This window comes from Pelodiscus sinensis, chromosome 6, assembly GCF_049634645.1.
Source record: "Pelodiscus sinensis isolate JC-2024 chromosome 6, ASM4963464v1, whole genome shotgun sequence".
Classification (NCBI taxonomy): Eukaryota; Metazoa; Chordata; order Testudines; family Trionychidae; genus Pelodiscus; species Pelodiscus sinensis.
Window position 1 is genome coordinate 57122782 of NC_134716.1, and position 288358 is coordinate 57411139.

General features: G+C 42.2%; 1 protein-coding gene and 2 long non-coding RNA genes across 5 annotated transcripts; 2 read left to right on the forward strand and 1 right to left on the reverse strand.

Annotated features, from left to right (window-relative positions):
- Positions 1–13588: 13588 nt before the first annotated feature.
- Positions 13589–237778, forward strand: DTWD2 (DTW motif tRNA-uridine aminocarboxypropyltransferase 2). 3 transcript variants are annotated; one of them, XM_075931968.1, is made up of 12 exons: positions 13589–14021; positions 83957–84047; positions 89226–89320; positions 95385–95574; positions 171055–171183; positions 184653–184720; positions 186391–186435; positions 194434–194544; positions 195067–195203; positions 196327–196445; positions 201055–201258; positions 234365–237778. In XM_075931968.1, exons 1-9 carry the CDS (start codon positions 13870–13872, stop codon positions 195074–195076), a joined length of 891 nt encoding a protein of 296 aa, XP_075788083.1. In that variant the 5' UTR covers positions 13589–13869; the 3' UTR covers positions 195077–195203; positions 196327–196445; positions 201055–201258; positions 234365–237778. The 3 variants fall into 3 exon arrangements, with proteins under 3 accessions (XP_075788083.1, XP_075788085.1, XP_075788084.1); XM_075931970.1 differs by lacking the exons at positions 195067–195203; positions 196327–196445; positions 201055–201258; positions 234365–237778 and having other exon boundaries at positions 13597–14021; positions 190768–194544; XM_075931969.1 differs by lacking the exons at positions 184653–184720; positions 186391–186435; positions 194434–194544; ... (2 more) ...; positions 201055–201258; positions 234365–237778 and adding an exon at positions 178983–183018 and having other exon boundaries at positions 13711–14021.
- LOC142829877 (uncharacterized) lies at positions 118344–145459 on the reverse strand. Its single transcript, XR_012904761.1, has 3 exons — positions 145353–145459; positions 120191–120317; positions 118344–118545 (listed from the first exon to the last, which is right to left on the reverse strand). It is a non-coding gene; the product is annotated as an uncharacterized LOC142829877 (long non-coding RNA).
- Positions 237779–252361: 14583 nt separating the features above from the next.
- Positions 252362–262637, forward strand: LOC112547658 (uncharacterized). Its single transcript, XR_012904762.1, has 2 exons — positions 252362–257893; positions 260551–262637. It is a non-coding gene; the product is annotated as an uncharacterized LOC112547658 (long non-coding RNA).
- The last annotated feature ends 25721 nt before the right edge of the window (positions 262638–288358 follow it).

The window sequence follows — 288358 nt, forward strand, 5'->3', positions numbered from 1 at the left end:
AACAGCAAGTTCCATTCTATGAAAATTGCAGCTCTATCAAGGTGGATTGTCACTGTAATGTTGGGCCAAGATGCATACAAAGATAATAAATGTATTTCTCATGCTGGGAAGGTCTACGGTCTTATGAAAGTGTCACCAAAATCCCTGCTCCAGACAACTGTACTAGGAAATAGATATTACAATATTAAGCATGGCACCATACAAAAAGCAGTGGGGGAGCACTTTAACGTTCTTGGACACATAGTTTCTCACTTGCAAGCTGCCATTCTCAATCAAAAAAATAAAAAACAGACTGCACTGAGAAACTGCTGGAATTCATATGCAAATTTGAAATCCTGAAAAGAGGTTTAAATATAAACATGGAATGGTTCTCACATTACAACAGGTAATTTCCCCTTTGGGTACTCTCACCTTCTCATCACTGTTGGAGATGAGCCACGTTCACTCTGGGGATTTAAGTGACTCGTCAACTAGTTGACTACCTGATAAGCCTAAGCTTATTGGGTAGTTGAGTCACTACTCAACTAGTCCCTTCCAACCCTCCCCCACCCCACCTCAGCCCCGCTTGCTTTGTCTGTATCACAGGCAGCAAGGTGGGAGAAGCAGGAGCCAGTGCTGAGGGGAATCAGCGTAAAAGCTGGTTCCCCCCAACATTATCTCTGCAGGGAGCAGAGGTACAGCGGGGCTTGCCCTGGGTTCCCTGCTGCGCCTCTGCCTCTTAAATGTAGTAAGAGCCACGGGTAGCTCTCTTACTACATTTAAAAGGCAGAGGTGCAGGATACATCGATTAAACAAGTAGTTGATAGAAATTCCATTGACTACTTGATTAGCTGATTAATCAAAATTTAACATCCCTAATTCACTGATTTAATTAGCACTTCCATCTCTCTATTCCTTTCATTTCTCTTCAAGCATCTAAGGAGTTGTATCTCATGAAAGCTTATACCCTAATAAATGTTAGTCTTTAAAATACCACTGGACTCGTTACTGCTGGAACAGATTAAGATGGCCTACCCTGCTAAGATATAGTTAAAAATTTAAATTTATTGAGTTAAAATTTGATACTAAATCACTCGGGAAAGATTATACAGAGCAGTGGTTCTTAATGACCGGTACGCATACCCTTGGGGGCACACAGAGATCTTCCAGGACGTATATGAACTCATCTGGATATTTGCCTAGTTTTAAAATGGGCTACATAAAAATAATAGAAAAGACTGTACAAAATTTCATACAACTTGTTTATACTGCTATATTATACACTGAAATGTAAGTACAATATGTATTTTCAAATCAAATTATTTTATGATTACATGGTAAAAATGAGAAAGTAACCAATATTTCATTAATAATGTGCTTTGACACTTTTGTATTTTTATATCTGATTTTTTAAGTTTGTAGTTATTAAGTAAGCTGAAACTTGAGGTACGCAACACAATTTAGACTCCCAAAAGGATTACACTGGAAAGGTGGAGAGCTAACATGTAGACCATGTTAAAGATAAATACAAATAAAGGATCAACCTGCTTAAGAATGCATCTGGGATTAATTGGGTGGCAGATACTGTACCATTAGAAATGGAAAGACTGGCTGAGTAAACTAGAATTTAAAAATCCACTGCAGATAAAATTAAGACGAATACCAAAATATTTAGCTTAACAAGGAAAAAGGAAGAATATTTTAATTGTGTCCTCTGGGAGAGGATAATGCCATACTTCAAGACTGAGATAGGAAAAATGAAGTGATTTTGTTTAGAGTACTAACTTACCCACTGTGGTTAAACAAAAAATCTTGTTTCAAAAATAAACACAAAGATGAAGTATATGAGCACTGTGAGGTTGAAGAAACATCTGATCGCCTGTTATGGGCATGTAATGGCTTTGATAAAGAAAGGGAAAAACGTTTTGAGGAATTTAAATGGCTTATGGTAACAAAAGTTACATTTCTGTTATTTAGTCAAAATATTGGGAAAATGGGGTAGTATGAAAAAGGCATTGCTGCATTACCTGAAAGATATAGGTCAGAACAAGAGAGTAAAAACTTAGTTATTTAAAAATTATAGTTAGTGATAGCAGACTATTCAGTCAAGTGTTTTTTGTCCCCGTGGGGGAGGGTGAAACTGAAAAGGAGAGAAGTCCTGAGGCACTTTAAAGACAAACAGACTTATTTGGGCATCAGCTTTCCTGGGTAAAAAACATTTTGTCAGATGTATGGGGTCCCATATATCTGACAAAGTGACTTTTCCCATGACAGCCTATACCCAATAAATCTGTTAGTCTGTATCTGCAAAAACAATGAGAAGTGGTGTGGCACCTTAAAGACTAACATGGCTACTTCTCTGAGACCTGAAAAGGGGAGGAGAAACAACTAGAAGTCCATCTTGGCAAGGAGGCAGTAGAAACCTGCTGGGGGAGAGGGGACAAAGTCTCCAGAGAGGGTGTGCATGTTAGGGAGAGCGTCCATCCTATGGATGTAAAAGGTTAACCAGTAAGCATTAGGCTTACTGGAATGCTTACCAGGTAATGAGTTAACCAGATCGTCTCTAAACTCTTGTGTACTGCTAGCCACACCAGGCAGGAGCAGCCTAAGGCCAGATCTACACTAAAGGGGAAGGTCGAATTAAAATACACAACTCTAGCTACGTTAATTACATATCTGGAGTCAATGTACCTTAATTTGAGTTTCCGCACCATCCTGACAACAGGAGGATGATGGAAGCAAATGCTCCCATTGAATTCCCTTACTTCTCGCAGGAGCAAGAGTACCAATAATTAAGAGTACAATAATTAAGCTTAATTCACACTTCACCAGTATGCTACCTATAGAACCAGGCAGGAGGTCATGATTCCTTTGTTTTCCATGCGTCAGAATGCCAGGTGGTATGAAGGAGTCCATTCCTTCTTGTTACATCGAAAACAGAACCTGTGGGTCAATCCTGCTTATTCCCTCTCACTGCCAACGGGGATGCCATCTGAGTTAGATTTAGTGGGTCTTTACTGTAGGGGAGCCTGGATGGCCCTCCCGTGACCAGAACAACAATGTCTGCAATGCTAGACCTTGTCCCGGCCTTGTCCAAAGTATGGATCTCTAACACACCACCCTAGGGCTGATTCAAGTTTGGGCATCACATATGCACACACACAGGCCAGGCCAGAAAAGGGTAGGGGAAAGTCAGGAGTGCTTGCGCAATTATGCATAACTTGTACAGGACAGTGAGACCATGCCAAAAAGACCAGAAACAACTTGGTACTAGTACATCCCATTTTTTGATAAGAGAAGAATTCCAGAGACAGCCAGAAAAACTATGAATGAAGCACTTTTGCAATATTTTGGCATTGCAAAATGTATCCTAGATATTGGCATATAAGGTAATTTATGCAAAATGTAGTTGATTGGTAGATATGAGTAGAACGACCAAGTCTCAATTTGCTATAAATATAGGGGTAAAAAAGATAATCAGTGAGAGGGAATAAGCAGGATTGACCCACAGATTCTGTTTTCGATGTAACAAGAAGGAATGGACTCCTTCATACCGCCTGGCATTCTGACGCATGGGAAACAAAGGAATCATGACCTCCTGCCTGGTTCTATAGGTAGCATACTGGTGAAGTGTGAATTAAGCTTAATTATTGTATTATAATAATCTTCTATTACTTGCTTTTGCATTGCTTTGCACTGTATTAATTGCTTTAGATTTTAAACCTTCAATATTTTAAACTGTATAGTGATTGTTTGCAAGGCTTGTAAAACTTAAATAACTATGTTCACTGTTTAAAGCTTGCAATAAATAAGAAAATGGTTAAGTCTCTCTGGAGTGTTCTGGTTTCCCTTAGAGCTAAAAACTGAACCACATGACATTTACTAGAATCCAATAAATAGAATTCCAGAAGATCAATTGTAGCATTGGTGATCTTCTGAAGACATGGCCTTAGCCAGAGGGGCCCCGGCCAAGTTGGGGGAGTAAGCGGGGCCATGTCCTCATCTGGCAGTTGGGGTTCCAGCCGCTAAGTGGGCAGGCATGACTCCAACCACTGAAACATCAGGCTGGCTGGATGCCAGCCATAGCTGCATCAGGCCACCAGGCTGGACCCGAGCATGTGGTAGGCAGGCAGGACTTTGAATATGTGGCAGGCCAGTCATGCCGGAGTGGTTCCTGCTCCATCTGCAGTGGGCAGGCTGGCCTGGAATAGCCCCCATCTCACTTGGTAATTGGAAACCCTGCACCACAGACCTGGGAGGATCCCAGCCCTGGCTACTCTATGCCAGCCCATGAATGGTTAATTGGTTACACAGTATAATTTTAATTGTTTAACCTGTTAACTGTTTTAACTGATATTTACATCCCTAATCTATCCCAAAGCTTATACTATGGATAGGCAACCACAAATACTGGATGGACTGTATTAGTGGCCCTCTTTCACCTTGGTGGGCCACAGAGCCATGGCCCACTGGGGCTCCACCTACAGGTGGAACCTCCCCCCCAGGTGCCTCTCATGCACGGGGCACCAAAGCCCCTCACTTACCTGCTCCTCCTCCTCCCTCCTAGCAGTTTCGGAGTGCGTGAATTACCTGATTCATGCTCAATCCCACTTCTCCCCAGAGTTGGGATGCTGCAAACGGCTGATTCGTGGGTCCTCAGAAAGTGCTGGGAGAGAGGGGGAAGCATACGAAGTACAGGGCTCCAGTGCCCGAATGCACAAGAGGCACAGAAGGGAGAGGACAGCAAGGGGTACATGGGTCACAGGTGGAGCCCCAATGCCCACCACAGGCCTACACTCTCCAAAACAGACCATAACAATAAGGAACTCCTACAGAAGGATTTCTGTGACATAGGATGAGAAAAAGTCTGATCTACAAAGGATTTTGGACAGGGTTATGTTAAATTTCAATTCAGTCTTCGCTGGGAAGATACAAAGATTATGGCATTAAAATGCAAAGCAACAAGATAAAAATCACATTGTGGTGCTGCTGTGCTAATTTATATAAGGAACACTTCCACCTACACGGTAGTAGTTGAAACACTTTAATTATTTTTCCTTCAAGTCTGATGCGCTCCGTGGATGAAATATATTACATGAATTTGAGCGACAACAAATTACAGACTTTTAGTATAGAGGCTGGATCTGAAGGTTGCTTATAAAATTATTAGGAGCCATAACTAAAAATAAAATTAAATACATGAATGTAAGACTATAAAAATAGCCATATCGGGTCAGACCAAAGGTCTACCTAGCTCATTATCCTATCTTGAGACAATGACCAATGCCAGGTGCCTGAAAGATAATCATCAAGTGATCCATTCCATGTCACCCATTCCCAGCTTCTGGCAAACAGAGACTAGGAACAGCATCAAACAAAGTTTTGGACATAACATATCATGCTGTTGTTATACTGTTGCTTACCAGACAATATGATTTTGTTCAGTGCTGGATGGAAAACTCATTCTTATTCTTTTTGTGCAATATGAATGTAAGCCTTGGTGGCTTGAGGGCATGTTACCATACACTATCATGCTAGGAGGCTGGCATTCAGCTTCAGGAGCCACGTGGTCACAATAGAAATCAGGCCTATGATAAAGGTTTGGAGTTTTATTATTCTGTTCAACTAGTCTGTCTTGCTAAAACACTCTTACTGTACATCTACACAGCAGGGCAAAAGTCAGATTAAGATACACAGCTTCAGCTATGTCAATTGCATAGCTGAAGTCAAAATAGCTTAAATAATCTTTTGGTGCTGTCTGCACAGCAGGAAGTTGAAGAAAGAACGCTCTTCCTTCGACCTCCCTTACTCCTCATAAAATGAGGGTTACAGGAGTTGGAGTAATAAGTCCTCCAGCTCAACATTATTTCAAAATAAAGGCTTTTAGTGTAGATGTGCACTATGTTATTTTGGAATAATGTTAGTTATTCCAAAATAACACTGCTGGGTAGACACAGCCTTAGAAAAAGGTTCCTGCACATTTTGGTTCTTGCACATTTCACTTACCTGAATCAAGCATGGAGCAAACAGGAAAACCAATGCAATGTACAACAATGCACTCTTCAGTCACTTAAAAGCAATGTTCTGGTTTTATTTTTGAAGGATTTCTCAAAAATAATTTTAATTTAAATTATATTTAAACACATGTATAGTGGTGTCAAATTGAGGTTCTCAAACTTTTTCATAGAATGAACCACACATTGCAGTATTGAGATTGTCTCACAGATACCTCACTGTCCATTCATGATCACATAGGCTTCTTCCCACACATTCTCACACAACAGAATAGAGTAATTGCTCACATGCAAAAGTAATATTAAGAAACAAAACAAAGAAGAGCCATTACCATATCAGACATCAGCTCTCTATGAACCATTAGTAGCCCACAGTGTTCAGGAAAACAAACAAACAAACATAAAACAAACATAATATAAACATAAACATTAACATAATATAAACATAACATAACCTAAGAATAGCCATAATGTTGTTCTGCATGGAAAGAACTGGCTCAGCAGCTCCATCTTCATTAATGTTGTAATATAAAAACTTGGAAAGTATAGCCTTCATTTGCCAGTGCTCTTTCTTCTTCTTTCTTTGCCACTTCTGATCTATTAGTCTTTGATAGAACTCTTTTAGCCACATCCAGTCCCCGTCTGAGATGATCTCATGAAGAGCTCAGGAATATCTTACTCATTGGCTGTGTCTACACTGGGCCACTTATTCCGGAAAAGCAGTCGCTTTTCCGGAATAACTTTAAAGCTGTCTGGCCGCTTGCTTTTCTGGAAAAGCAATGACAATCTACTGTAAAATTGTCAGTGCTTTTCCGGAAAAACTATGCTGCTCCCGTTCGGGCAAAAGGCCTTTTCCGGAAAAACTATTCTGGAAAAGGGCCAGTGTAGACAGCACAGTAGTCTTTTCCGCAAAAAAGCCCCGATGGCGAAAATGACGATCAGGGCTTTTTTCCGGAAAAGCGCGTCTACATTGGCCACGGACGCTTTTCCAGAAAAAGTGCTTTTCTGGAAAAGTATCCTGCCATTGTAGTCGTGCTTTTTCTGGAAATACTTATAACGGAAAACTGTTCCGTTTTAAGCATTTCCGGAAAAGGGTGCCAATGTAGACATAACAATCCAGTAAAAGGGTTTGTCTAATACAGTGTACAGGCAGTCCTCGGGTTACGTACAAAATAGGGACTGTAGGTTTGTTCTTAAGTTGAATTTGTACGTAAGTTGGAACTGGCGTCCAGATTCAGCCGCTGCTGAAACTGACCAGCGGCTGACTACAGGAAGCCTGAGGCAGAGTTGCTCTGCCCCGGGCTTCCTGGAATCAGCAGCTGATCAGTTTCAACAGCAGCTGAATCTGGACGCCTGGGACAGAGCAGCACTTCGGCGCTGCAGGGACCAACCCGGCAGCACCCCAGCTGCTCTACCCCAGGTGTCCCCAAGTCAGCTGCTGCTGAAACTGTAGTCAGCCGCTGGTCAGTTTCAGCAGTGGCTGACTTGGGGACACCTGATCAGCTGCTGCTGAAACTGACCAGCAGCGGCTGAATCAGGACGCCTGGGGCAGAGCAGTTGGGGTGCTGCTGGGTTGGTCCAGTAGCGCCGAGGAGCAGCGCTGCGGGACCAACCGGTAGCGCCCCAGCTGCTCTACCACAGGCGTCCACGAGAGAAACCTGGTCTGCTGGGGGGGGCGGGAGGAGGGCACTAGCTGCGCCCGCCCCCCCCCCCCCGCAGTCCAGGGAGACGCGGACGGCGGGACCGAGATGCGCCGCAGTCCCGCCACCCGCATCCTCCGCGTCTTTGCTCCACGTCTCCCTGGTCTGCTGGGGGCCTCCGGGGCGAGAAAAGCTGCTCCGCGTCGGACCTGGGCGGCAGGACCGCGGCGCGTCTGGGCGGTCCTGCTGCCTGCATCCTCCGCGGCTTTGCTCTGCATCTCTCTGGTCTGCTGGGGGCTTCCCCGCCCAACAGACCAGGGAGACGCGGAGCAGCTTTTCTCGCCCCAGAGGACGCGGGCGGCGGGACCGCGGCGCGTCTGGGCGGTCCCGCCGCCCGCGTCCTCTGGGGCGAGAAAAGCCCTGTTCGTAAGTACGGATCCGACATAAGTCGGATCCGCGTGACCTGGGGGCTGCCTCTACTGCCATGCTCACATGTGACTTGCTGCATAGTATCTTCAGAAGTTTTTTTTAAATGTTCTCAGAATCATACACAATATTTAAAACATTTCCAGCTGAGTCAATGAAGTCATAAGCCATGCTAAAGCTTGAAAATGGTTGGCTTATTTTACTGTTGCCAAGAATGGTTATTTCCGTAGGCTCCAGCTTGGCGCTTTCACATAACCAGTTGGCAGGTGGAAGTTTCAAATCAGTCTGGGTATGTCTCCACTACCACCCTAGTTCGAACTAGGGTGGTAATGTAGGCAACCAGAGTTTCAAATGAAGCCCGGGATTTGAATTTCCCGGGCTTCATTTGCATCTTGCCGGGCGCCGCCATTTTTAAATGTCCACTAGTGTGGACTCCGTGCCCCACGGCTACACGCGGCACGGACTAGGTAGTTCGGACTAGGCTTGTGGAACGAGGAGTAACAGTAGTTCGGAATAGGAGCAACAAGAATGATTAAAGGTCTAGAGAACATGGCCCATGACTTCTGCTTTATATGTTGATCACAGCAGCAGAAACCTCTAATACTTTTGCTAAACATTTTTGTATGTTACTGAACTAAAAATCTGAAGCCAGGAGGATAAATGAACAGGAAGTCTGTTTTCTAACATACAGTTATCTGTAAAAATAAAATAATAAAAAGGAAACGATAGCATAAATTGGTGATGAGCCAACAAGCCAATGTTAACCTGCAACTATTACAAAAACTATTATTCGCAGTCTGCTAAAATTTAATTCTGGGTCATTTTCTCACTCTACTCTTACATTCCTAGATGCTGCCTTCAACCTCTCAAAAATGCATATCAAATTCAGAATGTCTCATTTGGGAGTTCCTTTTTCTGTCAGTATCGGTAACAAAAGGGGGATTTTGATATTTGCATACTTAATGGATGTTAAGTACACAAAGAAAGAGGGTTTAGTGATAAATGCAGAAGAGTATGTGTGTGGAGAAAATGGGTAGTTTCCAGCACATTTACTGAACTTTCCATGTGAGAATGATATTCTAACTAATCACCAATCATGTGATAATGCAAGCCCTGAGAAAAGAGAAGTCTCCCATGAAAAACTGCTATCAAGATGAAAATGTAAGCAAACAGTAAGCTAGTAACACTACAGAGCTTTATCGAAAAAGTATGCAAATTGCGCTCCGCAATGTGCTTACCTTTTTCTGATAGCGCAATTTCAGAAAAGCCTCTTCCAAAAAAACTATCTACACGAGGCCAGATTTCGGAAAAACCCCCTCTTTTGGAAGAGCCCTTCTTCCTCGTGGGAGAAGGAAGACAAGCTTCCGAAAGAGCGCATCTGCTCTTCCGCAAAAAAATGTGGACAGCCTAAATCTGCAGTATTGTCAGAGTTCTGTTAGTGAGAATTAAATGCGAAAAGGAATCTCCAATCCTAACATAATTGTTCAGGTTACTCAGTTTCTTACGAGTAAATGCATTCAAATGTATTTGCTGGATCAGGCCTTAATAAATATAATGTTTAAACTGATTGTAAATGTAGGAAATTCAAAGCATCTCTTACCTGACCATCTTGTGCATTTCACAATATGTTGTATAGTATTCATTTGTACTTTAATATTGTAAAATGGGAGTGTATAAAATATACTATTAACATATTTTGTTATATTTGCACATTCTGCTTCTATCAAACACATAATTATCCATATGTTCTAGAAACTTTTGCACTCATATCCTCCACAGGTTTGGTGTGATATTGTGTTAGCAGAAATCCACCTATGTGCAGTGAGACGACAATACAGAGAATGTAGCATTATTACATTTACAGATTATCTGTACAATATAACCATTTTATTATTTATTCTAACAGTGACTGTCCTTATGACACAGGTTATATAAATGATGCCTTATTCTAACATGCCTGGAACACTACTGTCTTTCATCTGTTTCTTAGTTTTGATCACTTCCCAACATTTAAGTCTTAGCAGTTTGGGAAACTGGCATATCAGTCATCACCTCAAAACCCTATGAAAATTTAGCTTGTATTAGTATTTCTGCATTTTCTTATTCCCTTCTTGCTGACAATATTCTGCAAAAACATGTTGTAATTACTTTTCTTTTACTCAAATACACGTTGGACCTTTATAAATTGTTCTGTCCTTGCCTCGCACAATCTGAGTTTCAGCATCCCTGAGAACACTAGAATACTCATGGTGGACAGCCAGGAGTCCCTGCACTCAGCAACTCCTCCCCTTTCCTCCCAGAGTTTCCAAAGTGCAGCAAATAGCTTAGAGTATGTCTACACAGCAAAGTTATTTCAAAATAACAGCCCTTATTTCGAAATAACTTTCCTAATGTCTACACAGCCAAACCGCTATTTCGAAATAAATTCGAAATAGCGGAGCGCTTATTTCGAATTTGGTAAACCTCATTCTACGAGGAATAATGCCAAATTCGAAATAGCTATTTTGAAATAAGTGCTGTGTAGACACTTATTTCGAAATAGGGGGCCTCCATCCTTCCCAGAGTGCCCTGGTGGCCACTCCAGCCTCAACCAAGAACATTCCTCTCCCTCCCCACTCCCTGGAGCTCTTAAAGGGGTAGACTCTGGCCACAGTGCCTGTGCTAGCTCCAAGCCTGCCAGCCCAGAGCCAGCAGTCACCCAGTGGCCCCAAAACATGAGCCAGCAAGCCACTGGCAGCCAGCCTTCCACCGCTCCCCAGGAGCAGTCTGCCAGCTCCCAGGAGCCTTCCAGGGCCCGGAGAAGGTGGGTGCCTTCCTGGTCCAGGGTGGAGATCATGGACCTTATTCAGGTCTGGGGGAGGATGCCTCCAATGTCCATGATCTCCACACTAGAGGGAGGAACGCGACCGTCTATGGCAGGATAGCTGCCAGCCTGGCCACCAAAGGCCACATGAGAACCCAGGAGCAGGTTTCCATGACAATCAAGTTGGTCTGGCGAGACCCCCAACCCTGAGCGTCCCCTCCCCCTTCTTCCTCTTGCTTCCACCTCCCTCCTTCCAGGTTTCCCCCTCCCCTCACCCACCCTCTCTTCTCCCCTCTCCCACCTCCTTTCTCCAGAGTTTCATTCCCTCTGCCCCTGCAGTTTTGTTCAATAAAGAGAGTTTGTGTTCATGAAAATATGTTTATTTTATTTGACGTTAAGGAGGGGTAAAGTGGAAGGACGCGAGGGAGGAATGAGGCACAAGCCCCTAGTGGGGCAGACCAAAAAGACTCTTAGGCTGTGTCCAGACTCAGGGGTTTTTTCGAAAAAAGTAGCCTTTTTTCGAAAAAACTTCACCTGCGTCTAGACTGCAGCCGCGTTCTTTCGAAATTAAATCGAAAGAATGCGGCTTGTCTTTCGACGGTGGTAAACCTAATTCCACGAGGAAGAATGCCTTCTTTCGACAGAAGGCGTTCTTGAAAGCAAACAGGCTTTTTAGAAAGAGAGCATCCAGACTCACTGGGTGCTTTCTTTCGAAAAAGCGGCTTGCTTTTTTGAAAGTTCCACGTGCAGTCTAGACGCTCTCTTTCGAAAGAGACTCTTTCGAAAGAGGCTTGCAGTCTAGACATAGCCTTAGAGCTCCTTAGGGTGAAAGCTCTCCTCGGGGCCTCCTGGATGCTGACAGCCCCCCCGATGGACCTCCCGGATGGCAGCCTGCAGAAAGTGCAGCCAGGCTCGCAGCAACGCATCCAAGAGAAGCACCAGAGTGCCCAGGGGCAGCTCCGGCTTCGTGTTGCAGAGTTTGTGGTGTCCCGAGTGAGGGCAACCAGAGCACGCAGAGACAAAAATGCTTTGCTATCCCTCACTGAGGTAGGCAAGCAAGCAGGGAAACCTGAGAACTGGCTGTCGGGGGGGGGGGAGGAGGGGGAGAGAATCCCTTTAAGCCCACACAGTAAGTCCTGACCTGGTACCCTGCTGGAACTAGTTTCAGTCAGCCTTAAATGTGATTCAGAGTCCACTCAATGTAGATGCGCTATTTCAAAGATATTTTGAAATAACACTGTACAGTAGAGTAGACACACCCTTATTTGTGGCATTCAAGCTCAGGAAGGGAGGGGACGAACGGAGAGGGAGGGGACACTCGGGGCAAGAGGCAGGGTGGTCATGGAGCCCCATGGGTGGGAGGCCTAGCATGCAGCCCCATGGCCAGCAGCAGGGGCTAGGAGCACAGCCTGGCTGTGTTTCTGGCTTCCCGCTTCACATTCTGCAGTCATCCTTCCTTTTCCTGAGTGCTCCCCCCAACTCTGGTTGGCCAGTGTCAGTCCCTCTGCTGCCACTGGAGCATAGCCCTGCAGCCAGAAGCAGTAGAGGCACTAGCATTGACCTCCCCTGCTCTGGCAAATTCCCTAGTTCTTTTGCAAGCTGAAAAGTCCCAGTCTTGTTAATCACTCCTCCTATGGAAGCTGTAACACCCTAATAATTTGTTCCCTTTTCTGTACCTTTTCCAAATCCATTATATCTTTTTTTTTTCAGATGGGATGACCAGATCTCCATACAGTATTTAAGATGTGGGCATACAGTGATTTTATATAAAAGCAATATGGTATTTTGTCTTAGCTATTCCCTTCCTGATGATTTCCAATATTCTATTAGCTTTTTAGTTTGTCACTGCACATTGAAGAGATGTTTTCAGGGAACTATCCAGAAAGATTCAAAGATCTTTTTCTTGAATGGTAACAGCTATTTTAGAGTCCATACCTTTTGTATCTATAATTAGGATTATTATTTTCTATATGCATTACTTTGCACTTAACAATGAACTCCATCTGCCCTTGTGTTGCCCAGTCACCCATTAAAACTCTTTGTAGTCAGTTTCGGATTAGTCACTGTTTACTTCTTTTGCAAGAAAAACTTAAAAAAAAAAATCTAGCAACAAAAAATGTTAGTCTTTAAAGTGCTGCTAGACTATTGGTTGTTTTTTAAGTTTTTCCACTTACAGACTAATTCAGCTACCCCTCTGATCCTTTTCCCAAGAACATTTATGAGGGGTTTAACAGCAGTGGTCCAACGCTGGTATCTGGAGCACAACACTCATTCCTACTCTCCCCCCTTCCCCGCCCCCATCTTTAAAGTAGAGTAGCCAGCAATGTTTACACGATAACCTAAGGATCCTACAATCACCTGAACAATCAGCTTTTTGCTCTTCTTAATCACCTGCCTCCCTCTCTTTATAACACATTCCCTGCTCCAAAGGCAAAGTTGCAAGCAGCAACTCTGTTGCATTTAAGAACTGCCTCTGGAGTCAAGACAGAGCTTTAAGCAGACCTCATGTTTGAAATCCAAGGACCCCAAGTCAGGAGGGGCTACTGCCTCCCCAGCCCCCATAAACGGCGCCCTTGCTGGTTCCGGACCCAGCGCAGCCACACGTGGAGTTAATCTGCAATCACAGCAGCAGCCCACCTGCCCGGGATACAGCGAGACAGTTTCACGCAAACTGCGCCGCCGCGGCTTCGGCGCCATAGGAAATGGGGCAGGCGCTCCGCTGCGCAGCCCCGCCGGGCCGTTCCCCTTCCTACGCTAACTGCGCCCGTGGGCCCGGGCAACCAGATTCCTTCCCCCGCCCACTAGGCGGGACTCGTGACCCTGCCCGGCCTTGTGATTGGTTGAACAGCTGGAGCGGGGGCCCATTGCCCTAGACACGCCCCCCACGCAACATGTGACGGGCTCGCGGCCTTCCCGGGGCCCCCTCCCGCGGCTCCTGAGCGCCACCTGGCGACCGCCTCCCGTATCGCACAGACTGGGGCAGCGGCCCTGCCCAGCCGGCGGCGGAATGGAGACGGCAGCGGCTGGGAGCGAGGAGTCGGGAGCTGCGGACGGGCCTGCGCGGGCAGCAGCGGGGCAGGAAGATGGCGGCGGCTGCGAGGGGCTGTGGGAGCTGCCCGTGGAGCGCTGCGCGAGGCGCGCCGAGTGCGAGCGCTGCAGGTGAGGAGCAGGGCGCGCGGGCTGCCGCAGCCGGGCAGCGGAGCTTGGCAGCTGCGCCCCCTGCTGCGGCGGCGGGGGAAGCGCCGCGCCAGGCCGCTGCCTGCGCCCCGCTCTGTTCACCCCGCGCACAGGAGCTGCCTTGGAGGGAGGCGGGGCCGCCGCTCGGTGCCGGGGCGCGGAGGCAGCGCGGGGTTCCCAGGCGTAGGTGTCTGGGCCTGGGCTCGCCCAGGGACCGGCCTCCAGCTGGTGGGGGCGCGGCTGTGCCCGAGGCTGCCCTTGGAAGTCCTGTCACCGCGCCTCCCTTTCCTTGGCTGCGACATGGGGGCGGAGATGCTGGTTCCCTGTCGAGTGCTCTGAGCGGTGCAGCTGGTCTCGTTGGGCTCCTTTACCGCCCACTTCGCCCCAGCGCCCCTTCCCGCGGTGGGGCTGCACTTGGCCGTGCTGTTGCCTTAGCCTTCCTCTGTAGGTGGGCGGGCAGGTCTAAGGACACGTCAGACAGCATCCGTCAGCATCCCAGGCAGAGGTTGAGCCCCAACTCCTACAAGTGCATCTGTAGTTGAAATGACACCAGTAGCGTTATCAATCCCGCCCAGGTTGCTATAGGCATGTAATAGTATACTCGATTAACCCATGAGCAAAAGCTTATAGGTTAATGCTGTAGGCTACACACATTTCCCTCCACCCACCCTTTGTCAGTAATCTTTTTCACAGGCTGGCCAGCAGCCCAGCTCAGGTCTGGCTCACACAGGGTCCAGAACCTAATTCTGCTGCGGCTCTGCCTTTAAAATGTATTAGGAGCCAGGCAGCCTGGTTCAGTTCCAGCTCATGCTGGGTTCAGGAGCTCAAACCCGCCTTAGGCAGGGGCTACTGCCACCTGGTTTTGCTGCCTCTTTCTCAGAGACAGTAGCACTGGGAAACAGGCAGCTGGTCCACAAAGGGAGCTGGTTTTTAAACTGGCTCCCCTCATCGACCTGCTCCTTCCTGACACCTTGCACTACTGCCTCTGATACAGCAGCTGCCATCCACACCCCTGTGGACTATAGAAGAGTCTACTAACTGATAAGAATTCATGAGGTTATTTGACTATTCAGTTAACCGATATTTAACATCCCTAGGCTGCTAACAAGCCAGGAAGCTCAATAACCAATATAGTACATGTGAATGTCAGTAAGGGGTTCGACAAAAGCTTCATCTAGTCCATGTGTGTCAATGGTGGCACCTTGAGCCCTGGTCCCTTTAAATAGCCAGCAGAGCACTCTCACTGTGAATTCTGGGTGGCTTTGAGGGTTCACATGGGATTGGGGGGCAGTATCTTGCACCATAGTTCTTGAGACACAGAGGCATGGGGTAACATGGCATGCTCATGGACTGGTCCTGCTCCTTCCAGGAGTGCAGAGCGCCTCCCCATACCTTGCCCAGGGTGTGGTAGTAAGGTGTTGGTTTCATTGTAATTAAATGTGGTTTTTGCATGCTTTAGTGAAAATACTCAATTGTTTATAGATGAGGCCATAGCTAAGAATCCCTACAGAAATAAAATACATAATAATTGAAATTTAAGCCATAAGTAGGACTAATCACTGTAGCTATCTGGCTTAAGATTCAGGGAGAGAACTTTGCATCAGTTTTCATTTAGAATACCATCTTCACAAACCAGGCTAGATATGTACTATATTTTTTAAATGAAATATATATATAAATCCAGATTGCATAGAGCCATGGTCACCAACCGGTAGATCACGATGTACTGGTCGATCGCAGAGGCTCTGAGGTCAGTCTTTAGCTCTTTCTGGACTGTGCACCTGTGCACAACTAATTTTGAATTGACACTCTTTGCAGAGCAGCTATTCATGGAGCAGCAACACAGGTGAGTAGCTGTAGTGGGATCTGTTGGGTCAGGAGGGCTGAAGCACCCCAGCCAGCTGGCTGTGACAGAGGAAGCTGCACCGTGCGCCAGCTGATAGGGCCACTTTGCCTCTGCTCCAGCCCTCGTGGAGCATCGTGCACCTTGGCTGAGTGCACTGGCCAGACAGCCGCCCCTCTTTGCTCCAACCCAGCTGCCCTGTGCTCAGTCAGGGGAGGCTGCGTGGCTCTCCTGTTGGCAGGGAAGCCCTTCCTCTTTGCTCCAGCCCAGCTGGAGGGAGGTGCACCTAGGCTGGAGCAAAGAGGAGTGGCTGCCTGGCCAGCTGGCTGTGGTGTTCAGCCCAGGTGCACCGTGCTCCATGTGGGCTGGAGCAGAGGGGAAGCCACCTGGTCAGCTGGTGGTGGTGGTCAGCAGAAGCAGAGGCTGTGCTGTGCACTAGCTGATGGGGTAGCTTCTCCTCTGCTCCAGCCCAGGTAAAGCGTGGTGCATATGGGCTGGAAACAATGGCCAGCTGACCAGGCAGCCGCTTCACTTTGCTCCAGCCCAGCTGTGCTTCACTCCAGCTGGGCTGGAGTAAAGAGGAGGGCTGCCTGGCCAGCTGGTCATGGTGTTCAGCCCAGGTGCACCCTTCTCTGCAGGAGCGGGGAGTCGGCCCAAGAGGAAGTGCCCGTTGGGGCTTCCTTGCTCCGTGGGGGAAGGTGGAAGGAGTCCTGGGAGGAGGTTGGTGCAGGGGACTCCCTGCTGCCACTGGCACCCTGTCCCCTGCTGCACAATCCTGCCCCCACCCCAGAGCCCTGTCCCTTGCCCCCCCCCCCCCCCGCCACCCTGTCCCCATGCCCCAGCACCCATTAACATCCTTTCCCAGTACCGTGTCCCCTGCTCCCACCAGCACAGTTGGGGCCACATTAGTGAGACTTGGGTTTTTTTTTTTTTTTTTTGCATCTCCCTTGTGTGGCCCCAACTGACTTTTCTGTGGGTCAGTGACCCCTGACTCAAAGTTTCCTGCCCTTCTCATAAATAAAGACAATGCTGAAACGTTTTGTGTTTGACATAGTCTTTTATTTAGAAATGAAGCCTGGCCAACAAACCCCCAATTGGGGCCAAGCCCCCATCTAGCCACAGCATCATAACACTCCTGTACCCCCCCCCCCCCCAGACCCTAGTTCAGAGCCTATCATGCACTGGACTCCCCTGCCCCTCACATACCCCAAACCAAATTCCTTTACCCTCACAGCCACAAGCCTGTGGCTTGCTCTTTTGGTAACCTCTATATTCCTCATTCCACGGGGACTAAGGGGGCTGCCAAAAGAAGGGTTTTTTCTGACAATTAGTCCAGTCTATAAGGCTAAATGTTGGAAAAACTTCTTCCTACAGAAGAATTGGGGGGAAAAGAAGTGGCACTGTAGAGTGTATAAGGGATAGCAAGTGATAGTGAGGAGGAGAATAGAGAGGGTGGGGCTTCAAGGAAGGAGTGGAGTTTTGGGGTGAGGGGTGGGGCAGTAGATCTTCGCTTGTTCTGAGATTTTAAAAGTGATCTTGAGTGTAAAAAGGTTGGAGATCACTGGCATGGAATATATTAATAATAGATATGGCCCATGGCAGTGGATATGACAAATCATTATGATCTGATTAAAATATTATTATTATTATAAAAACACTGTTCTAGGCTAGTGCATTATTGGTTGGTTGTACGTTCTTTTGGTGCTCGTTCACAAACTGTTTTTCTAGTACCCACACATTTTGTTGAAGTGTTTGGATTAGGGCGCTATCAAGCCTGTTATTGGCTTCAAATATAACTCAATTGAAAACATGAATGCCTTGTACATTTAAAAAATGCTTATGGTGGTTCTGGTTGAATATATCAAAGGATGATGTAATTTGCATCTACTATTCAATTAGTCAATAAGGACACCTCTGCCTTTGAAATGTAGTAAGAGCTGTGCTGACTTTTGCTACATTTCAAAGGCAGAAGCGCCACCAGGCGCGCAGGGCCTGGGAGGACTCAAACAGTTCCCTGCTGGCCCCTCGCTCTCTGCTTTTGAAATGTACAAGAGCCCCAGGAGAGCTCTTGTACATTTCAAAAGCAAAGCACTGCTGGGAGTGCAGGGCCAGCAGGGGACTGCTTACATCCCTAAGTAAATGATCAATTAAACTAGAATAGTGGAGTAGCAGGGATCATGGATGCCTAGTTAATACAGTGGGAAGTGGCATGTCTTGCCATCCCTCTGCCAGTTTTAGTCCAGTGAGCAGCCAGACAACTGTAATTGACTTGAGTGATGCTCTCTAAAGCCTGTCCTTTTAAAAAAAAATACAGGTTAACTGTTTTGTATTAATACAGAGTGATTGCTGTCAATGAGACTAACAAGTGTCACAATACATTTTTAATGGAACTAACTTTGCTAGTTCTAACAAAATTGAAAGTGACATCTATTGATTCTCAACCCCCTTAGTTTCATCAACTTGGAAATAATTTAACAGTTAGATGTGATTTCTCACATTTTTTGAGTTTTGGTGATTGCTAAGGTAGCAATTGCTTTGTTGTTTTATAAAGATTTCTTCTGCAAATTTAATCAACCTGCTTAGCAACAGAAGTTTGTCATTATTTTTTAAAATGTAATTAGGAAATAGACACCAAATGTAATTTCTTTGTCATTCTTGATAGCTATAATAAAAGCAGCAAATAATATGTCCTTTTGAAATGTATAAATAATACTTTATATCTGATTAATACAAATGAGCTATGCAGATATTCTAGAAATAGAATCTTTGAGCAACATTAGGATTAGGAAATGGTGATCTTATGTAGACCAGGGCATCTCTTGTTCCCTAAATATTGTATGCTGCTTTAATAATAATAATAATAATAAAAAAAACGCTGGAGGGAGGAGCTGTTAATCATATAAAAGAGGCTGCTATAAAGCAAAACATAACAATTTGTTGGCACAGATCCTAGTTAAAGGTCTATATATGCTATGTGCACAGTTCTTTCATAGACTCCAAAGGGAATTGTTCATGTGAAATTTTTGCAGGATCATGTCCTATGATTTTAATCCAAAATAATCTTAAATTATCTGGAATATCATCTGTAATAGATCTGTGTTAAGTGTGTTACTCATGTGTGCTTCTGAATTGAGGTCTAGCAGTCTGTGAATGCATTGCTAGGTGTCTTTGTATGTTTGCTGGACTAGGAATAATAGTTCTTGCTGTTGTGAAAAAAATCATTTTAACACATCCATTACTACTTTTTATAATTATTAGACTGTATGTTATGAGAAAACATTTATACTGAAAGGATGGCTGTTGTAAGAAAAGATTAGTTAAGATTTAGCAATTTGTGGTATGATCACTGCAACTGAATATACAAGTTTTGATATACTGTACTTTATTCATGTGTTTGGTGAAGGCTCTTAATTTATGTGAAAATAATGGACACATTGGTAAAGAAAATAATACACAATACTTCTGTGTGCTACATCGCTTGTGAAGAATGTAGTCTGCGCAGTAATATTGTAATGGAAATGACATAATCTGCAAGTTGTTTCATGTAGAACAAAAGTGTGAAGAGGCAGCCCACTTTTCTTGAGCACAAGAATGGCTGTAGTTTCCTGATGGCACATTATGGAACCATATAAAAGAATTAACGTAAATGTGAATTTTAACCAACTTGCTTTGATCCTTTCATTTCTGTGTTCTTAAAATGTGAGATGTAGGTACGCATCCTAACTGCTGTAAAGTCACAGCAATTCTGCCATTATTGAAAGTATTACTTCTGCATCAGTGCTTCCAATTTTTAGTACTTTTTCTGTTTGTGCAACCGCTGGCATAGAGACTCTTCTGTGGTTCATAATTCTTAAATAAATGACTTACTAGCCTGTAGAGTGTAACATTTTAAAAAATGTCTTGCATGCTTCCTTAGCATTATATTCTCATTGAAAATATTATAAAACAAATAGATACAGAATGACTAGCAGTTGTCTTTGAGCCACTTTAGCTCCGAGGAAGCTTTATTGCAGCAAAAATAAGAAAACAAAATAATTAATTTTATAACTGTTTCAACATGGTCATATTTTTTGTTAAATTGCTTTCATGATTGCAGCTAAATGTTGAAAATGCGTTTTCCAGATGCTTACTAGAGCTGCCAAATGTCAGACATGATATTTGTTTGATTCATATGTCAATTTCAGTAGTTACAAAAATGTTCAGTAGTCTTTAAAAAGGCAAAGTAGATTTTGAGCAGCTCAGAGAAACATTGAGCAATCAGGTTGTCACAGAGGCTGATCAGGTTGTCAGAGGTGTGGGGAGCCATCCGGCCCTACACTTCCATCCACTACCAGATGTGACTCACAGCCATTAGGGGAGAACAGAAGGTTTATGGATTCACAGGGATAGAGCGTAGAACAGACTTGTTAGCATAGGAACCAGAAGCAGCCAGTACAGCCCATCCTGAGGAGAGGGGGCCCCATGGCCCCTTTCTTGCATTCTAAGAGAGCCTAGATTAACTGTTACTCAGCAGCCTATCCCAGCCCTGCAGGCAGCCCTGCCTCCCCTTTGTCCAGCTTCCCTGGGCAAAAGGGTGGCACCTGTCACACACCCCTCCTAGGCTCAGGTTACCATGAGGATGGGCCATTTTGAATGTGCTGGCCTCAGCATCCTTCCTCATTGAGTTGCACCCAGAATTCCAATCTTCTTCTAGATAGTTGTGTAGTGCCCAGGAAAACTGAGGCACACGTGTACACACGGAAGTTACTACAAAACAGTATATGACAGGAGAAATCACATGCAGCACAAGTGAGCTGAGTGAATAAAATCCCTACTTTGTCACATCTCTCCCCCCTTCAAAACTGAACTGAGCAGGGTCACTTAGCCACAGGAAGTTCAGGCCCCTATCTTCACATCAGAGCATCAGCCACGATTTCACACTGTCCTCAACACAGACCACTTCAGTGTTGTAGTCCTTAGAGAGCAGAATTCATCTCAGCAACTTGGTGTTGGGTCCTGTCAGTTGTGGTACAACTGAGGCGCACGAGCACACACAGAGAAATTACTACAAAACAGTACAGGACAGTAGATATCATACGCAACACAAGAAGTGAACAGAGTGACTACGATCCCCCACTTCATCAACAGGGTATAACAGAAATAGAAAGATTTGTTTATTAGAATTTTAACAATCTCTGGAGCAGCCAACAATAAATTTGAATCAGATTGTGGCAGTAGTTTCTTCCCCACATCAGGGAGGTGAAGATTTGCATTGCCCTATTGGGAAATGGGAATCACTGTGCCATGATGTGTACTGGAGTCCCTATGAGGGGCAAATGTATCCCTTTCTCTGTGTAGAGTAAGCTCTGAGGGCTGGAACAGAGGAGAGAGTAGGTATGTATCCTGCCTCCTTCCATGTGGTGGCCAGTACTCCAGGTGGTGATGATAAGGAGGGACACTCTCTCTTAGCATCTAAAGCTTTAGCTATGATCCAAGATTGGAAAGAGACTCTTCTTTTTCTTTTTTAAGATAGAAGAATCTACTTTTTGTTTGTTTGTTTGAAGATGGCTTTGGTAACTTTACATCCATGTTTGGGCATTTTGATAGGTCTCCCTTGGTATCTCAGAATAAGCTAGGGTTCTGCAAAGTCAGTCATTTGTACTCTGAAGGTGATCACATAACCATACCACTGCTGTCATCCCTTGCTAACATAATAAATGACAAATATAATTTTGCTATGACTGATGTTTTTACCTTGTGACTTTTTGTGTGTGTATGCACCACAGGGCCACTCTTCAGCCCTTGCAAAATCTTCAGATTGTACTGAAGCTAGGCTTTACAGCCAGTAGAAGGCTTTAGACAAAAGGGGAAAAATATGCTTGAGTATTTTTATTACAGTGTTACACTCTTCCTCATCATAGTAGGAACCATCTGCACAGTAATGGTCAAGAATCCAATAGACATACCTAGTTGCAGCTGGTGGGATTTGGATGATTCTATATATTTAAAATAAGACCAATATTTTTAATATATTTGAACTTTTAATATTGATATTAAGACACACTTGCATATTGTAGTAAAATAAAGGCAGAGTTGTGTTCTGCAGCAGTTACACTAGAAAGCACATTCAACTAAATTCTAATAAACCTCCTCTTTTGTGGGGTAAATACACATCAAAATCTAATAACTCACGAGAGGACTCTATAATGTGTCATTCCTGGGCCTCAATGCACTAGCAGTGGGAAGGAGAGTTATGCATAATAGAAGAGTTCAACTTGGCAAATTTGTAGACTATTAACAAGATGTTGGCACACCTGAGGTCTGCAGATGGAGCACAAACTAATTGTGTGATATGTTACGCTGGTGACAATAATAAAATGAAGAAGTATTTAATGGTAGCATTACTGAGCCAGCTTTCCAATTCCCTTCAGATGTCATTGGTCAATGTCCATCTTGTGCTTGTTACAGTAGTTCTCCAATGGATGTAGCTCAAAAGGTCAGTTCTGTGGCAACCAGACTAATCCACACATAAGCAGCTGAAAAAGAGGATGCATGTTTGGCTGATTTTTCTTCATACGGTGGATGGGATGGACTTAACAGCATGCATGGAATTAAGATCCTAATGCTTTGTTCCTGTGATTGGCTCAGTGTAGATAGGTAAAAAAGTCTATCTGGCTCTAGTTACAGCAGTGGTCTCCAACCTTTTTACACCCAAGATCACTTTTTAAATGACAGACCAAGCCAAGATCTACCGCCCCGCCCCTTCCTTGAAGCCCTGCCCTCTCTATTCTCCTCCTCTCCATCACTTGCTATCCCCAATCCTTATACTGCTGCTTATTTTTAATTATTATTATTATTATTATTATTCTGTAGGAAGAGGTTTGTCCAACATTTGGCCTGTCTACACTGGACCAAATGTCAGAAAAAAACCCTTCTTTTGGAAGCCACCTTATTCCTTGTGGAAAGAGGAATATAGGGGTGACCAAAAGAGCCTGTTTGCTCTTCCACTAAAAAAGCGGAAGAACAAACGCAACCCCGTGCTCCCTCCGGACTGACCGCAGGGCAGCTGGGCTGGAGCGAAGACAAGCGGCTACCTGGCCAGCTGGCCATGGTGCTCAGCCAGGGTGCCACCAAGCTCCCTGTGATCAGGCGCAGAGGGGAAGCTGCCCAATCAGCTGGAGCGCGGTTCAGCCTCCTCTGGGCTGAACGCCACAGCCAGCAGGCCAGGCAGCTTCTCCTCTGCGCCAGCCCATGTGGAGCGTGATGCACCCTGGCTGAGCGCCATGGCCAGCTGGCCGGGCAGCTGCTTCTCTTCCCTCCAGCCCGGCTGCCCTGCGCTCAGCCCAGGGAGGCTGCGCCTAGCTCCAGCTGTGAAAGCCACAGTCAGCTGGCTGCGGTGTTTCAGCCCTCCTGACCTCCCAGCTCCCACCATTCCTCGCAGCTACTTACCTGTGTTGTTGCTCAGTGAGTAGCTGCTCCTCAAATGAGGAAATCTAATGTAAATGAACTGCGCAGGTGCGCAGTTCAGAGAGGGCTCAAGAGTTACTCTTAGAGCCCCTGAGATCTACTGGTAGCTCACGATCTACTGGTTGGTGACCACGAAGTTACAGGAATCAAACCATGGTGAATTATCTTAGAACAGTGGTCTCCAACCTTTTTACACCCAAAATCACTTTTTAAATCTCAGAACAAGCAAAGATCTACCGCCCCATCCTTCCTCCAAGAACCCACTCCTTCCTTGAAGCCCCGCCCTCTCTATTATCCTTCTCTCCATCACTTGCTATCCCCAGCCCTTATACACTCTACACTGCCACTTTTTTTCCAATTCTTATGTAGGAAGAGGTTTTTCCAACATTTGGCCTGTCTACACTGGACCAAATGTCAGAAAAAAACCCTTCTTTTGGAAGCCACCTTATTCCTTGTGGAAAGAGGACTATAGGGGTGACCAAAAGAGCATGTTTGCTCTTCTACTAGAAAAACAGAAGAACAAACACATTCCTGGATGCGGAAGTGTTTTTCCGGGATATCTCTGGAATCCTGGAAAAACTCCTGCAGCTTAGATGTACCCTCACTGGGTTGAGACAGGATATGTGGGCTCTGGGGTGGGAATGAGGGATTTGGGTGTTGGAAGGGGTGAGACACAAGCTCTGGGAGGAGATTTGGATGCAGGAGGAGGTGGAGAAGGAGATGTTGGCTCGGGGAGGGGGCTCCAGGCTGGGGAGTGTTGGGGTCAGATGGAGGATTACGGTACTAAGCAAGCCACAGGCTCGTGGCTGTGAGGGTAAAGTAATTTGGGTTGGGGTATGTGAGGGGCAGGGGGTTCCAGTGCATGATAGGCTCTGAGCTGAGGTCTGGGGGGGTGCAGGAGTGTTATAATGCTGTGGCCAGATGGGGGCTTGGCTCCAATTGGGGGTTTGTTGTCCAGGCTTCATTTTTAAATAAAAGTCTATGTCAAACACAAAAAGTTTCTGCATTGTCTTTATTTATGAGAAGGGCAGGGAACTTTTTTGAGTCAGGGGTCACAGACACACAGAAAAGTCAGTTGGGGCCACACAAGGGAGATGCAAAAAAAAGAAGAAAACCCCTAAGCCTCACTAATGTGGCCCCAACTGTGCTGGTGGGCTCAGGGGACATGGTACTAGGGGAAGGGTGCTGGGGCAGGGAACAGAATACTGGGGTGGGGGCAGGGTTGTGCAGCAGGGGACAGGGTGCCAGGGGCAGGGAGGGGACAGGGTTGTATAGCAGGGGACAGGGTACCAGTGGTAGCAGGGGACAGGGTGCTGGGGTGGGGGCAGGGTTCTGCAGCAGGGGACAGGGTGCCAGTGGGGCAGGGAGTCCCCTGCACCTGCTTCCTCCCAGGACTCCTGCCCCTGCAGAGGAGAGAAGCCCCCGGCCATGCCTCCTCCGGGGCCAACTCCCCTTCCTGCAGAGGAGGGAAGCCCCAGCGTGCACCCCCTTTGTGGACCCCCCTTCAAGTTCTGGCATGCCACAGATCTGAGGGAGGGGAGTAGCTGGCGCACTTCCGGAACCCCCGGAAGTGGTGTGCAGCTTCAGGACTTCTATCCACCCCGCAGGAAGCCAGTACTACATCCATTTTCCCTGGAGGTAGGTAGTGGGGATTCTTGGAGTGGGAGGAAATGGAGGGGGGCCCCAACGCCTCGCGATTGACTGGTCGAGCCCTCACGATCAACCAGTTGGTGACCATGGTCTTAGAGGCACCACAGTTAAATTTGAGTTTCATTTTCCACATTAAGCAGCCTAAGAATAACATACAACCTTAGCATGATTATTACTCACATTCTACCATGACAGTAAAAGAGCAAACTTTAGTTTGCCTTATAAAATCACTTTCAACATAAGCGTACTTCTAAAAAAAAATATGGATTTGAAAGTCCTTTTAGGAAATTTTCCAACAGACTCATGCTTGTTGTGGATCTGGTTTTCTTTTTATATTTAAGGATCCGAACACCTCAGTTCACACATACTACATGTATATAAAAATAACATAATTAAGTAACTTGCACTTTTTTTTTTTAAAGTAAAGTTTCCCTCAGTAATGCTGAGGGAGGAGGTGGCAGCAAGGCAGGCCCATGGCTCAGTTTGGGATGGCCCGTTACATTGAGCGCTGGCTGGAGTGCTCAGTGCCTCACTGTTGGTGGAACCGAGGCAAGTTTGGAGCACTGCAGAGAGGAGGGGAAAGCCCAGCCCATCCGTAGCCTGCGCTGTCAGCAGATGCAGCATGGAAAAGCCCTTGGGCAGCGGCCGCACCACAAAGGGCTCTTTGTGCGCCGCCCGCTTTCCTCACAGGTGAAGCCAAAGAGAAGGGAACCCTGCAGGCAGCATGGTCCACACTGGGGTGGCATGGGGGTCGTGAGTGCAGTGGCGGGACGCAGTGAGCTCTCCGCTCGCCCTGCTGGCGGCTTCCTCGCTCCTGCACCTCTGTGCAGTAGGTGAGAGGCCCTGGCCCCACTGTTGTGCTTCCCCCCCCCCCCCCCCCCCCCCGATGCAGGTTGGTCACAATCATTATCCACTGTCTGGGAGCTGCCTGGATGGGATGCTGCTATGGGGGGAGATGTTGGGTGCAGGGTAGGTGTGCAAACCCCCCCCCTTGTGGCCAGAGAGGGTCAAGTGAGGGGTGCTGGGGAGTCTAGACATGGGGAGGATTGAGGGGGGCAGAGGGTGTGGGATGGTGCTGGGATCAAGCATGAAAAGGGGCTGGCATGGTGCAGGGGGTGGGGAGTGGAGTAGGGAGTGGGTAGGCATGGGATGGGGCTGACAGGGTTTAGCAAGTGGGGCACGCTGCAGGGCTCAGGCACTGGGAGGGGCAGGGAATTGAGCAGTTGGGGGACGCAGCAGGGGCCAGGTATGGGGAGGGGTCCCCCTGCCTGCTGCGCCCTGATAGCCTGTGCTTGTGCCCAGCCTCTACAACACCTCCCTGTCCACTGCACTCCACTTACCCCTCCACGTGTCCGCCCCAGCCCATGCAATGCCTCCTGCCTGCTGCGCCGTCTTTCCCTTCCTGTACCCACCCCAGTCCCTGCAGAACACCTGGTCTGTCGCACCCAGACAGCCTTGCACTGTGCCTAGCCCATTTAGCTCCCCCTGCCCTCTGCCCCTCTCCAACCCCTCTCCATGCCTAGCCCCTGCAGGACCCTCTGATTGCACTATCCCCTACCTTTCTCTGAGCCTGGGCCCTGCGGAGCCCCCCCAACTTGCTGCACCCTGCCAGCCCTACCCCTTGCCTGCCTGGTCCCTGCTACACTCCCTGCCCCCTGCTTTGTGCCATCCCTCCTCGTGCCCGGCCTCAGCAGTACCCCATGCCCTCTAACTTCTCCCCATGCCCAGCCTCTGCTGCACCCCCCCACTCACCTCTATCTGGCCACGGAAGTAGGAGGGGGGTGGGCTTTGCACTGCTCCCAACATCCTCCCCTCAGTAGCATCCCGCCTGGGCAGCTGCCAGCCAGTGAATAACAATTGTGCCCAACCTGCATCAGGAAAGCACAATGGTGGTGCCAGAGCCTCTTAGCTACTGCACATAGGGGCAGGAGCGAGGAAGCCACCAGTAGGGTAAGTGGGGAGCTCGCTACATCCCACCACTGTGCTTGTGGCCCCTGGGCCACCCTGGTGCAGACCATGCTGCCTGTGGGGCTCCCTCCTCTTTGGCTTTGCCTGTGAGGAAGGCAGGCAGCACACAGAGCCCTTTGTGGCGAGGCCACTGCTCTGCGCCAAGGACTTTTCCATGCTGCACCTGCTGACAGTGCAGGCTGCTGCAGGCCAGGCTTTCCCCTCCTCTCTGTAGTGCTGCAAGCTCCCTCAACTTCCCCAGCAGCAGGGTGCCGTGCATTCCAGTCAGCACTCACTGTAATGGGCCGTCCTGAACTGAGCCAGGCACCCGTCTCGCCTCTCCTCCCCCAGCATTGCAGTGTCATGGGGAAATCTCTCTCTCTCTCACCTACCTGCTCCTGCAGCCTGTTAACGCTCATGACGTGATGATATCATTCTGTTGTCCAGCGAGAGAAACTTTTTTATATATATATATATAGAGAGAGATAGTTAGCTTTGGAAGCAATCTTCTCAAGGGATGCTGTAATGGATGTAGAGTCAGCTCAGCCAGTCCAGATATCTGTCTCTGCTTCCTGTATGACAAAGATTGAAGAACACAATCTTTGAATTTATGGAACCGTCCCTCTTCCCAGAACAATTTGTGAGTGAGAGAAACTTTTTGATTAGCGAGAGCAGTCCCATTAAGACCATGATGTAGCAGACTGATAGCAATGTGTGGGATATTTTGTCTGTGTTTTCAGAAAGTTGAAGTCCTTGCTTTGTGTACGCTTCAGGAAGTTAAGAATTTGATACATTCCTCTTTTTAGAAATTAACCCTCATTTTTGAAGGTGTAACACTAGCAATTGTCCAAGTGGATGCCTCCGAGGATGCTAATTAGCTAGATTGGTGACCTACATATGAGAGGTGTTTGGAACAAGTTCAGGGATTAATTTCTGTCCCACTTAATGAATGTTTAGTAGCCTTATTCGAGACAAATTCAGATCTCAAATCAGTTCTCACATGAAATTCACCACTGTGTTTTCTTGTAGATTGTAAACTCTTCATGACAAGGTTTAGCACAGTGATGTCCTGGTCTTCATTAAGTTTTCTAGTGAGAGCTTCTGCCTCAAGGACTAATTGACTTAGCATATATATATTTGCAAGAGTAGAAAGCATTGTGTTTACTTGCTTTGCATATGCACTGGGAATGAGGAAAGGGAAGAATTGGAAAACAGACCTAAACATAATTGAATCGTCTAAAAAGAACTCATGACTTTTGGGGTCTGACTTATTAATTTTGAGCTTAGAGGATTGACTGTATTATATAGACAAAGTACACAGTTCATCTAGATAGTGAGGAATTTTTGTATGAACCGGAGAATGCCAAAAGCTAGTTTGAACCAGGGTTGTCTTAGCTTAGCTAGTACTGATTCATTATTTTGACTTTAAAAGTGTGAGATGATCCTAAGCTTTGTTTTCATGTAAATCAAGATCATTATAGCACCAAGAGAAAAGTATTACGTTTGTTCTGCAAGATTTCTGTCCTTTTGTAAAAAGCAAAAAAAGTTTATTCTTTGAAGTAATTAATTCATAATTCATGAAGGAAAGCCTATTTGCCTTAGAGAATCAATGCTTTGACTAATCATATGTTAGACAGTGGAAGTAGACTTCTGCCTGGCAGGAGGGATTTTTTTTCTTTTTCCTAATTAAGTCCCAAATGAGAAGAGCCATTTTACAAATTCTTATCAGTGCTTTGCAGTATTTTTATAAGTAACCTTTTGGAGGAAAAGAGGAGTGATTACCCACAGGTCTTATTCTGTAATCTTGGTCTTTCCTAACATAGAAAACATACTTTGTGATATTACTTTACATTCATCTTCCTTTCTTTATTGATGTTTCTATTTAATAATCCACTCCATTTTTTCTGCTATAATATCTAAATCTTAATTTTCTCAAGTATGTGTTATTTTCAAGTCCTTCAGTTGCCAGATGTTAAGATCATTGTAATATTCTTTTTATTTGTGTATTTCTTGGCATATATATTAGTGTTCACTCTGAAAAAGATGACAGGAGTGCTGTACATTAGAGTGAATCCAGGAACAAAACCATTGATTGCTTCAGCTTTGTTCTGCTCACCAATTTTAATTCCTGTTAGATGAGTGCAGTCAGTCTCTCTTCTGTTGACAATGACTGTTTTTTTCCAGATTGTCCTTTTTTTCGTCTGTCAGAAGGTAACACTTCCCTTGTCTGATTCCTTCCAACATCAGTAGTTATTAATGGATGAACAACATACATGTTATGTATGCTGCTTTTGCTCTTATTTTTGGTCAATTGTCCTTCAACTGCCATGGAACCACTGTCATTTTATTTGCTTTGTAGATTGTGTCTATGCTACTTTCCCTTAAAATTCGCTGTTTCTGCAAGTTGAACCTCCCTAGTCTGGCATCCCCAAGTCCTGACCAATGCTGAACAAGAACATTTGTTGAATCACGGGAGGTCAATATTGTTTTGCAGCATTGCCAACACTTCCACCACTTACTGGGTTCTTAAAAGACATTTTAGGGGTATATTAGAACTAAATAACAGCACGGAACACTGAGAGCCAGGACTAGTGGTGGTAAACAAACTTTATGGGACTGCAGGAAACTTGGTCATACCAAGTGATTATAAGTGGATATCTGGCTAACTAAAATCATACTGGACCATGGATGTTGCTGGCTCTGACTAGGGAGGTTCAACTTATGCCACCAGGATAGCTCTGTCCAGCAAATTGTGGGAACTAGATCCTGAGCTCCCATATTTTTTTTCCTCCATTACATAGCTTTTGAGCCGTTTTTCAAAATGCCCAAAGTCTCTCTTGTGGCCTTCTGTTCTCTCCCCTGGACTAACAGATCTAGCACAGCTAAGTTGAGTACTGGTGTTTCTTTTAAAGACAGGGTGCACAACTTTTCTGTATTTTCAGAACTGCAGTGACTATCACTTCAGATTAGTGGTGGTGCTATAATGAAGCAGCTGAGACAACTGAGGGAGAGACGGAATGGATTATGCAGCTTGCAGCTGGGATGATCAGCAGTGGCTTCAGAACTTTGGGATGCCAAATTCCTGGATCTTATTCCCTCTAGTGCAGTGATAACAGAACTAGATCTACTTTGGACAATAAAAAAGCAGGTGGCAATTGTACCCTGGAAGTTTGCAACTGGAGACTGCTGTTGGTCAGTGGGTAGTCAGTTCAGGCTTACGGGTGCTTGTCATTGAGGATTGCAAGGCCATTAAGTGTGTCTGCTGCATAGATTGTGAATCTGGGAAATGTGCAGCAAATGATGGAGAGATCTGAAAAAAATGGATTCCCAAACTGTCATGGAGCAATAGGTTGCATAATAAGATTCTTCTTCCATGCTCACCTGGTGTCGGAGTACCTAAACAGGAAAGGTACTTTTCCATTGCTATGCAAGCACTAGTAGATCACTGGGATGTTTCACTAACTCTGCTGGTCAGGGAAAGTGCTTGATGTGTACAAGTTTATGAATACAGGATTTTCCCAAAATACGTTCTTCCTGGACTGGCATACTCACATTAATGGGGCTAGAAATAGTAGTGATTTGGGGGGAGTGCCTACTCTTTGCTTGCCTGGATCATGAAACTACATGACATCTGGACAGCACCAAGGAAAGATTTAACTACTATCTGAAAAGGTGCAGGATAACCATTGAATATATGTTTTGTAGATTGAAAGAACTCTAGCAATGCTCCATGACCATTCTGGATTTCAGTGAGGCAAATATTCCTATTATTGCTGCTTGTTAAATACAGGAATGAAAGTCACTTAAATTTCTTATGGGTACTGTTCTGTCACAACCTTCCCACCCCTTGAGGGGGCCTTCGGTTGGAGGGAGGTTGTGATATAGCAGAACCTGTAAGAAATGTAAGTGTAAGGGGCTCGGGACAGAGGGCTGGGTTGTGTGGGGGTGCAGGAATCAGTGTTTGGATGTGTGAGGGGCTCAGAGCAGGAGACTGGGGGGTGCCAGAGACAGGGCAGGGGTATTTGAGGAGGAGCTCAGGATTGGGGGCTGAGTGTTTGTGGGGGCTCAGAGCAGGAGGGTATGGGGATTCAGGAGTCAGAACTGGAAGGTATGGAGGTGAAGGGTGCCATGTGGGGAGGCTGCACCCATGCAATCAAGGTCACTGTTGCCTTTCCTGCTTCCTGTGACTAGGGAGCAAGGGAAGTGCAGAGCCTAGTGTGTTCTTCTCACCCTGGCACAGAAGGAATGCAGCAAGCTCTGCACATTCCTCTCACTCCCTGGCTATTTCTAGACCCTAAAGGTTTAGCAATAAAAGTGTTGTTGACATGTAAAAGTTGCCAAAAGTGAAAAACAGTTTTTCTGCCTCTCTTTGTCAACATTTCATGGCCACATTGCTAGCACCCTGAAGATAGAGTAAAACAATGTGGGTAAGCACCCTACAGTGCTGTTTTGTGGGAAGGCTGAGATGACCCTTGTGCTTCTTGGGATTCCCTTGCAGCTCTGTGAGCTCTCCATGCTAAGGAATGTCAAAGCAGCTCTGCAGTCTCTCCAGGCCTCTCCCTGCAGCAGCAGCACAGAACAGGAGCTTTCCAGTAATTTATTGCCCAAATGGAATGGCTCACTCAGATTTCAGCGGTTTCATGCTTACACACGGGGCCTGAGCTCAGGTGGCTTGCTTTTAAGCCATGTCCCCGTGAGCACCAGCTCCCACCTGCCCTCATGCTGCTTCCTCTGATACAGCAGTATGTGTGTTGGGGGGTATGTAATCATGAAAATTAACGGATGAGCTGAAGCTCATCGGTTAAGAGTGTCCATGGGTACACGTTAACAACGCTGCAGTCGACTTACCTTCCATTTTTTGGGAGTGTCCCAACAGTGGGAGGTTGATGGGAGAAACTCTCCTATTGACTTCCTTTCATGAGGAGTACTATAGTCAACGGGGTGGCAAGGGGGGTACTCTCAGCATTCAGTTTAATGGGTCTTTACTAAATCAAACCCTGGAAGATTGATTGCTGGAATGTCAGTCCTTTGATAAGTGGAGATGTGGGCACAACTCTTTTTCTGTGCTGTGTGGCTTTAAGACACTTTTGTCTTTGCTGTATACTGAGGTGGTACAGCGCTCTGCATCAGGGCTGCTCCAATTTGAGGCTTGTCAACATACTATTTTGATTCTAATTTATCAGTTTGAAACCTGTATGGTTGAAGTGATGCAACTCCATGTGACACAGTTTTATGTTGTTCCACAAGTGCATATATGAGTATACGGCACCTTTATATAGAATCATAGAATAGAATCATAAAGCTGGAAGAGACCTCAGGAGGTCATCAGGTCCAGCCCCCTGCCCAAGGCAGGATTAATCCCAACTAAATGAACCCAGCCAGGGCTTTGTCAAGCCAAGACTTAAACATCTGTAGGGATGGAGATTCCACCACCTCCCTAGGTAACCCATTCCAGTGCTTCACCTCCCTCCTAGTGAAATAGTTTTTCCTAATATCCAGCCTAGACCTCCCCCACTGTAACTTGAGACCATTGTTCCTTGTTCTGCCATCCGTCACTGCTGTGAACAGCCTCTCTTCATCCTCTTTGGAACCTCCCTTCAGGAAGCTGAAGGCTGCTATCAAAACCCCCGTCACTCTTCTCTTCTGCAGACTACACAAACCCAAATCCCTCAGTCTCTCCTCATAGGTCATGCGCTCCAGCCCCCTAATCATTTTGGTCGCCCTCCACTAGACCCTCTCCAATGAGTCCACATCTTTTCTATAGTGGGGGCCCCTGTCAGCCGACGGTCAGGGCAGTGTGTGTGTGTATGTTTCCGAGAAAAGGTTTAACGTCCGTGCCTTTACTGCTAGGACCGGGGTCCCATCGCAGAGGGTGGCCAGCAGGCCAACAGACGCCCCGTTATATAGGAAGAGCTTATTACACCTTAGATTTTAGCTGCTAGAACACGGGGTTCCTTCGCAGAGGGCAGCCTTGGGGAAAGGCTGAAAGGTGCCCCAGTGGATTGTGCCACCTGGGTGTGACACAAATCCAAACGCCCAAGCTCTCCCTATATCTGTCCCTTTATGACCGGCTGAAGTTCTTTTAAATTGTGCTTGGTTCTGTTACAGCAACTGAAGGAGTCAGGTTAAAGCTTAAACAGTTACAGGTTTATTGAGGAAGCTTATAAATCATATGGTTGCAATGGCTATTCTATTTCTTAACTATTAGCAAAATATAGGTCTTAAAAATGGTTACAAAGAAGATAAAGATAGAAAAATAGAAATAATGGTACCAAGTAACAGCTTACTCTTTCTATGTGTACACTTAAGACAGAGGACCACATCCAGGTACCATTTTTACCCCCTTCTGTGCCTCTCGACTCCAGCATGTCAGGCCAGGGCCGGTCCCTCAATTCCTAGGAAAGACGAAAATACGAGGTGGGCGTCCCCATAGAACCTCGGGAGGTCAAACACCTAACCTGACCAGCAGGTAGAGGGTAGAATGACACTCAAAGTGAGTGTATGCTGGGCCCATCTTTTATACTCATGGGGTCACGTATTTCTCTTTCTTATCTGTCATGCCAATTGATGCTGGTCTGTCTGCTGTGAGACCAGTTCTTACAAGGGAGTTGTGAACTTAATTTACACTTGTAAGAGAGATTTGAGATGATTAAATTGGAAGTACAGGACATTGTTTTCTCAGTGGGAAATTCCCCTTCCAGGGACTGTGTGTGTTCGAATCAACATAGGTGCCAGCCGCAGCCTCGAGGCCAGCTTATTGACTTAGCTGCTCTCTATCCACATATCTGTGTTTCAGCTTCTCAGGATCAGATGAGCCAGCATAGACTATGCTGATATTATTGCTCCTTCTCTGCCCTGTGCTTCAGAGAGGCAAATAAGATGGATGATATGGGGTTAGTCTGTCTGGCCACAGCCCCAGAATATATCGTTATTTGTAGTTGCACTAGAATTTGTACTGAATTATCTAATTTGGTTTAAAAAAATTATATTTCTAACTAAAAAAGTTATTGGTACGAAAATGGTGTGTATAGCAGGCATACAGTCTGCTTCCTTTAGTCCCCTGTAACTTCTGTGAGAAGCTGAAGTGCAGTGAACTTTAGCCAAGCTGCTTCTGTATCCTTGGCAAACAGACCACACACCTGTTATGCCAAGCGTTCCCAAGCATATGGGAACAAACAAAATCCTGCTAGGGTTACCAGACGATTTCAAAAAGATACTGGACATACTTGAACTCAGATTGGGGGGGAGGGTGGGGGATCTGCTGGAGGGAAGCAGGGCTGGCTGGGAGGGGATTGGAGGGGAGTGGGACTGGCTGGGAGGGCGTCAGGGGGGAGCGGGGCTGGCTGGGATAGATCGTGGGGGGAGGGAACTGGCCAGCAGAAAGCAGGGCTCGCCGGGAGGGGGTTAGGGGAAGCAGGGCTGGCCAGCGGGGAAGCAGGGGCGGGAACCAGCAGGTAGGGAGCGGAGCTGGCCTAGGTGCATACAGATCCCGGGGTGCTGCCCGTCCCGTGCACGGTCCCGGTGGGTTGCATGGGCGAATCTGATCCTAGTGATTCCATCTCACCCCACCCCCGGCCATTCCCACCCACCTCCTCTTTACTGTGTAGTTGCATACTGCCTGGCTGGTAAACACGCTCACATACTGTGCGCATGTCCACCAGCCAGGCAGTACGCAACTACTACTTACTGGTACTCATGATGATAATAATAAAACTTACTTAATTAGAAAATACTGGATATTTATTTGTCCAGTATTTTCTTAATTTGTTTCCTGGACATAAAGCTCAACTACCAGACTGCCCAGTTCAAAACCGGACACCTGGCAACCCTAAACCCTGCCTCTTTCTACACTGACTAGGAACCTCATTACCTAGGGTAGAATATTCAGAGAGCGCTCATAATTTCCTTTAAGGCCTTTTAACACTGCTGGGTGATAGGCATAAATAAGAATCAGGCTTTGTTAATTATTTTGCCTGAGTGACCCTAACCATACTTATTTAGGATACCACATTTGCTTCTACAGTTGTGTAAGTTCTTTCCAACCATTCTTCTGTTTGTTTTCAAATAGCTGAATCATTGGCTAGGTATGATGAATCTGAGTACTATTGTATAGAACAGTGTTTTTTAAACCGGTGTGCCGCAAGGCAGTGGGAGGTGTGCTGCGGAGAACAACAATTAAAAATGGCTGCCCTTAAAGGGGCAGGCGACCTTTTTTCTCCCAATAACTTCCCTCGACCCTTCCCCCCACACACCTTGCATCACAGCAAGCCTGCTGTAGTAATATTTATAAAGAAAATATTCTTAGATATCTGGAAGATCCTCTCTCTTGATCCATTAGCCCCACTTCCTTTGATCTGGATACCACATATCTTTCAGATGCTATGGTACTCTGAAAAGGAAATAGGGTTACATAGCAATATGAGTTGGCAAGCTCTGTGTGGTATCATTTGAAGAGGGATCCAGTTGGGAGAAATGTACCATGAGTTTAAATAATATGGTGCAACTTCATTAAAATTAATTGAACTGTGCCAGTTTACACCATTGGTTATTGTGGAGGTATTATTATTAAACTTGGTATTCTTATTCTCAAAATAATGTTTACCGGATGCAGGTCAGCGGGAAGTTTTCTTTATTGTTCCGTAGAGGGATAGATGTATTATGGCTACTGTCATGCCATAATTTTCAAGTTGTTGACATTTTAAGGGTCATGATTACTTCTGTGGAAAACCATAAAGAATATCAGTGCATATTTATGTACTGAAGTTTGTTAGAAGAAATGATGGGAAGCTTGGAGAGTTCAGCAAATTAGTAGACATTGGAATGAAGTCTCTTTTCTGCTTGGAAGTGAGTATGGTTTTTAAAATGACAGTAAACTTTTCTGACTAGTGTGAAGGGATTTCAATAAGCTTTGAACAGTTGATATGATTTATATTGGTAAAAATTGGATTATAAATATCAGGCTAAATCTAGGATAATCAGTGTCATATTGATTATCTTCTTTAGCCTGTGATGATAATAGTACCTGTACTTGTTAATTATTCAGACGCCTTTGTTCCTTTAGTGTATATTAAAATTAATGAATTCTGTTAGTAACTTGGAATATTAGTTTAGATTCACAGGAAATCGCAGCAACCGGAGTATTGCGTATCTTTGCTGAACTAAGTTTCTAAGGCATTCATTCACTTTTGTTATTTATAGTTTGATTAGAGTTTAGCTTGAATTGTGACCTTTTTAGGCCATTCATTCTGTGCCTACTCAATTTGGCAAATACCTGTTTTGATCTGCTGGCATTAAAAAAAAAAATCAGGCCATTGGATGGCACACTGGCAAGTAACAACACAACAGAAGGCCAGGACTGCAACAGTGACTAATCTTATTAATTAAAGTAATGTCAGTACCCTTTGATCAGCTTCTCCTGTAATTACATCAAATGTAACCTTGCCCTGGGGAGTCTAGTTTATTGAGAGAGAGATCCAGAAAGGATATTTCAATGGAGATTAAATTTGAGAGAGATGTTCATAAGAAATGGCTCTCTCAAAAGAATCACTGTTGAATTTATAAATGTAATGCTAGCAAAACATAAATATGACATCTATTTTTGTTTAATGTTATGATAATATAGTAAAAACAAATCAGAAGTCTATATCTATATACTCAAATGTCAATCTTTGTTTAATTGCAAATTATTTCTAGGTTTTTTTTGTAACACATAGATAAAGAGCAAATGTTCTTTAGAATGTACAAGCTACAGTGTCCATTGTTCAGACCTTAGAGGAGATTTCTTCAATTAAGAGCTAACTGATTGAAGAATAGAGGCATCTTTAAGAAGACACCTGGGACACTTCATCTGTTTGCTTGGGTTCAGGCAACTTCATTATGGAACTGATACTAGAATATTGTAGCCACTTCTCTTGTCAACATTTAAAAAGGATGTTGGAAAACTGGAGATAGTGCGGACAAGAGTCATCAAGATGATGGGAGGGATGAAGAAAGTTCCTGACAGTGAGAGAATTAGAGGTCAGTCTGTGTATTTTATCAAAGAAAATTATTTAATCTATCAGAGAGGCATAAAAAACTCCGGTGCCTGGAAGCCCAAGTCAGACATTTTTTTTACAGTTAGGGTAATTAATCAGTGCAACAAGCTACCAAGGAAAGTAGTGGATTAGCTGTGTCTTGAAGTCTTCAGATCAATAAGGGTTATCTTTCTAAAAGTTATACTTCAGTCAGACACAATTTATTGGGTCCAACATAGGATATGTGGGGGGAAGTTTAATGGTCTGTCAAGTACAGGAGTTGAAACTAGATGAACAAATGTTCCCTTCTGGCAGAAAACTGTATGAGTTTATGCAGAGTTGGTCTTTTTGAGAAGCTGCGTGTGGAACTTGCATGCTAGATTGCCTTTTTTTCTCTAAAATTTCCTAGGGTTGTTACCCTCCATGACTGACTCATCATTGAAATTCCTAAGAAATTCAGAAATTCATTTTGCCTCCAGGAGATACATACGGCTACAATAATGGACAGTTGGGACACAGGATTAATTAGATGAAGGGTTTTGTAATACTGAGAGGGAAAATTCTTTGGTCAGCTATTGAATAATGTAGGCCTAAAACCTCAAAATAAATATATGCCTCCTTACAGTTGGCCTCAAAAGGGTATTGGTGAATATTGTGAATGCGGGCCTTACACTAGTACCAGAAAAGATATTTCTCTATTAGAGTATGATGGAAGAGATTAAAGAGGTGACAGAGCCTATTCTACAAGTCACCCTAAGCCATTACTGTCATGTACTGTTTCTTTTTTTGATAATGTTTTTCCCTCCTCTTTTCCAGTGCCTTTTACTCTCTTCCCTTTGTCCTGAGTAGGGAGCCACTTCCAAAATTACATACAGGATTGATGCAGGGAAGAAAACCTGCTCATGCCCCAAATGCAGAGGTTCCTGGCAGAGTACACAGAAGTGGTATAGTGCCAGTTCTGTTCAGATTTGCGATGCTGAAAGCAGACAAGAATCTCGCATATCATAAAGACAGGTCATACATTTGGGGCTATGTCTAGACTACAGGGACAATTTGAAAGAGGATATGCAAATTCTGTGGGAATTGGCATATTTTCTGATTTCACTTTCAAAAGCAGAGCTTTTTTGGTGAGCCCCCCTTTGTTGAAAAGCCATGTAAACCTCATTTTTTGAGGAAAAGTGGCTTCTCGACAAAGGGGGGAGTTGCCGAAAAGAGCCACGTGTAAACTGCTTTCACTTTTGAAAGCTCTGCTCTGCTTTTGAAATTGAGATCGGAAGAAGATATGGAAATTCCCACGGAATTTGCATATCCTTTTTCGAATCTTCTCTGTAATCTAGATGAGCCTTTATTAGTGTGCTAATTTCCCTGCACAGGCAGTAGCCCCCACTGGAGCCAATGTCTCTATTGTAAAACATAGGCAGTCGTTTTAAAAGACCCACAGAAGGATATGAAATTTAAGGTAAGAGTATTTATTTATCTGACTTCCACCCCAAAGTTTTGAATTCCCATCAAGAATTCATTTTCTCAAATAACTCAATCTCTTATTCCTGGGGCATACATAGGAATTATCTAGGGTTCTTCACCAAGGTATTTCCCTAGGCTGAATTTTCAGGATCACTTAACTTGCATTTGTTGCACAGTAATTGGCCTTAATGACATCCAAAGTCAATCTGAACTCATCTGGTTTGACAGCCTCCATTGTTCCAATTTAAGAATTTAATTATCTCATTACTTTGCTGAATTGATTTTAAGTAATTAACCCTTATACTTTCCACTTTAAATATTATTTATGAATGTTTGCCATTTTGCCAAAGTAGATATAATTATTCTTTATATGTTAATTTAATTTATACCCATTTCTACTGGTAACAAATCTTAACAAAGATGTGCCAAACATTTCTTTAGCATAATTCATATTTTATACCTAGATGAATCAATTAACAGGAATTTTCTAGATTTTTCCATACAAACACATTGAGAATAATAGTGATGGGTAATCTTTATTTTATATGATTGAAAATAATCTGTTTTTCCTCATTATTTATTTTCTTATTTAATTTTCATTGGGAATTGGAAATCTCAATAGCTTTACTTGGAATCGGATAACCAGATTTTTGCATTTTGCATTTTACATATTTCAAATTGTGTTTTTATGCTGAATTGTACTTGTAGGAATAAGGAGTACTCAATGTAAGTAAGATTTACTCATGTGATTGAGGGCTTATAGAACTGGACTCTTAATTGGCATATATAGATTTAGGAATATACTTGGCCATGCCTTGGATGTGCTAGCTCTAAAATAACATTGAAATTAGGAGTGTATTTATTTGCTTGAGTGTTAGTGCCTTCAGAATTATTGAATTGAGGAAAAAATTATGCCTCTTTTTGTGTGTTGATTGGAGCAACATTGTGTTAAACTGTCACTGTCAAAGTCTGTCACTGACCAGGGAATGCACATGGTTTCAGGAACATGGTATTATTGGTGATCCTTCCAGGAGATAAAGATACAAGACTAGACAGCACAAGGAATCAGGAACAGAGGCACTCAAATAGATGACAAATAGATCTTCTCTTCTTTCATTGACATGTAGTCTTAGCTAGGACACTGTAGACCCTGGATTGCCACCAGGGTAGACCTTTTGTGTTCTCCCATTGCTAGGGAGATTCCATCGGTCACATGACACCATTTTACACACCTTAACCAAAAAAGGTGCCAACTGCTCCAACAAGAAAAGATATCAAAATAGTGGAAAACCACAATGTAAACAAACAAAATGGCGATTTGAAAATACTTCCTACACTAGGGCTACATCTACACTGCTGGCTTTTTGTGCAAGAACATCGTTGTTCTTGCGCAAAAACTTGCTGGGTGCCTACACTGCACATGTGTTCTTGCACAAGTAAATTTACAGTACAGCGTTGGAAAACAGGGCTTCTTCCAGAAGAGTTATTTCAAGAGCTTTTCCACAAGAAGGCAGTGTAGCCAGGCAACATGATTTTCTTGCACGAGAAACCCGTATGGCTGAAATGGCCATCAGAGCTTTCTTGCGCAAGAGAGCATCCACACTCTCTTGAGCAAGAAGCCTGCAAGAGCCATGGACACTCTTGCGCAAGAAAGCACTTGGCAGTGTTGACACGCTCTTGTTGAAGACGTTTTGCACAAGAACTTTTGCACAAAACACTTCTTGCACAAGAAGCCTGCAGTTTAGACGTAGCCTAGGAGTGGAATCCTTTAGCAATGGTACCTTGCAGAAATTTAGGAAGAATTTTGGAGTTTGGATTTTTTTGGTATTCCTAGAGGGGAAAAAACCCCCATAGACTTCAAAACACAAACTATTGCCAGAACATCATTTTTAAAATGAAAAGTACATTGAAAAGTACTTTCATTCCAAAAGGATTTGGATTTTATGGATTTGTATTCAGCTGTCTACTTCTGATACCACACTAACACATGCCAAAACAATCATTTCTAGTTACTAAGATGCAGTCAGAAAGCAAACGCAATCTTGGGAAATATGTCAGTGTTTGTAAAATAGTCATGAATGGTTTGAAAACAAAAAACAATAGTTTTGAAAGTGTTATCATGCTAATTTTTAATATTACACTTTTTGGTTGAAACAGTATCTTATGCAATATGAGCATATGCAAGGAAAGTCAACATCAAGGTAGGAAGGATGAAATCTTAGTGACTAATGTAAGGTGAACTAGATCTTTGGGCACATCTATACAGTAGGGCTAAACTCAAAGCAAGCTACGCAATCTGAGCTATGCTGATTGCATACCTTAAGCAGAAATAGCTTATTTCAACTTCTGGCACTGTCTATACGCCACTTATTTCAAGAGAGAGCACTTTTCCCCTGACTTCACTTTCTCCTCGTACAATGAGTGTTACAGTTCTCCAGCTCAACATTATTTCAACATTATGTCAAAATAACTGCTTGTGTGTAGACGCGGACTATGTTATTTTGGAATAATGTCAGTTATTCCAAAAAATGCTTCAGTGTAGACATAGCTTTAAAGAATAGGTATCTGTATAAATCTGTAAATCAGTACTTCTGTTTAAAACTCTGGCACTATTTCATCAACAAGACTTAAGAGCTTTATAATCACATTAAAATTTGTTTAAATATTATATCCATCTGAATATAAAGTTAAGCAATATAATTTACCTGTATTAAAATTTAGTTAATTACAACTATTTAAAAAAAAGAAATTGGATGTACTATAAGGAAATTGAGAGTTCATGTTCACTTCAGTCTATCAGTGGGAGGTTCTTTTGAAATAAGATGTAAATTTAGTGGAAAAAAGGAATTATATTTTGTAGAACATTTGTTTTTGTGAGCTTTATATTACTTACTGAAGTAAGCTTTTCATGACATGGGGATTGCAGAGGAACTATTGACTGCCCTCTACTTTGACTGGGCTTCATTTTGCATCCTTTGAAGTTATTGAAGATATTTGCTTGGATGGCTTCATGTTGCAATCCATTGGGATAGGGTCATTAGTTTCTACTCATAAGATATTATAGAATGGACTGCAAGCACACCATATTTCTGAGGTTGAATTACCAGTCCCATTATGTGACCCTGTTGTCAATTGCTTAGTATGTTACTAATTTTAACCAGATTGGTTGGCTGAAATTCTCCAAGGTGGGTCTTCATCAAGGCGAATCATTTTGTGAAATTTCAACTAAAATGGCTGCTGTTTTGGAAAGCAAGTGAGGAGGAAAATAATTTTTACCCCCCCCCCCCCCCCCCCCCCAAAAATGATGTGGTTGTTTTTGTTGGAAAGTTCTATGTTCCCGTGATTTGGAAGCAGACACTTGAAATCTGGCATGAGGGTGGTCTTTTTGTCTGGACCTGTTGCCTTTTCTGTGTAAATCTGCTTGCGATTACATGGGGTCTTTCCATTTATTTACAATTTCAATGCTGGCACAACTTTAGCTTTCATCCAGTCCTCTAGAATTTCTAAGAAATATTGGAAATCAATATTAACAATCCAGAGAGCTCCTCAGCCAGCCTTTAAAACTCTTGGTGGTTCTTTGAGTTGTTGCTGGTCCCTGAACCAGCCAAGGAAATAACCCAGACAAAGGGTGAGCTGAAGCAGCAGTAAAGCTAGTTTATTAATACAGATTCTTAGGGGTAAGATGATACTCTCACACACCTCACATTCATACTGACAGTTGAAGGTAGACTGCAGACATAGTGTAGATAACTTCCGATTTCATAGGTAGTTTGAGCCATGTATCAGCTTCCCAGAGACTGACCATGAGGCTCATGGATATCCCTGGAGTCCCTTGGATCTGCAGGATGGTTACTGACTCTGATTCAGTCCCAGGTTTCACATGCTGTTGCATCCTTTCCAAAAGGAGATGATTTTCCTGGCTGCTTTTCAGTTAATTTATTTACTTTCAGGGTCTTTGTCTGCCTTAAAAGGTCACGGATCCTAAACTGCCTTTTTGGTTGGGTATTTTTCATTCGCACCTCACACACATTACACAGGTTACATACATATTCATGAAAAACATGGTTTCTAGTAAAATTAAACTTTATGGTCTTTTAAGTAACCTGAAACCTTCCATAAATTGGATTACTTGACGTACTAAAAGGATCTACTGTAAATACTATGGGTTAACATACCAAAGGCATGATACAGAGCTTAATATAAACTATAAGAGAACCGGGGTCAAGGAGAAGGGGAAATCAGAGGGGTATGGTCAGCCACTTAGTTGCCAGTGGACAGGAGAGAGGAGGGGGTCATGTCCAACTAGTTACATGAGTGATGTCCTCTTTGGGTGCTAGTGTGTTTTCGTGCCCGTGACTGGAGATTTCTCTGTCAGAGCTATGCCATGCCATGCATGCGCAGTAGCATCTCGTGCTGTTGGTGTCCATTAGGTGCGCGTGCGGCACCTCTGTTCCTTTTCTACTGTCCTCGGCAGCAGATGAAGCTTCCCTTCATTCACTCTTCCTTCAACCTAAACAGCAAAAAATAGTTAAAATTCCTCAGTTTTTCTCTCATCCAAGTTACTACTCCTTCCCTTTCCTGTTCATAAAAAAAACCACAAAAACTTTTTCCCTAAAATTCCCCCCGCCTCTCCCCCCAAAACACAACATTTTTTCTTCATCATTCTTCCTGTTTTAAAATGCCTGGCTCTGCAGGTTTCAAACTCTGCAGCTCTTGTTGTGAGGCCATGCCAGTGTCTGACAACCACTCCTCCTGCATAAAGTGTTTAGGAGAGGCACAGAAACGTCCCCACTGCTTGACCCTCATGGTCAGAGCAAGGTGGGACTGCGCCAACAGGCTGAAATTTTTTCTTTATGAGAAGTCGCTACAATCTGCATGTGATGACTCTCCACCCAGAAACAAGGACACGTCCAAGACCAGAGGTATGGACAAAAGTTGTAACTTTATGTCCTATGATAGGGAGAAAGTGAAGCCTTGGGTATCCCGAGCTAAATCACTGCCCCCAGCACTGAGCTCCTCCAGGGTGAGCTTAGGTAACAAGCCTGGCACCTCAGGCACAGCACTACCTAAACAATTGCACAAAAGGGCCCACTCTAAGCTCAGACATAAGTCATCAGCACTGCCATCCACTGCACCGACCAAACAGCACAGATCAACATCAAAGAAGGTGCCAGAGGCAACACTGGACACGGCACCAAAGAAACCCCATATCAAGATGCCTTCTTCCATCTGCTGATGCCAACCCCGTCCCCAGCACTGTAGGTACCGACAGTGGTGCAGTCCAGTGCAGCACCGCATAAAGACCGCATAAAGAATGCCGCATAAAGGCATTCTACAGCACTGACAGTCCCTGGGTCTTTGGCACCTTGTTCCCCAGCATCCTTGGTGTGCTCAGTTCACTCACCTCACTCTCCAGCTCCATCTCTTTCTCTCTCAGAAAGGCTGATGCGGGACATGATAGCTGTTTTTCATTGCAGCACTCCTCTCCTACACAGAGGCATCCTCCATGGGAGTCTAGGTTTGCAGGAACCATGGTGGCATGGCCATCATTGGCCAGACCTGCTGCCACCATACCCTGGTCAGTGGCCCCCTTGAGACATAAGGTCCTCTCATAGGAACTATCAACTAGTCCCTCCACACCGGCCAACGGACCGCCACATTCCCCGCAGACTACACCTTGGGACATGACACTGAACTCCCTGGAACATCCTCAGTGCCATGATGAAGACTCACTTTCTGAAGGGGAAGATAGATCTCTTTTGCACAACTTGTCCTCATCCCCAGATGAAGTCATAATCCCCACCACCCCACCTACAACAGACATCAAACAGTTTCAGGAACTGTTTAAGGGGGCAGCTGCAGAACAGGAACTGGATATTCAAGAGGTCCAAGAAAAGCAGTATAGACTCCTCCACACACTCCAGTCTGACACCTCTTCCAGGATTGCTCTTCCTATGGGCAAGGCCATTGTAGACCCGGCCAACAACATCTGGCAGATGCTAGCATCTGGCATGGCTACCAGTAAAGGGGTGACAGGAAATATTTCATCCCAGCCAAAGGGATAAACTCAGTCCAGTACGAGGCGAAAGATCCCAACCTCAGGTCCACTCCCCAGGACAAATATCACAAATGATTAGACATCCTGGATAAAAAGGTTCATTTGTTGACAACTTTACAACTGAGAGTTGCAAATTACTCAGCAGTGCTTGCTGACTATGATTACACCAATTATTCAAAGCTCCAAGAGCTCTCACAGTTCCTACCTGAACAGAAATGACCACAGCTCCATAGCATCCTCCAAGAGGGCTACACTATTGCCTGTACCACTTTGCAGATCCTGCGGCCCACACTTCCGTAATGGCCGTGGTAATGTGCAGAGCTTCATGGCTCCAAGTGTTGGGAATCCAAAGGAACTGCATCAGAAAGTCAAGGACCTTCCCTTCGACAGAACCAACCTGTTCACCAGCAAAATGGTTGAAGTACTCTATGAAGGATTCCCAGACAACCTGGAGAACCCCGAGGATGTATACACTGCCTAACAAGAGACAGAGATGTAACAATTACTCATGACCCAGAGAGCCGTACAGATAGATGATGAGGTATGACTTTAGTCAGAGGCATAGACAGCAGAGGTGCAAATCTCAACGCCAACAGTCTTCATTCCAACCTTCCATGTCCAAGCAGCAAATTTGATGATTTGGTCAAGGGCCAAAGAGAAATCCCCATTACTACAATATCAATACCATCCAACCTCCAATTCACTCAGGGTATGTCTACACTACCCTCCTAGTTCGAACTAGGAGGGTAATGTAGGCATACCGCACTTGCAAATGAAGCCCGGGATTTGAATTTCCCGGGCTTCATTTGCATAAACTGGGCACCGCCATTTTTAAATCCCTGCTCGTTCGAACCCCGTGCCGCGCGGCTACACACGGCACGAACTAGGTAGTTTGGACTAGGCTTCCTAGTCCAAACTACTGTTACTCCCCCTTCCCTGTTCCTCTTCAGGGACCCTCTCATGAGGTTCTGCTCCCATAGGACGTACAACATTTCCTGCAAATATGAGCGATAGAACCAGTTCCACTGGCCTTCGAGGGGAGAGGCTTCTTCTCCAAGTATTTCCTCTCACAGAAGAAAATGGATGGATGGAAGTCCATTTTAGACCTCAGGAAACTCAAACACAAAATATACAAGAAGTTCAAGACGGTAACACTAGCAATAATAATACCTGCATTGGATCACAGGAATTGGCTCTCGGCCCTTGACCTCCAGGATGCATATTTTCACATATGGTTCATGTTTTCTTGTTGGCATGAAAAATTACCAATATCGAGTCCTCCCATTTGGCTTTTCGACAGCACCGAGGGATTTTTTGAAAACTCTGGCAGTTGTAAGTGCACATCTCTGTTGCTTGGATGTAATAATATTTCCTTACCTAGATTTCCTTACCTAGATGACTGCCTCATAAAAGTTATATCACTCCAAGAGACTCAGGACGTGGTCAGCAAAACTATTTCACTCCTACTCACCCTTGGATTCCATATCAACTATCAGAAATCCATACTTCAACCAACTGAAACTCTCGAGTTCATAGGAGCCTTCCTAGATTCAATAACAGCCACAGCTATGTTACCCAGACACAGATTCGATGCTCTCACAGCCCTCATATCTGCAGCTCATATAATGCTGGTCATGATGATGCGCGAATACCTCAGAATCCTGGGCCACCTGGAAGCTACCACATATGTGGCAAGACTAGCCAGATTACACGTGAGATGCTTACAAGCATGGTTCACCATGGTCTATATCCCCTCCAGGGACTCTCTGCACAAGACTGTCGCTATACCACAACACATCCTAACCTCAGTATACTGGTAGACACAAACGCAGAACATGCTGCATGGAGTCCCCTTCCAGAATCCTGCTCCCACAGTTACCATTACAACAGACGTTTCTCTCATGAGGTGTGAGGCTCACCTTGGAGCCCACACAATACAAGGCAAATGGCCTCATCACGAACAAACACTTCCCATCAACCTTCTTGAGCTCAGAGTAGTGTGATATGCATGCTGTCACTTTCTGCTGCTCATTGCCCACAAGACAATCACCATCCTGACAGACAATACTGCATGTATATACTACATCAGTCGGCAGAGTGGAGCCTGATCTACCTCTCTCAGTACAGAGGCCTTGAAACTGTGGAATGGGACATAAAACCCATTGTCACTTACCCCCCTTCCCAGGATGCTCAGTCTGGTGGCAGACAACCTCAGTTGGATCTTTTCAGACGAGCATGAGTGGGAGCTGGACACTCAAGCTCTCCGGGACATCTTTCACAAATGGAGTCAGCCTGAGATAGACCTGTGTGCAACCAAGTCCAACTGCAAATGCCACTTATTCTGTTCCCAAGCAGCTCTGGGCAGAGGTTCTCTAAGGGATGCTTTCTTCCCAAAGTGGGATGCCCCGCTCCTATACTAGTTTCCATCACTGTCTCTGATCGACCAAGTGATTATGAAAATCAGAGAAAATCAAGCATGGGTATTTCTGGTCGCACCATCCTGGCACAGGCAGACCTGGTTCTCTTACTTCTAGACGCTGGCAATTTCCGATACCTGCATATTCCCTCCATGTCTCCTGTCTCAACACCAGGGTAAAACACTCCATTCTGATCCGGGAAAACTCCACCTCAAGGCATGACTCCTACATGGCTCCATGATGCCAAAGTTACCTGTTTGGACAGGGTAAAGCACATACTTGTTAATAGTTGGAAGGAATCTATCAAAAACACATACGTTTACAAATGGATGAGGTTCTCCAAATGGGTAAAGCAAAACCATCACATACCACCCAATACCACTCCCCTACAAATGATATTAGACTACCTCTTGGAACTACAGGAAGCAGGACTTTTTTTTAGCACAAATAAAATTCATGCTGCATCAACTGAAGCCTTCCACAAAACTTTTGATGGTACCTCTATTTTTGCATATCCCATCACCAAGTGTTTCTTTACAGGTCTTCGGAATATTTTCCCTTCAGTACGTCCATCTAAACCAATATGGGATCTGAATCATGTTCTGAAGAGCCTAACAAAACCACCCTTCGAACTACTAGCAATCTGTTCTTGGCTACATCTTTCCATGAAGGTGGCCTTTTTAGTAGCCATCACCTCCAGCAGGAAGGTGGTCAAGATGGCAGTACTGATGTCTGATTCGCCATACACTGTGTTCACTAAAGACCGAGTAACCCTCCAACCTCACCCCAAGTTCCTCCCAAAAGTCCCCACACCTTTCCATATCAATGAACCCATATACTTACCTCCTTTGTGTCCTAAAGCACATACCAATCCAACTCCGGCAGTGCTACACACCTTAGATGTCAGATGAGCACTCACCTTGTACCTCGACCAAATGAAGCCCTGGAGAAAGTCAACAGGACTTTTCTTATCATTCACAGAACGCTTGAAAGGTCCAGCCATCTCCTCTCTGAGAACATCCAAATGGGTCTCTTCTTCTATACACATTTGTTACACCATCCACAACAAGCAAACTTCACTGACCATAATAGCTCATTGTAGCCAGGCAGAAACCCCTACCCCTCCTCCCTCCGATATCCTTGGGAGGGAGAATCCTTGGGAACGAAACTCTGTCTTCAAGGCTCCAGGGCCTCCAGATGTGCTGGAATAACTATGGCCGTGGATGCTAGACAGAAACCAGATAACAGCGGCAGTTGGGCCAGCAGACGATCGGGGCCTCAGGCTGCCCGTGGTTGGTACCAGTAATAGATACGCCTACACACCGTCCCAGAAGAGGAGTTTACCGCCCCATCAGAAAACAATGTCCAGCCCTAATGATTTAGTTACCTCCACCTCACAGGTGCAAATTATGCTTTGGCAACTCCCTGTGGGAACGGGCGTCACAAAGACATTCCAACTTAATTGGCATTTTATGACAAGAGAAAGGTCTACGTGATCACAGGGGTATAAAATAGGGTCCTATGCCCCACTCTAATTGGAGATCCAACCATATATCTGCTGGTCAGGCGGTCCTGGACCCCCGAGACTTTAGGGACACCTTCGACTTGTACTGACTGCTTTCCATTGGGATTGAGAGGAATACTGGCTTCGCCGGAGTAAGGCTCACAGGGGTGAGAATATACCTGCTAGGTGTCTATTTTGTGCGCATTCAATAAGAGCTTAGAGAACCAAAAGGGTTCCATGTTACCTTTAAGTGACTTTTATTGTATTTTCTGTCTTGTCTTTGTAGTGGCTGTGTTATTTGTAACACAGCAGTAACATTTAACAGCTAAGTTTGCCTTTTAACAATAAAATAGTAACTGTTTTTAAGCATGAATCTGACGCCCCCTGTTGCTGTAACAGAACCGAACACAAACAAAAGAACCATAGCTGGTTTGGCTAGTTTGCTATGGTCAGGGGTAAACGCAGTGAGATCTGAGCGTTAGTTGTGCCACCTTCACAGGGCAGACTCTTGGGGCACCCGTCAGCCTCCCTTGCTGCCCACTGCGAAGGGACTTTGTCCTAGCAGTTAAAGGCTCGGGTGTGATAGGGCTCACAGACTACTCATTACCCCGGCCACCGGCTAACACTCATTCCACCAGAGCAGTGGCTTCTACTACAGCCATCCTGAACAACATACCACTAGAAGAGATTTGTAAAGTAGCAACTTGGTCTTCCAACCATACCTTCGCAAAACATTATGCTCTTACCTCCGCTATTGCTCCAGCAACATCAGTTGGATAAGCGGTGCTATCTACAATTTCCTGGACAGGGCTCCAAACCCACCTCCACGATATGAATACTGCTCTGTAGTCACCCAGAGTGGAGTGCCCACAGGGATATCACTCATAGAAGAACAGAGAGCTACTCACTCTCTGCAGTAACGGGGGATCTTAAAGATGTGTGTTCCCGTGGGTGCTCCACTACCCTCCCTACTCCCCTTCTTTGGAGCCAAAACCAAGGTAGAGAAGGAATGGAGGAGCTGTGCTGCATGTGCATCTAACAGATACCAAAACCACGAGGAAATGCTACTGTGCATGCACAGCAGAACATTGCTAGAAAAATCTCCGGTCGCCTGCACTAGGATGTGCCAGTACCCAGGGTGGAGCACTCACAGTGGGACACATCTCAAAGAAACCTTGTTGCTGCACAGGCTGAGTAACTCTCGTATACAAGTTAAAAAGACCGGATTTAAATGCATTTTAGCTTTCGTCATTACTATTCAACATCCTTCCGGGTTACAGCTGGAATGGCAAGTACAGATTGAACCTCTCTAAACTGGGACTCTCTGGTCTGGCAACATCCATGGTGTAATGTGTGAAATGTTTTGGATACTTTTTCTTTGGTTGAAATTAGGGATATGAAGGACTAGTTGACTATCTGATAAGCAAATGCTTATTGAATAGTCGACACTAGTTGCTTCCCCACCCCTTGCTGCCTCTATCAGAAAGAGGCAGCAAGTGGTGGGGAGTGGAAAGAAGGGAGTGCTTCAAAGAGGCAGCACTGCGTGGAGCCCAGGGGCCAGATCTTGGGCTCTGTGTGGCACTGCACTTTGAAATGCTATGTGCAGCCTGGAGCCAGCTGGAGAGTCCTCAGCTGGCCCCAGGCTGCATATAACATTTCAAAGCGACAGTGCCATGTGGAGCCTGGGGTCTGCCACTTAGAAATGCCGTGTGTAGCCCCAGGCCAGCTGGGGACTCCCCTGCTGACTCCTGGCTCCATGCGGCGCTGCCACTTTGAAACGCTGCGTGGAGCCTGATGCCTCTTGATTGCATGAGTCCGCCCTCGGTCCTGTGCTCCCTGTACAGCACTTCCACCTTTGAAGTGTAGAAATAGCTCTATTCGATTAGCCAATTAATCTAAATTTAACATCCCTAGTTGAAATTAAATCTAATACCATGTAATCATATTGTGAAATGTTTAACTTCCTATTTGAAAAATGAATGCCCCTTCTGACCACCGTTTGTTTTGGGTTTTGAAGACATTTGTTAATGTTTGGAATACAGGTTAAATGGCAACTTAAAAAAAAATGATAGGAAGGGGGAAAGGCAGTATGAAAGAATGAGTGTGATGGGAGGACAATCAAAAACCAAAGCAAGGAGGGAAAAGATTGAATAAAAGTCGGAGCTGCAGAGAAAATACAGCCCGTGGGCCGAATCCAGCCCTCCAAGCCACCAGATCCAGCCCGCAGAGGCAGTGGGGAGCCCTAGGTAGGCTCCCCAGCTTGCCCCGCATGCTATGAAGAAAAGCAGCTGCAGGCTCTGTATCTGTTTTGAAACTGGAGAGGACGGTGGAAGTTTTAGGAGCTGCCCTGCCCCCAGCACGTTCCTGTGACGTAGTGGGGGTACTTGCTGGGCTGTGGTGACCTCTGCTGTCTGGAGCAAGACCCAGCAGGGAAAACCTCACTATGCGAAGGTGATGCCAAACTGGTTGAACCAGACACCCCCCATGGAGAGGAACAAAGGAAGGTGGAGGCTGCCCTGGCTGGGTGGCAGGGCTGGAAGAGAGTGAGTTTAGTGGCGGGCTGGGAGCATGGAGGAGACAGCCTAGGGAAAGGGGCTGGAGTTTAGGGGCCCAGTCTCCCCCATCTCAAGGGGGCCTGAGGCATCCTAGCCCAGCTCTGTGACCAGCTTCCATCTGTGCTGTGCTGTATCCTGGAGAGGCAATAAACTTCCTCTCTTCCACCGGCTGGTGCAGTCTGTTTGTGCCATTTCGGGGTGCAGGAGACGGGGGACCCCCAACGCACCATCACAGTTCCCATTGGCTGGTTTCTAGCAGAAACCGGCCAATGGAAGCTGCTTATTATTTTAATAAGCAGCTAAGAAGTATCACACCCCCTCTCCTGGGTTCAGTTATTCATGAAGTACATGGCCAGGTAAGTAGGCTGGCTGGCTAGGAAACATTTTAAGCTCTTCAGGCAGGCAGGCTAGTTTGGCAGCTGACAAATAAGTCTCTTAGCCACAGTCTGCTTCTGGCACCCCAGCCCTTTACTGCCTCTCTGCTCCCCCCATCAACATACCCAAACCCTCTGTCCCCTTCTTATACCCATAGCCCCTCCCAGATCTGGTAGCCCAATGTCCTGCCCCAGATCACAATCCCCTCCTACCCTAGGTCACATTGCAAATCCCTTCACTCCAGTCCCCTGCCCTAGGTCACAACCACCTACTTCATTCCAGCTCCCACCCAGACTCCAGTCTCCCTCCTGCACCCCAGTCCCTTACCCCGAGCTCCCTTCTGCACCCATCCCAGACCCCGCATCTCCTCCATTAATATCAGAGAAGAGTGCGGTCCTTGACCACTTTCCAAAACCTTCAAGTGCCCCCCCCCCCCATCAAAAATTATTGCCTACCCCTGGTTTATGTGGATATAGGTTAGGAGAGGAAAAGAGGTAAGGAGAGCTGGATTGGGATGATAGACCCACAAGAGGGGAGAAAAGTGAAGAGTATAAAAGCTAGTTAATGCTCATGAAGATGTAGTTTTGATAGCCTGAGAGACTGAATTCTTCAGGTTAACTATAGAAAAATTATAGCCTGGGCAGAAACAGTATAAGCTTGTGTCTGTGATTTTGTCTCACATTCACCTGACAGCTCTGTAGTTAAGGTCTAAAAGAGAAGATCACACTGAGTCATTGGAAAGAACTAAAAATTGAGGAAATTGAAGGAAGGATGCCTACAGGGCTACATCGATCCTGAAGGGTACTCTGGGATGGAACCCATCCACAGGCCGTGTCTTTTAAAATGAACTCTATTGTACTGTTCTTCATGCCTGTAGAATTGCTATGAAGTGAAAAATTGTTTTTCTGATTAAAATATTGCTTCAGTTGGTAACTGAACAAAGTAATTCCGGTGCATATAGAAATTCACAATCACTGAATCACATTTGAGTCTCATGTTTCCAGAGCTATATGTAATTGCCACAATTTTTACATCTGGACACATGATTATTATCAGAGTGTATCGCTAGTGGTTATTCGGAAACATTCCTGAGAAATGCCACGAACTTCTGTTGAATCTAAATTTTTGTTTAAAAATGGAAGTTCTAGCCTTTGCAACTGTGCATCGCTCCATTAAAAATTAAACAAAACCATTCAAAATATGAACTTGCTGTAACCAATGCAGTGCTGTCTTGCCTGAGTGTTCTGAGAACTCAAGTGCTTCTGGTGCTGCTCATGGCTTTGTTACAGTTATCAAAAATGACACGTTACTGAAATTGTTGTCTCTGATTGTATGGGCAACCTTGTGCAAGGTTCCATGTTAAGCCTGAGTTAAATCTTGACACTGGTTTGTATAGCTGCCTGGTGCAGCAAAATGGAAATATTGCTGTGACTCCAGGTACATTCAAAGATGTGCTTAGTTTTTTATTTAAATATAAATATCAATAGTACAGTCTTGAGTAGCCTCCTAATGAGATCCTGCCCCACCACAGCTGCCAGTATACCAATTCCTATCTGTATATCTGCACAGATAATTTCTCCCATAGAGAGCCCTCTGCAGGATTCTGGAGTTGGGAATGGGGAAGGCAGAGTTGTAGATATATTTGAACTTTCCTTTCTGTATGAAGCTGAGAAATTTTACTTGTGAGCCCTGGGGCATAACAGGAGTGTTAGAATCTAAGAATATACCTATATTACAGTCAGCTGACATGGACAACCCACAGTGTTTTATTACTTTGTGGACACCTGCCAACTGATCCCATGGTCAATCACATTTTAAAAAATGCTACTTGCTGTACAGGTGCTGAGATGTAAGTGACACTATGGCTAGATAATGAAAATAGATAACAATAGCAACAATATTAAAAAAAATAAATGCAACCAAATGGCTATTAGCAAATACAGGTTGAACATTTCTAGTCCTATGCTTTCTTGTCCAGCAATATCTGTGGTCCGGCATGATTTTACTTATCTGGATGTCCACTTATCATGGGCGTGGTCAAGTTTCCGAGCAATCCCATAAAGTTTGTTTACATCCACTAGTCCTGGCTCTCAGTGTTTTGTGCTTTTATATTCCCAAATGTCTTCTAGGAGTGGAAGAGTTGGTAATAACGCTAGACAATATTGATCTCCTGTGGTTTGGCAAATTGTCTTGTTCAGCATTGGTCAGGTCCCATGGGGGCCAGACTAGAGAGGTTGAGTCTGTAGGTGACATTCTTAAGATACAAAATTTTAAAACTCTGAACATTTTTTGTGTTTTTGTCGTGTTCTGTGGAACAGATGGAATGTCTTTATTAGGCTCTGGATCAGTAATCAGCACACTAGATGTTGCTTCCTTGGAAACTTGAGGCAAGGTTGCATTGTTCCTTTGCTGAACTAGCAGTTTCACAATTTCATGTCCCCAGGAAACAAGAGTCTTCCATTTTTTGTTTCTTTTAGACTGTTGATTGATTATGTTTAATGGACCTTAATTTTATTTATAATTAATTATTTTTGTCCTATTCAAAGTCAGATGGTAAACCTTTCATATTAGCCTAGTGAACTGTAATTTCTATTTTGGTCTTGGTTGAAGACGTGAATATTAGATCTCAAAGTTAAAGCGTGGAATATCAAATAAGCAGCTGCATTTTTCAAAAAAGACAGTAGATGGTAGTATAGCATTTAGTTATAGTACTGTAGTTTCCTGATTCAGCATTGTTGACATTTTAATGCCCTTCAGTATAATGGTCCATATAGCATTATACAATTCTGTAAAACTATATACAGTATTAGCACTTTAAAAACTGCTGCATACTTATGACATAAAGAATAAATGCCCATTCTTCTGCCATTTTACAAAAAGTTGTTTTCTTTTTGTTGATGACAATTTTATGTATGTATGTTAAAATAATTTGCAGAACAAACAAAATTTAGAATGACACAGTGAATGTTAAATCCTATCATTCTTTCATAAATAAAGACAACATTTTAATCTTTTGTTGGGGTAATGTCACAGGAAGAGCTGTGCATATCAGAATTCAGTGAGTTAAGATGCCAATTTAATTTTTCAATGTTTTCCTGTTTGCTGTTCCAACATGTCTAGGAATATGTCAGGTATAATTTTGATTGCCTATGTGCGGAGATAGGCAAGGCTGCTGAGAGTGACAGTCTCCCACGTTTTAAACTGCACCTCACCATTAACTAAATAAATTTTAGTAATTTAGAAAGCATACATTTTTATTCTTCTGATACAATGTGCACTAAAATACACAACATTCCATAATAGAACAATCTTTTCCTCCCAAGTAATCTCTATCAAAATGTTAACTTTCCTCTTCAAATTTAATTTAAAATGAAATGTATAATATAGAATTTAAAAAAAAAGCTTGTGGTTTAAGTGATGCGATGCAGTGTGGCTTAGCTGATGAAGTACAGAACTGGGAGGCAGGAAACTTAATCCTGCCACTGGTCTTTGAAAGCCACTTTTGTCCTGATCCTGCTCTTATTGAAGTCAATGTCATAATTCCCACTGACTTCACTGATGTAAGTGAGCCTTTAGTCTTTGACTTGCTTTCCTCATTGTTTTGTTTAGGAAAAATATTAGGGTAATAATTATAGAACCTTAGAAATGCCCGGCTCATGGGGACCCTGCCTAGCTCCTTTTGTTGGCAAGGAATCAAGTAAATCAAGGGCATCTTTGATAGGTGTTTTCCCACAGAGTTCTTATAAACCTCTGATGATAGGAATTCCACAACGTATCTTGGAAGCTTGTTCCAGGTAGGGATGTAAGAGGAATCGATTAACCAAAAAGCAAAAGTTTATCGGTTAATGCTATAGACTACATGCATTTCCTTCCCTTCTGCCCCCCACCCCTCCTTAAGCCCCCGCCAGTAATTTTTTTTAATCCGGTTGGCCAGCAGCCTGGCTCGCTCCTGGTTTGCAATGGTCTGGGACCTATCCTTTCTGTGGCTCTGCATTTCAAGTGTATTAGGAGCTGGGCAGGTAGGCAGCCTGGCAAATGGCGAACCAGCTCCTGCCTGGCATCCCATGCTGCTGCCTCTCATAGTAGCGGGCTCTGATTCAGCAGAGGGCTTCTCGGGAGTGAGGCTGGAGTGCACTGGCTGCCAGCCGTGTCCCCGGGGACTATAGAATAGTCAACTAGCCAATAAGAATTCATGAAGTTACTCAACTATTCAATTAACGACCCTAGTTCCAGTTCTATTTAGAAAGTTTTTCTAATATCAAACCTCAATTTATTTTGCGGCTGATAAAGCCCATTATTTCTTGTCTTGTCTTCAGTGTACACCAAGAAAAATTGATCAGCCCTTTTTATAACAGCCCTTTTATTTGGGAAAACTGTTATGAGGTCCCCTCTGATGTCTTTTCTCAAGATTAAATATGCCCAGTTTGGGAACTTTTGCTCAAGTGTCAGGTTTTCCAAACTTTATTTTATCATTTTTGTTGCACTATTCTGGTCTCTCCAGTTTATCTGCATCTTTCCTAAAGTGTAGCACCCAGAATTGGGCACTGTATACCAGCTGATGCCTTACCTGAACTGAGTAGAGCAGGACAGTTACCTCACTTGTATTTTTTGTCATGGGGTATACAAACGCCACATCGAAGAGCAACCGTTGAGGAATAGGAGACCACATCATCTGAGAGGGAGGCAATGAAAGGGAGAAGTCAATTGTTCTGAGCTCCTTAGGGGAATATACTGCCCAGGAGCTCACTGCCATAGACCTAAGAACAGAGACCAGTGCAAACCTACAAAGAAGAGATGACAGGAGGTGCAGGTGAAAGACTTGATTGAAGTGATTTACTCTAGGAAACTAAGGCTATGTCTACACTGTAACCTTCTTGCAGAAAAGCTTATGCAAATGAAGCTTGGCGTGGAATATCGCTGTGCTTCATTTGCATAATTAATGAGCAGCCGTTTTTGCTCAAGAGGCTTTTGCACAAAAACCCCCTCCTGAACAAGAGCTGTTATTCCTCGTTTTTGCAAGCAGCTGCCCCGGGACCCGTGCTTCAGTAGGCCCCGTGCCCTGGGCCCCTCAAAACTGTCCTCTTCCTTGGTAGGAAGTAGTCTAGGATGTATGGAGGCGGCTGCTTAACACTACCAGATGCTGTCTGCCCTAGACTGAGCCCTGTGGAGAGAGCAGGCTCGATCTTCCCTACTCATTACAATAAGATGTTACGAAAAAAGGTATGTTAACCGAGAAATACTGACTGTTTAAATCCTCAAGCCTCTGTGGGTGGAGATGGGAGCATAAGAGGCCATTCCATATGCTGGCTACAGAAGGTGCTTATATGTTCAACTCCGAGGCAGAGGGGCAGCCAGGGAGCTCTGTATGTTGCCCACACCTGCAAACACTGCCCCCACAGCTCCCTCTGGCCACAGTTCCCAGCCAATAAGCATTTTGGCCCAGCTGTTGAAGTGTGAGCAGTGTGCAAAGTCTGTGTGGCTCTAGTCCTGCAAATCTGTGGATATTTGTGGCTCATTTTTGCAAATGCAGATACAAATTTTGTATCTGGAACCCTGTAAATTTCATAGAATCATCCTCAAGCCAATGATGGAGATTCTGTAACCTCCCTAGCATTTATTTCAGTGCTTAACTATCTTGACAGGAAAATTTTGCTGATGTCCAACACTGAACCTTCCTTGCTGCAGTTTAAGTCCATTGCTGCTTTTTCTGTCATCAGAAGTTGAAGAGAATACATTTTCTCCCTCCTCCTTGTAACTCCCTTTTATGTATTTAAAGCTGCTATCATGTCCTCTCAAGTCTTCTCTTTTCCAAACTAAACAAACTCAGTGCTTTCAGTCTTCCCTCATAGGTCATGTTTTCTAGACCCTTAATCATTCTTGTTGCATTTCTCTGCACCTTTTCCAATATCTCCACATCTTTCCTGAAATGAGGTGCCCAGGACTAAACACAGTACTCCAACTGCAACCTAATCAGCAGAGAGTGGAGCAGAAGAATTACATCTCGTATCTTGTTCACAGCACTCCTGTTAATCCATTCCACAAAGATGTTTGCTTTTTTTTGGCAACAGAGTCACACTGTTGACTCATATTTAGCTTGTGGTCCATTATGACCCCTAGATACCTTTCTGCAGTACTCCTTCCTAGTCCGTCACTTTTCATTTTGTATGTATCCCCTTTTTCGTGGACATGAATATGGATATCCGCAGCTCATTTTTTGCATGTGAATACAAATTTTGTATCTGTGCTTGCTCTACCTATGGACACCCATGGGTCTAGGGGGTGTTAATTGAATAGCTGAGTAACCTCATGAATTCTTATCAGTTGGTTGACTTTTCTGTAGTCCCTGAGGGCGGGGCTGGCAGCCAGTGTGGTCCGGCTCTATTCCCAAAGAGTCCCATGCCACTGTATCAGAGGCAGAAGTGCAGAGTGCCAGGAAGGAGCTAGTCTGCGAGGGGAGCCAGTTTAAAAACCATCTCTCCTTGTGGACCATCTGCCTGTCACCCTGTGCTGCTGCCTTTGATAAAAAGGCAGCCGTGCAGGGTGGCAGCAGCCCCTGTCCAGATGGCATCTGGGACCTGACATGAGCCGGAACTGACCCAGGCTGCCTGCCCACCTGGCTCTTAATACACTTTAAATGCAGAGCCATAGTGGGGATAGGTCCCAGACTCAGCATGAGCCAGGCTGCTGGCCACCCTGCTAAAAAATTAATTGGCAGGGGGAAGAGGGGAAATGTGTGTAGTTGATAAGCTCTTGCTTATTGGTTAATCGGTTAACCAACTATACTATTACATCCCTAAGACAGACCTGACGATAACCTTGGGGAGCCACAGAAAGCCATGCCAGGCTTGGAGTCTGCCTTAGCCTCACTGTGATGCTGATTGGACTTCTAGTGGCCCAGTCTGCAGTGCTGACTGGATCCACCAGGGTTCCTTTTCATCTAGGCATTCTGGACACCTGGCAACCCTAAACAAGAAGAGAAAATGGCTGAGAATGAAAATGTAATTAATTCCACATGAACCAGACATGGATTATCTGGACTAGGGGTGTAAAATTTTGATTAATCAGCTAATTGAGTAGTTGGAATTTCCATCAACTTCTCGATTAGTCAATAAGAGGCGTTCGCTATTCCGCTGCGTGTCTCCCTTTGAAATGTACAAGAGTAGCTCATGGCTCTTCTACATTTCAAAGGAAGAGGCACAGTGGGGAACCCACACAAGTGGGAACTGAAGCAGTCCCCACTCACACAGGGTCTGACTGCTGCTCTGCTCTCTTTGAAATGTACAAGCGCTGCCCATGGCTCTTGTACATATCAAAGGAAGAGGCTCATGACTGCTGCTCCTCTCTCTTTAAAACATATAAGAGCTGCCCACAGCTGTTGTACATTTCAAAGGAAGAGGTGTAGGGAGGAACCCATGTGAGTGGGTACTGCTTTGGTCCCCATTTGCACCATTTCCCCCACTGCACCTGTGTCTCCCCTTCCCTGCCACAGAGATGGTGCTGGGAGGGGAACCAGTTTTTAAGATGCCTCCCCCCCCAGCACAGGTTCCTGCTCCCCGCCCCCTTGCTGCCTCTGATATAGAGTCAGCAAGTGGAGGGGGGGAGCGATTAGTCGAGTGGTGACTTGTCTACCCAATAAGCCTAGGCTTATAAGGTATCGACTAGTCGTTTACATACCTAATCTAGACAAAAACAATTTTTTTATGTTCTGGTATTTGGGTAAACAATGTAGAAAATAATTTGCTTTGAAAGGATTTGGGATTGCAGTCAGTCTCATAATGTTTTCTGGGAGACACTGTACTTATGGAGACTCCAGTGGCTGCCCAAAATATAACTGTGTCCCCTAGTTCCCTGTTTCTACTGTTCCCTGCACAATAGCTACCCAGTTATCTCTCATCTCTTACTGGCCTCTCTCCTAAGTCAGATAGCTCCACAGTAACAGAGGTCCCTCAGGGAAACCTGCTGTTTGCTTAAAACAGAGATTGAGGGAAATTAAGCTTTTCCTAATTAGGCCATGTTAACTGTCTTCTCATGTTTATAGAAACTTGAATAATTAAATATTTCAATATCTGTGGTTTTTGGCTCCAGAGACTATCAAGACAAAAAATGTTACAAGTGCATTGCACTGAAAGAAATGTGTTTTTAAAATAGGTATTTTTCACAAATAATTGTGTATGTGTGCAGTAAATTGGTTTACTAAAAATCTTATGAAAAGTACTCAAGTGAACGCATAATAGTTGTTTGAGATATTGACATTAAAATATTAACTGCCTGTGAATATCTTTCTACAGACAAACCACACTCAACCTCAGTTCTATATTATAGCGTAATAATTCAATGTTGAAAATATCATCATATGTTAATTGAAGGGATTTGGAGTTATATGAATACAAAGAGAAAGTTATAGCACAGCTGTGACTTACAAATCACAAAACTGATTTAAACTAAACTTGGTGGGAGTACAAATAAAATAATATATATAGTTTCCTGGCTGAGACTCGGTATGCGAATGGACAAGTGGCAAACTTGTTGAAAATAAGTGCTGACAATCCCTTAATTAATTTAGCACTAGGGGGTGCTACAGTAACAAGCCATCTATCAAGTCACAACAAAGCCTGCAATTTGAACACGTAGGCTTTCTATGTAAACATATACAAAGATGGCATATAATGAAAAATGTAAATTAGATGTCTGCTAATGGAAAAGCATACATTAGGAAATAGCTACTGTGTGGATATTCCCCATATTATGCAGCATGGATAAAAGCATTTTTACTTGTCTTTCCTCTTGTATAATTTATCAGCCTCTCTGATTTGTTTCAGTTCATGCCCTTAAAGTCATTTTTTTTGCTTTTTTTTTTTTTGCTTTTCATTGTCATTCTCCCTACATCAGTTTCAGTGACAATAATAAGATAAGGGAATTGTATGTCATACCCCACAGGATGAAAGTAGACCTAATCTTAGAGGAGTAGAGACATGCATTCCTCTAATTCAAGAGAAATACACAACAGAAGCTATTGGAAGTTGGTCATCAAATAGATGTTCACAACATTTATCCCATCCTGTGGAAGCTCATAAGAAATGGTAAATAGTCATGTTAATTAGGCCATAAGGACTTGTGGCCCAGAGGTCAATTGGTGGTTCACCGCTCTGTCACCCTCAGATACTCACTACTCCAAAAACACTGATATTATAATGTATATGCCAAACATGGCATGTAATGCTATTAGGAAAAGTAATAATATTTACTGATGTTCTTGAGTGATGTGTGTGGGTAGATTGTGTACAAAGTTACACATGTGCTAGACTCATGTTCTTAAAATTAAGCAGTCTACCTCAGAGAAAGGAATGGGTATGTATATGTCTACCCAGCCTGATCATCAGGCAGAGGCTATGAAAGTATTTATTCATGCAAAATGAACAACAGGAATGTGAAAGACTAAATGGTTCCGGATAACTGTTGGAGGCTTGGAGAGCAGCTCCCCACCCTGTGGGTTCCACAATGGACAGGGGTGCTCCGAGCATCCAGAGAAGCTCCTGTCTGTGGCAGTCCGAACGCATCATTTAGAGCAGCTCCTGTCCATGTCAGCCGAGGTGCATCACAAGCAGGGGCAGACCTGAATCTAACACCTAATACTTTTGTATTAATGTATTGTGGGAAAATCTGGGTAGCTGGTTCAGAAGGAAAAGTGTGTCTTGGAAAGTGCACAGTGTAGCACCAGATGCATGTGCAGCAGTGGAATTTAGGACATTCTACTGAACAGAAATCTGAGAGGAGGAAGAACCAGTCAACCTAATAGAGAAGGGTTTGATTAACCAACAAAATAACTGTTATGTCTCAGTTACAGGAAGACAGCCATGAAGCAGTGTAGTTCACCACAAAAGGATAATGTGATCAGCTACAATATTAACTGTCAGATGTAACCATAACCTCTTTAGACCCAGATGTGTTGCTTAATTGTTACAAAGTGAAAAATTGTGGAATAGAGTGCTCTTTCCACATTTTTCTTCAGAATATAGCATCCAATTGAGAAACTGAAGTCTTCAGCTCTTGGGTTCAAAGATAACTTTTATTGTATATATCATCGAATTGTTAGAACTGTGTGAATGTTTTAGCAAATTTAGTTTATTTGCCAAAATGCATTTTTGGGATGGAATTTTATAAATAATTTTGGCTAATTTAAAATGGAGACACATTTTGAAAAAAATATTAAGCTTTGGGAATATTTGTTTTGAAACAAAGGTCTGTTTCAAAATTTAGCTATACTAAGCAACAACAAACCCCCCAAAAGGGTAAAAGTGAAGCAATTTTTTCATTTTCCTGAGAAATCAAATAATAAATTTTGATCAGATTTTTCAGTTCAGATAAATTCTTTGCATAGTTTTATCTACTGTTGCCATTTTAAAGTGCTGTTATAGAAAACTATCTCTAATGAAGTCCCTTGTTCTATTCGATAATCTGAACTTCCCTGGTCCGGAAGAAAAACTGGCGGGCCGGGGCCAGAAGTGTTGCTGGACTAAGGAAGAATGGAGCCACCCCGAGTGTGTGGAGCCCCTGTGCCCCAGCTCGCAGTAGCAACAGTGCCTGTATCTGGCTGACCGCAGCTATGGAAGCATGGCACCCTGGTAGGCCAGGCATGACACCAAGAGCATCACAGAGCTCCAGGGAGCTGAAGTCTGGGAGTGGAGGGGCAAGTGTTAATCTCACCTGATCCGTTAAATTCCCTGGTTCAGGATTGGTCAGATCTGATGATGCCAGACCAGGAAAATTCAACCTGTACTTCCAAACAGAAGGCTTGAAATAAGTAAACCTACATTATTTTGTAATGGGCTCGCACAAATGGTTGAAATACCCATGGAATCTTTGCCACTGATTGGGTGTTAATTGTTGAGCTTTTCCCCCTTAGCTTGAATCATAGTGTTTTTTATATTATCCCCAGTGGACTCTTAATTTCTCTCATGAGATCAGTGATAAAAATAATCCAGTGTATTTATGTTGCTTGTGCTATCTTTATAGCATCTGAGGCACAAATGTGGAACTAAAACACTGATAAAACTTCAATTTAATGTCTAAATTTTAATGGCTGAACTTAAGTACCATTACTGCCACCCCAGGAGTGGGGATGGGGGTTTGGATTGGTGTTTGCCACACTCTCCATCAGTATGGAAACTAAGCTGAGGAAGTTAATGTTCTAGCCACTGGACCAAATTTGGTTATGAATCCTGGTCATGTGCCACTTGAAGTGTTTTATGCATACACTAAGAAGAAAACTACCACTTCTTATTCAACAAGTTAAAGGGTCCATTAAGTGTCTGGCATCAGGTTTGTTGGTAATCCAACTGTTTTGCCAAGCTGTAGACCCAAGATGCATGAAAATGTCAACAATATCAGGCTCATTAGTTCTTGGTTTCACGGCCAATTTTATCTTTCTGAGCCCTTTTTGTAACCACTTTAGTGGTGTGTGTATATATATATATATATATATATATATAAATTAAACCTCATTGTTTTATTCTTTCTTATTAGTTAAAATAGGCTACGTTTTTCCAACTTTCATTAAAAATGACCGTAATCCAAAATGTTGGAAGTCTGTTCTGTTGATTTGTATGGGATTTATGTTAATTCCCATTACTTATGGGTACTATCCACATAAAGCCTGTTCTCATTAATGGGTTAATACAATGCAGAATTTCTATTCTTTATGTTCAATATCCTTTTCTCCTTATTGCCTTTTTTCTGTCTAGTGCTAATCTGGGTAGTGGAAGTGAGATGCTTTCAAAACATGCATACAGGCAGTCCCTGAGTTAGGCGGATCCGACATATGTCGGATCTGCAGTTACGACCGGGGCTTTTCTCGCCCCGGAGGACGGGAGCGGTGGGACGCCCAGATGCGCTGCGGTCCGCCGCCCCCGTCCTCCGGGGCGAGAAAAGCTGCTCCCCGTCTCCCTGGTCTGCACGGAGACGGGGAGCAAAGCCTTGGAGCACGCTCGCAGTGGGACAGCCCGGGCGCACTTGCACTGTCCCCCGCGGGCGTGCTCCGCGGCTTTGCTCCCCGTCTCCCGACCAGCAGACCAGGGAGATGGGGAGCAAAGCCTCGGAGCACGCCCGCAGTGGGACAGCCGCGGCGCGCCTGGGCTGTCCCGCTGCGGGCGTGCTCCAAGGCTTTGCTCCCCGTCTCCCTGGTCTGACCAGCAGACCAGGGAGATGGGGAGCAAAGCCTCGGAGCACGCCCGCAGTGGGACAGCCGCGGCGCGCCTGGACTGTCCCGCTGCCCGCGTGCTCTGTGGCTTTGCTCTGCATCTCCCAGGTCAGCAGACCAGGGAGACGGAGCAAAGCCGTGGAGGACTTGGGCGGTCCCGCCACCCTGTCTCCCTGGTCTGCTGGGGGGGGGGGGGGGGTGCAGCTAGTGCCCCCCCCCTCCCCCCCCAGCAGACCAGGCTTTTCTTGCTTACCCCTGGGGTAGAGCAGCTGGGGGCTGCCAGGTTGGTCCCGCAGCGTCGCTCCGGACCAACCCAGCAGCACCCCAGCTGCTCTGCCCCAGGAGTCCTGATTCTGCCACTGCTGGTCAGTTTCAGCAGCGGCTGAATCAGGACGCCTGGGGCAGAGCAGCTGGGGTGCTGCTGGGTTGCTCCAGTAGCACCGAGGAGCCGCGCTACTGGAGCAACACAGCAGCACCCCCAGCTGCTCTGCCCCAGGTGTCCCCAAGTCAGCCGCTGCTGCAACTGACCAGCGGCTGACTACAGGAAGCCCGAGGCAGAGTTGCTCTGCCCCAGGCTTCCTGGAATCAGCCGCTGATCAGTTTCAGCAGCAGCTGACTTGGGGACGCCTGGGTTTCTTAAGTTGAATCTGTATGTAAGTCAGAACTGACGTCCAGATTCAGCCGCTGTTGAAACTGATCAGTTTCAGCAGCGGCTGAATCTGGATGCCAGTTCTGACTTACATACAGATTCAACTTAAGAACAAACCTACAGTCCCTATCTTGTACGTAACCCGGGGACTGCCTGTATTTAGATCAGACTTGTAAAATTGTCATTAACGGGTACAGGCAAATCTACTGCCCTGCCCTTTATTGCAATGTTTATGTATATTTCTTGCCTGTAAGAATAGTTATTACTTGCCCGGAGAATTGGAGTAAAATTTTGGAGGCTGAATTAATAAACATGATAGGACAATGGACACTATACAGAGTCGTAAAATAGGGTCTCCTCGCGTATGTTGGAATGCATTAGCTATGTTTAATATATTTTATCTAGTTGCAACATTACATTATGTGTAATATATGCCCTTGCTTTTGTGAAAATATTAATGATAGAAATTTTTAGGGATAAACTTAATACCCTTCTCCCAAATGGATATCCCAGTGTTAAAATTCAGCCTGTTATCTTCTCATCTCATCTTTACCCCAATTTCTTTAAACATTTTCCCAAGTGACTATCTGTCTCTTTTTGGAGGAATTTATCAATTCCCAAATAAGATCCAACCCATTCCACTACAAAACTTCAATTCTGCGAATAAAATTGTTCTTTTTAATTGGAAATTGTTATAACATAGTTTCACTGGATTTTTTCAGTACTAAATTTAAGACACAGGCATGTGTACATGTACACACAACAGAATGCCTACTTAAAAAGAATGCATAGAATATGAAATGCTGATAAAAGGAAGCACAGTAATAATTTGTAAAATATCATTATTAAACAGGAAACATGGATACACAACATTTTTTAGGCGATGTCCACACTGGCAGCTTCTTGCGCAAGAACAGCTGTTCTTGTGCAAAAACTTGCTTGCTGTCTACACTGCATGCGTGTTCTTGTGCAAGTAAATTTATAGTATAGCATTGTAAAACAGGGCTTCTTCTGGAAGAGTTATTCCTCTCCCCATGAGAAATAAGCCTTCTTGCGCAAGAGCTCTTCCACAAGAGGGCAGAGTAGACAGGCAACATGAATTTCTTGTGCAAGAAGCCCCTATGGTTAAAATGGCCATCAGAGCTTTCTTATGCAAGAGAGCGTCCATACTGCCATGGATGCTCTTGCACAAAAGCACATCTCTTGCGCAAAAGCACATGCCAGTGTAGATGCGCTCTTGTGGAAGACTTTTTGCGCAAGAAATCTTCCGCAAAACAGTTCTTGCGCAAGAAGCTGCCAATGGAGACGTAGCCCCAGGGGGTGTGTGTGTGTTTTTGTTTTGTCTTTTTATAGGAAGAGTTCGTTTTATCTGTCGGACCCTACCAAATTCTACTCCATTTTGGTCAATTTCATGAATTTCATGGTCATAGGATTTTAAAAATGGTAAATTTAATGATTTCAGATATTTAAATATGAAATGTCACAGTGCTGTAATTGTAGGGGTCCTGACCCAAAAAGGAGTTTTGGGAGGATCACCAGGTTATTGCAGAGGGATAATGTTATGATACTGGTACCCTTACTTCTGCATTGCTGGCCCGGAGCCCAGTTCTGAAAGCAGAGTTGCCACCCTATTGGCAGCAATGTAGAAGTAAGGATGACATGGTATATTGCTACCTTTACTTCTATGCTCTTTGCTGGTGGTGTGCTGCTCTAGGAGTTGGTTGCCTGGCCAACGGCCACTGCTCTCTGGCGGCCCAGTTCTGAAGTCAGCCCAGAATTAAGGGTGGCAATACCATAAAACCTTTCCTAAAATAACTGTGACCCCCTGCCTAAGCACTACCTTTTGGGTGAGGACCTCCAATTTGACAAATGCTGGTTTTACCTTTGAAATCAGTATAGCATAGCATAAAAGCACACGTGACCAGATTTCATGGAGGACTGGGGGAACCAGATATCCTGGTCTGTGATGTGTTTGTCAAGGCTGTGAATTTAGTAGGGTTTTATTTTTGTCTTCATTTTCTTTCAAATATTATCCTAGATCGCTTAATCCCCCTCCTCTTATACCCCCCCAAAATAGTGCTATCTTTAGCAGATCTCTGAGTTTGTCAGGAAATAAAATTATGCCTTCCAGGCCCTTATGCACAAATAAGTGTTTTTTCTGGTCCTGTTTGGGCTTAAATCTGAAAATAATGACACATTATAATCTTTGTAAGTAGTGCCTTTCAGATGTTTTGCTACAGTTGTTCAAATTCATACTACTTCAGTTGAGATTGGAAATCATTAACATCTGATGGTTGTTTGGTGCCTTCTGGGAAATGAATTGGCTTTGTCAGTCAACTTTCTAATGGACAGGTGTCAACAGAAAATCCGAGATCAAAATTGGCACTTGTTGGCACCCTTGTTTGCAGTCTGCAAAGAGGCCATAAGCATGAATGTACACAGAATCTGAATTAAAAGCCCTTTCTTTGTGTTTGATATGTGGCCATTTTAGGCTAGATTTTTGGAAGAGCTCAGTACATTGGGTGCAGAGCTTATTTCAAATGTTCTGAGTTGCTTGAAAAATCTAGCTATATGTGTAAAACAGGGAGCCTGCTGAGTGCTTTTTCAAATCTGTACTTTCATATTAGAATAAATAGTAGCATAGGTGAATTGTTGTATAGTAGAAATGTCGCAACATTTCTTCTTCTAGTGCTTGCTTATGTCCATTCCTATAGGTGTGCATGCACGCTGTGTGCATGATTGTTGGAAAGTTTTCCTCTAGTATCTGTCAGGTTGGCTATGGAGCCCCCTGGAATGGTGCCTTCATGGTGGTGTATATAGATCTCTGCTATTCTGCTGCCCCCTCATTTCTTTCTTATTGCCAGGGGTGGTTGTTGGAGCAGCTCAGTCTTGCTTATAGCAAGTGCCTCCTTGGCCTTTTTTCCCCCCTATAGTTGTTGTTGTAGATAGTTATGAGGTTATTAGTTTAGTGTAGTTAGTAGAGTATTGTTAGTTGGGACACTTCCCCCATTTTTCATTTGCTGTACCAGGGCATGCCTTGGTCCCAAGGCTTCCAGCTCTATGAGAAGTGCCTGACCCCTGTGCTACATGGCGACACATACAACTCCTTTCTCAAGTTCTTTAGGGAAGATCCTCAGGCAGATGAATGCAAAACTTGCAGGGGCTCTAAGCCCAGAACAAAAAAGGGGAACACTGTTGTTTGAAGTTACAGCCTCAATGTGCAGAGCTCCAGTATGTGTGTGTGATCCCTTGTCAGAGGAAGGACTCCAGTAAGGGGTACAGCATTCATCTCTGGCATTAAGGAATAGTACCAGCGTGTGGTACTGTTCCCAATCACTGGTGCCACGTAATAAGAAGAAAGCAGGCAGGGCTACCCACCGGTGTGGCACAGTGGTTGGGTGTATCTTGTGTTGGGACATCTCAAGTTTAGCCAGCAAATCCCACAACTGTTGACTCTGGCCACATCCAGAGGACTGTTGAGTCCAATGTGAGTGGACTGTCCACTGCCAGAGGAATTGAAGGGAGAGGACCTGGATCTCCCCTTCATGCTGGGCACATTTGAAGAGGCATAGGATCTGCTAGCCATGACAGCCTTAGTCCCCAGCTCTGCTTACATGTGCCCTAGCCCTACAGGCTACTTTGGTGCCATGATACTCATTTGCATCGATGTCAGTGCTGGCTTCCATAGCAACAAAAGCAGCACCAGTGGCCATGGCACTGCTGCCGACCAATTCCACAGCACTGGTGGCTCCAATGGTGGCACTGCCCCAAATTAGACACTGGGGAAACCCCATGATGATGAGCCACCACTTCTCTTTACTATTACACCAATCTCCAGCATTGTTGGAATCTGTTCCACCCTGATCTGCATAGGATTATGCTTCAGAATTGGAGGTGGAGTTCTGTGCCTCCAGGTGGAGCCAGTATCACTCCAGATTCTAGCACTGCACTTTACCTTGCTCTGCATTCCAGTCAATGTCATGGTCACCCCAGTGGCTAGTGCAGTAGCCCTTCTGGATCCCCTGGGCCTATCATGAGGCATAGGGGCCAGGCTTGGTGGCTGCTTCAGTGGCCTTCAGGATGCCATTGGCTACATCAGTCTCTTGAGACCTAGGAGTATGGGTTACTTATAAAGAAGTAGACTTGGGGCAACCAGGCCCACAGATTGCCACTGTGGTCTCAATGACCTCAGTGTAGGAGGAGACACTGTTGATGACAGCACACCAAACTGCTCCACTCGACACCAGGAAGCCAGAAGTACAGGAGGATCCAATCCCACCATGGCTGTCCTCCTCTTCCTCACTTGACATGGTGGTGGAAGGAACAAACCTCTACCTGCAATGGACACCAGGGCCCATAAGGACCTCCTTCACTGCATAGCACAAGACCTCAAGATACAGACTGAGATCACTGATGAGTCAGACCCAATAGTTGTACACATTGGCTCCAGAGGTTCCCTCCAGGGTGATCTGGCCTCTTATAAAGGCAAATGCCAGTACCATCCAGGTGCTCTGGCAGACCATGGCCTCAGTCCCGCCAGTGATTAAATGAAAAGAGCGCTGGTACTTTGTCTCACAGAAGGGTATGAGCAGCTCTTTCTTCATCTCCAGCCTGGCATAATGGTGGCAGACACCACCAATCACAAGGTGAGACAAGGGGAGCCGGGCTTCATTTCTAAGGCCAAAGAGGTGAAAAAGCTGGATCTTTTTGGTCGCATGGTTTACTCCACTGGGTAATGCTAACGAAAATGTGGTGCTCAGTTGGTACACCTGCAACTCTTGGGCCTGCCTGGACAGTATTCAGGAGCTGTTGCCTGTGAACTCCTGTTTGGAGTTTGCTCCCACCTTTGAGGAAGGTAAAGTGGCTGCCTGTACCTCTCTCCAAGTGGCCTTGGAATCTGCAGATTCCACTGCACAGAACATGGCCTGTCTAATTTTGTACCAACATATGTGTGATACTTTTTTTATATTCATCTTTTGTAACTTGACCTAATTTCCATATTTTGTAGAATTCTTTTTTGAGTTTTAGATAATTCTGGTTAAGCCAGGATGTTCTTTCACTGTACTTACTATCTTTCCTATAGAGTGAGATAGTTTGCTCTTGTGCCCTTAATAATGTCTCTCTGAAAAACTGTCAACTCTCTTGAACTGTTTTTTGCCTTAGGGCTTGTTTATTCTGTGCACTAAAGTGGCACTGCTACAATTGATTTAGTGGCATCGATGTAGCGGGTCTGATGAACTGTACTGACCATACCTCAGAGGTGCTTTCCAGAAGATCTTTTGTTCAACTCCCTGAGTTTACTAATGTCTGCCTTCACAAAATCCATTATCTTTATTGTGCTGTTTTCCCTCCTACCGTTACTATTTCATGATCACTTTGACCCACACTGCTGTCCACTTTCAAATTCTCAGCCAGTTCCTCCCCATTTGTCAAAATCAAGTCTAGAGCAGCCTCTTCCTTCCGAAATAAAAAAAAATGTTTCCAATGTATTCTAAGAGCTTGTTAGATAAGCTGTTGCCCTGCTATGTTATTTTCCCATCCGGTGTCTAGGTAGTCAAAATACCCTATCACTATCAAGTGCTCAAATTTGGATGATATTACTTGTTGTTTAAAAAAAGTCTCATCTACCTGTTCTTTATTAGGTGGTTGGTAATAGATTTCCTACATGACATCACCATTGTTTTTCCCCCTTTTGTCCTTATCCAGAGACATTCAACAGTTCTGTCTTCTATTTCCATCTCAAACTGTCAGGCTACGTCTAGACTGGCCCCTTCTCTGGAAGAGGCATGCAAAGCAGGCAAGTCAGAATAGGGAAATCCGCGGGGGATTGAAATATCCCCCGCGGGATTTAAATAAACATGGCCGCCGCTTTTTTTCCGGCTTGGGGAAAAGCCGGAAAAGAGCGTCTAGACTGGCGCAATCCTCCGGAATAAAGCCCTTTTCCAGAGGATCTCTTATTCCTACTCGCGCCAGTCTAGACGCTCTTTTCCGGCTTTTCCCCAAGCCGGAAAAAAAGTGGCGGCCATGTTTATTTAAATCCCGCGGGGGATATTTCAATCCCCCGCGGATTTCCCTATTCTGACTTGCCTGCTTTGCATGCCTCTTCCGGAGAAGGGGCCAGTCTAGACGTAGCCTCAAAGTATATACATTTTAAAATAAAAGATAATAATTCCTCCCTTTTTCCATACCTGTCTTTCCTGGGCAGCTTTGTACCCTTCTACAGCACTACTTCAGTCATGTGTATTATCCTATTAAGTCATTGTGATGCCTACTATGTCAGAGTTGTGTTTATTAACTAGAATGTAAAGTTTTTCCTGCTCGTTTCCTATATTCCTCACATTAGTTTAGAGATATCTAAAATACACATTCACTATCCTCCATGGTTCAGTTGTCTCTCTTATCCCTGCTATAATGATCTTTAATGCCCTCAGATTTTGACTCTTCATAAGATAAAAAAGTTATTTATTGATCCAGACTAAATATCCTGCCAGAGTTAGGTCTTATGATCGGGTTATGTTTATAAAAAACATCCAGGCTGGACAATAATTTTTGATTTGGGAGGGAGGGGCACTCCAAGAATTTGGTAAGAGGTCAAGGGCTGCACTCCTTCATTCTAGAGGCAGTCCAGGGTCTGGGATGGGGGCTGGATGCAGAATGGAACTTGGGGTAGGGGACTGGGGTGCAGGAGAAGTTCTAGGAGGAAGTTTGGGTGAAGGAGAGGATTGTGACCTGGGGCAGGGGATTAGGGGACAGGGTCTGGATGGGGATATGGGTATGGGTGCAGGAGAGAATTCTGACCTGGAAGAGGATTGTAAGAGGGGGTTCAGGGTCTGTGACCTGAGGCAGGGGTACAGGAGAGGATTCAGGATCTGTGACCTGAGGCAGGGTAGAGGAGGGGGTGCAGGAGTTTTGGTTGTGACCTGGGGCAGGAGATTGGGGTGCAGTGCCTTGGAGGGAGTGTGAGTACATGAGCAGGAATGCAAAGGGGTTGAATTGTGACCTGGGGCAGGGTTCCAGGAGTGGGAGCAGACAGTTGGGTAGTGTGAGGGTTGTCAGGTGTAGGCTCTGGCTGGGAGGCATTTACCTACCTATTTATGGAGGATAGATACATCAATGGCTATTAGCCAGAAAGGGCAGGAATTATGTCCCAGTTTGTCAGAAGCTACGGTGGCCCGAAACTCCCTCCCACACTCCGAATCCCTTGGCCCCATCCAGAACCTATACCCCAACTCTTTGTCCTATCCTACGGATGTTAAATATTAGTCAACTAGTCGACTATCCGTTAAACAAATGCTTTGTGAGATTCGTATCAAACCTTAAATGCAGTAACCTGCATAGATAGCCTAATCCTGAACTTTTGCAGTTAGTGGGAGTTTTGCCATTTATTTCAATGAGTACAAGTTAAGGCCTAAAGATCTTGCAATTCAAGGGTTAAATGGTTCTTTCCATATTTAAACCAAATAAATTTTAATGAGAGTTTTGTACCTGAGCAAAAATGTTGGCTCTAGCACAAAATAAGCATGAGCAGCAACCATGCAGTGCAGCAAAAATGCAGAGAGGCACATGTGGTTATTAGAGCTGTAATGCATTGGAGAACAAATGCATTTTCAGATGCTAATCAACGAAGGAAAGGGAGGGCTTTTGACATAGACTTAATTGTGAGACTAGTCCAACAGTAAAAAAGTATGAATTTGTTTATGTATGGTGTTCAACCATGTTTTATCACTTTTTATGTTATCAGGGAATTCAGCTTCTTTTGATCCATTAGTGTGAATAAACGTGAGGGGAACAATAGATGTCTGGAAAAAATATAAGCCAAAGTAATTACTTCAAACAAGGCATTTGAAAAAAAAACCACAACACTCCTCCGACCCACCTATCTTAATAATTTAGTTAAGCAATAAGATGTGTCAGAATTGTACTGTACTGGGCTATTGCTGCTTCCTGAAAAATGATACCCTAATATTACACACAACCTGCAGTGTTTTAATGTGTGAAATATCTTTATAGAGTACTGCCTACATTTGAAGAAAATGAACAACCGTGGTTTTTTTTTAAATAAGGTCAAATAGGTTGCCTTGTTGTGCGGCAAAACTGGCAGGAAAAAGAACTTCACTAACAAATCTTCTGAAGGGTTGATTGTGATCAGTTCATAAGGAGCATACTGTTGTTCTACTCGACAAAATAAGCAGCAGGGTCTGTCGTCAACCACACAGATACAAAGAATGATGCAGAGGGGTTGTATTCTTGTCAGTCCCTGCTCCTTGTCAGTGTGACTCCAAAGTTCTTGTACATGCTGCCAGGCACTGCTCCAGGATACAGATTCCCTGTGCTGCTTGGGTTGTCTGCCATGGAAAGGGGGCTAGGTGAACAACATCAAACCAAGGTGAAGGCCTTTGGGGGCCAGAGCACATGACTTACAAGGAGAGGCTGAGGTATTTGGCCTTATTTAGTTTACAAAAGAAAAGAGTGAGGATAGCAGCCTTCAGCTATCTGAACGGGAGTTCCAGAAAGCATGGAGAGAGGCTGTTGTAAGTGGTGACATATCAAAATGAGGAGCAGTGGTCTCAAGTTGCAGTGGGGGAGGTCTAGGTTGGATATTAGGAACAACTATTTTACTAGGAGGGTGGTGAAGCACTGTAATGGGTTATCTAGGGAGGTGGTAGACTCTCCATCCCTAGAGGTTTTTAAGTCGTGGTTTGACAAAACCTAGACTCATATGATTTAGTTGGGATTGGTCCTGCTTTTAGCAGGGGCTTGGACTTGATGACTTCCTGAGGTCTCTTCCAATCCTATGATTCTAAGGTGAAACAGTCATTCATGTTTTTCAGCACAGCAATCCAAGAGCTGGGAGCTTGCATTTAAAAGGGCCTAATTCATATGCTAGCTGCCAATTGTGCTGGAACACAGACATGTCAACAGTGGTTTGTTAAATGTGGGTTAGTTCTAGCCATACTGGGGCTCTTGGCAGATAAGGTATCAGTAACAGGTTGTTATATAGGTTCTATGAAAGGTGAGGCAGATTGGGGACAATGGTTTGCCTAATAAGGGAAATTCCTTACTCCATTTCGTTGTCTAGGGTCCTGTTATCCTTTGTTATAACTCCTCTTGCAGTAATTTGCCCTCTTGTACCTCACATTGTATGAAGTTGAAACGGTATACTGGATGGCTGTGTCTACATTGGCACCCCTTTCCGGAAAAGGGATGCTAATGAGACCAGTCGGAATTGCAAATGCCGTGGGGGATTTAAATATCCCCCGCGGCATTTGCATGAACATGGCTGCCGCTTTTTTCCGGCTCGGAGTTTTGCTGGAGTAAAGCGCCAGTCTAGACGGGATCTTGCTGGAAATAAGCCCTTTTCCGCAAGATCCCTTATTCCTACTTGAAAGTTGTTTCCTACTTGAAAGTAGGAATAAGGGATCTTGCGGAAAAGGGCTTATTTTCACCAAGATCCCGTCTAGACTGGCGCTTTTCTCTGGCAAAACCCCGAGCCGGAAAAAAGCGGCAGCCATGTTCATGCAAATGCCGCGGGGGATATTTAAATCCCCCACGGAATTTGCAATTCCGAAGTGTCTCATTAGCATCCCTTTTACGGAAAAGGGTGCCAGTGTAGACATAGCCGATGTGTATCACCCTGAAGATGATTATTATTTTTTAGGAAAAAAGTGGTTAAATATCTGATTTTTTTTTAACCTGATTTCTAAGTCTGTTGCACAAGAGAACAGGGACGCAAAGCTTTAGCAGATTAAGGCTAAATTTTTTGTGCACTCGGGATCAGTCCCCCCAAATTGTAAAAGGCCACTGTACCTTCTGCCCCCAAGGTGATAGTTGTAAGGAACCACTTCTGGAACCCTCCGCATCTCCAGTAACTTGAAGTGTAAGAGAAAAAGCCCCCAACATATCCAGCATCCTAAAGAATTCACAGTTAAAGGTGAAAAAATGTTGGTGGATAGTTACTTCTTGGTGTCAGTTGTTTCCATTGCATTCATTTGTTTTAAATCCTGAAAAATGAGTGCAGTAACTAATGATGGAAAATTGCAGCTGTAGCTTGCAACATTTATTTTAAAACAAAATGTTTTTGATTGATGTTTGTGAAAAATCACTGAAGCTGTAACGCTAGTTTTCCTCTAAACATAAAAGCTGCAATTGTTTGCTCTCAGATTTTTCAAAATATATTTGTTCATAGTTTTATATTTGCTCTGCATGCCCAGCACCAATACAACACAATCCCTGAATACTGTTTTAATGTGTATTTAATGGGTTTGTGTTAGTATTAAGTATGTGAAATGGAAAGAGGTAACTGTATGGACTCTGTCCAGCTTTGCCAGGTGTATTTTGACCTTAAAGTGTAGTATTTTGACTTAAACTGGGGAGAAATCTGTTTAACTTGAGTCTGAATCTACATTTGGCCAGATGCATTTCCTTGAAAATGTTGAATCTGTGGCCTGACCTTGGCAAAATGGGTTAGAACACAGTGGTCTTGCTAGTAACAATAATAGTTCAAAAACATCCCCTTCCTTTTTAACATTGCGGATATTAATTCTAAAAAACAAGTTATGGCAGATTTACCCTCATGTGGGTTTTTGGCCAGGAAAGCTTACAAATTCAGAATATAAAAATGCAGTTATCTTGCTCTGTTTAGGCTGCTCTTTATCATGGAATGGATCATCTGAGATCATTGTAAATATTAAAATTAGTTAAATACATATATTCAGGACAAAGCTACATGGCTACATCCCCACAGAATGTGCGCATATTTGCATCCTCAGAATGATGCTTGATTTCAGCCACCTTGTGGGCATGTTCTGACAGGTTTAAAATTAAGCCTCAGAAGAGCATATCTATGTCCAGAACATGCGCTGATTTTATTTGTGTGAGAACAGAGATTGGAAAGAGACTGTGAGAAAGGGTTTTCATATACCAGGTAATTTTATGGTCTGCTGCATCTTCACTTTTATGGCATTCCTGCCCCATGATCACTATTCATAGCAGGCTTGACAACAGGAAAGGTTGGTTTTAGCTACATTGGGAAATGCTGTAAATGATGAACTTCATGTAACATAAATAAACAAAATGTTTTTCTATTTCAACGTTTAGTTTACATTTTAAAATAAAATACATTAAAACCCTATGGGAGTGGCCTTCTGCCCCTGCATGTAAAGAAAATGGGGAATGACAGTTTCAGAACATTCAGCCTTTTTAGTAGGCTTAAACCAGTAAAGTATTGTACTTACACTAGTGTGGCCTTGGGTTAGTGTTATTGCCTGGCATTACCTTATCATTTCTAGATACTATAGCTCTGAAAGAGAAAACAGAGGAAACAGTGTATTTAGAGAGTTCTGAACCATAGTGAAATTGCAGATAAACAGATACACGAGTAAAAGACCCATGTCCCAGAGTAAACCTTTAGCTTGCCCATGTTGATGTAGACAAGAGTGTTCCCTTTCTACCTATCTAGGGTTGTCAGGTATCCGGTATTGACCCAGACAGTCCGGTATTTTCACCTCCTGTCCAGTAAAAATATTCAGAAAATACCAGACACTTAAAATGTCTGGTATTTTCTAATTTTTTTTTCCCAGCCAGGAGGCAAAAATACTGGACTGTCCGGGTCAATACCGGACAACTGGCAACCCTACGACACACTTGGCAACTGGGCCCAGACCCCAGCCTCCCCCCGCCCCATTGCTTAGCTGGTTCTGCAGGGAAGCTGCATTCTGGCTTGATCAAGAAAACAAAATGGCTGCCACCAAAAAGCCTAAAGACCAAGGGGAAGCAATACCTTCCCGGTGTCCTAGTGTTCAACTGCTCCTCTGTCGCTACCCCTATTCTGACTTTGCACACACGCTGAAAGGGTGGCGAGGAGTCCTGTGGCACCTTATAGACTAACCAAAGTGTTGGAGCATAAGCTTTCGTGGAAAAGACCCACTTCGTCAGATGCATCCCTCTACATCCATGGTGGCTAAGATGGTGTTTTCTGGAAGATCACCAATGCATTGTAGTTTTCTCAGGAAATCAGTAGTGTCACGGAGTTAACTGGGAGTGCTGGTGGCGTAGGGTCTGAGTAGAGAGTCCACATATCCAGACAGTCCTTCAGTGAGAGTGCCAATGCCCGAGATGATGGGGCATCCCGGATTTCCAGGTTTGTAGATCTTGGTCTGCTGGGGGCGTTCAGCAAAGCCGCTGGACCCCCCCCAGCAGACCAGGGACACCCGAGCAAAGCCGCCGCCTGGGCGGCTTTGCTCGTAAAGCCGCCCAGGCGGAGGCTTTGCTCGGGTGTCCCTGGTCTGCTGGGGGGGGGGAGGGGTCCAGTGGCTTTGCTGGACCCCCCCAGCAGACCAGGGCGACAGGAGCAAAGCCGCCCAGGCGGCTTTGCTGGGGTCTCCCTGGTCTGCTGGGGAGGAGGGGGTGCAGCTAGTGGGCCCCCCCCCCAGCAGACCAGGGAGACGTGGAGCAAAGCCCCGGGCCTGTGGTAGAGCAGGTGGGGCGCTGCTGGTTGGTCCCGCAGCACCGCTCCTTGGTGCTACTGGACCAACCCGGCATCACCCCAGCTGCTCTGCCCCAGGAGTCCTGATTCAGCCGCTGCTGATCAGTTTCAGCAGTGGCTGAATCAGGACACCTGGGGCAGAGCAGCTGGGGTGCTGCTGGGTTGGTCCAGTAGCGCTGAGGAGCGGCAGCACTACTGGACCAACCCAGCAGCACCCCAGATGCTCTGCCCCAGGCGTCCCCAAGTCAGCCGCTGCTAAAACTGACCAGTGGCTGACTACAGGAAGCCCCTACCCCGGGGCTTCCTGGAATCATCCGCTGATCAGTTTCAGCAGTGGCTGAATCTGGACGCCAGTTCCGACTTACATACAGATTCAACTTAAGAACAAACCTAACAGTCCCTATCTTGTACGTAACCCGGGGACTGCCTGTAATGTCAGAGTTGTTCCGGAGGCTGTGGATGGCATTGCATTCTGCACGACTGAGGTTACAAGGCAAGCGATGCTGTTTTTCCACTATTTCTGCCTGTGCACGTCGGCGGAAGCATTCTATGTAGAGGTCCAGACAGTCATTTCGACCCTCAGGGGGAGTCCATGTGGAGTTCTTCTTGTGCTGATGGTGGGAAGGTATCTGTGTGTCGGTGCACTGTTCAGTGTTGTGTTGGAAGTATTCCTTGAGACGGAGACGGCAAAAGTAGGCTCACAGATCACCGCAGAACTGTATCATATTAGTGGGGGTGGTGGGGCAAAAAGAGTCCCCGAGATAGAACTGACTCTTTTGCCGGCTTGAGTGTGTAGTTGGAAAGACTGACGATATTGCTGGGTGAGTTAGGGGTACCACTGTTGTGGCCCCATGTGTCAGGTAGGATTTTAGATCACTTCTCTACAGAGGAAAAAGGACAGTAAGCTAAGTGTGTAATGTAGATCTCCTGTCTTATTTTAATAAAGTCCATTTGTGGGGAAGGTTGTTTTTTTATGAGACTCCAGATTGGAGAGCTCTTTTTTGGTGTTTTCCTGTTTGCTGTACAGGATGCTGATCAGGTGGTTCCTCAGTTTTTTAGATAGTGTATGGCATAATCTCTCACTGTAGTCTGTGCAGTATGTAGATAGCAATGGATTTTTCACTTTCAGTCCATTTGGTATAATATCCATTCGTTTGCATTTGGAGAGAAAGATGATATCTGTTTGTACTTGTGCAAGTTTCTTCATGAGGTTGATAGATTTCTACTCCATACGGCTAAATGCAGTGCCTTGCATGGTATCAAGTATCAGGGGTAGCCGTGTTAGTCTGAATCTGCAAAAGCCGCGAGGAGTCCTGTGGCGCCTGTTGCGAGAATCACAGGTCCGATGATAAATACCCAAGGGGGGAAGGACAGAACCAGGTGGACAGTTTTATCAAATAAAAAATATTTATTTATGACAATGGTGAATTTATAGTATTTATTCTAAGATTTTTAATAGACCGTGTTAATAATGAATTTACAGTATTTCTTATATTTATTCTATGATTTCTAGTTAAACGTGTCAGAGATATAAGGATGGGAAGGGCAAGGGGAATAGTCTCTAATCTTAAAATATCCAGCTACACTAATTAAATAACAGTGATAACTACAAACTCTATGTACTGCCCAAAACAACTACAACACTAAGCTTATATAACAAGAAAAAATCAAATCATACATGGAACATTTCACAGATATCGGTTCGGTTGCGAAGGCCTTGGTTACGCCCGAGAGTCGGGGGAGGTGGCTGGTCGGTTGATCAGGCCGGCAGCGCTTTGAAGTACAGGCAGTCCCTGAGTTACACGGATCCGACTTATGTCGGATCCGCAGTTACGAACGGGGCCCTTCCTCTCCCTGGTCTCCAGCAGACCAGGGAGAGGAAGCAAAGCGGCGGAACACGTGGGCAGCGGACAGGGCTGTCCGCTGCCCACGCGCTCCGCAGCTTGGCTCTGCTTTACTCTGCTTTGCCCCCCCTCCCCGTCCCCCTGGTCTGCAGACCAGGTGGACGGGGGGGGCAAAGCAGAGCCGAGCCGCGGAGCGCGCGGTCAGCTGACAACCCAGACGTGTCTGGGCTGTAAGCTGGCCGCGTGCTCTGCGGCTTGGCTCTGCTTTGCCCCCCACCCGTTCCCCTGGTCTGCAGACCAGGGGGACAGGGAGCAAAGCAGAGCAAAGCCACGGAGCCCGAGGGCAGCAGGACAGCCACGGTGCGTCTGGGCTGTCCCGCTGCCCCCGTGCTCCGCAGCTTTGCTCCGGACACCTGTGGTACAGCAGCTGGGGTGCTGCCAGTTGGTCCCGTAGCGCCACTCTGGGCGCTACTGGACCAACCAGGCAGCACCCCAGCTGCTCTGCCCCAGGCGTCCCCAAGTCAGCCGCTGCTGAAACTGACCAGTGGCTGACTACAGGAAGCCCCTGCCCCGGGCTTCCTGGAATCAGCCGCTGATCAGTTTCAGCAGCAGCTGACTTGGGGATGCTTGGGGTTCTTAAGTTGAATCCGTATGTAAGTCAGAACTGGCGTCCAGATTCAGCCGCTGTTGAAACTGATCAGTTTCAGCAGCGGCTGAATCTGGACGCCAGTTCCGACTTACATACAGATTCAACTTAAGAACAAACCTACAGTCCCTATCTTGTACGTAACCCGGGGACTGCCTGTATACGAGAAGGCACATGCACGGTGGTACGTGTGTTGCGAAGATCTCCGAGAGCTAACTGTGCGATGGGTGTTTATCCCCAAATCTGCACATTGCTTTCCCATGCTTGCATATTACCATATATGGCCCAATGGTCACCAAGTGGGGGTCTGTGTCCCAGGGGTTGGGCCGAAACTGTGCAGGTTTCATGCGACCAGGTAAGCCCTGCAGTTCTCACGCCAAGGAGACGGGTGGGAGAGTCTGAGGCTATTTTCCCTTTTTCATACCTTTCCTTTTTCTAAAGGCAATGGTATGCAGGAAGGGTGCGGCCGGTTTCCCTCAAGGAGTACTGCAGCTCACTATAACAAGAGTGGCCTGGCCAAACTTTTTTACTGGGGGGGGGCAGTCTCTTTTCTCTAACAGCGCCTTATAGACTAACCGAAGTGTTGGAGCATAAGCTTCCATCTGCATGCATCTGACAAAGTGAGTCTTTTCCCACGAATGCTTATGCTTCAACACTTCGGTTAGTCTATAAGGTGCCACAGGACTCCTCGCTGCTTTTGCTGATTCAGACTAACATGGCTACCCCTCTGATACTTGACTCTGAAAGGGGCCATGCTTTTCTAATGCTGTTTTATTATTTAATTTTGGGAGGGGGGTCAACAACTTTGGTCCCCCCCTTTTCCCCCTCGATAGAATTTTTTCCCCGGTGTTTTTTTTGGGGCGGAGGGGGTGTTCGGTATTTTTGGTTAAACCATCTGGCAACCCTGTACCTATCTTCTTTCTCCATGCAGAGAATCATTGCACAGGGCACAAATGGACAGAAGGAGTCCCTCAGAGACCTCCTACCTTTGGACTATGCCCAGACCGCTCTTAGATCCAAGGGTGCAACTCCTTCTAGCGGGAACTTCAGCTTGCTGTGCATTGCAGGGTTGTGCCCACAAAAAGATATACAAAATATTTTTTCCCTAGACAGCATACAGATTGTAAGTTTCTGTAACCTTGAAGTTACAGTTGTAGTTGCAGAACAGGATTTATACCATCCTGTAGTCTAAGGGAAAGATTCTTTCCTTACCCACTGTTACCCTGAGGACCTACAAAATGTGCAGGCTAGTAATGAGGGTTATATGAAGGGAATCATAGCTCCTAAAAGCACAGTAACTATGAGGCATCAAAATGAGAGCACAGAAATAAGTGTAGTGCCCCAGGGTGGGGTTTAACAAAGACTTAGTCAGCTTAAGTAGGTGCCTAAATGGGTGCCTAAACTTAAATGATGTGTATGTACACATGTAAGTAATTAACTTTTATTGAAAACCCCCTCTGTTTGCAAATACTTTGTGCTCCACTTGCTTCTAATAAAATTACAGATGGAAAGCATTGAGTTAAATATGAAAATACTTTCTTTTTGTTTAAAATTTATTTTCATTAAAAGTTAACGAAGTTGAAAAGTGTAATCAAGTGTGAAAAATTCAGAAAGCAACAAAAAGGAGGGTTTTTTAAAATAAGAAACAGAGACCCAGAAATAAAGTAATTTGTGTCTGACGAATTAGCCATAACAAACATAGGTCAAGATTCACTGGATGCCATTTACCTCAGTTTATAGAAGCTATTGAAAAATGAAGTGATTTGAATTAGAGTTTTGGAATTAAGAATTTACTGTTTTGAAACTGATTTTGAAACTCGTATATCTCTGTGCTACCGAAAATGACATAACTGGAAAATCTTAACTATCAATGTCTTAGTGCATTTCACTGGATAATGTCTGAGAAAAATCATATATTTAATAGAATGTTAAATTTAGGGAAGGTACAAGAACTTAAAAGTTGTGACCAATAAGAAAAATGAGCTTCTGTCTAAACATTCAAAGCAATGACAGCAAAAAAGAAATCTCTTGGGGGCTGCACCTATTTGCAGTTACACTCCGTTATAATAAATAGTATTCTGAAGGTGTTAAATATAGAAGAAAGCCTGTCTAAGATCCCTTCTGAAGTGTTGTGTGTCATAACACGAAATATGAAAGATAAAACAATACATTATGTGGGAGCAACTTCCATAAACTTACTCAGAAGTATTAAAATGAAAAAATAAGCCACATCATCAAAACCATTTCCCTGTTTATGTAGATTCATCTTGAGATACTTAGTCTCAGCTCATTGAAAAACAAGCTGGGGTGTTCAACCTGTTGATACCAGGCCTGAAACATCTCAAGTTGAGCACCAAAATTAATGGTCTATCTTTTAAATTTTACTGTAATATTTGTGCACTAATGCAAAAGAAAATTGAACAGTTTGAATGGTAATTTGTGATATATGCAGTTAAATATCACAGCTAACAGAGTAATAGTGTTTTCACTGATGGAAAAAATGGCTGATTGTAATCAAATTCTAAGAAATTGGAATCACATGTTTAATTAACATAGGTTAAAATTTTCTCACAATTTACTTAGCAAGTCTGTCTAGCTTTAATTTTGCTTATTCTCCCCCCTCTTCATCCAATAGAGCTTTCTAGGTAATTTATGGTGGTGTAAGTCCTCGATTAAAATAAAGTTAAGATTTCTGGTAAGAGGTGGTCTTTGGTTGGGTCAAGGTATTTCTGAACTGAAACACTTTAGGACCTTAAGGGCCAAAGACCTTCACCATAAATGCAACTCAAAATTGCCTTTAATTTGAGATCTGACCTTCACTACAAATGAAACTCAAAATTGTCTTTAATTTGAGACCTGTCCTTACACAAAACCCCTTCATTTTAGTCTGATGTTAGTTTTAACTGAAATTTGCTGGCCTGTCAGGACATATAGGCCAAAGCTCAAGTTAGAATAACTTACCAACTGTTAATACCACCATACTGTTGAATGGACACTTGAATGCTGCTAGTCTTCCAGTGCCTTCTGACAATTTTCCTGATGTGCTCAAAAAGAAGAGAGAAGTCTTCTCATAACTCGCTGAGAATTCATAGAACCTATTCATCCATAGGCTTTGCACACAGAAGATTTAGTGCCACATTCACATAAGTACAGTGGCAGTGCAGATGCAGATATTCTCTTGATCTATTCTAAGCTAACTCAGGAGAAGTAACTCAAGTTAACTGTGCAGCAAAGACATACTTGTTAGAGAAGAAACAGGTGACCCAGGAACGGATGGGGTAAATGGAACTGCTTTATTGCCCACGCACATTAACCTTGGACATTCAACACAATGTCTGAGTGGCAACAAATTGGCACCGATTAATCCCTTTCATCTATTTTAGTATGTTAATTCACACGTCTACTACTACTTTTCCTAAAACCTTATTTAATAATATTAACTCCCACAAAATAAGTATTCATAAGCAGGTGATTAATACAATTACACCTGCCCCTAATTACCATTTACAGAATTTCTAATTAAATCAGCACTTTCTACACTACAAACTTTCTAAATCAGCAGGTTACAGAGATTACAAGAAATTTAACCCTGAAGATATTTTCTACAGGGCCAATGAGGATAAGCAAAAGACACAACAAAGAAGAGCAGCTGCATTGCTTATCTATTTTTCTAGACTGTAAAAACAGAGAAAGAGCATGTTCAAGAGTAATGCCTACTATGGCTGAACTCCTTACCACTAACATATAGTCATCCCAGACCCCTATTCAGTTTACATATCCCAACAATATTAATATTAAAACATACTGTGAACATATGGTCAGTAAATCTTACGTGACTGCAAGTAGTCTGACTTTAAGTGTACAGTGGAAATAAAGGCTTTTAGGGGTCTTTTAGCCAAAAAGAAAGAAATTTATTTAAATGACTCTGTTTTTTGTTAGTACAAGGAAAATATTTTGTTTTTTTTTTGTTTTGCCATGAATCATAATATGCTAGTAGAAACTGTTGTTTGTTTATTGTTGGTTAGTTTATTAGCCAACTTACTGACATCATTCTTATCCTCTGATATTATCTGTGCTCCACTATAATACACTGGGTTTCATTCTGTATTGCTCATTCTGCTCTCAGCACCTGGATCTTCAACCAGCACGTATTGTGTACCAAATAACAATAATCATGTTCAAATCATTGTCTTTTATATTCAGGTCTTCTGTAAGGCTTTTCACTGAGTACAGAACAATTTTAAACAGCCATTTTTGTTTTGTACTGTTTGTGTCTCTTGAGTGTAAATTTCTGAAACAGTGACTGTGTCTTCCTTTATTTCTACAGTTCCAAGTGTGCTGATGAATATAGTGTGGACTAGTAAATGATCGCAACAAAATAATATATTTGGGATGTCTATGGTTTGTTGTGCATACAAATATGCCTTCCTCTCTCTCCTTTGTATCAAATTATTGAATTCCTTATTTGGGATGAAAGACTTGGGGTTGATTTCTCACATGGTCATTGCATAGCCACTTACATGTAGTTTCTCTTGAAGAGATTGAAAACAAATTATTTCAAGTGCTTTAATCCCTACTGAACTTTCCAAAGCATGTTTCTGAACACTGCTCTCAAAAATGTATTTAAATACGCTTTGTTTTGTTTTGAAAATAATAGCAATATCAGCAACAGAAAATGTATGTCAGCAGGTTTGTATAGGTACAGTCTGTTGTAAAGGAAAGTACTAGCACAACTTTTGGAAAGGGATACATCTTTTATGTAATAAAATTTATAGTGTATTTGACTAATTGCCAATGTTTTTTTTCCCCCCTTTTCCATTCTGTAGCCGTCCACAGAAGGTGTGTTTGTGTCCATTCTTCCCTGTGTATCCTCTAAAAGTCTCCACCTGCCTGTATATAATTCAGCATCCAGCAGAGGTGAGTAAGGCTATGGGATTTGTCAGAGTTCAGCTTCTGTGGCAAAGGATATGAGAGAGGTCAAGAGGAAACACTCTTTTTCAGACATGTTCAACTTCTTCAGCTTTGAACATAGATACTGGACAAAGCTGAACTGCTAATTCACATGATTTGTTAACGTAATTTATTCTTTGATTTTTAAAATCGGTCATTATTTTCCTGAATCATGGCCCATTCCTGCAATCCTTTTGTATAAGAAATTCTTCATTATACAGGCAGTCTCAGTGAATGGCAGCCTACTTGTGTAAGAAAGATTTAGGAGTAAGTCCTTATATAGCACATGCTTAGTGATCTGCAGACAGCTGAAGAATGCAAATGTTTTAGTCATAGGAGGTCTGTGTTTAGCTTTTATTTGTCTGTATTAATCTATTAATGTTTAATAATATAAAGCAAATAATCCACCTGAGATAATGGCCTTTAATGTATCAACAAGAAGTCTGCAGGAAAGCCCAGTTATTTACCCAGGCTACTAGAGCAACTATTTAAAAAAGAGGAATGAGAGTCAGATCAGAAAGCTGCAAGAAGGATTTTTTTTTCCAGACAGCAAAATAACCATTGATGATCTTGAAATGTCAATAGTTATTCTTGGAGACTGAGCCAAACTCTTGCTCTCATGGTTCATAAAGCCATACACAGTCAGTCTGGACAGCAGTAAAGAACAGTTAAGGCATAGGCTGGCATTGTTTGCTTACTAGGTTAAACCTCTGCGAAAGCAGTATTCCCATTTTTGTTGTTGCTTGCTTTGTGCTCCATAATATCTGAAAGTAAGAGGGGAAAGTTTCCAGCAAGGTGAGGGGTTGAGGCAGATCACCTGGCAGCCATTTTTGAACAGCTACACACTAGAGCAATGAGAAGAGTACATTGAGACATAGGGAGTCTCCATGAGGCTTTGAAAACAAGTTTCAGTGACCCACAGTGATATGACGCTTACATATTTTGTTCCTTGTCAAACTGCCCCCTTCATTGCATGTACTGCCCTGTAAACTATACCCCCTGCTAATCATATTGTGCTGAGAAAATGAAAAACCTTTTATCGTCATTCCATTAATTTTTATAATGATTGCAAACATTGTTGAGAGCTAGTAAAGCAGAGTACAGATAACGTGAGGCTAACGGGCTGATAACACAGCCAGGCAGGGGAAATACAAGGAAAGGCTGCTTATAATTGCACTGCAATAACAGTCAAACCTGTGAGAATGTGAGTCTTCTGCTCCTTATACTGTCCCCTAAAGTTGAGTAGTGGGGGCTACCAGAGCTACCTCCTGCACTGCCCCTGCATCCTCGGCTGTCTGGGAGAGGAGATTTGGAATTTGGAGAGGAGAGCAGCAGATTCAGCATAGGACTCTAAGATGCAGCTGCCTTTCTTGAACCTCAACATGTCTAGGGCTCCTGGGAGGTATCCATAGCACTGACAAGAGTCACTGCTTAGAACTGCACACAGCTCTTCATAGAAGCATCATATCTGTGTTTGAGAACCAGAGTATCCGCTCACCTCCCTTGTCTTCTGGTACTCTTACCTAAGCTCTTCTATTTTCATGTTAGTATTTCTTCAGCTTGTTTTGAGTTCTGCCTGCTGTGACGTAGTGGGGTATGCTGTACACTCTTGTGGCCCTGAGTCCACTCTGGTTTGTCATTCACTGGTTGCCGTGTTGTGCTGTGGGTGACGCCTACTGGCCTTTACTGCTCTGCAGAGACTGTGTGTGTGTGTGTGTGTGTGTGTGTGTGTGTGTGTGTGTGTGTGTGTGTGTGTGTGTGTGTGTGTGTGTGTGTGTGCGCGCACGCGCACTGCCCAGTGTGGAGTGGTCCCTGAGGGCAGACACGTAGGTCATGGCCTAGCAACTGCTCACCTGGCCAGGGGAAGGAGTTTGAACAAAGGAAGGGGTGTGGCTACTTGTGGGGAGTGAGTGATCGGTGGCTGGGAGAAGGGGGTGTTTTTAGCATGGGGAAGATGAAGAAAGCAGACCTAGAACAGTATAGAGGGTTCAGGGACCTGTGAACCCTTCCCTTGCCCCCGCCCCCAAGGGAACGAAGGCTGTCTGCCCATCCCCCTATGTCTACATTGAGCCTAGGCTGTGCTGTATCGCTGAGAAGCAATAAAACCTTCTATTCTACTGCCTGGCAGAGAGTCACATCTGGCTGCAGATGAGGGTGCAGGGTCGGGGGTCCCCGACGTGCCATCACACCTGCACAGACTCTTCTCCCCTCATAACAGTAAGATCCAGTGTCTCCTATACACTCCAGCTAGAGCATGTTTGTGACCCTGGGTATCCATGGTCAACTGTGCTGGTGAGCTCTTCACGTTGATCAAACAGAAAATGAAAATTCAAATATTCTTGGGGCTTGAACAGGGAAGTAGCTCTTTCCTGTGTACCTGGCTGAAGTGCAGGGGAGTTGAAAGTGGTCTCCAGAACATTCACAACAAAGCACTCTGGGCGCCTCCTGGAAGCAATTCCTTGAAATTACACAGCTCTGTTTCTACGCTATCCCTATGTTTACGCAAGCACTAGGTCTCTCATGGAAGTGGAGTACAGTCGATTTTACAAGCTTTTTGTGACATGTGATGAACTAATGCCACAATGTAGACCAGCATAGACCTGAGTTTTCTCTGCTTTGTTTAGTCCATCTTTCATATTGTGTCTGCAATTCCAAACATACACTTTTCTCTTCTAATTCACCTTTAATTCAGTTGAAAAATACACTTCCATACAGTTACCAGCAAGGATTTGTCTACAACTTTTGTTGTTTAGATTGGGCAGTGGGTCCAGATGAGAGGAAAACATTGAAAGTAACAGTTTTTGAAAAGTCTTCTTCCTGCTGGTTACCAGTATTTTCTTTTTCTTGTCTGAGACAAATAATAGCTGTTCTTTCAGCTCCTTTATTGCCCATTTTTACCCACTTGCTTAAAATATGAATCTTCAAATACACCAGCATTAATATTTTTGGCATATGTGAAAGTAAAACCAACTCATTTGTGTGTCTATCTGTCTGTCTGTCTGGGAGGGAACCACAGAAATATAAAATATAATGTATTCTGTGCTCATATTTTATTTTTTTTCTAGTCTATTGTTTACATTTTGGGGGGAGTAGTGGTTGCTCAGAACATTGGAAGCAGTGTCACTTTTACTATCATGGTTTTCAATTTTAAACCAAGTTTTCTACTTTTTGTACATTCTTCTTCACTTTTGAGCATAAGAAGCAAATTGTTTATATTTTAACTTTTTTGATTTTCTAAAAGTTGTGGAACTTTTACCCCTCTCTTGAATCACAAAATATGCTTTTTGGCAAAATTGCCTGGTGACTAAAAGTGAAGTTTATATCATACTATCTCTTTTATTTCATATAGTGGGGAGCTTTCATAGTGCTTCATGAATTAATAGCAAGTGATCCCTTTAATTCAATGCAAATTTCCTAAGAATCATTTTGGGTGTCTTGTTAAAAGCAATTTTTTTTAAATAAGCGGCTATATCCATGGTGTCCAACTGCCACACTCAATTGGCCAAATAGCCACGTGTGCCCAGTGGCTAGCATGTTGGAAACTGTAGCCCTATGTTAGTCAGGATTCCTGGCAAAGAAGAGAACAATTGAGATTTGTTGAGAATAGGGGAGCATAATTGTAGTCCTTTTCACTTTGGGTGGCTCTGCAATTGGAAATCAACCTCCCTCTCTCCCTGCATGCACAGCTATAGATATATAATACATTTTGTCCTATAGCATGCTGTTTATGTAATCTGCATTATTATTAATGCTACTGAACAAGATGTGTTTGCTATGGTTTCCTTGTTCGTTGTTCCTTAATTTTTGTTGTAAAATTCTCTTACAATTTTCTTTTATAAGCCCCTGTGAGCTTTTCAAGTCACTGAAGGTCTGACCTTCTACCATGGAACTCAATAGGAGTTTTTTTCATTGATTTTTGTTAGAGCAGGATAAAAGTCCAGGGAGAGAATCCATTGAAATGGATATCTCTAAAAAGAAATAATTCTATACCTATAAATTTTTTTTCTGAAGATATACATTACGGTGGATTACATGAAAACACTCTCCTCCCCAGAAGTGAAGAGACTTATCTCATAAATTTGTCATGTTAACTGATTGATTGATTAATTCATTAATTAATCAATCAATTAAAGATGGAAGTATTTTCTACCTTGAAATTAACTAGTGAAGTATTGGACGCATATTAAATACTTGAGCAATGAACTCTGCCAAGCCAGACTTCACAGTTTTGTTGATGGGAATTCCTACCCCATCTGAACCAGGAGCATAGAGGAAAGACTACAGGTTTTCACTGTAGGGATGTTAAAATTAGATTAATAAACTAATCGAATAGTGGATGGAATTTCCATCCACTATTCGATTAGTTGTTAAGGATGCTTCCGCTTTGAAATGTAAGAAGAGTCTGCACGTTTGTTGCTACATTTCAGAGACGGAAGTGCTGCGCATTCTTGTACATTTCAAAGACTGAAACTCTGCATGGAGCCTGGGGCCAGCAGGGGCTCTTGTGTATTTCAAAGATTGAAACACCATGTGGGTGGAGCCCGGGGTCAGTGAGGGACTCTGAGTCCCCTGATGGCCCCAGGCTCCATGTGGCACTTCCACTTTGAAATGTACGTGAGCCTCAGCGGGGACTCTTGTACATTTCAAAGGTGGAAAACCACCATTGCTCACCTGCCCTTTCCGCTGGAGCTGGAGCTGGGCGGGAACCAGCTTTTGAGATGGCTCCTCTCAGCACCCACTCCTCTTCCTCCCCCCCTTACTGCCTCTTTCTGATAGAGGCAGCAAATGGAGGGAAGCAACTAGCAAAAGCTTATCATATGTCAACTAGTCGAATAGGAACTTACATCCCTATTTCACTGAGGCATGTTTTTTCAGAGAGCAACAATTACAGGTAAGCATTATATAGTATAGAATAAATTAAAATTGGAATCTGGATTTTTTTTCCCTATTGTATACCCTTTCTGTCAGTTATATCCTAATAAATCTAATTTGCAACAGGATAGCTCTGTCTTGTTTTTTCTATCACTAAGAGAGCCTGTATGGTGCATATTTTGTGGTAGTAAGAACTACAAATTAAATGGAAGTGTATTAGGAGTTTAAAAAAGCAACTTTGCTTTTTTAATAATTTTCCTTTTTCATTTAAAGGAAAGTCGAGTATTAAGGACAGTGCCTCTTTTAGCTGCTTGCCTCCCCCAAGACAAGTGTAAAGTCTTGATTGGTCGACGTTTTGGTGAAGACAGGTAAGCAGAATTTCTGATTCAATATCAGCGGAATTGCTGATTCAACATCGAGTTCTCTGTTGTATACTATTGATGATAGTGGTATTAGAAGTTACAGTGAATATTTATTCATGTTCTAAGTGTTCACTGCTGTTCAGTTTCTCAGGCTCACTCTGAAGTTGAAGTTAGGGATGTGAATGGGTATCTGGGTGATGCTTATTGGATGATTAGTTAACTGGTGTCCAGGAGCAGCCCCCTTGCAGCCTGCTGTGGGCAGGTGGCTGCTCCAGCAGAGCCAGGAGCTGGCAGCAGCTCCACCCTTGGGGCTGGGACTGGGATCCTCCTGCCACCAGCAGCAGCAGCCATGATCCTGCTTAGTCAGTTAACCGATTAAATGTTAGGTTAACCTAATGTTTAACCAGTTAATGGATTAATGGGGATTTTACATCCCTAGAAGCATTCTGTGTCTCTCTTTTAATTAGCATCAAATCAGTAGTTGTTTTTTTCCTATATAAGCCCTTGAGGGATCAATATTTGTTACCTCTTCACACTGATGCTGTTTTATTTTGTATGTTCATTCTTGTCCTCTTTTCAGCACCCTGGTACTATGACACCTTTACTTCAGTAAATGGCAATGCAACCAATACTCCCTATCATTCCTGTCAGTCATGATATCTACAAAAACCTTGAGTGGTTAGACAGCTGGAATGCAATGACCATTGCTTATCACATTGTCCCTAATAGTCTCATTGTTACATAACAGCTTGTATGAGAATTACCTTTTAATGTCATAAATTGGCTTCAGTGATCTGATCCTGTAACAAGTTAAAAGGCCATTTCTATTTTGTGTGGAGTAGCTCAGTTGACCTGTAAACCTTTTAGTAATGCATGAAAATTCTGCAATAATAAGCACCTTGATGCAATTTTCTTAACTTGATCTTTTTGTATTGGTTTTCTTTCCAGGTTTTAGTTTTTCTTCTAAGATGCAGAAATGTGCCTGATTATGGCTCCTAGGCACTTCAGTAATAGAAATAATAATAATAATAATAAAAAAAACTTGTACGTGTATAATTTGAATTATCATGTTCACAAATGAAATTGGTCATACCATCTGTGTATATAGTTTGTGCACATAATGAATTTTTCTAGGAATTAAGTCACTTTTTGATAATACATCCACGTATAACTAAATCACAGTGTCCTTTTGGGAGATTGCATATGGAATCCTCCGCACTAGAAATATTCCAGAATAATGTGACTGGAAGATTATGAAGGTGTAGTTACAGTACTGAGTGGGTTCAGTGCAGACAAGAATTGAAATGGGGACACGATAAGCACATTGGCGACATCAGTAAAAATTGAACAAGAAAAAGTCATGAGGAAAATTTAGGTTATTTTCAGTACCCAGAAGAGTGCTATGCTTTGCACAATGATTATTAGAAGCCCCACCCAGAAGATATGATAATGTAAATTTATGGATGAAACAATAAAAATAACACATACTGGTAATAACCAAAAAAAGGAAAAAGGAGAAAGATATGACAAGAGCTGCAATAATAGTTATGATAATAATTACATGGATCAGAAAAATCACATGGTTACACAGTAAAGCTCCAATTCAGGAAAGTATTTAAGCATATTCTTTTTTAAATAGTGGCCGAAGACAGTTTACAGTTTTGGACATAAGTTTTAGCAAAGATAGACCTGATGACCATGAAGAACTGTACCCAGTTGTCACATTTTAGCCTTCAAACATTTTGCGGCTGTAGCTCAGTGTATCATGTTTGAAACTGATATGGGTTGTGGAAGGAAAAATACACTTAAAGGAAACAACAAAGAGCTATGGTTTTATCAGATATGTTTAGTTTAAAATAGGCTCTAGTATAAATAGTCATCTCTTGCCATGTCTAGTGCCTTATTTAATAATCATTGTAAATTCTTTGACCAAGCACTAGTTTTATTATTAATTGAGGAAAGTGCTAACCAGACCAATATAGTGCTTTTGGTTATGAATAAAACACCAGAATTTTAGAATTAATTTTCTCTTTTAGAATGTTAATAAAGATTGTGCAAACATTTTTAACACAATACATGCTGTTTGCTCAGCTCAATAGGAAATTCTTGTGTTACTTGGTGCAGGAGACTATCTTAAAGAATGGGGACGGGAGAACATATACAGTAAATTGATTTGTTTTCAAAAATAAGTCAGGAGGACAATACATGCATACATGTCCAAAATTATCACAAGTTTCAAAATCAGTACAATAAATTACTTACAGTCAAAATACCAGCTCTCTTTCAGGTCAGTTGTTAAATCCAGTACATCAAAAATGCATTAGATGGTTTGGGAAACCCATTACAACGTTAGTATCCTTAGAAAGTTTAGTGCAACTTACTTCTATCATTTATATAAAACATCTTCACTAATTATTTGCTTGAACTGTGAGCTTTTCTCCTGGTTGCTCCCAAACAAAAATAGTTTTCATTTGTCCTATATTTATTGTAAACGAAGTTGCTTGTTCCCAATATAATGTACCACCTGGGTTCTAAGTTACATGACTCTTTCACACTGTGCCCGTCCTATCCCATTAGGGGCCCTTCACAGGAATATTTCTCTACTACATTCATACGGATAATTAATATGATTCACCCTTGAGCTGCTTGGACTCTTTAGCAATTGCTTAATCTTTTTATGCCTACCACTGGCTCGGCTTTCACAGATTCCAATTCTATTTTATATTTAAAACTAACATGTACCTATCGTCCATAATCAGTTTATCAGTTCTTATATCCGTTAGCATTTCTGAAATGCCTATTGCAATGGTATCCAGTTGTACACAGATAAGATAATGAGGACTGCCCTAAAGGCAATGTTTTCTTCGTTTAAACATGGTCTGCTACTTTGTTCTTCCTCCTCCTCCTCCTTTCCTCTCCCTTTCTTATGTTTTGATGGAGTGTTTGGCGAATACCAAACCAGGTGATACTGGTGTAAAGCCCTTCATAAGAGTCTAGTGTAATCTGAGAGTGGACTAATCTAAGCTAACTGAAGGTGTTTTTCTACTGTTTTATTTAAATAGGTGTAGAAAACTATAGGCAAACCCTCAATCTTCAAGTAAAGTTTGTAAGCTAAAAAATAACATTGCAAGATTTTCTCTTGTGTTCACTCTAAGGCTGTGAATGTCTCAGTTAGTGTAAAGCAGTGGTTCTCAAACTTTTATATATACACTGGAAAAAAGGAAGCTAATATATTGACATACATGCAAGAATATATATTAAAGTTAAGGCTACGTGGTAGTTGATGGAGCCATGAGCGTTAAAAATGTTTTGTGGAAGGAAGGTAATGTTAGTTAACTGTTGATAAATTTTATATTTTTGAAGATAGAGAAACAGAAATATGGTTATTGGCCTCCACAATTTACTTGCTTTTCCACACGTGAAGAAAACATTGTAAGTAGAATAGAGCAACCCTAACTAATATTAAATGAGAAAGTTATAAAACAGCAAATGGTCTGTCAGTACTTTATAGACTAACAAAACTTGCAGATGGTCTCGTGAGTTTTCGTGGACACAGCCCACTTCTTCAGACTAACTCGGTTTCCCACTTGAAGCTTCCTAATATTAAATGAATTTGTCTAGTTTTTAAACTGTTGAAATTGAAGATGAAAAATTGCAAGCAAATAATATACTGTTTTACAAAGGATGTCAATGCAGTGAATACAGCAATTGTAGTGCAGGGTCAATGTGGGAAATGCTGATATTAGCTTACAAGAAGCCTTTGCAACTTGACAAATCTTGTCTTGTCTAAAGACATTAAATACAACTTAGTGAAGAACTTTGATACTAGGGCTGTCAATTGACATGTGTTAATGCCTGCGATTAACGCAATCCAGGGTTAACGCGTTACATTTTTTAACATGTTAATCACAGGCATTAATGCTGTGCTGCCCCTTTGAAGTGCCGCTGTGGCGCCTCAAAGGGCAGTGCAATGCAGAGCTTGGGATCAGCTGGGGACTCGGGACTCCCCAGCTGACTCTAAGCTTCACTGCCTCTTGGAAACTCACAGAGGCAGTGTTTCAAAGGGGCAGCCGCCTCACAGCTGTGTGACGGCTGCCCCTTAGAAATGCTGCCTCCGTGCCTTTTAAAGGGACAGTGGAGCCTGGGGTCAGCTGGAGGCTCTGCGCGGCATTTCCCCAGAACCTGGGGTCAGCTGGGGACTTCCCTGCTGACCCTGGGTTCCACTGCTGTGCAGACCCCAGGATCAGCTGGGCAGTCCCCAGCTGACCCTGGACTCCAGAGGCGGCATTTTAAAGGGGCAGCCGTGGAGCCCGGGGTCAGCTGGGAACTCCCAGCTGATCCTGGGCTCCCCGTAGCAGCGGAACCAAAGTCAGCTGGGGACTGCCCAGCTGACCCTGGGTTCTGGGGAAATGCTATGCAAAGCCCAGGATCAGTTGGGGAGTTACCAGCTGACCCCGGGCTCCTTAGCTGCCCCTTTGAAATGCCGCCTTGGGGTTTGAAAGCAGCAATGCTGCACAACTGTGAAGTACTGCCACTTTGAAGTACCCCCTCCCTTTGCTGCCACTAATGGCATTATATAAGTAATAATTAACTTGCAAATTCCATGTTTTATTTATGGAACTGGCACTTAGAAAAATAATCTTTATACATTGAAATAGACCAACTTTGATGTGGAGTTCCTATAACCATTTTTCATTGTCAACAGTTGATCCAATCTAATCATGTATACGCATAAGAGATCTAATCACGTGCCTGAGGAATCTGCTTATGGCTGACAAGCCCAATTCAAGAGCAAAGCAGTTTGTTTAAATTTCTCTGATCGACGTGTTTTCTGAGTTAGAGTTCAAGATCATACTATGCTGCTTGCTTCTTTCTTGCTTTGCTTTTATCATCTGGATCCTCACTTTGTTTCCATCCTTACTTTGCTTCCATCTTCTTCACATTGAGCTGCAACCAGTACAGATATTCTCTCAAAGTTAGGTAGGATTCTGTGTGTTCCTTCTAGCTTTCTACATTGATGTTGAACAAGTCACTGGAACCACTAAGACAGTAAACAGAATCTCTCAGTGCCTTTTCAGAAAACAACTGAACCAAGAGTCAAAGTTCAAATATAACTTTCAAGTTTCCTGATGTTTTAGTTCTTAGCCATGGAATTTTAATGATGCATTATTATTATTACTATTAAATATGCATTTAAATTGGATTTTTGTTTCTGGAAACATTTTGAACTCTTACTTACATAATGGAAAATATTTTCTGTATTAAGTATTCAGCCTCAATCAGATGAAAGCATTTATATTCCTTTACTTTTTATTTTTGCTGAAACAATTTTGTATATATGTTTTTTAATTATTTGTAAAAGCCTAATAAGACTTTTAAATTTATAATAAATAATTCAAAACATTCAATGATGTCTGCATAACTGTGAACTTTCCCTAAAGCAAATAAACTGAATTTAGCTCTATATCCAATAAAAAATATATGCTGTCAAACGGGAGATCAAAGCTCTGTTCCTGGTCCTTGTGTCCTGCTCACTGGGCTGGCAAGAGCTGTGACGATTGCAGAGTCAATATCTTTTGACCATTATTTTCAAGTGCCTATTAAGGTATCAGGATATTTCCTTAAGGTATTTCCTGTCTCTGTTTGTTGGTGCCCAACTTAAATGCCAAACCACTCTGTTGTTGTTGTTGTTTTTTAAATGCTAAGTACTTAAGTTCCATTAACTTTGATTAGAGTTGTGGGTGATTCACTTCTAGCGCCTCATTTGCAGAGAACTCTCAAGTTGGACACCCAAAATTAATAGCCATTTCTGAAAATTTAGCTCTTAGGCCTTTTGAGAGATTGTGGTAAAGTAGCTCTTCTTAGTACTCTACAGATTCCTCTACCTAAAGTCCAGGATTGAAGGCTACAGAAAGGAGAATAATGGGTTGGATAGTTGTAGTTGGGAGAAGATGAATTTGCAAAGTCAGTAAATTGGCAGAGCCATGGGGATGACGCATGACACACATTACATATATTTTCCATTTCAGAAAAACAAATAAAAACATTCTCTCTTTGTTCATGGTTGTAGGTATCCTGAATTAGCAGCTGTGTGCAGAAATTCTAATACTTTAATTCTGTATCCTGGAGCCGAAGCAGCTAATTTGGAAGAAGTGGCCTTGATCCTACCAACTCCATCCACAATCATCATAATTGATGGAACATGGAGTCAAGCGAAAGATATATTCTACAAAAACTCTCTTTTCCGCTTTCCTAAACAGGTAAGATATAATGCTTTGATTTGAAAGTGTAATGTATAGCTTTCTTTTTCATTGGAAGTGTTTTGAACTAGAACTGGTCAAAATTAGCACTTCATCGCGTATACAATTTGTACGTTTCAAATTTTGTTGGTTCCATTCGGAACAAAATGTCAAAATACTGACATTGTTCACCGAACACAAAATTTAAAAATTTTGCATTTTGAAATGTCAGAACTTTCATGTTGACATTGCTACATTGAAATATTTCATTTTGCTTTGTTGAACAGACTCAAAACATTTACTTTCAGTTTGGGTCCGCACTAATCCACATCCACCTGAGCTGAATCATTCTCTCATGGCTGCTATTGTTTGGGTGCTACTTACTCCCATTCTTTTTGTGGGCTGAGTTCTCCAGCCAGAGTTCTTGTCTCCTGATGCACAGTGATCACATGAATCCCATGATTTACCACACTGATTCAGTTAGAAGAGAAATTGTTGTGCATCGTGGGAAATGTGGTAGTCCTACCAGGAAGATTGGTCCACACAAGGGAGAATACAGTTATGAGATATTTGAACTGCAGCTCCTATGAGGCATTGTGACAGCTCTGGCAAACACATACAATGTCAAGTTGACCCTTGCCCCCCAAAAATTAGTTTGGCATGAAAAATGGAAATATTTACTGTTTGACTTGAACTGAACTGAAATCAAAAAACAAAAAACGCGCCAAACATTGCAAACTATCCTTAGCTTAACCCTCAGACTTATACAAGGCTGCTGCTGGTAATAAAATGTTCGCAATGGTGAAATCGATTTTCAGGTAAATATATGAAGCTGAGTAAAAGTAGGATGTTGTGGCCCTACTGTGCAAATTCTCAACCCTTCTCTTTGTGTCTGAGGGGAAGCTTGTAGAAATCCAGAATAGTTGTCAAATCACAGCTACCATGTATGGAGGGGGCATTTGATTAAATCTATTAAAAACATTATGATTTCTCCAACTATTACCATTAAGAATGATACATTTTCTCTGTCCAAATACTCTAAATTGTATAATGTTTGAATATAGCACTAATAGTGATAATAAAATTAACTAATGTAGGTTCTAGTCTTGCCCTGAGAACTGTGTGAGCACAGACCTGAAATAAATTTGTGTAAGGAAGTGGTACTGTGTAGGGTGTATACATGTGATTCTCAGTGCAAGATGGAAGACTTAATTTATTGTTGTTAGATGATTAAGCACTGTGTTTTTGGCATTTCTTCTATCCTAAGAAGTTTCAGTCTAACACAAGGGGCTTGTTATACACAACATACAATGTTACCGAATTTGCCCAATACTCTGGGGTATGCTCATTTATTAGGGTTACTTTTATGGGACTGGGGGGAGGTTAACAATTCTATCAGTCTACTGCTTGTGCTTACTTGGGCTCTCATATGGAGCTGAATTCTCCCTGCTGCCAATTCCCCCTCCCACTGGAACTCTCCTGCAGGAACTAGGTTCCTCAGGATGGGGTTCTTCCCACCTTAGCAACACACACAGACACTTACACCCACTAACAGAGCACCTCTGAGAGGACTGGGTAATCAGCACTCACAAGCTGACTCTGAATATGTCTCTGGGTTCAGCAGGCTGGGTTTAACAGCAATGCCATACTGCACCCTCATGAGCCTTTGGACTCAGTGAGCTGGATTAAACAGCACTTTAAGCTGCCACCCTCATAAGCCCCTAGATTCATCACCCCCTATCCCTACTTTCACACCACAATCATTCATTGGTAAACCACACGATGAGCAAACCCCACAGGATTTTGGGCACTACAGGGATCTTTAGCTTGGGTACAAGAAGCGTTGTTGTAGAGCGAATGGGGAAGCCAACACAACACCCTTTGGGGAAGAGTGAGCGAAAGAGAAAGAAAGAGAGAGAAGCAACCAGCATAACAATAGAAGTTATTTATTTCTGGGTAGTGATAGGAAGCCAAACACACGTAACAGCTACAATATTAAATCTAAATTGAAACTGATTATAAATGTTAGGGCTAGCTAACCATATAACAGTTTATATAGGGCAGAGTCAGGAGACTATGCTTGGGGTGGGATATGGGCGAGGGGAGGGGAGGAGGAGGAGACAGACAGACCTCACCACTCTGTGGAGCTTGCACTGATCGGGGTTCCCAGATGGTGATGGTAGCCGGGGGTCCAGAGGGCAGGAGACGAGCAGAGCAGAGTCCCTAGCACGATCAGACAGGAGATGAAGAAGTCTCAATAGAACTGATTCAGTTTTAAATCCAGGTATCAGAACAGTTTTTCTTGGGCAAGGGTAGGAGTTTTTTTATAGGAATAGGACAATAGTTTGAAGAGAACACTGGATTTGTTTCTGGGTAAACAGGCGAGACAATAAAGACTGATTCCACCTGGCTGTGGGGGGAGATCCTTGAAGGAGCTCACAGTGGAACTAGGCACTTTCAGTATTTTGGATGTCAATAGGATCCATTACTAGAATTGGTCTGATAATGACTAATTTGGTTGTGAGCAGGTCTGGGTTCATTAGCATCTGGAGCAGAGATTTCACAGGCAGTGCTTCTCTGCTTTCAGTATCCCATAGTTCAGTATGGTTCCTGCTTTGAAAGAGCTGGTCTCCATTCTGTATGCTAATGAGATGTCCCTCAGTTCTGTCTTTCAAGCAGATGAGGCTGGGGTGTATCCTTAATTCTATCATCCTTGTCTGAAGCAGTTTAGGTGTGTCTTCCCGGGCCTTTTCATTGCTTTGTCTTTGATTCTAGCAAAGGCCTGGGGGTGGGAAATTGTTTTGCATGAGCGTCACTCCCTGGCTCCCCAAGAGCACAGGGGCTGGTAGGTAACAATAATCCTGTATTCTTTTCTTTTAAATATGTCTTGTGTGAATTAATCAGTTTAGTTGTGGATTTAACAAAGTGACGCTTTGATCTACAAGTTATGCTTCACCCACAACCAGCTGTATTTTATCCTAAGCCCAGAGCCTATGAGGTTTTTAAAAGTAATCTCCCATAAATACTTTAAAAGTTTATAAATAGCCATAAGCAATATTTTGGGGGGTAGAAATAAATATAAAACTTGAAACTTTAATGCAGTCGTCTCTCAAGTAGTTTATGGTTCCTATTAAATTATGCAGAAAGTGGATACTTTTAAATAAATCAGACCTACAATAAGATATGGATGTTTCACTCTTACATATGCAAAGAGCAAGAGATAAGTGTTGTTGTCAAATCCAGGTATGATTGGTCTTCTATATTGATTTGGTATGTGGACTATCTCAGATCAGTTCAAATAGGAGGTACTGGAAATAGCTCCTTCTTGGACAGCCATATGGGGCATCCATGATTGGATATGCAGTAAGAAAAGAACACCACATCAGATTATGCCTCTCTAGCTTGTACAGAATTGAGGCTCAGCTATTTCAGTAGAACACTCTCTCCCTCCTCCCCCCCAGCATCTCCACCTGGACCCTGCTGAAGTTCCTTCATGTGGTCTGATTTATAATATAGAACTTGGTTTGTGGAAAAGACTTGGATAGATAGGTGATGGGAGGAATAGATGCTTAAGGCAGAAAAGGTAAAACAGTGCAGTACTTTCTTTTTGGTGTAGCTGTTGCAGTCCCTGGAAACCTTGGTAGTGAGGCTGCAATTAACCTGCACCGATTTAACATGGGCTAGACCGGATGTACTGGTTTCTGGCCTCTAATATATCCCCCAGAATATTCTAGATTTGGTGGTGATGTCCGTTCACCCAGAAGCAATCCCAATACCACATAATAAATTCATGACAGGGGCTGTTGTTATCTTTTCTGACAGTTTCCTGGTAGAGTAATTCTTGAAGCCATTCATGGTCAGGGATTTCCTGGTAGCACAGCTCCATTGGAGCCAGGGGCACAGTGAGGCACAGAGCTTCTGTGGAAGAAGAGGACTTTTAGCATCTTTTTGATGCCCCATCATGAATCTGTGAGGCTTGGAAGCTGCTTCCAGCGGCTCTTTCCATAACTAGTGGGTAAACATCATTGTCTTTCTGCCCCTTTGCTAAAAGAATAATGTGATGAAAACTTCACAAAGAGAACCTTAAACCATTTCCCCCCTGAATTCTTCTCTGTGCGTTTTCTGCTATGGTCTTTTACAGCACTAGAACACTTAATTTCATATTTGTTGTTTTATTTTAAATCCACTATTTTTAGTTGCCATTTTGTTTAATCATTTTAGTTTAAAGATTACTCTTTGTGGTGGTTGCTTGTAGAAAACTACTCCCTAGCGCGCTCAGTAAAAAATGCAGACCACAGGCAGTTCACATAATCTTGATGCTTAAAGCATTTGCGGCCTTAAGCTTTTAATTCCAACAGAAAGATTTTTAATTTCAGGGCAGACAAGAATTGTGTTCTGTTATGAGGCAAGTGTGAAGAAGAAGAAACCAGCCCTTTTGCAGGAAAATAGAGTAAGGAGGTCTTTAACTGAACTACACTAAAAATAGGACTTAAATAGGGCTGTCAATTAATGGGCGTAAACTCCTGCGATTAATGCAGGGCAGAATTAACACGTTAAAAAAAATAACACATGTTAATCGCAGAGGGCGGTAAACCAGCATGAGCTGATTGGGAGACTGTCTCTGGTAAGGTGCAATAATGTAAAACGCTACCAGAGGGCACACAGAAAAAAGAAGCAGCGGGAAAGGAAAAATCCCTGAAGACGTGTCAACTCCAACGGAGAAGTAAATAAGAAGTAAAGATCTTGACACCTATCCTGCTCCCCTCCCAGGGGACCATATTTTTTAAAATAAAACAGCCTGGAGGTGCTTGCCCAAGCCATCTACCCTGCCCCACCAGGGCTCACCCAAGCCACCCTCCCTTTGCTCCTGGGGCTGGGACTGACCCTGCCCCCACATCTGATTCTGCTGAATCCCCCCTCCCGAACTCTGCATTGCCCATGGTGGGGTCTATCCCCCAAGCCTAGGGGCTGACTCCTCCCCTGAACTTAGGGGCTGACTCCCACCCCTGAGCCTTGTGCTACCTACAGTTGGGGGCAGAGTTTACCACCCTTCAGCCCTGTGCCTCCTGCAGCTGGGGCTGAGCTAAAACAGGATTCTTTTGAATAGGATGCAAACATGTTGGCTACGTCTAGACTGGCATGATTTTCCGGAAATGCTTTTAACGGAAAAGTTTTCTGTTAAAAGCATTTTCGGAACAGTTTGTCTAGATTGGCACGGACGCTTTTCTGCAAAAGCACTTTTTGCGGAAAAGCATCCGTGGCCAATCTAGACGCGCTTTTGCGCAAAAAAGGCCCGATCGCCATTTTCGTGATTGGGGGTTTTTTTTGCGGAAAACAAATCTCAGCTGTCTACACTGGCCCTTTTGAGCAAAAGTTTTGCGCAAAAGGGACTTTTGCCCGAACGGGAGCAGCATAGTATTTCCACAAAAAGCACTGATTTCTTACAGTAGGAAGTCAGTGCTTTTGCCGAAATTCAAGCGGCCAGTGTAGACAGCTGGCAGTTTTTCCAGAAAAGCGGCTGATTTTCCGGCAAAAACTGGCCAGTCTAGACACAGCCCCCGAGTATATAGAAGAATTTATTGAATTATTCCAAACATTGACACAGTTCTGCTGTGTTTTCATGATCTCTAGGGATTAGGGCTGTCAATTGACATACATTAACGCCTGCACTTAACCGAGGGCAGGATTAATGTGTTAATTTTTTTAACACGTTAACCACAGGTGTTAATGCTGCGCTGCCCCTTTGAAGCGCCAGATTCCAGCTGATCCTGGGGATTCCAGCTGATCCTGGGCTCCTGCGGGGCTGCTCCTTGGAAACTCCAGGGTGGCCTTTCCAAGGGGCAGCACTGCACGGAGCCAGGATCAGCTGGAATCTCCAGCTGATCGCCGGCTCTGTGTTGCGCTGTCCCTTTCAAATGCTGCTACAGAGTTTCAAAGGGACAGTGCACACAATTAATCGCCTGTTTAATCACGATTAAAGTTTTTAATCACGTGATTCATTGCGATCAAATTTTTTAATTGCTTGACAGCCCTACACTTAAAATGTTTGGTTTTGTTCAACTAGTTTACTGAAGTTAATAAAACTGTAGAATAAAATCTGATGTACAAAATTCAAATATTTTAACACTCCTATGCACATCAAAGGCCTTTCAAAAAGACAGATATTCACACCTGTCTGCTACTGAACCATAGTGTTATGTTAATCACATTTTGGTATGTTTTAGTATTTTATGGGCCAGATTGTGATCTCAATACTTATTTTTATGAGCAGATACTCCCATAACTGGTCTCATAGAAATTGTAATTTTCTATGACAGTGTCAGTCATGGTTTAGCAGTATACATTTCCTAGGCACTCAGGTGATGGAATGTCTTACAATAAGTAGCTGGAGGCATAATCACTTTGTAAGACTTAGTGTACCTGTACACTGGAGAATAGCATCCTTGCAACTAATCACTAGTAACCCATGGTGTCCAACATGCTAGCCACTGTGGCTATTTGGCCAGTTGAGTGTAGCTAGTTCACTATAGCAGTAGCCACTATAGTGGCTACTACTTCAGCATTGGTTGGACACCACGGCACCACTAGTACCTCTGTTTAACCCTTACAGTAAAAGTTATGCACTCAGCATCTGAAAGGATGGTTGTATGAATCTACTCGAACATGCCTCTTCCAGGGCTGTTAATGCTGTTGGCAGCATTAGCAACTCCATTCTTTTCTGCACTCGAAAATGGACTAGGCTTTTCTCCTGTGCAGGTGAAGTAAGCGGGGGAAAGGACATCTTATACCTTCTTGTTCTTCTCTGTTTTGATTTGGCAAAACACTTTAGCACTTGGAAATGGGATTTAAACATGTGCAAGGCTTTAAGCACATGACTCATATTTATTAGCGATAGATCCTATATGCATTAAGTTCATTTTGGATTTCTTTGCCAAATCAGGGCCCAAATACACCTGTGTAGAAGATTTTCTATTTTTTTATTTAATAATACAGAGAAGAGTAACACATTCCTATTCTACTTTATAACCAATTAATTCATGTCTGTAAATGGCTTAGGAAAAAACTCCATGTCACAGCCACAGATAATTAATCTTTTTTGTCAAATGCATTGACTTATTTATACAAGATAAATATTTTCAGGGTTGTTGTGGGTTTCTTGAATATGGTTGGTCACTATTCCATTGTTACTGTGATTTAGGTTAATATAGTTTTCTGTAAGGAGTATTTTGAAACCTCTCAGTCCTTTACATAAAGGGTTTTAATATTTTTTTTTAAAGAAAATCTTAGACTGATGACTTTTCCTTAATGGTTAGATATTGAAACAGGTTTTTTTTTAAATGCTTTTTGTTTTTTTTCTGTTTCAAATCTTAATGTTTCTAGAGCAGAGCAGTCAATTTTAAATTAACAAGCTAAATAAATAGGATTCCAATTTTTACATCACAATATACAGTATATCCAGATAGATTTATATAGTTTAAACTAAATTTTATTTTTTTCTCAGAGCACAAATACTTTGGCTAATGTACATTGGCTTACTTTCTCAAAAGAGTTGGTTACATATTTTGAAAGTCAATTTTTTCTGGTTTAAATCAAATAAGAAAACTTTCTAAGTACACAAAGGCTAGTCAAATGAGCATTTACACTATAGGTTAGACCTCCCTGGTCTGGCACCCTCGAGTCCTGAGTGGTTCCGAACGATGGAGTTTGCAGGACCAAGGGAAGTCAAGGCTTCCCACCCAGCTGTAAGCTCTGCTTCTGGCCAGCACTGCGTTCCCTTCCCCCTGCCCCGCTGCCTCCAGCCCTTCCACGGTGCCAGCGCTAGCCAGGGCTGTCCCCCCCACAGTGCTAGTACCACCACCAGCTCTGGCCAGAGCTGTGCCCCTGACCGTGCAGTCATGGGTTGCACTCCCAGCCACCCGTCCTACTGCCTCTAGCCCCGCCTGGGGTTGTGCTCTCAGCAGAAGGAGGATATGTCTACACTACAGCGCTATTTTGAATTAACTTAAGCTAATTTGAAATAATGCATTTATACACAAAAACTATTTCGAAATAGCGTTTTACTATTTTGAAATAGCACGTCCACACTGAGTGGACCCTGAACCGAAGTTAAGGCTGGCTGGAACCAGTGCGGCAGGACATCAGGTTAGGACTTAATGTGTGGGGCTGCTGCCTGAGGCTAACTGAGCTCTGTGCTTAAAGGGACCCTACCCCCACTCCGGAATGACAGTTCTCAGGGTTCCCCGCTTGTCTGTCTACCTCGATGAGGGACTGCAAAGCAGTCCTGTCTTGGAGTGCCCTGAGTGCCTGAACTTGGGATACTACAGCACTCAGCGACATGGAGCCAGAGCTGCCCCTGGGCATGCCGGTGCATCTCGTGGGGTTGTTGAGATCAGCCCAGCTGCATTTGCTGCAGGCTGCCATCCAGGGAGTTTATCGGGGGGCTGTCAGAATCCAGGAGGCCCTAAGGGAAAGCCTCCACCCCGAGGAGCCCTCAGAGCCTCCCTGATCCTCCCCACCGGGGGGCTCGTGCCCCATTCCTCCCTCACATCCTTCCACTTACCCCTCCCTAGCCCCACTTCCTGATGTCAAATAAAAGACACGTATGTTCAAAAATAGAAACTTGATTTCTTGAACAAAACTGGGGAGGGGGGAGAAGGAATGAACCTCTGGGGAGACTGGGAAAAGGAGGTGGGAGAGGGGAGGTGGAAACCTGGGAGGAGGGAGCTGGAAGGGGGAAGCAAGGAGAAGAAGGGGGAGGGGAAATTCAGGGCTCAGGGTTGGGGGTCTCGCCAGACCAACTTGACTTTCATGCAGACCTGCTCCTGGGTTCGCATGTGGCCTTTGGTGGCCAGGCTGGCAGCTATCCTGGCAGCTGGCCGCGTTCCTCCGTCTAGTGCGGAGATCATGGATGTTGGGGGCATACCCCCCAAACCTGAATAAGATCCATGATCTCCACCCTGGACCAGGAAAGGGCCCGCCTTCTCCGGGCCCTGTCAGGCTCCTGGGAGCTGGCAGACTGCTCCTGGGGAGTGGTGGAGGGCTGGCTGCCAGTGGCTTGCTGGCTCATGTTTTGGGGCCACTGGGTCAGGGGCCCCGGTGGCCACTGCTGGCTCTGGGCTGGCAGGCTTGGAGCTGGCACAGGCACTGTGGTCAGGGTCTACCCCTTTAATGGCTCCGGGGCTGGAGGAGAGGAGAGTAAGTCTTCCTGGTTGTGCCCAGAGTGGCCACCAGGGCTCTCTGGGAAGGGCTGGAGGCCCCCTATTTTGAATTAAGTGTCTACACAGCACTTAATTCGAAATAGCTATTTTGAATTTAGCATTACTCCTCATAGACTGAGATTTACCAAATTTGAATTAAGGGCTCTGCTATTTCAAATTAAATTTGAAATAGCAGTTTGCATGTATAGACGCTATTAAAGTTAATTCGAAATAACGGCTGTTATTTCAAATTAACTTTGCAGTGTAGACATACCCGGAGAGAGTAAGAGTGAGTGTAAAGGAAGGCAGATGTATGAGGGCAGTAAACAAACCTGCATCGCAAGCAATGCACTGCTCAGGTTTTCCAGGACACTGCTGTGGAACAGACACACTGTATGGCATTATCCTGTGGAAAAAACAATGTAGATTAATGTAGATCTTAGAAGCATTAATTTCTGTGTCTCTCTTTTTTACTGGCAGATGCTTTCAGGTTCAGTATTTATGGAGGTATTAGAGATGGAGCCATTGTACCAAGAAGTAAAATATTTTGTCCCAATCACCCTGCTTTCTGCAGATGTCTTGAGATCTGTAGGATTTCTTGCAGATATTGGGATATTAGAGGGCCATGACTTCTGTTTAACCCATAGATATGAGAATATTGAATAATGTAAGCTTCGGGATTTTGCTTTCCTACTGAATTGTATGTGGGAGAGCATGATTTGTCCAAGTATAAATTACTTGTCATTCTCTATATAAAATGTAGCTGATATATACAATCAAGGTGTCATGTTGATAAAGTAATCTTTTTCGCTTAGAAGCATTATTAAAATATATTGTACAGAAAGATTGAGTAACAATTTTTAATAATAGTTTACCAGGGTTTACTCTCTGTAGTGCTATATCTCATTTTAATCAACTGGGAGCTGATTTCATTAGATGGAAAAGTGTGACAATTTGAAAGCCCATTATGTTCAACAAAATTAATGAACCTGATGTGAAAAGCAGATATTTTTGAATGGTGGTTTTTTGTTGGTTTTTTTCCTGAAAAGGCCTTCTACAGATTTAGGTTGTGTGGTTCATTTATAGAGAAGTCTATTAAGAATGTGTATGTTTTACATTTTCTCTTATCTTGGGAACTACCCACAACACTGCAATTTGGTGTGACAATCAAGCTGGTGTGATGTATTGCTGAGGATCCCTGAGATGCAGCTTGGGACTTTGTGGCCATTGTGCCCCTCTAACTCTCCAGCCTGGGCTGGATATTTCGCTGGTGACAAGCAGCATTACTGCATGTGGAGCCCCACCTAGACTACATGAATGCTCCCAGAGCCAATCATCAATCACACAGAGAAAGACACCTGCCACATTCCCCTCCCCCACTTATCATCTTGCACTGCTCAAGACCCTTTCTTGAGCAGTACCAACTTATAAATTGGTTCACCATTTCATCAGTGGAAAATGGCTGTCTACCAGCCTTGGTAAACTTGAGCAAATTTACCAAGCACCGCAGGCAAACTCATGGGTAAAAAATAAATAGTAAAACAAATCTATTGATTACAAAAGAGATTTTAAGAGATTATAAGTGGTTAGGCAAAAAGTCATATTGGTTACTTAAAGAAAATAAAATGTAAGCACATGACAAAACTTTAACCTTTATCACGCTAGACCAGGGGTGGGCAAATTTCTTCCTGAGAGCCACATTAATAGTGAAATTGTATGGAGGGCCAGGTGTGGAAGCCAGGGCAGAAACTGCTTTCCCAAACAGCCAGGCATGGCCTAGCCTCTTCTCTCTGTCCAAGCTCCCTTGTTCCCCACCCCTTACCCAATCCCTCTGGAACTGTTTGTTCCCTAGCCAGTCCCCCTGGAAACTCCCACCTCCTATCCAGTCCCTTCTGCTCCCCACACCTGGCTACCCTCCTGTAGCATTAGGGCTGGGGGTACGATGACTATGCCACCTAGGTTCTGGGTGGAGGTAAGACTGCCAGGTAGGGGAGGGAAAAGGAGGGCCCAGGGGCTAGCCTCTGTTTGCTGCACTTCTCAGAAGATGGGCTAGCTCCTTCCAGGCAAGGCTGTTCCGACATGCTCCCTGGCTGGAACCTGGGGAATGAAGGGTCAAACGGGCAGAAATTTGCCCATCTCTACACTAGACAGTATTTAGATCAAGCAATGTATTCATCACACTGGAACTCTCAGTCCATAATTTGCATGTGTGTTTCTTAAAGTTGGGCTAGTCTCCTCTGTTGAAATATTCAGTCTTCTTAGCATCTGTGTTGCTAGCAGTATAGCTCATGGGAAGAGAAAAGGCCAAGCATTGGGCCACTGTGTTCTGTTTTGTATCTTTACTCCATGTGCTTGGAGAACATACCTCTAGGCACGTCTAGTGGTCATTGCTGAATCTCCAGGCAAGGTTGAACAGTTTCCCTGGTGTGGCCTTGTGCAAATGAGCTATTGAATCATAGCTCCCTTACTCATCAATGACTGTTGATGGTTGTTCAACATCTATCCAGTGGTTGGTTATTTCTCTTGTTATTGTCCTTGGGGAGCTAGTACTAGGTACTTCTCAAACCCACAGCATATTTTAGTGACAATCATATATGTCAGTATAGATACTGCCTATGCTGCTTAAAGGGGATTCATCTGTTGATGTAGTACTGTCTGCATCTGGAGTAGGTTGATAAAGCGTGTGGATTTTTCGTGCCTTGAGAGATACAGCTATGCTGATTTAAGTTCCCAGTATAAACAGACCATTTGTTGGGAAGAGTAGGAAGAAGTCTGCATCCAATACTTTTTCCGAAGATATTGTCTCTCAGCAGGGGGCAAGAGGAGAACATTAACATGTTCTCCTGTTCCCTTAAACATATCCTTGAGTGATACTGGCAGAGAGCACGAAGGGTCTGCAAGGTGAATTATCTCTATGCTTTTGCAGTTTTTCAGTTTTTCCTACTTATGGCACGTCTACGCTAGGAAATTATTTTGAAATAACCTATTTTGAAATGACTCCCAAAATAACTATTTTGAAATAGGCGTTATTCCTCATGACAAGCAGGAGTTATTATTTCAAAATAACCAGCCCGTTATTTTGAAATAATGGTCTTGGTAATGTGGATTCTCCGTTTATTTTGGAATAAGGGGAGTTGACCAGGGGTAGGTTAGAGAAATTGAATCTCATCCTTTCACATGGTTAAGGATCCCATATTTGAACATAAAGGAAATTATCCCCTTCACGAATTTCACTTTCAAAAATGTGTATTTAGGATTTGGTCTTGAGTTCCCTCCTTTATATCAGCTCCCTGTCTTCAGATTTTTTTTCTGGATCAAACAATGTTTCATTGTCCCTCAGAGTTTTATTCCAACAACTAATAGACTTTCATGTTAATGAAACAATTGTTTTACTAACCCTACATTTGGTTCTTTCTCCCTCACAGAGGGAACAGTTTTCTGTTCTATACATGAAGTGACTGATCAATTTTTGTCCCCTCATGCATAACCAGTAAGAGAATCTGTGCTGTTTTTCATCTACTTCAAAGGCCGTAACAAGAGAAAACAGCAGTGCTTCCATTGCTTACTAAATAAAGAATCGCACATAGACAGTATTTAAGACCATCCAAAAGTTGCATCCGTATTCTAACAAATGTTACTACTCCTATACACCAGCATGTCAGCCTGGTGCTTGGAGGGATGAGGCGCTAGCCTCTCTGGTCTATAAAGTAATCATCTGGTCCTCCCCTACACATTTATTTGCTATTGTCAGTTGGAACCTCTGGTAGACTCAGACTTCTCATAGCCAATACTGTTGGCCGATCATATGGAAAGAGAAGGTTATGTGAAAAGGGAGACTCAGATTATCTATTTTATTGTAGCTCTCTGGAGACTTTCTGAAAGCTGCATACAGATTATCAGGCCTCGGACCTTGCAAGCCATCCAGAAATGTATCCCATTTTTTCCCTCTGATATCATCTTTTCTTGTATGTGACTTCTTTCCTCCTGCTTTCCATATAGGACCACATGTTCCCCCTGTGGCTTTCCTTCTACTGTTCTTTCCAGACCAAATTCTATACCTCTAGTGGTATTTCCTGCCAGTCATTCTTTCCATGTTGCCTGAACATGCTCATAAAGTGCATCTGGGCTGCACACCTCTTGCAAAGCATGCATAAAATGATGCTTATTTATTATTCCAACTTTGAATTGGTCCTGTACTGCCAGTGAGTAGTATATGCATCTATCCTATACATTCTAGACACTTCAGAATATAAGATGTGTACTTGCTTAAAATATACATGTTATATTTAAGCATCTGTGTGGATTCATAGTCTCATATCTTTTAGACAATAATACTAAAATTCCTATATTCAGTTCCTTAAACCTATGAAAAGTTAGACACACCCATATGAGTAAAGTTTAACTTTTGTATTTGATCTCTTTAAGGGATTCAAACCAAAAACAGAAACATTTTAAAAAGTGAGAATAAGAAGAGTACAGGATTTCAGCCTGGTAGTGAGTTAGTGAAATCATTAACAATGGTCAGAGGTACCAGACAATTCTTGAGATGTTCATGACTTGATCTATTGTCTGTTTCACAATGAGAAAATCATACCACAGTGTATTGCTCCAAGACTGAGCCAGATTTTCTGGTGTAAATATGTACAACTCTATTTAATTCTATGGTCCTATGCTCATTTTATACTAGCAGAGAATTAGGCCTCACATCTGTGTGTACTAGGATAGTTTGTTTTGTGAGGGGCTGTAGGGACCTGAACTGGCTAGCCATTTTCTGGGAGAGTCCTTTTAAAAAATAGTGCTTGGGAATGATAGGTTGCAGGTTATATTTATCAGCACCAACAAGGAAGTAGTCAGGAGACCGATTCTCCTGATTGTACGCTTCCTGGGGAGTACCTGAAGAGTTGGAAACTGGTAAGAGCTACAGGGAGACTTTCATGTAACATTGAGTATTGCAGAGAATAAAAAGACTTCTGCAGGGTCAAATAAAAGAATCCCATTATATATAACTCAGGTGGATGACCCTGCAGAGTATAATCAGTCTAGAAAAGAGATGGCACTAGAAAAGTTCATCTTGACTTCCAGAGAGAGAGAGCCTGTGAAGATTGAGTTGCAGGGAATGAGAAGGGTATGACCGAGATGCTGATCCAATGTTAAATAGCCTTATTTTTAGACATAAAACTTTGAAGCCCTGAAGAAAGAATACTTGAAATCTAGAGGATGGAGAGTGTTCTTTGGTATTGGGACTGCTAAGTTAGTCTATGTTGCCTAAAATTTTAATCCCCTTTCTCTGGAACTTCATTTCCAGGGTCTAAGCAATGAATTTCTGGCTTCAGTGAGCATTTGGTCAGTAAACTAGCTCTTTACCAGGTCTCTGCCAGTGTTAATAGTTTCATTACAACCATGCATTAATTATTTTATGCAACTTTTTAGAAGCTATGACAAACAGAAGAGGTAACACAAATAAATATATTTTAAAATTACACAACAGTGTTCCTGTACTGAAAGTTTACCTGTGGTGTTTGTGCTGAAGTACTGCTGCTCGTTAGATATAGCTGCATAAAGTTGATTTTCTTTTAGTATAACCCAGAACTAAAAGCCAGAAATAAATGTAGTCACTATTTTCCAAACTTTATGTCACTGAAACAGAGGCTATCTTCTTGTACTATTTTCTCAGACTGGCTACCTCTTTGAAAAACTTAAAAAATAACAAATAGTCTAGTATCACCTTAAAGACTAACAAAACATGTAGATGGTGGTATGAGCTTTTGTGGGCAAAACTCACTTCTTCAGATGAGCGGAAGATAGGAAGGTTATCTCAAAATATAAAAAGAAACAGTTCCTGTTTTGACTCTGTTTTTCCTGGAGAACTCCTCAGAGGACTGGACAGGTATTGGGATTATAAAATCAGTGGAATCAAGTTAGTGGAAAAGACAGTTGAGAAAAGAAGAAAAATTTCTGAACTATACTTTTTAGATGTCTTTGGTAGCTTTTGTTAATATCTATTTAATTCAGATCAGAGATGAGGCTATTCATAGCTGAACCCAGCAAAAACCTCCTACATCAGTATTGGCTTATTTTTGATGACTTTATTGGTATGGACATATTAGGATGGAACAACAACAAATTATGAAGCACGTTTACCTTTGGATGCTTAGTGATCCTGAGATTAGCAGAAGTTTTGGTATTGCAGTAACATAATCTGTGATGAATGTAGACTGAATATCCAACCAATCCCTTTAAGGACTTAGCTAGAAATAAGTTGAGTGGCATTCAATTTTCATGGAGGCTGTGTCCTTCTAAGACTTGTTAGAAGTTTTATTATGATAATGACTTTCTTCAAACATCTCACAGACACTTGAAGCCCTGTCAAGCCTCTTTCTTTCAACTGAAGGTAAAAGCTTCTACATCTTTAGATAATATTCCAACAAAAGCAAGCACGTTAAGATGAAACAAGTAGAAGACGAAAGTCTTTTTTTTAAGGTTTCTTCATGCATAATGAAGAAGCACTAAAGGGAACAAGTTTTGGCCCACAACACGTTTGTTAGAGAGCCAAAGATGAGCTTAGGTCTGCTGAATCCCAATTCAGTCCTGTAACCAGAAGACAGTCCTTCTCCTTTTTGCCCTTTGGCCATCATTCTTTATAGTCCAAGGAAAGATGTCTTCTGTGCCTGTTTTCAGTCAAACTTTTCCTGTGGCCTGGAGATGTCCTTTTTCGGTGGGAGTATAGATGATTATTAGGTAGGAACTGTTGCTTGAGTTTCCTTTATTAAACTAGGAGGTTCTGATGACACGTAGGACCCTATAGTAGCATTGCGGCATACTAGTCAGTCTGTCAGCAGTACATAAAGTGCTGAGAAGAGTATTTTTAAATCTCACTGCTGATGTACTTCCTCCTACTCATGCTAGCTGCTCTTCACCTGTGACTGTGGGGAATCTGTCTCCTGGTCCTCCCAATCTCGGGTGGATTCTCTCGCACCGTCAATAAGGACAAACCACAGGATTTTGGTGCTCTTTAGCAGGTCCATTCACTCCTATTTGTGCAATCTTTTAGAAGCAGCTGCATTCTGGACTTAATTTACCCCTTCATTTTGTTACTTCTGTTTACATGTTTTCATTGTCAGAGTATGTCTACACTGGAAGCTTATTTCGGACAAAGCTATTCCGGAAAATATCTTGTTGAATAGCTTATTTTGAAATGGTGTCCACACTACAGGAAAGCCTCAAAATTAGTCCAAGGCAGGCTCCCATAATGTGGATGTGCTATCTCGATTTAAAGCCCCAGGAGGTGCTGGGGAGAATAACTTAGAATAGCCCTGGTGAGCAGCTATTTCGATATAGCAGCCATGGAGCATCCACATAAACCCTCTTCTGAAAGAGCTTTTAAAGAAGAGGAGTTATTCCTCATGGAATGGGGTTTACCAATGTCAGCAAAAGCCCTCCATGATTTCAGTTTTCTTTTGAAATAATGCAATTGCTGTGTGGACACTAGTATTGTTTTTCCAGAATAACGGCTATTATTCTGGAATAATGGTGCAGTGTAGGTGCATCCTCTGTAATACAAATACCAGCTTTGTTTTACTAAAATAAATATTGATGGGGATTGAGACCTTTAACTACTCTTTGTAGTCAGATGGGAAAATTATCTTTCAAATTAAATATATTGATATGATGTTTTGGACCATGGGTACTCTTAGAAGCAGACAAAGCTTCTGTTGGCTGAATAAGTGTGATAAGGAAGCAGACAAAGAATGACAGAGGATATGTAGTATATGTTCTTTAATTTAAAAATATTGCCAAAACTGAAGGGACTTTGGAGGGTGTGTAGAAACAAAACCTTTTAAACCATTGTGTGATGCTTTTTCCCCAAAACAAACTCCATCAGCCTGTAGACTATTAGTTGAAGCACCACAACTGGTCTCAAAAGCTGTTGTAATACATTTGGCAGCCCTCATGTATCCAAGACTGACTGAATATAACTTTCGATTGCAGTCAACATCTTGAATTTCAATAAGAAGCTAATAATAACCGATTCCAGAACCGGAACCAGTTCAGTTCAATATCTTCGTCAATGATTTAGCTATCCGCATAGAGAGTACGCTTATTAAGTTTGCAGATGATACCAAGCTGGGAGGGGTTACAACTGCTTTGGAGGATAGGGTCATCATTTAAAATGATCTGGACAAATTGGACAAATGGTCTCAGGTAAACAGGATGAAGTTTAAGACGGACAAATGCAAAGTGCTCCACTTAAGAAGGAACAATCAGTTTCACACATGCCAAATGGGAAGCGACTATCTAGGAAGGAGTACAGCAGAAAGGGATCTAGGGGTTATAGTGTACCACAAGCTAAATATGAGTCAACAGTGTGACACTGTTGCAAAAAAAGCAAACATGATTCTAGGATGCATTAACAGGAGCATTGTGAGCAAGACACGAGAAGTCATTCTTCCGCTCTACTCTGCACTGATTAGGTCTCAGTCGGAGTATTGTGTCCAGTTCTGGGCACCACATTTCAAGAAAGATGTGGAGAAATTGGAGAAGGTCCAGAGAAGAGCAACAAGAATGATGAACGGTCTAGAGAACATGACCTATGAAAAAAGACTGAAAGAATTGGGTTTGTTTAGTTTGGAAAAGAAAAGATTGAAAGGGGACATGATAGCGGTTTTCAGGTATCTAAAAGGGTATCACGAGGAGGAGGGAGAAAACTTGTTCTTCCTGGCCTCTGAAGATAGAACAAGAAGCAACGGGCTTAAACTGCAGCAAGGGAGGTTTAGGTTGGACATTAGGAAAAAATTCCTAACTGTCAGGGTAGTTAAACACTAGAATAAATTTCCTAGGGAGGTTGTGGAAACTCCATCTCTGGATATATTTAAGAGTAGGTTAAATAAATGTCTATCAGGGATAGTCTACAGTACTGGTTTCTGCCATGAGGACGGGACTGGAGTTGATGACCTCTCAAGGTCCCTTCCAGTCCTAGTATTCTATGATTCATTCTATGCAAATCTTGAAGAGCTGATGTGATGTGTTTTTGATGACCACATTTTATTCTAGTTGTAATCTCTGTGAGGTTTTTGTAGAAGATCATGTTATAGCAATCTAATATGAATCACAAAAGGTAGAGTTGAGAGAGAGAGAGGTTAAGATATGGGGTGGGGGGAGAATTTTGTCAACTAGCTCTTTCTCAGGTGCCAAAACAAGGAGAGGTTCAAAAATATCCTTAAGTTGCAAACCCCATTGTCTAAGAATGGATAAAATCCCCTTAATAGATGGAGTAAAATTCAATCCTATATTATCAAGCTGCTACTTGATCCACAAACCTTCCCTCCTTATTATCGTTTCAGATAAATTCCAGCCATAAGTCTCTCTTATCTGCTGACTAAAGATTTTAATCTAGTGGGTATGAAAAAGCCAACCCTTCTGTTTTTTTAACTCAACTTGTAAATCCTCCTGAAAACAGGATTGAACATCCTTGTGACTAGCTGAAAGCATAAAGGACAGTAGACTTACAGAAATGGAAAGTATGTGTTAGTTTGAAAAAGAAAGAATGAGAAAAAGGTTAAAATAGCTGAGATGATTAGTCTACCCATTCTGTGCTTTTGAACATCATGTTTCTTTGGACCTTATCCAAAGCCAATTGAAGTCAATGGAAAGGCTTCCAGTGATTTTAGTGGACCTTGCATCAGACCCCTGAAAATCATGTACTGTGATCATCATTTCAATGTGACTTTTGTATGAGAGATAATGAACAGCCTTATCATTCACAGCATGATCATTTGCAGGCTCATCACTGATTAACTGACAAAAAATTTAGAAATATAACTGTCACCACATGCTAAAATGTGATTATGGATTCTAACTTGTTACTGTTCAAGGGATATGTGTCTTAACTGTACACATTTATAAAAAACCATGGTGACTGATTAATAGAATTATCCATAGCAGATGTTGTCAAAGTTGGTGCTGTGATGAGAACTTTTTACTCAATGATCTTATAGAGTAATTGAGAAAATAATTGCTTTTTCCTTCCACACGTATAGATTGATTTTTAAGATGCAAATTCACATTTGAGGTAAAAAAGTTCAGCTTAATTAGCTGTAGCATGTGTTTTGACAGTAACACCATTCAGAAGGCAGAGCCAGCTCAAGGCTATAATATGATGTCACTCGTACAATAATCCTACCAGGTGCCATAAAACACTATGAACATGGTATAGCTAGCTATTCATAATTGCATCTCTTTCTTTCAGGTCATTCTTAGCACTTCAGTCAGATTCTCAAATCCCATATTATATTCTCTGTGTGTATAACAGAGTATTTTCAAATATTAATAATGCAAACCATGACTACTACTAAGAAATTGAATATATTGCCAAGCTTATGGAAAGGGATTTTGCAGAAAGACATAAGAAAAGCCTTCATTTTCCAATCAACTATGTACAAAGAATAATTGGAATAGCTGCACAGATCAAAGCCAGGGATCAAAATAAAATAATTTCCCCTCTTATGCTGAGTATGAGAAGTATATTTAAAAAAAAACTGTGGAAACTTCTTCAAATACTCAATTAATATGGTTATATCAATTGATTTAGAAAAATCAAATTGTTTTATTCTAACTAGAAAATAGGGGAAATATAAATCTGGGAGTTTGTATACACCATAAAAATTTACATCCAATCATTAATTATGTGGACCAAGCAATATTTTGGCCATTTTAAATTACTACTGAACACTCTGGGGATTTGGCCCTTAATTATGAAAATAAACACCAATAAATGAATATATAATGAATATAAATTTTGGTTTTAACTCTGAAATCTGAGGGTATTCTGAATTACAGCTGCTGAATGACAGGACAAATTCCACATGTAGGAAATGCACAGTATCTAACAAAATAACTAAATTAGGTAGGGGACATTGGAAAAAGTACCTTTTGAATTTATGAACATCCTGATGTGTTTGGGATCCTGCGGGGCTAAATTTTTGCTTTCAAAGCTGTTAGTGTCTTTGTTTTTACCTTTTGTCACTTGGATTTAAATGACTACCTTGCCCCAAAAGCAAACCAGGTATATCTCAAAAGGGAAATAAAAATTGAACATGAACTATCTTGTGATATATCACTGAAAGTAGATATGCATATATAGCTGGATTTCAAAACCCAAGCACTCTGCACCTAAATTGGTAATCGTGTATAGATATCAGTGAGTAGATTTAGCAAGGAAATTTCATATGTAATTTTAAATATCAAACTGTTCTGAAAATCAGTTTGTGGTTACACACACAGGCATGGAGTTGTGTGGTCATCTGAATGCGCTCAAACTAATGTTTAGGTGATGGCTTGAGTAACAGAGAACCCCTTAAAATTGTCACTTGGGCTGATCATACCACTAAACCAACCTACCTGCCTGCCCTCTGAGGCACTCTACCAACCAACCTATTTTGCTTCCAGAATCTCTGGACTCTCTCAGGAAAGGTACAGAATTTGGGGTAACAGCCTGAAGTAGAGCAACACAGACACTGAGAACAGCTCATCCCTAGGAAGGCTCAGTCACAGGGACTTTGCACAGCCACAAGGGAATCAGATCCCCCAGATAAATAAATCTTACTCTGCATAAAAGTGTTATATAGAGAAAGTGTATGAGGTGTTTTCCCTCTTTACCGATGAAAGAGAGAGATGCACAGCTGTTGCCTCTACCCCCCGCCAGGTGCTGTGCTATGTGCTGCTCGCTGGACGGGATGAGACGTCACACACTCCCCCACGCCCAACCCAATCCCGCTGGGGGCAGGGGAGCTGTGTGAAGTTTCCTCCATCCTCCCCCCACCCTGCAAGGAGTGTGCAACGTTCAAAGTGTCATACTTCGCCGCGGGCGGGGCAGGGTGAAGGACATTTCACGCAGCTCTCCCACCCCCAGGCCTCCTCCCACCCTGTGCGTGGCATTTTGAAGTGCCTCATGCTGCTGGGGGGGGGGGGGTAGGGTGGGAGGAGGCTTCATGCGCTCCCCCGCCCCCAAGCCTAGTGGGAAATGGGGACAAAGGGGCTCCTTCACCCCCAGATAAATCATGGTCTTGGATGGGGAAGCCCAGAAGCATCCTGGCCCCGCACCTTCCAGAACAGCCTGGGGCCACTTCAAAGATTTTTGAAGTGTCCCCTGACCAAAAACTATTGCCCACCCCTGCTCTGCGGGCTGGGGCTAGGGTATACCCCAGCCTCCTGAGCTGCTGTGCAGCAGTTGGCTTCAGCTCTAGCAACTGCCACAGGGCGGGCGTCTGCCAGAGCTGAAACGGGCTGTTTGAGGATGTTAGCTCATGCACTCAACCCCCCAAAGCCCCTCCAGTGCCAGCCCTGCTCCCATAACCCCCCATCCCAAAGCCCCCCAGTGCCAGCTCTGCACCGCGGATGCCCCAGTGCCCCCCAGAGTCAGCTCCCCCACCCCTTAGAGCTCCCCAATACTAGCCCCACTATAGAGTCCCCCATTATTAGCTTTTTCCCCAGTGCCCCAAATGCCAGCCCTCCCATCTCTTAGATCCCCCCACTCTCAGAGCCCCCAGCACTAGCCCTGCCCCAGGTGTCCTCAGTGCCTGCCCTACCCCCCTCACCTAGCCCTGTGCTGCTGGCCGGGTCACGGTTGCTGGAAGGCTGCCATACCAGGCTCCATGCGGCCCTTCCGCCGCATAGCAAACTGCTCTTCTGCGTCCGGGAGGAGACCCCGCTCCTGCCCGGCGCTGGTTGGCTGAGAGGCAGGGCAGAACACGCCTCTCCCAACAGCCATGGCAGGACGGGAGGTGCTATGCGATGTACCTCAGCCCTGGCTCCGGAACCACTGTGGCCTTGCAGCCAGCGGTCCGTACACTGGCAGTTGGGAACTGCTGCACTAGAAGTACTAGATTAATAAACAGGTTTATACTACATATTTCTAACTTCAAAAATGGGAATAATACATGCAAACATATTAGAATATACACATGGAGGATTGCAAGCTCCCCCGTGATAGCCCACCTGCTCCATTTTGTATAAAGCATAGCTGAGTGATGCATATTTATATTCTGAAACACATATCCATAAAAATATGGGGGGGGGGGGGACCCAGTGTCACATCTTATGCATGTAACTAGGATATTTAGAAAGACTTATGGAGATTTTTTTGTCCCTGATGTGATGGTGTTGGATTAGTTTGGTGGTCCTCTGGGTCTGTGTGTATATTTTGTGACTAAATAACCTGCTTCATTGATGGATGCAATAGAATTATAGCATCTTCTTTTCTCAGAAATCTTACGCAGAAAGCATCTCAAATTTCTGATTTGATGTCAAGTGTGGATGAGAATCCTGCAAGCCATTGTATGCATACTTTTTGCTAAATGATTTAATTGGCAAATGAAGATGAAGCATAGGTGATCTGAAAAACTGTTTGGTGATCAGGTCTTAAACAGACATAGGATATTCCTTTGGAGGTTAACAGGGCTGAGGAAGCTTCAGGGGGTAACCGAGTTAGTCTGTACAGGATAAACTTAAAAAACAAAAACTGGTCTGGTAGCACTTTATTGACTAACAAAATATATAGATGGTATTGTGAACTTGTTTTTCAAGTAGTGTCCCGGTGGGTGCTCCACCAAAGGTATTGGGCTCGTCTCGGTGCTGCAGCTTGGAGAGTTTTCTCTAGCAGTAGCCCCTGGCGGACCGTGCATGCTCAGAAGCTGTCTCACGCCGTTCACACCTTTACTGCATTGCGTGGTCCGTCCCGCCAGTTCCTCCTAACCATCCACGGTCACAGACAGAGTTGGGACGAGCTCCTACCTCCGCCCTGAGGAGAAACACAGAATAGCAATTACGCTCTGTTTTTCGTCCCAGTTTAGCCCCTACCCTATAGTTAGAGTTAGAGTTACAGTTCTAGTTAGTTTGTTATAATTAAAAAAACAAACAAAAAAAACCAGTTCTTTCGTTGTACATAGTTGTTGGTCAGTCGACCAACCCTTTCAGACTGTGTCTGATGGACCTTCCTCAGTCATCATGCCCGGCTCCCCCGGGTTTAAGAAGTGCGCGTCATGCGGGGGATGCCATGCCAGCATTGGATGGCCATTCCCGGTGTATAAGGTGCTTGGAGGAAGGCCATATCCCCCAGAAGTGCACTCATTGTTCAAAGTTAACTGCCCACGCCAGCCGGGACAGGGAAATGTGGCTGAAAATGCTTCTGTTCAACAAAGCACTTCAGCCACCATCTACAGGACACACAACGGATGCTCCAGGAGTGCGTAAGTCCCACGAGGGAAAGAGGTCCGCTCCAGCTAGGAGTGTAAGTGTAGGAGATGCACCGAGTACATTGGGACTGCCACCCATGCACACCGCGGGAAAACCATCTAAAACCTGCCATACTTCTGTGCCTAGCCCCGCGATTTCTTTCGCATTGGTACCCATGTCACGCACGGCACTACGCCCAGAATCAGCACCGGCTATGGTGGCACGGCCTCTGACGACACCGAGAACAGCACTGTGCGTCTAAGTGGCACCATCAGTGGCACCACGTGGCGAAGTGGCACTGAGCGAACGCCGTCCAGTGCCGAGACCGTTTTCTACGGCACTGAAGCTTGCCACCGTGCCGTCCGTGCCCCCAGCTTTGTTGCCAGCACTGACATCACCAAAATCAACGCCGTGATCACTATCCAGACCCTGGGAGCTGTCGGAACTGTGTTCTTTGATTTTTGCACTGGCTAGTCCAGTACCCCCGGTTCCTCCTCCTGCAAAAGCTTCCACATTACCAACCAAAGCTCAGAGGAAGGCTCGGCATGTGCGCACACCAACACCCAGGCCCGACAGGGCTGTGTTTTTCCCCGAAGCCTTCTCCTTCACCCCACCGTCACTCGGACAGACACGACCACGGTTGTTTTAGATCACCTTCATGGTGCTATTGGAGATCCCCACATTGGTCTCACACACCTTCACACTATCACCGGTCATATGGCTCTCGCTCACCATTGCACTACACAATGCGATCAAGATCTCTGGTGTTCCCATCTCGTTTACATGACTCTCGCTACAGGAGTGCGAGTTTCTATTCTCCTGGGCACTCCCCGCATGTGTATCATCATCGTAGCTGCTACACCTACTACTACCATGAACACCCATGCTTCTGCAGCATAGTTCATTCACCATCCATATCACCGTAGCATGTTCAGCCACGGTCTCCACAAATCCCGACTGAGGACATCCTACCTCCTGGGCAAGCCCCTCCAACACCCACAGGTGATGCACCCTTAACTTCCACCCAACACGAGACCATATTACCCCCGCTGGTTTGCCATAACCACAGACTGATGGACCAGGGAGATTATTACATCCGGCCTCACCATTCCATTTTCTACCCTGCCCCTTCCCACCTCTCCCCTCCTGTCCCTCTTCAGGAACCCCTCTCACGAAAATCTACTGCAGCAAGAGATCTCATGCCTACTTACCATCAGAGCAGTGGAGAGGGTTCCGTACCAATTCAGAGGGAGAGGCTTCTATTCCTGGTAATTCCTTACGCAAAAGAAGTCCGGAGGATGGAGGCCTGTCCTGGACCTCCGCAAACTCAATCGCCACCTTCGAAAACAGAAATTCAAAATGGTCACTTTAGCCTCTATCATTCCAGCTCTGAATGAAGGGGACTGATTCGCGTCTCTCGATCTCCAGGACACGTATTTCCACATGACGGTGCACCCGGCCCACAGGAGATTCATCCGTTTCACACTGGGCAACGAGCATTATCAGTACATTCGGCGTCTCGGCAGCACCAAGAGTGTTCTCCAAAACCCTAGCCGTCATAGCTGCTTACCTCTGATGTTCCGGCATCACAGTTTTTCCTTACTTGGACAATTGTCTCCTGAAGGCCCCTACCGCGGTCGAGCTGCGGTCAGCGCAGCCAGGGAGACATTCAAAGCTCTATGCCTTATTATTAACATACCAAAGTCTTCCTTGACTCCTTCCCAGTCTCTTGAGTTCTTCGGGGTGAGACTGGATTCCACAACTGCTACCACATACTTACCTCTTGACAGGTCCCAGACTATCCAAGCCTTGGGGTGTATTCTACTCACCGCCCCCAAAATGTCTTTACTCATATGCCTAAAGCTCTTGGGGCACATGGCAGCCGCTACATACGTCATTCCCCATGCCCGCCTTCACTTGAGATGCCTTCAGCATTGTGTGCTCACCATTTACACACCAGGCACCCAGAGTACTCACAAGCTTGTGGTTGTCCCGAAGCACTTGAGAGATTCCTTGCAATGGTGGCTCAATCCGGGGAATACTTTAATGGATGTCCCCTTTCATGCCCGGAGGCCAACTGTCCAAATCACTACAGACGCATTCCTGGTCGGCTAGGGAGCCCATATGCGTCACCACCAGATCCCGAGACTATGGACGCATCACGAGTCCCTCTTCCACATAAACTTTTCGGAGTTATGGGCAGTATTCAATGCATGCAAACATTTCCTACACATAATATGGGAAACCACGGTGCAGATCCTCACTGACAATATTTGCACTGTATACTTTATAACCAGCAAGAGGGTGCCAGATCCCAGTCCCTCTGTGCTGAATCAATTCACCTGTGGAATTGGGCTATCCGACATGGAATCATGCTCACTGATGCATACCTCCCCGCAAGAGCAATACCCCGCGAATGCTCTGAGTAGGACCTTTCATCTGTAACATGAGTGGGAACTGCTCAACGAAGTAGTTCAAAGCCTCTTTGAGATATCCCACCATGGACCTGGGGATATCCCACCATGGACTTCTTTGGTACTCAGCACAACAGGAAGTGCAGGCATAGGGAAACTTCTCAGGAGGATGCCTTTCTTATCGATTGGGGAGTGCGCCGCTTTATGCTTTTCCTCCGATCCCGCTCATCCCACGGGTGCTGGAGAAAATAGCTATGGAGGAGGCGATGGTGATAATGATAGCACTGTTTTGGCCATGACAGACATGGTTGACCCTGCTAATGCGGATGTCGGCATCTCAACCATGGCAACTGCCACAGTCACGCAATTTGCTGTCACAACAGCACGGGACACTCCTTCACCCTCACATCAATCAGTTGCACCTGACGGCTTGGCTCCTAACTGGCTACAAGGCCCAGAGTTAACCTGTTCTCAGTCAAAGACATCCTTGTACATAGTTGGCAACAAACTACACAAAAGGCCTACCTTCATAAATGACGTCATTTTCAGTCCTGGTGTGAGGCAAAAGACGTTGATCTCCTATCTGTACCCAACAAATTCTTGGTTATATTCTCCACCTAAAATCAGAAAACCTAGCGATGTCTTCACTTAGGATCCACTTGGCAGTCATTTCCACCTTCTGCCCCCCATTGACGGCAGCTCAGTCTTTGCTCATCCACTCGCCAAAAGGTTCTTGAAGGGCGTTACAAATCTCTATCCTCCACTCAAACTGCTTCCGGAACCTTGGGATCTAGGCCTAGTCCTGGACACGCTCACTCTCCCACCGTTCGAGCCATTAGCGACCTGCGACCTGCAGACTCTTACTATGAAAGTGACATTTCTGCTTGCTATCACATCCGCGTGTCGCATGAGCGAGCTGGCGGCACTTTTGGCATATCCTCCCTATACATTATTTACTGAACAGGGAGTGACACTGAACAGTTACCCAGCATTTCTGCCTAAGGTTAATTTGTCCTTCCATGGAAACGAACCTAATACTTTGCCTACCTTCTACCCAAAACCGCACTCTACCTCAGAGGACGCTCGTCTACATACACTGGACATCAGCAGAGTGCTTGCCTTTTACCTGAACAGGATACCCTTTTGAAAATCACAGCATCTTTTACCATCCATGGTAGACCGTTCTAAAGGCCAGCAACTTTCTTCACAACAAATCTCATCTCACATCGTAGCCTGCAGCACTCACTGTTACTCTGTATGTAACAGGTCATTGCCTTGCAAACCAAGGGCTCATTCGGCTAGAAGCATGGCTATCTCTACGGCTTTTCTTAAGGGCGTACTGCTGCGTGACATATGCTGTGTGGCTACCTTGTCCTCTACATTGACCTTCACCAGGCATTACGCCCTTGCAAGCATCCTAGCTACAGATGTGGCAGTGGCTCACACAGTGCTCTCCTCGGTGCACAGTCCATAGCGCCGAAGTACAATACTATCGTTGAGCTACTGCTTCATACTCACCTTTAGTGGAGCACCCACAGGGATGCTACTCAAAGAAGAAGAAAGAGTTACTCACCTGTGCAGTAACATTTTCTTCGAGATGTGTCCCCCCGTGGGTGCTCCACAACCTGCCCTCTTCCCTACTTCAGAACTATTGTCCTTCTGTCTTTCAGAGGTTCTGGGTAGGAGGAACTGGCGGGACAGACCACGCGACGCAGAAGAGGCGCGAATGATGTGAGACGGCTTCTGCGCATGCACAGTCCGCCAGGGGCTACTGCTAGAGAAAATTCTCCGAGCTGCGGCGCCGGGATGAGCCCGACACCTTTGGTGGAACACCCACAGGGACACACATCTTGAAGAACAGATGTTACTGCACAGGTGAGTAACTCTTTCTTTCGTGGGCCACTTCTTCAGATGACCAGAGTTTTGAGTTTAGGATGTGCAGACCCAAAATAGAGGGAGAGGGAGGAAGGAAAAAAAAGGAAGGGGGCAGGAAACAAGGAGCAGAGGTTATAAAAATATCTAAGGGAGAAACAGGAAGGCAGAATAGGAAAGCAGAACATGAAGCACCTGAAAAGTGGATAGTTAGGCAATCTCCATTTTGTTTTATCTCCTAGAACTGGAAGGGACCTTGAAAGGTCATTGAGTCCAGTCCCCTGCCTTCACAGCAGGATCAAATACCATCCCTGATGAATTTTTGCCCCAAATGGCCTCCACAAGGATTGAACTCACAACCCTGGGTTTAGCAGACCAATGCTCAAACCACTGAGCTATCCCTCCCCCCACAGATAAGGATCAAAGACAATAGATAGGGAGGGCACTAATGCAAGAATCTACACAAAGAGCTGTTTGCACCTTCATTAAATGTTAGGTTGGTAATGTTCCAGCCATCCCTCATCCCTATTGAGGCTATTAACATGAGAATTGAACTTGCGGATGAATTGTAATTCAAACACTTCTAAGATAACATGCACATGCTTGCATTTTTATTTCATGTTTGAGATGTTGAAAATAGATTGCCTTCTCTTTGCATAGAGTAAAGCAAGTTTTATGCTATTTCAGCAAGTAGCAGAGAGGGTAATTTGATAGCCAATAAAGAAAATGCATGACTCTTTGTTTTCTTGTGCAAGCAAGTAAATATTTCAGTTTTCAGAAAATCATGAAGCATATATGGGAGGTGAGGAAACAGGTGAGCTTCCTCATTTTTCTCTGTTAGTGTAAACTATTAAGTACATTTTTTGTGTTTCAGAGCAAGAGCTGTTCTAAAGTGCTGGTTTTGCAAAAAAACATTGCTTGCAGTTCATCTCATATAAGATTACAGGTTTGCAAAATGTTCCTATTGTATGACGGCAGATTCGGCTGTATTTTTTTGTTTCATATTTTAAGTGCTTTTTGGTGACTGTTGGTTTGGTCTTAACAGTCTTATCATTCCTGATCCCTGCCCATTCCCTCCCTTTTTGGCTAGTTGTACTGTTCATTTATGTGGTATGAAGAAAACTGTAGACTAGGTCAACAGTTATTGTTTTCAAAGGGGAATATTAGGTCAGATGTGAAGGCCAATATTTAGGATGCCTCAAATACACTCAAATTTTCACAAACTTGTGGCTTGTTGTATCTGAAAATACACGTAAACAAGCAGATACTTGCACACATTTGATAGTTGCTTTGCATGAATATTTGCATGTGTAAGTATCCTGTGCATTTACACAATTTATAAGTGCAAAAATAGCTCCTGTTTGTACATGGGCCTTAGCTATTAGAACATGTTAGTCCATTTTTTTAAAACTTTCTAGAGACAGGGAGAGGCCTGAGAATAAAAGAGTTAGAGGTCTAATTCACTTCCAATAATCTAACATAATTTACAGCTGCTTTTTTTTTTCTTATTGCAACTGAGACTTGCTGGAATGAAGGAAGTATTTTTCAGAAAAGCACAAATCTTTTCTACCTGGTGCTGTCCATAATAGCTTGACTTGTGCTGGTGCTCTGTGGGCTTATGGTTGTTGTTGTTAATTACAAATCACCTAAAACTATTCACTCAGTTGCATTATTTGGTTTGGTAAATATCCTGACAGTATCTGTTCTAGGAGATAGTAATAGAGAAGTAGCCATGTTAGTCTGACCTTGTTAAAACAAAAGGAAAAAACGATGTAGCACTTTAAAGACTAACAAGATGATTTAATAGGTGATGAGCTTTCGTGGGTTGTTCTAGGAGATGTTCTCTTCGGCTATTGTGTGCTATTAAACTGAGTAAAAAACCTGTTGTGACTAACTGGTTCCTTCCATTCACACTCTTGGCTTTTCAACCTGAAACATGAGTAGTTCTAAAATGGGAAGGGAGTGCGTGGGTGTTATTTTAATTAAGATGGAATATACGGGCCAAAGGTGTTAATATAATCCAGTCTCTATTGAACATAAAACAATTATTTTAAATAGGGATCTCAGTCTGCTTAGTACCATGGAAAACACACTATAAAAAAATCTTTGTAACCTTTCATTAAAGCTAAGGAAATGAAGGCAAAAAATTAAAATATTTGAAATATCAGGTATTAACTAAGTTTCTCATTTTAACAACATCCCTTTTTCTTTGGCCAGGAGAGAGTTTTTAGAAGAGAAAATTTCCTTATGGGACAGTCTTTTAGTTGGTATCAATGATGATACTAACTGTCCTTTTGAGAAAAACATCAGATATTGGTTGATTGATTTCTGGTTCCATGTTTCTCTTTTTTTATCAAGTGTTATTTCTGCATACTCCCCAAGTTATATTAGTAGGCCTTTCTGTTTGGACTATTGCAATCTTTTTGTCTCTCTTTCATACCTTTTCCCATCAACATTTGGGAACCTTCTGTAAACCTTCATTCATTTGTTAAAGTTAAACTCAAAATTAGGGTAAATTTGTAGGCCTACTTACTACAACAGCATTCCTCAATAAAATATGGGTAGTATTAGAGTACATTTTCAAAACTCTTCTGCCTATGGCTTTTTTGGTTTTACAGAGGTTTTCACTCCGTGTCTAGGCACTTCGAAGTACATTCAACATTGGCTTCACCCAACCAGATCTGAGGAGCACTTCATCAGAAGATAGTCAGGAGACCTGTTATAACAATATAATGACAATAATCACATTTAGAAACTGAAGTGTCTTAGATTTCAAGATGGTTAGCACTGACATTATAAAGAATGCTTGTGCACATATATGATACAAAGAACAGCTGGTCCATGTGCTGTTAAATTGGTATTTACTGCTGTGCCTATTCTGCAATCATCTTTAATCAGACTTGGAATTCTAAATTACTGTAATAGTTGTGAATTTAGCTTATTGAATTTTATACAGATGAGAGTGCTTGTTTTCAAGTTCTGTTTAAGTGATTAACTGGCTAAACATAACGTTTAACTGGTTAACTCATTAAACGGGATTTTACATCTCTAGCTTCTATATTGATTTACATTATGTGTTACATTATGTACATTTCTGATAAATCTAGTGATAGAAGAGTGACCAAAATGCTATTTGCATAAAATTATAGGTTCAAGGTAATGTCTTGTCTCCTTTAACTCAAAAATATAAATGTGTCCACATGGATGGCAAATGTCCTTTAATTGGTAAAATTAAATGAACTGTAATAGAAGCAATATTAAGGACTAAAAAAGACTGATGCTTTGTTGAAGTTATTAATCTCCTGGAATATATTTAGAAGCTGACACCCTCTCATGGGGCAATTACACCTCCTCACCCTTTGGTGTCAGAGGGAAGGGTGTTGTATCCCTGCAGCTCAGTCTAACAACACATAGCCTCAGGGCAGTATGACCTAATGGCCAGAGTCAAGAAGACCATCCATCTATGTGGGGTCTCGTGGCCTAGGGGCCAGAGCCATTATGACTGCCCTCTCTTTCAGGACTGCCTGACTTTGTGGCTAGAATCAATATGATTGCCTTCCTCTGCAGGACTGCATCACCTAGTGGCTAGAGCCAATGTGGCTGTCCTCCTATTCAAGGCCCTGGGCCTAGTGGCCAGAGTGAATATGGCCTCCCACATCCGTAAGGTTGTGTTGCCCAGTGGCCAGAACCAATATGGGGTATTCTCTTAGTGAGGCCTGTGTGACCTATGGGTAACCAGGAAAGTGGGCCACCACCAAGGGGTGGTTGTTGGCCAGGGTAGGAGATCTGGGCCCATCCGGCTCCACTGGGCCCCGGGCAAGGACCCTGATAGTGGCAAATGATTCATCACTAGTTCAGTGGGGATCCTTCTGAAACATGTTGCCTTTGTCCTGGTTCCACAACCCAATCAGTGTCTAGTTCCCATGGCTAACTTCCAACCTCGTTTTCCAACATCACTTAGTAAAAATGTCTTGAGTGGCTGGGGTCTTCAGCTTGTGAAGCTCCCAATGACTCTGTCTGTTCTTGGGCTTCAGCGAGCAGCCCGGTATCTGACTATACCTTGGCACAATTGGCCTCCACAAATCTGGCACTCAGCTCCCAGGAAGGAGCCTGCAGTATTCTTCCTTTCTCTCCTTACTGGTCAGCCCTGATTGAGCTGGGCTGCTCCCTTTTATACTAGGGCCAGGTCTACACTAGGAATGTAAGTGAGTAGGCAAGTTGAGTACTCAACTCCTTGCTTCCCATCCTCCCTTGCTGCCTCTGTGTAAGAGGCAGCAAGGGAGGGAACAGGAGCTGGTGCTGGGGAGAGCCAGCTTAAAAGCCAGTTCCCTCCAACACCGTCTCCCTGGTGTCGCTTGCTCCACTCCCACCCCCTGCACGCTGCTGCCTCTAATAGGCAGGTGGGGGTAGGGGAGGCTGCTGCAAAGCAGCCTCTGCCTTCGATGGCCCATGCTGGCCGCAGGCAGAGGCTGCTTCAGCAACAGCTCCTGTCTGTAGCCAGCCTGAGTTGCCGTAAACAGGGGCTGCTGGACCTGCCTGGCAGCTCTTACTACATTTCAAAAGCAGAGCCACAGTGGTCCTGGAGCCAGCATGAGCTCAGTCCCAGCTCAGGCAACCCCCAGGAGCTATCCCCCTTATTGACTAATCGAGTATTTGATGAAAATTCCATCAACTACTCGATTAGCTTATTAACCTCTACTTAACATCCCTAGTGTGGGGCATGAACACTTTGTCCTACTCATTTTATCTTCTAATGATCCAATCTATTGTATACCCAGTGCTTTCAACCAGATATGAAGATTTGTTCCCAAAGATGTGAAGGAGTAACTAGGTAGCAGTAGGCATCTAATACCTTATAAGTAATGTAGCATAAAATATAGCAGGTATAGTAAGTGGGACGCTGGCAGACACAGTATTGTGATTTGCATTTTGATTGCATTGAAAAGTTCAGAAAAGTTATTTTTCATTGTTTTACACATCTGATCCTCTTTGAAAAGGGCTAGAGCTTGAAAGGGGCATTGTGAAGTCACAAATGGGGGGGGAAGCACTTAAATATATATGTAAATCCCAGTAACTTCAGTGGGATTTGAAATGATTGTTAAGATGCCCTTCTTAAATAGAATTGTTTTACTAAATTCAGTGCTTATATGTTCAGATTTTATGTTCTGCAGCAAACACAGCATGATGTGTTGAAAATCAGATTTTACAAATTAAGTAGGGCAATCCTATGTTGGTGTTAAAATAGCAGATTTAGAAAGAAACGCTAGGCAATTAGTGCTGGAGCTGGTATCTCTAGAACAGATTGGACCTCCCTGGCTTGACACCTTTGGGACCTCACTGGTCCTGGATGAGGAATTTTGCTGGACCAGGGGCGTTCATTTCTGATCTCCCTGCTGCCAGCCCCTTCCAGCCCTGGCCTGAACGCTGCCCTCCCAGCTGGCTTCCCCCTCTCTCTGGCTCCTCTGCCCTGTTAGCCCCTGCTGTGTTAGTAGGCAGCCACACCACCTCTGCACTCCAGGCTCCTGCTGTTGCGCCCAGCTCCTGTTGCCACGCTGGGCAGCCCTGCTGTCTCTGCTTGCCAGGCACCCACTGCCATGGCAGGCAGCCTAGCCACCTGTGTGCACACCAGGATCTCAGTGCCGTGCTGTGCAGCATCACTGCCTCTGCACACTGGGTTCCTGCTGCAGAGCCTGGCTCCTGCTGCTGTTCTGGGTAGCCCCGCAGTCTCTGTATGGGGATTCTGATGCTAAGTTTGGGGCTCCCACAGTCCTGCTGGGAAGCCCTGTTGCTGCACCAGCTTGCATGGTCCCAGGCCCTTGCCCTCCACTAGGGCTCTCTGTCAGGCCACGGATATTATCAGACCAGAAAGTCCCAGTTAAAAGAGTTTCAACCTGTATATAGTTGAGTTTGTCTTTCGGTCTGTCTGTTCAAGAACTCTTTCTAAATGGTAACAACTAGGACTTTCAAATTAGATATAAAGCCTCCTCTTATTACAACTTAAAATAAGATAAGGGTTTGTCTGTGCCAGGAAAATTACATGTGCCTGGGATGGGTTTCCTTCTCAGAGAAAATCAGCAGGCAGGTGAAAGGGCTGCCTGCGGTGTGTGCATCACCATTTGGGACTCCCCCAGCCCTGAGCCTCCCACCACTCAGGCACTCTAAATGGATGCTGGGGAGACCCTTGCCCCCGATTCATATGGGAACATTGCTGGCCGTTCCCCTTTGTAAGGGAGAAAGGGAAAAGTGTAGTTTGCTGCATTCCTCACTCTGGCTAGGGAGCACAGGGGGTAGACAAACCTGAATCTGCCTCAGCTGGGGGACATGCACCCCTCGCCTGTCTGTGTTTGCTGGAGCTGCAGCAACCATGGTGAGGCACTTCTCACCTTACTCCGAGCTGCTGTGATGAGAGAGGGCTGGGGTAGTCCTTTCTCTCTCTGAGGCAGCCTGCATACTGAACCCCTCATTCCCAGGCCTACCCCAGAGCAATGATTTAAATGAATCAAGTACTTTTTAAATTTTATTTTCCAAAAAAAAATCCAAAATTAATTAAGGATCCAAGCAATGCCGAATAAATCTTCTAGTTAGTCCTAAAGTAGGAATCACTTTTCTTTAGAGTCAATACTCAATTAATACCACTGTTTCTGGTGGTGTCAAACTGAGGAAAGTATGTATCTTTGAGGTCCTTCCCATTTGTCATCACATTTTAAAACACGTTTTGTAATAGCTCCACTTATTTCCAGTATGCTTGTTGAATTTTGACTGAGGTAATTAAACTCATACTCTACCTACTTAAAATTCACTCTGCAGTTCCAGCTGAGTTCAACATTCTTAATTCCTTGTACTATTACTATTTGAACTAAACAACTGTGTAGAGTTACTATTAATTGTAAGCAAACATCTGCTGCATTGTTTCCCTGAGGTGGATGTATTTCAGGGGTGGCATGATCTTACTCTCTTCGCACAGTGATGTTGTATTGCTTAATTAGTTCATGTTTGCAAAGCCCGCTGAGATACTTGAACAAAAGGTACTGCTTAAGAGCAAGGTATTACTATTTAATATATTTTGCATTGATATTATTAATCAAGTCATTTTCATTTTATAATTATTGTACTTCCTAAGTCTTCTGCTTTGGATTCAAGGTTTGAATTTAGAGAGCCAGCTGTGTGTTTCCCAGACCTTCAAATCTTCATAGGAAAAATGTTATGTAATCAAGTAATATACTCTTAAAGATCACCTTTTAAAAAATCAATTAATTTAATACCTGCCTTTTAGTATCAGATTACAATGACCAAGAGCATGTGAAATACTTTTTATTGAGAAATCACTTTTTTATTTATGTAAGTTATCTTTGAGAAAGTAACAGTATAAGAATTTGTTGCCTTGGCAATAGATATAAATAAAAAATTCAGAAGGTTATATAGAAACTTAATCTTCCTTTTAGATGACGATTGTGTAAAATATTTTATTTCAATATGATCTGTTTCAAATAAAATATATATAATTATACTATATTTGGGCCAAGCTCTATCCAGTACTGGAATTCAGAGATCAGTCCTCTAAGATGCTGATAACCTCTGCAAAATATTAGTGCCTTCGGTTCTACTGAAGTAGAACTTGAGAGCACTCAACAGTTTCAAGAGTACTCAGTATCGACCTCTCAAGGCCTCAAACACACTAGGAACAAATCATGAAGTTCTTCCCTGAGAAGATTGGGGAAACTTGTGAATTAGGAGCAATGCTGTAGGCAGCACTTTTGGGGACTACTTGATTTTGGGAAGGGAAATGCGAGCAGGTTGGAGGAGTGGCAGAGGCATGGCTAGTAGATTAATGCAGTGTTTCTCAACATTTTTTATTTTTTATAAAGTACCCTTTTAAAAAAAATTATAAGTACTCCCAGCCCCCTCACTCTAACCCAATGCACCCACTCCTCCCCCAGAGCCAGGCCCCCCCCAGTTCTAAACCAATGCCCCCTTCCTCCCCCAGAGCCAGGCATTGGATGTACAGTAACTCTACCTTTGAAGTACCCGCTCCTGCCACCTGTCCCTGCCTTGGCGGCTTGTCTGCAGGGAGCAAGTGGCCCCCCAGCGCTGGGCTTGCTGTGTGGGTCTGTGTGCTCCCACCTCAGCCCAGAGCTCCTCTTGCGTGGTGCCTGGGGACAACTGCCCCCCCTCGCCACGCCACTGATGCGGGGGGAAGGGAGGGAGGTGTCCTTTGGAGCAAAACTTATTTTGCTGCTTCACTGCCTTTTAGGTCCTCTCCACAGTGCTGTGGTGAAGGGGTGATGGGGATGTGTTGTGCAGAGGTGGGGATAATGCGCATGTCCAGGTTCAGCTGCCCTCTCCGCTGGAGCACCCCGGGGAGGCTACTGGAGAGGAAACAAACTAGGAGATGCATCCGTGGAAGTGATTTTTTTTTTCTCCCCACCCAAACCCGCCCCCCAACTTGGAACCGCCCGGGGTCTCACTGGAGCTGCCACCACCGCAGCCACATGCTTTCCTCACCAGCGCTGGGGCATGTGCACAGAGCGGTTGTTGACGTCCAGGCCTGTGGCTCCAAATATTCAATTTGACAGGCACGTACCGCTGCCCCTTCCCCGATCCCCTTTGCAAGACAAAATTCCAGACATTTTTTGCCGAATTTCACTTGTGTTGATGTACCCCCAGACTTCTCTTGTATACCCCTAAGGGCACGTGTACCACAGGTTGAGACACACTGGATTAATGAACAGGTGAGAATTTAGTTGCCCCAAAGTCAGCATATGATAGATGGTAGAGAATAGCTTAATAACAGCTACAGTCTGAATAAATATTCTTTATCTTTTCTTGGGATGTGTGGGAAAAAGAGGATTCTGTTCCACCACTTTCCCAGCTGTTTCCCTCATATAAAAGTCTTTCACTGACTGAATCAGATGTTTGGGGCCACTTTTATAAGATGCAATAATGTTGTTAGTTTGACAATGGGAGACATGTTTAAGCTATTACTTTACTTCATAGTGCTAAAGTTAGAATGTAGTTAGCTATAGTTAGTGGTCTGCATTTTCTATTATTTGTAAAGAAAAAATATCTGGGAATGTTTCAGTGTCTGGAAAATAAATACGATGACCCATGATGAAATCAGATTAAAATAAAATTGGAAGAAAAATGAAAAAAGTAATATGCACATTTTACTGCAGCATAATTGAATTTTTTAGTATACAAAGATATATTTTTCTTTCTCTGAACTAGTAGTTTTTCCAGAAAGCTGCTTGGCATACACCTGCATATACAATAATCTTCTTTAAAATATTCTCACTCATCCTGAGCCTCATGCTGATTTGGATGTAGTCCAGCTTTGAAAATATGCAATGACTAGAAGATTTACCCAGCATTGCTTGGTCATTAACGCAATTAATTTTTGTGTTCTGGAAAATTAAAATGAAAACGTGTATGCTTCATTTAAATCATTGCTCTAGGATAGGGTTGGGGATGAGGGGTTCAGAATGCAGGCTGCCTGGCAGTGAGAAGACTGCCCTGGCCTTCTCCCACCACAGCAATTTGTGGCCATGTGAGAAGCACCTCTCCATGGCTGCTTCAGCTTCAGCAAGCATAGCTGGGGAGAGGTGTATGTCCCCTGGCTCGGCAGGTCCAGATTCATCAGTTTCGTATGCTCCCCAACCAGAGTGAGGAATGCAGCAAACTGCACTTTCCCCTTGCCCCTTGATGAAGAGGAGCAGCCAGCAGTGTGTATGAATCAGGAGGGGAAGGGGAGCTTCATGCCCCTCACACCCCATGCCTTTCCCCTAGTGGGTAAGGGGAAGCTTGGGGTTGGGGTTGGGGCTGGGGCAATCCCAGATCAGAGTGTCACCCCCAGCCAGCCCTTGTAACTTGCTTGATGATAGTTCTTTTCTCTATGGTTTTCTGAGAAGCAAACCCTTTCCAGGACTGCACATCCCATTTTCCTGGCACAACCAAACCCTGACCTTGCTCTTATGATAAGAGGAAGCAGCATACCAAATTTGGTGGTCCTGGTTCTTACCAGTTAGAAAGAGTTCTTGAACAAACAGACAGAGAAACACACAAACTCTCAAATTTATAGTAAATGTTGTAGATGTCTGTCCCAGAATATTAGAGAGACTCAGTGGGTGAGATATCTTTTACGGGACACATTTCTGTTGGTCAACAAAGATAGGCTTTTGAGCTACACATGTAGTATTTAGTAACAGATACAACCTCATACACCTTGTCATTCTTTGATCGCTACAGTCTTGAGCAACATGTGGCACTTTCGCCTTTTTTATTACACTAACACAGGATTTTTTAAAACTTTTTTTTAAAATAGGGTAAATAATAAAAGTTGATGCATTCAGTTAGCTAAGTATGTTGACTCCCTGCCTTCCTGCAGCTAGATACACTTATTAAAGGAGAAATTCCATTTTTTAAGTTCAAGGAGTTTTTGCATAATTTTTGCATTCAGTAATTTTTTACCTATGACTGCAAGAGATTTAATTTTTACCAAAAATATTTAAATTGCAGGATTTGTCAGTTTCAGGCCCTCTTGGATGATAATGCTTTGATGCAGAATCATTTATGTTTAGCTCTACCAATATAGTCAGTAAATAGATAAATGGTGGGGGGGAGATTCAAAAGTAAAAACACACATGTATCCCAGGCATGGCTTATGAAGTGACTTTTATAGTGAGCCATATGATTATATTGAGTGTGTTTACTACTCCATGATCTGACACCCTATTAGAGGAGGATATAATTCTGAGATGCCTTGCATAGATAGCCAAACTGAGGCTGAGGCCATGAGCATCAGAATATACACTGCAGGCTTCTTTGCAACAACTGTCACACTTGGCAAAGGTGATACTAAAGAAGCAATGCATTAACTTGGCCCAGTGGACACAATTAGTTCAGAGAGAAGAACAAGCTGGTTTGCACAGCAGTCATGCTTGGCACAGTTAGGGAGCTGGTATATTGTATAAAGCAATCACAGAGCACTGTGGATGAAACTGCCTCTGGTTATGAAGAGATATGGTTGGCATACTGGTAACAGATGGATAAGAAACATTTGACCTTCTAATACTTCACCAAACAAAAATAAAACAAAATAAAATAAAGGGGGGGTTTAATAGGTTGGGACAGACATATGACTACAAACGGCAAATTGAGGCTCACAACACTGTTCACAGCTATTAACAATAGTAACGTAATTGTATTTTATCTACTGGTAAATAAGTAAAATGTGTCTTAATTGTGTGCTAAGTGCACTGTTGGTCCAGCATTATTTTCAATCTAAGAACCTGCTGAGGGAGCACCGTGAAGACGAGCTGTAATCTGTTTTCATGTTGTGTTTTGGTAAGTTAACTGGAAGAGAACTTTCCGCAATAGCTGTGCTACTATTTGTGTTGCGTATCTTAGAAGAGAAAGTTGCCCACTTAAAATGTGAAACTTTACAAAGCAGTGCACAACTGATGCTGACAAATCAGTACTGCACCCACTATGTCAATTTGCTCTTCCCAGTGCATGAATCTGTGTATATAATAAAACATTGAAGACATTACAGCAGAGCAGTTCTAATGCTGCATACAGTTACTGAACCTTTTCTTGTAAAGGATAGCTTTAGAAAACACGTATATAACAAGTCTTTACATGTTGTTAAAATCATGACCTAAAGATTGTGGGCTAGATCCTGAGCTGATTTCAGCTGGAGCTAGAGGAAATGGTTCTATAATTATAACATGGTCATGTAGCTGACTTTGTTGAGAAAAATAAAAGTTAAGATTAAAAGAAGAAACAAAGTTCACACAAGGATATCATTTGTTTGCATAATTCCTTTTATATTTTGCTATTTTTCTTTTACGTAGTATACATTTTTAAAAAAGATTCTGTACATATTTTTAATTCTTTGGTATTTGCAGCCCCCTAACATTTGAGAAGCTCCATATGTTTTCCTGAAGTCAAAGTATTCCAGCTGTTGTAATGTCACCATTTGCTTCTAGCTTTTTTTTTACTCTGAATTCTATGCTTGCTTGTGCATAAATAGGCACAGTTTGAAGTGGGGAGACTTCACCTTCAGTGTCACTTTGTAATTCTTCACTGCTGCTTCCTTTGCTACTTATTTAGACTTGCTGTACCTAATTTTCTTTTCTCCACTAGGCTTTTCAGCAACTTCTGTCACAACCATTTCTTAATGCTTGCACATCCAAGTTTGATATTATTATATTTATATGTTTGTTGGAGTTTTGAATTTAAATATGATCTACTACAGCAAGGCTGCGTCTAGACTGGCACTCTCTTGCGCAAATACTTTTAACTCAAGAGTTCTTGTGTTAAAGTATTTGCGCAAGAGAGCATCTACACTGGCATGTGCCTTTGCGCAAAAGCTGTGCTTTTGTGCAAGAGCATCCCATGCCAGTGTAGGTGCTGTCTTGCGCAAGAAAGCTCCGGCAGCCATTTTCGCAATCAGGGCTTTCTTCCGCAAAAAATTCCTGTCCCTGTCTACACTGGCCTCTTGCGCAAGAACACTTGCGCAAGAGGGCTTTTTCCCGAGCGGGAGCGTCAGAGTTCTTGTGTAAGAACACTGACGATCATACATTAGATCGTCAGAGTTCTTGTGTAAGAACACTGACGATCATACATTAGATCGTCAGAGTTCTTGTGTAAGAACACTGACGATCATACATTAGATCGTCAGTGTTCTTGTGTAAGAACACTGACGATCATACATTAGATCGTCAGTGTTCTTGCACAAGAACTCGCGGACAGTTTAGGCAGCTGGCAAGATTTTGTGCAAAAGCAATTGCTTTTGTGCAAAATCTGGCCAATGTAGACACAGCCCAAGTGTATATGATTTCAGTTTTACTTTTGCCTACTGAATGCAACAATCTGCTAGGTGTACAAGTATCATACTATTGGTCCAAACACTGTACTCAGTTTGATTCAAGTCCTCAACTTCAACTCCTCAAATCGGCTGAGTCTACGCTATGCTACCTGAAGTCTTGCCTCCCATTCTTTGCAACCATGACTTCTAAAACAGTCAGGCTCTTTAGGGACAAGGTGTGGGACTGTGAAAGTATGAAGCAAGTCTTATGCAGTGGCTTGCTTAGGCTTTAGCATGTCCTTTCACAAAACAACAAATTTCATGGCTTTCAGAATGAGACTTATCTCTTAATCACAGCTTACTTTTATTCAAAATATTACCTATTAGTAATATTTTACATTAATCTTCATTCTAATGGAAAAATTGAGAGAACCAAATACCAACTGTAGTCCATGTGGTAGAACCCTGTAATTATGTCATGGTGATGTATTAATCATAATAAATACCTATTTGGATTGTTGCTCATAGATTATTTTTACATGTATCCTCCACGTTAATTTTAGGCAGAGGCTGAAATCCTCAAGTTTATTGGATCAGTCTTGAGAGCATCTGTTCACGATAATGCTTGAGGAAAAATAAGCGTTAACAGTCAAACTACTGTACATTGACGCACTGATTTAATGTTAGAAATAAGCAGCCAAGATTTACCATGTGTGCATGCTCAAAACCTCTTGCCAATATAGATATTTCTTAATTTTTAAGTCAACATACCATTAAGATTATAGCAATCAGAAGTCTGGCACACCAGTTAAAATAGTGCTGCAGCAAAAGGAGCTAAAGGCACATTGGGGATCATAGTTATATAAGTACTCACAAGCCCTTGTTAAGGAGACTGTGGATTAAAGCACAAAGCTGGTTGAGACAATATATTTTATTAGACCAACTTCTATGCAGTCATTTCCCCCCCTGAAGCTATCAATATAATGATCCAGCTTGTGGTGTCATTTGCACTGTGGTGATGATATTTTTTTTTAATGATTGATGGTGGGGATGTGGTTGTGAGTGGTGTTGTCATTGCTGTGTGAGAATTATTTGAGGCAATGATTGCAGAAGAATTCTAGTTCTCCACATGTTAATATGATGCCAGGTTCTTTGGTGGAACAGAAATTTAGTCCCTTATTGTATGTCTACACTACGGATTACTTCAGTATAATTTACATTGCTTAGGGGTGTGAATAACCCACAATCCTACGTGACATAAATTATACTGACCCAAGTCTCTCTCTCCCTGTGGCTTAAGCATTTTCACTAGAAAAGTTACAGCAGCACAATGTAGTATCTACACAGCCGTAGAAAGTACAGATAATTCAGCTCCAGAGATGACACTAGTTCACTCGCTTTGGCTCTGCAATATCCTGGGACCCACATAGCTACAACTTCACTGCATACAGAGGTTTGGCTGCCAGCTGAGCCTCTAGTGCTCTTTCGTGTTGAATATTAGGTGTACAAAAGGAGGGTTGATGCTCAGAATCACCTAGAAAGACCATATTGTACCAGGTGAGGAGATTAAGGGGTTCGCAAACTTTGTGATACCACAATTTCCCCCCCCCCCAATTTGCTCACAACCCCCCTCTTAAGCTGCACGCAACCACCGGAGGGTCGGGACCCACAGTTTAAGAAACACAGGCTTAAGACAAGGAATTTCCCAGTCGAAAAATTCAGGAGCATAGGCAGGAATAGAAAATTATATGTTACGGAAATAAATATGATTGAAAGTTCAAGCAGAACAGGCACTAAAACAGCTGCTTCTATAGACTTGTTCACATACATGGTTGCAGCACTTAGTGAAGACATATCTACCCCATTGGGAGAATGTCTCCTGTAGGCATAGGTCAGCGATGAGCAACCTAGGCTAGTTAGTGGGCTGAATGAGTGGCCTTTCTTCATCTCAGCGGGCTGCAAGATTGTTGTAACCAAGGTCTCCTGGGATAGAGTAGTTTTGCTAACTGCACTTGTGTACCTAGAATTTGTAGAGCAGGGTGGGGAATAATTTTTGACGGGGGGACACTCCAAGATTTTGGAAAGTGGTCAAGGGCTGCACTCTTCCATGATATTAATGGAGGAGATACAGGCATGGTCTGGGGTAGAGGTTGGGTGCAGAAGGGAGTTTGGGGTAAGGGACTCGGGTGCAGGAAGGAGACTGAAGTCTGGGAGGGAGTTGGGATGAAACAGGCGGAGTGACCTAGGGCAGGGGACTGGAGTGCAGAGGTTTGGGATGTGATCTAAGGTAGGAGGGGGATTGTGATCTGGGGCAGGAGATTGCGGTATCAGATCTGGGAGGGGGTCTGAGTGTAAGAGGGGGACAGAAGGTTTGGGTATATTGAGGGAGGAAGGGGGGGCAGAGAGTTGGGGCAGGAAAGGGCTGGGATGCCAGAAGCAGGATGTGGCCAAGAGACTTACTAGCCAGCTGCCAAACTAGCCTGCCCGCCTGAAGAGCTTAAAATGTCTCCCTGCCTGCCTGGCCATGAGCTTCATGAATAACTGAGCTGAGGAAAGGGGGTGTGGTTCTTCTTGGCTGCTTGTTATTCCAACAAGCAGGTCCCATTGTCTGGTTTCTGCCAGAAACTGTCCAATGGGAATATCCTGGGGGCGGGGTGGATCCTGAAACTTCCCTCGCTTCCCCTCCAGTTTTAATACAGAAATGGAGCTCTGCAGCCACATTTCTTCATGGTGTGCAGGACTGCAGGGCAAGCTGGGGAGCCTGCCTGAGGCTCCCTGTTGCCTCCACAGGCCGGATCCAATGGCTTGGCAGGCTGCATCTGGCCCACGGGCTGTATTTTGTCCAGGCCTGTTATAGAGTGTACCGACTGACCCAGCAGCGATGTGATTGAATGCAGAGGGATCCTGTGACTCTCACAGTCAATGTTGTGTGCAGTCAGCATGCACTCACTTCATGTGCGTGTCACTTGAGTAATGCTGGTAAGAAAAAACTATGTGGACAGAAACCAGTGGAATCTGGCTATCTTGCATATGGGCAACAGTAAAGAAAATTTGCCTACTGTCTATCGGGGAGGTACTACACCTCTCAGATAGACAATAGGTATGTTGACAGGAAAAAGCAAATAACTGTGTTGCTCAACAGCTCACATTCATGAGCAATGTAGTTATATTGCACCAACATAAGTTAGTAATGTAGCTCAAGTCTCTGTTACAGCTCAGTAGTGCTTCAGCTGTGATTTCTGCAAGAAATGGTTGACTACTTTTTTTTTTTTTTTAAAGGAAACAAGTCTTGTGTACATTTTACAAATACATTAATTCAAGTTTTTTCTTTTAGTGTAATGTCACTGATTTCTGCTCCAAATGTGAAACTGACCTGCAAGGCCCACATTTTGCTATTGCTTGTGAGAGAGGCAACAATAATGTCTTTTTTGTGTTGTTTAAGTGACATTATAGTCATGTACTATATTATCTGACAGAGCTAGTTAGTGAATGTTGGGAAACATGCTGCAAGTAAATTCCAGGTTTGTAGAAAAAGTTGAGCAGAAGAACAGCATTATACATTGGGGGATGGGTGAGAGGGGAGGTTGATTCTTTTTAATATCTGATATATCAAAAAATCTGTTATTTCCTGCAAAGAATAATCTTTCACTCTCGCTTCATGTGGAAAGGAGAAACAGCCTCACAGAACTATACTATTCAAGTCTCTGCAGAGCTTGCTAAGTATCTCTCAAGCAAAAAGGATGAAGATGAGTTTCTAAAATTTTAATGGGGAAAAGTGCAGCAGAAAATAACTTGGAGACATTTTTTTATATCATAGCAATGCAGTAGAGCGTACACAAACACACACACATACATACACGCTCATACTCTTTTTTTTTTTTTTTTTTGAATGAAGCTATTGTGAGAAGAGAACCTCGGTGAGTGTAACTGACACTTTTTCCACGGCTAAAATTAGAGTTTGGGATTTTGTGTTTTATGTTGAAAAAATACTTGAAATACAAATTAAAACAGCCCAATAATAGGTTTAACTTGTGATATCTCAAATGGGATAAATATTCAGAGATAGAGATCCATTTGAGGACATATTTTTCCATGCTGGCTCAATGGAGTAGTGCCTTACATGCAAATAGTGTTGTTGATTACAGGGAACCTATTCAGCATAAGAAATGGTGGCAGAATGAGGCCTGGTTATATGAATACTAAGGTTCAGATTCTTACCTTAACCCACATTGAGCTGTGCCTCATGTACATGGAAATCAAGATAACAGAGTACAGTACTACTCACTGTGAATAAAGGGAGCAGAACATTCCCTAAATCCCATGTCAATTACACGAGATGTGTTACAACATTTTTAGCATGTCTGCTGCAAAGAGTTGTAATTTTAGAGAATTAATCATTTGTTATTGTGACCTCAGTAGGATAAGCATCAGGAAATTAATACATTTCTTTTATATAAAAGTTTGCACTTTTTCATTTTTCTTTCTCTAATTTAACATGCATTTAAACTCAACCTTTTCAAATCCAACTTTTTTATAAGTTTTAATTATTCACTAGTCCATTTATCACCTTCACAAACATTGGAAATGTGATTAAGATTATTGACCTTTTCAAGGAGATCCGATATCGCTGAGTATCTTCAACATGCACCTAGAGAGAGGGTATGTCTACACTTCCACCCTAGTTCGAACTAGGGTGGTAATGTAGGCAACCGGAGTTGCAAATGAAGCCCGGGATTTGAATTTCCCGGGCTTCATTTGCATAAAGCCGGGCGCCGCCATTTTTAAATGTCCGCTAGTGAAATGAGGAGTAACGGTAGTTCGGACTAGGAAGCCTAGTCCGAACTACCTAGTCCGTGCCGCGTGTAGCCGCACGGCACGGAGTCCGCACTAGCGGACATTTAAAAATGGCAGCGCCCAGTTTTATGCAAATGAAGCCTGGGAAATTCAAATCCCAGGCTTCATTTGCAACTCCGGTTGCCTACATTACCACCCTAGTTCAAACTAGGGTGGTAGTGTAGACATAACCAGAGTGATGGACAAGATCAAGGAAGAGGTAGAAGGGATATTGGTGCATGGGATGAGAATGAACAACTTGAGGTTCACGGATGATACAGTTATCATCGAGGAAGATGAAGAGAAGCTAGCGAGAACAGTGCATATGCTAAATGAGGAAGGGAAGTGGTATGGACTGATTATGAATATCGATAAAACGAAGACAATGGTATTTGGAGATAAGGAAATAGGAAGGAAGTTCAGTGTAGATGGGATCGAACTAGAGAACGTAGAGAAGTTCATGTATGTGGGGAGCAACATGCCGTGTGATCTAGACTGGAAGAAGGAAATACAGTAAAACTCCAATAGTCCGGCATCCAATAGTCCGGCACTCTTGATAGTCCGGCATCAAAATGGCAAGAGCCTAGTGAATGAGCTTCAGCAAAAAATGAGTTACAAGGTAACAGCAGCAGCAGCTGAATTGAGCAAAAAGGGTAAAAAAGGCTTAAAAGAACTAAAACATTACAGTATACTGTATACAGTATGTACAATAAAAAGGGTTAAGAACACTTTATATACAGTATATAATGTATACAGTGTATATATATATATATATAACCAGTTTATAGTACCTCCTGATAGTCCGGCATATCTGATAATCCGGCACCACCTAGGTCCCATAGGTTCCGGATTATCGGAAGTCTACTGTACCGACTAGAATAGCAAAAGCAAGAGTGAGTTTGAAGGCAATGGAAAACATCTGGAAAAGTAAAGTGATTAAAGCTGAATGTCTTGAAAACGTGTGTATTTTCCAGCATGTTGTACGGATGTGAGACATGGGTGATAACGAAAGATTCAAAGGAAAGGATATTGACATTCAAGAAGAGTTGTTACAGAAAGATCTTGAGAATAGGATGGATGCAGAAGGTCACCAACGAGGAATTGTATAGGAAGATACAGCCAAAAGAGAACCTACTGCAGAAGGTTATACAACAGAAGTTTCAGCTATTCGGGCATATCTGCAGAATGAATGACGAGTGAAAAGTTAAGACCCTGGTATTCGGCATAATGGATAGTCTGAATAGGAGAGGCAGACCCCACAGAGAATGGTTAGATGATAAAGTAGATTGGTGCGGAGCTAGTCTACAAAAACTAAGCCACTCCACACCGAACAGGTAAAGATGGAAGGAAATAGTGAGGTAGGCATCGGACACCCATGGGTGTTGAGCCCATGGTGGTGGTTGATGATGATGAATTTAAAATTTATTGCCAGGTACTTAATTCACTTTATATACCATCTGCTGTTCAACAGACTGTGTGAGTCCGTATTACGTTTGAAAAAAATATCCACCTTTTCTTCTTCGGGTAGCGTCCCCATGGGTGCTCTGTATTACATTTGTAAGTCCGTATTACATTTGAAAAAATATCCACCTTTTCTTCTTCAGGTAGCGTCCCCATGGGTGCTCCACTTCAGGACCCTGCGCAAGTGCGTCTTCGGCGGGGTCCGGCCTCCTGGCTCCACTGTTGCCCTGCGTCTGTCCGGGATTGCCAGACTCGGTCGTGAAATGCCCGGTCACGCCCCCGGCTGCCCCCTTGGCCGCGGCGGAGCAGGTGGCGCAGTGCCAGGACTGGCGCGGGGCCGCTGCTTCTCCCCAGCACGCCGGGGACGGCACACCCGCCGTGAGAGGCGAGGAAGTCGCCCCGTCACACTCACCTTGTTCAGTAACGATGGTTCTTCGAGGTGTGTGTCCCCGTGGCTGCTCCATTACATGCCCTCTTCCCCTCTCGGTCTCTTCAGTTTTTCATATCTGAATCAATTAGGAGGAACTGGCAGGAGCTGGACCACGCGCACGCTTAGAAATGGCGCGAAGGGCACATGACGCTTGCCGTGCATGTGTGGTCCAGCTGGACTATGGCTGACAACTCTCCGACCGGCGGCACCAGGATGAGCCCAACACCTGAAGTGGAGCACCCACGGGGGGACACACCTCGAAAAACTGTCTCCACTTATTAAAGGACTTATCAATTTTGTCTGTTAGGTCAAATGACATGAGGTACCTAGTGAGCACACTTTCCTTCAGTGTCTCTTGAAACAATTTATATGTGAAGGCTCTGGCATTTCGAGTGTAGAAGATGGAAGCCTTCTACATGAGTGGTGTGGAGAGGGCTGATAAAGAAAAGTTATTTATTAGTTCCCTAAATAGAAGTGTAGTAAGTTGAGGGTCAGTAACATGGAGTCAGCAGGCCTAAATAGAGGCCTGTAACATGAAAACAGCAACAGGCCTGCAGTCTAGTGAGCAAGACTTTGGTTCAGTAACAGGAGCCAAGAAAGAGGCCCTATTGATAACTGTGCGATTGTGTAAGTTAGGTCGAGCATGGAAGGACACAGGGAGGCACTGGGTACAGACTGTAAGGCAAAGGGGAGTAATGGAACATCTTAATAAGAAATGTCTTGGTACAAAAACTCCCTAAAAACTAATGCACATACCAACCTAGGTTCAGGACCAGGTCGGAATTGACAGCATGAAGGATAGTAAGTAAGTCCCCCTTCCATAAGGTGAGGGGTGGTAACTAGGCAACAGAGGGTGGTAACCTGGTACGTAAAGAAATGATGTAAGTTGTTTATACCTGTCTATAAAAGGACACCGCAGAGGGTGCTCTCCGGCCGACCTTGGGGGGGGGCGCACTAGGCGCCTGAACGGCAGGTGTCATTGCCTAAACTTACAGAGTGCACAGTAGCTTAATTTTGACTAACTGCTGTTAATATCTGTTATATGGCAATAGGCCTGCCCGGTGTTGGTACCTTGTCAACGCGGGCCATAGTGCCCAGTGGTGTAACATTGTAGTGATCTCTGTTACCAACTGGTAGAGCTTCGCATTTGACAATAAACCTGCTCGATTGATTTCAAACCTTGCCTGCATCTGTCGTTTCCGGGGCCTCTCAGAGATCTCTTGTGTTGACCCAAGTGCACGGGGTCTAACACTCTAGATAAAGAGAGTACCGATTGTTATGCACGCAGCCGAAAGTTTAACAACGGAGTAGAGGTCCTGTCATGAGCGCGCCAGGACAACCCTGACCAGACGACGCTGACACTGACAGTCCAGACCACCGAAGGTACCGAGGTACGAAAACACCGAGGTACGACAAGAAGAACTAGAGGACACCAAATGAAATTAATGGGTAGCAGGTTTAAAACTAATAAAAGAAAGTTCTTCTTCACACAGCGTGTAATCAACCTGTGGAACTCCTTGCCAGAGGAGGCTGTGAAGGCTAGGACTATAATAGAGTTTAAAGAGAAGCTAGATAATTTCATGGAGGTTAGGTCCATAATTTCATGGAGCCAGGATAATTTCATGGAGCCAGGGGATAAAATCGTGTCCTTGGCCTCTGTTTGTCAGAGGCTGGAGAGGGATGGCAGGAGACAAATCGCTTGATCATTGTCTTCAGTCCACCCTCTCTGGGGCACCTGGTGCTGGCCACTGTCAGCAGACAGGATACTGGGCTAAATGGACCTTTGGTCTGACCCAGTACGGCTGTTCTTATGTAAGCCCAGAAGAGACTTCAAAAATACCTTTTCCAGAAAAGGGATGCAGATTAGACACTTTGGAATAGCAAAGGAGCTCTTCTCCGGCTTATCCCCAAGCTGGAAAAAACCGTCAGCCATGTTAATGCAAATGCCGCGGGGGATATTTAAATCCCCAGCGGATTTGCCTATTCCAAAGTGTCTAATCTGCATCCCTTTTCTGGAAAAGGGGTGCAGTGTAGACGCAGCCTGCCTGTATAGGCTTCTGCTTAAAAACTCCCCAAGGTCACAGATTCCCTGACCTTGAATTTTGTGCTGCCTCAACCCAGGAGCAAAATCCCTTTTCTGAATCCTTTCCCGAGGAAGACTCACTTAGGAATTTCTTCCTGTGGGCTATCCAAGCTCTTTTATCCTCCCTCAGGAGAATGCTTGAAAACAAACTGTAATTTCTAATAGCTGACCGCGCATTCTCAGGCATGTGCACACATCTTCCTGCCCTTTAGGACACAGGAATCAGATGATCCATCTTTTAAAAAGTGATTTTATTAACACAACAAAAAGGACATATTTGGTAAAGCACACTTGGTTGCCGGATGTTACAGAGCAACTGAGAAAAACAGATTAAATCATAAAGGATGGCTTCCCTAGGATTCAGCTTCAGTTATGGGAGTGGGAGGGAGCACAAGGGCTCAGCACAGAGTTCATAAACCAGAAATTAAAAAAACAAAACAGATTGCATTTGGCAACACATTTCCTGTCTACTCACATTTCTTGTGCCCAGGTTTCATGTCTGGCTCCAAGGTTCATTCCATCTCTCCCCAGCTTTTCTTTCTAACACCACACAAAGAACTGCAGCAGGCACATCACAGCTTTCAATTCAGGTTTCACACTTTCTTCCCATTTACTCTCCTGGCTTCCTGCCAACATTTCTTGGATACTTACTGTTCCAGGTTTAACCCTATACAAGCAGTTTCTAAATGATGGGATGTCTACAAAAAGGTAGTATAGTCCTCCCATCCATCACACTTGCAAAATATTTTTACATTCAGTATTTTATTCTGTGTAAATAAAGGCTTGTCAAATCTGGCCTTTAATTTTAAATTCTAGTTTTAAACCCATTTTTTTCACATTAGTGAGCATTTCATGTAACTGCTTAACAGTGTGAGTATGGGTTCACAATCTGGCCCTTCGATTACATGTCCAGCTTTTTTTCCTCACGTATAGGCAGGTTTTTGAGAAAACAGTCAAACAGAGTACAGTATAGGGAAGGATTGATCACATTTTAGGAAAATAAATGTTTCTGATTTTACACAAATAGTCCAGGTCCAAATCCTGAAATCCATAAATTGCTTAGGGAAAACTCATTGAGGTCAATGGTTAAAAAAGAATTATCATTCATAGTAAATGAGAGATTTATTTTCTGCTTTGTAAATCCTTTCAGTTAATGAGCAAGAATACCAGACTCTATTGGCTGTAGATATCTTCATGCATTAATTAGGAATGAGTCTCAAAATCTGCAGCAGTTGTCCATTATGATTCAAAGGAAGAGCAAAATAAAACTGTGCTAAAATTTTATCTAGGTAAAATAGTTTCTAATACCTGAAGCCTGGATTTTCCCATCTGGCAAGTGTATTCACTTAATTCTGAACCTGCTGGAAGCATTGAAGTAAAAGTGATTATGAGTAAACCTCAAAAGGCTTGGGGGTTAACTTCAGTAGACTCCTACTGAAAATCCAAATCCTGTATTTTTGTGTGCATGTGACACAGCACTCTGTCCAGCTACTATTTGCTTTCTGATCTCCAACCAGCATCTGTGTGATCTTCATTTTGTGCCCAATGTGACTCCTATCAGCTTGCAATCCATGTTTTCCACCCTTGATCTGCTCTTCCTGGGTTTCTATTTCTACTACATGTATTAGAACATTAAACTTGCCATGCCAGATCAAGCTATCACATATAGTATCCTGCTTTGGAAGTGTCTAACACCAGATGCATGAGAGCAGAGAGGGAGAAACTATAAATTAATGGCCAGTTGTGCAGTGCTGTAAGAGGGCAAGGGTAAGTTTTTCTTTTGAGCCTTCTGCAAGAGCTTATCTTCTGAAGTGGCTAGTGGACCAAATCCTGGGCTTAGGAACATTAGCGGTGGAAACACCCTAGGTCCTTCGTGGCCTGTCTTGTTTATTCAGAAGTGGATGATGACTGCTCTGATCCTGAGGGGACAACCCAGAACCACCACAGCTAGAATTAATAGTTCTTTTGACATTGACTGAAAGTGACCCTATGTTCTCTCATCCTAGGACTGCAGTAAAAGAAGAGACTGATCTGCTCTAACCTTACCTTTTCTGTCTTATATCTAAATTAATGTCTATCTGCATCTTCTCTTTTCAAGGATTTTAAATTCTAGAGCTCCTACAGGAAACAAAAACCATTCATTGTTCTTGTAGCTTTGAATAAGAAGGGGCAAGGAAGGTTTATTACTTGTATCTCTGCTTTCCTTTCTGTAGCTCATGCTTGTGTGGTTATTGCAAAATCATAAATTTATGCTTTGTATAAATTTGGAAACTACAGATGTGCAACCCTTATATCCACTATTTTCAGTCTTTCTTGCTCCTTACTAATAAAACCATAAATATTTATAAAATTCACAGTGCCATCACTTGCGGGTGTCATCATTTCTCAGTTTTATTTATTTATTTAGCCTCTTTTTTTTACCATTAGAAGGGATTTAACTTCTCAATCTGGCGGTGATAGATTTTTCTGCACAAAGCTTGGCTTATGGGCTTCTAAGAGGAAATAAAAGTTTGTTGTCAATCCTGGTGGTCACTAGATTGAAATATTATTTTTTACATGTGGTTACTGATGTTTGACAAATCATGCCCATTTTCATGTATTACAAAGGGTCCCGAGCCTGAACCTTACTTATTACAAACTCAACTTTCAAGTGACAACCGAAATGTGTTTTTTTTATTGCAATAGATCTTCACGTGCCCTAATTACTCATGCAAGTTGGAGCAAAAATCAGAATATATGGGCTACGTATACATTGCACGGTCTTGCGCAAGAAGATATGCAAATGAGGTGCGATGATGAATATCGCTATGCCTCATTTGCATACGTAGTGAGCTGCCATTTTTGCGCAAGGGGCTTTTGCTCAAGAAGGAGCAGTCTACACTGAAAATAAGCGGAAGAATGGCTCTTGCAAAAGAGGCGGGGTTGTGCAAGAAGGAGCAGTGTAGACAAAATGGCAGCTTATTAGGTATGCAAATGAGGTGTGGCGATGTAGACTTAGCCATGGAGTTAGTGTTCCGTGTGCATTGGAAGAATAATTGTAGATTTTGCTGATGCAGTGTGGCTTTTATTATAAGAAAACCTTCAAAAATAATATATAGGACATGGTCTTTTAGTTTTTAATCTGTCCAAACTCTCAACTAATGTAGGAGTTTGGGATGAAAGTAGATTGTAAGACTGGAGCTTTAAGTTTCAGTTGCATAAATGTTTAAGTGAAATTAATTTTACGAGCATGAGAAGTACAATTGAGTTCATTGGAACTAGTCACATAGGTAAATTTACTCAGACATGTTTTCAGGATCAGGCCTTAGTCATCTTCATGTATACTTAGTTTTCGTAAAAATTACCAGGTTGTTTTTGGTTGGAAATTACCACAAATTATTTTGTCATTTTATAATTGTTCTCATAAGTTTAATGAATCCTAGACTCCTTGACAAAATAGTCAAATATTTGTATTTTACATATTAATTTTTTAAAAACTTTTATAAATTTTGTATAACACTAGCGAGGTAATAGGACATATTCAAAACACATTAATATACCTAATATTCTGACTCAGAAGAAACCAGATAAAGATTTACTGTATATATCATCATCTGCACATAGTTTGCACAACTGATCAAATCATGAATATGCACTACATGTGTGTAACAAGAAACTTGAATATAGGAACTTAATTGAAATAAACAAAATTAGCCTTAGTGGAGCTATGGAAACATTAACATATAGTAGTATTCAGCTATGGCAGTGCCACCAGAGAAAACTTAAGTTCTGTGATACCCATTTTGTATAAACATATTTTATTCTCTTCAGTGAAAGCCTTAATTTTTTTTTTTGGGGGGGGGGGGGGCCTTTTTTTGCAAGAAGTCAATTCAGAGTCAGACTATCCCAAAAGTAATACTTGAACTCCCTCCTTCCAAGTGTAATAGAGACCTTGATCACTAAATTCAGAATGATTTTTTTACATATTGGTATTTTTGCCAATATTGAATGTTTGTCAAATGTTATTGGCTGGGAAAATTCTCCTCTCAATCTTTCTTGAGCTCTTGGATTTCTCTTCGCTAAAGGTTGAAATTTGAAGGGTTCTCCATGTAATGTTTAGTTTTTAATGGAAAACTGCAGCAGAATATGAAATAGTTTCCAATTATTTGATCTAGTATAAAATGAGTAAATCACCAATAGTTATTTTTACACAAATGCTATACAGTTATTTATAAAATAGTAAAGAACTGAATACATGAACCAAAGATGCAAGCTGACTGATTGGGTTGTGCTGGCTATAGGACACTAGAGCCACACTGCAGAGGAGTCTGCAGTAACTCCTCTCACTCAGTGGACTTCTATTTTATGGGAAGAAATGGCCAATGACTACATAAATTCACCAGCCCCTCCTGCAAGCACTCCCTGCATGTTGGAATCAGAAGCAGAGTTCTGTCTTTGACAAGGAGTGCTGATTCCCATTGTGCTCATCCAAAACCTGGCTTATTATCCCAGAAGAACCCTCACTTGTTCTCCTGGCCATGGAGCTTTCATGACTAAGGAAGGAAGGGCAAAACTCGAGGAGTGGAATAAAATATCTATATTGACTGCTGATGTAATGTTTCAAGGGCAGTGTCAGAGTTGCTGGAAGCTGAAGCAAGCGTGAGGGTTTATTTATGGCAGGTCTGTTTTCATCCATTTTTTAGCTTAAACAAAATCTTTGTTTTTCAGTAAGCAGCACTGGGGGTAAGATCAGAAGTCATGGATAGTAGGTATATCAGAAGTGTTTTTGGTTGTGATTAGTTAGTTCCAATTTTAGCAAACTTACTAAAAGCAGAGCCCCGCCAGAGCATGCCTTTTGTCTCATGTTCACCTTCAAATCCTATATGTTTACATATTGCCATTCCTGATTTTTTAAAATAGAGTCCTCTTTTTCTCTCTTACTTTGAATCTCTTTTACATAAACTTAATATGAAACTGGTTAGTTTCACCATGCACCAGAAAGGTACAATCCATTGTGAATTCCTGCTTTGGTTTAACAGAAAGGCTGAACTTCACTGATGTGATTATAGTACCTCATCAATTATAAAAGACACTTTCAGTACTGGGAACTGAACTAAATTATGGTTACAAAAGACATTTATGCTTATAAATCAGAGCTGATCTATGGCACTGTACACAATACATATTAAGCTAAATGCACAGTATCTAATTACATATTTATATGTCTATCCAATATATATGTGTAATATAGTTTGTAAATTTAAAACATCATACAAATCATACCTTATTGACAATGGAATTGTTAACAAATGTAATTAAAATATAGAATTTTGTTTTTAAAATTTTTATATTATTTTTGCCATGTAAGTTTAATTTATATTGTACTCCACTTCACTGCTATACACTCTCAAATGGCAGGTATCACAAGCCAAGCAGGTTTGATTTAGTTCTTGGTTTTCTCTTTGTTTCAAACATCCTAGAGTTCATCAAGAACTGATCTGGTATTTCAGTAAATCACACTCTTCCCTCCAAGTTTCAGCAGAACCAATTTCTACTTTTTAATACTGGAAGTATAGTGTTACCCTGAACTGCTCTTTTCAAAAACTTGCATGATCCTTTTCCATAAGAGGATATTGTGTATTGTTACAACTGAAGCATTAAGCAAAACCTTTTGATCCTGAACAGAATACATTGATCCAGTAAGTGCTCTAGGTAAAGAACTTCTATTAAATTAACTGGGAGTAAAGTTATTCTGTATTTGGGGGTGTTAAGCGAATCCTCTTTAGGTGAGTCTTTATTTACAATAAATTGTTGTACTAGATGATCAACAGGAAGAACTGTTCTTCAGCAAGTTAGAATAATTTCAGTGACATTGGTCTGTTTTTGTTTGGTTCATCTCATTTCATTTCTGGTCAGCAGTATTTATTGCTTCTACTTCGTGAACAGGTTTAGCTTTTTTTGACTGAAAGGTCTCAGATAATTTGCCAGATGTCAGAAACGTGATACTTTTTATGCCTTGAGTTCCTGACAAAATCTTTGTTGTTAACTTACATTTTCTGCTTTGCCATTCTGTACATAATTATTTTTTAATTCTTCAGTTGAATTTCATATTTATGAGTGTGCCTGTCCTGTTGCTAGAATGTTAACAATTAACAAGGTTAGTAGTAGTATGTTCATGCTGCTCTTTTATTTCTGAAGGTCTACTTGGTTTTGTGCACATAAAAAACTAATACTTTGAATTTTAAATGGTCTTGTTAAATTAAGGGATATTTGAAATCACATAGTGCATGTTTTTTTTAAATGTTTCCTACCAGAGCTCCTTCCCATCCTTTATAGTTTCAAAGGAAGTTTTTACTATTATTAACAAAGAATAAAAAGTAGTGAAAACAAAAGTAATTAGAATGTTGCAAAGAACAATCTCTATGCACAGATAGTATTTTTTGACACTGAGCTATTTAATTTTTCTTCTGGTGTTTTCCAGGCTTCTTATATTTACAGGTAATTAAAGTTAAATAGCTGTGACAATATGTGTAATTAAATTTTCTTTCTTCATTTCATGACCCTGTTCTCCAGATCCTCATTCTGCTCACTGCCTGAATTTTCTTGCAGCACTCTCTGTGTATTAATTATTAAAAGAGTAGAGCTACATAAAATATTGATCTGTTTCCTGACATTCATTTCTGAAATGTAAGCGGAGCAAGAGGTAATACAGGAACCATTTCAAGAGCTTTTCTTTCTGTTAACACACAAAGTGTGAAGCATGAAAAGGTATTTCATTGAAAATGGATGTTCATTTTATTTTACTAGGCTTTAAATACGCATTAGATAACAAACTTTAAAATACAATTATTTTTCCAAACATGCTGTCTTTTATTACATTTCTTCCACCATTGTAACCAGAAACCAACAAAATCTCTTCCAGACTGATTTCATACTGAAGCTGAAATTCAGATTATCTATGCCTAGGTTTGCGACTAGGTCTAAGCACAGTAAAATGTGACCTACTTTTGGGCGCTATCTTTCATTTAAAAAAAGGGGGAGGAGGGATTGGGCATACTTATCTCAAGTTAACTGACTTGAAGTAAAATCCTAGTGAAGATGAGGCAGACAGCAGTTTTCACAAGAGTTAGCAGTTGAAGCTTAGGCCGCCCTGAAGGCATAAACTAGACCTACTAACTCTCACGAAAATTGCAGCCTGCCTTGTATTCATGAAGATTTTTTTTCTCAAGTTAGCTAACTTGAGTTAAGAATGCACCTTTTCTTGTAGTAAAGGCAAGGCATTAATTTTCTGTTGTTTTTCCTGTTTGTAATAATCTTTATACAGAAGACCAAGAGACCAAGTGGATTTAAAAAAAAAAAAAGCAAAATAAATCTTTCATTTTGTTACACTGTTTAAAGCACTTATTTTTCCATTCATTGTCCTATTTTCTTATTACTCCCCTAGATTTCTCATAAATATCTCATAAATTTGGAAAGAGGTTCTTCATTCTTCAATCTTTAATAACAGTTTTTGGTATATGTAGTGTTTTCTCTTGAAGTCTTAAAGGACTTCACAAAGCAGGTAACTATTGTTGCTTCCATTTTACAGATGAAGAAGTTGGGGCTTACAGAAGCAAAGTATACAGTGAGTTAGAGTCATCTGCTGACTCAGTATAGGCTCCTTTCCAATGCCGTAGCTACAAGTGGAAATTTGGGTAAACTTGACTTTCAGGTGAATGGGCAATGACAGGTGTGCCAGCCCTGGTGCCCCCAGCCAAAGGGCATCACCTACCAAGCTGAGCATGTGCATGGAGCAGGTCAGAAAATGGTAAGGCAGAGGTGCCGGAGTGCAGCTTTCTGTTCACTTAGCTACAGCCCGGATTACATTATACTCTTGCTGAGATTTGGGTGGGTCTGGATGCTATCTGCATGGGCCATTGCTCACCCTGGCCTACCCGTGGCTATGCCTTTTGTCCTTTCTTCAGTAAAGCAATGTTGATCAATCCTAACACTAAATCTTCTCTAAGGCAGTATATCCACTGATCTGGATTTTCAATCAGCTTAACTCAGGAAACGTGAAATAATTTGATAGCAAGTTGAACATATGCCTACTGTAGATCTAAGGTTTCAAAACAATTATTTTTTTCTACATGATTATTTATTCTCACATCATTTGCTCAAGATCGGTTAGATCAATGGGCCTTTCTAACTGATCAAAGGAAATTTCCAGGTGAGCATGCATACATTTTCCTACATCATTGGACTGAACCTCTAACTAGTTTTTACGTTTTCATAACACCATGCAGATTTTCTTTTAATATTTTTTAGCAAACAGTATGTGAAAGGTTTCATGCTGAAGTATTAGCTTCCTTCTCCTCTTTCCTCCCCCATTACATGCAACTGTGAGGATGAAATTCTGTATGGGGTGGAGGAAATAGACAACACCCACTATTATCAAAAGCAATATACTTTATCATGAACAGGCAGTCCAAGTTAAGCAAACTCCCTTCAGACATTAGACATATTAGTAAAATATGACTAAGCCAATGTTTCCATTTTAACAAATGTTACCCATGGAATATTTATCATGATGCTGTCTCCATTTTTTGGTACCTTTGAGGTTCTTAATTTTTCTAATCTTAAATCTCCTTCCAAGTAAAATTAATTTGGAATGTCATAACTATGCTTTGTAGAGTCAAAGAAGGCTACTAACTGATATGACAAATAAGGATATCAATTTTAAATTCCGAATTCAGTGCAAAGGCAGTGTTAGTTTTCTTCCATAAGTTGCTTAATGGAGCCATTGCACAAGCTTAGCCTTTATAAAGCCTTTTGATTATCCTAGAAGATATTCATAAATCATTAAATGGTTGAAATTGTGAAGTATGTATATGACCACTATTAGGAGACTGAAGAATTGAAAGTAAAAATAAAGTTGTTTCATGCCTGATATTACAAGGTATTGAGAGCCTCTTCTGAGGATCTGAGTACCTTCAGCTCCTGATGAAACAAGGAGTTAAGGGTGCTCAATATTTCATAAAATTTAGTTCTTGATAAGAACTATGCATGACAGTGGTGGTGATGAATGCTCTATAAATGCCTAGGTATGTAAAAAAATAATCATCGTAAGTTGCTTTAACAAGCAAAAGGAACATCACTAAGAACTCTTTAATATATATTCTTCATCCTGTTCTGTATGAAAGAGAGGGTCACATTTGGACTGCGATAATTACTAGGGACTTATCTTGCAAATGCTTTCTACTTGAATGCAGAGTTTATTACTATCAGGGCTGTTCTCCACTCTGGCACTCCAGAGTGTAGAAGATGGGGGCCCGCAAAGAACTCAAAAGGGGAAAAAAAACCCTTTGCCTCTATAGGCACTGTTTTTTTTAATCCCTAAAAATCGGGGGTGAACATTTGAACATCACCTCTCCCCCCACCCCAGGGTACCCCAAAGCTCTTTTACCCTAAAAGAGCTTGAAAAAAGAAAAGAGGAAAACAAGCTGCAGTCTCTAGTAGCTGACGGCTCAGTTTGAGGCATGCAGATACACACAGGCAGATCTTCCAGGACACCCTCCAGGTTCTAGGAATCAAATAATCAAATGTAGGTGTTATAGAGCAACTACGGAAAACATTAAAACACAGAAAAAAGTCTCTGGGCATAATGTCAGAGGGGAGGCATAGATTCACAAAGAGCAGTTCAAACAAAACCACAAAATAAAGAAAAAAAAATAACCTGAATGCTACTAGATTCACTTTTTCCCTTTACTTACTTCCAGTCTTCTCTTTATTCAGTCCACTTCTATGCCCCAAATTCCTTGGAGGTTTGGTAGTCCTTCCTGGGTTTAAATCATTCTGTCTTTCTCAACTCCCGTTTTTTCTCTCCCACATAAAAAAGCAGGCAAGGAATCTTATAGAATTCAAATTTTATCCCTCTATCTCAGCGGTTCCCAACCTTTTCCAGATGGGGACCCATTTTGACAATTCAGGAAGACTTGGTGACCCAGGGCAATTCAAAAAATGTGTGAATGGCTCCTTAAGAGTCACCTGGGGAGACACCTGGTGACCCTTTTGAAATGTAGTGGTGGCCCATAGGTTGGGAAACCCTGTTCTATCTTGATTAGTTTTCCCTGCCTCCTGGCCAACACATTTGCTAACTACCCGAGTTTAACCCCTTAGTCACCGGAGGGGTCAGCACTCCTGTCCATTACAACTACTATGAAGAATCTCTTATGTTAATAGCCCCTCTCATAGAAGTAAGTAGTACACTTAATAGTATAACACACTATCCAGGAGCCTCAAATCTTACAAAAAATAGCAATTTTTTTTTGTTTGGGATGTTTTGATTTTTGCTTTAATAGTTATTTGGAATCTGGGTATATCTCTTTTTTTGTGATCAGCTTTTCTAGTATTGTTTGTCTTAAAAAAATACAAGTTTCTTGTTTATGGGCCAAATTCTGCAGTCTTTAAACAAATAAAAATATTGTTGAAATAAAAGGGAATTTTGTCTATGTAAGTATTTCTACCAGTGTAAATAAATTCCAATGCATGACGATTTTTGTTTACATTGAATTATTATTTTACCACAATTTTGTCTTTAATGGATAGACAATCCCTGAGAATATAAATTGTTCTTCCGTGAGTGATTTCTTATGTGCATTCCAACGTGTGTGTGTGTGTACACACCATGTGTATTGGTGTGGGAAGATTTTTCCCTAGCGGTGCCCATTGGATTGAGTGTGGGGCCCCCCGGAGTGGGGCCTTCCTGGTGGCATATATAGACTTCTGCTGACCTGGCCCCGTTCAGTTCCTCCTTTCTGCCAGTGATGGTCATCGGCCTCTTGCTTTTCAAATCATTAGTCCATAGTGTTTATAGTTCTTTGTACTGTAGATTAGTTCTTTTGCTGTTGTGTTTTAGTCGTAGTTAGTGTGAGGGAGAAGGGGTTTCCCCTCCAATTGTTTGTGCTCTTGGGGCATGCAGCAGCACCGCGGTTTCAAACAGGGCTACTGTAGTAAGCAATGTGCTCAGAGGAAATCTGCATGCTGCCTGTCTGAAGTGCCTGGGAGAGGGACATCAGCAAGATAAGTGGAAGATTTGTAGGGGGTTTAAACTGAGAACTAAAAGAGAGAGGGATCAACAGCTTAAATTTCTCCTTATGAATTTGGCACTTTGGCCACAGCGTAACAACACGACCCCCACTTCAATAGCACGCAGCTTGCTGGTCTCAGTCTAGGAGGCCTCAGCACCATTAGCAGAGGGATCACCAGCACTTCTTTCCCATGCACAAGACAGGCTTGTCTGTTTGGCACTGGTCTCACTACTCAGTGCTGTGGAAAAAGAAGAGGACTGACCTGAGGTCATTTTCCCAAGGCCCCGGAATCTGCCCGCACTGAGCTTTCCCAGGCTGAGCACCTCCATCCCAGCACTGTCAAAGGGAGAGAGCTTCTCCCTTTGAGACCATTGAGTTTGGTGTCAGTGGACTCTCCAGTGCTTGTTGTGGTGGAAGAGGACTTAGATCTTCCCTCCATGCCAGATACTTTTGAGGCCACTAGGACCTCATCCAGTTTACGGGCCAATTCCATTTGTGTTGCAGCCACCCCCTCTACCTGTAGCACTGTGGCAATGCCCATTGTGTCAACTTCAGCCCTGATTCTGGGGCCATTGATGTCTGCACCTGCAGCACTGCCACCAGCGGCAATCACAGCATGGCATCACTTGCAGCACGGTCTATGCTTCTTCCAGCGGCTCTGGCAACAGGGGTGACTTTGACACTACAGGAAACCTGCAGTTGTGAGCTAGCATGGATAGTCTCTCCAGTACTGATCTACAGCACTGCCTGGCTCTGCTCCTCCTTGGTCAGCATCAGAGTTAATGTTCGACTATGGCACTGAATCCTTCATGTCCAGGAGCTCTTTGTACCTCTCACACTCCTGGCACTGCTTCTGCCACTGGTATCCCAACACACATGGCAATAGTGCATAGGAACTGGGTGCAAGTCTTCCCCTACCTAGATGACTGGCTCATCAAGGGCAAGTCCTAGAAGCAGGTGTTCAGGCATGTAGACCTGGCCATAGCCAGGATTTCCTGGCTGGGTCTTATACTAAATGTTTCCAAGTCCGCTCTCACTCCCACTCAAAGAATTGGATTCATTGGGATTGTTCTCACTTCTACTCAGGTGACGATCTCCTACCTGAGGCTCACTTTCAGGTCATGGCGAGCATCATCACTGGGTTCCATTGAATCCTAATCATTAAAATGCACAACTGCATTAGGCTTCTAGGATATATTGCTGTCCCTGTTGGTAGACAGGCTGATCCCTGCTCTTGGACCTTGTAATGCAGGATCCAGGCCAGCTGCAGTGCTGGAACTTAGAATCACTCCACCTCACAGTGTAGAAGCTCCATGGTTAAACTGTCTGTGTTGTCAAGAGGCAATGAGCACACAAATTGGGTGAAGATTTAAAGATTTTACTAAGCAAATATCAAGGTAATGTACAATGCTTAATATTAGAGTAAAAAGTAATATCAGAGTAAAGGGCAATGTTCATTAAGCCTGAGCAAATCTCCGAATAAAATGCAATGCTTATTAAGAATGTTTTAGGATAGGATACAATTCTTACGTTCCTTCTCCTGCTGGGAACCCTCTGAAGAAGGACTGTGGATGGACCCCAGTGGCTGGTTCATAGCACCTCCCGCAACTTCGGTCTATGCTGAGGTTCCAGGTGATTAGAAATATCCCCGGCACTTATATACTATTGGATCTACATTACTCACACCGATTGTTTTGAGAACTTGGCAAAATTGCTAATCATGTATATAGTAGCCCAGTGTCTGAGAGTCTGTAACGCCAAAATGCTGGCTGTTCCCTCTGGGCAGCACTGTTGCTGAAATGCTGGCTGTTCCATCTGGGTGGTGCTGTTGCCTGAAATGCTGGCTGTTCCCACTGGGTGGCACTGTTGCCTCCTTGGTTGTTCCGTCTGGGCAACGCTGTTGCCTGAGTCACGTTCTTTGCCTCCCACCTGGGTGCTTGGCTGACTTCTGCGTCGCCCAGCCGGGCCACCACAGGGGAGCCCAAATGGCCACTTGCTTTGCTTGCTCCCCTGCAAAAGCCTGGCTGAGTGGCACAGAAGAAGGGGGATGGGGCGGTGACGTACATGGCCAGGGGGCGGGGCCTGGACGAGCGTGAATCCCCGACGGAGACAGAGGAGAGCGGAGAGAGAGTGAGAGGCAGGGGGAGGAGAAAAGAAAGAGAGAGATGGAGAGAGAGGCAGAAGGCGGAGGAGAACTGAGGGGGGGGGAGAGGCAGGAGGAGGAGGAGAGAGAGAGAGAGAGAAAGAGACATGGCGCAAGAGACCAAAGGCTCAGGAGAGAAGACCGATATGGAGGAGAGACCTGAAAATCCCGTCTGATGACGGGCTAATTGGTTAGTACATTGAATATTTTCCCAGGTCAAATAATTAGCTTTAGCAGGTGGTAAACATTCAACAGAGATAGAGCTATGTGATCTTTCCAGACACTCCTTTACTCCCGGACCAGGTGGATAGCCTTGAAACAGGTCTCAGAGCTTGTTAAAAGTAAATAGTGCATTCCTAAGCTGTACCATCTTAATCAAGCAGTTAACTCCTTGAGAATAAGAAAATAACGAGAAGGAAACAGCATAATTGGCTGCCTAAAGCATTCAGTCCTAAAAGGAGATTCAGGCATAAAAGGGAATAATCTCCTCGATATCACAGTCGTCTTCCGCCTTTTCACTTCGCTGTCTCAAGCTGCAACAGTCAGTCTGTCAGGAAAGTATTACTGGGCACTGTAAACCCTTCCCTCAGGCTACCTACTTCACAAAATGGAAAAGGTCCTCCCTTTGGTGCCTCTAAAAGGGTGTATCCCCCAGCAGGCTATTGTGCCTCTGCTTCTGGGCTACCTCTTTTATATGAAACACCAGGGTCTGTCTGTGTCATCCATTAAGGTCCTCCCAGCTGCAATTTCAGCATTCCACCCAGGCTTAGAGGGAAAGTTCCATAGTGGGTCGCTTCCTCAGGGGAATGGACAGGCTTTACCCACAGGTGCAGCATCCGATATCGCAGTTGGACCTGAATCAGGTCTTTTTTCCTCCCACATTCCTGCCAAAGGTTGTGTTATCAGTCCATGTCAGTCAGGATATTTTTCTCCCCATGTTCTTCCTAGAGCCCCATTCCACATGTATGTGTGTGTGCATCCACATTGTATTTACAGGGATCATCAAATTTAAAGCTTTTTGAAAAGTTTTAAAGTCAGACTACAGAATCCCCAAGGTTTGTATACTGTAGTTCCATATTTCTTTGTGTCTTGTTTTCATGTACAGTTGGCCCCCAGTGACACGGAGAAGACAAATCATGTGCACATCACAACAATACATCCTTAGTTATTCTCACACAGAAAATAATCTAAAAACAAGACCAACATTTTCTAAACTATTTAAAAGCATGTTTTTCAGAAAACATAGCAAGCAGTTGGTTTTTTAAATAAAGTAATATCCTTCATATATATGAATACATGAAATTATAGGATAGTAGTTCATTTGACCTTTGTTCAGATTCTCTCTTGTGCAGTCATTGTAGAGAGGGAGCTAAATATAAAGACAAATCTTTTAAAATAGACCATCGTGCAAGGTCATGAAGAAAAAGATTACACAGTTGTTTAGGGATATATACTGCCATCCTTGCTTACACTGAGGAAATACCTTATCTAGTTAAGTAGCTGATTGATTTCTGTTGCACTCGTTGTGGAGTAAATAATATTCCACATTAATATAGATGGTAAAATCTCCCCAATTGTTGGTTACGAAGCAAATGGACAAGAATGTGTCTGAAAATATCTGGAAAATAATTTGTAAATGCTTTCTCATAAATCTGTTAATGATACCAGTCATTGCTAGTGAACTGTGGTGCCATAAATTTGATTATTGAACAGATGTTCTGGACCTCCCATTTACATAGCTGGCAAGGAGAGTAATGAGACTCCTTGCTCTTGGATGAGCTCTGCAGGAGCCAGTGAGAGTTGTACACGCTTTATCCAAGGAAACATGGGGGTTATTCAGAGTTGTTCCTTACTTACATAGGGGTGAAAAAGAACAGTGAGTAGGAAGCGCTATGGCTTGCCACTACTGTACACTTGTCCTCAGTGATGGTTGTTTCTGTTGGGAAGAGAATACTAGGCTACATCCTTTAAAAGGTTTCCACAGGTTACTCTCGCTGCCTACCCTGGAAGGCAGCTTTGAAGCAGAATGCCTCTCCATCCTGCTTCTGCAGCTATACACCATTCCCATCTCTGACCTATGACTGACTGCCAATGTGTAGGCTTAAAGCAATATATTGGGTAGAAAAGAAAAAAAAAAGGCTATGAAATGGAGAGGGATCTTGTAGTAATCAGAAATTGTGTGTGTGGGGTGGGGGAGGGGGGAGAATACAGAAAAAGGTTGTCAGCTAAATGGAAATTGAATGAGGTGTTTTTCCCCCAGGGCTGCCTCAGAGTTGTTAGTATGGCTTGGAAATGTGAAGGCTGCAATTTACAGTAAATTTGTGTCAGCAATTTACATATGGTAGAATGCACAAAGCTAGCATGGCTACATACATACGTTCAATCAGCAAAACATGAAGGAAGGGGGAAGGTTTTTGCGACTTCCATTTAGTTTTTTGACTTTGCACTTATGACAGTTGCATGACAGTTATTCCCTGCAGAATCTGAAAACAGAGCGCTCTTAAAATGTCACTTTAAATTAAAGCCAGGATGTTTGAGAGAGCTAACTTATTTATGTTCTTGATGTAAATTTCAATAGCGTGCTGAGGTTTACTTTACTCAGGGTTTTTTCTCTGTCACGAAGGTAATTCAAGGAACCTTATTTAGCTGCAAGGTTATGAGATTTTTGTATTCTAGAAAAGAAGTACAGTAAAAAACAGTTACTGTTAGCCTTTCAGCAAAAGATAACGGTGTAAACTTTCGATGTTGAGAGCCAGATTCTTGTTCCTTGTCTAGCACTCCTCTTTTGGGGATGATTTTTGCACCAATAGTACACAAACACATTTCTTGCATTTCCCCCAAATATATAAACTGTAATTATTTCTAGCCTTTGAGCTGAGTCTGCAAGGGGTTTATGTGTGTTCAAATGTCCTGCTATTTTTCCATCCCTACACACCTTTCCTATGGTCAGGAATAGTCTAGCTTGTTTTTTTTCTAGTTTTAATATTAAGTCAGTATTTAGTATTCAGTAATTATATAAATGATACTAACCACTATTGTGGGTAAAAAGAATGATCACCAAAGTTCTCAACCTTGAAATTTTGTCCCTGACTGACTAAAATTTTACCAATGAAAAGTTCCGTATGAACATTGCTTTGGAATGGGAGGCACTTTCCTCTGATAAAGCCCTTCATTGGGGATGGTTTTAATTTCTCCTTTGAGTATCTGTGCTGCATAACTTACAGTGGTGCAGGTGTAGCCTCACAGCTGTGCTCCATAAGGTGTGCAGCGTAGACATAGCCCAACACAAGAGAAGGGGTTAGTCATCTACACTGCAGGCCTTAACTCGAAATAAGCTACACAAATTGAGCTACATCAATTGCGTAGCTTATTACGAAACAGCTTATTTTGAAATAGGGAGTATCTACAAAGCACTTATTCTGAAAAAGAGCACTCTTCCTCCAACTTCCCTTACTTCTCATACAATGAGGTTTACAGGAGTCGGAGTAAGAAGTCCTCCAGCTCAACATTATTTCAAAATTGACAGTATTTTGACACTATTTCAAAATAACTGCCTGCTGTGTAGATGCGGACTAAATTTTTGTGGAATAGCACTAGTTATTTTGAAATATTGTTGCACTGTAGTCGTACCTGAACTGTTTTTTTTGGGGGGGGGGGGGGGGGGAGGCTGTTGTTATTTCTAAAAAATAAACAATTAGAAACATTCTAAGCTTCTGACAGAACCTATAAAAGGCACTTTTCTTGCTTTGAGAAGCTTACAATCCAATTATAGCAAAGTCAAAACAAGTATGAGGCACAAACAGTGTGAAGGATCAGTATACAGTGGGACAAGGTTGCTAACCAGATGGTCATACTGTGTTCTTATCTTGAAGGGTGCATTATATTTCTAAATATATTTTGGGACGTGCTTACATGTTGCTTAGCGGTTAGAATTAATGAGAAAGTAATAGTTGACTTTTCAGTTCTGAAAAATAAAAAAGAATTAGTTTGGGTTGAACAAATCATTTTATATTTCAGAATTTTGAACAAATCAGTAAAGCTGGGGAATTTGTTTTCAGTTATTTAAGAAAAGGAAGTGAAGGGCTAGTTGCACAGTTCATAGCCAGAGGAACAACCACTTAACCAGTTTTAGAGCAGTAATTAGATTGTTCTCTTGGCATGAGAGACCTTCGTTCAAATCCCTGTTCTTGAGTGAGGATTGAACTCAGGCTTGCCTCTCTCAAGTGAAGTGCCCTAACTATTAGACTTGAGGGTGTTCCCAGAAATGTTTCACATGGTGCACACCCAACTCCCTTGTGGCTGTGCCATCCTCATCCTGGCTGGCTGGTGACAGGTCTTAAGGCTGACTGACTAAAATTTTACCAATGAAAAGTTCCGTATGAACATTGCTTTGGAATGGGAGACACTTTCCTCTGATAAAGCCCTAGATAATCCATTCCAGCGCTTCACTACCATCTAGGTTAGATATTAGTTTTTCCTAATATCTAACCTAGATCTTCCCCACTGCAACTTGAGACCATTGCTCCTTGTTCTGCCATCTGTCATGACTGAGAACAGACTCTCTCCATCCCCTTTGCAACTCCCTTTCAGATTGCTATCAAACCCACCCCTCATTCTTCTCTTCTGTAGATTAAATAAACCCAGATCTCTCAGCCTCTCCTCGTAAGTCAAATTGCTCCAGCCTTCTAATCATTTTGGTTGCCCTCCACTGGACTTTCTTCAGTGCGTTCACATCCTTTCTGTAATGGGGGCTCCAGAATTGGATGCAATGGTGCTCCTCTTATGCACCCTAATATGCTGTTAGCCTTCTTGGTTACAAGGTCACATTGTTGACTCATATCCAGCTTCTCACCCACTGTAATGCTCAAGTCGTTTTCTGCCAAACTGCTGCCTATCCAGTCGGTCTCCAGCCTGTAACAGTGCTTGGGATTCTTCTGTCCCAAGTGCAGGACTCTGCACTTATCCATGTTGAACCTCATCAGATTTTTTTTTTTTTTTTTTTTGGCCCAATCCTCCAATTTGTCTAGGTAACCTCTGGACCCTATCTCTTCCCTTCAATCTATTTGTCTCTCCCCCTAACTTAGTGTCATCTGCAAACTTGATGAGGATGCAGACCATCCCCTCATCTATCATTAATAAAGATGTTGAACAAAACCAGCACCAGCACCAGCCTTTGTGGTATTCTGCTTGATATTGACCGCTGGCCAGACTTTGAGCTGCTGTTGGGCCTGACAATCAAGCCAGCTATCTATGCACCTTAGAAAGAATTCTACTGTTCTTAATTAGGATGAATCTCAGTCACATTGTGTACTTGTAGTATGATTGGCCTATAATACTGTGAGCAGTTCTGAAAAGCTTAACCGGATGTCCTGGGTTGTTGCTTGAGTGGGAGACTGCCAAGGAAAACCAAAGTTGCTACAAAAGGTGGTGTTAGTGCCTTCGGGGTCAGTCCTGAGAGGTGCTGTACACCCATAACTTTACCATGTGGCATGCAGGCACGGTATTGGTAGAGGAGCCAACTTACATAAGAGATATTAAATCAACATAATAACTTGGTTTTATGGCTTTCAAGATATTGGAAGCCTGAGGCCTTCTACACAGTTGCACATGGAACTTCATTGCATGCAGCTCTAGGTCTGATGGCTTGAAAATCAAGCCCCAAAATGTCGGTGGTACTTTATGTAGGAAAAGAAAGACTCACTCCGGTGTTCCAGCCAATTTGCAATTGGTTTATAAATTGTTTTGATACTCTTCAGGTTGAAAGGTATGAAAGTAGTGACTACTGTATCGCGACTGTTTTATGGGGAAATGGACGCAAAATGCCATGATTTCTGTTGTGAAGTGTCCTATTGGTGGGTGCTTTCACCTGCTTCTTTCTATAATTCCAGACGGAATACACGAGCTATGACAACAGAATATTCTGATCTGGACAGGTAATGCACAGAGGGACTCCTAACTTTGAGCTCAGCTCCCAGCATGTGTAGCTGGGCTAGTCTTTCATGAGATGTAGATAGGAGAAGGCGTGGAAGAGCCATTCCTTGAAGCTAGTGGAACACTTCTGCAGAGGTTGTTCTATCTCCATGGCTGAAGTAGCTTTGCGTGGCCTTACCATGGGCTAGAGGAGAAAAATAATAGTAATTCATCTCTAGGCCAGGCAGATGAAGTGTTCCCACAGATCTGTCCTTGGAAATTTCACAAGGATCTACTGTTGAGGATTGGGGGGGCTGCATTTGCCTTATAAAATATGCAGTTAATTTTTTATGCCCTGCTTCATTCCATTATAAATCTGGATGTCATATTGTATAGAATTCTTGTTTAATATATGATAATGAGCTACTGATACAGTGTAGTAGAAAACATAATCTGTTAATGAGCCATTAGGCAGGAACTCCTTTTCTGAAGATGGATGGAATATGAAGACAGAGACTGGCACTCAGGTCCTGATTTTGCAGACTTGAAATAATCAGCCTTTTGGGAAAATCAGCCACTAAATATAAAATATTACTTTCTGGCTACCTATTAAATTGTAATATGTATGCATTAATTAAGGAATTAATTGTATATTGGGCTGATCCATTTGCACAAATATGATGAATAGTAGCAGAAAATGAAGATGTTTTATGTAATAATGACATTGAATTTGCAGAAAATAACTATAAACCTTCTCCTCCCCACACTCCCCCTCTGCATATGTATAACCATATGAAGTACATATTTAAGAGAAGTATGTTTTTGTGCTCTTTATATTTATATTATAATACATGTATTTTCCAATGTTCATGTGGCAAAATGCTGGTTGAGAAGCCTTTAATCAGCTCATGCCAAGGAGAATGGATTGGGACTGGGTAAATAGCCCTGTGCCTGTGCACTTGCCAGCCTAATTAGCCCAGAACCATAAAGGTTGGGGAGGAGCTAGGAAAAGAGAAAGGTCAGGCATAAAAGGAGGTGGGAGCTTCCTAGTCTGTTGCTTGTCAAGCCTGTTGTAGGCAAAATAGCTGTGAAGCTTGTATAAATATAATTGGGAACTGGTAGCGGGAAACCTATTGAGACACAAGCACAGGAGTTGCACCAGACTGAAATGTCCCTGACTTATTGAAGAAGTAGATCAAGGGGCCAAATTCCCAGGGGATCAGCATGAACGACGTCACAGTTACATTAACAGTTCCTGATTCTAGATGTTTAAATATATAAAACATCTCACTAAAAATGTTGACTTAATCAACCTTAGAAATAACAGAAGGATTTATCACATGATTAAGATCCCCCACCCACATGCAGAGAAATGCTTTTCAAATAAACACTCTTGTGATTAGGTTTATTCTACAGTCTGGGAAAGCAGTAGGTGGTTCTTTAGGAGCCACTGCTGTGAAGAAATACCTTCTGGTACATGAGCCACTGCCACATCAGGCTTCTTTGACTTGTTCCCTCGCAATGATAGATGGGGAAAGCACGCTGGTCAATAAATCTTGCATGGAGGAGGACAAGAAAGAACCTTAGTGCCCAAACTCTGATTTTCACCACAACCAGAACCAACTATTCTTCTTTTTCTGGCCCAGGAAGTCATTGCTAGTCCTTGGGGGAATTCTGCAATTTTACTATGGCTGTTCAGGACTGCACTGTGGGAAGTGAGTAAGGAATACATAGATGACCTCAGAAGAGAGGAAGGGAGATAAGGGGAGGCAGTACTTTCTGAGGAAGAAAGATCTGACAGTTGAAGCCTGTCATTCCCCCAGGAGATGGGAAGAGCCCTTGTGCCTACTGAGTCCTTTCCTCATTTCTCAGCTTTTGGTGGAAGAAAGTGTATTAGATGGTGATTGAGTACATTATGAGAGTTATGACTGGTTGCCACATGAGTCAATTTTGGGAGTGAATGTGGGAGTTGAGTATATTTGGGGGTAGTGAACATGAGTGGAGGTTTGTATTTTGAGGGTCTGAGTACAAAGTTTGTGTGCTGAATAGACTTGCAGGGCTGAATTTATGGAGTAAGTGAATAAAATATGTGGACAATGGGTGAGATGTGGAGGAAGTTCTTGTTTTATTATTTCTGTTATCGTAGCACATAGAAGCCCTAGTCATGGACCAAGACACCCCCAGGAATAAAGAATGAGTAAGAGACTAGGAAGAAGAGAGATTTTGGTGAATAAAAAGGTTCTAAAGGGAGAGCAAATATAAAATACAGTTGTGGGTAAAGAGGAAGGAAAAAAGAGACTGTGTACAGTAGAAAGAGATATAAACACATTGAAAATGATGGAAGAAAAGAGCAATATGTCAGGAAAGGAGAAAAATAGACACAGATTTGACAAGTTTCATTTAAAAAAGGATATAATAGAAAACTGTCAGTTGTTGCTGGGATCTGAAGATAGCAATATACTGTTTACATAATGCAAAATACCTTTGTCTGAATTGAAGTGGGTGATGGGGAATTCCTTGCCTTTGACAGGATGGATTTCTCTCTAGGTACTGCTAAATGGCCACCTCCAGAAAAGCCATTTCTGAAGAATATGTTTTTGCCTTTGAAATATACCAGGTAATATAAAAATCCAGTTGATTTCCCTAAGGAACATGGATTCTTTTAAAAATCCTTGAACTCCTAACACCCTTCCCCCCCCCCCCCCCCCCATCCAAATCAGGTCAGTATTTTATAGGTTCTGCAAATTACATTGAATAATGTAATTATGACAGCACATCCATGCATTATTTTTGCCTCCGTTTGGCTCCTGATGCTGTAAAACATTGAGCTCTGTTAGCCTCTGTCACCAAAACTCCAGAACTATTTCAAGCTTCCTTTCTTTACAGATGCCTGTTAAGGGAGGACTGTGGAAGTACTTCAGAAAAGGGACTAAAGCAGGGGGTCTCAAACTCCCGGCCCTGGGGCTCGCTTCAGCCCAAACACTTCCCCATTCTGGCTTGTGAAATACTTTGAAGAAGTTACTTAATCAGGCCTGGCAGGGAGGGAGTAAGTTGCACAAAGGCACTGCTCAGTCCAGGAAGCCACGTTGACTATCTCCACTGCAATGCAAATAGGGCTGGCCAGGGAGACACCAAAGCTGATGTGCTTCTTCAGCCAGCACAACAGGATCAGTGGATGTTGCTTTTGGTTACCAAGGGCTGGGGACCCCAGCTTGAGGACGCGGATGTTAGTGGGGGGTGAGGGTGGATTCTAGTGCAAGGGCATAGATGTTAGCAGGAGGGCATCCTAACACAAGGACTTGGAGGTGTCAGGATGAGGACTTACTTTCATGTCTTTTGTAGGATCCTAGTCTCATGTACTGTATTGCCAACCCCAAGTGTTCAAAACTTATGAAGCAGACCCCTGCCCTCCAAAAAGAAAATTGCTTTTTGAAATCACTGATATACATATACTTATACATATACTTTTTATTAGGCATCTGGTGTCTGAGGTCTTTGGCTGAACTCAGGGCACATTTTCTAGTTTTTCTCCACAAACCATGAAGCCTACAATCTTTCTGTTTTTCAAAAAAGGAAGAACAAAAGAAAAAGAAGACTAGGATTCTCTTTGGTTTTTATGCACCAACACACAACATAATCTAAAGTCAGCATGATCAGAGATGATAGCAGCGTATGAGACATCAGATAGTGAAGTTCCCAGTCCTGGCTTAATTCTAATAATGTGGAGGGAGCTTTTCAGGGGGAAACCCTCCCAAATATCAGGAGGTTTGTGATCAAATCAGAAGAGCTGGCATCATTGATATCTAGTCAGTTTCACAAAATGAGTTAATATTTTCACAGATCACCACCTATGGATGGAATGGCTCTGCACACACCTCCCCCAGGCCACAAGAAAGTGCTGGCAGTGGCATGGAGCTAACAGCAGGAAGCTACTCTAGCCCCACCGCACTGCCAGTGATGGCAGCGAGCACTTGGGTGGGTTTTAAATCACCCAGGGACAGTAGGTGGGACTGGAGGGCACATGAAGCCAGTAGCAACTAAGGAAGACTAATGTTCTGAATAGGAATTTCAATCCAGTTATAGTTTGAAGTAAGCTAAGAAATGGGTTCTTTAATCAGACCATAGGAATTAGGAAATAATAATCATTATAATTAGGAAATGCTTAGTCATTTTATAGGTTTTATTGTACTAAGAAAATGAACAGTGTCTCCTCAAAGATACATGAAAGGAAGAGATTAGTTACGTTAAACCCTACAACCAAGATTATGAAACAAGTAAACTCATAAGAAAAAATATATGTAAATTATAAGAGTAAATGAATGTCTGAATTCTCACACAGAGGCTGATACTATGGAATCTATCATTTCTCAGCAGCTGTTTATAAAACCAGTGAAAGCTTTTGGAGATGATAAAACAGACGGTCTAATGGTTGAATGACATTTATCTTTCTTAGAAAATGTTTTACTTGTGTGATAGTATAAAGTGGTTATCACTTTAGGCAGAACCAATAAATCAGTTTCAAATATGCTTGCAAGTCAGTAAATCCGTTTTTAAACAAAGTAGACTAATATATTATATGAATTAATTTGGTTTCTAATGGATTTTTCTTTTAAAATATGACAAATAATACTTAAACCGAGTAAATACAGTCTCAATGACTGAATACAACACATCCATATAGGGATACGTTTTATATGCATGTACTGTATTTAATTAATAAGCATACATAATTATATATAGAATGTAAAATTGGACTTAGACTTCTTTGTACTCTGATCTGTTTTGGAAAAAAATAAATTTGTGGCAATGGACATTGCACATGAACATTTTTTTCCCAAAAGAACAAAATGGAATTCTGAGAGATGCTGCTTTTATAATCTGTCTATTATGTATGTAAGGGGTGGCCAACCTGTGGCTCTGGAGCTGTATGCGTCTCTTCAGAATTTAATATGAATCTCCAGGCATAGTGCTGACTCCAGGGTTGGGACCTGCAGGCACCAACTTTCCAGTGTTCCAGGCCCTGCCCCTAACTCCATCCCTTCCTCCAAGGCCACGCTCATTCCCACCCCCTCCACTGAACCTGCCATTGAGCCTCCTGCACACTGAAACAGCTGATCATAGTTGGTGGGAGGCACATGAAGTGAGGAGGGAGGTCACAGGCAGGCAGGAGGGTCTGGGGGGCTTGGGTGAGGGTTACTAATGAGGGTTTACTGACTTATGACTGCAGCTCTCTAGCAATGTACAGTGGTAAAATTCTGGCTCCTTCTAAGCCTTAGGTTGGCCATTCCTGATATATGCTATCTTTATTTATCAGCAGCAATAATTCTTAATGGCCATTGGCAAAATATTCATCATGTCTCAGGGTCAGGCCCTTACCTTCAAAAGTTTATAGATTACTTCAATAAGGTTAGGCTTCTGTGTTTTGTAGTAAGAACCCAAAGGAACTCAAGTATTTAAGACCATTACATCATTAGGTTGTTTTAACAGAGAAAAACATGGGACCTAAATGTATGCATTTTCACAAAAGATTAGTTATTTTGGGTGCTTTTGCTTTTTTATGTTCACAAAAGCAAATGATATAATATATTAGTTTCAAAGGTGCCACAGAATTGTTCATTTACTTATGTTCATCTTTTTGCCCTCCATGCACGTTCCAAGGTAAAAAGCAGTATATCCATATCAATCTTATAGTGTTATTTTTAGCTCTAGTAAGCATAAAAATCACCCATCAGACAAGAGAAAAGCATAAGTCATAAGATTAGGTTAGAGGCTAACAATCAAAAAGTTCAGAGAGGTATGCTAATCCTTAGGGGTAAGTCCACACAGCAGCATGTACACTGACGTGATTCCGAAATATCATATTGTGCATCTACACTACAAGCCTTTATTTTGAAATAATGTCGAGCTGGAGGACTTCTTACTCTGACTCCTGTGACCCTCATTTTACGAGGAGTAAGGGAAGTCAAAGAAAGAGTGTTCTTCCTTTTACTTTCTGCGGTGTAGACAGTGCTTAAAACCAAGTTAAGCTATTTCGACTTAAGCTACGCAATTGACATAGCTGAAGTTGCGTAGCTTAATTTGACTGTAGCCCTACTATGTAGTCATGCCCTAAATGTTCAGTAGGCCATTAAGGTACAACATATTTTACCAAGTGAAGATCGCCACTTGCACCACGACATGCTGCCATACTTCAGCTCTGCAGAAGCACTCTAGTTGAAGTTCTCTTTCTTGGTCAGGAGTCCTCAGTTTTGGAATTTGCTTCTCCCCTTTGGTCCGGCCAGAGCCCAAAATTGTTAATCTTCTAGGCATGCCATAGTGTCCATCTTTTTCCTTGCTGCTTGGAGGGTGTGGGTAGAGGTAGACATATTTATAGGTGATAATTTGCTAATATTCATATGATATTTAATTTATTAATGTTTAATTTTAATTTACCAAATTTACTGAATGGGAACTTATTATAATAGTGTAAGAAATCAAATAAATAGAATATACATGTCTCAAGTTTTGTGAATGATTTCTGGCAAACTGTAACTTGTGCAATTTAGTGTACGTTCCAAAATATGCAAATATATAAAGTTCTAAAGCAAACCTTAAGAATGTGTGTTGGCATTGTCAACATGTATATAACTTTCTGATTGTACTCCTTTAGTGATTCGTGTCAGTCAAATTTTCATCAATAACATTTTGTTGGTAATAAAAAGCCATGTCACTGCAAATTCAGATGAAACATCAATGAAAGAAATGAAGAAGAAACAATCTTATAGGATCAACTATATAAAGCTTACATATTTATTCCAGTTCAGTGTAAGCCCTCCTCTATAAATCCACTGACGTCACTGGGGCTAGTTCTGAGAGGAATTTAGAATCTGGCTCCTACATGACGTATGTCTATGGTTATTCTTCAGGTTGATTCATAAGCAGAGATACGTATAGTCTATTATAATTGGCTGCCAGGGAACAAGACAGTAGAGAGGTAGGAAAGCAGGTGATTATTAAAAAAATAGAAAAGAAAAAAGAACTCACTGTATTATAGCAACTGATTTCTTTAAGTGTGGTGTTCTTTTGTTTTTTTTCAGGTGCAATTGAAAACAAGCATTTCAAGTCAATATGTAATTCGTACCCAGCCAACAAACACCTGCCTTTCTACACTTGAATGTGCAGCTATTGCTCTTGCCATTATGGAAAAAAATGATGGCATTCAGGAGGTATGTAATTAATATTAAATAACTGACTTTATTAATATAACAGCAGTATGAGCGCCACCTTAGTTAAATAATAGTACCATATTTCTCTTGAACACCTCACATATTCTTTATCTCAAGACCTGAATGCAACCATGAGATATTGGTGGTTCACCTGGGAGACCTAGCAGGAGTAAGCAAGCAGCTGTCTGGTGGTTGTGTTCTGTTCCTTCCTTGCAGACCATATCTAGGTTGTACTAACAGACACTTGAAACCTACTCCTGCAGCTCTGTAATCTGGACTTCACCAAACCTTTATTCTTTCCCTCATCTTATACCACATCCCTGTCAAACACTACAGTCTTGAATGCTAATAGTTTGTTCATGATACTTACCTTCTTTGTACTGAATACTAACTATGCTGTTATACAGCTACCCCCATAACTGCATTTGATCAGCTCCTTTGTGAAGAGGAATTGGTTAAAGATAAAGTTGGGAAGATATCTGGAAGGAAGTGGTGGGCAGAGGTTGTGTTGGGGTCCCCATAGCTGTCTGGCTGGGGCAGGCAGTAGTCCTAGGCAGCAATCAGGTGGCAACGCTTGGGCAGCCAAAGCAAGTAGTGTATGGCCCTGAAGCCCCCTGTTTAGTCTGCAAAGCTATCTAGTAATCCAAGAAATTAGCCTGTAGTCCCTGGGCAGGGCAGAATAGGAGTCTGTAGTCCTGTAGACTCTTGCCTGATCTTAAAAAAAAAAAAAAAAAAAAAAAAAAAAAGTCCCCCCCCCCCCAAAACAAACAAACAAACAAACAAACCCCTGGGTAACTAGCTATCTTGAGCAGGGTGAAGCAGCAAGCAGACTTTAGTCCCCTAGGTGGTGCAGAGTAGGAGTCTAAAAGCCTTACTTCCCTCTGGGCTAGGAGAGAGTTCAGATAGCCTTCTCAGCTGGTGTCAGTTTTACTTCCCTGGCAGCATCTGCAGGCAGTGAGTTGTCTGGCAGGTATTCCAGGTTCCCAGGTTCTGTCACCAGGAGGAGGCCACATGCTCCCTTCCTCTTCCCCTTGACTGACCTCGGCTCCTCCCTTTTACATGAGTTCTTCACTTGGAATATGTTAAGCAGAGAAGGGGCATGGTGGTAAATACCCACAGTGACGGCTTGACTGAACACAAGCTTTATTATTTACTCCTGAGGGAATGCTCTGCCAAAAATAATTAAATTAAATTAAATTAAATTAAATTCTACGCTTAAAAATATAAAAATTAAACACACCGTATTTTCTAATTCTGCAAATGTTATCTGCCAATAAATAAATGTGGCTTCAGCATGGTAGTGGGGAGCACAGGCCACTGGCTGCCTTGAGGTGGGAGATCACCCTGAAGCTCCCACTTCATACAGGGACTTAGCAGTGAGGCTGCACTGGATCCTAACATGATGCAGGTGCTGATCCTGACACAGAAACACCCCAAGGCCTTGCCTCTCTGCACCAGACCATTAGGCATGGGTGAGCAGCTACGAGCAAGGTATGAGCAAGATCCAAGTGTGGAGGGACTTCGTGTAGCAGGATCCATGTATGGGGTGAGAAATGCCAGTGGCCCAGTGAGAAATCTGGGTGCACGGGCTTATTGATGGGTTCTGGGTACAAGAGCAATGGGACTCTGCAAGGGATCCAGGTGAAGATAGTTGTGGCTCAGCAAGGAGGGGGGATCTGGGTGTGAGGAGATGGAACCTGGTGGGGGGGGTCTGAGTGTGGGAGAGGCTCAGTGGGGTTGTCTGAGTGCTTGTGGATTGGGTTTTGATGGGGTAGGGCTCCAGGTGGGGGTCTGTGTGGGGGGGCTCATCAGAGGGGACCAGGTTTAGAGGGGTACCAGTGCTGGGATTAACCATTAGGCTAATAAAGTATATAGCCGAACCCCTTCCTATTCTTTAGGCCCTTACTTGTCAGGCAGGGACACGGCAGGAGCCAGGTGAGGAAGGGAGAGTAAGCTTGCTCACATAACCCTGCTGGAGCACTCCTGCCTAGGAAAGGTAAAGCAGCCCCCTGTGTTTTAAAAAGACTTCTGGTTAACATTGGTGACCAGACACTAAAAATTTAGTTACCATGCCAAATGGGGTGTAATTTGAACAGGCATTGTGCTCCCCTGCCATCTCCCCTCAGTTCTGATGTCTCTTCAGCTCTGCTTAGCTGTCAGGAAGGGAGACGGCTCTCTTGCTGTGCCTGTGTCCCTCTCCTCATTCAGCTGAGCAGCTCTGTACTTGCAGAAATAAGTGGAGGGCAGTGGCATGTAACCTTGTGTGCCTCCCATGCCATATCTCTGCCCATCCCAAAAGCCGCACCCATGACTCCTACCCTCTCTGGTGTCCCTGCCATTTTCTGCAGGCACAGAATCCTCCAGGAATAAGTATTATAATCACAGCCTTTATGAACCTAACCTCCCTCCCATCTTTTTTTCTCTCTGTGTTCATTCTCTGATTCCCACTTTTCTTCTGTTATCTTCTGGTTTGTATACCATACCCGTCCTGGTATCTTCTCTAAATTCAAACCAACTGTCCTCACTCTCTTTTCTCTCAATCCCTTCTGCCTTTTTTTGTCTTGGCCTCTCCTCATTCATCTTGCACTCCCCTGATGCACTCCTCCTCACTCATTCACACAGAGACAGTCCTCTTGTTCTCATCAACTCCTACTCCTCTCTCTCCTCTGCATTCCCCTTACATTCCCTTTGTCATTTCTCATCCCATACTTCTGCTTCTCAATCTTATTTTTCCTATTTCTTTTTTGAAAAAAGATGAGAATAATACATTTAGATCTGTCTTTCCATCACTTGCATGTATATCCACTTATAAAGGCACTGAGAGGCCTCTGTTTTGAGTATAAAACAAATGCCAAAAATAGATAAGAGTTCAGAATTTTGCTCCAAATTATGAAATAGAAAATGTATTGCATTTTTAAATATAGAGTGACAATCAGAACATGCATGTGTTGGAAACATATGCAGTTTTCCAACCACTTGGCATTCCTGATTACAATACCTAAATATTTCCCCTAAACTGTACAAACAGCATTTGTAGTACGCTAATTCCACAAATATAGCATGTTGTATTGAATCTTTGTAAACATTTTTTTCAGATACATTATAGAACTAAGTAGTATCAAAATTTACTAGGTTCTAAGTACTGAATCAAACTGCCAGGAAGTTTGCAATTGTTTTTATGTGTAGAATTTACATATTTATTCTGTTTACTGCCTTCAGTCTATTCGATTAAGATTTGATATATTGTATCAAATGAAAATACTTGTAAAATCTGCAGAGATTTCATCCTATAATTATTAAATCCTTGATTATTATTTAGATAATTAATGATTCTTCAGCAGTGAATGATGTGGCAATCAACATGTGGAACCAAAATTTTAAGCTAAATCTTTAAAGCCATGATGTCCAACACTCTACCCACTAGCTACATGTGCCTATTTGCCTGGTTGAGTGTGGCTAGTTGGCTTGAACAATGTGCCTGTTTGGCTAGTTGAGTGTGTGCTTCAGACCTGGTTGGATGCCACAGCTTTAAAGCTTTGTGCTTTGCACTCTGTTACCTCTTTATGGAGGAGAGGTCCATCAATGCTGTTAATTAGAATGGACAGGGATGTGGTCACTATTCTGTTTGTTAGACGCTGGAAATGGGCATCAGGATGGGTTACTTGATGATTATCTGTTCAGTTAATTCTCTTTGGGGCACTTGACATTGTCCAGAGCTGGAAGACAGGATACTGGGCTAGGTGGATCTTTGATCTAACCCAGTATGACTGTTCTTATGTTCTTTCTTACTGATAGCTGAAGACAGCTGAAGTTGACAGGATCTTTTCATCTTGTAAATCTTATGCCTTAAATATATTTTAGAAAATAAAAGATGCATCCCTTATTTGAGAACAAATGTGTGAAAAAATATTTGAATTGGGATATTTTACTGAACTGACCAGAGCACATACTGCATATTTCTCTGCATAATAAGGAGTACAGCTTCAATTTACCTTCCGTTGAATGTTCCAGAGCTTTTTGTTTTGACCCCCAAAGCGCTTGCATGCTTTCATTGTCTTGAAACACGTTTCAGTGTCAGAAAATTTAGCAGCTTATTAATGATGGGCGTACACACAGTGAAACATGCATAACTCAAGCCTGGTTTCTGACAAAAAGACATGGATTGTCACATATCTTGTAAAGCCATCCATGGTAATTCATTTTAAAATATATGTGTTAATGATAGTCTTTGATATCTGAGCTCAGGATTAAATCAAGAGACTGTTTCTACCCATTAGAAATGACTAATTCAAGAAGAAAAATGTAGAATAGGAAATAGAATTTGTTTAAAAAAAGGTTTTGTTATAATTTATCAACTAGAAGAAACTTCTATTTCCATGGCATGTATCTAAATGGAAGGAAATAGAGGCACCTGTGTGTCCTAGGCCCTGATCCAGCCAAGATATTTAAGCATGTCCCTTGCTTTAAGTACATATATATTGTTGAACTGGGGCCTTGAAGAGTTAAGTCATCTTTATGCCAATATGACCTGTTGAAACTGTTGGGCTATGTCTAGACTGACATGATTTTCCGCAAATGCTTTTAACGGAAAAGTTTTTATGTTAAAAGCATTTGTGGAAAAGAGCATCTAGATTGGCACGGACACTTTTGCGCAAAAGCACTTTTTGCAGAAAAGCATCCGTACCAATCTAGACACGGTTTTGCGCAAGAAAGCCCCGATCGCCATTTTCACCATCGGGGCTTTTTTGCACAAGAGGGCTTTTTCCCAAATGGGAGAGTCATTGTATTTGCGGAAGAACACTGACGATCTTACATTAGATCATCAGTGTTCTTGCGCAAATTCAAAGTGGCCAGTGTAGACAGCTGGGAAGTTTTCCCACAAAAGCAGTTGCTTTTGCGGAAAAATTTGCCAGTCTAGACACAGCCTTGGAATAAAGTAGATACTAGAAATTTTTTTAACTGGTCAGATGTGACTCTCTTCCAGTTTCCTTACATGTAGTAACATTTAGTAGCTACACAAAGGTTATTGGAGTCAAACTAAGCAATTATGTTTGTTTTATTTTTAAATAGATAAATATTTTAAAATAGTTTTAAAATGTTTTCTTACAGTCAAAGCACTGCGCTCGTGAACTTTAACTCTCAGAAGACAGGGCTGACAAGCAATTAATAGTTCTACATGTAAATCGGTCCAGCTTTTGCAGAAATGCAGAGATGACCTGAGCTGCACTCCACTGCTAGTGGAAGATAAAATGTTTTTCTAAGCCTGCCCCACTGACCTGGAATAGTTCTTTAGTCAGAAAATGTGACCTACTGAGTTGCTTCTTTCAATTAATCAGCTTAAAACTGTCAAGTGCCCTTGGAGAAATTTGGGTCATGACAGTTCTTGAGTTTGTTTATTCTATTAAGTCAAAGAATAACAATCAGACATTAGCCTTTGCATTGCAAGTTGTGATCCCACTGGTCTGTGATGGAAGACTCCTGTCAAGACACTAATATGGCCTCAGTGTTCTCAGTCTTTTGTTGCTGGCACTGTAAATATTAATGATAATCAACATTTCAAGAGAGATCTAAGGGCATTTTAGGAGTGCTCTGCCAAATCCTGGGATGTAGCTTATCTGAGTATTGTAGCTTCAGGGGGTAGCCGAGTTAGTCTATTACAGAAAAAAACAACAAATGGTCTGGTAGCACTTTTTAGACTAACAAAACATGTAGATGGTATCATGAGCTTTCGTGGGCACAGCCCACTTCTTCATATGACTGGAGTTATGGGTTGGGGATATGAAAACTCAAAATAAATAGGAGAGGGGAAGAGGAGGGGCGGGGAGAGAAAGAGCATCATTAAGTATCTGGAGAATGGGTACTTAAACCTAAGCAGATAAAAATCAAAGTCAATAGATAGATTCCTAAAATGGGAAGGATACCACTCAGGGAGCTGTTAGCACCTTCAGTGGTTATTAAGTAGGTAGAGTCCCCACCAGCCCATATCATGATTAAGTCCATTAGCATGTGAATTGAATTTGTGGATGAACTGGGATTCCAGGGCTTCTCTGTGTATTTGGCTTGTAGAGCTGGTTTGTAACAAGACAGTTCCTTGAAGGTCTGTCAGACTGTGGTTAGGCAAGCTGAAATGCTCACCAACAGGCTTCTGTATATTCCCTTTACGTATATCCGATTTGTGTCCATTGATTCTTTCCCACAGAGACCGTCCAATTTGTCCAATATATATAGCAGTGGACACTGCTGGCATTTGATGGCATGTACAGTCAAATGACCCCTTGATTTTGTGGCTTATGTTGTTTGTTCCAGTGATGAATTCGCTAGTGTAGATATGTGGGCAGAGTTGGCATCTTTTTTTGGTTGCAGGGCTGGGTTCCTGGAGAATTATGATGTGGTTCATGATGACTACAGCGCCTCCTTTGTCAGCTTCTTAGATTATGATGTTAGGATTGGTTTTGAGGCTGTGAATAGCATTGCGTACTGTATGATTGAGGTCGTAAGTTATATGTTGTTGTTTGCTGATAATGTCAGCTCGAGCATGTTTGCGGAAGCAGTCGATGTAGAAATCCAGACTTTCGTTAGTGGGAGTCCACATAAAAGCTCTCTTCTGGGGGGGGGGGGGGGGGGGAAGCAGTGAGGTCAGTGTGTTGTATATCGGTATGTTGGAAATATTCCTTCAGGCAGAGGTGGCGAAAATAGGATTCCAGATCCCCACACAACTGAGTCATATTTGTGGGGGTGGTAGGGCGGAAGGAGAGTCTACGGAATAAGACAGATTCTTCTGCTGGGCTGAGAGAGTGATTAGATAGGTTGATGATGTTGTTGGGTGAGTTGAAAGTATCCATTATGAGAGATCCTGAGGAATGTAGCAGTTTGGACACTTTATTGTCCTTTTTCCTCTGAAGGGAGATGAAATGGTCCTTGTAGATGATTGTAGTTCAGGAGGTTTTTTTTAAAAGGTGGCTTTAAAGTACATCTTTGTGCTCTTTGCATCCTGGTCCCCACTCAGTACAGAGTAGCTCTTCTGGTCTCTCTGCAACAAATCAGGGGCACTTAGGTACTCTAATTATATGCCAGCTGCAAAAGATTTCTTGTAGCAAAATCAGGTGGTAGGATTGGCGTACTGCAGTAGGTTACCAGTCATGATCTCTCACAACTGGGCCAGCTGTATCTCTTTTACTGATCCAGAGGAATCTCCACAGCGGGGGGACAGGTGCATCCTTCATGGCTTGCCCACACCTTTCTTAGCTTATCCTTTAACCCAGGTGTATCATGGGACCCACAGAGAAGGCTCACAGCAGGGCTGCCATCAATAGCAGATGGGAGAGGGGCAGTTCTTCCAGTGTCCAGAAATTTAAAAGGGCCCAGGGCTCCCAGCTGCCACTCTGCTGTTACTGCAACAACAGTGGCGGCCAGAGACATTAATATTGCTGCTGGAGCCCCGCATGGAAAAGTCTGGCTGGCTTTGAGAACTGGCTAGGGGAGACATGGCACTGCCCAGACAGCACTAGGGACTGGCTGCCACTAGCTTCCCCTCCCCTCCCCCCAGGGGCTCAGAGTTGAGCCCTCTTCACATTCTCCAGGGCCCAGCAAAGATTGTCTTTAGCCCTAGCTCACAAAGAGCAGACACTTCTGTCTTCCACCTTCTGTTGTGGGGAGATCTGACTCTGAACTATCTTGCATTCTGCTGTATGACAAAACTTGGTAAAAATTACATTTTAATGGTGTTTCCTACACATAAAGCCTGGTTGAAATGATATCTCCCAAACACGTTAAAAGCATTTTGTTTTGTTTTCTCACAGACTATACTCCGTCCTCTTCAAGCTTTGTGCTCTTTCCAGCTTCAGCATGGTGCCCAAATCCATCACAGCAAGGAGCATCTTCTTAAAAATGGTTTATATGACAAGCCCATGCCAAAGAACAAACGCAAGCTCAGGAGAATGGAACTCTTAGTGAATAATGTGAAAATCTAGAAAGTCTGTTCACACAGTACTAGGGACTTTATTTTTTGTACCTAACAAATACAGTTTGACATGGGATTGTTCCAAAAAACCATCCATATGGTAATAGACCTTTTAAACCCTTTGTATTCGGCAGGCTTCCTGTCAGCAATATCAGCTACAGTAATAGGCAGCATGTTTAGTTTTGTCATTCTACAAGGCCAGGTGTCTTTGTTCAACTTAAAATCCCCTATAGAGGGGAGGAAAACTACAGTGAATAGTGTAGAGCTATTTTGTCTCTAGAGTCAGTATGTGATCCCCATTAAGACTGGGTAGATTTACTTTGGGAAAGGTTTTTTACAGTACTGAAGAGTAGGCAGTCTGTTAAAGTAGGTAAGGGTAAGGATTCAGTATTTGGAAAAATATTGAATTACTTCTCAGCATTTTAATTTTAATTAGCAGTTACAGTAGGGTATAATTATAAATCCCTATATCAGTTAGTTAACCTGAACATAAGGTAATGTGATCAGAGTATTTTGTTTTTAAATTTTGTGAGGCTCTTGTTTCTTATTTTACTTGTTATAGACTTACATCCATGTTGTTGTGCTGATATACGTACTTTGAGCATGTCTGCAGTTTTCAAGGGTTGTCCTTGGCTGAGATAGGCCAACATATTTTGTTCAGATTTCAATAAAGAGGAAAATAAGGAAAGGGAGTTGGAGCTAAGCTTTTATCTAAATTGTAGACCAATTACTGTACTCCATACTTGGGCAAAATTTTGCTTGTCCATGTAAAAAGTGTAGAATTTAGCCTAAAGAGTATATGCAATATACTGCATTTTGTTTAATCACTTTGATTTGGAATTTACATATATTTCCCTTAGAAATTTCTGTTGACACCCTTTCAGAATTGAATAGTCTAGCCACACTATATAAATACGTTTGCAGATTCATCAAATCTTGTCTACACTGGTGAAGCCATTCTTTTCAGCAATTGCGGAGCTGAACTATTTCTGCCAGAAGTGGAAGCACTAGAAAAGACAAGTTTCAGATATTTTATCAGTGTCATGAAACAGGTTTTCATGGCACGATGGTAAAAAGTAGTAATATTCGAGCTTTATCATACTGAAAACCCACTTTATGAAACTGTGGTAGTAAAAATGCCTGATCCATGTCCTGACTGGCAGTTATACTATAGGTAGCAGCAATACAGCTATAGTAATTATTCTTAGGTCTGTCTATAGGGTATTTTCCCCATAATTTATGACTGCTGCTACCACTGAACTCTTAAGTGATTACTCGTGTTTTAACAGTTGTGGATATGTCTGTTAGGAAAAGAGATCAAGGTTAGGTCATAGCCATCACATTGGCTAACTATGACCTTTTCCTGAATCTAGATGTAATTTAGATAAATCCCATGTCTGCTACTAACACCGATACAACTGAATTGGTGGTACTGATGATGAGAAAATCAGGAGCAGAAAATCTAATGTAGACACCCACTCTGTAGAAGCACATTTTTTAGTAAAGCAGGCAAGAATTCCTGTTTACGTGGTAACTAAGCTTTTCTAGGTTAACACCACATTGACTGGAATGGAGTATTTTCCCACTTTTCTTGCTCCTATTGTTTCATTTTGCCACCTTTCACATTCAGTGGGACAGCAGTATATCCCTCAGTTTACATTATGAAGATTATTTTCCCTAACAGAAGGATTAAATACTACTTTTCACAAAAAATGTAAATTCAAATTCTGGAAAACAGAGGAAAATCTGCATTAATACTCTATATTCCCAAACAACTGAAGTCTTAGTGGATCAAAGAAATAGTCTATTTAATTGGGTTACAATTCTACATGAAGTATGTCTCTGTATATAGTATGTGAATTGAAGGATTTTTCAATTCTGCATAAAGGTTAGATTTTCCTGTGCTTATATGAGTGATTTTTACTGATGTGAATCATCTTATTGATGTAAGGCAGCTCCCATGAGTGTTACTTAAGTGAATAATGTTCATAGGATCAAGCGTGAATGTTGAACAAAGGGATGTCTGTTGCTGTCAAGTCTGTACCATATAAGTGCATTACTATGCAACAATTATTTTAAAAATGAAAATTTGTGAAGTTTATTTTTTATGCTTCAGGTACTGGAATCTTAATATTTTACTTTGTTCGAGGATTTTTTAATTTCTAGTTTATCTGTAGCAGTAATTCTTTTATCTGGGATGGCCATCTAGCTGCTACATAGTTGTCACATGCATTTGGATCAGCTGATCAAAATTTTTTGTTCATTGCCATTTTACAGAGAAATGACATTTAATTTTATTAAAGTTTTTTTTTTTTTTAATCTTCTTCCTCTGTTAAAATCCAGGTCTGTTTTTGCAGTTCTTTCTTGAAGACCATGCATAATATTTTCTCAAATTATACTTCCTCTTGTTTTCTACTCATTATGAGTATCCTATTTCCATTAATCTTTTCTGGACATTATGAACAATTTCACCAACATATTTTGGACCAAATTTTCAGTTAGGCCTAAGTCCAGCATCCTTTTTTATTTTTTTTGTAGGGCTAATTGTGCACCCCCAAAAATCTGTTTTTAAATCTGTTATAGGTGCAATTTTAATTTTAAATATTTGATTTGTTTAATATTTCATGTGTATGTGCAAAAAGGTGTAAAACCATCACTACTTCTGCCCTGAGTCCTCCAATTTATTACAGACCCCAAAATACTAGCAGAATTATTTGCACATATAACATTGTTCGTGTAAAGATAGAGGACATTCTTGAAAACCTGGCCCTTAATCTATTATTTTTGTAAACAGACTGGTTTTGTATACTAATTTGTTACTACCTAATTTCAATATTTTGTGTTACATTGTGATGAATGACAGCATCATACAGGTTGATCAATTGTAAGTTTATTTTCAGATGTTTATATTTTTGTGATACTGTGTAGCTTTGTAAACAAAATTATGTGTATTAGCAAACAATTTCAGAATTTAGCAATCTTGTCTTTAGGCCAATGGGAATCAAACCTGAAATTTGCATTTTAATGTATGACAGTTATCTCAAGAAAAGGTGCTACCCAAATCTTAACTCTTTTTATTGCGAAAGAGCTGTCGGCTATTTTCTGTAAGGAATTTTCATTATGATGAGTTTATTTTGCATTATTATTATTTGTCTTCATTTGCCAATTGTCAAAAGATTTTTGGAAGTTTAAAATAGCAGTCCAACCTAGAAGTGATTCTTTGATAGCATATTTAATACAGTGTAATTTATTTTAATGTTTGTTCTCTTCCCTTTATTAGTTGCATTTTTAAGTTTTGCTGCATAAGTACAGTCTGTCCTCTATGTTCCATTAAATCATACCATGCAAAATTAGTGACTGTACATATGACAATGATATGTCATTGATATCAAACTTCAGTGAAAAAGATTGCAATGCCATAAAATGTTGTAAAGTGACAAAGTTTCCAGAACAAGATGTTGGATACAAAAGTTGTATATGATTGTGTAAACAACATATTTACTTTAAAATAGATATTTCAGAACCCTCTTATTTTTATTTTCTATTTGTAAAAAAACTTGTTCTAGAAAGCTTTCAAATTTCAAAATAAAGGTAGCCCAGGAAGAACATGAAGTGTTTTGTTACCCGCGGGAATTTATGCCCATTGCATTCTAGCAACCTACAAATTCTAGCTGTTGTCAGAATAGTACAAAGCAGTTAGTATTTCATTGTTTTCTATTTTCAAAAATATTCAAATGATTTGATAAAAGACAAAATTTATTTTTTAAATAAAGGATTTTCCTCTGTATTGCTAAAATGGTTTTAAAATGTCTTTGCTGTATCAGTTTTTATTTTCTGTTTAGAAATTTAATTAAAAAGTGATCTTTAAAAAAAAAGTGTTTGGGTTCAGTAATTTTCCTTTTGAATACCATGTGCAGTTTTTAATATTCGTTTATCCATGCATACTTTTTACACTTTTGCTTTTCACATGATAAAACAAGATTGTCATGACTGTATCATTGGTCCCACATAGCACACATCACATAGGCTGCACCTACAGTATAGTGTAAGACAATCCTAAGTCTTCCCCTGCAATATGCCTTGTGTGTAAGAAGGATGAGTGCTACTCCACCATCCTTATAGGAAATGAAAGAAGTAGTTCTGGTATTGTGAGCCATTGAGGGCTATCTGTATCCCAAATCCCTGTATGTCAGAAATAAACTAAAATAATTTCTATGCCTTCTTGTGAAGCCTGCAATCAGGCTATGGTAAGATTTTGGTAGGGATGAGAGAGTGGGCCATAGTGTGGTGGCAGAAATCTCAGCAACGTTTGTGTCATGAGCAGGATGGGTAGGTATGATGTCCCTAGCCTTTGTTTGTCAGAAGCTGGGAATGGACAATAGTGGATAGATCACTTGATAATCAACTGTTCTATTCATTCCCTTTGGGAAACCTGGCACTGGCCACTGTTGGAAGACAGGATACTGGGCTAGATGGATCTTTGGTCTCACCCAGTATGGCTGTTCTTATGTTCTCATGTCAGCAACTGCCCAGTACTATTCAGCAGGACAATGTTGGAACTCTGGACCCCCTTAGAATAAAGGAAGGTTAGTCACCAAGGCTATGTGTCATAGCTCCAGCTATTCCTCGTCGGTCTTGCACTACTGGCGGACAGTGTTAACCTCAATGGTTTGCTATGGCATATCATATGGCCTCTTTTTCTTAACTAAAGGCAGGAGCCACAACCTACTGAGCCATACTCATCACAGGCTAGTTCATATGTTTGAGGTAAAATCGCCTCTGAAGTCCTGATTTCCCTTCTCAAGGCAGAGGTTGAGAAGTTGTGGGGACGTTGTGGGGAACCCGAGCCCACTTACTACTCTGGGTTCTGGCCCAAGGACCCTAAGGCAACGGCAACAGGCAGGGTTATTGCAACTCACAATATGGCAGCTTTTCCCAGTGCCGCTTTCCCAAACAATCACAGCCAGCACCTTTCCTTTGGTACTTGCTTATCAGTCCTCCGCTTACACAGCACTTCTTCCTTTATGTCCTTCGCTCTTTTCCTTCCCCCTTCCTTGCTTGGGGGAGCCCTTTTAAAGTGGCATCACAGGCCTTAATTGGCTGCAGATGTCTAATCAGCCTGTAGCTTCTAGTAAGCTCTAATTGACCCCAAGTGCCTGCCTAATTATGCTGCAGTTAGGTTTTGGACTTTCCTTTACTTACGGAAAAGAAAGCAATTCACCCAAGCCCCAGCATGTCTTCCCTCCATCAGTGTGCGGCAGCCAGCTAGACTGGGTCTGTCACAGCTATAATGTATATAAATGACTGGAGAGTTGTGGGGTGCTTGTTGCCTCTACTGTAGCTGTAGCTGGCTAAAACCCTGATCTGTACTGCTATGGCCCTTAGTGACTGATTTATTCAACATTAGGCTTGTCCTGGTATCTTTGAGAGAACAGGCATGCATGATTGTCTGTCTGGTATTGCTTAGGGTCAATTAATGCTTTCTTTGGACCCATTTCTGTCTTTCTAGGTGGCTGCTATGAGTCAGCTTACCAGAGTTTCCATATATGGGCAGCCATGTTCTTCAAGGACGAACAGGTAAAGTGTTAAAGCTCAAGATTGCTAGGTACATGTTCTTTTTATGTGAAAGTCTGGTTGAAAAGGGAACCTGGCAGTGTCTGGTCAGATGTGCTGACCGGACACTAAAAGTGCGGTTACCACAGTGGCAACCTGTCACCTGGTTCACAGTGATAGTGGACAGCAGTGCAGGCCAGATGCAGGATTGCATGAGTCCTTCTGAACATGTAAGCCTCAACTCAGTCCTTACCACCTGTCCCCATGAATCCTGTGATCTTCTGTGCTCTAGAGCAACTGTGTGGAGCAGGTGATAATTGTGACCAGAATAACAAAACCAAACCCAGGACCCTTATCATGCAAACAAGCATATAAGGGGCTATAGTGAAATTGAGAGAAATTACTCACATGTACAAGTATTTATAGAATTAAGTCTTTGATGTGGATTTTTTAAGGACACAAAAATGCTATCTATATATTTTAGAAATGTGCATCTGTCTGTCTGTCCATCTATTTGCGAGACCATTTGTTCAAGAAGTAGGGCGAGGTTGGGCGTCCCACAGACCTCGGGAGACAATCAATACCTGCCAGCAGGTATAGATGATTGGAGCTCAAATGGGGTGGGCGGCTGAACCTCTTTTTATACCCCTTGGGTCATGTAGGCTTCTTCCTGGTTTCAAGTGGCCAATTAGGAAAAATGGCTTTGAATGCCAAGTTTCCCATGAAGGGTGCAAAGCATAATTTACACCTGGGAAAATGCAGACAATGGGCACCTCTGGTATGTGATGGGCGAAGATTCCTCTCCTGGGACAGTGCAGGCGTGTCAATTACTGGTACTAGCCATCAGGGCGACGGGAGGCCCCGGGTCGTCAGCTAGCCCATTTACTGTCTGGTTTCTGTTTATGGTAGAGTCAGGGACAGGCAGCAAACCTGTGTTCCCAGGGCATCAAAGGCTGACTGCCTTTCTCTTGCTCTCTGGTGGGGGGTGGGGGGGGGGAACAAGATGGGGCTCGTGGAAAAACAAGATGGGGTTTTTGTGTCTGGCTACAGCCGCTCGGACCTCCCATGGCCCAGCCACCTGAGGACAAACTGGCAGTGCACAGCCACCTCCCCCCACTTACCCTCCCCCCCGCCACCTCTGCCCCAGGAAGAAGTTGGCTGCCATCCACAGCCCTTGTTCTGAGGACTCCTCCCTTCTCTCTCCTCTGTGCTCCCCCTTCTCCCAGTCCCCTGCCCTGATTCCTGCACCCCATCCCTCACTTTTGCACCCCCCCCCCCGCATCCTCAGCTCTCTGCCCTGACTCCTGCACCACCACCACACCCCACTTACACTGCTAGACCCGTTTCCTGTAGGACCCAGGCAACACCAGGTAATTCTTCCAGTAATATACATACAGGTCTTTCGAAAAATAACATGTAATGACCCAGTAGCTCATGACAGGTGAGCTTGGCAGTCTCCTACAAAGGAAGCAAAACATTTAACAGAATGTTATCATGCTACCTTGACTGTCAATAGAAGGAATTGTTTATACCAATGTGCCCTGGTACATTTCCTGAACCCTACATTTGAAAACTGATTTCCAGTCATCGTCAGACTTGAAAATGCATTAAAATATCAAGTTCTAACATCACTTTTTGTGTTTCTAAAAACAGATTTTTCTTCTTTTAGCTTCATGTTTCTTTTTTCCCTGCAGACTTTGCAAGGATATTTCAGAATACAGTTCTGGATTAAAGAAAAGGTGAGATTCCATGTGATTTTTAGATAGAAGGTTTAAATTTAGCTATAGCTCCATAGTTGTTAATACACTTCAATGAGAAAAAGAAGTTATGCCATCGTGAGTGAATTTATCAAGTTATGATACCTCATTATTCTGGAAAACAGGAATTCTCTCAGGGATTTAAATTTTACATAATAACCACTACCGTGTTCTGTTCAGAGCTGGGGATAGAGAGGGTGATTTAAATGTGTACTACATAACTAATTAACAGCATGTCATTTTCCATCTAAATTTACATATTTTAACCCGAATAACAGACAAACCAGTTGGGAAAAGAGGTCAGCTAGAAAGCTGGAAGTAGTAATCACCATTTCTAAGATAAAGCAGTATTGTGAGGAATGCTAAATTTAGATGAGAAAATGTGTTTGGATTGGGAATAGGTAAAGAAGATTTCCACTTTTGGTTTTTCACTTGATTGTAATTAAACAGCATAAGAGCATTGTTGTCATAATTTTTAATTAGAATACATTATTAATTTGCTAATGGAAGACAATGGTAGTGAGTGATTAGCTAAAAAAATTGAACATTTGTAGTACTGATTTTCCTGTGCAAAGGATTCAGCCTGCAAATATAATTTTCTTTATCTATTTTGAAAAGGTACAATAACTAGTAGTTAACATTACAATTGTCATTATATAATGCAGAAAGCTCCTTACATTCTTGTTTTGTTTCACTTTAGATTGCTAATATATTTAAACATACAGTTTTTTTTTAAAATGGGCAAAATTCTCTGTAGCTCAGATGATAGACACAGGTCTAGTCCACATATATCAGTATTTTCCTGGATTTAGAATATATAATTCAAGTGAGAATCAAATAGCTAAAGAATGCTCCTGTATTGCAAAGTTGGGCTACTAATATACAGAGAACAAAATAATGTGATCAGAAATACACTAATCTATGGAGCAGGAGGGAAATTATTCATAGCACTAGTGGATGAATGCTCAGGTGGAGTTAGGCATCACACCCTCTATATTTCTGGTGTCTGGAAAAAACAGTGCAACTCTCATAATGTATCTTGGCCTCCTATTCTATGAATGGGGAGAAATTGGGGCCTTAAATTGTGACTCAAAAGTTAACAGGCGAGGCAGGAATCTAAGGATATACAGACTGCTGTGTGGAATGGACTCCTGTCCAGATGTGTCTGAGCCACTTGCAAACATGATTGCTACCAGTGGTGCCCCACCCAAGCACAAAGTCAGATATAATTTTAGTTCTGCTGAAACTCTCAAAACAGGCCCTTGCTGTGGCTATTGGCACAAATATAGATTTGTCCTTTGAAGCAGTGAGTGAAATCTTGACCCATTGAATTCAACATGAGTAAATTCAGGATTTCATTCTGTCTATAACACTTTGAATATGTTCTGTCACCATTTTAGCCAGCAGCATCCATAGGAGAAAGAAAAACTGGTTTGTGAACTATACCTGGGTATGTCTACACTACAGCACTAATTCAAACTAACTTAATTCGAATTAGTTAATTTGAACTAAGCTAATTCAAATTAGTGCATCTAGACCTAAAAACTAATTTGAATTAACATTTTGCTAATTCGAAATAGCATGTCCACATTGAGTGGACCCTGAACTGAAGTTAAGGCTGGCCGGAACCAGTGCAGGCAGGGCATCATGTTAGGACTTACAGTGTGGAGCTGCTGCCTCAGGCTAGCCGAGGGATGTGCTTAAAGGGACCCGACCCCCACCCTGGACAGACAGTTCTCAGGGTTCCTCACTTGCTTGTGTACCTCGATGAGGGATAGCAAAGCAGTCCTATCTTGGCGTGCCCTGAATGCCCACACTGGGCGCATCACAGCACTCGGCCATCAGCCCGGCTGCACTTGCCGCAGGCTGCCATCTGGGGGGGTCAATCGGGGGGCTGTCAGGATCCAGGAGGCCCTGCAGGAGAGATTCCACCCTAAGGAGCCCGCAGAGCCACCCCAGTCCTCCCCATTGCGGGCTCGTGTCCCATTCCTCCCTCACCTCCTTCCACTTACTCTTCTCTAGCCCCCTTTCCTGATGTACAAAATAAAGGACACACGTTCAAAAATAGAAACTCTCTATATTTAACAAAACTGGGGGAGGGGGAATTAACCTCTGGGGAGACTGGGAAAAGGAGGTGGGAGAAGGGAAGAGAGAGGGTGGGAGAGGGAAGGGGGAAACCTGGGAGGAGGGAGCTGGAAGGGGGAAGCCAGGGGAAGAAGGAAGAGGGGAAGTACAAAACTATGGTACGCCATGTCTTCAGTACTGTGTACAGATGTGGTCTCCTCACCTCAAAAAAGATATTTTGGTCTTGGAAAAGGTTCAGAAAAGGGCAACTAAAATGATTAGGGGTTTGGAACAGGTCCCATATGAAGAGAGGCTAAAGAGACTGGGACTTTTCAGCTTAGAAAAGAGGAGACTGAGGGGGGATATGATAGAGGTCTATAAAAGCATGAGTGATGTGGAGAGGGTGAATAAAGAAAAGTTCTTCATTAGTTGCCATAATATAAGGACTAAAGGACACCAAATGAAATGAATGGACAGCAGGTTTAAAACTAATAAGCGAAAGTTCTTCTTCACACAGCACATAGTCAACCTGTGGAACTCCTTGCCGCAGGAGGCTGTGAAGGCTAGAACTATAACGGAGTTTAAAGAGAAGTTAGATAAATTCAAGAAGGTTGGGTCCATGGAGTGCTGTTAGCCAGGGGGTAGGAACGGTGTCCCTGGCCTCTGTGGAAGGCTGGAGATGGATGTCATGAGACAAATTGCTTGGTTATTGTCTTCGGTCCATCCCCTGAGGGGTACCTGGTGATGGCCACTGTCGGCAGACAGGCTATTGGCTAGATGGACCTTTGGTCTGACCCAGTACAGCCATTCTTATGTTCTGGGCTCAGGGTCAAGGGTCTCACTGGACCAACTTGATTTTAATGCAAACCTGCTCCTGGATTCACATGTGGCCTTTGGTGGCCAGGCTGGCAGCTATCCTGCCCTTGATGGCCACATTCCTGTGCCTTGTGTGGCGGTCGTGGACGTTGGAGGCCTCCCCCCAAACCTTGATGAGGTCCACGATCTCCGCACTAGACCAGGCAGGCGCCCCCCCCCTTGCGGCCCTCGGCAGACTCCTGGGAGCCGCCAGCCTGGTCCTGGGAAGAGGTGGAGGGCTGGATGGCAGCGGGTGGCTGGCTCATGCCGTACCAGGTGCAGGGTCTGCTGGCTGGGTGGTGGCAGGCTTGCAACTGGCACGAACACTGTAGTCAGACCATACCCCTTTAAGGGCTCCGGGGCTGGGAGGTGGGCAGAAAAGTTTCCCTGGTTTGGCCCAGACTGGCCACCAGGTCAAGCTGGGAAGGGCTAGCCTCCAACTAGTTCGAATTAAGTGGCTACAGAGCCCTTAATTCGAACTACTTAATTCGAACTAGGCATTAGCCCTCGTAGAATGAGGCTTACGTAGTTCGAATTAAGCGCTCCGCTAGTTCGATTTAAATTCGAACTAGTGGTTTGTATGTGTAGCTGCTAGTAAAGTTAATTCGAACTAACGGCTGTTAATTCGAATTAACTTTGTAATGTAGACATACCCCCTGTTCATATATCGCAGGCTTTTGCAATGAAAGTTTTGTGTATATTCAGCCATAACCCCTGATATTCATTCTCTTCAATTTAATCTGGAGACACGGGTACAGGTTTTTTTAGGGGAGGTTTTGTGATCATCACTAGTCGCTATAATGAAAGATTCTGCAAGTGGCTTTTATTCTACTGATTTAAAAAGACAGTCCAACTCTTTCTAGTTCTGTTTATCATTAATTTGTTTAGGAACCTTGTCATTGATAACAGCCACTTTGGGGAGAAATCTATTTTTTCCCTTCTTCAATTCAGGATGCTGTTCTTGATGTGGCAGATAACAGGCAACCATGAATAAATATCTCAGCCATAGTGTCTTATGAAGAAATTAATTATCTTTTTTCTTCAGTTAGTGCACTTGATTAATATCAGAATTTAATTCAGGGGAGGGAATAAAACACATTAACACATTTTTCTGGAGAGTGGTTGTTCCAGTTAAGTTGATTTCTACATGAAAATGTTTGATGAATAATTCAGGCAAGACAGAAGCTAGTTCCTGGCTGGCCAATGATTCCAATGAGGAAATCATGTTGGAACCAAAACAGCCTATGTAAAATGCATGATAGTCTTAATGCTCATGCTTAAATTTTAATATGTTTGGTCCTGTATGATAGTCAGAGGTATAGCTGGTTTAGGTTCTTGAACAGTAATTTTGTGAGCTACTATTAGAGCTGTCATAAATGGTTTGCTTTACAATAGACCTGAAAGGAGATGAGCTGCTTTGCCAGAAGTGGCACGAAGTGCTTCTTGACATGAAAACAGAATTGCTTCATAAAGTGCAAGTTGGGCAAAACTGTACTTCTGATTGGAATGGCATGAAATAAAAAGCGCAACCCTCCATTTCCAAGTCTGTCCACATGCTCCTCTGCAGACCTGGGCTTTGTGGTGCCCCTACTGTTATGTCTGAACAACTAGAAATGTGAGCAATGCATAGATATCAAATACCTTTTAAAAGCTTAAATGTATTGCGGAAGCTTAAGCAAATGGAACACAGTAAGAGAATAAATGTTATTTTTCTGATTTATAAAACATGTTAAATATCGTAAAAAAGGCACTTGCTCTAGCCCTGGAAAACAGAGACTCCATTGCATTTACCCAGCCCAAATAAGGCCATTTCTGTTGGAAACCTTTGGGTATTAGTTATATAAATGATTAATACTAATAGTGCCTTTCATCCCTCTGAGTCAGAAGAGCATGCATTTATTGGTTTTAAAGATGAATAAACAAGAGGCACAGATTAAGGGTCCCATTCTGCCACCATCCTCTTGAATAATTCCTTGTTATATCAGTAGTCCCATTCAAAAAGGGTGACAGAGTTGACCCTGCAAGTGAATAGTAGACATAGCTCCTCAGCATTGCTAGTGAGGAACACGGGGACCCATTCACATGAATGGTACACAAGACCTAGTTATTTCATGTAGGGGATTGTCATAGTTCAGATAACTGCACCTCTGCTTCTTCTCTGTGGTGCATCAAAAGCACCTATTCTCAGGCTTCCAGCTCCCCATCTGTCATCTCTTTTGGATGGAAATGTGTCTTGTACTGATGTTTCTGTTCTTCTCATGCTCCTGGTCTGCAAGTTGCTGAATTTCCACATGTAGTTTGTCTCTCTCCACCTGAAACTTCTCTTACTCTAGCTATTAATCTGACCACAACTCCTGTTGCCTCAGTACATGAAATCTGGACTGAATATGGTAGCTGTCTCAATCAGTCTCTTCCCTATTTCTCTTCAGGGAGCTGGTCCTAAGATTTTTCTCACAATTTGGACTGTACCAATGAACTGGAAATGCTCTGAAAACTTGGGCCGTTATTCCTCTTCCAATCATTGGAGTGCATCAGATCTACCAACTGTATCTTGGTCCACTCTTCAGTGTTGAGTTGCCTGCTTTGCATAACTCAGTCAGCTTCTCTATGCTACCGGGACACAATGAGAAGTGAGGATGCACAATAGGTTAGTGTAATTGCCATCTGTTCACCTTGTCTGTTGGATGTTCCTGCCCCTCATCAGATCCCACTAGATTCAATTGCTGTCCAATAACATGACAGTAGTTATATATGTCAATCAGCAGGGTGATGCCTGGTCCCCTCCCTCTGCACGGATGCCATCCTCCTTTGGAACTGGTGCCTCAATTGTCCTCCACACTATATACCTCCTGGGCACTAGCAACTCTTTTGTGGACATGTGCAACAGGTCCTTCTACGTCAATCATCAATGGGAGCTCCATGACCACACTCTTTGCTCAATCTTTCACCAACGGAGCACACTGTACTGTGTCTGATTCAAGATAATTGAGTGACAACCTTTCCCTCTTCTGCTTTAGGGAAGCCCTTAAGCCAGATTCATAAGACAACACCCTTCTTCTTCCCAGACCTCCAAACTCGAGGGATGCCTTTCCCTGCTCCCACAAGTTGTGTGCAAGGTCCAATGGGCTTAAGTGACAGCTATTCTCATAGTCCCTCTTAACCTTACCAGTATTGGTTTATTGATCTCCTCCATCTCTCTTCTTAGCCCCTGATCTGCCTTCTCACCTTCCTGAATGTTCTACTGCCTCATGGCTGCCTACAGTACCCTCAACCTGAGCTTGGTCCACCTCACAACCTTGTTTTGGATGGGGCTTGTGTGCTTTGCCCCCATGCACAATATCCTTTCTCTAAACATACAACCATTTACTAGAGCTTGCTTCCAAGCTAAATGGTACTGCTTCACCGTCTGGGGGCACCACTATGCTCTGGACTCCATCTCTGTTCCCGTCCACCTGGATTACCTCTTTAAGCCATGACCATGCCATTGCCCAAGTGGGTCAAGGGACACTAGCAATGTTTCCTTGAACATTAAGCATCCTTGGGTGAGTTGAATTTTCTTTAGGGTGGGTTGAAATTTCTTACGTGAAACACCAATATTGAGGTGGTGTATGGCTGTGTACCCCCAGTACAAACAAAAACCATAGATATAAATATATATTTAAATAGTTTATAGATATAGAAAAAATATATTAAAACAAGGGATAATTAACAAGCAGCAATGCTCAAGATGTTTATTTAAAAATCAAATCTAAAGAAAATTAACACTACCCATTACCACCTACTAAACTTTGTTTGAAATATAATCATATAAATGTCATGTGGTAGATCTTTTGCTCCAGTATTCATTCATTAAGGCCTGAATCCTTATTTACAAAAGCAGCCAAAATGTTTCACAATAGAAAAAACTACCAAAACAAATGAAGTCAGATCCTGCATTAAGATCTGCTAATGCAGACTCTCTCAGGCCTACTTACGTCTCTGATCTGGATCTGTCTCTCTCCAAACAAATTTCTAGCAATTCAACATAGCCAAAAGCAAGTTGTTTACCTTTCCCTCCTGATTCTAGGTGGAAAATATTTTGGTCTAGAACTGCAGAGGATTCACCGTTTTGTGTTTGCTCTATAAGCCTAATGGTTTCAACAAGAAAAGGGAAAGATGTATTTGGACTAAGCTCCCACTGTTGCATTAATGAGACAAGGGAGTTTCCCCAGCAGCACTCCATCTTCCATTTACCTTCGCCCCTAGCATGCCAGCATAACCCACCTGAAGTTCTGGCACCCCATTCCCAATGCAGCCTTCTTCCCCCCTTTCCCCTTCAATTCAGGCGAGGGTTCTATGTCTGAGACAGAGGTTCTAACTATTGCTGTAGTACAGATGGGAATCAGAATGCTCCAAACTCCTCACCCCCATCTCACCCCACAGATGCTGGCACCCGTCTGTCCTGTCGTTTCCCTTTTTACCCGCATGCAATCTGTTCCCCCTCCTCTCTGGCACGAGCCCAGCTAGGGGCTGGGAGAGATTTCTGTCTCTCGGAGTTGCAGGCATCAGCCCAGCTGGGAGTCAGAGGACACACCACAATCAAGCTCCCCACAATAAACAAACTGCACAATATAAATTGCAAGGAATATATGTGGCATTACAACAGAAGAATAAAATGTGAAGAAATTCAAGCAAATGTATTCCTAAACTTGTTTTCAGGAATTTTCTTTTTATATTATTTGTATCACTCTAACCTGAGATAATCTTTGATCTTGGATAGTAATAGAAGACTTGGGCAACTGGACCTCTGCAGCTGGGGTTTCATTTCTAAAATGAATTAACATAAATTAGAAAATGGACACAACTTCTCAGATTGTTTGTTTGTTTTTCAGAACTGAGAGTTAGACATAACAATCCAAACCAATTCAGATTAATAGGAAAGAAACAAACACAAGGAAGGGGATGAGAAGAGCAACTCATCTCATATCCCAGCTAGTGGTTGGGATTTCACTGGAGCTGATGGAGTTGATGACATCATTTAAATTCCCACTCTCAGACCTGACCTGTTCAGATGTTGTTTAGGATCAGAATGATGACGGTGTTGTGGTACATCCTGGGGTCCCAGAAGGTGGTGTTGGCAGCCATGATGAAGAAGCTCAGTCCTTTTGGTCCATCTGTAAACATCCGCCCCCTGTAAGTCTCTTTTTAAGGACCCAAAAGTGTGTGATGAGAGGAGTAGCCCTTCCCCTGATTATTTTGTCCATCAATTAGTGATAATTTCTGATGCACCAAGTTTGGTTTATTAATTGCCAGTTCTATTTTGTTTACAAGAGAGTCCTTGAGTGATATCAGTAAATCTTTTTTTTTTTTTTTTTTTTTTGACTAATTCAGCCTGTCTTCCTTTTGTACCTTTCCCTATCAATATTCATTGGTAAAGGTAACTCAAACATTTGTAAAATGTTAATCTGCCTTCCAACAACTGAACTCTCAGTTATAGTTGGCTTGTAGGACCTCAGTTATTACAACAGGCTACTTGTGATATTTTAAAAATTTTGAGTTGAAATTCTTAGCTTCATCATGCTTATTTCGTGTCTCAAAAAAGTATGTGCTTGACTTTTTAAGGGGGGCTGAACTAAACTAGTTTTTTTCTCTCTCTCCCTTCCCCTATCCTCTGATAAGTTGCTTATTAATACAGGGTGTGCCTGGTCTTTGCAGTTCCCTCTAGGAGATTCCCTGTCCCTATTGTGTCCTGCCACAGAAAACAGCAGAGTGACAAGAAAGAAGCAGCAAAGGTGGATTTTCCAAGCCTGCCTAGAGAGTCAGGAAACAGCCAACCAGAGCTTACTCAAGGGGTAAGGAAGGATGCTCCTCTCTGGCCAAAGGAGCATGATGGCTAACCACAGGTTAAGGATGCTAGAGTGGGGGTGCTGAACGCTATTAAACAAAACTGTAAACTATATAAAATGGAAAGCACTTCAAGCCAGGGGTATGTGTCAATACCTCTAATTCCAGCACCTATGCCAATGCTGTTTCTGGCTGCATTCCCTAAAGTGGAGTGTGCAGGGACAGAAAGAATCTAAGAACCTTGGCCCTGACATCAGAGTGAACCTAAAAGGTGGACAGAGGCCCAGGGAAAAAGCAACAACAAACTGAAATCAAGAAGGGTGTAGCTGCTGTTTATAGTATCCATTAGCCAAGATGGGCAAGGATGGTGTTCCTAGCATCTGTTTTCCAGAAGATGGGAATGGGGAATAGGGAATGCTTGTTGAATTCTTGATTGCCTGGTCTGTTCATTCTGTCTAGGCCACCTGGCACTGACCATAGCATACTAGGCTAGATGAACTTTTGGCCTGCCCCAGTAAGGCTGTTCTTATGTTCTTTTGTTGAAACACATAGGCTACGTCTACACTGGCCCATTTTCCGGAAGGGGCATGTAAATTTCATGAGTCGTCGTAGGGAAATCCGCGGGGGATTTAAATATCCCCCGCGGCATTTAAATAAAAATGTCCGCCGCTTTTTTCCGGCTTTTAAAAAAGCCGGAAAAGAGCGTCTACACTGGCCCCGATCCTCCGGAAAAAGCGCCCTTTTCCGGAGCGTCTTATTCCTACTTCAAAGTAGGAATAAGAGCCTCCGGAAAAGGGCGCTTTTTCCGGAGGATCGGGGCCAGTGTAGACGCTCTTTTCCGGCTTTTTTAAAAGCCGGAAAAAAGCGGCGGACATTTTTATTTAAATGCCGCGGGGGATATTTAAATCCCCCGCGGATTTCCCTACGACGACTAGTGAAATTTACATGCCCCTTCCGGAAAAGGGGCCAGTGTAGACGTAGCCATAGTGAGTAGGTCTGGGTCCCCCTACCAGCAACAGTGGCATAAGCCCCAAGAAGGAGGTAGGATTTATTTGAAAGCATAAACAAAGGCTAAAGACCCCCATGGAGGGCAATGGGATTGTTTATTTATTGGATTCTTTACTACTTCAGAAGGGTAGTGGCTTTGCAGGAAGGCCAAGCCATGGAAGACTCTCCACTCCCAGTCAAGCTGGTAACCTGCTGGGGATCCTGAGGTGAGACAAGGACTGCTGCTAGGAATTGTTCAAGAGGTGAGTTTCCCCCTTACAAGTTACCTCACAAGATATTTGAAGTCCTTTCAGGGCAGAAGGTGTGAAGTAGGTTATTTAGAATCTCAGTGGGGCCTGACTCAAGGAAGGAAAAACTTTTTGCTACTTGAGAAAAATTAGTGTCATGGTTTCCTTCATCTCTCTGGCTAAAAAAGACCAAGTCAAGGATGTCATGTTTTGCAGTTCTGTTGTCATTTAGTCATTGCTTTTCACGCATGGAGAATCCTCTCACCACAGTAGCTTTACTAGCACCCAATAGAGTTAATAAATAGCTTGTAAACACCTTCTTCAAAGCAAAGGTTTTGTCACAGTTGGCTGGAACTTCACTTTACTGAGGTATCTGGAGACAGGCTAATTAGATGTCTGCCTTTTGGTGGCATGATATTAAGTCTTAAATTCTAGAACGCTGAAAGTTTATGAAATTCAAGTAATCAGTCAATTAGACAAGAAAAAACAAGTCAAGTTTGTTAGACTACATGAGTCAGGCAGTTGATTATACTGACAAAACACAGGACTGGATACTGTAACAGAGGGGATTACTTTGTTAATTGATTAACTGCTATCTCCAGTTCCATTGACCTTCACTAATTTGTTGTACTGTCTGTCATTTCTTATCTTCAGCTGAATAAGGAGCCTCATGCGTAAACATCAACAGCATTAAGGTCAGAGGGGACTTGACCTATCCGCTGTGGCTTGTTCATTTTAATTGTGTGCAGAGACAGGTTGCAAGCTGCTTTATTCCACAAATCTGTCTAAAATGCTGCAATCTTTGTCACGCTATCTCTGATTTAAGCATAGTAAAATGCCATTGAAAATGACTTTGGATCTTAAGGTCTGGATCATATTCTTACCTCAGAAGTCTGTGTGTCACAGAAAAACAGAGAGGCTGGCTGTTGCATCTGCTTTGCCAGATATTCAGTTTGATTTTTCATGTCAACACACAAGGCTAAATGGAGCTTGAGAAGATTAGTATTTAGTTTTTCTCTCTCTGAACATATAGGGTACGTCTAGACTACAGGCTTTTGTCAACAGAAGTTTTGTCGACAGAAACTGTCGACAAAGCTTTTGTTGACAAAGAGCATCTAGACTACATCCAGTTCTGTCGACAAAGCAAGCCGCTTTGTCGACATGAGAGTATAGACGCAAAGGACAGTGTAGATGCAATAACGCGTTCTGTCAACAAAAGGCATTATTCCTCGTAGAATGAGGTTTACCGCCATCGACAAACTGCTGAGTTCTGTCGACGTCATGTCGACAGAACTCGGCGGTAGTGTAGACGCAGGTATAGTTTTGTCGACAAAACCCTGTAGTCTAGACACACCCATATAGAGTAGTAAAGGATTTGTTCTGTTTTTCTGAATAGTGCAACCTGCAGTCAGTATGGATGCTCAAGCTAGGAGAAAACCTTCCACAATGTTGCTCATAATCTCTACACAAGCATATCCTACATTTTGTTTTTCTCTCAGTGCTTTGATGATGCCACCATAAGGTGGAAAAGCATTCTAGTGGTCAACATGAACATGAGCCTGTCAAGCATCCTGCATTTGGAGAACTCGGTTAATGCCAGAGCTAGTTTTGGTATTTGAGTTGGATACAAATTCTCTGTCAAAGATCATAGTATCATAGAAATTGCTGATAGAAGAATCTACTCTCGTTACTTTACATCTGTCACTGGAGAATTGTTCCAAATAGTGAAGTCGTTACTAGCTTGCCCACTTTGAAATGACTGAAATGATGAAGTTTTCATGTCTTCACTTGAAAGACTTGCCACAGTTTAATAGGTTTGACAACTGAATATTTGTCCTATTATTCAATTTAAACTTCTTGGGTTTAATTTCATGTAATTACCCTGCACTAGAAGTCCCCTAACTCCTTCCTAGACCATGGTCCGCAACCCTGAGCCCTTCCCACAGCCTAACTCGCTTCCAGACCCCACACTCCAACCCCAATCTCCTGCCCTCAGCCTGCTCCCCTTGCCCCCAGGCTGGAACCCCCTCCTGTTCTTCAAAAATCTCATCCCCAGCTCACCCCAGCGCCCAGACACAGATCTCACCCCCTCCAACAACCAAGCTCAACCTGCAGATCCCTCCTGCACACTGAACTCCTCATTTTTAACTTGTTCTTTTTTTATTTTATCTTCTAAACCTACTCCCTTTCCACTAGCATTCCCTATGTTAGGCATTCCTTCAGACTTCTTGGTGAAGACCGAAACAAATAAGTCATTAAGCATCTCTGCCATTTCCAAGTTGCTTGCTACTGTTTCTCCCTCCTCACTAAGCAGTGGGCCTACCCTGTCCTTGGTCTTCCCCTTGCTTCTAATGTATTTATAAAAAGTCTTCTTGTTTCCCTTTATTCCTGTAGCTAGTTTGAGCTGATTTTGTGCCTTTACCTTTCTAATCTTGCCCCTGCATTCCTGTGTTGTTTGCCTATATTCATCCTTTGTAATTTGTCCTAGTTTCCATTTTTTATAGGACTCCTTTTTATTTTTAGATCATTCAAGATCTCTTGGTTAAGCCAAGGTGGTCTTTTGCCATGTTTTCTATCTTTCCTACACAGTGGAATAGCTTGCTTTTGGGCCCTTAACAATGTCCCTTTGAAAAACTGCCAACTCTCCTTAGTTGTTTTTCCCCTCAGTCTTGGTTCCCATGGAACCTTACCTATCAGCTCTCTGAGCTTACCAAAATCCGTCTTCCTGAAATCCATTGACTCTATTTTACTGTTCTCCCTTCTACCCTTCCTTAGAATTGTGAACTCTATGATTTCATGATCACTTTCACCCAAGCTGCCTTCCACTTTGAAATTCTCAACCAGTTCCTCCCTATTTGTTAAAATCAAATCTAGAACACCTTCCCCCTGGTAGCTTTTTCAACCTTCTGAAATAAAAAGTTGTCACCAGTGCAGTCCAGGAACTTATTGGATAGTCTGTGCCCTGCTGTGTTATTTTCCCAACATATATCTGGATTGATGAAGTCCCCCATCACCACCAAATCTTGGGCTTTGGACGATTTTGTTAGTTGTTTAAAAAAAGCCTCATCCACCTTTTCCACCTGGGTACATGGCCTGTAGTAAACTCCTAGCATGACATCACCATACTTATTTCTAACCACCATGAATCCCCTCTTATAATTTCTTTGTGATTCCTTAGTGTTTACAACATCTACCAATACAGTATGAGCAAGTGTAATTAACACACCATTTAGCCCATATTCCAGGTCAGTAAGGAGGATAGAAATATTTGTGTGTGCTTTGCATACTCAAATAAGTGGAAAAAATACAAAAGTGAAGGGGCAAAATGATGTTACCGATTTTTAAGCACTTAGCATAAAGAATCCTACTTTTTTTTGTTCATGTGTCCAGTCTTTAATGTATAAAAAGATGGTGTGTGGAATTAATGGACAACTAGTGGAGGTATTTTGACAATTAGAAGCCAATGAAATCAGTTTTTTTAATTGGCATTTACCCAGCACCTTTTCCCTGCAGCCTGACTGTGTAATAAAAATCTTAAGATACCAATGGCATTAACTCATAGTAAGGCTGTGTGTACACTACAAAGAAAAGTTGGAAAAAGGTACGTATCTTTTTCCACTTTTCTTCCCAAAGAGGCTTTTCAGACATTTGGCCCATCTACATGGGGCCAAATGTCAGAAAAAAACCCACTTTCGGAACATCCTTTTTTCCTCGTAGAACAAGGGTTACAGGGATGCTGAAAAAACACATCTGCTTTTCAGAAATTTTTTTCAGAAAAGCAGATGTGTTTCTTGGATGCGGCAGAGTTTTTCTGGGATTACCAGAAAAGTTCTGTAGTCTAGACATGTCCTAAGTGCTGGAAACTACTAACATGAATTCTGTTCATCCTCGCGAATACCTAGAAGAAACAGTTTGGTGAATTTTCAAGTCCAGTACTTTGGTTTTTGCAAAGAAACTGCATTTTGAAAGCCAGTCAAGCTGAGACAAGAAAGTTATTGCCTCCAGCCTTAGAATTTTGATCTTGCTTTTACTGATGTTGCATAGCTATGGATTCTTCAAGGTCATAGGACAGAAATTCTCAACAATCTTTTCTAAAGATCTAGATGATGAACCAGTAAAATAAGCTATGTACATATTTAACCCTGCAACTCTGTTGTTACACTCTGTTTTCCTTACCTCATGCCACCTGTTTATCCCTTACAGTGGTTTCTGGAGGAGAACAATACTGTTTATGGGTCATGTCAAGATTTGATGCTAATATTTCCATTGTTCTAAGACAAAGCCCCACTATTAGCATAGTGTACATGAAAGACAAGAAGCTTATAGATTGAGAAACTGATACTAAGGTTAACTAGGCCCGGGAATCTTTAGCTCTAGCTGTGGTTAGAATGATGACAATACATCTTGAAAGGCTGCAGTAAAATACTGCACTCCCAGGTAGAATTTGTACATTATAAGTCTCCAGCATTCTGCTGTGGGGTGAGGAGACTTTTATGCACCCTGTATAGTAGCAAAGGGGAAAAAGCTGTGAATTGTGCATGCTAACAATAATCTGCATATAAGTAACATGCATGTTTCTTTCATTTTCATAAAACTTTTCCCCTGCTTCTGTGATGTATCTCAGTGGAGTGCAGGCAAAGAGCAAGAGAAAATGAAAAAGGATTCTGTTTCAATGGGCAGTTTATGTCCAATCAAAAGGAAAGCTTTGGCAGCTTTCTTCCATCCAACAGTGCCTCATCTCAGTGCTGTGTGAATGGCTGCAGCTGGAAGTTAACAGGAGGAAGATGGGTTAATGAAAAATTGCCAAACCCTCAAGATTCAATCCAAGGTTGGTGACTTAATTTGGGAAACGTTTTAAATAAAAAGTGATTACAATTTACAAGAAAATTATCATGCCACCCTAAATGTAATGAATATGTAACAGATTTAGGGAGGTGTTACACCACGGTGTGTTGTACGTTAATAATAATGTGTATATATATGGGACATTTAATCAGGAATTATTCCAAACTGGTTTGCAGATTGCTCAGGTTTGAGTGTTGATGTATGTATGTAGGCCTGTGTTTTCAATACTGCTAAATAGTCCCCCACCAGCTTGAAATACTTTGAGTGGTTTTCAGAGAATGGGTGCTTATTACTTTCTGAAAATCAGGTCCTGTGAAAAACAAGAACCAAAAGTGGAGGCATCCACAATTACTAATTCATGCTGTGCATGAGAGTGTGTGTTTGTGTAATTTTCTCTATACAATTGTGTGTGTATATGTATACAGTGGCTTGCTTCAGATAACTAGTCTGCATGTGGACTAGTTTCCTTAGCAAGAACAGACCAGTTGTAAAGCAGGTGATGCTGTCTGGTCTAATCAACATCTGCAGTTAAAGTAGCACACATTTATACCAGCTGGTAGGAGAAAAAGGGGGGTAGAAACAGGGTTGACTGCTAAGGACAACTGTCTTACGGAAGCCAGCCAGCAGTACTGAAGGGAGCTATTTAGCAGCAGCCAAGGAGAGACTAAAGCTAGTGAGCAATGAGGGCCTTGAAGAAAGATCAGGTTCAAGAGTGGGGTGGGAAGAGCCTTGGAAGGCAACCTGGTGCACAAGAAAGAATGTGAAAGAAAGCCGCCTCCATGCAAGACAAAATAGCAAATCATGGTTCTCCTAGGAGGATAGTTGCTTTGTACATATACTGCATGTAGTCCTTGGGGAATTCTGCAATTTTACTATGGCTCCAAATGCAACAATTGCAGAATTCCCTCAAGACTAGTGAATGTTTATGCTCTGTTGATGCCAGTAAAGATCAGTGCAGTGAGAATCTACTTTGTGCCAAAGTAGAGAACTTGGAAAAGAATGCCAAAGTAAATTCAAGTGTCACCATTTCAGATAATTATAAATATAAGGAACAAAATACAGAACTATGTAGCACTTTAAAGACTAACAAGATGGTTTATTAGATGATGAGCTTTCGTGGGCCAGACCCACTTCCTCAGATCAAATAATGGAAGAAAATAGTCACAACCATATATACCAAAGGATACAATTTAAAAAAAATGAACACACATGAAAAGGACAAATCACATTACAGAACAGAAGGGGGATGTAGGGGGGGGGGAAGGAAGGTGAATGCCAGTGAGTTAATGATATTAGAGGTGGGGAAGGGGAAATGTCTGTGAGTTAATAGTATTAGAGGTGATAATTGGGGAAGCTATCTTTGTAATGTGTAAGATAGCTGGGGTCTTTGTTAAGTCCCGTGGGGAGAGTGTCGAATTTTAGCATGAATGCCAGTTCAGAGGATTCCCTTTCAAGTGCAGATTTGAATGTCTTCTGAAGTAGGATGCAGGTTAGCAGGTCATTGAGACTGTGTCCTTTCTGGTTGAAATGACAAGCAACTGTTTTTTCTTTGTGATCCTGTCTAATGTCTGTTTTGTGGGCATTGATTCTTTGGCGAAGGGTCTGAGACGTTTGTCCAATGTACATAGCAGACGGACACTTTCGGCACATGATAGCATAGATTATATTTCTGGAGGCGCAGGAATATGTATTCTTGATCTTGTAACTCACTTGGTTAGGCCCAATAATGGTGTCAGCAGAGTGAATATGTGGACAAAGCTGGCAGCGGGGTTTGTTGCAAGGGAAAGTACCAGGGTTGGTATTAGTGTGGTATGTTCTGTGATTGTTGGTAAGAATCATCTTGAGGTTAGGTGGTTGTCTATAGGAGACTATGGGTCTGTCTCCCAGAGCTTCTTGGAGTTTAGTGTCCTGTTCCAGTATAGGCTGTAATCTGTTGATAATGTGTTGGACAGGTATAAGTTGGGAGCTGTAGGTGATGACAAGTGGTGTTCTATTGTTGGTTTTCTTGGGTCTGTCTTGTAGTAGATGGTTTCTAGGTATTCGTTTGGCTCTTTCAATTTGCTTTTTTATTTCTCCAGGTGGGTAGTTGAGGTTTATAAATGCTTGGTAGAGATCCTGAAGTTTCTGGTCTCTGTCTGTGGGATTAGAGCAGATGCGGTTGTATCAAAGGGCTTGGCTATAGATGATGGATCGTATGGTGTGTGCTGGATGGGAGCTGGAAGCATGTAGGTAACTGTATGAGTCAGTGGGTTTTCTGTAGAGGGTGGTGTCTAATTTTCCATTGTTGATTTGTACTGTGGTGTCCAGGAAATGGATCTCTCGTGTGGAATGGTCCAGGCTGAGGTTAATGGTTGGGTGTAGGTTGTTGAAATTTGACACTCTCCGCACGGGACTTAACAAAGACCCCAGCTATCTTACACATTACAAAGATAGCTTCCCCAATTATCACCTCTAATACTATTAACTCACAGACATTTCCCCTTCCCCACCTCTAATATCATTAACTCACTGGCATTCACCTTCCTTCCCCCCCCCCTACATCCCCCTTCTGTTCTGTAATGTGATTTGTCCTTTTCATGTGTGTTCATTTTTTTAAAATTGTATCCTTTGGTATATATGGTTGTGACTATTTTCTTCCATTATTTGATCTGAGGAAGTGGGTCTGGCCCACGAAAGCTCATCATCTAATAAACCATTTTGTTAGTCTTTAAAGTGCTACATAGTCCTGTATTTTGTTTCAGCTACACCAGACTAACACGGCTACATCTCTATCACTATAAATATAAGGAGACAGTCTAGAATTTTCCAAGAACCTTTAAGGGGTTGATTCATATCAATCAATCATAGGAGCCTCAGTGTGCCCCAGTTCCATTCCTTTAACTAAAACTTCCTTTTTAAGCCCTTTACCAAGCCATTTATCCAGTCACTGTTTACCTTCCCTGTGCACTGGATGATCACCAGAAGGAAGTGTTAGGAATCAGCTTGACTGTCTGCTGCCTGAACACATTCAGGTTCTCAGACATCTCCCAATGCCCTCTTTTATATCAGCCAAAAACATGTCAGTAAGGCTACGTCTAGACTACAACCCTTTTTCAGTAAAGGGATGTAAATTAGGCACGTCGATATTGCAAATGAAGACGGGATTTAAATATCCTGTGCTTCATTTGCATAATGGCGGCTGCTGCTTTTTTTCGAAATGGGGCTTTTTCAAACACTCCCCTCTCCTTTTGGCAGTTTAGACGGGAATCTTTTGAAAATAAAACCCTTTTTCAAAATATCTTGAAAACCTCATTTTTTGAGGAGTACAGAATCTTTCAAAAAAAGGTTTTATTTTCGAAAGATTCCCATCTAAATTGCCGGGGGTTTTTCGAAAAAGTCCCGTTTCGGGGAAAAAAGCGGCAGCCGCCATTATGCAAATGAAGCGCAAGATATTTAAATCCCGGCTTCATTTGCAATATCGACGTGCCTAATTTACATCCCTTCACCGAAAAAGGAATGTAGTCTAAACACAGCCTAACTATAAACCCCATCCTCCCCAAATAACTCTGGTGCCTCATATAATGTCCCAGGATGTAAAATTACTACCTTTCTTATGGTCCCAAGAAAGCTTGCTACCTCCCTGTTCACATACATCCTTGCCTTGTCTACCCTGCGAAGACTCATAGTTTCACACCAGACTTGTGCCGAAGTGTGTCTGTCTGTACAGTTTTACCGTATTTTAAAAGTTCAAGGATCAGCCTCAAGTCTCTCTTTGCTTGGAATATAAATTCAACCCCTTTACTCATTCCTTAATTGTTTTCCCTAAGGTATACCACAGTTCTATCTGGTGGCTGCTGATGGGCCCCCAGGGCATTTAGCTGTGATACCTGTTGATCCCATGACATACCTCTCTTTCTATGCGAACTCAATTCCATGCTGAACCCAGCTGCAAACCCTCAGGCAACTTGGACGCATGCCTATGTGCCCAAAAGACAGTCCACCCCAGCGTCTGCATGGCTAGTCATTCAACATCTGGAATGAGTTCACAACAAATTTATGTAATTTACCATCTGAGAGCTCACATATGTTTGGTACACTTCTGAATGCTAGTGCCTGATTGCCCAAATTGCCTCTGCTCCTATACCTAGCTGTGTTGCTGCTGTTGTTCTCCCAGTTAGAATGAATGAGACCCAAATTTGTGAGTTATCAGTACCTGTCGCAATACCCTAATGAACTATGTTGTGAGGGGACTCCAGTCACTGTGCCTAAAATGGGGCCTTTCCCCTGCATCTGTATCGTCATGTAGGCCCACAAGGACTGCACAGGGCAGACCCAAGACTCTCAGCCCTCCTGAAGGATAAGAGAGATGATCCTCTTGTGACCTTCACAAGTGCAGTATCACTGAATGCTCATGTTATTGTATATAACTCAGCTCCAAACCTCTTCTCATAGAGCCAGGTACTAGCTTGCTGGTCCTGAAAGCACTAAACATCGCTACCAAGAACACTGCCTTGCACAAAGTTGCTTCCTTGTCCGCTATGCAATACATCACCAAGGATCCCAGCCATGAAGCACTGTTCCCTGCATTCAGCCAACCAGCCAAATTCCCTCCTGCATCAAGGTGCGATGTGGTCAAATTCTGCCAGATCTGGAGAATTTACATTGGGTCCACAAGGGCACCTCACAGGCCCCACACTTACCTCTCTGTTTGCAGCAGGCCTTTGAAATTCAGCAGTAGTGACGTTGGCTCTCTTAAAAAGAAGTTGCAAGAGTCTTCTATAGTGGAAATGGTAGAGAACCTAAATAAAAGGGGGAATACTCCCCCTATAATAGCAGCTAGATGCAAACTCTTGTTGAATCTGTAGTAGTGGTAATAACTGTATACTATCTGATGCGTATTATTTTTATTGACCACTTCCTACCCTCTCCCTCTTTCATACCTGTCTAGTTTATCAAATAATTTTGATAGCACCTGGGGGAACAATAAGCTTTTGTATGGGACCCTCATCGCTTTGTGTTCCTGTGGCCAAGGCTCATTTTCCTTTTTACGCTTAGATTGTTCAACTACTAGCCTTGCCCCTAGCTGACTTCATCCTCTCCATGCTTGGAAAGGAAAATTAGAAGGTTACTGATAATGTTCAAGAAGGGCATGTCAAAAAGGTCTGAAAGCAACTTTCTAGTGGATGAGTAATTTTTATCATAGTCTACTGTGTTACATTAGCACTTTTTAATGTCAGAAACAGTTGTCTTGCTTGAGTGAAAGCAAATGTAATATGTTATAATGCAATCAACCATTACCGCCTTTGAGTCAGCCCTAAATTGAGTCAGCTGCTCTGCTTATCTGGCCTTGTGGTTCATGAACCTGGAGTTTTGAATAGTGCATCCTTCCATGACTTGCCTAAAGAATTCAGATTTCCCGGGAGCCTGCACTCCCTCCTCAGTGTCAGCGTCTCCAAAAGTGTGGATTACTCTTACTGAGAGCCAAGGAGACTTGGGGATTGAAGGGTTATATATCTGAACTAACCAGAAGCAGTAAGATTAAGTTCAGTTAATTAGAAAGACTGATGTTTAGGCCAATTCATATTTTTTGCCTAACCTGCCATTTCAGGACTAACAAGTATGACAAATTGGGATGTGGGTGGTGGGTAATACATGCCTGTATAAGACCAAGCCCCGAATATTGAGACTGTCCCAATAAATCAGCACATCTGGTAGCACTAATTCTGAATAAGAAGATTGGATCTTAGCGTGGGAGCAGCAGCAGTGTGTGACAATGGGATATTAAGTAGCACCATTTGTCATGATGGCAGGGTTAGCTATACCTGTGACCAATATTCCCTCTAATTTCTTCCATCCATGTGCAGAATGAATTTTTTATTGTGCACTGAGGCATGTACAAATGTGCACCACCAGTAAAAAACAAAAAACTGAGCTATGGGTGCTCTGCTGATCAGCTGGGCAGGATTGGAATCTCTCCCAAACTGCTTCTGTCCCCTCACTCCAGTGTTAACCCTTCCAAATGACAGGCTCAGTAACAAAACTTCTCCCACTTTTAGACTAGGATTCCAGGTTATAGAACTTGTTTTCTGAGCAGGTCCAGCTGCATTTGTCCTCTACTATAGCTTTTCTTTAGGGCACAGTAATCAGCAGTGACTCAAGATGACTTGTTTAAAACAATGTATTTATCTACAGGAACATAGCAATTATAGAAAAAAGGGTCAAAACAACAAAAGGCTTATATGCATATTGTCTTACCTAAAGCTTAGGTAGGCCTCCCCTTCTGCCACAAGATGTTAGTAGGCCTTATCCCAGGTACACTGGTATATTTGAGGATCGAAGCTCCATCTGCTTTTCTGCAGAACCACTTCTCTCCATCTGTACTTTAAGGCTGCTTTTTGACAGTTTCCCAATTCTTTGTTTAAGGTGTCCTACCTGAAGCCCCCCTTCCTTCTCTCCATGTTTTCAGTTATTGTTCCCCTCTTACACAGAGAGAAAATTTCAAAGGGATTGATACCAGTATTGTCAGATGAGGACTAGAGATTGGCTTAGCTCCAGCCACTGATTTTTGTTCCAGAACATGTGCAAAAGCTACCTAGGACTGTAGTAGGCAGCCTGATGGTAATGAGATTGTCAGAGTTACACATACTAATCATAAAAATAATGCAGATTAAATCTGAGCACCTTATTTTTTTAAACAAATTCTATTCACCGTATCCCTGATGGAATGCTGCTGCTGATACTCCTGAATTTCTTTCTTTCTCTTACCCCAAGAGAAGCAACACTGGTTTTATCTGAGAGGACAGAACTGCCTTTGTAGTTTACACTGCCCCCTTTAATCAGCTAGATGGGGCACTGCTAGCTGATTCAGGATTCTGCCCCTATCCTCACCTAGTCTGAGGCCTTGTCTATCCCAGTGTTTCTCAACCTTTTTTTTTAATAAAGTACCCCTTTGAAAAAAAAAGTTCCCTCAGTACCTACAGTTTTCAGATACACTAATTTTTTTCTACCTTTTCAACACATTTGTTTAAACAACTTAATTGTAGCCAGGTGGGGGATGAAATTTTTGGATGCAATAAGTACAAAATTAATAAAGCGCTGCAAAACAAATAAAACATTCAGTTTTCTCCAAATTTCAGTTGTGTTGACATACCCCCTCAGACTTCTCTTGAGAACCCCAAGGGTACTCGTACCACTGATTGAGAAACACTGGTCTGTACTACTGTAGGCTGTCAAATAATATAGCTGAAGTCAACGTACTTTGGTCTGCTTACTGCAGTATCTTCACAGCACTAAGGGTACGTCTAAACTACCGCGTTTTGTCGACAGAAGTTTTGTCAACAGTATCTGTCGACAAAACTTCTGTCGACAAAGAGCGTCCAGACACATTGAGTTCTGTCGACAAAGCAAGCTGCTTTGTCGACAGAACCCTGTAGTCTAGACGCAACCCTACAGGCAATAACACCTTCTGTCGACAGAACTCTGTCGACAGAAGGTGTTATGCCTCGTAAAATGAGGTATACCAGCGTCGACAAAACTGCTGAGTTCTGTCAACGTTATGTCGACAGAACTCAGCAGTAGTGTAGACGCTGGTATAGTTTTGTCGACAAAAGTCCACTTTTGTCGACAAATGTCAGTAGTCTAGACACACCCTAAGTCAACAGCTGATGCTCTCCTGTGGACTCCTTCAACTAGATAAATCAGGATAATAGACATGATAAATCAATCCCTGCTGAATCGATCACTGCCCAGTGATCAATATGCCCTAAGCATGTTCCCTCTGTGTTGCTTCCAGCCCTTTATGGTGCCAAATTTGCAATACCAGAAATCAAGCTATAAAGCTGTAACCCTCATGCTTTCTAATGAAGATCTAGGCCATCTAACTGGATTATTTTAAAAAATGTAAATGAAATATTCTTGCTATAGAATAAAAGTTCATGCAAAGCATAATTTATTTCTAAAACACATATTTACAAGATTTTGGAAGAAAAAATCTTGAAATAGAGCTAGTGTAATGCAATAGATTCAAATATCCAGAAGGTGGCACTTGAAGTATTTCTACTGTGATAACAGGAAACATTAGGTAAATAATGCAGCTTTGCCTCTCTGGAACTTATTCTATAAATGAGACAGCTTTACATTGTTAACACTGTGCTAAAAGGAAAAGTCTTAATGGCTGCATGCTTTTGCCCAAACCATGTGGAGCACTCATTGCTGTAATACTGTAGTATTAACCAGAATGAACTCAGAGGTTGGATGCACTCTCTTCTTCTCCTTCCTCTCTCTCTCTCTCTCTCTCTCTCTCTCTCTTGCTCTCTTTTGAGATTTGATGCCTGTCATAAGTGTCTTCTTTTCTAGAGGCTTTGAAGAATAGGGCTTAAAACTTGCTGGGAAAGAAAATGCCCTGTGCTCGCTTTTGCAGCAATTTCCCCTGACTTCTGTATATATTTTTTTCCAAAGTTAACATTGTTATTCTGGGAGTTCTAATGATGCTATCAAGCAATCATGGTTTTTGTCTTGGTAGCTCTTTCAAAATGTGTCTTACAATTTGGTTTAAATGGTGTCAACACAGCTTTCACCTGACTAACAACCTGATGCTTAAATAGATCTGATTTTTTTTTCTGTGTGTGAACTACTATGAGTAGGAATAAGAAACTTGATCAAAACTCTGTAGCCTCTGAGATTTTCTTTTATTGAGCAAAAAGCTCATCAGAAAGACACTGTCAGCAGTTCTGTTAATGGCCACCCAGAAACCTGCTTTTTCACCCACCTGCATTTAGCTGTTTCAGAACAAGAAGCTACTGCTAGTCAGTCTGACCTTTCTTATAATGCACCAAAATAATATAACACTTCCACCCAAACGTATGTGTTTAAAAATATTTTAACCCATTATAAGATGCAACTGCTACTCTCAGATCTTGAGAAATTACTTGAAGCAACTAATCTTTCAAATATTGAACTTTAAAAATGATTATTGTAAATTTTCTTTTCTCCTGTAATGGGTTGAAACTCGTGTATGTGTATGTGTATATGTGTGTGTGTGTGTGTGTGTGTAAAAATTCTCCTTCGTGAAGTTGCACTCACATCTCTCCATACTTGGATTCATGTGTTGTGCAAGGCACATCCCAGAATGAGTACATGGAAGAAATATGGGCTTAATCCTGTAAGGTGCTAAGTGTCTGAAACAAGTGGGACTGCTCATGTGCTAATCCTTCTGATTAAGGGTAATGGCCGAGGCAGAGACATTTGCATCCTGGAAATAATTGTATGACTGTTTGGATAGTATCAACAGGAGGGCTAAATATCCTTGACTGAAGGATGGTGTTCTGAGGACTGCTGAATGGAAATGGGATACACCTATCAAGGAAGGGAAAGAGTATGTTGGGATACCGACTAGCTAATTTAGTGAGACAGGCTTTAAACTAGGTTCAGTGGGGGCAGGAGACAAAAGCATGGAGATGTGGGTAAAGGGCCAGAATCTGAGGGAAACATGAGCAACTGTAGAAGGGATGAAGGGGATATGAGGGAAAATCGAATGAACATCTTAGATACCTGTATACTAATGCAAGAAGTATGGGGAATAATCAGGAACAACTAGAAACATCAGTGAATAACCACAACTGTAACATAATTGCCATCACAGCGATTTGGTGAGATAATTTACATGACTGGAATGTTGCTATAGAACAGGCAGAGAGAAAACAAAAAGGGTGATGCTGTTATTTTGCATATCAAAGATATATATAATATATATACAATGAAATTGAGATAGAAATGGGAAGCAGACCAGTTGAAAGTTTCTGGATAAGGATAATAGGGGTAACAACCTCCCACACAACAACTACAACAAAACAAGGGGGGTGTCATGATAGAATATAACCCAGAAGAAGGGTGGGGCTTTTTAAAACAACTAATGCAAAATCATCAAAAACATAATACTTAGGCTTTGTCTATATTAACGCCTGCCACCAATCTAATCTACATCACTTCAGCTATGCAAATAGCATATCTGAAGTTGACATACTGTAGCATCTTGTGTATGATAAACTTGATGGGGGCTGCTCTCCCATTTTGCTGGCTACTCTTCATGTGCCGGTGGAGTATCAGCATTGACAGGAGAGCTCTCGGAAATCGATTTATTGCATCTGAGCAGACATGATAAATGGATGGCCAGTGGATCGATCGCTGCAGTATTGATTCCCACCATAGTAGAGACAAGTCCTTAGTGATAGGGAACTTAGCTTCCCTGATATCTGTTGGGAAAATAATACAGTAGGGCACAGATTATCAAACAAGTTCTTGGAATGTGTAGGAGGCAATTTTATTACAGAAGGTAGAGAAAGCAATGAAGAGAGACGCTGTCTAGATTTAATTCTGAGAGATAGGGACTAGCCAGTTGAGAAGTTGAAAGGGAAGACAGCTGGGAGAAAGTGATAGTGGAATGTTAGAGATCATGAGTCTAAGCAATAGCAGGAGAAAAAATAGCAGAATAAAGGAAAGATTTTAAAAAAATCGCATTGTCTAGTCTGGAGAAGAGAAGACTGAGAAAAGATACAGTCCTCAAGTACATAAAAGGTAATTGTAAGGAAAGATGGCAGTAAATTGTAGCAAGGGTGATTTAGGTTTGACATTAAAAAAAGTGTCTTAAAAATAAGGGCATTTAGGAATAAATTACCTAAGGAGGTTGTGGAATTTCCATCATTGAAGATTTTTAAGAACAGGTGAGACTAACACTTGTTAGGTATTATCTAAATAATACATAGTCCTGCATCAATTCAGGGGATTAGACTAGACGACCTATTGAGGTATCTTCTACTCCTATATTTCTGTTATTCTGTGTCTTTAAGAGCTTTGTTGGTACAAGGCTAATGTGCTCACAGCACCTTGCAGGACTGATCCTTATGAGGATAATTGTACTGCAATCTGAAAATACAGGTGCTGATTAACCAGTCTGTTGCTGATGTTTTATGCCATTACGATACCACTGAAACTAACAAGATTACACATATATAAAGTTTGAGTTGTGCACTGATGAATCAGGGCTTTGTAGTGCAGTGTAACTGCTAAGTAATAATGTTGTAGGAGTACATCTAAACTACATCTGTCTTTCGAAAGAGGGATGTAAATTAGACATATCGAAATTGCAAATGAAGCCAGGATTTGAATTTCCCGCGTTTCATTTGCATAATTGCATCACGGCGTTCTTTCGAAAAATGCTATTTCAAAAGTGAAACCACGGTCTAGATGCAGTTTTCATAGGAGTACAGGCTATTTCAAAAAAGGCTTTTCTTTTTGAAAGAACCACGTCTAGACTGTGGTTTCACTTTCAAAATAGAGTTTTGCAAAAGAACGCCGTGACGCAATTATGCAAATAAAGCATGGGAAATTCAAAATCCGGCTTCATTTGCAATTTCGATATGTCTAATTTACATCCCTCTTTCGAAAGAGGAATGTAGTCTAGACATAGCATTGCTGTGTTGCTCATTTCCCGCTTGCTAAGCAGAGGTAGATGAATAATTCATAAAAAATATATTAAGATTTTTTTGTGTGTGTTTTTGAGCTGATCATAAGCAGACCATTTTTTATGTCATTTGTCATTGACAATGAGTCACAGAAAGTGCTGTAGAATTTGGTAGAGAATGATATCCCTACTACAGAATTCTGTGGATTCCGCTCTACTCTGCACTGATTGGGCCTCGACTGGAGTATTGTGTCCAATTCTGGGCACCACATTTCAGGAAAGATGTGGAAAGACTGGAGAATGTTCAGAGAAGAGCAACAAAAATGATTCAAGGTCTAGAAAACATAACTTATGAGGGAAAATTGAAAGAACTGGGTTTATTTAGTTTGGAAAAGAGAAAACTGAGAGAGGACATAACAGCTTTCAAGTACCTAAAAGGATGTCACAAGGAGAAGGGTGAAAAATTATTCTTCTTAATCTCTGATTTAGGAATGTGGCCTGCTGCAGGTGGAACTGATCCAGCCCTGCCAGGCCCCAAAATGTAGGGATGCCAGCCAGCAGCCTGCCCCACATAGCTGGGAACTGGGAGCTGGCAGCCCACCTTGCATGGCTGGGAGCCAGAAGTCAAAAGCCAGCAGCCCACCCCATGTGGTAGGGCCGAGAGCTGGCAGCCCATCCTACATGATGGGCTGGGAGCTGGGAGCTGACAGTCCACTCTGCATGGCCGGGGCTGGGAGCGGGAGTCAGCAGCCCACCCCATGTGGCTGGGGTTGGGGGCTGAGAGCTGTCAGCCAATTCTTCACCGCCAGGGCTGGGGTCCGGCAGCCAGATCCCCAAAGGTCTGGGAGTGGGAGCTCTGCAGGCTGGAGGCTGCTCCAGCTGGGCTGGAGCAGTCCCCACCCTGGGATTCCACGTAGTCGATTAACCTGTTAATTGTTGGCAGGATTAGGCCTTATACTGCATCTAATAAATCTTCCTTATGCCATATACTAAATAGATTTCTTCTTACAAAGGAGCTTTAGATTGTTTAACAGAAGCACAAATTGAAATTGCTTTTTAGCATCTTTCCCTCATGACTTGGTCTTTCTTTATCAAGTGATTAAGTAAGATTGGGCCTTTATGTTCTTCTGTGTAGGTTGAAGATTGTTAAGGATGAATTGCAGATGCAAGTCATCAGGCACTGGAAGATTTAGACACCGAAATCTAACTTTTTTTCTTTTAATGTTGCTGTACTAATAACAGAAAAATAGTATCAGTTATATTTGTGTGTATTGATATCATATATCAATAAATCTCCCATATATCTTTTTGGGGCACTATTGTAGACATGCAGGCAAGGCCAGTTTGAGGCATGGGCGCGCCGGGCAGCTGCCCGGGGTGCCACCTTATAGGGGGCGTCTGATGGCAACTGTAAGGGGCGCGTGATGTCCCTTACAGCTGCCATAAGGTGCCGCGCACCTGGCGCTGTGCCTGCAACACCAGCCAGCAGTGTCCTTCCCCCCACAGCCATGTGGCCCTGAATGACCTGGCACGCCCGCCAGCAGCGATAGCTGGGCTGGCCTGGGCAGCGCATGTGCCATGCGCACTAGGGGCGAGCCCCGGCCTGCACGCCAGCGGCTATGGCTTGGCCGCGCATGCACTGTGCTTCCCAGGGGCAGGCCCGCGCTTGCCCCGTGTGCTCGGGCTGGCCCTGCATACAGGGATAGTCTAGATAGTACTGGGTCCTGCCATGAGGGCAGGGCACTGGACTTGATGACCTCTTGAGGTCCCTTCCAGTCCTAGTATTCTCTGATTCTATGATATATTCAGACTTAGTAACATTTGCATTTGAAAAAGTATAACATCAGAATCAATTTCTGTTAAAGTTCCCTGCCCTCCTATAGTTGCTGTATATTAGGAGCTTTTCTGTTCTACTAAGCTGCTGCTTTTTTCTTTTGAAAGATCTGTATCTCAGAGACTATGTCTAGACTACAGAGCTTTTATGCCATGTCCAAGGAATGCATCTGCTTTTTCAGAACCATTTCCAAAAAAGCGGATGCGTTCTTTTGCCATCCCTGTAATCCTCATTGTATGAGGAAGAAGGGATGTGCTGAAAGAGGAGGGTTTTCCGAAATCTGGCCCTGTATAGATGGGCCAAACTTCAGAAAAGCCTCTTCCAAACGAAAAGTGGAAAAAGATACACAAATTATGGTTTTCAATTTGCGTATCTTTGCCCAACTTTTCTTTGTAGTCTAGACATAGCCTGAGTGGGAAAAAGGGTTAATAAAGAAGCTTAGCTTCCTACGTCACTTACTGCTAAAAGTTTACTTTATTTATGAGACAAATCTTTTTTTAATGTGTCTAAATTCTTTATTACTTTATCTTGTAACTTAGACTGATGTTTCATTTTCTAGAAGCACTTTATACAGTAGAGAGACTAGCCATATTAATGGTAGAGTTTCCAGTGCCCCCCTCTTTCTGCGACAGACAGCAATACTCTATGTGCATTTATTGAACTCATTTTGTGAATTAATCCCTGCCCCAGATTAGTTTGTCTCTGTCTATATCTGGTTTTAGTTTTTAGCAAATGACAAAAAGGAAAATGTAGAAAAACAGGCTGCTTCAATCTTGCATTTAAAGCACTGAATGTTCTGTGAAAAGTTTGCAATGATTTTAAACTGTTGACAAAACAAAAGCCATGTTATTAGTAATAGTTCTTATGTTGAGAAGATTGTCAGATTCACGGGAAATAAGTAACAGATTTATATTTTGAAAGCTTAATGAACATTTTGTGCTTGGAAAAGCCAAGGAATTATCCTGTTGAAATGGACTTGTGTAAATGTATTATGCATATTCTTTTTTTCTGTGTTTACAAGAGCCCAAACTTACCAATGAAGGGATAAAAATACCACATCCCAACTATACATTTCAGGAGTAGGCAGTACAAAGAAGGTATTGCAAGTATTGGCCTTAAAGAAGCATTTTTTGTTCCCGCACACAATTTATTCCTTTTTACAAAGAAAAATGGTAAGATTGCTAAAATCTAGCAAGTAAATTTTTCTTGCATGAATTATTACTTCTGGTCTTTGTAGCATCCTGTTAGCCTCTTCTCCATGATCTTGCCTTCTCAGCACATGAAATCACACAACCTTATGAGAAGATAATGATACAAAGATAGAAAAACAGATGTTAGGAGGAATGTCTGACTTCATTAAGACTATTTCATAATCAGGTTTGGATCAATGCTGTTTTAAAACTTTCAATTTACCCTTAAAATCTGAAATTCTCATGTATTAAGACTTAAGCTTGTGGAGGTTTGCTTTCTAAGTATAAGGCAGAAGTCTTATGTCATAATTAAAGTAATTAAAGATTCAAAGCCAATTGAATGTCAAAACAAGAAATTTGACCAGGAAAGAGTGCTAGGAGAAAGTTTCATTAAAATGATGCAGAACAGAATAGCAGTATTTGCTGTGCAAGTGTTTGTAGACAAAAACTTAATTTCTTGAGTATTTTGCTCAGGGGACATTTGTGAAATCAGGTGAAAAAATGTGCAGATTTCTGGTAAAATTACGATTTTTGACTTTGGAAGAAAGTTGCCATCTTGGATGTTAACATATATTGTGATGATAATCTGATTTACACCAATAAAAATTGTCTTTTGGGTTTCGTGGAAAAAATTAGCTTTTTTTTCATACAATGGTGTGGTCTTCACACAATTGCCCTGGCAATGGGGATTTTCTTAGTAGAGCTCAAGCCAAGAGTGATATTCAAGTAGTACATTACACTGCAAAGACACATTGATATACTTTTCTTAGAATTATTCTGTAACACTTAACTTTGAGGTTTCTTGATATTACTGAAGCATTAGTTGCTAGCTGTTGCCACAAACAGGATAATGGACTAAAGAGTTTACCCAGCATCTTTTGAAGTTAATGGAAAAATCCCATTGATTGAGGCCAAAGAGGACTCTGATCAAGCATGTAAATTCTTACTCTTCTAAAATGTAGTGCAAAGTATCACATCTGCATACTATGTAACACTTAAAACATTTCTGCAAATGTAGTTCTTACTACTATATACCAACCATATTACAAATTCTTAGAACTATGCATGTGTAGATGCATGTATTGCAATCATGGCACCAACCTGAACTACTTATACTTTCAAAACTTTCAACAAAGTCACTGGGAAATCTGAATATGCAAAGAAGGCAAAATTACACCCCAAAGGCACATGAAAATGACAAGAAAATGCCAGTATTCATGACTGCATATAATGTAGCAAGAAAGAAAAATATCATACTTCATAAATTCCTTCATTATAGTTGTTGGTAGTTTCTAAAATAATGAGATTTGTGTACAATTGACTTATAAAGTGTTTTGTCTGTAAGGCTCCTTATTATGTAGTTATTTGTGATAGAGTAAAAAAATTGTCCTTATAAAGTATTTGCTTTTTAAAAAAAATCTGTTTTCTGACTGTAAGCAAGATCTAAAGTAATATGTCCCTTACCGCTAGCTGGAAGTAGGAGAGACCCTGGACATGACCATATACATACAGTTTGCTTCTGCTTTGCTTAGGTTTGTTAAATATTCAGATGATGGAGAGGTTGTAATCAACTTGGTTGATGTTGGGTCACAAATTGTGTTGATACTAATTGCACTGTCAGTAATTATTGTAGGAATACAAAAAAGAAAATCTGTGCTTAATCTGGCACAAAGGAGGGAAACACTTTCAGTTGCTGGGTGCTGACAGGGTGGCTGGAGGGAGCAGCAAGTGAGTAGGCAGCTGGGGGAGTGTCTGGCAGGAGCTGCAAGCTATCCATAAGGGCAGCTGGTGGGAGCAGCAGAAGGCCAACAGGTAGCCGGTGGGAGCAGTGAGGTAGGTATCATTGTTCCTATGAACAATGAGTGGAGACTACATGCTGATGTACCTGTGAACGCTGGGTCTGCTCTGACCAGACAGAGCTGTTAGTGGGGTGTAGGGATGTAAAATCCCATTTAGTTAACTGGTTAAACATTAAGTGTACCCAGTTAACCTGTAAGCGGGTTCAGCTGGGGAAGCTGCTCCAGTCCAGCTGGGCTTGAGTGACCCCCCAGACATAGGCAAGGGCTGCTCCAGCCAGGTTGGCACAACTACTTGCCTGCGGCAGGTGGGGGACTGCTTCAGCCCCCACTAGTTAACTGTAACCAGTAAGCCTCACCTGTTAAGGATGAGGATTGCTGGTGAATCGGTGAACCATTAACATCTCTAGTGGGGTTTTGAAGTGGAGTTGAGTTGTTGAGGTATTGGGCTGAAGAACTTGAAGCAAAGGACTTCACCCAATGGACTCTGGGGAGAGTGCCTGGTTTGTGAGTGTTTCTTTGTTTATGAATATTTCATGTGTTGTCATCTTAGATTAATGCTAGACAGACTACTTCTTTCTCAGAGTCCATGCTTGTGAGAGGGGAAGAATTGCTGCTAACGGTGCCCAGTGGGTAGGTTGAAATTTTCCCAGTTTACTGGGTGGGGGCTCAAGCTGGTTTGGTTATATTATTGAAAGAACCCCCTAGATACTGAATCCGGCCCTTCTTGCTGCCATCTACAACTCGCTGGTAGGTTGCATAACTACCTTGCAGCACTTAGTTTTCCACTCTGACTCAGTCATAACATTTCCAGGGCAGGAGTCTGTCTCACAGGATGTGTGGGGTTGTGAAAACCAGGATGTTATCGATGAGGGAATTCCAATCAAACCTGTGCCTTCATGAAGCTTTAATATTTGTTCTAATGTATACATTCCTCCTCCTTATCTATATGCTTCATATTACTACATTCTCTGAAAATTCCATTAAAGCAACTACTGAATACCATGATGATGTCTCAGTAGATATCACTTCCTCCTGGAGATTCCTGTTTGGAAAAGATAGAGAATCTAGGATTTGAAGAGTGAATGGGCACAGTTGAAATGGATCCTGGGAAAAAACGGTTTCTTCTCTGATTGCGTGACCACTTTACTAGTTCTATAGTCAACTGACTTAGCTCATTTCCCTGCCTAAATAGTGAGCACAAACGCAATCCATACCAATTAGAAGGCACCTCTGCACTTTCAGAACAGTGTCAAGGAGCCCCAGGGGAAAAAGTGACCCAAACCCACAAAGGGCATCATGTTCTGCTGGCCAAAATACCTCAGACTGACAGAACCTGGTTTACATGGGTTGATCAATTAAAAAATGGTATTGCAGCATGGAGATCTGACCAAGTTTTGACTGATAAGGCACAAGGCTCACAGAGAAGGAGTCCAGTATTAGGGAAAATGTAGCAAATGGTAAAGTGTCATATAGCTGATGCGAAAAGAATGACCCATTTTAAACTTTTTTCTTCTCTTTGTCCAAAACTGCTCCCTGGGGTATCACAGGAAAACCTTGACAAAAGTAACAGATTTGAGTAGCAAACATCTAATCCAGAACATTTTGCAGCTCATATACAGAACTACCCCATAAGCATAAGCAGTAAATCATTTTGATATGGGAATGTACGGGTGGGCTGTGTAACTTGAGGTCATGAAAAGTGGCAAGATTTGCCAGCTTGTGATTGTTTTCCCTTAAAGTCTCTCATATGAACAATTCATTTCTATGGCTGTTTTACATTTGCATACTTTAGCATCTTATGAAAAGATAGACAAATTTCAGAAGGCTACAGACTGTGTTAGGAGAGGCTCACAATAGTACAGGCCTCCTAATAAATCCCCTTTTCTCTTCTCCCTTTAACACTCCCACCTCTGCCTTCTCTCCCCAAATTTTCATTATCCTCTCTGTGATTGAGCAGGCTTCGTCTATACTGATGTAGAAGGAAGATATAAGAGCTACTGGAGAGATGCATAGGGGAACTGGGAAAGTGTTTGAAGATGGGTGGACTGATTATAGCTCAGAGACTGAGTTAGAGACCAGGCACTTGTTGGTGCTGGTGCTAGTTCCGGAACCCTGTTGCTGATTAAAAGGATCACGTGACTTTAACTTATAACAGAGAAGCCTCAGCAGAAGATAACTGAAGCTGCAAGTACACTTATAACAAAAGAAATACATATTTAGACCTCAGTCCTGCAGGCAGAGTCACACAGATTTCAGAGAGGCTCAGTGTGGGTTCAGGGCTCTGCCCACTCTGATCCAATTGCAGGATTAGGATGGTAGATAGAAATATTTAGTTTAATACCTTTTTGATTGGAAAAAGTGATCTCTCTCAGCCACTGTCTTTGGGCTCTGATTTATCACGGCAGTCAGTCATGCATAGAGCAGCCCTATTTACTTGAATGGAAGTATTCACATATTTGAAGTTATATGTTATAGTCTTATGTTACATGTTAGTAATAATACCATGTGTAATGGGTCAGGACCCCACAGAGCCTATTTTCGCTGCCAGTTTGGGCACCACCCACTGTCTAGCCTGCTGAATCATATGGCATGCCCACAAATCTACAGACCTTACCTGAAAACTGAACAGTGAGATGCCTGTCTCTAGCATTCAAATATCCAGACCCTGAACGCTTGATAAATCCATCCAATGCTGTACAGAGATCTGTCCAATATAAGTTCATGACATTTGTTCTCTTTTTTCAATGTAAAGGGAGAGATGCATAGACTCCTTACCCACCCCACATCACAACTATTTATACTGGATTTATTGATAAACACAAGTGATTTTTATTGAGTATAAAAAGGTAGGATTTAAGTGGTCATAAGTGATAGCACAGAGAACAATGTAGGTTACTGAACAAAATAAAGCAGAACATGCAAGCTAAGCTTAATACACTAAGAAATAAGTTACATATAATATCTCACTCTCAACCTTTTCTAATAAGCTTCTTTCACAAACAGAAAAGCATTCCTGCATGGGCCCAACCTCCTCTCCCCTTTCCCCCCTGCCCGTTCAGTCTTAGATGTTTCCACCAGTCATTTTGGGTGGGGTAGCCACAGAGAACTGAGGACCAAGATTACATCACTCCCCACCCTTAAACAGGATTTGCCTAAGGCAGGAGCCCTTTGTTTTCATTTAACCCCCTCCCAGCTTCTCATATAAAAGCACAGGGTTTAAGATGGATTCCAGTATCAGTTGACATGGTCGCATGTCTCTGCAAGGGCCTTGTTTCCATACTTCATAGGCTGACCCACACATCCACAGGATGGTTAAACTCCATTGTCTCTTTGCTAATGAGTCATAAGAGTCCTGAAGTGTAATCAGTGGGAATGACCCAAAACTGTGAAAATACAGTTACAGACACACAGTTCAATATTCTTAACTTGATCTACAAAAATGATACATGCATACAAATGGGAAAATCATATTCAGTAGATTACAATTTTTTCCAAATGATACCTCACATAATGTATTTTGCATAAAGCATATCCCAGTTATGTCATATTCATATTCATGAGCATATTTTCATAAAGCATATGGAATGTCCCATCGCACCATGTGTCTACCATACTGCATGGAAATTTGGCACTGAACATGCTTTACAAATAATAAATCACTGTATTCTGTACCTCTTAATTCAGAGAGGCCCTGGGGGTGAGTTCCCTATAATTGGGTAATAATTATAAATAAACATCCCCATTTTACTACTGAAGAGATGGAGGCAAAGAAAAATTAAGTGACTGGGCCAAGGTCTCCTACAAGCTTCTGGCACAGAACCCACATGTCATTGCATTTCCACTGTTTTTTATTTGTATTGTGGGAGTGCCTAGGAGCCTCATTTGATGGTCTTCACCACAAGATGAGTCGTCTTCACTTTGTCAGTGTGTGTAATTCCCCCCCACACATACAAGGTAAAACAAAGCATATACTGCTGCTCGGGAGGCACCCCTTAACAAACACTGGAGAACGCAGCATTCTAGTGCAGAAGCTTGGGCTGGTTAAGGAATAAAAGCACACATTGACAGAGCGGTTTACCGAGCTTGATGAGCACGCTCCCTGTGGATAGTTTTGCTTTTTCAGTAGCAGCACCTAACCTTAGTTTGGAATTTTTAATACGGGCTTGCCTGTAAAACTGTAGTAATGTAAAATGATGGTATCACAGTTGCTACCTGCTGCTCTGCATTTTGTTGCTCTTCCGGACACGCACATGGAGGATTTGTCATAAATTCCGATTGGTATGCTATTTTGCCTCCTTTCCTGCTGGCACAGGTCCTTCAGTATGGTATGTTGAGGCCTGCTCTATACTGGAAAATTATGTTGGCATTGCTCAGGGATGTGAAAAGTCCACATGTCCTCGGAAGCTGTCCTAAGTTCCTTTGTAGACAACTGTAGGTCGACAGAAGAATTCTTAAATTGATCTAGCTCCCACCTCTTGACAGAGGGGAGGGGAGGTTACCTGGGCTGACAGAAGACTCTCTATTAGAGTGCTATAGAGAGCACTACAGCAGCACCGCTCCAACAGCACTCTAAGTATAGTCACCCTCCAAGTCTGCACTTTAGGCCCAGAGCTGTTCTCATGTTTCTCCTTTATGCTTTATCTATTTGTTGTGTTACCCTTGCTAACCATTTTCATTTTCAGAAAAACTGGGATAGAGAGAACGTTTTCAGCTCAGTTTTATAAAACTTTCTCTAATGCTTTCCACTTACATGTGAGGAAGAGGAACTGCAGTACATGAAGCTCCCGGCCCTTGTGGGAAGATCTTGATAGATTAATATTATCCTTCAAAAAGAAATGTGTGTCCTTGCTGCTAGTGAATACTGTTATCCTTGCCCCAAATTCTGTTTTTCTTCTATTCTGTTCTCTTTGCAGAACAGAACAATAATAAAAACGTATTAGTAGCTTTCCAAACCGACCAAATATCACAGCCACTAAACTAGACCAAAAAAGGAAAAATGAGATCTTTAGAGAATAGCAGCCCCTGATCTGCTATAAGACAAGCTCATGTCAGCCTGAGCCTCCTGGATCTGTCTGTGCAGAGTTTTACAGAACGCCTCAAAATCCTGGCAATAACAAAAGAATGATATATTTGCAGTTGGATTTGAATCATGGTTGCTCAATGCTACTTGCGTGTCGGGGGAAGAAAATGGACCATGGGGAGCTTTTCTTTTGTAAGCTCTCCTGTTTAGTTTGTTCTAAATAGCAACACACTGTGAAATCTGTTCCTTGTAAAAAAGGTAGAGTTGTTAATAGTAAAGGTAGTCTTTTATCCAGCTAACTAGGCTCTCTCCTAATCTACAACCAGGCCCTTTGAAAAGAGTGGGTCATCTAGTCATAGGCCAATTCAGTGGGGTTTCTGCTTAGTTAAGAGATGCCAATTTCAGACATCCTTGCAAAATATCCAAACTGTTTGGGTTTACATGCATTATAGAGGCCACAATACAACTGAATACATTGTCAAATTTGATGGTGGTAATTCCAGAGCTTCAGAATCAGAAAGGAATATATCACCATAGTTTGTTGGGCTAAAGATAACTGTCTCCCCTGATATCATTGTAAATGTGGCATCTCATTAAGGTTACTTTGAACACCTTCTTAATCAAAATCATGTACTGTTAGATACTGGAAAAAGTTTCTTGAACTCTTGATACTAATTATTGCATAATGTTTTCTTTATCTGTGTTTGTAATGTTGTCTGCAGGATGCCTCGCTAGTTGCCTGTATTTGAAGGACAGAGGTTGTACTAGTGTCTCTTATCATGCGTGCGCTTTGAACCCAGCATTGGGGAATGCAGAGTGTGCAGCTTAAGTGGGAAAAGACAGGAAGAGAAAAGGTCACACTTCTACAGTTGATATGTAATGAGTTATGTCTCCATGTGTAATAGTGCAAACCAGGACAGAATATATTTTTGGAAATGATAAAGCATGTGGTTGGTAAAGGTATTTGTATGAACTGAGGATGTGAAATCACTAAGGAAGAATGGCATTCATAGGATAATGCTATTCTGAAGATAATATATTTGTTCATGCAGGAACCCATAGCGCCGAGCTGGAACCAATACTGTCATAATAAACTGGCCGGGCATTCTACATTTGACTAGGTATCTATCTTTTGACTAGTCTTCACTAGATAGTGTTAATGTTTGTATTGGCTTTGCAGAGTGAAGAAGTATCACTGAACTCTAAATTTTCTTTCTGTTGGTCCCCATTTGCCTTATCTGCTTTGAAACTAAATGGTTTGTGTTCACTGATATATCTTTACTTTCATCTATCACTTTGGGCATGGCAAGTTCGAACTAGGGTGGCTAATGTAGTCATTCGAACTTGCAAATGAAGCCTGGGATTTAAATATCCCTGGCTTCATTTGCATGTTCCCGGGTGCCGCCATTTTAAAATGCCCGGTAGCTTGAACTACCTGCCCCAGGCTATCCCAGGAGTAACGGTAGTTCGAATTAAGAGTGTTAATTCAAACTATCTAGCCCGTGCTGCGTGTAGCCACGGCTTCCGGGAACATGCAAATGAAGCCTGTGATATTTAAATCCCGGGCTTCATTTGCAAGTTCAAATCACTACATTAGCCACCCTAATTTGAAGTAGGGTGGCTAGTGTAGCCATATCCTTTGTTCTTATCACCACCATTTGCTATATCAGTATTATCATTGCAACAAGATTTCTGCAAACTTGCAGAATGATAATATGCAAGGATCTCAAAGTATCTTACGAAGATGAATGAGTGAAGCCTTGTTATATCTTCGTAGAGAAGGGAGCTATTATTTCCATTTTATAACTGGATGAAGTGAGTCCTGGAGAGTTTATGTCTTGCTCAAGGCCACACATCAAATCTACTGCAGAGTTTGCATCCAGGATATTGGTCAACTGGTTAACCAGTGCTGGACTTAATCAGCCTTCCAGTAGAACCTCACATGTGGAAAAACAACAGTAATAAAAAATGGTCTAGCATTCTGGGTTTAAACAACAATGCAACTAGTGGTTCATTATACTATTTAACATGTTTATTGATTTTAACAAGTCATTTTCTTGGTTAGCTGACCATGCCTTCTTGTTCTTTATTTCAGCATTTGATGGCTTTGGTTCTCTTTTGTTTCTATAGCTATTGTAAGAGGACAAGATACTTTCTCCACATACATATGCTTCACCTATGCTTTCTCTGTAAAGACTAAACAAAGAATTAAAAACAAAAGAATGTTTCTTGCTCTGCTAAAAATGAAAAGCAGAGAGACCCCAACATTAACTTTTTAGATTTATAAGAGTCTGAGGAAGTGAATATCAGAAACTGGTTTACCAGTAATGATAGCATTAGACTATCCAAATTAGGGATTTAATTGTATAGTCGATTAACCGCTTCATCGGTAAGCAAAAGTCTATAGGTTAATGCTACAGACTACATGCATTGTGTCCTCCCTCCTCTGCCAGTTAATTTTTTAGCAGGCTGGTCAGCAGCCCAGCTCAGTTCTGGCTCACACCGGGTCTGTGAGCTGAGCCCTCCCACCCTGGAGAGCTCCTGCCTGGCACCCTGCACTGCTGCCTTTGATATAGAGGCAGCAGCGCAGAGTGGCAGGGGGCTTCTCAGGAATGGGGCTGGAGCACACTGGCTCCCCGCTCTGCCCCCAGAGACTGTAGAATAGTTGAGTAACCAATAAGAATTCATGAGGTTAATCGACTATTCAATTAACCAATATTTAACATCCCTAATCCATATACACATATCCTCATAGCTTCAAGCAGCCAACTCGGAGTATATGCTAAGGCAATGGAGGCGTAGACTTGGTTCTTATTCATTGATGTTTGGGGAAGAAACCCACAATACATGCTCAGCATATGGACTTTACTTCTTTATAGGAATGTATATTATGGAGTGGATTCAAGGAATACATCAGTATACTTATGTTGTGGAAATAATGTCTGTTTAAGACAGTATCTGTTTAAGACTGTGGCTAGGTGCTAGATTTGAACATTCACACACAAACCGAATGGAAAAATACAGCTGGCAGACTGGCTTTGTTGGGTTCATGTGAGATTAGGTTCTATTTCCCCTCAGATTTCCAAACAGTGCCCTCATCACTTGAGCACTCGTAGTTTCTGATAAAAAAGCATGATTTATACTAGCTGAGGATCTGGCCTTGATTCGATACTAGTTGGTAGCTCTGAAGTCTTTTACTTGTTTCCTATCTCAGATTATTTTCTGGTGACTGAGAGTAGAAGAAATAAAATATTTCTGAATAAGGCACATCCTCTGGCATTATAAAAGTAAACTTACAATGGTAGCCAATGTAAGCATTTGAAAACTTTCTTTCTTTGCAGGACTGAATAGCTGTTCCATGTATAAGACAGTCACTTAGATGCTATTCATCAGTGTGTTCCCCATCTCTTCCCACTTTTTCCACATATATTGTATCCTGCCATTGAACACTGTTCCCTCCTTAAGATCTTTGATTCTTATTTGGGAAACTTGAAATCTTGTGGGCCTTGGAGGGGCCAGGGTATTTATTCTCTTTGATCACAGGCCAGCACTTTCTTTTGAAATGGTATTGTTGTATAAATATGCTAAAAGGTCTGCAGGAGCTTTGGCTCACAGAGGTGGGGGTGGTGGCAGTGGAAGAGGACTGATCTTTCTTGAAACAAAGATCGCTGAGAAGTAATTATTGGCAGCATGCCCATAAGGCTGAAACTGATTTTAGGCCTTAATATCTCAGTCTAAAACTCCACTGCTATCTAGTTAGTATAGATCAGGTATGTCTAATGCAATATTAGTGTGTTTTAATTCCCATCAAAGGAGAGAAATCTCCAACCAGTGTGCAGAGAGGGAACAGAAGGACAGGATGTAATTTATTGGGTAGATACAAGTTCTGAATTCTCCCAAGAGAAAAGCGGCATAGACTAGCAGAAGCAGAACAAGCCTTTTCTTTTTTATTACTGTAAATTGCCTGGACAGTAGGCAGAGCAATTCTAACACATTTTAGTTTGCACACAATTGAACTGTCAGTTGAAAACAGATTGGGAAAAGAGATTTTTTTAGAAGGCTAATAGCTACAGTCACATATGTGCTTTTAGAATTAGAGGTTTTGAAGGCATGTCTAGTGATAATTAAGGTATCTCTCAACTTATAGATACAGAGTATATTCCTGTTTATCCTAATTAGCCATCTTTTAACTCATATATATGAAACATATTTCTTAAGCGGCCCTCACTTCCCAGCTCTCCTATTTTACAATCCTAGTTATATATCTGACTAGGCAACATGAAGGCTGTGTCTACACTGGCACCCTTTTCCGTAAAAGGGATGCTAATGAGACACTTCGGAATTGCAAATTCCGCGGGGGATTTAAATATCCCCCGCGGCATTTCCATGAACATGGCTGCCGCTTTCAAGAATAAGGGAATTCCTACTTTCAAGAATAAGGGATCTTCCGGAAAAAGGGCTTATTTTCCGCAAGATCCTGTCTAGACTGGCGCTTTTCTCCGGCAAAACCCCAAGCCGGAAAAAAGCGGCAGCCATGTTCATGCAAATGCCGCGGGGGATATTTAAATCCCCCGCGGAATTTGCAATTCCGAAGTGTCTCATTAGCATCCCTTTTACGGAAAAGGGTGCCAGTGTAGACACAGCCGAAATGTTTATCTGCTCATCTGCTTTAAAGTGTGCCAAGTGACTTTTTACCTCACCTGTTAACCATTTCTAGCCCAGTATCTCCATCCTAAGAATAGCAAATAGCAAGTCCAAAATGGTGTGTCCAGGGAGATTAAAATGCTCCTCCACCGGTTTTTGTATGTTGCCATTCTTAATATCTGATAGGTCCATTTATTCTTTTGTGTAGAGACAGTCCAGTTTATCTGATGTACATAGCAGAGAGGCATTGTTGGCACACGATAGCATATAGTTCATTAGTAGATGTGCATGTGAATGAGACTTTGATGGTATAGCTGATGTAGTAATCCGTTCTCAGACAAAAAAAAAAAACAGACTGCAATGAGAAACTGCTGAGCTGGAATTTAGATGCAAATTTGACACCTTGAAACAAGGTTTAAATAGACTAATGGAGTGATTCTCACATTTCAATAGGTAATTTCCCCTTCAGGTACTCTCACCTTCTCATCTCTGTTGGAGAGGAGCCACATTCACACTGATTTAATTAGCACTGATGTCACACTCCCATCTCTATATCACCTCCTTTTCTTTTTTTTTTCTTTTCTCTTCAGCATCTGAGGAAGTGAGTTGTATCTCATGAAAGCTTATGCCCTAATACCTTAATAAATATGTTAGTCTTTAAAGTGCCACCGGACTCCTTTTCTTCCGTGCTATGAATCTCATCTCAGAATTGTACTCTCGTCTGTACTTTGGTGATCATTCGACCAATACTTCCTCACTTCTATTTTTTTAAATAAATTTTAGTTTAGTTAATAAGAATTGGCAATAAGCATGAAATATTCATTGACCTGCTAGGTAATGTATCCGATCCTTTGGGACTGGCAGAACTTTATTTGACTTGGGTGTCTGGGTGGAGACCTAAGGCTGTGTTGCTTTAAGGGATCTGTGTTGTTGGCTTTTGGATGAGGGTTCACAGAGGCTGCTTTGTGTTGGCTTGGTAAATCTAGGTATTGGAATAACTCCCAGCTTTGGGAAGTGGCTGCCTCATCCTTTGAAATTCACCCTAATTTAATGACCTCAGATGTCTTCCCCTGGGACATTGATCATACACTCTTTCCTAGTCTTGTCCTTGCAGGATTATGCTCTGTAGATCACTCACCTCAGTGTCAGAGATAAACTGAGTTCTCAGTTACTCTTATCTCCATGCTTACTGATTTTTATGGAAGACCAAGACATCTTCAAGCTATTACCTGATTTGTGGCTTCATTTGATCATCTGGGAGGCTCCATAAAGGACCAGCAATGCTTTAATACTCCCATTGATTGTAACGTGCCTTGGATAAGGCCACTGGTTTCTACCAGAGTAGGACAAAGTTATTTAGAGGACATTTTTTATATCAAGGTTTTCAATACCATATTGATCTATAGGCCATTTTATATACCCTTTCCATATACCCTTCTCTTTTTATATACCATTTCCATACACAACAGTATGTTGCTGTCCATCAATAAGCACTTTTACTGATGATAGAGGTATATAAAATCATGAGTGGTGTGGAGAGGGTGAATAAAGAAAAGTTATTTATTAGTTCCCATAATAGAAGAACTAGAAGACACCAAATGAAATTAATGGGTAGCAGGTTTAAAACTAATAAAATAAAGTTCTTCACACAGCGCATAGTCAACCTGTGGAACTCCTTGCCAGAGGAGGCTGTGAAGGCTAGGACTATAACAAGAAGCTAGATAATTTCATGGAGGTTAGGTCCATAAAGGTTAGCCAGGGGATAGAAATGGTGTCCCTGGCCTCTGTTTGTCAGAGGCTAGAGATGGATGGCACGAGACAAATCACTTGATCATTGTCTTCGGTCCACCCCCTCTGGGACACTGGCCACTGTTGGCAGACAGGCTACTGGGCTAGATGGACCTTTGGCCTGACCCAGTACAGCCATTCTTATGATATCCCATTTGTGAATGTTTATTTTTGACTTCTAGTGGTTAATAAGAAAAGGATATCTCATGCCATCTCCAGTGTTAGTTTCTTTAATGTAAATCCATAATATAGTAGTCTGACATTACCCATACTTAATTTTGCACCACATTTTCTGCTCAATGGTTTAACCCAAATAACACTTGTCTAATAGCAGTGATTGTCACCCATCTGAACCGACAATTAAAAATAAGGGATCAGCCATAATGTGTTTCTAAGAAATAATCCATTTAATTTGTATAGCTAAGGGAAGCTCTATGCACTGTCAGCTTATGAGACACATTGCCTGGCACAGAATTCGTCTGATAGACCTAGTGTGTTTTCATTTAGCTAATCCTGAGTCTTCCTGACATTACCTAATAGTCTAGTTACTTGGGTGAACTCTGAAATGTCATTGGCCTCTGTGAAGCTAAATGTTCATATTAAAGACGAAGACTTAGCTTTTATTGTTCTTGATATGCTTGTATTCAGGAGACTAATATATTATAGGAAAAGGAAGTAAAGTGGTTTGAATCATATAATCATAATAATTAGGGTTAAAATTAGCTAGGGGTCAATTGACTTAATTTGGAATTGTGTATATGGCAAATATTTACCCTTAATTATGTCCAGGGCATGATGTATCCTAACATTTAAGTCTAGCCCTGACATTGCAAAGCAACTTCTTTTGCCGAGAAGGAACTTACTCGCTTCATAGCTAAGAATGGTGTTAATAAAAGAACTAATCATTCGTTATAAAACTTTATGCAAATACAGTCAAATTAGATTTATTAAAATGATGAAAGAGTGCAGGGAATTTTTAATGAGCAGCTATGCTGTACATTATCTGTGCACAAAGCGGATGTAATGATGCATTATAAACACTGAGAAAATTTAATCAGTGTAGAAAAAATATAATGAAATGGTTGTTTAAACACTGTAAATCTAATGTTTTAGTAATTATTTGCCATCGACCAAGGCATGGAGCCTATTACCCAAGCTGTGTTTGATTAGTGATCCTGCTTACAACATCTGGCCCTTTGCTCAATTTTTACTTTAATATAATTTTAAAACTCCTCAATGTGAACCCCAAATAAATAAATAAATAATACAAAAACCATCTGTAAGAGCTGAATTATTAACAGCATTCACAATATATTTAAAAAAACAATATATTTTTTTCTAAAGATAACTCATTGCATTTTGATTTACTATGGCCAGGTAGTTAAAAATCAGATACTTACAGTCTCAGAGCCACAGTTTCTATATGGTTGATTTCTATTCTTTCCCTCTTTACAATAATATTAGCATCTCTGCTCATAGTGAATCTTGTGTTTTCCAGTAAATCCTATAGATTAGAAATATTGAAGTTTTTCTGTGCATTTCTGCAAGCAGTGTTTAAAATGAGTAACAAGGGAAAAGCGTATAGAGATTTTTTTTTTTTTTACTACTATCTTTATGCAAGGGTCTAAAGTTAAACATACAAAAATCTCTAGTAGCACTTTCCTACTAAAATTCTTAGCCATGTGTGTACAACACAATCTAATCCCCCTTGCCTGCTAAAGTTTATTTCTAGGGTCCAATTAGAGTCTCTGCTTAATGACTGAAGCTATCATGGTGAACCTAAATCTTGTTTGGTAGTATGATAAATATGCTGGTTCTTAAATGATAGAGGCAGAGTGTGTGGTTTTCTTTAGTCTTTAGGCTACAAGATTAACTCCCACTGAACTCCCATTAAACTCAGAGGGAGCTTTTCCATTCTTTTAATTAGTTGCAGTAGGTGCTCCATATTTTACAAAACTGGAAGCCTCCATCTAGCGGCAGATGTAGGGCAGGGCGAGCGCGGCAGCTGCCCCAGGCCTGTTACCAAATTTGCCCAATACTCTGGGGTATGCTCATTTATCAGGGTTACCCTTATGGGACTGGGGGAAGGTTAACAGTTCTATCAGTGTGCTGTTGGTGCTTACTTGGGCTCTCATATGGAGCTGAATTCTCCCTGCTACCAATTCCCCCTCCCACTGGAGCTCTCCTGCAGGAACTAGGTTCCTCAGGATGGGGTTCTTACCACCTTGGCAACACACAGAGACACTCACACCCACTAACAGAGCACGTCTGAGAGGACTGGGTACTCAGCACTCACAAGCTGACCCCCTCATACGTCCCTGGACTCAGCTGGCTGGGTTTCACAGCAATGCCACACTGCACCCTCAATGCAACTAGGCAGTTTCAGTATTTTAGATGTCAATAGGATCGTTACTAGAATTGGTCTGATAATGACTAATTTGGGTGTGAGCAGGCCTAGGTTCGTTAGCATCTGGAGCAGGGATTTCCCATCAGGCAGTGCTTCTCTGCTTTCGGTGTCCCATAGTTCACTGCGGTTCCTGCCTTGGAAGAGCTGCTCTCCATTCTGTATGCTAATGAGATGTCCCTCTGTTCCATCTTTAATGCAAATGAGGCTGGGGTGTTTCCTTAATTATATCACCCTAGTCTGAAGCAGTTTAGGTGTGTCTTCCCCAGCCTTTTCATTGCTTTGTCTATGATTCTAGCAGAGGCCTGAGAGAGGGGAATGGTTTTCCATGAATGTCACTCCCTGGCTCCCCAAGAGCACAAGGCTGACAGGTGACCATGTTCTGGTTTCCCAAGAATCACAGAGCTGGTGGGTAACAGGCCCTACACTTCAATAGGCTCCGTGCATGCGCTACTACCTGTCGGCTGTGGCCATAGTGCATGTGCGAAATTGTGCTTCCCTGGGCCCCGCGCTTCAAGAGGCCCCATGCCCTGGGCCCCGCAAAACTCTCATCCACCCCTGCTTCCATCTCACATTATTTCAGATTAGGGAAGAAAGGAGTTCTTTACCTTTCTCAGGTCTCACAGTTTTAAAGGGAGAAGCCAGAGCCATATAAAGAAAATTATTCAAAGAAAACAAATATTACGTTTCCATAACACTCCTGTTTATTAATTAACAGTTATTTTGTAAATGTATGGAAAGTCTTAATAGTCTAGCTGGACTAGTTTTCAATATATTACAAATTTTACATACGTTCACCTTCTCAAATAGGAAAGCAAATTTATTTGGGATTCTGATTCTAATTCCAGTGCATGTATTCTTTCCACATGAAAAGTGTGTGCAAATTTCTACATACACAGAAACCTTTCTCTCAGTAAAAGAAAAATGCTTTTATTGTTATCAATTCAATTCTGACCAGAAAAGCTTAATAACAGTGTGATGCGAACTCGATCTTTCCAGCAAGGTCTAAGGAAATTTATTGCCAGCTTTAGAGACCGTGAACGCATTCTATCATTAGAATCAGAGACAGGTGTAGTTTTCGGTGATCATTCACTGAATAGGGTACTAGCAACAGCTTTGCTTTATTCTCTGTCACGTTCTAATTGGCTAGCATAATAGAGACATGTATGTGGATTCTGAAATTATTAAAAGTAGTGAGTTGTAATCTTTAGGATTCTAGAGTTTCTGAAATGTGTTCAGTTCACATCATATTTTGAAGAAAATGTTTTTTGTTTTAAAAAATAGTTATTTTAATTCCCAGATGTGAAACAATGTACTCTATTTATTTCTCATATTTTTAATTTGATTATGAGTTACCTAGCTGTGAAATGACATCCAAAGAAGAAATCCCTTAGCTAATTCTGTGAACCTTTGACTATTCAATGGAATTTAGAACACATTGTGTCAAAAATGAGTGCTTGGCTGATCTTGGACCCCATGAAAACTGGATAGCAATTGGTACAGTTGCTGTTGCTGGCATAAGCCTTGAAATGAAAAACAATTTTGGGCTAATTTAAGATGTGAACAGGTGAAGCTAGAATAATTTAGGATCAAGGAGAAAAAGCACAAGTGGCAGCTGCTCCAAGAAACATTGGCTTGTGTCAAGGCAACATTTGGAAGGGCAATTCATGTGCACATGATTGCATCATCTTTGTGATGAAGGGTTTTCGTTCAGATGAGCAGCATACAAATTTTGTTACTGTTTTAGTTAATGAAGAATATTAGGTTAGAGCTTCACTAAGAGAATCCCAGGGAGTCACAAAAGAAGCCAAGATGTGGCGTCACTCCAATAATAATCCTTATCAAGTGAAAACTGAGCTATAGCAATAGCTAGTTGCTTGTTGACTTATCTAGTATAAGTTATTGAATACAAATTCTTCTTTTCTGTTGCTTAAAGAGGTATGTGTTTGATTATTTAGTTTGATTACATTTTTTGAAATTAAGCATCATGCACTTCCCACACTCTGGATGTTACATGACACCTAAAACAAGGCTGAAAGTAAATTATGCCAGAATGATGCACCCTACTTTGAACGCACACAGACTGCACTATGAGCTTACATCTGTAATTGTAGCCATGACAGTCTACAGATACAGAACAAACCCTACAGCATGATTTATCTTTGTCAGAATGGTAACAGCGGTCAGTACTGCAATCCAAAGTTATATATGACCCTAAAAAGAACAATTTATCAAGTATTTCATTGACACAAATTGAAATTAAAGTACTTCTCAGACTCCAGAGGTCACTTTGCAACAGGAAGAATTCATTATCTAAGCATACATGGACGCGAACTCTTTCACAATTGAAGTTGATTTGTGGGAGGTGGATGCACACACACAAAGCTAAAAAACTCACAGGTCACACACAAGAAATAAAATATATGAATCTGCAAGCAAAAGGGTTCCCTGGCTAATAACTCATTTCCTTCTAATCATCCAGAGCTATTTGTGTGTCAGTTTGGAGTTCAATTGTTTCAGTATTTTCCTGCATAAAGAACCATATATTATCTATTTTACTTCATACCCAGAAAACTTTTGCTTTTCTATTGAAGGTGGGTCATTTTCATTAAGAGTCCTGCATATCACATCTACTATTAAATGTGTCAGAAAAAGCTCTCCTGTAGACATTAGAGAGATAAGGTGAGTGAGGTCATATATTTTATTGGACCAATTTCTGCTTATGAGAGAGACAAGTTTTCAAGCCACGTACCGCTCTTCTTCAGGTCTGGGTAAGAGCTCTGTTTGGCTTGAAAGCTTAAGTCTCTCACCAATAGAAACTGGTCTAATAATAAAATATTACCTCACCTAACTTGTCTGTCTAATATCCTGGGTCCGACAAAACTACACTGCATAGTCCCTTAGCCATTTCAGCTTTCATTCTTCTAACAGCTACGGGTAATAAAGTGAGTCTTTATTTTAATTTTTCCCCAGGTTAAAATGTGCTTCTGCTGTGGAAGGAGAGAAAACCTGTTACATAGAAACAAATGCATTTCACGTTTGATGAGAGACTGCTGAGACATGAAGAGGAAGGGAGAAAATATTAAGAATGGAGAGGAGGAGGAAATAAGCATCAGTAATAATGCTAGCAAAACTCATATGTCTACAGCAATAGGGATGTTTAGCCTCTTGAGTATTTTCATGGGAAGGCAATGTAACCATTGGTGACATGCTGAAGTCACCAAAGGGAGTGCCATTGATCAGCAGAGACATCAGAACGATTCTGATGACATAACACTTCAGAAGGAGTTTAGTAGGAATGGGAAATTGCATTCCTTTGTAGCACTCCAGAGGGGTACGCAAGGTGCCCTTTCCAAAGCCTCTGAGCTGCACTCTACACTGCCTTTCCACCAACTGCTTACACGTGGTGCCCAGGCAGTGGCAGATCAGGCCCAATGTGCATGAGTTTAGTGGCATGTCTTTAATCATGTGTTCCTACACTGAAAATTATCATCAATACTTTACAGGTCATTGTGAAAATACAAAGTATATTAGTGGTATTTTGTTCACTTAACAGACTTTTCCAAACATATGCAGACAGACTTTAAAAATAAAAGAATGTAATGAGAAATAATTCTGTAAAACTCTATAAAGGTGACAAACTTTGGGGGAAAAAATTCAATCCATGAGCATGATCCCATTTAGAAAATGGCCAGTGTAAGTTCAGATACTCACCTAGTGGCGCACACAGCCATTATATGATATTGGGAGTGAGCTTGCTATATTCGTTTCCTGGGCTATGGCTAGGTAGAAGCATTTCCAAGGTAATGAGCCCCATTCAAAGCACTTGCTCGTATATAACCAGTGAAACGCCATTGCCGATAGAGAAATTACTTCTGTATACCTTATATGCTAGTGTAAGATCAGAAACGGGCCCTCTTCTTTTAGCAGAGGATTGGCACTATCCACTCTGGCCTGAGGAAGGGACAGTGCATAGTTACACTGTCCCACAGCAGAGGAGGGACCGAATGGTGACTCAGTTGTGTTGCTCAGTGCATTGGAATAGTGAAGCTAAGGCTCAGTCACTCCAAGGAGAATGGACCTGTAGTAAGTTAGTTAGTTAGTTCTTTCATTCTTTCTTTCTTTCTTTCTTGTCCCTGAACTAGTGGATATTTTTATAGCTATTTCTTCATGACCGATATAATGTGGAATGCCACTTGATATTTAATATTCTTAAATTAAGGTTTCTACTAGCTCCTGACATTTGTTCTGCTAGCAGAAAGCCATCTGTTCCTTTGAAAATCCTTCAAGAGGGAGTGACTATTTTGATGATTGTTTGATAGAGGGAAAAAATGTCCTTTTGCATAGCCCTGTTCTGATTTTGCAGAATACTAATAATATTCCTATCAGCTACGTATCTAAGTATTGCTTCTTTGAAACAAATTATAAAGATAAGTGTGTCCACTATTTATTTTTCTTTCAACCACTGTCAATTTTATACTCAAGCCCACAAAGTTTGTCTAAACGAGACACTAAAAGTGGACTCTCTTCACTCCTAGATGTATTTTACTCAAACAAATTCTTATTCCCAGCCAACCATCCTTTTCCTCCAAAGCAGGAAGTGCAGTATCAGGAAAATGGATTAGAAAACCAACTAGATTTCTTCATCTCTCTATTCTCCAGCTTCTTGTGATCTAGTCTGAGTGATTGGTCTTCCAAGTGAGTGAGGCCATCAAATCCATCCCATCAAACTAGCTGGTTACAGTCGTCACTGACCAAGCATCCCAGATACTAATGATACTAATTATCCTGCCTTATACAATCCCAAGATACTTTCTGAGACTGTTGATTAAAAGTTTCATTGCTGTTAACTTCTGCTATGTCATTGTAATGATGGTCAGATACATTGAGCTAATTGAAATACAGTAGTACCTAAGCAGTGATGTAATGATGCTAGAATTTGTTAGTTTGTGTGTTGTCAAGATAACTGATCCTGTTAAGGAGTAACACTACACTATGCTCATATTTCTGGTCTGTTTCTAAATATGCTAGGTATGACTCTGCATGGATCATTGGAAATGGCTACTTGAGAAGAGGCTGAGCATCACTCATTTTATTGAACTCCCACTAAATATAATCTCCTGTCAGCATTACCAGTGTTTTCTGAAGCTTGTATGCTATTGTCAGTAGTATACAGGTCACAAGCCAGCCTGAGGGCCCACTATTAAATGCACATGCTTGTTTCTGGGTATGGCTGTCACTTTCTTCTTCTTGACTGTAGTTTAAAGTCTTGGACATAATATATGATAAATGTATTTGGCGGGATTTCTTCCTTATATTCTCTTTTGAAGTGGAACAATATGGAAACAACAAACACATTCTAAAGCAGTGAATGACTCATATTTTAACCTGCATTAACTTGAATGACACTGTGTAAAACATAAAGATGTTATGTTTTGATTTAACTAGACCGTAAAACTAGAGCTTTCAAAATAGCTTTTCTGCAACATACTAAAAAGAAAGAGAAGAGAAAAGAAAATTGCATATCTGCACTGATTAAACTAATAAAAAGAAACAAGAACTTGGTTCAGGTTACATTTATTATTCCTTGGAGCAGGAGGAAGAAGTAATGGTCATAATATTCCTTGAATTGTCATAATTCTCTACCAGATGTCGAGTTTACAATGCTATCTGTGGAAGACAAGAAAACAAAATATTTCAAGTAATATTTCAAGTCATAATAAGAATGTGGAAATTCAGAGCATTACAGGACAGCAATGGAATTCTGCATGTATTTCAATTAGAGACAAGAACGCAGGCAAACATCTGCTAATTCAAGCTACCTGGAGTTAATGAGAAACATTTTCCTCTTTCTTGTAAGTCTGACCGGTTTCCTCTGACCAGTTCTTTGCAAAATTAATGAAAGGATTTTGAGGCTTTCTATGGGCTAGCAGAGATATGGGTGGTAAATATTCAGGCACTTTTGAGTGCCCATCTTTGCTAAATACTCATGTTAAATGCAAATATTGAGTCTGACTTACACTGGTGAAAATCAGGAATAAAGTAGGAAAGTTGATACATTTACACTGGTTTTAAAGTGGAAGAAGAATTAACACATTTATAATTATGTATGACCTATTATGGCAGCCCTAAAATGAGGTATGTGTCATTCTAAACATGAGGGCTGTGTCTAGACTGGCAAGTTTTTCTGCAAAATCATCTGCTTTTGCGGAAAAACTTGCTAGCTGTCTACACTGGCCGCTTGAATTTCCGCAAAAACACTGACGATCTCATGTAAGATTTTCAGTGCTTTTGCGGAAATACTATGCTGCGCCGTTCGGGCAAAAGTCTTTTTCCGAAAAACTTTTGCGCAAAAGGGCCAGTGTAGACAGCAGAGATTTGTTTTCCGTAAAAAAGCCCCGATCGCGAAAAAAGTTTTCCGTTAAAAGCATATTTGGAAAAGAGCGTCTAGATTGGCACGGACGCTTTTCCACAAAAGCACTTTTTGTGGAAAAGCGTCCGTGCCAATCTAGACGTGCTTTTCCGCAAAAAAGCCCCGATCGCCATTTTCGCGATCGGGGCTTTTTTGCGGAAAACAAATCTGAGCTGTCTACACTGGCCCTTTTGCGAAAAAGTTTTGCACAAAAGGACTTTTGCCTGAACGGGAGCAGCATAGTATTTCCGCTAGAAGCACTGATTTCTTACAGTAGGAAGTCAGTGCTTTTGCGGAAATTCAAGCGGCCAGTGTAGACAGCTGGCAAGTTTTTCCGGAAAAGCGGCTGATTTTCTGGAAAAACTGGCCAGTCTAGACACAGCCTAAATGAATTGGTGACAAATTTTGTCTGACATCTTATGGTAAAATAATATTTTTTACAGCTCTGCTTGCAGCCTCCATTTTGCTCCCTGTGGTATGAAGAATCTGCTGTTGTTCTAAGTCTATCATGAGGGGGTAAAATGGTAGCATGTTTCCCCATAGCATGTGAAATAAAATATAGTCCTGAAGTAATAGTTCATGATAGCTTTTAAGTATGTTGAAGTTAAACTTACTTTCTGTGCACTAAAAGAATTATGGAAGCAAAAGTCTTTGCTATATGTCCAAGTAAAATTTTAGGCCCCCATCATCTTAGAAGCTTGGAAATCTCTCATCATTGACTTAAAGCAAAATACAAAAATTAGCAATACATGCTGTGGCTCATATAAGAAAATTGTATGGGGCTAATAGAGAGTGAAAAGCTCTTTTAGAACAGACACAGCCCATTGCAATTGTTAAGATAATTCTGTGTATCACATAAAAATGGTTAACCAATAGTGTCTATCATACTTCAAAAGCGACAAGAAGGCTGGTAACCCCTTATAGACTAACAGATGTATTGGAGCATAAGCTTTCGTGGATCTGATGAAGTGGGTCTTTGCCCACGAAAGCTTATGCTCCAATATATCTATTAGTCTATAAGGTGCTATTGGACTCCTTGTCGTTTTTGCAGGTCCAGACTAACACGGCTACCCCTCTGATACTATCGTACTTCAGTTACCTGTTCTCTATTGGTGGCTAAGCATGCTAGTTTGTTGCTATGTAAGGTGCTCCATTTTGCTAGAATCACATCAAATGTGACATTTTGGATTTGGCTTTTTTTGCTGGATGTCCGCTGAAAATGTTCTTTATGGGTTTGCTGAGTTGAAGATGTGGCAAACACTTAAAAATTGTAGAAACAGTACAGAGCCCCCCTTCCTCTTATCATTGGTATCTCCTAAAACTCTAGGGCAGCTAGGATTGCAGTTGTTTCTATTTTCTTGTGTCTGGGAATAAAATGCACTAGTGATGACAGAACCTTTGCTCATTGTTCAGATCAAGTACTCTGTAAGGAATGAGAAGTATGGTTAAGAAAGCCCATCTTTTTCCTTTTCCAGGCTCTCTGTTGAGCTCTGGCTGCTCTTAAATATACATTGCTCATTGTTCTGCGATGTGCAGTGTGCTCGGGAGAATATAGATATAAACTGTATGACATTTATATTCAGCAGGGTGCGTGGTCCAGGTTGCTAGGTTACTGGAATTGTTGGGTCCAGCAACAATAAGATGGGTGGTAAAAGCTAACTGGTTCCTTTTGCAGAAGAAAACCTGCCAAATCAAAGTGACACATAGGAAGAGATGATGGAAATGGGCTCTCAGGGATTCTTCCAAAGTTGAGTTGTCACATTAATCTGGGTGAAATGAAGGCTCTGAGGCTCCTTCTAAAATTCTTAAGATAGGGAGATCGGCCATTTGGGTTTGTAGGTGCAATTAGAGGAGGAGAAGTGGGAGACTGCTGAGAAGATGAGTGTAGGAAAGGGTGATAGAACTGCTGCAGAATCATTAATATGTGTCTATATTTATGCATTGCTTTTAAACTGGTACAATATGATGTTTTTCCAGGCACATTTGTTTGCTACCTAAATAAATACATAAGTTAGCAGCAAACTGCTCACCCATGCAGGTACTTGTGTGGGTAAGCATTAACGCGTGGCATCATGAACACTCACCATAGATAGACACATGCCTGATTGCATGGTGAGTCAAAAGGCTGAAAGCCAAGGTCTTTGGATTACTTAAAAGCTTTTGGTATTTAACAAAACTGCGTTTTAAAAATATCTTACTGCGCTTTTGTAGCTGTTGGCTAATGAGATTCCTGACCTGTAGGGTTGTACAGATCTGGCACAGTAATTCTTCTTTTTGTAGAGCCTGTTTCATAAATATATAGATCATGAATTTTCCGTAATAGATTTTGTGCTCGAATCCATTGTAAAATCAGCTCTGCCCAGCTGCAGCAGAGTTTTCTCATTTGCTTGTTTAATGCGAGCCTTCTTTTGTAACTAAAGAACTTTATTTTTTGAAGGAAGCATTCATAGGCACCACTCTCAAGGAGCATACTTCATACCAAGAATGTACAGTGCATCCGAATTAATGTATAAGGCTCAGAGAGATGATCACTCCTCCTGACTGCTGTATCATTAAGATTAGAAGCTGAAAAATCTTGCTCCATGAAGATTCTCAAGACAAAAGTAAATCTCCTGGCTTTACATCTTTCCTTTTTCATTTTTATTCCCATTCAGTTTTACTGATTGAGCACAACATCTAGGAACCCTGAGCGTGCACACAGATGAAAAAATAAAGTACCTTTTTTTATAAGCCTCAGAAGCCTCAGAGGAGACTGTATTACTTTCACTCGGCAAAAACTACTTTAAAAAAGATAAAACCATATTCAATAGGTACTGAAAGAGGGAATATTCCAGACACAAACATTATGGCACAACATCCAATGCAGTTTCAATCTGCTATGGTTTTAGTAGCACATCAATCACAATGAGCCTATTGTAAAAGCTTTTCCCTTGCTTGTGTTTTTTTGGATGTTTTAGGAAATCCATGGAGGTGGTGGGATATGCACATGCAGGTATATGGAGTATGTGTGTGGCGGGGATAGACTGGGTGCATTGTGTTTAAAGCAGCTTCCGTAGGGTTGATGACTGATCATTTGTCAAAGGCTCCTTAAAGGGGCCTGCCCATCTGCACTTGGTGAGACCTGCTCATATAATACTGATAGCTCCTGAAAGACTGCTCCACATCTCATCAGTGCATGAAATATGAGCAGGGTGGAGCAGGCAGTAACAAGTGCCCACTTTACAGAGCCCTCATTCAAGCATTGGGTATCAGCATTTGCCAGCAGACAGCAGTTGCAGTTCAGTTAGAGACAGACAATGACAGATTTAGCATCTTGCTTCGATTGTAAATGTAGCCCAGCGCACATGCACAGACTTGTAGTGTGAAGAGCATGCCAAAGAGCTGCCAAAGTCTCAGTGCTATAAACAGCACCTGTGCTGCCAAATGGTGATGGTGTTTGACAGCCATCCCCTTCCACAGTGCCTCTTGTTTGTGAAGAAGGATTCTCAAGGTCAGCTCATGCTTTCTCCAGACATAATGTGGTATTAAAATTTAAAGATAAAGACCCCCTTCCCTCTTTGTGTGAGCAATTGGACAGATCATCTAACTGACGGCTAAGGGCTTTCTCAAATTAAACAGTCCACATAATACATGAAAGTAATTTGATTAAAATAATGTGACCAGGAAAAAATTCTGTTATGTTTACTAACCAGGGGAAGCTTACTTAACTACAGTTTTACAACAATGGTCTGTTTTTAACCTTTCTGTCTGTCTCCAACTTCCTTTCAATCAAATCTAATAAGCGATGAAATGCAGTGAAACAACATCTCTCTCTCTCTACAAGTGCAATGACCCAGAGTTTTCTTATGTGCAGTTTTCTTTTGTGCTATTTTCTGAGAACAAATCAAATGCTGGGGTAGCGAACTATGGTTTTCTATTTGTTAATCTCCTTTCTCTCCCCAATAGTTTAAGTAGTTTGAAGAGATATTTCTTGCTTATTTAATTTATCTAATATTACTTCCTCCAACCTCACAAAACAACAACAAACCCTAACAAAATCCTTATGAATTCTGAAAGAAGAAAATGACTTTTCATTGTGGGATTTGTGAATATCTTCCATTTTCCCCCCTGGAAGAAAGAGTCCAGGGGAGAAGTTGCTCCTTTTGCCACTCCTGAAGCGGTACAGACTGCCTCCCCAGACAAGAGCATAGTTATTAATTTCAAATTGTCTTGGCATACCAGCTTTGCATATAGTATTGATATTATGACTTCAAACATAGAGACTTTTAGCAATGAGTTAATAAAGGCTCCACCTATGTCCCCCCAGTCACCATAATAATAAATATTGCTCCAAGGAAAGTGAAAATAGAATATCCTGTATCATATATATTGTATTACACACAAAAACTACATTTTAAGAAAATAGGATGGTTGCAAATTCCAGAAATATTGCAAAAAGATTTCAAATGTTAGGAAATGCCAGAATTAAAGTTGCCTGTGCATCCTTTGTGCATGAGGATTATGATATAGGCTTTAATTACGGGATCACATACTGTTTTTTCCACCCTGAAAAAAAGGCCAGCTTGCTGCTAAATTTCAAATCCCTGCTCCAAAAAGAAAAGCCTAAGAATTTTTTTAACATGAGTAAAACAGTGCATTTTCCCCTATTCTCCTTCTCAGAAATGGCTGAACCATCATAGTATGTCCCCAAACAAAACAACCCTCTTCCTCCCCCTCCCCCACCCCCACAAAAAACCAAACCAAACAGAAAAACCAAAAAAAACTGGGGCAGTCATATGTCATGGAAAATTCTGGTTAGAATTTGGCAAAGTTATAAGAAACTGAGAACAGTCATATAATGGGAAATGTTGAGAAGCCATAATAATAGGCTGTGCTACTATAGTGCCTACTTATAATGAAGGCTGAACTTGTGCCAACCTCTACTGGCTTAGACCCGGCCTACATGGATATTTCTGTAGTGATGCTCTTTTACATTGCCACTGGACTATTTGTTCAGTGCCATATAGAAAATGTTAAAACTGAATTCAGAAGGACAACAGCATCAGCCACAGTTTAAAGTCAATCTTTGCATACAGTGGTATCTGAAATATCACAGTATTTCCATAAAGTTAACATGGGAATGCATGTGGAACTCTGTAAATATTGGTTTTGTAACAGTGCCCACTGTCAGCTTGCTTCTGATGTCGGTGTTGCTTTCCATCTCCAGCCTTCAAACATTAGAGTCTCTTTAAAACTCACCTTTCTATTGGAGCTCTTCAGCAAAAATGCCATTCCTACTAACTTCATTGGCACGAAGATTTTACCCCAGGTGTCTTCACTGGTTGTTCTGTATTATTTTGTGTGTAATATTTATTTAAACTGTGTTTTGGTGAATTATTTGCCCCCGTTCACCTATGGTATGCCACCTTGTTTAACAGGGAGCATCTTACATCTGTGTTCAATAGACTGCCTTGGTTTATGTAAAGTTCATGGTATTGGTTTTCATCTGTAAAGCCCTTTATGGTTTGGATCCTGACTGTGTTAAAGATTACTTCTGGGGGAATTCTGTGCCACTGTGCAACGCAGAATTTTGCAGAAATTAATGTGTGTGAAGAATTCTCCCTCCTCTCCCACAGAAATTGGCTCTAGGGCTGCTGGCTACCTCTGAGGAGCCACTGGACCTGGCAGAGCCAAACTCACACACAGAAAGGACTGCTGGAGGGAGGGAAGGGAGCTGGAGAGTTCCTAGCAGCTGCAGTTCCCTGCACACAATGAGGGAAGGAGACATCAGGAAACTCCACACAAACCTGGGACCCAGTATCAGGCAGTTTCTCCCTCTCCATCTCTGGGCTTTGAGTAGTGGGAGGGGGCACTGCTAGGCTCGGGGGTATAGAAGGGTGGGTGTGTACTCTAGGGGAGGGGGGACAGGATATGGGTAGACTTTGGTGAGGATGGAGTTCTGGGTATATGAACAGGAGGGCCCTGTGGCTGGGCTCTAGGGATAGGGAGTGTGGGTATCTGGCCTGTGGGAATCCTGCAGATGGGCTTTGGGGAAAAGCCAGCAGTCAGGAACTGTGTTGTCATAGGGGCTTCTTTAACACACTACTTCTGGAGAAATGTTGTGTGAATATGTGTTTTGTAACAGACATACTTGAAGACAGGTATTTTGAAATAAATTACTGAAATAATTGAAATGGGTGTGATCATGCAGTGTTTTGGCAAATAAAATGTACAGAATTTTGAAGATTTTTATAATATTTTGTGCAGGATTTTTAATTTTTTATGCAGAATTTTAAGTAGTAAAGATTATCTCTCCAGGCAGTTAAGATCAGCTGGGATTGTTCTGCTCATATTCCAAATCTATGGCATCCATCACTGTAGCATTTAGTAACTACATATCTGGGGACAAAAGACAAGCAGTTCCCAAGGGAAAGCCCTTGCCTTTGACTCAAAGAGCCAGAATGTGCTAACTTTCAGCTAGAGTTTAAAGTATACTGGATTGTAGATCTAGCTAAAAAATTAAAGCAGTTTCTGAAAAGGAGCATTAACCATTTATTAAACATGTCGTCTAAGGAAAAAGTAGCTTTAACTTCTAGTGTATCTGAAGTATGTAAAACTACACTAAGAACATTATTGACTACCTTTTAAAAGGGCAATTGAAACAAGATAGTGGGTCAAATTTTTTCAAAGTGCCTATATCCCTGAGGAGCTGAAGATTCTTACTTATGGCATATTTTTGCTGACATTCTTTTAGGACTGATCCTCAAGAAGAAGTTGCAGACAGAACTGATGTGAGAATTTGTTCCCTGCATGGTCTTTTTGTATCATCCTTTTGGATTTAGTGAGCCATGCTGTTTTGTTCTCAGTCACAAGCAGGAATGACAGTGCTCCAGCATGACTGCTCTGGGAAAGATGTCTCATTCTCAGGCAATCACAGAGATCCTGTGTTGGTAGGTGAAGTATTTGCAGATATTCTCGAGTTTATGATAATTGTGTAGTTGCCAGCTGGCTTCCCTCTAAAAATATTTTCAACATCCTTTTCATTTCAGAGTTCATATTTTTTAAAAAGTGCCAAACAATTCATGCTTATAACATGAGAAAATAGTGTTTACTTATCTGAAAAGAAAATAAATTGTTCTACTGATTATGGGTTCCAGTCAAAGACTCATTAGAATACTTTAAAAGGCATTTTACAAAGAGCAGTAACTCTGTTGTTTGCTATACAAAACACATCTGTGATGGTCTGCCTACAAATAGCCTCTCTAAATAGACAGGGCTCCTTGTTTATGAGATTCCCTATTCAAACATCTGATGTTTTCAAGATATTTCTGGAGGCAAATGGCTCTCTTTCTTTCTATGACCAGGAGCCAAGAGGAGCTGAAGAGTTTTCCAATATTATTGTCTGTTGGGAGGAGATATATCTGAGCCATGTTGGGAAATGGATGATAGTGGGGAAACACCTTTTGCTTTTCTGGCTCTAGAACTCATAAGAAAAACACTTTCACTTGTTAATAGTTGTCCTGATTCAGCAGAGTTTTAAAAACATGTGGAAGTTCTAGCTTTTTGATACCCCTGGTGTGGCATCAGGGGGTCCTTTAGTAATCAGAATAATTTTTAGCGTATTAACTGACAGGCAGCAAAATCAGATTTGTTCTCAAGAGTACATTCCATTCAACCAGCTTGTGTCTAAGGAACACAGTAGCCCTGGGGCTTGAATTCTGCTCACTGCTGTATATTGATGAATACAAATTGTCTGCATTTCTCCAGAATGTTGCAATTCTTCGGGAATGGACTACTGTACTGGTGACTAAAGAACAGTTGTAAAATCTAGAGATAAATTCTGTAATTCATCTTCTTACCAGTCCGACTGGCTCAAGAGAGGTTGCAAGGAAGGGAGAATGAACAGAAGCATAAAATGGTTTCCCACATAAGTGCTCTCACTATTGGGCTTAAGAGTATAAGGTGGGGTCAGCACCAAACTCTCCCCTCCTCATTCTCTTTGACTTTTCTTATGGGCTAGCTTCAGCAGGCCCCTGCTCAGAGTGCTGGCTTCTGTGAATCCCTTGTTTAGGTATCTAACTCTCCCCATTCATTGTACAGGGAGCCTGGGCACATAAGTCAGCCTGTGGATTTTCACTAGGCAGCTTGGTGCCTAAAAGTTAAGTGTTGCAATGTCTAAATCCCCTTTGTGAATCTGGGTCAACGAGGATTTCTGGCTGAGTGACCCAGAATTCCACACAAGGACAGAAACTGCAGAACAGCCACTGTGTGTCCGTTCTGGCATTCATGAGGGCTCGAAGGGCACAATTCTAGCTATTAAATTTTTGAGTCTCAATGAGTACTTCAGCTAGATTGTGGGAATTTTTTTTGATGTGGCATACAATCAACTGTTGAAGTGAACTTTGGAAAAGATCCAGCCATCCTGCAGCGAGAACAAGAGAAGCCTTTTAAGAAAGAAAAGAAAGAAAAATAAGAAAGCTTACGGGTGCAGATTTGTTTTTATATCTCTGTTTTAAGCATTTGAGACAGAGCGGACCTGAGGGGAGGCAAAAAAGCAAGAAGCGACCAAAGTCCAAAGCTCCATGTTCAGTTTGTGTTCGTTTTTTCCAATTTTGTCTGCTTATTATTGGCTTTGATGTCACGTTCCAGATGCTGTCTCAGTAGCTGATGGTGGAGAAACTGTTAAAAAATAAGAAGAATATAAAATAACTGTCTGTGAACCAGATTTAACCCTGACCTGTGTGGGCTGCAGTAGTGTGCAACAAATATCCTCATTAAAAAGGGTGTTCATTTTTATGATTTCAGGTGAAATCAGTTTTTATTTCTTTGCAAGGGCTTGTGTTTTTTAAGCACAGCATGCAAAAGATACATTAGGGAAGACAGGAAGAAAAAAGCAGCCCAAAGCAGCCTGGTTGAAAGCTTTTCTAATTTGCCTTATCTACACTGCACATTTGTTGGTTTATTGCTTTATTAGTAGCTGCCACTTTACTGCATTCTAATCTAGTTTCATACATTGGCCATGGGTGCTTATGAGGTCTCCATTTATGGCCTATGTATGTGACAGACTCCGTGTTGTGTGTACTTTTTTGTTTTATGTCTTTAGCCTCCTTTGTCGAATGTGGTTTCACAAATAAAACAGAATTTAGATTTATACGGCACCTTTATATTCAAGGTATTTAATTCAAAGCACTTCCAGAGTGATGAATATGGTACTTGACAGTGCAGTGTTTGTGCAGGCAGATTGAGTAGTCGTGTGCCTATTTACAGTTCAGATAAAGCATGGGACATTAACCCTGCAATACTAGTGGGGAGTATGTTGCTCAGGATAGCGGGTGATCTCCAATTCTTTTGGGAAATGAAACGGAATCAACAGTCACTAGGGAAGGGCTAGAGACAAGATGGTTCAGCTCCTTATCCAAAACACAGTATTTAACTGTGCAGCTCTAGTGAAAGAGTATGTTCATGTGCAGCTTTCAGGTTACTGGAGGTGGAAATTTAAGTCACCCAAGAAAATAAGGCTCGGAACACACTAGTGGTGTCTGAATATTGTTGGTCATAGACAGAATGGATAAAGTCCTCTGCTTTCCTCAATGCTGAACTAGGGCCAGGCAGATCCATGCAGTGTGTGAGCTTGCTAGCTGTGCCCAAGTAGTGCCAGCATTATCTGGGTTTATCACACTTTATCATTTACCTATCATTTCAGGGCCTTGAACACTGGTGCACATCTGTTCTTACTATTCTCTGCCTGTGGCACATATCAGTGTAGTATCCTGTGGCCTGTAACATTACAATTTCATTTCGATTGTTGGGCTTTCTGCGGGTGCTAGATGATGTTAGTGGCTTGTGATATTCAGATCAAACTGGATAATCTATGGTCCCTTATTGGCTTTAAACTCTATGATTAACTCTCTCTGGAGATCTCCTTGAGGCTCATGTGGCAATACAACACCTTAAAGTAGAAATGTATTTCTACTTCTCTTGGTCCTGACAGGCCTTGTAAACAGACATATTTTAGGCCATTGTGCTTAGCATCTATGTTTAAAACCATCTGAATGGGTGTCATGGCAATTTGAACTCTTCACAGGGGGTTCAATTTTGGCATGGGCCTCTTGAATCAGAGAAACAAACATAAGCTCTAAATCTTTTAATGCTACTGCTTTTGCACAAACAAAATAAATAGAATAAGATCTGTCAGAATAAAATTTCTGTGCTTGCATTTGTGTAATTCTACCGTACAAAGGCATGACTAAAAATATCAGCTCAGAAAGAGCAATATGAAATTCAACACGGGACTGTAACTGGCCTTCTTGCAGATGCTCTCAAATCTTTTGTAGTGAGCAGAGGAAAGCAAAAGGGGCATTAGATAATTTGCAGATTGAAGAGCCGCTTAAGCATTTATGCCTTTGCATCCCTTGGGACTAAGCTGGCAAGTGACAGAATTTAGCTTTCACTCATTGTAGAAGAAAAAGAGAAGGAAGAAATGATGGACAGGAGGGAAGGTCACACTGCAGTCAAAGCTAGGAGATACAGGTTGTACATCCCTTAACTGGGATTTGCTGGTCCAGTTACCGGATCATGGATGTTCTTGGACCACAGAGTCCAGGATCAGGGAGGTCTGGTGGTGGGGTAAAAGTGCCAAAGGGGCACTGGCAACTTAGCTGGGAGCCGTGTGTGTGTGTGTGTGTGTGTGTGTGTGTGTGTGTGTGTGTGTGTGTGTGTGTGTGTGTGTGTGTGTGTGTGTGTGTGTGTGTGTGTGTGTGTGTGTGTGTGTGTGTGAGAGAGAGACGGGGGGAATGGGAGCTCTGCCTCCACCCCGTTCTGGCTCCAGCAGCTGGGAAACTCCAGTTCCAGTCTCAGCAGCAGCCAAGGAACTCTAGCCCCTACCGCGGAGCTTTGCCCTGGCCCTTGACAGCACAGCCACAAAGCCAGGCAGCTGCAGCGCTCTGCCCAGGCTGTAGAGCTCTAGCCATGGCACTCTGACTCTGGCAGCAGTGGGGCCAGCAGCATCTAGTGAACCCCTGGGGGCTGGGGCAGCAGCAGGGGCAGGCTGGAGCCCTAAGCTGGTGGCAGCACAGGGCAGAGGGGAGGGATCTCCCCTGATCTGGCAAATCCCCTTGTTTGGGTCCAGTCAGGCCCTGCGGGTGCCAGACCAGCAAGGTCCAACCTGTACTGTCAAAAGGTTTATTCATTCAGATTCGTATGAGCTGGCGCACCACCTTCTCAGAAATTATTTGTTCAAGAGGAAACAAAGGACAATACAGAATCTTTTGAAGTTAGAGCTCTGTTATTTTCTGTATAATGAAGTCTGACAGACCATCTTTGATCTCTGGAACAATCTCCAATCTTGTATAGCTTTGATCGCTATCATAATGGATGGGTTGTTTTCTCTATACATTAAAAGTGGGTCTTACACATCTAATTAGTATGGATGTTAATAAACAAGCACATGCTACCTCATACAGAAAGTGGGGGTTATGAAAGGAAGAGTGACCTACATTCATGTTATCATCACTTGAGCATGAGACTGAAGCAGAGAAATATAGGCGGCAGTGTGCCATAACACAGCATGCTGCTGTTATAGAAGTGTGCTTTTACAGGATTAATACAAGTGGCTGTGTTTATGCCTCTCAGTGTATGTAAGTCTTATCTTGCAGTGTCATGTTTCTGGAGAGCACGCTGGTGTTTGCCAGCAAGCGCTTCATTAGTGAAATAGCATTATAAGAGACTCCCCTTTCTCTTGGTAATATGCTGTAGGCAGCTCCAATGGAACAGATTGCTAAGCTGCTTCCAGGAATGTCAGACTCCCTCTCACTAGGTTATCATAAAAGAACAAACATATTAGTGTGGGAACAGAACCCAAACCTTGGCCCTGATCTTGCAACGTGATCTACACAGGGCTTCAGGCAGGAAGAGGGATCTGCCTGTAGAGGTCCACTTGCAGAATTAGGGCTCAGAAGTGATCCTAAAATGGCAACACAAAAATGGCTGATGGAAAATATCTCAAACTGTTTCACTGTGGAAAATTTTAATAATTCCATGAAAAATATTGCTCAGTACTATTGATAAGATGGCATTTGGAGAGCCATGCCTGGTTTTGGAAGCTAGACTGCAGCAAGACTACTGATGAAGACAGTAAACACCTAAGCTAGTGATTTCCCAACTTTCATGCCCAAGTTTACTTTTTGAATTTATGGGCAATCCAGGATCTACCCTGTATTTTGGCCAAAGCGCTGTCCCTTCCCCAATCACTCCACCTCTTCTGTTGCTCACTCTCCTCTGCCTTCACTCTTACTAGGTTAGGCAGAGGATTGGGTTTCAGGAGGGGGTGCAGGCTCTAGGCTGGGGCTGAGAAGTTCACAATAAAGGGGAGGCCCTGGGCTGAGCCTGGGACAGAGGGTTGGGGTGCAAGCTCTGGGAGGGAATTTGGCTGCAGGAATGGGCTCTGGGCTGGGGCAGGAAAGGGAGTGCAGGGATGGGACTGGAGGCTGGAATGCAGAAGGAGCAGCATAGAACCAGGGCAGGTAGGGAGCAAGCCTGCCGCAGCAGCAGCCCAGCTGGTGATCGCTATCGACTGAGAGAGTCCCCAGGATTGACTAGTAGATTGCAATTTACATGTTGGGGACTCTAAAAGCTATTTGAAGCAGGGATCATCACCTCAACTGTTTTGGGCAGAGTGCAGTACAATTCAGACCCAACTCTGATTGGGTGCTACAATATAGTATAATCTAGGAAGTACAAAAGGGCAAGGGGTGATAATAAAGAATTTGAAACACATGGTTCTTTTTGAAAAGCGGTTTATAATATGAAGGGAGATAAATTGAAGATACATATGGGGCTGTGTCAAAACTGCTTCCTTGAGAGTGTGGGAAGCTTAACAACGAAGGAGCATGAATTGAAACCAGAACCAGCTGCTCCAAGAAGCAGAACTTAATCTCCGCACCCTGTCCTGAGGTGATGTGTACCCAGTCAATATGGGGATAGTTGAAATCCCCCATTATTACTGAGTTTATTTTGATAGCATCTCTAATCTCCCTTAGCATTTCACAGTCACTATCATATTCCTTGTCAGGTGATCAGTAATATATCCCTACTGCTATATTCATATTATTAGAGCATGGAATTACTATCCATAAAGATTCCATGGAGCAGTTTGGTTCAGTTAAGATTTTTACATCATTTGAGCTTTCTTTCACATATAGTGCCACTCCATCACCAGCATGACCTGTTCTGCACTTCTGATCAATTTTGTACCCTGATACTACTGTGTCCCATTGATTATTCTGATTCCAATAGCTTTCAGTGGTGCCTGTTATATCATTATCCCCATTCAATTCAAGGCACTCTAGTTCACCCATCTTATTACAGTACTTAGACTTTTAGGTCCAGCCTTTCTAGGAAATATTCCTCTACAATGGGCATAGCTTCTATTTTGGAAGACTCAAAGGAGAAATAAAAATGAAATTGTGACCATGCTAAAGAAAGGTAAGTGAAAGGGACACAGATGGTGCACAGATGGTGCATAAGCTAAGCCTTCTTGGGGAAGGGTTGGATGGGCACACACAGCCTCCTCCGTACTTGGAATACCGTTAAAGAGCCACTGTGGGTACCACTGCAGCCTTGATGCACACTATTCAGACTGACTACTAATGTATTGATGCATTTAGGCTTCTAAGTACAATGTCACAAACCTAAGGTACAGTAGTACTGTAAGGTACAGTAGTACTGTAGGGCAGTAAACACCAAACATTTTAATGGAACTCAGTTTGAAATGCTTATACAGGCAGTTCCCGACTTACGTCGGATCCGCACTTATGAACGGGGCTTTCTCGCCCCGGAGCTCGCAGGCAGCGGTCCCGCCACCTCGACCTCTGGGACGAGAAAAGCTGCTCCCGGTGTCCCTGGTCTGCTGGAGACGGTCCCCAGCAGACCAGGGACACCGGCAGCAAAGCCGCAGCCGCGGCAGGGTCCCGCGCCTCTGAGGCTTTGCCAGAGCAAAGCCTCAGAGGCGCGGCACTCCGCTGCCGCTGTGGCTTTGCTCCCCGTGTCCCTGGTCTGCTGGGGGGGGGGGGGGCGCAGCTAGTGTGCCCCCCCCCCCCAGCAGACCAGGCTTTTGTTGTGGACCCTGGGGCAGAGCAGCTGGGGTGCTGCCGGTTGGTTCCGCAGCGCCGCTCTGGGCACTACTGGACCAACCCGGCAGCACCCCAGCTGCTCTGCCCCAGGCGTCCTGATTCAGCCGCTGCTGGTCAGTTTCAGCAGCGGCTGAATCAGGACGCCTGGGGCAGAGCAGCTGGGGTGCTGCTGGGTTGGTCCAGTAGCGCCGAGGAGCGGCGCTACTGGAGCAACCCAGCAGCACCCCAGCTGCTCTGCCCCAAGCGTCCCCAAGTCAGCCGCTGCTGAAACTGAACAGCGCTGACTATAGGAAGCCCGAGGCAGAGTTGCTCTGCCCCGGGCTTCCTGGAATCAGCCGCTGATCAGTTTCAGCAGCAGCTGACTTGGGGACGCTTGGGGTTCTTAAGTTGAATCTGTATGTAAGTCAGAACTGGCGGTCAGTTTCAGCAGCGGCTGAATCTGGACACCAGTTCTGACTTACATACAGATTCAACTTAAGAACAAACCTACAGTCCCTATCTTGTACGTTACCCGGGGACTGCCTGTAATTCAAATACAGTATCTGGAAATCTTATGCACTTGGGTAAAATTTCTAGAAGCCCTCAGCATCATCCTAACTCTGCTTCTATCAAGGTCAATGGTATTGTCTTCATTGGGAGCAGAATTAGGCTAAATGTTGAGCATTTTTACACCCTCCTCCCCCCAACTCTTTTGCACATAAAACCCCGAGGTTATCTGGACTATGGCAGTGACTGCTGTCAGACTGTGAGCTTGATTTATTCCACTCTTGTGGAGTGGTCCAAACTGTTGTTCTCTGTGCTAGCAGGATTGCTGGGTTTGAATGAATGTTTCCAAATGTGTGTCTTGTCTTTCAGAAGCTGCTGAAGAAGGGCAGCTTTAAAGTACATTTGTGGCCTGCATTGGTGCTTTTCTGCCTGATTGCAAGCACCTGCCACCCATGTTGACCGCCTCCAATGCAACCTCATGCCAAGCACTGACCGAGATCCTGTGCCTGGATTTTATAGCAGAAGCAATCATCATAAGCTTCGATCAAGCTCCATAACTTTCAGAGGCAAGTAGAAACGACTCTTGAATATTCACTGATCACAACCCTGGTATCATTTAAAGCAGTACTGAAGGCTTGTTTTGATTTGTCCAGTTCATTTTATTCATTATAAGTTGAATGTTTCATATACAGTACAATTCAGACTCTGCAAATTTATTTGAGGGCTTCTTGCCTTACCTTTATACCATTTTTGCAGTTTTGTTTTCTAAATTTTGTATAGGCACTGTAGTGGGGTGGAGATGTCCCCCACTACCAGAGGGAAGAAAGTACCCCCTGGAAGCCACTTTGTGCACAGTCTAGCTCCACTGCCCTCACCTAACAGGAAGCTAAGGGGTGTGGCTTGGTCTATAAGAACTCTGCCCGTGAGCTCACTCAGGGGCCAGCCTCTGAGGGAGACGGAGGCCTGCCCAGAGCTCCTGGCTGACGAGGCTGAAACCTGGCCTGGGCCTCCCACAGCCGCCTTCCATAGGGCCGACGAAGACTGCCCTGCCTGGGCTGCTGAGGCCTGGCCAAGCCAGCCAGCAGAGCTACCCTCTGACCCAGAGGAGCTCGGGGCTCTGCTGGTGCCTAGCCAGTCTGAGGACCTGCCTGAGCCGGAGGTCCTGCTCGATCCCAGAGGCCAGCGGACGCCTGAGGACTTGTCAGAGCTGAGGGACTGGCTTGAACCCCGAAGCCTGCTGGAACCCCGGGGCCTTGTGAACCTGCTGGACGCTGCAGGGTTCTGATCCACCGAAGCCTGGATTGGGCCGCCCAGACCCTGCTGGGACGACACCGCCCTTGACTCCCTGACTGACCTGCGGGAGACACAGGTACCTGCGAAGGGGGCGACGAGTGGCGGCCCAGGAGGTAGCACGGGCCGATAGCAGCCCTAAGCCAGCACGTTGCGGGCTGGAGTCCCTGCTGAACCAGTAGCAGCTGCACTGCTGCATCCAGGGCCCCTGGGACAGGGCGCAGTGAGGGGGCCTGCGTCCCCTGCCACCCACCTACGGGGTGGCAGTCTCCCCCTTGACACTGCTGCAGGTGTGCTACCTGCCCAGCTTCTGAACCAGGAGCTTCCTCAAACCTGTGTGTTTGATGCCCCGCCCTGTCTCGGGGCCCGGGCCGGACCTCTTAAAGGGGCAGGACTAGGATTGCTGCCCTGCCCAGAACTGTGAGCTGAGAGACTTGATTATATGTTGAACTTCTTCCCCTAAGGCCTGGACCTGAAGCAAGGCCGGGCACATGAACTGTTACCTCTCACCCCAGCCTGAAGCAAGGCTGGCTATAGACTCACTGACTTGGACTATTTTAAGTCACGATAGTGCAGTGGGGTGGACTGGCCGCCCACTGCACCGGAGGTGGAGGAACCCACTCCTGAAGGTTTACCGACCTACAGCCAGCCCCTGGAAGGGGGGAGCTTAGAGGCTGTTTTGGGCACTGCCGGAGGGCAGTGTCCTGAAACCAATCCTGCCACCTGCCATCGGAGCTAATTCCCAGGACCAACGGCTGGTGTTGCTGTGGTGGTGAGTGTACCCCGTTACAGCACTTGTAGGACTGTGGGTATATAGCATCAAGAAATTATAATGATGATGATGATTATAATGGTAGTTTTTAATTATTAATTAAAATTACAATATACTTAGAATTCTTGAAAGGAAAATTGAATTTCAGAGTGGAATAATACATTGCACAGTAACTGAATTCGGAACCACATCTGTCTCTGATATAGTACCTCCCTAAATCATTACCCATGCATTCACCTCTTGTGCAATCACAGAGATCAGCACTGGCTGCAAGAATGGCTTACAAGTTATAGCTCTAAAAAGCAAGCAAAGGCTGTCCAATGTAATGGACAATGTAGATGGCGTAATGAGTGAATGCATTCATATCAGTTGACAGGAGGCATGAGTATCTGCAATAATGGCAGTTTCAGATGGTTACATTGTGTGTTCATCCAGCCTTGCCTACACACGGTTTTGATATAGATATACATACTACAGAATCCCTCAAAAGATAAGAGATGTAAAAAATTATTATAAAGGGAAACGATGTCTGGGATAGCTTAAAAAAAAGCTAGTGATCTTATGGACCACTCTTCAAGATTTCATGGTGCCTTAATTTACTATGTGAAGGCATATTAAATGAAAAATAAATGGGTTAATGACATGAGAATAACATGCCATTTAAACACAATGAGCTACATACAGGGTAGACCTCCCTGGTCCAGCCCTTCCAGAACTTGCGGACCAGAGAGCTCCAGCAGCTCCACTGTCTGCAAACTCTGTGGTTCCCTGCCCCACAGGCTCTGGTGGCCATGCGGGCTTCCCAGCCCAGCCAGCTGCAGGCTCTGCTGCACCACTGGCTAACTGGCTAGCTTTGGGGCTCTCTAGTTCAGCAACATCTGTGGTCTTTGCCAGACCAGAGTGTCCCAGACCTCAGAGGTTGCTGAAGGTTGGGGGCATGGACGAGAAAAAATGGTATTAAACCACCTCTCTGTTTCCCTAACCCTTGGGGCTGCTTTAATTCAATGCTCTGTGCTGGCCATATCCTGTGGCAAGTTAGAGCAGCCTAGAGGCTACCAGTGGTTCTGATGTAGTTGAGACACAACAGAGCACAGCAGACCACTCGCCATGCCGTTTTTCCAAAGTCCCATCATCTTTTTTGCTCTCTATTACCTAAGACTTGCTCTAGGCTGGGGTGGTCCTCTATGTAAAAGTGCACACAACTTTCCTAATACTTGCCATGTCTACCCACACTGGTTTTTGGCTGCACTATGTCACTGGAAGACTGCAAAGTGTTATAGCACAGCCAGGGATCGGAAGTCAAAGTAAACTTTTGGGGCAAGTGAACTTCTGTGAGTTTGTCCTTAATCTTTCCCAAAATGGTATTCTCTCAGAGAGGGTGAAAATAAACAGGACTTTCATCCCTCTACAGCTTTCTTATCAAGACCAATTGAAAACAAAGGATAGTTAATTGCAGTAATTGCCTCACAGCTGCGCGTCATTTTGGCTTTTTAACCAAAACATCTGTCACCTCAAATGTTTAAAATGGATGTACTGCACTCTGTTTTGAGTTTACCTTGAAACTGTAATCCCATCATTTCCACAATACCTGAGGTTTAGGAGATAAACCTAAATTTTGTCTTAAGTCTTGAAGATGTTTTTTAATTCCTTTTGTGGACTGTGGTCCCCGTCTGTGTTTTTCTATCAATGTATCTTTCTTTCTTTTTTTCTTCTGGGAAGTATTAGGCAGAAATTAAAAAAAAAGAGGATAATGTTATTACATGATACCTTCTTCATCAACTCCTCCCCCCAACAAAAGCCACTCTGTTATTAAAATATTTTGGTGTTATTTACATTTGCATTTGGAAATCTTGACACAGTCTTATTGATCATAAATAATATGCTATTAAATGGCTTGTACTGTATTCTACATAAAGAAAACTTTATGATTGCTTCAAATCAATGTCATCAGAGATAAAACTGGATTAATATAAATCCTGCAAAGACTAAAACACATTTGCAGATTAACCCTGACCTCAGTTTCACCCCTCCCCCCATACTCTCTTTTTGCATTGATTTATCTAAACAAGGTCAGCTGGCTGCACACAATGAAATACTTCCTTTGTAGATCAATTAACAGACACCTGGACAGTATTCAGACCTTTGTTATGATCAGAAAATCCCATTAGTTGTTGCTACAGGTGACTATTGAATGCTTGATACCAACATGAATATTGCATCTGGAAATCTGAAGTAGATGGTCTGAAAAAGCCTGACAGCTATAAAACTCATGTGTGGAGTGGACTCCTTTATTGACTGATGCTATCTTTCAAATAGCAGGAATCTGCTCTAGCCCTTTGATTTAATATGATAGAAAATTATTTTGAATGATTGAAAGCTGAAAAGGGACTGACTCACCAAGAACTCCAGATGACTATATTACTATAGGCAGTAGCCTAAACGAGAAAGAGGGGCTCTCATTATTGTATTGCAAGTGAGAGAAATTGCCTTAAATACAATAAGGCTAAATTCATTTATATTGCAAACAAATTGAAAGAGCTTTATAGAAATTAGTAATCCCCAGGCTGGTTGTACACTATCCTGAGCTATTTGTTTGGATCATTCTTTGTTAGACTCCATATAGGGATATTTTTAGTGTGTTGTTGAAGCTGCTATTTCAGGTAGTGTTGGTTCCCAAACCCTTACCCCCAGAGATCCACATAATCAACACATGACTCAAAATTCAAAATTCTATGTATTTATGCAGCATTAGGGAAGAGGGAAATGATTTAGAGAAGGTGAGAATTCCTGAACTTCTGAGAGCCCTGAACTTGGGGCCAGAACTGAAATTAGAACCTTTGCTGAGTTTCCAAAGCAATCAGTGGGCAGTTTGTTCTTAAAGTGTGAAATCTTGACTCCATTAAGGTCCATGACAAAACTCCCATTGCCTTCAAGCAAGTAACTTTGTGCTTTCTCCTATGCTACTCCTTTTGCTTTGGAGGAGCTTCCTGTAGCCATCTACAAAATGAATTCACTATCTTCCTTCAAAATCCTTGTGGAAACTCTGCCACAATACCTACAAAAACTATAATACCTGCTTCGTTCTGAGAACACTGCCTATTGTGCTTATTAATACTACATTGTCTCCTTATATTCAGCTGTTGATCTGTATTGTATCATCTGCTGTCATTTATATTCATATTGGAAACCCTTTGGGTCCAGGACTATCTGCAGCGCCTACCTTAATGTGGACCTGGTCCATAACAAGGCTCTCTTTAGTTAATACAAATGATAATTAATCAAACCTTTCAAGGTTTTCTGATAATTGGGTAGTGACTTGATGTTCTGTGCTAATCATTCACTTTCTCTTTCTCTGAGGGGCTTTGATGCCTCTCCAGTGACATTTGAAGAACTGTGAAAGAAGCAGCGTGTGTTTTTCTCTGCTGACAGCGGAAGTAAGTAACACTTAAGATATCAAGACTTGTGTAACTTTGCTTCATGAACATACTATGAAGCAATGTTTCTTAGCTTAGACTGGTTGTCCTCAGACTACATCTGCCATGATTCAGCCTGGTCATGTCTCTTGCTGATTTGTTGTGATGCTTCATGGGAGCCACATAGCTTGGATGTATTACATGAGAGAGAATCTGGGCTGGGAACTCAATCCATAAATGAGAGTGGGAGCATGAGGCACTTAAACTACACCTTCATAAGGCAGTGTGGTGGCTCAGTAGCACATGTTTTAATGCAGACTTAGCCAAAATGAAACATTTTGTTTCACGAATATAAAAATGTTTTGTAGCTTCAGAGGGGTAGCTGAGCGGTAGTCTGTAACAGGAAAAACTTAAAAAGCAAATAGTATGGTAGGAATTTAAAGATTAACAAAACATGTAGGTGGTGATATGAGCTTTTGTTGGCACAACCCACTTTTTCAGGTGATGGAATGCTGGAAGTCCAGATCCAAGAATAAATAAGGAAACGAGGGAGGGGAAGGGGGGAAGAAGGAAAAAATATTGACGGGGAGGAAGAAAAAAAGACAGTGGGTAGAAAAGCTTTAGAGGGATAGCTGAGTGAGTCTGTAACAGGAAAAACTTAAAAAAAACAACAAACAGTCTAGTAAAGTAGCATCTTAAAGACTAAATAGTTACAAGAGGCTGATAAGAACCATTAGTTAGCACTTGGAAAGGAAGATGACCAACACCAGATTCTAAACAGATATGAAGAACCATTAGCACCTTCATTGCTTAGTTTGCTTTAAAATGTTTTGTTTCAATCAACAATGATCAAAGCAAAATATTGCAACATTTCAGAATCAAAAGTTTTGATTTTTCAGTTTTTTTATTTAAAAGTCAAAAAATTCAATGGAAAGCAACACTTCTCATAGTGTTCCCCCCCCAAACCCCTGTTTTCTCTTTAAAAGATTTTGGCTGGTCCTACCCATCAGGCACCAGAAGCTTCTTCTGGAGTGGTGCACTTTTGTTTCCTCAAATCTGGATTGTGATTTACAAACCACAGGAAAGCTCTAAGTGGGGATTGGTAATTAAACTATATCTCTTTCCCCTCATTATAAGGAATGTAGTGACTGACTAGCACTTTATATCTAATACTGCTGGAGGGTTTGATGAGTAGTTGGCATGCATGCACTGCAATAGGATAGTTTGGAGACACGAATCAAATATTAATAATGATTGATTTGTTGGGTTTTTTTTTACAGTGGTTAGTCAGATATAGAAGAGCAAAAATTAATCTGCCTTAAGAACCTATTAATGCTTCTAAATGTCAAGCATTTATATTTAAAATCAGTATTTTCTCATCATAAATATAATTGGATGGCATACTATGTCATTTGGTTACATATCTGGCTGTAGTCAATAGCCATTCTGAAAATGATTATTAATTTTTCAGCTTTTGACAAATGGTACTTAATTTTCTTCTAAATATGTGGAAAAGTTTGATTGGATGAACCAAACTATCCCAAATTGATTTCTTGAGAGCAAAGGAAAATATAGTCTGAAGAAATGCAGATTTTTTTCACTTTTGAATATATTTGTATTTGAGTTTAAGATTTCTGTAACTATATCCATTTATTGTCCTAGTGAGTGTGTATATATTCAGGATTATTAAAAACACCTCAGGAGTTTTCTTGCTTTGGGAAAACTGAACTTTGGACTCTGAATCACATTACTCTACAACTGAGTATCTTGTATAAAAGAATACTATGCTTATGATGTTTATAGAATAGGCTTGTTCTTTTCCATTCAGATGTGACATTATTATCATGCAAACTCTGCTATCTTTTGGATGTACAGTGGTAACAGAGCTGATAAGAGCCCATTTTATTCCCTTTATATTGGATAGCAGGCAATTTAAAGGACCTAGATGTGAGCAGGTATCTGTCCTCACTCTTTTGTCCTGGACATTTGCTTACAACAGTTTTGGTTGGGAGCCACATTTTTCTGTTGTCTCCAATATTCAGTGGGCGTAATACAATAAAAAGGAGAAAGATGGTGATGAAAATATAATTCTTCTGGAATTGAAAATAATTAGTTGGAAATTCAGTTACTTTCTAAAACTTGATGGGTCAGCCCCTCAGTCTGTGTAAATTGGCACAGCTCCACTAACATCCATGAAGCTATGTGAAGATACACCAGCTGAGGATGCTAAGTGAACTACAAAAATATTCTGTGAATATTCATGTGAATTGTAAAATGAGTTCAGTTTAGCTGTGTTCTATTAAGCTCAGATTCTTATAATGGTTCTCATCACCATAGTAACTGTTTGCTGTCTGTGAATGTTCATGTGATTGACTTTTACTAGTATGAAAGCTTGTGCAACATGAATTTTAAGCTTGCACACTTGAATACTTGCAGAATGTGAAGTTTAAACTTACTTTCTGTGAACATTTACACTAGATTTTTTAATGAGTTTAATTGATTTAACAATATAATTTGACTTGTGTTCATTACAGTGAAACATCACAACTTAAATTTAAGTTGGCAACAAGAAGGTCAGGAAAAGTGTGGGACCCTTTCTGAGTGGGGAAGGAAACCTAGTGATAGTTGAAGTGGAAAAAGCTGAATGATTCAATTTTTTTTTGTCTTGGTCTTCACAGATAAGGTCAGCTTCCAGACTGCTACACTGGCAACACCATATGGGGGAGGAGGTGAGCAGCCTTAAGTGGCCAAAGAGGTTAAGAACAATTTGGAAAAGCTGGACTGGCAAATGTAGTGCCCATCTTTAAAAAAGGGAAGAAGGAGGATCTAAGGAACTACAGACTGGTCAGCCTAACAGTAATCCCTGGAGAAAATCATAGAGCATGTCCTCAAGGAAACCATTTTGAAGCACTTGGAGGAGAAGAAGGTGATCAGGAACAGAAAACATTGGATTCACCAAAGGCAAATCATTCCTGACCAACCTGATTGCCTTGTATGATGAGATAACAGTCTTGGGAGGGCTGGGAAGTGGTGACATATATCTTGACTTTAGGAAACCTTTTGATATGGTCTCCCACAGTATTCTCACCAATCAGTTAAAAAAGTATGAATTGCATGGATGGACTAAAAGGTGGATACAAAGCTAGATAGAACATTTGGTTCAATGGGTAATGATCAACAGCTCAATGTCTAGCTGGCAGTTGGTATCAAGTGGAGTGCCCCAGGGGTCAGTCCAGGACCCAGTTTTATTCAACATCTTCATTAATGATCTGATGATGGGATGGATTGCACATTCATGGATGACACTAAGATGGGGGAGAGGAAGAGGAGCAATGCTCTAGGTTGGATATTGGGAAAAACTATTTCACGAGGAAGATGGCGAAATAGTGGAATGGGCTACAGTGGAATCTCCGTCCTTGCATGTTTTTAAACCATGCTAGACAAAGATCTGACTGGGATGATTTATTTAGGGTTGGTTTGAGCAGGCTGGGATTGGATTAGATGACCTCCTAAGGTTTCTTCCAACCCTAATCGTCTATAATTCTAGTATTCTAAATTTCAGTTTTCAAAGAGGAAGTCACAGAGTAAATTAAATATGCCAAGCATCTAATTGAATAAAGAATACATGTGAGAAAATTGCTAGTTTCAAGCAGAAAAAATGTTAAATTCACAAAATAAAATATTTATGAGTTGCTCTCTGATTTCTATTGGTAGATCTAAAAGTCAAAAGACAAATAGAGTGAAATTATATTATTGAACATTACCTGCATATCACAAACTCTTAATGACCTACTGACCTCTGTCCACTATCTCAGAATGACTGTGGTGACTGACGAGTACCAGTAAAAGCCACAACAGCATGGATCATGTATGCAAATGTTAAAAAGACTACAATACTATCCACATTAACATACTATACAATTTAAATCCAACATTAAATAACTAATTCATATGTGGTACAGTTTTCAAAGCACCTACATGATTTAGGTAAGCTCCATTTTCAACAGCAGTGAACATCAATGGGATCCTGTTGTATTTGATTAACTCTTAGACTCTTCAATCACTCTTGAAAATAGGATTTAGGCCTCTAAATCTCTTATGTAATTAGAAAATGTTACTATTTGTGCCTAATATTTTTGCCTCTGCAGCCTATGATGACTTTCAACCACATAATCTATAAAAATTGTTCATCTATATAATTGATAGTCATCTGTATCTCTTGGTAAGATGGGAGCAAGTAAACAGTATATATTCTAATATGTCCAAATGTATAATTATATATCAATGAATTATGCATGTAGGCCATACTTTGAGGAAGTAGGGAACTTTGTTCTATGAGGTAGGGACTCTGAAAAAGATTTGGGGGCCATTGAGGATAATCAGCTGAATACAAACTCCCAGTGTGATGCTGTGATAATTTAGGAGGAAAAGGTATAACAAGTTCTAATGGCTGGATATTAAAGCTAGATACATTTAGACTGGAAATAAGTGCAAATTTTTAACAATGGAGGTAATTAATCACTGGAACAATTTGCCAAGGGACAAGGTGGATTCTCCATCACTGGCCTGTGTTCTACTGATGATCACAGTGGTCTCTTCTGATTTTATAATCTATGAATATGTGAGTCTATATCATGGACTCTGCTATTATCACATAATGTTGTAAGAAGCTTGTGATTTAAGGCAAGACTATCATGAAATGTTTATTCATTCAAGTAATGTAACTTTTCATTAACTTACTATTAAAACAAATAGCAGAACTATCTCTCTTAATCTGATGTACATTATTTTTTTAAAATTCTATGTCAAGTTCCTCTACTGGGACAATTTTTCTTCCATCACAATGAGAAACTTAGTAAAGAAATTGTGAGGAATTTGTATGCTTCAGGACAGTACTGTTTTAAAAAAATGATATCTAAGTAATTGTTTTTCATTATTGTCAATAGAGCACTGCTTGCTGCCCAAAATAATTGTGATCAATTTGTCTCTATTCTGCCTTAATCAGCCTTCACAATATGATGCTCGGTCATATAAAGCAACACTGACACAACACCATATCAAATTTGTAAGCACATATTTGCAAGCCAATTGGTTGTAGCCACCTCTAGTTCCATGAGTGTAAGAGACACAGGAATTGTGAAAATATTCTTACCTATGCAAAAAAGTGAATAGGCCAACTCAGAATTTCTTGTCAGACTAGATGACACATCTCAGAATGAAGATGAGATTTGAATTGCTCATTTCACTTTATTTTGGTGTCTATTTTTAATTCCCCTCCCCATCTGTTTTTTCTTCACATTCATCCTTGCCTCTGACTTTGGCTTTGTCCTTTTATTCTGTGGCCCCTTTTGTAGCTTATCATCTTGAACCTCTCTTCATAATGGATGTCAACTTTCTTCTTTGACCTTTCTCGGTCCTGCTCTGAAATTTTTGTGAGTACCGAATGACGAAGTATTCACTGAGCGGGTGAATTAATTCAGTTTGGACATTAAGAGCCTGATCTAGCAAAGTGAAAATTGAAGTTGATATGGGAAACTCTAAGTAGAACTAATTGTATCTTTGCATTGTCAAGAATTATACCTGTCAAGCTTTTTAAAACTACATCATGGGAATCGTTGGGAGCTGTCATGTGAATCACTCAACACATTGTAGAATTGTGACCTAAAAACATTGTTTCTGCAGCTCAAAGGAACTGTACCAGCTTGGACAGCAGGACTGATAAGGTCACTCCTGGACCTAGATCTCTTTTATAATTCTCTTTTCAAATTACGCTAGAAAAAAACCTCTGATTTCATATGGATGCCTTGTTTTTCCTTGAGGGCAAATGATAGCTCTATCCTTCTAAGTGCACTTGTGCCCTTGAGGCTCTGAATAGACTTTGTGTTGCAGGTGGATGGACACTTATAGTGTGTGCAGTGCCCAGAAGGAACATTTGTAGTATGCTTAATAATTGAAAGGTGCAAGTTGGAAGAATGTCTTGGGTGGTGCCAATAAGAAGAAAGTAACCAAATCCTTGCTGTGTTCCAGGTACGAATGAATAAAATGGAACTGAGCTTAATCTGTGTTTGCTTTCCTACTCATTTCCCCTTTTTTCCTGGGACAGAAAAGAACCTATTGACCTCATGTTTACACTGTGGGCTTTTTCCAGGATACCGGAAAAAGGTATCCCAGAAAAACCCCACTGCATCCAGGGAACGTGTTTGCTCTTCCACTCTTTTTTACAGAAGAGCAGACGCGCTCTTTTGGAAGCCCCGTCTTCCTCATCCCACGAGGAAGAAGGGATCTTCCAAAAGAGGGGATTTTCTGAAATTTGGCCCAGTGTAGACGGGCCAAATTTTGGAAAAGCCTCTTCCACAAAAAAAAAAAAAAAAAAAAGAAAAGAAATGGGAAAAAGCTGTAGTGTAGACCTAGCCTTTTCTCAGGGAACGAGAAAAGAAGTAGTAAATACTTGCTTACTAACATTTATGTGGGCCGAAGGTCAGATATGGATGGAAAAAATAAGAAGAGTTCCTTAAAAGAATGCAGCCTTAAAGCAAGGCAATAGACTTCCCTCCACTGGCCACTTCAGAGATTTGATTTGATGTTTTGACCAACAACATCTAAATCCAGATTTTTCTGAGGTCAACATCTAAATCCAGATTTTTAGGAATCTATGCTAAGAACATGCCCTGCTTCTTCGGTTTGTGGGAGCAGTGAGTATCAGCACCTAATATGCAAGCATTTTGGTGCCTAAGTGGGGATTTTGGTGCCTGATTTTAAGTACTTAGAACTGATTATTGTGCTTCATAAGTTGCTCAAGAAATTAAGGGCTGAGGGACTGCCTGGCCTGCCCTTGTCAGAACCGCTGGGCAATGTGCCTTCATTAGAAGTAGGAAACACTGAGTGAAGAAGGTAAGGGCTAATCAAATCAAGGTCACAGTTTCATATAGACACACTACTTGTGAGGGCTCTGCTCTACTAATTTTTCATGCCCCCCCCCCGACATATCTAAATGCCCCATCATTTGAACCTCTATAAACTGGCCAACACTTGTGCACTTCAGACAGATTGTTTCAATGACTTCTGAGCACCCTTAATGTTGGATTTTGTTACCTTGAAAAAGTGGGATCCATCAGTTACTTTCTCCCATGGAGTTTTGCTCCCCTGTGGTGTAAAAGCTACAGATGAGAAGTAATATGTTACTCTGCGTGAAAAACCGGGAGGAAAAATTAGTTAGTGTCACAGAAGGGAAGGTTTGATCAAACAGCTGGGAACCATTACTTCAAAAATCTCTTTCAGGTTTTTTCAGTTATTCATGGCAACAATTACTTATCTGATTCATGAATAAGAACTTTTGTCAGGGAGCCAATTAACTTGGGCCGTGAACCCCTGACCATTGTTCCCACTAAGGTGTGCATCTGTGTGGCTGTGCACAAAAATGTCTTTTCCTGCCCAACTCCTCTGGAGAGCCGCACAGCAGCACTCGCACAGCAGGTGGCTGCTCTAGCTGAGACAGTGTGGTGAGGGAGCCACTGGGGCAATAGTCCAGAGCCTGCCACAGCCGTGTGGCTGGGTGTGCGGAGGCCTGCTCTGGTGGTTGGGGCTGCCACATGGTGGGGGGGGCCAGGGCTTGTTCCGGTGGCTGGGGCCAGGAATGGGACATGCTGCATGGGGGGAGAGGGGGAAGAGGGGCCCAGGAGTGTGTGTGTGTGTGTGTTAATAAATTGGGCACCATGGTAGCACATATCCAAACCAGTGCACATGACCTCAATATTGGTGCACAAGCCAAAATTCACTTTGCTCTTGGTTGGAAAATCTTGGAACACTGCCCCCAACCCAATTTTTTTACTTAATTAATGGGTTGGGTATAGCCATAGTAAAGGCCAAACAGAGATGCACATTTTTAGACTGCTCCTCTGAACTGTTGTTTTAAAATGGTTAGGTCCATAAGAGGCTATTAGCCAGGGGTGTCCCTGGTCTCTGTTTGTCAGAGGCTGGAGATGGATGGCACAAGACAAATCGCTTGATCGTTGTCTTTGGTCCACCCCCTCTGGGACACCTGATGTTGGCCACTGTCGGCAGACAGGCTACTGGGCTAGATGGACCTTTGGTCTGACCCAGTACAGCCATTCTTATGTTAAATATGCCAGGATTTAGAGTGGCCTGGGTTGATGGGCCGCAGCCTTTTTGAAGGAGCTTCAAAAACTTAGGGCCTGGGATTAGTTTTGGCTGGAATCTCTCAAAGTTGCACAGTGCCTTAGCAGAAATACACTCAGAGGGTTATCTGGAACTGAACTTTCTCTCAATCATCTATTTTCCCCTGAGAACTACATAATGCTGAAAGTAACTCATGGCAAATTTACAGCTGGCCAGTTTGAATTAATTTAAAGAGAGTCTGATGCTTGAAGATTATGAAAACCATCAAAAACTGAAAAATGCAACTCTGCTCAGTCTCATACCTCAGTCAGGGGACAAGTGACATTGCATGTCATGGTGCTTTTGTGTCCAGAGGTTAGTGGGCAGAGACCTACCATCATGAGTAGCTAATTTTTATTTGGGTAGCAGAAAAATAAAGGTGGAGAGGGGCAAAGGCATACTATTCAGATGCAAAGCCTAGATGTTTTGCTACCTATAACAGTAATGATCATCATATTTCAGATGAAAAAAGCCTGTTATTATATCTCAAGACATAGGCACTGACTCTGTACATGCAAATGAAGCCGGGATTTAAATATCAACATTTAAATATAAAAAAATTAGGAGTACAGGATCTTTCGAAAAAGTGACACATTGTCAAAAGAACTGTGTCTAAATAGTGGTTTCACTTTCGAAATGGTGCTTGTTTGAAATAGCGCCATGACGTGATTATGCAAATATAGCACGGGATATTTAAATCCTGGCTTCCTTTGCCTTTTCGAAACATCTAATTTACATCCCTCTGCTGACAGAGGGGTGTAGTCTAGATGTAGCCTAAGTTTTCTGGAGCTGGAGCACCCACAGAGAAAAATTAGTGGGTGCGGATCACCGACTGGCCGTTTGGTCCTGCCTCCCACTCTCCTGTTCTCTGTACATTGGTGGTTTTACTTACAAACTTGTCCCTGCCCTCCTAGCAGCTCTTAAGGCTGCCTGGGGAGGCGGAGATGCTGTGGTCTGGGTGGCACTGAGGGCCAGGTGGCCTCTATTCCTACTCCTTCTGCCAGAGGACTCACCCCTTCCAGGAACACCAACCTGCCCACCCCTACCTTGCCCAGGGGCCTGGTGAGGCTGTTTGCTCCCTTGGGTATTATGCTACTTTAACATAGGGAGTGTTATGGAGTGTTAGGTTCTGGACACTTCAGCCGTTTTTTCAAGCCTGACAAAGCTTTGTTCTGCTTTTATTTATTTTCTGCCTTCCTGTTGAAGCACACTTGCTTAAATAAATCTAAATATGATGCTTCCAGTCCATTTATTTCATAACAGTGAAGTCTACATGCAGGTTTCCTCATGTGCAGATGCTAATTTAGTTAATTGCCTCTTTTGTTGTTGGCTTGTGATTTAGGATTGTGGTTTAAGGGTTTTTTGTTTTTTTTAAAGCAGTGATGTTGTTGCTGTATGGGTCCCAGGATATAAGAAAGACAAGGTAGACCAGGTAATACCTTTTACTTGTTCCAACTACCGATGGTAGATGGGACAAGAGTTTGAGCATCACAGATAAACATCATGGCCTTGAAGGAGGTTACACAGAAAAATGATACAAAAAACCACCCTGCCACTTGTGTGTGAACACTTTTTACAAAGTAATTACTTCCTCGCTGACTTGTGACTCCATGCTGTGAAAGGAAATCTGCATAACACCTTCAGAAGACAAGTTTGGGAACTTAAATTCTTGATTCTGCTAGCCTCTTAAAACTATGGGGTAAACAGAGACAGCAGTTTCATGCCTCATTATAACAATTTGTAATGTTAGCACACCTGTTGCCTGCTAACCCTTAATTACCCACTTCATTTAAAGTGGTCTCCTGTACCATATGTGAACACCTTATCCTCAATAACCTATTCCAACTTGTGCTTTGCTCAGAAACTCCGGTTACTTTCCACAAAGCTGAAGATGAGTTCTATGAAGTTTGAAAGTTTGTCCTTTTTACCAACAGAAGTTGGTCCAATATAAGATACTACAACCAGGGTGGGCAAATACTGTCTCGTTGGCTGGAGCTGGTTTGCCAGGGTTAGCCATTGGCAGGCTTCCATTGCTACATTTACCTGTCCCCCCTCAGGTATGATAATGCAGCTCCTGTTGGTTGCTGTTCCCTGCCAATGAGAGCTATAGGAAGCGGTGTCCCGGTCTAAGTTAATATAATGGGAGCGGCTACCAGGAGCTAACCCTGGTGAAACGTCCCTGTTTTATTGCGAACCTCTCTACTAGCACATTTACATGGGATTGCTCAGGTCCTTAAGAGGGGCTCAGGACAGGGGGCAAGGGATGTGGAGGCTGCAGTAGTTATAGTTGTAGAATGAGGAGGACAGGGGATTTTGTGTGTGTGTATGTGGAGGTGGGGGTGGGAAGCCCCTCCCCCTGAGATTTGTACTGGAGCTGATTGCTAAGTTATGATAAGTGGAAGCTGCACATCAAATGTGGTGGTACTAGCTCTTACCATTTAGGAGGAGTTTTTGAACAGACAAACTCTCAAACATGTAGTAGATTATTACCTTGCCTACCTTGCCTCCTTTGAGTATCTGAATAGACTCAGAAGAAAACTGTGCCTGTTGCTTCCATTTACAATCATCCTACTTGAAGTTTCTAAAGCCCAAAGAAGAAGAATTGAAATAAAGCTATGCTATTTTAACAGGAGTGGACATAATAACTGAAAAGGACCCACACATCTCATGTGGGGTCCTTCCTCACACAGCTCTTCTGTTGAGTTCAATGGGAATGTGGTGTAAGTATAAACTACAGGATTAGTATAGTATTGTACTTCACCTGTTCTAATGCCATCTGCCTGGCAGTAAAGCCGTCACACTGTAGATAAAGATTGCATACTCATTCTATCAAGCTGTGGGGTACTGAGACAAATGCAGAAACAATGTAAATTTATAACCTTAATTACATTCCACAAAGTATTCAACACTGTGAACCAAAATTACCTCGAGTGACAGTGATTAGCCTTGCTAATGCTTCAGCTCCAAGTTCTTTTGAGCTAAACAGAGAAAACACATGGGGCGATATCTTGATATTTAGCAAAATGCCTTCTTGGGATTAACTGACCTTTCCTATAAATCAGAAGCAAAGTTGCCAGCTGGGTACTTTCTCATTTGCAACGTACATAGGCAGCAGGAAAATGAACCGAAGCATTCTCTGAAGCAAAACATTACACACAATGTAATTCTTTCCTACTGCTCTACCTCTGCCACTATAATAATGCAAAGACCTATTACTCATGATAAATCAGGGGAGGTGTTAGAGCATCAGTATCTCCTGCTCCTTAGCAAGCATTGCAATTATATACCAGCTAATTTTAATACAAGCCTTTGTTTGCAGGGAAGTTACTGTTAAGTTTGCTGGTGGTGGTGGGAAGAAGAGTAGACATAACATAGATTACACATATCTATTAGAACCTCAGAATTACGGACACCTTTGGGAATGGAGGCTGTAACTCATGTTCATAACTCTGAACAAAATGTTATCCCTTCAACAGAGGGATTAGTCCCTGGTGCCTTGTGAACTACTTTGTATAATGAATGGAGCAAAGGGGCTGGATTAGACTGCAGAATTCATCCCTATGTTTTCAGCTTTCTGGCAGATACTCTTCTGGTTACTTTTCTTATCCTTGATATCAGGGGAATGTGTCTGGTTACACCTACTTTTCTTCCTTGTTTGGGTAAACAGAAATAAAATTGGAAATGCCAGATTTCTTTCTACATTTACACCAATGGAACTGAGGGCCAAAGTCGTTACTGGTGTTTAAATTACTCTTGATTTTTGCCCTGGTGCAGTGACTGCGAGTGCCAAATCAGTGAAAGTTATACTTCATTACTTATCACACTTACTCATTTTCTGACTCATTTATGGATGACGTGTGACTTATAACTCTGTTTGTCACCACTCAATTTGGCCCCTGCTGTAACCAGCATAAGTGGCTATAGTAAATCCTTAAAGTTCAGCAGAGCTTGGGACAGAATATTATATTACTTGTGGTACATGGATTTAGATTTTATTTGTAGTCACATTATGAAACTTTTAGTGCATGCTAGAAGACCTGCCTTGCCCAATTAGTGCTTAACATCTTAGTGTGCTGGAGAAAAAGCACTCCAGAGTGAATACTGTAGTACACGAGCTCTAAGTCTTATTAATCTTGAGAAAGTATAAATCACTACACTAGAAGATTTTTTTTTTGATTATGCAGTGACTTATTTCTGAATTATACCAAACTACAGATAGGTAGGAATGGAATTGTGAGATAGATTGGTCTGCATTTAAAATAGTTCAACAATGGTGAAAAAAAATCACTGGTAGAAGAATACATTGGCAAAGTTGAACAGATTTTAACTTTTTACTGGATTGAATTGGAAGTGCAATTTTAAAAAATACTATGCCCCTTAGGCTGTTCAAACTAGAAGTCCACCAGACTGAACTAAGTAGAAGTAAAGCTGTTATCTGTGGACACTCCATAAAATAATTGACATACAATAATAGCCTCTGGATATGCCATTATTAACAGGGACTATGGGGTAGAATCTATTTATTTATTTATTTATTTATGAGGGAGTAGTGAGATGGTAATGCTGAGTGAAAATCCCACTCATGGCAATTCAATTCAACGATTCGACTTGCATGAGTAAGGTAAACACGATTTGACATTTCAATTATACTTAATTCTAAAGTTGCAAGTGCAGTATTACTATTAACCCTCTTGATGGTGCTTAAAAGAAAGCACTTTAGGGATATTGTTTCTTCTTGCCCCTATACAGAGGTACCTTTCACTATCACTACTGAGAGATGAGCTCCCACAAGTAGGAAAATGGTGGATGGTTGATTTGAAAATAGTCAATTTGCAGGAGTGTTAGATAGTATGCCTAAAACAAAATAAATGCCGAGTATTGGCATGTAGGGGGATGTGGGAAATGTCCAGGATATCCCAAATGTCCAAAAAGATAAGCAGAGTAAAACATTGTCCTCTGCTTTGAAGATACCAGCTGTGTATATGTAGGATATTTGAAACCCTTTATTAATGGTTGAGGTGGTGACTATTGTTTGCACAAGGAAAATGGGCATAGGTTAAGATTTCAAAGTAGCTCATGAAGAAAAATTCTGGGATTCTACTGTTCTGAGTAAGGCAGTGTAGTGAATCAGACTAGTTGCCTGCTGACCCAGAAGAGGAAACTCTCCATAACACTGGCTTAGTGGGCAGTGCCAGAGCAACCTGCCCCTCCACAGGAAGCAGAAAAGTGGGGCCGGAAGTATAAAAGGAGGAGCTCAGAGCTCAGTCAAAGCTCACTTGTGGAGCAGGCCAGAAGCTTTTACCCAAACCCTAGAGGAGGAAGGCCCCATCACGCTGCCCTCGGAAGGAGGACTGGGTTGGGCCACCAGGGCCACTGCTGGGTCCCAACAATGGGTCAGGACCGCCAAGACTGCTGCCAGGGCCCAAGGATTTGATGGGACCCCATGGATCCTCACCAGGCCTTGAAGACTGGGCTGGACCTTCTGGGACCTTGCTTGAGCTGGACCTGGAGCCCCTGGATATGCTGCCAGCACCTTTGTCCCTGGTTGACCCCACAGAACAGTCGTGGAGCCAGGTAGGGTCCCATGAGGAACCAGGAAGCAGCGTAGGGGTAGCTGACATAAGGCTGGCGGAGGAAATCGAGGTCAACTGGGCAGCGTGTTGCAGCCAGGATCCCTCCGCAACCCAGTGGCATCCTGCGCTGCCGCTGTTAGAGCCCTTGGCTGGGACGCAGTGGAATGGGTGGGCATGCATCCCCCCTGCCATCCCTCTCCTGGGGTGGCAGGTTCCCCTCCTTATAGGAGTAAAATCCCCTGCACTTGTCAGCTCTCCGCTAGCAAGGAGACCAGACTCCTCCATCTCAGTCTGCAGACAGGCCTGAGCTTTGAACTGTTTAAACTGGATAGCTGCTTATGGACTGTTTGCTTGTTTGGTTGTGGGCCTGGCCTTATAAACTGACTTGGCCTGCAGTCAGACCTGAGCTTTAAACTGTTCAAACTGTTGTTGCCCTGCCCTGGCCCAGGGTGTGGCCCTTATAAACACCTATCTAGCCTGCAGCCAGGGCTGAGGCTGTAAACTGTTTGTTGCCCCATCCTGCATTGGGCCTGGGTTTACCTGACTAGTGAATGGTTGCTGTTGGTGTGCCTGCATAAAAGGAGGCCACTAAGTTGTTACTTATAGGCCTGAGCATGGGTCTGGGGCCCAGGACTAAACCGGTTAAGCTTACAGGCAGATATGGCCAAATTCTATTCTCTGGCTCTGTGATGACTTTGGTAGTTACATGGAATTTACATTGATGTAACTGAGGAGCACTTGGGTCACAATGAGTGATCCCTACAATTATATAACTGATGTTTTTCCTGTACCATAACACTTCATAACACAAAGGAGAATTATGAGGCACAGTGTATGTGCTGTAGTAGACACAATTTACATGTATTATGAAATTCAATATTAGATGTTTAGCCCACAGCAGAAATTCCACATCTCCCCTTCCCATTAGTCATTTCAGATTAATATTGCTAAGGATCTGGTTCCAGATTTGCAGCAAGTAAAATAATAAAGCAATAAGACATGACAGGGGGTACATTAATAGGCTATAAATACATGCCTCAGGTAGCGTGTGTGCATGAGGCTGAAGACCAAGAGACTATAACCACCCAAGATGTGCATTAATAGCCCATTAAGACATACCCAGGAGTTCATTACTACTAATAAGAATAATTACAACAATAATTTTACAGAAAAAGATTATTTTTAAAAATTCCCACATTACAATTATGGAAAGATACAACTGTAAGAAGGAGATAAGGCAATTGCTACACCATGAACCTTCTGCTTTTAAGGCTTTTTAGATCATATCTGGTACTAACTTTGAGACGTGACTTCGCTGAGTCTCAGCCTACAGTGATGAGTCTCAGAGCTTGTGACTACAAACTGGAGCTACGTCTAGACTGCAAGCTTCTTTTGGAAGAAGCATTTCCAGAAGATATCTTCTGGAAAAACTTTTTTTGAAAGAGAGTGTCTACATTTCAAAAGTGCAACGAAAATGTGATCTGCTTTTTCAAAGGATAGCATCCACATTGGATGCTATCTTGCATTTCAGTTGTGACCACCTGTGCTTTTTCCTGGAGGTCTCTTCTTTCAAAAAAACCAAACCAAAACAAAACAAAAAAACACTCTTCTCTATCCACACGTGCCTTTTTCAAAAAGCTTTTTCAGAAAGGCTCCTTCCTTGTAGAAAGAGGTTTACTGCTGTCGGAAAACCCCCTTAGTTCTTTTCACTTTCTGTTGAAAGAACGCAATAGCAGTGTGGACATAAGTGTAGTTTTCCCGGAAAAACAGCCTTTTTTCTGAAAAAACTGTGCTGTGTAGACATACCATGGGGCTTGCTGAGCCCAGCACAATGCAGTGGGAGAGAGGGAAGGAGGTCTCAGCTGGGCTGTAGAGGTGGGGACGGGAGCTCAGCACAAGGCCAAGATGGGCTGCTTGGGAGTCAGGAAGCTGTTGTGCTTCTTGGCGGGTGGAGGGAAGGTAAAGGAGAGAGGAAGGAGGTTAGGTGCCAGGAACCCCAGCACATGGCTTAACTGAGCTGCTTGGGGAGAGGAGGGGGCGGGAGGCTGGGAGCTGGGAAGACTGGCATGTGGCTCAGCTGGGCTACTTGGGGAGATGGGGGGTGGGAGGGAGAGAACCAGGGAGCCTTACTTCTTACAGAGATGACTGGCTATCTACTTGGGCTCCTGGATTTGGCCGTAAAGCATTGGACCTTCTGGTGCATTGGGTCTTTGCACAGCCACAAGTGACATCATTAATTGGTATGGGAGTTGCTCTTATCTATTTTACACATTTACATATTTTGTTTTGCAGAAATAATGTCATTGAAACATGGGACTGGTAAGTGGTTTTCTGCTTTGAAAATAATTGCCTCAGATCTACCTTAATATTTGTTTTCTGCAAATGCTTTGGCCTAGCCAGTCCTGGCCTGGCCTCAGCATTTATCTTGCAGCAGAAGGCAATTATCCAGAGACAACGTTCCATTCTATTGACATTCTTTCTCCAATATTCAGCATTTAGAAGAAAGCATTTTAAAGATGATTATGCTACAATCAATGTGCTACTGTGGGAATCAGAGGCAATGATCCCTGTATTTATTTATATTTTTACCCTTGACCCGTTGAGTTCTGAAAAAAATAATGTCAGCATCTCAGTGCACCTACACTGCAAAACCCCAACCGAAACATGGATCCAAGCCTCAGAGTGGGTCAACTGGTTCCGGCTCATGGGCTGGTGGAAAATAACAGTGTAGATGTTCCTTGTCTGGAGCCTGAGCTTTGAAACCTGGTAAGGAGGGAAGGTCTGAGAATCTGCACTCCAGCTCCAACCTGGAAACATTTACATGGCTATTTTTAGCCCTGTTGTGTGAACCCGAGTCATCCAGCCGTGGCTGGCCTCTGAAACTCGCTGTTACGGAAGTTTTTTGTTTTGTTTTGTTGCAGTGTAGATGTACCCATTGAAGCCTATGACATAAAAATAGGATACACCTATCCATCTGTGGGGATGGCCATTTTGTGAAGGCCAAGAAATAGGCTGGATCAGCTGTGATAAGGAAATAATTTGCCGGGGTGTCAGCCTGTGTAAGATGTTTTAGCCAGCTGAAACACTGTGTAGAAGATGCTGGACTGGCTCCTGAACTAACTGTGAAAACTATGAATGAGAATGTACTTTAGCATTAAAGGCTATGTCTAATGGCAGACACTGTTGTCTTAATCTTCACCATAATCTAATAAACAGCTAGATTATTCCCCTTTGCCCATTTGACATTATTGTTTAGAAAATCCCTATTTATCCAAGACACATGTTTAAACTGGCACCGTCCTATGTTATGTACCATTCCAGTACCAGGGTAAAAAGAAGAATGCTACTATAATGTTTGCAGAAGTTATGACTCTTAATTTGTCTGCAGACTGAAAAATAAGTGAAATGTTTTGACAGAGAAAAAAATATGTTGTCAACTTTGTTTTATCCATGGCTGAGACAGGAAATTGAAATTGTACTTCAGCAGAGTTCAAATATTGATGAATAAAATGATCTTCTAGTAAACAAATTAGTATAAAATTGGTGTTCTATTTTATGCCTCATTCCTTCCTGATGAAATGGCCAATTAAATGTACAGCTCATATATTTAAAAAAATTATTTGAAAGGGTCTAAAGAAATAGCAGCAGTGCCAGAAGCAATCATTTGCACTAAATAAAAGGAAAAGAGTATAAACAATAGAGTGACCTCTTCTTTAATCTGAAGAGTGTTCTAAAAGGTCACCTAAAAGGAATGTACAGTATGGCTACTCTGTATTACAATTAGTCTCAGAGTCTTCTGCGCAAACAGCATGGTGAAATATAAAGCTCTGCAGCAAAATGAAGCGGGAGCAAAGTTAGCAATGGAAGAATGCCTTTGTGACAACAGTTCCATGGAGCTTTACTATTAACTGGTGACTGAGTGGGCAGTTGTATGGCCAGCTTTAGTAAAACTTGCTGTTCTTTTTGTGCCTGTCTGCCTTCTGACTTATTACTGTCAAGAGCTCACTCTAACTGTCGAATGTTCTGCCAGCCTTGCTGAACCATTCTCCCTATTATCTCCAAATTCAGATTGTCTCTGAAGCAGGTCTATTTTTCTTTTTAAATAAAAAGAACACCAGTCATCTTTAAAATATGTGTTGGCATCCTTGCCTGAGAATAACTTTTGGAAACTTTTCTTCATATAGGCCTCCTACTCTATCCTTCTTTTTTGAAAATGTCATGGAAAGGCAGAACAATTCTATGGTTAAACAAAGAACCTTCAAAACAGCAGTTGTTTTGGAAGCAAAAAACCTTTGGCTGATCATGTGCCTATGTTCTAAATAAGTGCACCTTAAGGGTCAAATCCGGTATGTGTTGGATAGTGGGCTTTTATTAGAGAAATTCAGCTTTGTGAACAGAGTTTAAGTTCCACATAAAACCTCACACAAAAGGTTAAGTGGGACATGGCTTTCTGCTCGTGGGTGAATTTCAGAATAGTGAGAACTAGCCAGAAGGATAATGAAATTTCCCATGTTGCTCTTAGTGTAATTACAGGCTATTGCCTATATGAGGTTGAAGGGGATTGTAGAATTAATATGTAACTTGGATATATAACCCCCAAATCACCACTGTGCCTGTCAGAGGAAATATTGCAAAAATATGTATCATCCTACAAATATCTGAGTACTGTTATTATTAATAATATTCCATAGCATTTGGGAGGACTCATTGTGAAGCAAGACCCTATCATGTTAGGAGCTGCACAGAGAACCAAAAGACAGTCCTATGAATATCAACACTTGAATTTAAATATTTGTGATCTATTTGAGAGGGAAAGTACCATAAATACATTTGCAAATAATTTTGAAAAAATAAATGTAAAATGAGTTTAATCCAGGTCATCAGCATTTCAGGGGCTAAATCAGTTGACTAAAGTATTTGTACCTAATTACTCTCAGGTCTAATTACCAGGTTTTTAGTTTGAAAAGGGTAGGTTGTAGGATTATGTATTTTTTAAAATATATTTGGTTCTTTTCACTTTCTGGTAATTGGAGATTAACTGTAGACAATGTCTTTAAATACCTTGACTGTTTTTAATCTAATATATGATGATTGCTTTGTCTTTCCTTTTGTATACCTATAGTGGTATGCACGGTTCTTTGTCAGCATTTTCATTCTGAGAATGCAACATTTTAGGTAATCCCCAAATACCATATCATACCATAATAGGTTGATTATCATTGATTTGCCATTGTTTTATTTCTTTAGAAGAGTAAAACATTACCTTTTCTTTCTGATTGCAAGTGAATGAATCTTCCATCAGAGGCTTGTATACATACCACCTGCTGCATTTCAGAAAGCTGTAGAGGGTCAGTGCTAAGATTTTTTTTCTTCAAATATTGAGCACCACAATTTCAGATAAACAGATCTCAGCCCTTTTAGCAGAGTGTTTTTCTTTTCCTGTAGACAATATTTTAAGTATGTACCAATATTTAGGTTCATTTAAAGTGAGAAGATATATTTCTAAACTGTGTTTTTAGATCTCTGTAATATTCCACAATGACTGTCAGTAGTCCATACAGTGGCTGTCTGACAAAGGGGTCAAATGTCTGGGACGATTGATTTTAAAGTGCTGGGGCTCCTGGCCACTGTTGCTATGGCAGTGGTGGTGCCCCCACGCTCTTTAAATCACTTTTAGAATGTGTCACCTTGTAGTATGCCCCACCCTAAGGCAATGTGGCCCAATGGACACAGTCTATAACACATTCCTAGGGTTCAGGGTAGCACAGCCTAATGGCTAGAGTCAGTTATACTCAATAATACAGCCCTGGATTGCAGGGCAGCACAGCTTACTGGCTAGAGTCACAGGAGTTTGGGACAGCAGCCCAGTAGGGGGGATCCGGGCCCGCTCTACTCCACTAGTCCCCGACTCAGGCCCCTATCAGGGGAGGAGTGATCCACCACTTGCTCAGCAGAGAATCCCACCGCTACATGTTGAGCTCCCTCGGGTTGGAGATATTACTTGCGCATCCTCCCTGGGTCACTTCGTGTCAGGTCTGGGATTTGCGTGATCCCCGTAGTTTCCGGGTTGTCAGGCTCCACAGCAACAGTCTCCTTCACAATTCCACTGGGTCTGGAGGCTCAACAAAGTCTCCTGAGTCTCCAGCTCCCGTCATCTGGGCTTCTGGCTGGTCCACTTCTGGAGCTCCTCTAGCAGGTCCTTCCTCTCCAGCGTCCAGGCCAGACTGAGCTGAGCTGCTCCCTTTTATATTGTTCCAGCCCTTGGAGCTTGCCCAGTGTGGCTGTAGAGTGGGACTGTACTTCCTCCCTCCAGAGTGCATTAAGCCCTTCTAGCCCAGTGTGGAACATGCACACCCTGTCACAGAGCACCATACAGCATGCTCTAGGTGGCTCTAAAGGCTGGGGAAGGCAGAGTGGCATACTCTGGGTGATGCTCTGGCACACACTGGGTGGCACGGAGGGCTAGCTGCCTTGGCCCCGACCCTTCCACTCGAGGCCCCACCCCTCCAGGAATGCAGAGTTGACTCCCCTGCACTGTGCTGAGGGATCTTGCATGGCTCTCACCTCTCCTGTATTGTTTAATGGCTGCTAGAGGAAAATATGTGTGGATTTTGTTAGATTTTGCCAATTCACAATGTTCTCTTTCTCCACCTCTTCCTTTGTAACTGCATCCTAGCAATGAACTTCTTTCCTAGATTTCAGTATGCCTAAGTTTAAGCGATACCACAAGATGCAATGTGGTGCTTATTATGCATCATTTCACTGCTTACACTTTGACTGTCAAGTGTAAGTAAATGTATAGTCAGGGAGGACCAATCGTCTTTCTTGAAACAAAGAACAAAGTGTGCTGTAATTCATACAGTGCTTGAGTTGTTTATGGCCACACTGTGAGTAATATAGTTATCAAAGTCAAAATAACCTTCGGTTTAAAAAATACTTGTCCTTTGATGGTCTTAATTGTATATGTAAGTCTGTATTAAGAACCTTTCCCTCAATGCTGCTGCTGCTGTCATGCTTCCTTCAGGATAATGTACTTTGGTTTATTAATGATGGACTTAAGAGTAGTAAAGAGACAGAAATAATTGCCATTATGGACAGATTTGAGAACCCTGGATTTGAATGGCACTCATTCAGGAAAGTACTTTTTCTCAAATCAATGGACTTCAGCTTTGCTGAGTCAACTTCTGCATCCTCATTTTATTTAATTAATTTATTTTATTTTAAATTTATTTTGTCCTGTGCACAACTTCAGTACAGCTGCCACGCACAGAAGAGCTCTACAGAGACGGTGGAACAGATGCATTAGTCTCATCTTAAAGATTTTGAGATTCACCCTCTATTGGTAAACAGAGAGTTGGCTGATGGATCTACATATTTGTAGATCTACTGGCTGTATACCTCACCGCCCCTAGCATTTCAATCCAAACACTGCACTGTCATCATCTGCCCAAATCTTCCATGTTTCCCAATCAGTTGAGAAATCACACCTTTCTGATTAAACAGTGATCCAAATTCCCCTTATGAAAGTCATTCCAGTTTGTTTGGGTGCCAAACCCTTCGGCCCAAGATACCCTATGTGGACTAGCAGCATCTGTTTGAGACTTTTTTACAGGTGTCTGAGAACTCTAGGAGTTGCTCTGAAGATGACTCCAGCATCAGTGAAGATGAAAGAATCACTAAAATATAGATATGAGTCTCTCATAATGTAGTTTGGAGGAGAAGGGGCTGCTGAATAAAAGCTGCAGTTATGCTGACCTGGAGCATTGAAGAACCACTGACAGATCAGAATCATTTTAACAAAAGATTCCTGAACATTTACATTTTAGTTTTGAGGGGGAAAAAAAGACACCTTTCCCATGCTGTGCACTTTCCAATGAAGTCCTGAAAGACTAACTCTACAAAGTCTTTAAAGAATGCTCTAGAGTGTTTATTTCCAAGATTTGAGCTGTACTATGTACATGACTATTTTAATGACAAATGGAGCACTGAAATTTTTTGGCCCAAAATTTCCTATAGATCTAACCTTTGGAAATTAAATAATTATAGGCTCTGTAGAAAGAGCCGTTCTCCATTCACATATAATGCACAGATAAAAATACTAAGATATTTCTTCAGGAGAAAAAGCAATATAGTACACATTTTCTAGTAGTGCCCTGTCAAAGTGTGAGCTTTGCATGCAGCTGACTTAAGAATGGAAATAAAAATACCCAAATGCAAATGGGTTTTGCAAGCATACTGGAGTGCACTGTGCATAAGTTATATCTATTGGAGCATAGCCTTATATAATTCTGTATTCAAAGGAATGAGGAATTTCTGTATAGCAACTCACTTTTCCCTATGTTGCCAACCACTAAGATTGAATAGCAACATTTCTGTTTAGTTCCCAGTCATGATTTTGATTCAAGAGTCATACAAAAAATAAAGGCCTGTAGATACTAGTGTGAAGTCTAATGTAAAGGAAGAATAGGACCTGGTAAATCCATGGGCTAGAGTTGCAGTTATTACTTAGAGGTTCATTCATTTTCATTATGAAATATTGAAAATAAAAATAGAACATATGTTTAAAATGAAAAACCATGCAGGGCGACTTTTACATACTACAATCTTGGTTTCATATAGAGTTCCTTTTGGGGGAATATGGTATGTGATCACAAGTCTTACTAATAGAAATTGACTATATATTTGAGAGAATTTGTCTACAGGAATGTCCACACAGCAGACATTATTCTGAAATAACGTAGTGGTGTCTATACCACAAGCAGTTATTTTGACATAACATCCAAATAATGTCAAACTAGGGGATTTCTTACTCCAACTCCTGTAAACCTCATTTTACGAGAAGTAAGGGAAATTAAAGAAAAGGGGTCTTTCTTGGACTTCCTGCTCTGTAGACCATGCCAAAAGCCGAAATAAGCTATTTCGACTTAAGCTACACAATTGACATAGCTCAAGTTGCTTAGCTTATTTCAGCTTTAGTCCTGCTGTGTAGACATGTGTCTGTCTCTGTGTTTGCCTTTTTGTTTAAGAAATCCTCCTAAATGGTAAGAACTTGGCCCACCAAATTTAGTATACAGCTTCCTCTTATCATAACTTAAAGCAAGGCAAAGATTTTTTGTGCCAGGAAAATGAGATGTGCCTGGAATGGGTTTGCGTCTCATAAAATCATACAGAAAAGAGAGAGAACCACCAGGCAGGTGAAAGGGTCTGGCTGGGGGTACCCTCTGGCCTAGGACTGAGCCACCCGCCCCTTCAAGTGCCCTTTAGAGAGTGTGGGGAAAGCTGAAGCTCCCCCACCCCAACTCCTTCAGGAATGTTGCTGGCTATTATCCTTCATCAGAAAATGAGGGGAAAGTTTGCTGCATTCCTCACTCAGGGGAAGGTTAGGGTTAGCACAGGGGGCAGATGAACCTGGATCTGCCCCAGCTGGTGTGCATGCACCCCATCCCTCAGCTGTGCCTGCTGTACCTGTGGCAGCCACGGGGAGGTGCTTTTCACCTGACCACAAAATGTTGTTGTGAGAGAGGGCTAGAGTTATGTTTTCTTCCTGGGACAGACTGCGTACTGAACCCCTCATTGTTAGTCCCACCCCAGAGCTATGGTTTAAATGAAACATGTATATGTTCATGTCATTTTCCAAAAAACAAAAATTGAGATAAGGACCCAAGCAACACGGGATAAATCTTCTAGCATACAAATAATTTGTGATGAAAACGAAGTAGGTAATGTTGTTAATTGGAAAATTCTCAAATATACCTAGTGTAATTATTTGTGAATTTCTTCACATATAATTTTAATCTTCTGATTCTTCACAAATGATAGATTGTAAATACTCAAATTGTTCATCGTTTTGGTAAATTTCATGGTATTTTTCTCTTCTCTGATTGGAGATGCAATTAACCAGCTACCATTTGAATATTAAATTGAATATTCATATACTAAGTACGTAATTTGAAATTCAGACTGTAAGATCATTATGCAAGTCAGCATTCAATTGTAGTATGTATTGGAACAATCAAATCTTAGATATTAATTTTCATGAATATTCATACCAGTCAAACTCTATGATTAGGACAGTCACAGGAAGTAAACAGAAAAGATGCTGACTTAGTCAAAGGAAAAAAAAATAAAATAAAATTCTTGTGGCTTTTCACCAAATATTTTTTCACAATACTCATCCATTTGGGACAACTACTAGAAATATATCTATTTTGAGCAAAGGAGGGAAATATAGGAGATATAAGAAATCATTTTGATGTGTACACTACATGCCACTAACACTTTATGTAATTATATTTAAAACATATAAATCCAAATAAAATAGGGCTGGAACATCAAACTGTCTAAAATATATTAATTGGAGTTAGCCATACTTCATTGTTTGTACAGTGCTACATTATTTACATTTTTTTAGTTAGGTAGTAAAATGCAGATATGTCATTCATTTTTATTCTAGTTCTATGCTTTTTGGGATAGTCAGTTATAATACTCTGAATAGCTGAAAAATTAATGTAATCAACATGTCTCTATTGACTGAGAAAAACTTAGCCTACATGTGATAAACACAAATGATAAATGCAAAATCAGTGTTTGACACCTGTATGCCTGAACCATTAAATTAAGAAGATTACCTGCAGCCTAGAAGGAAACTGCAAAATGTTTGTAATACATTAATTGTGCAGATTATGTCAATGTTGTGGACTAGACTGGATCAAATACTTGATCCTCAGTATCAGGATTATCCAATATCCACTCATATATATGGATAACAAATATAAAAACACTTCAAGATGACACCAGCACACTATAAATCAGATCCAAATTTAGTGTAAACCACTGTATTGCCACTGAAACCATTTTATACTAGTTTGGATGTTTTCCTATTTCAACCACAAGTAGTTGGGCTTGGTTCAGGAACTTACCTAGAGATGACCTGAGTTAATACAGGAGATTGTAGTGAGATCATGATGGGGGGGGGGGGGGGGGGGGGGGGGGGGGGAATGGGATACATTTGAGCGAATGGTGCTGTGACCTAGAGCAAACCTGAATTGCGCTGCACCCTGTGTGCCAGTTTGTCTATATGCCCTAGCTAAACTGTGAAGTGTAACTATGACTAAGCAGCAATTAGCAATGGAAATTAACTTGTATATTCTTTATAGAAAAAAACCCATACAAAGATTATACCAAAGGCAAAACCAAATCCCAGTGACTTTATTCAGTCTTACACCAGCAGTGAAACTATTTTCAAAAGTAGCAGGGGAGATGTCACCAATGGGACGTTTTTCTAATGTATGTGGGACCTTAGCAGTTGCAATTAGGAAGAACACAGTAGCCACAATCCATTGTTGCCACATGGCATAAACTGCGAGGAATGAGTAAAATCGCGCATGCGTATGATTTTTCATAAACTAATACCTGCCAACCTACCAAGTTTTAGCAGTAAACTTTTTAAAATTATGGTAATATAAATGAGAGCAAAAGTACAGAACATTTCTCTTTGTTATGGCTCTCACATATGTTTTTTAAAAAGGTAAAACAATATTATATATATTGGAACAAATTATTTTAATAATTGGAACAAAAGTTCTAATTCTCTGAAAAATAGGAGTTTATAATGGGAATTTCATTGACATGACCTGTAATTACAATGAAGGCCTTTAACTGCAGTGGCACTAAGAGGTATTTGATAACTAGAGGGCTACATCTAGACTGGCATGATTTTCCGGAAATGTTTTTAACGGAAAAGTTTTCCGTTAAAAGCATTTTCGGAAAAGCGCATCTAGATTGGCAGGACGCTTTTCCGGAAAAGCACTTTTTCCAGAAAAGCATCCATGGCCAATCTAGTCGTGCTTTTCCGCAAAAAAGTCCCGATCGTCATTTTCGCAATCGGGGCTTTTTTTGCGGAAAACACTACTGTGCTGTCTACACTGGCCCTTTTCCGGAACAGTTTTCCGGAAAAAGACTTTTGCCCGAACGAGAGCAGCATAGTTTTTCCGGAAAAGCACTGATGATTTTACATTAGATCATCATTGCTTTTCCGGAAATTCAAGCGGCCAGTGTAGACAGCTGGCAAGTTTTTCCGGAAAAGCGGCTTATTTCCGGAATAACTTGCCAGTGTAGACACAGCCGAGTAGTCTGGTCAGAGTTGTTAAGTGTTACCTAATGTAGCACAGGAGAACCAATCCAGCAAGTGTAGCACATTATGGGATATTCAGCATTATTTATAAATTAACATTTTGGCATGGTCTGTTATGCAAAGTAGAAAGAGATATAAGTGAAAATCTGCTTAGCAATAATGACATTACTCAAAATAATTTCATTGCAGTTTTGTTGTATTATCATGTTCTTCACATATTATGGCTTGTTACTATGCTTTATTTGTATCCCTTTTGATATTAATGTGACATATTGGTGGCTCATCAATTTCCAGGAAAGAAATAGATGCATATTATACCGTCTTAGAAAGGCTAATATGTTTTCACATTTTATAACAAGAAAGTTTATTACAATGGTGACATTAATATGTGTGGAGTAATGTCTCCAAACCAGTTGTTATTGGTAGATAAAGACTGATCTTGTAATTTCTAACCTAGGGCAGGATCAAAAGGCTGTTATTGCACTAAAATCATGAACTGCAGGAATGATGATCAGGCCTATAATATTCTGGTACTAAAAGAGCTGCATCAAGCTGCCCAGATTTAATGTGAGTAGCTGTTAATAATGTACTGTGGAAAGAATCCCTTTATCAATACTTTTGGATATAAAAATCTACAGATTATTGTAGCACTCTTTCCCCCTCTTTTAATTAAGGGTCTGCCAGCATCATTGTCCCAAGCCCTCTTTGTTGTATACTGTCTGGCTTTTGCACAATTGGTATTCCTCTTTCTCAGGGGCAGCCCTAGACTAGCTGCCAGCAAGTGGCGCCCGAAGCGAATCCTGCAATTGGCGCCCCCACCTCCAAACCCCTCAATGATATTGCGCCACCATATGGTGCCCCATTTAACTTGGCGCCCTAGGTGACCGCCTAGCTCGCCTATATGGACGGGCCACCCCTGCAGTCTTTCTACGAGGAAGAAGCCTTTTTTGCGAAAAAGTTCTTTTGCAAAAAGGCGTGTGTGGATGGAGAAGAGGGGGTTTTTGCGGAAAGAGGAAAAAGAATACCGGTAGGTGCCTTAGTGGCCATTCTGTGCATACCATTCAGTGCTTAGTTTCGAGAGGGCAACCATGCAATCTGAATGCTCTCTTTTGCAAAAGTCCAACGCTTTTTCGATGCATTTTTGCAGTGTGGACGCACTCTTGCACAATCATTTTTTGCGGAAGATCTCTTCTGATAAAAGCTTCTTGCACAAGAAGCCTGCAGTCTAGATGAGGCTTTAGAGCAGTGCAGAGCTGAATGTCTGATAGAGCTCTTGGGTATATGGTGGCAATGTGGCATCTATTACACTATTTTATGGGGTAGAGCAGGCATGTCCAAAGTCTGGCCCACGGGCCAATTGCGGCCCGTGTTCCGGTTTAATACGGCCCCACAGGTAAATTGGCAATATCTATCTTTTATGGCCCCCAACAAATCTAAGGACTAAGGATGAGCTCGGGCTCGGGCATGTTCGCAGCTCCACGTACCCGAGCCCGCCAGGAAGCTGACAGCGCACAACGCTAATCACAGGTACTGAGACATTTTCCCAGCCCGCAGCTGCAGAGATCGGGAAATGTCTCAGTACCTGTGATTGGCGCTGCGCGCTGTCAGCTTCCTGGCGGGCTCTGGCACGTGGAGCTGCGAACACGCCCGAGCTCATCCTTAGACTCTTCACCACACACAGCCACAAAGGCAAGAGAATTCTTGTTGGGCAGTGTATTAGTGCCCGGACGAACACACTTAGATCAAAACCTCTGGCACTGCGCTCACATGATCCCTTCCCCTTCTGGTCAATTTCAAAAATGGCGACTGTAAATAAGAGAAGGAAAGTTGACAGTGAGGGCCGCCGCTTCCAGGACAGGTGGAAAGTGGAATATTTCTTCACTGAAATACGGAATCACTGTGTTTGTCTGATATGCCAAGAGACTGTGGCTGTTTATAAGGAATTTAATGTCAAGAGACACTACCAGTCGACACATAGCACATACGACAAGCTAACAGGGCGCGACCGCAGTGAAAAGTTGAAGCAACTTGAAGCTGTTTTAATGTCACAACAGCGATTTTTCACAAGAGCCCGTGAGTCAAATGAAAATGCCACAAGGGCGAGCTATGAGGTGGCAACGTTAATTGCTAAAAATTGCAAATCTTTTGCTGAGGGTGACTTTACCAAAGAATGCGTTATGAAAATGGTTGAGAATATCTGTCCCGAGAAGAAGCAAGAGTTTGCCAACATTTGCCTGGCTCGTAACACTGTAGCACGGAGAATTGAAGAGATTTCATCAGATATTAAGAGACAGTTGATGTCCAAAGGAGTGGATTTTCAATAGCCTGTGATGAAAGCACGGACGTATCTGACACAGCTCAGTTGCTGATTATTATGAGAGGGGTGGACGATGAAATGAATGTGACTGAAGAGCTACTTGACCTCCAGAGCCTTACGGACCAAACAAGAGGAAAAGATTTATTTGTTTCTGTTAGTTCCGCCATAGATGACATGAAACTGCCTTGGAACAAAGTTACTGGGATTATTACTGATGGGGCACCTGCCATGGCTGGTGAACGAAGTGGATTATCAACCCTAATCTGTAACAAGGTGATCGAAGAAGGAGGCAAAGCTATTAAACTCCATTGTATCATTCATCAACAAGTTCTCTGTGCTAAACATCTCAAATATGATCATGTTATGAAACCGGTGCTAAAGACTATTAATTTTATTCGCTGTAAAGCCCTGTGCCACCACCAGTTTAAACAGTTTCTACTGGACATCCAGGCTGAATACGAAGATGTTTTATATCACAACGATGTAAGATGGCTCAGTGAACAGTTTTCCACAGGACAATATCAGTGCGCGAACGAGCAGGTATGCAGCAGACATCGCATCTCTGGCTGGGGAGTTTAAATGGCGCTTTCAGGATTTTGCAGCTATTGAAAAGGAGATCAGCCTTTTCTCCTCTACATTCTCTGTTGACCCAGATGATGCTCCAGATCAGCTGCAGCTTGAGCTCATTGAGCTGCATTGTGACAGCGAGTTACGCAGTCGTCACCAACAGCTCTCTCTTGTGAACTTTTACCGCCAACTGGATAAGAGCTGGTTTCAAGAGATTCGAACATTGGCTAAGAAAATGCTGAGCTTGTTTGGCTCAACATATATGTGTGAGAAGACATTCTCTGCTATGAACTTTAACAAGAACTGCGTGAGGACAAGACTAAGTGACTCTTACCTGCGTGACATTTTGCGCATCAAAACCACTGCCTTTGAACCAGACCTAGCCTATGTGCTGCAGTCCAGATCTCAGTTTCACCCTTCACATTAGTGCAGGCAAGTTTTTTTTTCAATTGAGATGAATACATTGTAAAATCTCAGTTAATATCAGTTGGTCTAAATCAGTTATAAATATATTTGGACACAAGATGTATACTTGGTGTTATGTTCCTGTTCATATTTTTTGAACTTAAAAGTTGACAGACAACCTTTATTACCAATAATATGTAATGTACTTTACAATGTTCCTGACATATATTTCAGCTTCCTGGATTTTTTTTTCATCTGGCCTTCAGATATGAAAGGCAGAGTGATTTAACACCTGTTTAGATTTGTCATCCATGTGACGAAATGAAAAGTATGCTGTTTGCAATAAACTTTGCATAAAATAGTTAATTTGCATTTAATTTTAATGGTTCAAAGAATGTCAGGCAAAATGGTCGGCCCTCACGCATGTTCACTTCATCAAATCTGGCCCTCTTTGAAAAAAGTTTGGACACCCCTGGGGTAGAGCATGCCCTCTGTGTACCCTGTAGGCCAGTGTAGGTACACAGAGGGCATGCTCTACCCCATAAAATAGGCCTCGTGATTCCCACTGGCTCCGGTTTGCTGTTTGCTGTCAAGGGGAGCTGTGGGAAGTGACGTGGATTGGGCCTCCACTTCCTGTGGCTCCCCTTGGCTGCAAACAGTGAACCAGAGCCAATGGGAGCTGCAAAGCTCCATAGCCGTAGAGCTGGTAAATACACACACGGAGCGGACAGTTAGCAGGTTTCTCAAAGTGGCTTCGCGGACAACTTTGAGAAACACTTCTGTAGGCCAATTCCCTTCTATTCCTCGTGCATTCTATAGGGAATAAAAATCTGATTCTTATCTGGCCCTTGTGAGGAATGGCAGAAGCTTCTCAAGTCCTTTCCCCTCACTGCACATCCATAGAAGGCCAAGGCAATCTGGTTTTGAGTTAATTTTTTCAACAATCCCTTCAGAAACCTGGCACAGATGGAATCTGCTCTGGGTAATTTATGTAATATCATTTCTCAAGTTCTACTCTCAGGACTGTTTTTTAAGGCCTTTATGTCCGACCCTGCTTTGTTTTTATTATGTGTAAAGAGTAACCTCTGAGTAGATATTTCTACTGTCCTCTCTATTGAAAATCAGTGCAAATACCTAATTTCTTTTTACTCCCCTTAATCTCTTTGCATTCCCTCCCACCCAACTCCAGCTTATTATTTTTTAATCCTTAAAGTCTAGTAAAACCCACTGACTCTGCTGCAGGCTTTCCATTTCTGATGTGTTTAAGAGATTCATACATACCTGTGATATACTTAAAAAAGTCTTGATATTTTCTT

Coding starts and splice junctions, on each gene's coding strand:
- DTWD2 (XM_075931968.1), top strand. CDS start 13,870: ATGGAGACGGCAGCGGCTGGGAGCGAGGAGTCGGGAGCTGCGGACGGG. Junction 171,184..184,652: donor AAAATGATGGCATTCAGGAG/GTATGTAATTAA, acceptor CTGTCTTTCTAG/GTGGCTGCTATGAGTCAGCT. Junction 186,436..194,433: donor AGTTCTGGATTAAAGAAAAG/GTGAGATTCCAT, acceptor GATGTTGTTTAG/GATCAGAATGATGACGGTGT.